Below are 249088 nucleotides of genomic sequence, written 5' to 3'. Positions count from 1 at the left end.
AATTTTTTGTTATAACATTTAAAAAAATTTTGTTGTCCAATGAATATCAACATTGCTTTATACATTAGCTATTTAAAGATACTTTATGCTGAAGAAAATGAAAAAAATTATTATTGTAACAAGGCATATTGAGTATAAAATGAATGTAGACACCCCAGAGTGCCTTAATAAAAAGGTAAGAAATAGATTCTGATGTGATATCTTGGTCCACACACAGTCATGTTTTTGATATATATATAAAATTTATGAATTGCATATAGGTGGGAAAATTGAAAAATAAATAAATAAATAAATACACCGGTAGTCCCGTGAGAGGTATACATATATGGCACCTTGGTGCGTGCGTACACAAAATCAGGGGCATCTATTAGGGCAAAACACTTTTAAAATTTAACAAAAGTTTTAAACGGTCGAGTGTCAAATCCATACGTAACAATAACATAGGCATACATTTTTATATACATTAAATCACATACAGGACCACCCGTCATTTTTATCAATGTGTGTCTTTTTTTTTTTTTTTTTAAACATGACAATTTTATTATACAAAAAATATAAAAATATATAAATTTTAATAATTTAATATTCCATCAAAATATCACAATAAAATTATTACATTTACGACAACATTGAGTCTTGGATGATTTTTTTTTTTAGAAAAAAAATAAATATTTTTTTCAGCTGTTGTAAAATGTTTAAATAAATTTTAAATATTTTTTTTTGTAAATAAAGATTTATAAAAATATAATTTATTTATTTTTAAACTATTTTTTTTGATTGAAACTAAATTTAATAAAATGGTTATGTATTTTAATGGACAGCAATAATAATTTAGTACTATTGTTAAAATTAATTTGTAGATTTGATATAAAGTTTTAAAAAAATATTTATAAATGAGATCGTAAATACTTTTGTAAAATTAATGATTGATATTTATTTATTTATAGCCATAAATAAATGTTGTATATATATCGGCAAAAGAAAACTCAACAGGAGGCACTCAGTGGGTCAAATTCACGCAGTGCAAACACAATGGGTGTGATCTAATTTCCAAGAGATGAAAATCATTTCAAAACATTTACCAAATGGATACTCACTTTTCATGATTTTCATCACCATTTTAGTAGTATAATAAACATTTTTATTATGATCGGTCGGAAGTATCGGAAATACATAAAATATTTTATAAAAAAAAAAAATTTATTTACATTATAATTTTTTGTATCACTTGAATTTTTCACAATAAAAAACAAATTTCTTAAGAATTTAAATTCAATTTAGAAATATATTCTTATTTTTCTGTATGATACTGTTGTTGTTATTTTTTTTTTCAAAAAAATATCTACAATTATTATGTTTGTATTTTGAAAAAAAAATTTTTTAAAATACACTTAACATTAGGACAATTTTATTGTGAAATTGTTTGTTTTTTTTTCTGTAGAAACAACTAGACTTTACCTAGAATTTGAGATTGAGCCGTAAAAATATTTCTCCGCCATTTTTCCAAGCATGGATCATTTATGGAAGAAGGTGGAGAAAAATGGAGAAACGGCGGAGAAATATTTCCACCAGGGTATTCTTGCAATTTTCTATACATTATTAAGTTTGTTGACACCCAAGTGAAAAAAATATATTTATTGGAAATATAAAATAAATTTAATTTATATTTAAAATATATGTGAATTAAATTTAATTAATGTTTTAAAAAATATAAATTTAATTTAATTTACATGTAATTTACATTTAATTCATATGTAATCTATATCTATACGAAAAGTAAATGTATTTTATATTTTTTCAAAACATAAAATAAATTTACTTAAAATTTTTTTTTTTTTCGACATTGCAAAAAAAAAATTTGGATGTACTTCAAATTTAATTTATATTTTCCAAAAATATGAAATAAATTTACTTTTTGTATAGATATAGATTACATATGAATTAAATATAAATTACATGTAAATTAAATTTAATTTATATTTTTTAAAACATTAATCAAATTTAATTCACATATATTTTAAATATAAATTAAATTTATTTTATATTTCCAATAAATATATTTTTTTCACTTGGGCAAGTAAAAAAAATGCTTATGCATTTAAAAATAATTATGTATATATCATTTTTTTAAAAGGAAAGCTTGAGATAAATTTTTTTAAATAATTTTGATTGACTATACAGCTTGATTAAATTCTTCAATCAGGCTGTATAGTCGAGTAGCTAATTACCTTCAGTACACTTATATGGAATAGCTGTAGATTATTATAATTCGAAGTTATCGTTTTAAAGGATTCTGTGTACATTGGTAAAATCTCTCCTATATATAACACCTGTACAATATTCTTGTGGGTGCTGTTCGAAATCGTCGTTCGGTTCAGATCTCCAAGATGACGATGATTCAGCCCTCTGTCCAGCAATTTAGATAGATCCTGATCGATAATTCCGCAATCTTGGAGATCCGAACCAAACGGCGATTTCGGAACGCTATGCTAATTAATTTTACACTGACTTATATATAACTAATATATTGACCAAGTTTTTAGCTATACACTTTGCAAAACTATATTGAAAATTTTATTGTATGTTATTGAGACCTCGCCAGGCTGATAACCATGGGCCTAACGCAATAAAAATTGATTAACTATATTTATTGACCAAGCTTACTCTTTGCAGTTGCAACCAAGTAAAATATAAATTACATATTCACTTAAAATTATAAACGTAAATAACACTTGAGAATTAATTTAAAAATTTCATATTATATTCAAATTTTGGAAAAAATATTAACGAATATAATAAACATATTTTTTCAAATATTTATCTACATTTTTTTTCGTAACTAATTTGTGATATAATAACAGGATAATCATTAGTGATCATTTAAAATTTAAAAAAAAAATTATTTACATAATTTCTTAAAAATTTAAAATCAATTCAAAAATATATTCTCATTTTTCTGTATGATATTTTTGTTATTATTATTTTTTTTCAAAAAAATATCTACAATTATTATGTTCAACTATATAACGATTGATTACAAATCAATGTAGCTGAGGAAAAAAATTTTTTCTGTTTTTAAGAATAAATCTTCTACCTAATAGAATTTTTGTTCTTGGAAATTTTCAGTAAATTAATTTTTTTTTTTATTGTGAAATTGTTTATATTTTTTTTTGGCTGCTATTTTTTTTATCACTAGAAACAACTAGAGCTTGAGATTAAACCGTGGAAATATTTCTCCGCCATTTTTCTATGCACGGGTCATTTATGGAAAAAGGTGGAGAAAAATGGAGAAACGGTGAAGAAATATTTCCACGAGTGTATATTCTTTTAATTTTCTATACATTATTTAGTTTTTTGGCTCAAAAAAATACTTATGAATTTAACAATAATTATATGTATATACAATTTTTTTGAAAGAAATTGAGAAAAGCTTCAGATAAATTTTTTTCAAAAACTTTGATTGACTATATACAGCCAGATTAAATTCTTCAAGATCTAAAGATCTTCTTAATATTGTATCTCAATCAGGTTGAATAACATCATCTCTTTTTAAGTTGGCAAGTTCTAATTTTTTTGTCCTGTAGAATGTCCTGTTTAAACACCACTAATTAATTAAAATTAACTCGAGACACAGTCTGAAATCATCGTTCAGTTCGGATCTCCAAGATGACGGTGATTTAGCCCTCTGTCCAGCAATTTAAATAGATTCTGATCGATAATTCCGCAATCTTGGAAATCCGAACCGAACGGCGCTGCTAATTAATTTTACTCTAACTAATATTGACTAAGTTTTTAGCTAAAAAATTTGCAAAACTATATTGGAAATTTTATTGTATATTATTGAGACCTCGCCGAGCTGATAACCATGGGCCTAACGAAATAAAAATTAATTAACTAATTATTGAACAAGCCTACTCTTTGCAGTTGCAACCGAGTAAATTATTAAAATTACATTTACTTGAAATTATAAACGTGAATAATTACTTGAGAATTGATTTTAAAAATTTATATTATATTCAAATTTTGGAAAAAATATTTAAGAATATAATAAACCATAATAAACATATTTCTTCAAATCTTTATCTACATTTTTTTCTCGTAATTAATTTGTGACATAACAATTAAATAATAATTAGTGATCATTTAAAATTCGCGCGTCTATTTATATGATAATAGAAAAAAAATATTTAAAAAAAAAATGATTAGCATTGATATGTTGGTTCAGGTAAATGCAAGTAAATTTATTGTAAATTTTATATTTACTTTAACGTGAAACGATGACTGTAAATAATACTTTAGAATAATTTAATTTAAAATTTAAAATTTATTCTTCTTAATTTTGGGAAAAATATTTGAGATTAATAAATATATTTTTAAAAATATTTCTCTACATTTATTTTGTAATTAAGCTGTATAATATTTTAAAAGTAAAAAAAATTTATTTACATTATAATTTTTTGTATCACTTGAATTTTTCACAATAAAAAACAAATTTCTTAAGAATTCAAAATCAATTCAAAAATATATTCTTATTTTTCTGTATGATATCATTATTATTATTATTGTTTTTTTTTTTTAAATATCTACAATTACTATATTTTTGTATTTTTAAAAGAGAATTTTTCAGAAATACACATAAAATATATTAGAACAATTTTTGCTTCATTCTAAGCTATTTAATCAATGTAGCTGAGGAGAATTTTTTCCTGTTTTTAAGAATAAAACTTCTATCTAATAGAATTTTTATTCTTGGAAATTTTTAGTTAATTGAATTTTTTTTTTTATTGTGAAATCGTTGGTTTTTTTTTTGTTTGCTATTTTTTTTATCACTAAAAACAACTAGACTTTACCCAGAGTTTGAAATTAAACTATATAGAAATATTTCTCCGCCATTTTTCCAAGCATCGGTCATTTATGGAAAAAAGTGGAGGAAAGTGGAGGAACGGCGGAGAGATATTTCCACCGCGGTATTCTTTCAATTTTCTATACATTATTTAATTTTTTAGCAAGTAAAAAAATTTTTATGCTATTAACAATAATTATGTATATACCATTTTTTTGAAAGGAAAGCTTGAGATAAACTTTTTTTAATATCTTTGCTCGACTATACAGCCTGATTAAATTCTTCATATATATTTTGTAATCAAGCTGTATACAGTCATCGTTTTATATTAGAGTTTTTGGTAAGACCATTGCGAAGAAAACTTTTTATCGTGCCCTGTATATGTCAATTTTGCGTTAATGTTTTACTAATTTCTCTTCGATCCCAACGTTCAATTGCGATGTCTTTCTTTGGAAACACCGCTATAATCTCGGGCCACGGTACGAAATCGTCGCTCAGTTCGGATCTCCAAGATGACGGTGATTCAGCCCTCTGACCAGCAATTTAAATAGATACTGATCGATAATTCCGCAATTTTGGAAATCCCAACTGAACGACGATTCGGGAACGCTATGTTAATTAATTTCATACTGAGTTTTCAGCTAGATTTTACAAAACTACATTGTAAATTTTGTTGGATATTATTGAGACCTTACCATGGACCAAACAAAATCAAAATTGATTAACTACTCCTTGTAGTTGCAACATTTGCTTGAAATTATAAACGCAAATAAGATTTGAGAGTTGAATGGAAATTTTGAAAAAAATATTTAAAAATAGAAAATATATTTTTTACAAAATTTCTTTACATTTTTTTTTTCGTAATTAATTTGTATTATAATAATAAAATAAAATAATTTAAAAGTAAAAAAAATTTCATTCTTATAATTTATTATAATCGCACAAAAATAATCATATCCAAATTTTAACTGATTTTCGATTTCGATATTCCACTAGTTGACTGTGTTAGTAATACAAAAAAAAATATACAACATCTATATAACAATTGAAAAAATAATAAAAAAATTTAATTCCCTGCACATTGACCCTAAAGAGAAAAAAAAAAAAAGTCACCCAATATCGCGCATTCCAAAGAATCATCATATTTTTTATTATTAAATTTTTTATTATTCAGGTAAAAAATATAATGCACTATAAGTGTAAACGATCATGATCATTGAATCAATTTAAAAAATTTGAACAATTGATGTGACCCAAACGAGCACTTTACCCAAAGGAATAACGTTTTTATTCAATTCTAGTGTAAATGGCTATTCTTGCTTTAAAATGGGGCTCGTAGTGGGCGGGTGACTGAAAAATAAAAAAAAGAATAAAAAAATAATAATAGAAGAATGAACATACTGATCGGCCAAGTCCATTCAGTATATTTTTTTAAAATAGTGACACAACACCTGACTTAAACCAAATGTCTTGGTTTCGTGAGAACTTTTTTTTATTTTTTTGCTTCTGAATGTTTAGCTACTGACTTTATATGTCAATCTTTTGTAAATCTATTATTTCATTTTCATTCTTAAATTTTGTCTGGGGCGAATCAATGAAAGTACTTTTACTATGCACATATATTGCAAGTGTATATAAATCTTTTTTATTTACTTTTTATTTTCTTTTTTATAAAGCATTATGAAGTAGTTGAGCTAGTCAATTGTAAATCAAATATTTAACATTCAATAATTTAATTCACTCTGTATATTGATCATACATTAATTTATTTCTTTTTTTTCTTTTTCATTGTTACTTTCTTTTTTTGTTTTTTTAATGGTATTTCTTCTTCTTCTTCAAGTACAGCAACATCTTCTGGTACTTCTGGTGGTGGTGGTGGTGGAGATTCAATTTTTCTTTTTTTTTTTCTTTCAGGTGGTTTTGGTTTAAATGGTCTTGGTATACGAAATTCTAAATCAATATTTTCCCTTTTTTTATCACTGTTTAAAGAACGTTTACGAATTTTTAATAAAAATATATTTGGATTTGCCACTAATTCAATTGGTCTTGGTCCATTATCATCTGGTTTTTGAATTCTGTCAGCTTTTGAGTTTGTACTTGGTGGATATGTAGATACTTTTTGAAAATTCGAATACTGGGATTCTCGAGGTTTTTGATCTGGTTGTTTTGGTGAATCGTCTTCTTCAATTTGTCGTGGTTTTTGAATTCGCAGGACTATTCTATTGTTGTTTATCATTACCTCGATTTCTTTGTAGGGTTGACCTGTCTCTTTAATTTCCGATACAATCTAAAATTCAATTTATACTATATTTAGTTAACAATTTACTCCATAGAAAAAAAAAACATCATGTAGCTTGTGTTGGTATAAAAAGCCACGGGATATTTTGAAATTAAAATTGATAATTATAAAATTAATACAAGCATAGTAACAAATAAACCGAATGATAATTATGACTATTTAAAATTTGTCAAAAATAATTATGACAAGAGTATGATCATCACGATAAATAAATAAATATTACATTTAAAAATTTATTTATTTTTTTAAATTTACTATTATCATATATCTTGGATAAATTGAAAATTAATTTATTTAAAAATTAATTAATTAGTCATCGTATTGTAATGACTCAATGTTATTATTATTTTAAATTTAATTTTATTAATATTTTACCATTTAAATCATTTATTAAATGTTTATTTATTTTATTTATTTGTTGTATATTATTAATCAAATAATTATCATGAATCTTTGCTAAATTTGTAATTTATTTATTTTTAACTTGCTTGTTGATATTTTTTATTTATCAATTAGACATTATCAATAATAAAATTTCGCTTACTTTTGTCTCTTCAATTTCTGGGATGGTATTGCAATTGTAATATTCCCCATTTTCCAAATACCCACAGCATGGATAATTTTCATTTCTATCGTCAGATGGGGAGGGATCAAATTTAAATACTGCCGGATTCATAATTTTGATGATGATTTAACTAAATGATAAAATTTTGCAACTAAATTTTTAATGGTTAGATTTGAGTTGTTGTTTATTTCATTTATTTCTGTGTTCAGTTTGTAAGCCTCAAAATTTTTAGTCTGTCAAAATATAAAAAATGGAAGAATCTCCAGAAATATCAGGTAATTAATTGAAAATAAAAATTTTCATTTTAAAAAGTAACTAATTAAATTTATCATGAAGCTTGTGGATGTCCAAAAATATCATCAAAACCATCAAGATATTTTCAAGAAATCGGCGCAGAATTAGTTGGTAATCATTTGACAATTCGTGTAGAAAAAAATAGAAATAAATCTAAAAAATTAAAACAATATGATCCTCCATGTAACTGCGACATGCCAGAAATAAAAATATCAAATCAAGGACCACCTTGTTTAATAAACGCCGGTGATAATAATCAAATAATATTTCGTATTAATTCAAATTATAAATTTGAAAGTAACGATCCAAATTTTCATCCTGAAACTTTAACTGATAATTTCGATACAATTGAGGATGATCAAGGTAGAAAAATTGTATTTTCACGTCATATTCAAGGTGGTGGAAATCAAGAAATTGAAGAAAAACATATGACAGTTGGTAACAAGCAATTATTCTTCATGAAAGTTAAAAAAAATCCAGATGGAAAAGATAAAAAGAAAAGAAATATTGAGCTTGAAGTTATGTATCCAAAATTACCACCACCAAAACCTCCAACACCTCCAACAAAAACACAAATTATAACGATAAAACCACCTGAAATATTAACACCACCCCCACAAGAATCTAAAATAAAAATTAAAAAATTAAAAAAAAATAAAAAGAAAAAATAATAAATTAAATTTACAACAAAGAATTGTTATAATTAAAAATATAATTAAAAAATAAATTAATCAATATATTTTGAAGCTTAAATTAAGATAAGTTACAAAAAAAAAAAAAAATTATTTATCAATCATTTTTAATAATCAACTCAATTTATCGATGAAAATATATATTTTTTTTTTTTTTACTATTCAAATGGTCCACATTTAAAAAGCCTCTAAATGTATTCATCAAATTTTTTGAGCAAATTCGTTTGCTTCTGTTGTAAATGAAAAAAATATACATCAAATAGCCCTGATGGAAAAAAAATTTCATTCATCTATAAAAATCATTTCGTTATGGATTTTCGAGTGAATGAAATTAGCTTTGGTCCTTTTTCAACATAAAGCATTCAATAAATCTGTTGGATATTTTAACACAAAAATTTATAAAATATAAACGTTAATGGCTTCAATATCTTTTTTATTTTTTTGAATGATCCAAGTTTATATTGAATATATTTTTTTCGGTAGCTTTAACATAGTCTCAAGGGAGTTACTTGATTTTTTTTTTTTTTTTCTTCTTCATCCTTTGAATCGTCATCATCATCATCAACTTGATGATTATATATGTCAATGGCTCGTGACTATTTTAACTGGAAAAACGTGACTCGACCTGTTCATTCAAATAAGTTTGCTATTTTTTTTTTTCTTTTCTAAGAAATTATGTTTGAAAAATACTTGATTTTTCGATAGAAAAAATATTATTTATGTTTTTTTTACAATAAAGTTTTCATGTAATAAAATAGAAATTTTTTTTATCTATTATGAAATTTATAAGAATAAAAAATGAGAAGAAAAAATTCCTTACTTTTTTAGATTTTTTTTATGATTTTTTTATATAAAAATGAAAAAAAAATGACGCGTGAAACGAGGCGAGTCGGAGGGTGATGTTTACAACAATGCATCAAGTTTTTATAGTGAGAAAAAATTGCGGTTTTAAGAATGAAAAAATAGAGAAAAAAAAAAAGGAAAAAATATAGAGTGTGGTTGGGATCGTAATCATGAATGGCGTGGGAGTTCATAAATTCCTACTGTGTGGTCCCTATAAATTAAGAGTAGAATATTCTTTTTATAGGCTAAGTTATATATTTATATAAAAAATAGTTATAATAGTCGCTCTCAATACGCGATAAATATTATACACGGTGTATAACAGTGGGAGGTCTTGAACTCTTGAAAAATTAAACAATAAACTTTTCAATATTTGACAATTTTTATGTTAAAAATATCAAGTTATAATACACTCACAACAAGTGGCTATAAATAAAAAAATAAATCAATAAATTGTTGTTTAAAATTCAACATTGAAATGAAAATTTATTAGGAAAATTTTATCTATAAAAAAATGACAATAATTAATAATTAATAATTTACTATTTCTACATTTTTAAATCGATATTTTTCATTTTTTAATTGTTAATTATTTATTGTTAATTTTTAATATTTATTTTAAAAATTTTTTGTAAAATTAAGTCAGTATTGTAAACAATTTAATGCTAAAAAAAATAAGTTGAAAATAATTATTTAATTAACAATTTTTGTAAATTTTTTAAAACAAAAAAATCGAAATTTAGCTAGATTTTTATTTTACGTAATTTCGATTGATCAATTTATTTTTCTATAGAAAAAATCCGTCAATTTTTGATGCAAACAAACGAAAAAACTTTGAAAATTTTTGATAAATTGTTAAATTTATATAAAACCTTCATAATGTATTTAAAAAATATCCCCAATTTGTAAAATAATATTAAATTCAATAAAAAAAAAAATAGATGCAAATTCAAACCTGACCACAAAAATAGTCGACACAGTGACTCCATTAATAACACAACAAAAGAGCCGTATAAATCAGGGTGAAAATAGTTTATCACACTTGGTGGTAAAAACATGATCAACAATGCCGAGAAACGAGTCAACGTAACCGCACATATAAAAATTGAGAGAAAAAAAAATATAAATAACAAAAAAAAAAAAAAAATAGATAATAAGTTGCATCACCCAGATGCTCTGAACTGTTGGGATCATTGTGCCACTATCATACTATTTATTGTAATGATATTTCGTCAAGGAAACTTGTAGGGTGACGAATATGAAAAACTCCAGGGTGTCAAGGGATCGATTCAATATTTTTTTTTTATTATTATTTTTCAGCCAGTGCTTTGATATTTTATCTTACTCTCTCTTCAGTATATTACATATAGAAAAGCAGAAGATGAAAAGGAAAAAAAATGTAAAAAGCACTTTGATTCATCCAACCGTTTCAACGTTTTGTCAAGACCACCACGGGATACCTGTCGTCAAATATATGTATTTAGTACCCAAATGCCTTGACCGACATTTCCGGATACAAGTCAAATTTACGCAAATTTGTTATTCAACAACAAATTTTCACACGGTTTTCAGGGATTATAAATCAACAATTTCTATACAAATATGTATTTTAATTTTTATATTTTAATAACTATTACAGTTATTGGTTTTTTTAATAATCATTTTTTTTTTTAATTATATATATTAATCATTTATCTGTCTACCAATGAATACCATTGACCGAATTTTTTAAAAAAAATTTTACCTGGAAAAAATGAAACGCAGACTAAACAGACAAAATTTTTTAACCTGATAAATTTTAGAAAGAGTGCAAAACCGTTATTTTTAAGAGTCAAAAAACTTGTTAAATAAAAATTAAATAAATTTTTTTTTTTTATATATTTTTTTCTTTATTGAATTTTGAGATTAATTTTTATATTTTTTATAACGAGCTGTTGATTATATCGAAACGAAGATCATCATTTTATTTCTATAATTTTTTTTCGATTTCGATTGTCGAATTTTTTTTGGATAAGAAACATTTCTATTATTTTTATGTCTCAGTAAACTTCAGATGATTGCAACTGTTTTGTTTGTAAAAAATAATAAATTATATAAATTTATTTGGTAAAAAAATTATGATAAAAATTAATTGAGTTTAAAAATGATTGAGCCACTTTTAATGTTAACTTTTCTTAATTGTTTCTTTATGGTCAGTACAACTGTCACAACTTGTGCTCTTTGGTAATATAATAAAAATAATTAATTTAAATAATACTTTATAAAAATTGTGAATAAATAAATTTTAAATATTCTAGGTGGCGAAGTAAAGAAAAAAAATGTTGTCAAGTTAAAAAAACCATAAAAACATCATCAAAAGAATTTAAAAATGAAAAAAATTTATCTAAAAAAAATCCAAAATTATGTAATGATAAAAAGCTAAGTAATCGTAAATATTGTAATGGAAAAAATCATCATGATACATCAAGTGAAAAATCATTTAGGTTATTATTACAAAAAAAAATTAAATTCATTCATTGACCTATTTATTATTAATAATAAAATAATTAAAATATTTTTCATTCAGAGCTATGGGTCAACCGGTTTTTAAAGAAATCCAACAACGGGATGTCTACACTGATAAAATGATGACGTCAAATGAGGCAATACAAAGAGGAAATACACGTTACTTACCATCCATTAAATCAGATAAAAAATCAGCTGTTGTTGTGGAATTTTCAACAACTCAAAAAGTCGTACAAATTATTGATAATGATAATGATAAAACAACATTTTCATCACCAATTGAATCAACGTCATACAGAATTGAACCATCAGAACGTCGAATTGAATTTAGTGTACAAAAAAAAACCGATGAAACATGAATTAATAAATTTTTATAAATTTTTATGGATAATTAATGTCAAAATATATTATTAATATAAAATTCAATAATTTTTTTTACATTTGTTTTGTTTTTCTTATTGATAAATTAAATTTTTGTTGTTTTTTTTTTAAGGAGGTCAATTGTTGTTATTGATATATACGCTGAGTCTTGATATCCGTATCAACCTGTAATTTTTGCTGACAATAAATACATTTTTAAATTACAAAATACGTGTCATTTTTCATAAAATTATTTTGAAATGTTATGTCAGTTTAATCGTAATGCAAAAAAAAAAAAAAAATTATATTTTTTTATTGTCAAATAAGTCATGGTCGTATAAGAAAAAAAAAAGGTTCATTAGTGATCATTTAAAATTTGCGCGTCTATTTATATGATAATTAAAAAAATATATAAAAAAAAAAATATATTTAGCATTGAAGATGTTGGTTCAGGTAAATGCAAGTAAATTTATTGTAAATTTTCTATTTACTTTAACGTGAAATGATGACTGTAAATAACACTTGAAAATTTAATTTAAAATTTAAAATTTATTCTTCTCAATTTTGGGAAAAATATTTGAGAATAATAAATATAATTTTAAAAATATTTCTCTACATTTATTTTGTAATTAATCTGTATAATATTTAAATAGTAAAAAAAAAAATTTATTCTGAATTTATTATTCACAAAAATATTAGCTCAAAAATTTACCTGATTTTCGATTTCGATATTCCACTAGCTGGCTGTATTACTAATACAAAAAATGTACGAAAAAAAAAAATATTTAAAATAAATTATAATGAAAATGAATAAATCTATAAAATCTTTTCAAAAGAAAAAAAAAACCCACAATAAAAGATAAATTAAAAAAAATCAATTAAAATCGAAAAAAAAAAAATCTTTGTCAGATTTTTTTTTCTTATTAATTGTTGATTCATTAATACGGTATGAAAAAAAAATATTTTAATGACCATACAAGTGCAAGTTAATTAGAATCAAATTGTAAATAAAAAAAAATAAATACATTGTAATAATAAATAATGAATAAAAAATAGCAACAATAGTAAAATAAAATTTTAATTGTATTTTGATATCAAACAAAGTAACAAAGTAACAAAGTCAATTTTTTATTGCCATTTTATTTGTCTAAATATTTTATATGAATAATATACTTGTATATTTTATAAAAAAAAAAAATAATAGTGGGGAATATTTCATTGCTAAGAGTCACGTTGGCATTCCCCTGACTTTTAGAAATTCTCAGTGCACCATCGACAATTTAGATAACCACACGTTTCGTCTGACAAAGTTTTATAATACAAGTTTAAAATAATATTAAATAATTGTGCTACATACTGGTAATAAAAAAAATGACATAATATTTATTAAAAAAAAAGAAAATTTATAATATTATTTTTCAAATTTATCTATAATATTTTCATTTTTCGAAAAAATTTTTCGATATAATATTTAAAATTTCGATTCAGTTTTAAAAATATAAATTTTTTTTTTATTTTTTTATTTATTTATGGAACACTTGATATTAAATTTATATTTTTATTTTACGTTTGAATTAATTTACAAGACATTGATAGTAATACGTAATTAGAAAGTAAAGTAAAAAAAAAATATTTTAAAACAAACGAACTTGTAATATTATTATTTCAGTGCGTATATAAAAACGAGTTTTTTTATTCATTCCATCTTATAAAATACCAAGTCAACACATCCTATTAAAAAAAAAAAAAATATATATTAAATTTATAGATGAAAAATATGTGTTTAAAAAATTAAAATATACACATTTTTGATGTTAAATTATTTCCTGATAAATTGCTCAGATAAATATACAAATTGTCATTTTTTTACATAATTTTTTCCATTTATATACTCATCTTGAGAATACGTATAATTATTATTAATTTCCCATTGGTTAATTTATTTTTTTTTCATTGAAATTATCTGAGCAAATACTGTCACACTTTGATGAATAAAAAAGTATATATAATTTAAAATTTAATGTCTTTTAATTATGTGTTTCGAAATTAAAAAAAAAGATTAAAATATTTCATTGTTTTATGATTAGTGTAATTATTTTTTTTTTTTTGTTATAAAGACAGGTAAGATGACATTATTGCCACCAACTGTGGAACAACAGCGTCGTATTGATGATGAAATTCCACCAGATCCAGAAATGAGAAAAAAAGATTTACAAGCTATTAAAGATTGGCTATCGAAACAGCCTCATTTGCCAAAACACATGGGTATGTTTTTTCATTTGAATAATTATAATCTAATGTTTCGAAAAAAACAATACAATTTTTGTTAACTTTTAGATGATTCAAGATTAGAAAAATTTCTATTTGGATGCAAAAATAGTATTGAACGTTGCAAATTAATATTAGAACGTTACTTCAGTGCAAGAACAGCATTACCAGAATTTTTTTCAGCTCGTGATCCTCTTGCTCGCGAAATGCAAGATTGTTGTGATGCAGTGTGAGTACATGAATTATCAAAATTAAATTTTTAACTTGACTTTATATAAATTTAAAACAAACCAACAATCAAAAAACTATAAAATCCAATTTATAATTATCTAAAAAAATTCAAAATTTAAAAAGAAAAATTATTTTCATTATTAAAGTATGATTTTTATTAAATCTATGTTTCGAATTTTAATTTAATTAATTACAAAAAAATATATAATGATTACAAAAAAATCTAGGCTAATCTAAAAAATCACATTCACCAAAAATTTTTGAAAAAAAAATTAAAATACAATTTTTAAACTTTAAAATAGACTTTATTTTTTTTGTTTTAGATACTTTCGCTTTTTTATTTAAGTGTGACAATATTTATAAACAATCTTATTTCCGCAGGATATTTATTTTAAATTTATTTTTTCATATATGACAAATAAAATATTATCAGTATGAATAAAACGCACACCTTGATTTTATTGTGTCATTAGGTCATATGAGCAAAGTCCATTGATTATTATCTTTTACATATTTAATAATTTATTATTCATTTATTTCTTAAATATTTTATTGTTTAGTGAATATTTTGTTTTACCATCATTCACGGATGAAGGACATCGTGTAACAATTTTACGTTTGAAAGATAAGTCATTAGATAGATATTCAATTCAGACAATAACAAGACGACTCTTGATGGTAATGGATATACGACTTGTCGAGGAGTCTTGCTTATCCAACATCATGATTCTTGATCTTGAGGTAAATATTATTTTTATTATTATTTTATTATTATATTATTATTTTTTTAATTTAACAATTCAATTTAAAAATAATTTTTTTTCAATTTTTTTAATTATTTTTTTATAATAAAAAATTTTTTATATTATAATTAATATTATTAACAATAATAATACTACTAATATTAACAACAATAACTATAAAAATAATCTTTAACTTTAACAAATAATAATAATAATAATAATGAATAATTTAATTTTTGAAAAAAATTAAAAATTTGCTTGGTAATTATTTTAAGTATTTTTTAATAATAATTTTTATTTTAATAAATAATAACAATAACAAATAGAAAATTTAGTTTTTTAAAAAAAGCTAAATTTTACTTAGCCATTTTTTTAAGTATTTCTTCATAATAATTATTACAATGTAATTAATATTAATGATAATAATAATAATAATAATAATAATAATAATAACAAAAAGAATAATAACACTAATAATAATAATTTTCAACTTTAATAAATAATAACAATAATAAATAATTTAAATTAAAAAATTGAAAATTTACTTAGTTATTTTTTAAGAATTTTTTTAATAATAATTTTTGCAATATAATTAATATTAATAACAATAATAATGCTACTAATAATAACAATAAAAAAAAATAATCATAGTTTTTAACTTTAATCAATAATAATAATAATAATAGTAAATAAATAATTAAATTTAATAAAAAAAATTAAAATTTTACTTAATTTTTTTTTTAAGTATTTTTAATAAAATTACAGTATAATTAATATAATAATAATTAAATATATTTATAATAATATAAAATAAAAAGAATAATAATAAAAAATTAATAATAATGATAAAAATTTTTAAATTTAATAAATAATAATAATAATAAATAGAAAATTTAATTTAAAAAAAATTTTCTCAATAATTTTTTTACTATAAACATTTAAATTATTGTGTAATATTTTTATTTATAAATATTTATATATTTTTGATTTATGTATTTATTTATTTATTTAGGGATGGACTGCAGCACATTTTGCAAAGTGTAGCCCAACTCAGGCTCTCGTTAGAAAAGCAATGCTCGCTGCACAAGACAGTATGCCATTTAGATTACACAGGGTGTATTATCTCCATGCACCTTCATTTATAAATAAAGTTTTAAATATATTTTATCCACTATTAAAAGACAAACTTATTGACAAGGTATTTACAATTATTCATATATTATTATTAAATTGATATGATCTTGTTTTAATTAATTTTTTAAAATATAATTTACAAATTTAATTTAAAAAAAAACTGTAGTAATTATGTAAACTAAAAATATATTTTATGATTTTTATATTTCAAGTTTCGAATATATAAAGGAGGTCATGAAGAACTTTATCCATACATGAACAAGGATATTTTACCAAATGAATGGGGTGGTAAAGCTGGAACATTTTGTGAATTGAATGGTAATATTTTCTGATTAAAATAAAAATTAGAAAAAAATTTTCCGAGTACAATTGACATTACAGTAAAATTATAGAGTTGGATATGACAAATATGAGTAAAAAAAAAATTTTAATTAATAAAAATTTAATTGCAGATGCATGGAGAAAAAAAATAGAAAAATATCGTGATTGGTTTCTTCGTGAAGAAAAAATAAGCAAGACAAATGAAACAGTTAGATTGCCAGCATCATCTTCATCACTTGTAACAGAACTTGGTGGAATACAAGGATCATTTCGACAATTAAATATTGATTAATTAATTTGTATTATTAAAATTAAAATTAATCAACTAATTAACGAATATATTATTTGAATTTTTAATATCGAAAAGATTTATATTTAAAGAAATAAATATCTAAATACAAATTAATTTAAACTAAATATTTTTGATAAATTTGAAAATTTTTTTTTCGTGGCTAGAGCTGGCTAGACAACCTAGTGGTGCCACATTGCGGAAATAAAAGTAGTACAGATGATAATGCAGATAGCTGAAAAAAAAAAAAAAATATTTTTAAAATAGTTTAGCTCTTCTAGCCAAAGCAAGGTGAATCTACTTGCCAGTATAAAAGATCACTAGCTGAATTGATTTTTTCTTTTCAACCTACGTCATTAAAAGCTCCAGCATGCGCGAAAGTTCAACTTCCTGGTAAATTTTTTTGCCCATAAAATTGCGCACAATAATAATGAAAAAAAAAAACCTCCTATTAAACATGAAAATAATAAAAAATTATTACTTTTTTCTTTTGTCATTTGCATATAATTTTTGTATAAATTTATTATAATAATTTTATAAATTTAAACTTGCAATATAGCTTTTTTTTATTTTTTACAATGAAAATATTTTCCAGGTTTAATTAAAATAATTAAATTTGATATATTATTGAATGAAAATATAGATTAGCAATAAAATTTTAAATAAAATTATTTATAGATTTTAAAAATAAAATTTTTAAATATATTATTGAAAATTTATGTACATGAGGTCAACGTAAGTTCATTGAGTGATCTGAGTATAAAATTGCTGGTTGAATATTAAAAGAATATTTTTGTTCGATCGTTGAGTTTAAAGGAGAATGAGTTGATTTTAGATATATATATTTTGAAAAGCGCACGAGCACAAGCGTTTGCGTCAGTTCATACTTGTACGCCGATCTGTAATCACCAGTGTACAATCAAATTTATTTCGAAAATTTCAATTATTAAAAAATAAAAGTATGGAATAACAAATTAACTATTAAATTATATTTAAAGTTATCAATAATTAAATATTAATTAAAAATAAATACAAATAACTGAAAATAAATTATAAAAAAATTTAAGCTGCATTATAAATTTTGCCCGGACAGTTGACCTTGACCGATAGTGGCTCGTGTTGAAAAATTTAAATACCTATATCACCTGGATTTTTTTAAGTTTTTTAAAAATTCTCAGAGGTAATTTTTTTTTTTTTTTCTACTCAATCAATAAATTTTATTTTTAATGCATTTTAAAGATTTTTTTTTTTTAATTTAAAAATTTAATTAACTGTCATAATTAAAGTATATAATTAATTTTTATTTTTGAGCTTTTTTTAAATTCTATTTTAAAAAATTTATAAAATTTTAATTATAAAAATAAAAATAATATAGTTAAATAAAATAAATATTGAAATATAGTTTTAAAAAATTTCAATGATTTTTTTTTTAAATTATTAAAATTAATTAAAATTATTAATTCAATTAAAATTTATTTAAATATTAAAATACAGCTTTAAATTAATTTTATTATTTATCCAATAAATTATTTTTATTTTGTTTATTTATTAAAATAAATTATTGAATATTAAAATAATAAAAAAATACATTGATTTTTTTATTTTCGTTTTTTTTTTTTTTCTCTAATTGATTAATTTTTTTTTTAGTGTAATTAATTAATGAAAAATAATATCAGTTTATATTTTATTTATTGAAAATATTGTATGTATTGAATTGATTGGATTTTTTTCATTATAACTGATAGATAAAAATACAATTAAATATTTCAACTTGTCAATAATATTTTCCTCGATGTTAACTGTTCATGACGTGCCTCATGGATATCATTCTCCCACATGTTACATAAGCCCAGTTTCAATTTTCAATATTATTAATATCTAACACATAATATCACTGTGATGCCTATTATCATAATTCGGAAAAAAAATAGAAGAAAAATATACAAAAAAATCTAATTAAAAACAAAAATAAATGAATTTAAAATTAATAAATTGAAAATTTTTCATCTTAAAAAAATTAGTTATCAATCAATTGTAAAATAAAATAAAAAACTTATTTATAAATTAATTGAAACAGTATTAAAATAAACATTTTATTATATCATTTTTTTTTTTAGCTTTAAATCATTATTGAGTCAAGCAAATTTATAAAAAGTATAAAATTAAGTTTAATTAATTTTCCAAGAAAATTGACGTTTATCAACGAATATAAATTAGTAAATTATTTTTTTTTTTTTTTCATTTTATTATAAACACCACCACTACCATCTTCATTGTCAGCTTGACTTGATTTCAAGAAGATATACTGAAGCACCTTAACTTTAATCTTTTCATTCGCGAAAAAAAACACGCAAATCGTCAAATTATTTTTAATAAATATTCTCTTTACTTTATTTAATTATTCAACTGTATAATTTTTTTTTTTTTTGTTAACTATTAAAAACGCTGAATATAAAATTCATGAAAAAAAAAAAAATAAAATAGGGGATGAAAAATCAGTTGTCCTTGAAGAAAAACATTGACCCTTTGCAACTTCTGCAATGCGCCAGCGTGAATTTATTTTAATACTTTTTTTCTGCTTTGTCATTTCGCTGAAAAAAAATTTTTTTAATATTTAATTTATTTATAATAAATTAAATCAATAATTTTAACAATACAAAAACCATATTGAATATTAAATTATTATAAAATTCATTCACTCTTAAAATAGTTGAATTTATACTAAAATTTCCAATTTTTCTAATCGATAATTTGTTAATTTTTTTGTTAAAATTAACAACAATAAAAATAATAAATAATAACTAAATTGTTGCTATCAAATAATTACAAAGTAGAGACTTCTAAAAAATTTATTTTTTCAATATGACTTGACTGGGGGAAGGTCTAGGTCAAAATGAACTAAACCATTTGAATTTATATCAAAAGAAATTTTTTTAAATAAATAAATGATTGAATAAAAATTTATTGGGATGTTATTTTGTATTATTTTATATACACATGTTATTTGAACTTTTAAAAAATGCATAAACGGCTTGTTAAATTAGCGATCATAACAGAATAATTTATTTCTATTGAGTCAATTTTAAATTGACGAAACATTTAAAATTTCATCAAGCTACTTGAACACATTTTTGTTATTATTTATATTTTTTTTTGCAAGAGATAATATTGTGACTTGAGTTAAATCAATAAAACAATGATAATAAAATTACATTTCCTGTTGTAAATTGGAAAATCAATGACGCATGCTACTTGGCCTTGAACTTGGCCGCGTGATATAATATCATCGGATTAAAATTTTTTCGTCCCTGACATGCTCAACAAATTAAAAATAAATGATAATTTTTTTTTTTTTGATAATTTTTATCTTGTTATTTATAATTTCTTCGTGTTTATTTTTTTTTTATCATTATGTTTCAATTAAAATTAATTCTTCTATGTAATAAGTCATTATTATGAATTATTTCGATAAAGGTTATTACTAATGACCTTTATCGAAATAATTAATTTTAAATAAAAAAAATTTATAGATAATTTATCAATTACACAGTTGAATAATTACAGATAAATTATTTATAAAAAAATTATAATCTTCATGATGATAAAAAGACTTTTATATCTATTTTTTTTTTTATATAATATTTCTCTTTGATAAATTTATGTATGCTTTACAGATTATTAAAAATAAAATTGTAAAGCTTTAATAAAAAAAAAAATTTAAAGCTAAAAAATTTAATATCAATAATAAATAATCTATATAAAGATTTTTCAAGTTTTAAAATAATATCAACAAGGGTCAATCAATAGTCATGACTTGGCAATATTACACAAGTTAAATTTTTTTATAAAAATTATATTAAAGTCAGCAATCAAAACATGTAAGTATTTAAATAAAATTTTTCAATGTAAATTTTTAAATAATTATTTATATTTTTTTCTTTTGAATTTTTAATAGCGCGAATGTGGAAGCCTGTTTTCTTGATTGACGAGGAGGTGATACTGGAAGTGATAATAGTGAAGTTAATGAGAAGGTCAAAAATTCGGTGATGGACAATGAACAACCACATCAGGAATTGGTCAAGTGTGTCGTTGTTGGTGACACTGCTGTTGGAAAAACCAGATTGATATGTGCCAGAGCTTGCAATAAACATGTATCATTATCACAACTTTTAACAACTGCTCATGTACCAACAGTATTTGCGTAAATATATTTTATTTTTACATTTATTTCTTGATGAAAATATTTATCTAGATATTTTATAAATTAAAAAGAACCTGGATCATATTTTCACCAAGATTTTCTTCTTTGTTTTCATGATAAATCATTTAATAAAATTTTACTTTTTTCGAATTAAAAATAAAAATAAACAGTATAGATCAATATCGAATTTATAAAGATGTAAGTATTATTAAAAATATTTTTTAATTTATTAATTTAATGGAAAATTGATTTTATTAAATGGCAAAATTATTTTTTAGGTTCTTGAAAGATCTTGGGATGTTGTTGACAATGTCAATGTTTCATTGAGACTTTGGGATACTTTTGGGGATCACGAAAAAGATCGACGATTTGCATATGGACGGTATGAAAATTAAATTTTAAAATATTCATCAAATTATTTATAGATTTATTCAATTTTTAATGCAAAAAATAATCAATTATTGATGAAAAAAAATCAACAAAATCAACATTAATTGATTTAAAAATGAAATTTATTTAATTATTTTTAGCTCTGACGTTGTATTGCTATGTTTTTCAATAACAAATCCAATATCATTGAGAAATTGCAAGGCAATGTGGTATCAAGAAATTCGTAAATTTTGTCCACAAACACCAGTTCTTCTTGTTGGCTGTAAAAATGATTTACGATTTATGTACAGAGATGAAACTTATCTTCGATATTTTCGTGATCGTAGTCCATTTATCAGGTAAATTTTTATTTTTTAAAAAACAGCATATAACTAGTCCAAGAATTTGTTTGATTAAATTAAAATCTTTTCTTTGTTAAAGAGCAACAAAAAAATGTGATTTAGTTATGCCTGATCAAGCACGTGAAGTTGCACGTGAACTTGGTATACATTATTATGAAGCAAGTGTATTTACATATTATGGTGTTAATGAAATATTTGAAAATGCAATACGTGCTGCATTAATAGCAAGAAGACAACAACGTTTTTGGATACAAAATTTAAAAAAAGTACAAAGACCACTAATGCAAACACCATTTTGTCCACCAAAACCAATAGCACCAGTTGTTTGTTTAACACCAAGTACATATGATGATAATATGAAATCATTATGGACACGTCCAGTACATACTGATGTTGCATTTATTGTTGGCACATGTACATTTACAGCACATCGTTGTTTATTATCTGCTGCATCACCAACATTTCAACGTTTATTTTCAATGGAGCTAACACATGAATTAACACCAAGAAGTTCAAGTGAATCAAGTATGGCTAGTACATTTGGTGAAGCAACTGTTGGAGATTTTAATGATGATACTGAATGTCTCATTAGAATTGATCAATCAAAACCTACAAAGTATGTTTTATTTATTAAGTATTAAGCATATTTATCATTATTTATTTTTAAATTATTGTTTAGAGTGTGGGATCAGTTGAAACGTCGATCAAGTTTTCAAGTATTACCAACAGCAGATCAAAGAAAAGCCATTGGTGCACCACGTGAATTAAATCATCCAGCATTTCAAAATATACGAATAGCATTGGTAAATAAAATTACCATTAATTTTCCTGGTGAAAATAATTTCTCCGATTTTTTTCGATTTTTCTCCGATTTTTTCCGATATTTTTCCGTTTCCCTCCAATTTTCTCCGAATTACTCGGATTTTCTTCGCATATTGTTAAAAAAAATTTAAAAAAAAAAACCGCAGTAAAACAAAAAATCATTTTTACCGATTATCTCCGACTTGTTCCGATTTTTTCCGATTTTCGTCCGCATTTTTTCAGATTTTCTCCGATTCTTTCCGAATTACTCCAATTTTTTAAAATTGGAGAAAATCAGAGAAATCATTTTCACCAAGGTTTACATATTTATAATTTTTAACTTGATTAAAAATTATTTTTAAGACTGAAAATTCAAATGGCGCTCAACAATCAACTACAGTAGTAACATTATCAAAACTTGTTACACCACAAGCAATGCAACAATGTCTTCAATTTATTTACACTGGAAATCTTGATAAACGTTATCATATACTTCAAGTAATAAAATTTTATATATTTATTATTCAATTTATATATTATGTATTAAATAAATATTTATATTTAGACAGCACCAATTGGATTATTATTGGAAATAAGACAAGCTGCTGAATTTTTAGAACTTCCACAATTACTAATGGTACTTGGTAGTATACAAGCAAGATCACAATTTATAAATAGTGAACTTAATAATCAATATAAACAAGTTGTACGTGAAAGACTTGAAGATATTTGTCTTGATCAAGGTCTATTTGGTGATGTATTATTTGAACTTGATGATGGTACTTTACCAGCACATAGAGCAATTCTTACAGCAAGATGTGACATGATGAAAGCAATGTTTTCCGGTGATTTTCGTGAAAGTAGTGCTAAAGTTGTAAGTATTAAAAAAACTAATTAAATAATATATATAAAATTAAAAATTGTTTTTTTTTATAGATTGTTTTTCCTGGTGTTAGAGAATATACATTTCATAAACTTCTTTGTTATATTTATACTGATGAAGTACCAGTAATATCATCAGCAAGATGTTTAAATTTATTAGAATTAGCAAATCGTTTATGTTTACCACGTTTAATAAATTTAGTTGAAAGTAGAGTTGTTCAAGATCTTGAAAGAGTATCACAAAATGATACAAATGAAGCTATTGAAAGTTGTCTTCGTCTTCTTGAACCATCAAAATTTCATAATGCTGATCAACTTGCTAATTGGTGTATGAATTATTTATGTATTAATTATGATAATCTCTGTAAAATATCACCAAAAAGTGTCAAGTTATTACATCCAGAAAATCAAGATTATCTTAGTGAACATCGTTGGCCACCAGTCTGGTAATTAATTGCTGTTTTTTATCTTTTAACTTTCTTAATAATTGATATATTAATTTCATTTTTAAATAGGTACTTGAAGGATTATGATTATTATCAAAAATATATTGCAGAACATCCAGAAGCAAAGCCAAATTTAAAAAGAAATCGTAATCAATCAGGATGTCTTTGTTTTTCAAGTACAAATAAAACAAGAAAATCAGATATTGTTACGACAAGTGCTAATGATACAACAGCTGATCGTCCATTATTTGATGGTTCAATTGAATCTGGTGAGTCTGTATGACAAGAGTCAAGCGGCATTTGTCGCTTGATTAAAATATACATGACAACAGTACTCATAATATCAATGTGTACGATTTTTACTATTTTGATACTGCTACAGATTTAAACTTAAATATTTATAATAAATAAGAGAATGTGATTAATAAAAAAAATAGTGATGTGGATAAATGATTAATTTAAAAATATATAAATTTAAAAAACATTATTTAACTTAAATTATTAAGTAATTTAATTATCAAATATATATAAATCATTTTATTGTGTAAAATAAAAGCTCAGGTTTATTTATGATTTATAATTTATAAATTCAATATTAATTAATTATTTACCTGAGCTAAAATTATTAATATATATGACCTTAATAATAATTGAGATTGCTTGAAAGTTAATGAAAGTTTTTCGAATTAATTATAATTATTTTATTGAATGACAATGTGAGTGCGAATTGTTTGAGCTATACATATAATCATTTTACTTAGGTTTTATGTTTTTTTTTTAAAGTCAATATTTTAATAAAAATGTGGATTATTTGTATAGCTTTAAAAAACTTTTGTTATTTAATTATTTTTTTGATAAATTCAGGGTAATTAATTGTAACTAGTTTAGTTGAATTTTAATTTTCAAATTAATTGGATTTTTAATTGGTTGAATTAATTTATTTCATTTGAAATGTTTGGGTCATTTCTACACAAATCATGCACAAATATCAACTCAATTTTTATTATTAAAATATATGTTAAAAAAAAACAATTATTATTTTGTTTAATTACTTTTAAATTGTCGTGATTAGTGATGATTTTTTTTCTTTTGAATTGGTCATACAGGTAAAATGTGAATATGTAAATAAAGCAATTTTTTCAATCGAAAAAGAAAAAGTAAATAAACAGGTGAATGATTCGCAATAAGCTTGGCTTGGAAATAATTTAGAATTTATATTTTTTCATCAATAAAATTATAGAAAAAACCATTTTATAAAAATCATAAATACACAAAAAAAAAACCTTGAGGAGAAATTGAATTTCAAAACCTTGTTAATTAAGAAAAAATTGAAGTAAAAAATATTTAAATAATAAATAAAATATATATGTGTTTTTTTCTATTCAACTTACAAATCATCATATTCTTCCAAGTGAGGGGGAGATGGTGCAAGAAGATACGAATTATGAAATGTCAAGTAATATAAATAGGAAAAAAAAAACAAATCAATTTTCATGATATTGTCATTATGAAAAATTAGAAATTTCAATTAACAATGAACAAAAAAAAATATTGTAAAAAGAAGTAAATTTTTATTGCGAAAATAATTGTGAATATTGTAATATTTTTGAATCGAAAGATGATTTTTTGAAAATAAATAAAAAAGAAATGGGACCGGAATTTTGGTTTGCCGATTGTTAAAAAAAAAAAAGGCAAATGAAAATAATGAAAAAGTAATTGATTGAAAAATTATTAGATAGATAATAGTGTGAAATTTAATTCCTCACCTGGAACACCATAGTTTAGATAGAAATTTAAAGATATGAATCAAAAAAATTGAAATAAATTTAAGATATTTGCATTACAAACGCGCGAAATAATCATTAAAATAATTGTGGTTGTTTTAAAAATAGTTTGCCATTAAATTAGCAATATCTCGGTGTTTAAATAATTAAAATGAAAAATATACACACAGACAATTTAAAGAAAATAAATAAATTAAATAATCTAAAAAAAGCTTTTTCCATCAATTTTTTTGCCCTTGATTAATATTAAAATTAAAAATTAAATTTGCAATTATACATGATTAAATATTTTGAATAAAAATTTTGCAAATAAAATATATTTTATAAAATTGCATTATTATTTTACAACGAATCTATCATTTTTATTTTTATTTCTACAATAAATTATTATAATTATTATTGCATAGCAAGTTTTTTATGAATTATTTTTAGTGTTCCGTAGGACACTTATGTTTTCGATTTTCGTGTGACTTTTTGTTATTTCGCGATAAAAATAAAAGTTATATGAATCGAATTGGTTCCATTAGGTTCCATTTTGTTTCCCAAAAGCAATCATCATATTTATTTTCAATTTTTGGCCCTTATCAGTTGGGATAGTGCCATTTTTCTACAGGGCCCAATTTCAAATATTGACGGATCGGATCAATCGGTCAATCGACGACGCTTCATCTGTAGACTTTACGTTACTTTTTTGAAATTTTTCGGTCGTTTATTTTTTTTTTCATTAAACAACAGAAATAATAACAACATTAGAAAATAAAACAAAACAAAAAAAATAGTCATTTATTTTACAATAAAATGAAAAAACAAATCAAACAACAAGAAAAAAAATAAAAAATCCTACGGAACACTTAGGGTGCACCTTGGGGGACTTGACTATATTTTTTTTCTAATTATTTTAATGTATTTTTTAAAAAATCAGAGTAATTTCTGTTTCACATCCTATTGGATAAAGAAAGATATTAAAAGAAAAAAATTAATTTACAATTCATCGAATTACCTAGAACTATATATCAACTTTATATCAGAATTAAATTTTTTAATTAAAATCTTTTTTAAATATTAATTTGCATGATTTTCTATAAATAAATCTTTTTCCATGAATTTTTTTGCCTTTTTTAATATATTAAATTAATATTAGATTAATATTAAAATTAAAAATTAAATTATTATAATTTAATTTGCAATTGCATTATTATTTTTCAAGGAATCAATTATTTTCATTTTTAATTCTACAATAAATTCTAATAATTATTGCATAACAATTTTTTTGTGACTTTTTTTTTCTTATCATTTTTATGTATTTTTTTTTTTTTTTTTTAAAAATTGTTTAAATATTAAATAGCCTAGTCATTTTGCTCACTTGTCAGGCCAAATGATTTATAATGAATTTTGTAAATGTATCTAAGAGAAAGATTAAACTAAATATATTGATTTGTAGTCTACATGAATCTCTTTACAATATTACCCATTTGTTAATAGTTTTTTAAATTATTATGGGAATTAAATAAATTAGTAATTTTTATAAAAATCTCGAGAGCTGTATAATGTTTTATTTAGTGGTGAAAATAGCTAAGGAAAAGACGTAGCCAAGAAAAAATAAATAGTACTTTCCATTAATTTCTTTGCTTAATTTCTTCCAATTAATTAGTAATTTTTATAAAAATCCTGAAAGCTGTATAATGTTTTATTTAATGTTTACCAGAGTATGTTTGTATTATGCGCATTGTAAAAAAAAAGCGATACAAGTCGCGCACGTTACCGTGGTACTACTAGCGCCCCTCAATTATGCGGCGACCATATAGCGATACGGTTTTTTGAGGCAAGTTCGTCCTCCTGTATTTGTATTCACGGGGCAAAATTGTTCTCATTAGGGTTTTTTTTTTCCGCTGATGGCACTTGACAAAATTTTTTTTATATAGATTTCATATAGAACAATATAGAAAAGCTTCACAAACGCCACCATCGGAAAAAAACGCCTTAATGAGAACATCCTCTGAATACGGGTGCTGGGTATTAGGTGCTTTCTTTTGTGTATTTATTTTTTTTCCTGTTTATTTTCACGCATGCGCAATTGAATGCGCAGTCAGCAAAAAGTCAGTTTGCAACAGCGTAGGACATGAGGGGCTGGATCAGCCATGTTTCAATTCTTATTTTTTAAGAATTATTTGTTTGACGCCACTGTTCTTTCATCAAGTTTGCATGACAGGCGCATGTGCATGATCATGCGCATCAAAGTGAAAAAAAATAAATACACAACAGAAAGCACCTATTAAATATATGGATTACATAAATTACAGTAATTTACACGTAATGTATTAAACTCAAAAATCGACCAAAGACCCATCGGCCATCACTGCTTTGTAGTGGCGTGAGTGAGTTTAATAAATCATTCACTTCATTTTGTAAAAAAAAGAGGGCACTTTCAACTATCATACACTTTATGTAGTATCATACGTATGATTGTATGATACCCCGAAAATCGTCGAATTACCCATCACTGATTATATCTCTGTTCATGGTTTACATGAAAGCTGTCGCTTCTCTCTTTGGCCGGTTTCATCATACACTCTAAATTATCGTAAAACGGTACCAATAGTCATTTTCAAGTACATAGGATAGCCATTTAGGATACCAATCATACCAATAGCCATTTTCACATACGTTCAGGGTTGCCAGACGTCCAGAATTGTCTGGATTCTTCCAGACATTTTAGTGGCTGTCCAGAATCATAGTCTATTATGGTATCTACGTAGTTATTGCAGTCCCAAAATCGTAACGATTCGCCGACAAAAATGTTTGTCGCATAGAAAAAATATGAAAGCTTGTTTGCTTTCATGTAAAATACTGCATAGTCGTATGCAAATGCAAAAATAAGTAAAATTTACATGAAAGCAGCAGCAAGCGCCTTCATATTTTTCTATAGCATTAACTACGCCGGCGAATCGTGCAGATACAATAACTCCAGAATCACAGACATATTACCAATATCATTTTCAGATATTTTAGATTTTTCATTTTATTCATTTATATTTTAATCTTTCGCTAAACTTTTACAGATACCGATAAAAGATAACAACTAAAAATTACCTACAAATTAATTTAGACCGCAATCACAATCATTATTATGGTTTCCATGTTTGTGGCGGGATATTAAATGAGCAGAAATTTTTTGTCGAAAACCATATTTTATTATTCATATGGTATCTAAAAATTTCAAAGGATGATTTTGAATGGAAATTGTATAATATATAAAAATTTTGAATTTCTAATCTAGGATAGCTATAAATCTATAATATGTATGATTCTTCTTTACTAACCTTATCTACTTTACCATTGACCTCGCGTCAAGTATGAGAAAAAAAAAAGTGGGAGAAATACCTATATATATTCAATATTAAGTAGCAATATTAATATTAATGTTAAAAAAAAAAATTGATATATTTTTTTTTACATATTAATAAATATCTTTAAAAAATGAATAGGAGAAAATTTTGCACTAGGTATATTCCGTGTTTTACACAATAAAAAATTTAATAAAATGCTAGGGTTTTTAATTTTTTCTAAGCCATCCAGATAAATCCAGACTTTTGCTCAGCCCCCTCCAGACTTCTCTCTTAGACTGTCTGGCAACCCTGCATACGTTTATTCAGAACACTTTGACACGAAAATTTTCAAGGCGATAACTCAAATTTTGATCGTCTTTTAAATTGTTAATCATTGCTATAATTCCACGTTAATTCAAACGAAAATTAAATATAAAGACTAATCCAAGTAAGATGAGTATGGAGACAGCAAATTTAAGTCCTACCGAATGGTTTGAAAATGTCATTGGTTCAGAAATAGTAAGTTTTAGATTATATATATTATTTTTCGACAGCTAATGTTATTGTTTATTGTTAATTATAAATTAAATCAAATAATAAATCAATTTTTTTCTCATGTATAGCTTCAGATATCAGAAAAATCCTTAGATGATAAAGTAGTACCATCTATAGAAAATAATAATGATGATGATGATGAATATAGAAAAAAACGACAAGCACTGTGTGATTTGCGTATAAATCTCATGAAACCTCTATTTGCTAGTCAACCACGATTCGAAAGAAGTAAGAAAATAACAACACTATAATTTTAAATGTTAAAAACAAAATTTTGTATTACTCTAAATATGTTAATGAAAATATTTAATTAATTTTTCAGTATATGAAGATTGTTGGAACGAGCTTCAGATATCAAAAAAATCCTCAGATGATAGAGTAGTACCATCTATAGAAAATAATAATGATGATGATGATGATGATGATGATGATGAATATAGTAAAAAACGACAAGCACTGTGTGATTTGCGTATAAATCTCATGAAACCTCTATTTGCTAGTCAACCACAATTCGAAAAAAGTAAGAAAATAACAACACTATAATTTTAAATGATAAAAACAAAATTTTGTATTACTCTAAATATATTAATGAAAATATTTAATGAATTTTTCAGAATGTAAAGATTGTGGGAACGGGCTTCAGATATCAAAAATATCCTTAGATGATAGAGTAGTATCATCTATAGAAAATAATAATAATGATGATGATGATGAATATAGTAAAAAACGACAAGCACAGTGTGATTTACATATGGATTGCATGGATCCTCTATTTGCTGAACAACTACAATTAAAAAAACGTAAGAAAATAACAGCACTATAATTTTAAATGATAAAAACAAAATTTTGTATTACTCTAAATATATATGAAAATATTTAATTAATTTTTCAGTATGTAAAGATCGGTGGAACAAGTTTCAGATATCAAAAAAATTCTTAGATGATAGAGTAGTACCATCTATAGAAAATAATAATAATGATGATGATGATGAATATAGTAAAAAACGACAAGCACAGTGTGATTTGCATATGGATTGCATAGATCCTCTATTTGCTGATCAACTACGATTCAAAAAAAGTAAGAAAATAACAACACTATAATTTTAAATGATAAAAACAAAATTTTGTATTACTCTAAATATATTAATAAAAATATTTAATTAATTTTTCAGTATGTGAAGATGAGGAGAACGAGTTTTATTCTTCAGGCTTTACAACATATACATTTAATAGCAATGAAAATGATTCAGCTTATAAACCCGATGAAAAAGCAAATGATTTAGAGTACCTAATTAATTCCTATGGAATTTGTATAACTTGTCTAGATTTACAACGATATCCTACTTCTCAAATAATGTTAATAATCAATGCTAATTGTCCAAATCTTGATGAGCTTTCTTTAAGATTCAAAGAAATAAAGAGTCAAGATTTTGAAAACTGTTTTTCTATTATGTCTCACCTTAGATGTCTGACGATTGATTGGCAATGTAAAAACTCAACTATACCAATGACTTTAACCAAGTCAATAGAACAAGTTGGTGAAACATTGGAAAAATTATATCTTTCATGTACAGTAGAAAAAGATATTATCTTACCAGATTCATTTGCCGCGGTAAGTTTAAATTTTTAATAAATATTAGGTATATATGACAATAAAAAATATTATTTATTTTTCAGGTATTTCCTCGACTAACTGCTTTGGAACATTTAACAATATTTGATTTTGAACTAAGTCAACTATTACTCCAGTCGATAGGTGAAATGGAAAATTTGACTTATCTAGCTCTGGAACATTGTTGGTCGAAAGAATATCATCCATCGCGGGATTCAAAAATCATTCGTTATCCAATTGGGAATTTGAAAAATCTTAAGAGGTTACATATTGAGTCTAATTATGGCGTTGAAGATGAATTTTTAATTAAACTTTGTAATAATGCTAAAAATTTAAACTATTTACATATAATTGGCACACATATAACTGATAACGGTATAAGTGCAATTGGTAATTTAGAAGAATTAGAAGATTTCGATATGGGTTTGAATTATGATGGTCCGCAATCAACAAAAAACGAATTTATCACTGATAAATCAATTCAAAGTTTATTCAATCAAAAATTGTTCTCTTTGGATATATCAAATTGCAGGAAAGTCACTGATGAAGGGGTAATTCAACTTGTTAAAAATTTACCAAATTTGGATGTTTTATTTATTGAAAATACAAAGGTAACTCGTGGAGCTGTTAGACGAATGAAAGAATTATCAAAACGTTTAACTATTAACTATTGAAATTCGTAATTGATTATTTTCAAATCATCATAGTGGCCTTGGTAAGTTTAAATTTTTAATAAATATTAGGTATATGTACCTATGTATATTTAGAGACGTCCTCGAAATTTAGTTTATATAAGTGAATGTCCTCAAAATCATTTGATTATACCCCCACCCTGTCTTCTGAAAAATGTCCTCAAAAGCATGCCAGCACAAACATATATATATATGTATATATATTTTTCGATAAATAAAACAACAATATAACAAATTGATTGATAATATACACAAAAATATTATAATTTTACTATATGTAAGTACTTTCATTTTTTTTGTTTACTGTACCCATAATTGTCAAACCAGTTATTTTTAATTTTTTTCTCACTTTTTCATTACCCGTGAGTAGATCTTAACGTGATTTAATTATAATATAGACAGTAATAAAGTATATGAGTTGTTGATTATTTGGAGATAGATTGAAATAACTCATAGATATTGTACAATTTTCAGGGTTACGGATATCAGGATAGCGCTTCAACGTCTAATAGACAACTTTCCAATAAATATTTTTGTAATGGAACAACGTCATATTATTATGATTTTCATATTTGTGAATCACTCAGTGAACATTTGGATAATTATGAAGTTTATCTCGGATACAAAAATTTAACTGTTCTTCCGAAAGATATATTTACTGGCTTAGAAAACGTTGTAACTCTTCATTTGTCGCACAACAGACTACACTTTTTTGAGTTAGGTATATATACTTTTAATAATTTATCAAAGCTTCGTAGACTTTTTATTGAGAACAATAATCTAACAACATTACCGAGCAATTTATTCAACGTTCTTGTAAAATTAGAAATTTTAACGTTATTTTATAATCAACTCAATTATTTTGAATCAGGTACCTTTAATGATTTATCGAAGCTCGAACAGCTTATGATAAACAACAATTACCTGACAACATTGCCGAATAATATTTTCAACAGTCTCAAACAATTAAGGGTTCTTACTTTAAATTTAAATCAACTAAATTATCTTGATTCAAGTACTTTTAATGGTCTATCAGAACTTAGAAAGCTTTATATAGATGATAATCATTTAACAACATTACCAAAAAATATATTTAATGGTCTTAGAAGATTAGAAACTCTACGCTTATTTTCAAACAAAATAAATTATCTTGAGTCGAGTACTTTCAATGGTTCATCAAATCTCATAGAGCTTGACATATCTAGAAATTACCTAACAGCATTGCCGAATAATATATTCAATGGTCTTAAAAATCTAAAAATGCTATACTTATATTCAAATCAATTAAATCATCTTGACTCAAGTACTTTTAATAGTCTATCAAATCTTAGAGAGCTTTATATAAATGAAAATAATCTAACAACGTTACCAAAAAATATATTTAATCGTCTTAGGGGATTAAAAACCCTACGCTTATTTTCAAACAAAAATAATACCATCGTAGAAAATTATATCTGAAATATATTCAATAATTCAATATATTCATTTCGACAGATGAGGAGATATAAAAGATATCGAATATATATAAATATATAATATATATTATTTTTTATTCTGATAAGAAAATTATTCATACATAAAGTCGGGAAAAATAAATAACGAAATAAATCTAACGAAAAAATATGGAAATTATTATATATTTTAGATTTTATAATAACCGATTTTATATATTTTCTATTTGATATATATTCATAATTTATATAAAAGATATGCAATATATAGCATAGATCTGCAGAATATAAAAAGGAGATATAAAATATATATACTATAAATATATTTAAATTCAATATTTTTTTACACAATAAATTTAACATTTTTTTAAACAATAAATTCAACATTTATTAAAACAAAAATTTAGACATTTGTTTGAACATTAAATTCAACATTTTTTTAATGTTTAAATAAATGTTGAATTTATTGTTTAAAAAAATGTTAAATTTATTGTTTAAAAAAATATTGAATTTAAATATATTTATAGTATATATATTTTATATCTCCTTTTTATATTCTGCAGATCTATGCTATATATATTGCATATCTTTTTTATATAGATTATGATATATATATCCAAATAGAAAAATATATAAAATCGGTTATTATAAAATCTAAAAAAAAATCTATAAAATATATATATATTCCATATTTTTTCGTTAGTTTATAATTTCGTTATTTATATTTTCCGACTTTACATGTATATGAATAATTTTTTCTACCAGGAATATAAAAATAATATATAATATATATTATTTAGATATATTCGATATCTTTTTTATATCTCCTCCATATCTGTCGAAATTGAGATATAATTGAGATATAATTGAGATATATTTCAGATATAATTTTTCTACGTGGGTTGAGTCGAGTACTTTCAATGGTTTATCAAATCTCAGTGAGCTTGACATATCTAGAAACTACCTAACAACATTGCCGAATAATATATTTAATGGTCTTAAAAATTTAGAAATACTGCACTTATCTTCAAACCCACTAAATCACCTTGATTTAGATATTTTCGATAATTCAATAGAACTTTCTGAGATCAATATTCAAAACACCAATCTTACAACAGATTTTAAAATTTTTTTATAATTATAAAAGCATTAAATGATAGATATAGTATATATATAAAGTTCAAGGATTGATTATACAAAGTCGATAAAGTTCTAATATCTCATTTGAAACAATCATGCTCGGCGAAATCTCATTATCAATAAAAAGCTTTATTTGAAATATAAAATTCGATTCTTAAATTTTTTGTTTTTGTTTAGCGTTTTAAATTATATTGAAAACTATTAATTTAAAAAATTATAAGCTGAAATTTTTTAATTATAAATAATAATAAAAAAAATTAATAAATAAATAATTTAAATACCAATAATGTAAACTGTTTTTTTATTTCTATACAATTTTGTATTCATATTTTCGAAAATATTTGAATTATTTAATTATTATTGATTATTATTATTTAAATTATTTAAATTATTTAATCATAGGAATATTATCATTTCTACTCATTTTATATATATTTACATGCTTATAAGCATGTATACATGCACACACACACACACATTTTGTAGGAAATAAATAAACGAGGGGGAAGTCAAATCGTGTAATCGATGTAATTTAAAGTACTCTTGTAATCTGTTATAATCATCAATAATCTTTAAAAATTTTATGTAATCACCAGTAATCTTACGTCGTATATCTGTAATCTGCGAAAATTTCTTGTAATCTTGATATGATTACAGAAAATCTCAGTATTTTTCTCATCTCTGTTTTCAGATCGCGCATGCGCGTGTATACATGGACATGTATAGTACACTAATTTTTTTTTTCTCATAACAGATTACAGGGAATCTTTGTAATTACCAAAAAAAAAAAAAAGTAATCTTGTGTAATCGTTAGAAAGATTACATGATTACCGGTAATCTGTAATCTGGTGTACACTATATTTGGGAGTGACTTCCCCCCTCAATATATGTATAGTAAGATCAGCGGAGTTGGTCAACCAATCAAAACTACCCTTTAGGGTAGAAATAGTACAAGTAGGCAGTGGCGATAAACGCAGCCCCGAGCATCCCCGACCTACCTCAAGTGCATAGATGCATCAATCGATGCATCCATGATCCATCAAATATCGATCAGTTGGCTATACTCTATAGCCCTCATAGACATCGACTTAGGTCACTGCTTTATAGTTTTTTTTTTTACCTGTCATTTGGACCTGGAAAATATTTATAGTAGCGTCGTTTTGTAATGTCACTATTACTTTTGTTTAAAGTTAAAGTAATTAAAGTAATTTTAACATTAAAATTTTAAAATTTGTCTGCACATTAAAGTGCAAGTAACGTCATTTAAACAATACATTGGTATTGTTTATTTTATTATAATTTTCTTGTATTTACAATATCTTTTTAAAAGTAAATTCACATTGGACCACGTGATCGTTTTAGTAACATCATTTTATCTAAGTACAAACTCAAGTATAGATACAATTATAATCCAATAAAAATTATTATTGACTACCATCTGCAATACCGACAAATATATATACATTTATTTATTTTGTAAATTCAGTGTTACATCGAAATTATATATAAATCATCTATTTATTATTTTTCAAGTTAATAAATGTAAGTATTTTTATTTGATTTATTTACTATCAATAATTTTCAAGCCAGATATTTTTTAATAACTTATCTACCCTCACTTTTTCATCAACCAACACAGTAACGAATTCAAGTATGTATTTAATTGTTTATATTATACGTATAAAAAAAAAAATCAAAATTGATATTTTTGTTATTTATCTAAAACAATTTATTTTTCCAACAAAAATAAATCGAAAAAATTAATGCAAAAAAATTTAGTAACGGCTGCATTCTTTTTGAAAATTGAAAATTTTCAAAACTCCGGTGGGAGGACGCGTTAACTCCGAAATTATAATTTTTATTTATTATTTAATAATGAATTGTAATATTATAATTTATTATATTACAATTATTCGTTATATTAAATTTATTTATAAAACTTTAACCTTAAACTTTCAAAAAACAGGATAAATACAAAATAATAAATAAACCAAATCGATTCCTAGAATTGTTAAGTGCTACCATCTGCCATCTTAAAAAAAAAAAAAATCTAATGGTAAAAATGAGTGGGTCTACAGTCACAAGTGCGCATGCGTACGGCAAAAAAAATGATGAAAAAAAAAAAAATAATGATTGTTTAAATCTTCATTAATTGTTTAAATAATTAACTAAAAAAATCTCATATTATAGTCAAAAAATTTGTTAGAAAATTTTCTACAAGCTGTCAAGCCAAATTAGCTCATTGAATGATTTCTTTGTGGTTCTTTTTATTTTATAAACTACTCACTCTGATATTTTTTATAAACAATCGCTAATTATAAAAAAACTAATTGTTGAAAAAATTTCGAGTATGGCTCTGGTTGTAGATTTTTTGACGAGGAATCCATTAAAACAAAAATAAAACCTCTTAGTTAATTTTTAAAAAAGTTATGTCTGTTCCAAAAAAATGTCGTTTCAGTTTTTCTTGAATAAACAAACGAATTCAATTTTAAAAAATATAAACTTTTTTTAATTATCTTTATTTCATTGTTTACTGTTATCTGTGAAATTTTCGCATCCATGATTTTTTCTTAGTTTTCTTAATATTTCGCTTCGAAGATTTTGTTACATTTTTCTTTCGTCATTTGTAAACTCAATAATTACCCGAAAAATTTCAATTTTATCAGAGGCTCTAGAGCTCATCGAGATCTTTAATTTAAGCCTAATACGAATAATCTAGCTTAATTATTATGGAAGCTATGAGCGGTATTCATAAAACATATAGTGAAAACAAAACTATGGTGGGACGCTTCGCGTCTATCCCACCTCCGTAAAATAATATAGTATTATTTTTTTTTTTTATGCGAATTTAAGTTTGAATTATCACCGATAAGATTAAGACTTTTCATTTAAATTTTTTTCAAAAAAACTAAAATAATTTACATTAATATTTATTGATTTTAGTGTGTTGGTGATATATCTCCCAAATATAAAATGGTTGTTAAAGATCTAATGGTGTTTCTAGCCAGCTCAGTAGTTGGTACATTTATGCTCTTTGTGGCATGTAGTCTTGTGATTCCTGTAAGTATATATTTTAATAGAAATTAATATTATATTTTGCCATTTTCAGTAATAATAGACAGTAAAGTATAAAAGCTGTTGATAATGAATTTTCTTTTATAATTTATGAAATAGAAGAATATACATATAGATATCGTTTAATTTTTCAGAGCTCAACTGAGAAGAATTCAAAAATAATCTCAACTGGTGCACAAAGTATATTGCATAAATTGGAAAATGATAATGATGCAGTTGATTCATCGAATGTAATTAAAAGTCAGATTGACATGAAAACTCATACGACTGTATCATCAATATTAGACAAATATTTTTCTGACCTGAAAGGTCATCTAAGTGTACCACGCGAATTAGAGCTTGAAAATTATAATAATGACGATGATGACCTTGAAACTTATTTGATTCATCAACAAAACCGTCAAAAAAATATCAACGAAAATGATTTGGTCACTAAATTATCATTGGGAGTTATAAAACTCAATGCAAACTTGAATCTACAACAAGAAAAAATATCAAAAATTATGGAAGATTTGACTAAGGAAAAGAAAAATTACAAAATATTGTTTGATGCAAAAACATTGCTTGGCAATAAATTATTAACATTGCTACTAGGAAATGAGGGCTCGAATTATGAATTATCGCAATTCAATGATATTACATGTCAACAAATCAGCTGTCAAGATAAAGAACAAACGCAAACACTTTCTCAATTTGATAGAGTATTCTACAAGTATTTTAAAAATTATTAATTATGAGTTTATGACATTTATGACTTATATATGATATATATATATTATATATATATATATATATATAGTATACTATTAATTTTATTTTAACTAATAATAAATAAATAATAATTCATTGATTTCAACATATTTGTTGTTGTTTTAATAACAATTTGCTAATAAAATTAAATTAAATGAATTAAAACGTGTAAAAATAATAAATAAAAAATACATACAAAAAGAACACAGACAATTTGAAAAAAATAAATAAATTAAATCTAAAAAATTTTTTTCCATCAATTTTTTTGCTATTGATTAATATTGAAATTAAAAATTAAATTATTGTAATTTAACTTGCAATTACATGACTAATTATTCCGAATAAAAATTTTGCCAATAAAATATATTTTATAGTATTGCATCATTATCTTTAAATGAATCCATTACTTTTATTTTTAATTCTACAATAAATTCTTATAATTATTGCATAACAAGTTTTTTGTGATTTTTTTTTCTTATCATTTTCATGTATTTTTTATAACTTATAGTAATTTCTGTCTCACGCTATGATGCTATTGGATAAGAAAATAAATTAGAAAAAAATATATTTTTTTACAATTTATTCATTGAGTTACTTATAACTACATCAACTTTAATTTTTAAATTTTTTTGAATTCAAAACTTTTTAAAATATTGTTACGTACCAAGTTGATTAAATTAAATTAGACTATGATATAGCATGTTGTACAAAAGAAAAGAAGAATGTTTAACTCCAAAAATAATAATATGATATATTAAGAATAATAAAATCAAATTTATTGATAATATCAAAATAAATATATTCTAATTTCACTAATTCAAGAGTTATGTTACATAACTTATGTATAATCTAAACTTGTAGTATTTGTAATTTTTAATAAACATTATTAAAAAATTAAATTCTTATATTTTTATTTCACGAATTAACATAAGCATTCTATAATCACGAAACACAGCAGCTGTACTTTCCAAAAATTTGGGGAAATATATATACACCCAAGTGGAAAAAATATATTTATAATGGAAATTTACTTTATATTTAGAAAAAACTTAGAAAAAATTTACAAAAAATAAAAAAAAATTTAGAAAAAATTTAATTTTAGTATGTCCAAACTTGTACATATTTTAAATTTAATTCATATTTGTTCTAAATTTTTTCTAAATTTAATTTTAGAATGCCCAAATCTGTATATCCATTAAATTTAATTTATATTTCCATTAAATATAAATTAAATATGAATTATAAATATATTTTTTCCACTTGGGCATATTGCGTAAAGAGATGACCCAGATGACCCTTATATCAGTATATTATGATATTTTTTGGGTATTCCCTGAATCTCGCAATAACAAGATGAGTTGTTTTTTATCATTTGAAAAAAATTCCAAATCATCAATTGCCAATCATCTTGGAAAAAAATTTAACAATACTTAAACCAAAAATAAAAGATATAACTGACGAGGATAACCAACTGAAAAATGAAATAAAAAACATGATTGAAAGGACAGATGAATTACAAATAAATCAGATAAAACAATTAAAATCAATATCAATTAAATTTCACAAATAAACAGCAAGAAGCTGGAATGTTGAAAGAAATAATTTTTGAAATAAGTCAACAAAATCTTGTTGAATCAGCTGATTTATTAAAGACATTGATATCGATTATGAAATTCAATGAAGATAATGTACCAATAATGATTTAATAGAAAAGAGACAAAAATTATTTGAACTTAATTATGATGAAAATCATACAGTTGTATCAACTACAAAAGTGTTTGATGATTTAAGAAAAGTATTTGATGATATTGCTTTAAGGTCTAACAGCCAATATTCTAATAGATATTTTTGTAACCGAAAAATATCTTATTATGATTCGACAATTTGTGAATTGCTCAGTGAAAATCTAAATAGTTATGACATTGATCTCGGCGGGAGAAATTTGGCTTTTATTCCAAAAGATTTATTTACTGGCTTTACAAATCTTAAAGGGCTTTGTTTGGTATTCAACTGACTGCATCCCCTTGAGTCAGATACTTTTAATGGTTTATCAAATATTCAGAGACTTGATTTGGACTACAACAATCTAACAGCATTATCCAGTAGTCTTGAAAAACTTGAAACATTAGATTTATCATATAATCAACTAAATTCTATTCAACCAGGTACCTTTAATAATTTATTGAATCTCAAGCATCTTAGTCTACAAGAAAATCATCTGACATCATTACCAAAAAATATATTTACTGGCCTTAAAAATCTTGAAAGCCTAAACATTGGGTTAAACCGATTGAATTATCTCGAGTCAAGTACTTTTGTTGGTTTATCAAAGCTCAGACAACTTTGGATAGGTTACAATAATTTAACAACATTGCCAAAAGATATATTTTATGGTCTTGACAACCTAGAAATGTTAGCCCTACATTCAAATCAACTCAAGTATCTCGAATCAAGTACTTTTAATGGTTTATTAAAACTTGAATTCCTTCATATGGAAGAAAATAATTTAACAACATTGCCAAAAAATATATTTAACGATCTTGGAAAGTTAAAAATACTAAACTTAAATTCTAATCAACTAAGTTATCTTGACTCTAGTACTTTCAATGGTTTATTAAAACTTAGAGAACTTTCTATAAATGATAATCATTAAATCATCTAACAACATTGCCGAATAATATATTTAATGGTCTTGAAAAATTAGAAACGCTGTACTTGTATTCAAACACACTAAATTGTCTTGAGTCAAGTACATTCAATGGTTTATTAGAACTTAGAGAGCTTCTTCTAGATGATAATCATCTAACAACATTGCCAAAAAATATATTTAATTGTCTTGAAAAATTAGAAATCCTACAATTATTTTCAAACCCACTAAATGACCTTGATTCCAATATTTTTAATAATTTAACAAAAATTAAGGAGATCAATATTAAAAACACCAACCTAACAACAAATTGTAAATATATATTAAAGAAAAGGTATAATTTTATCATTTTTGAGGATTGATTAACTCGATAAAATTCTAATATCAAAGTTTGAAATATAAATCTCTATAATTTCACTGATCATATTTATAACCGTTCAGTCAATAAAACTTTTTTTAGTACTTATATTGAAAACTATAAAATAATTACAAGCTGATATTTTTTTTATTATAAATAAAAATATAAAATTATTAATAAATAAATAATCTAAACGCTTTTTTTCATTATTTCGATTTATTTTTTGATTTAAATTTTTGAAAATTGAAAATTTTTTAATACTGTTTTAGATAATTTGGATTAATTGTATTAATTGATTTATTTATTTATTTTATTGTAATAATATTTAATTAAAATTGCAGTAATATGTAAGGAATATTATCGGTAAAATCTAAAAATTACTAGAAACCTCTTGATACTATCAATTTCATAAATAATTAAATAGAAATTTTTTAAATCTATATATATAGTAAGATCAGCCGAGTGGGCCAACCAATCAAAACTACCCTTTAGGGTAAAAATAGTGCAAGGGCAAAAAGGCACCTGGGATAAACGCAGCCCCGAGCATCCCCGAACAACCCCGACCTACCTCAAGTGCATAGATGCATCCATCAGTTAGCTATACTCATGGAGGTGTTAAACTCCATGGCTATACTCTATAAACATCGACTTAGGTCCCTGCTTTATAGTTTTTTTTTTACCTGTCATTTGGACCTGGAAAATATCTATAGTAGCGTCGTTTTGTAATGTCACTTTTACTTTTGTTTAAAGTTAAAATAATTAAAGTAATTTTAACACTAAAATTTTAACATTTGTCTGTACATTAAAGTGCAAGTAATGTCATTTTAACAATAAATCGGTATTGTTTATTTTATTATAATTTTCTTGTATTTACGATATTTTCTTAAAAGTAAATTCACGTTGGATCACATGATCGTTTTAGTAACATCATTTTATCCAAGTACAAGCTCAAGTATAAATACAACTATAATTCAATAAAAATTATTATTGACTACCATCTACAATACCGACAAATATATACATTTTATTTATTTTGTAAATTCAGTGTTACATCGAAATTATATATAAATCATTTATTTATTATTTTTCAAGTTAATAAATGTAAGTATTTTTATTTGATATATTTACTATCAATAATTTTCAAGCCAAATATTTTTTAATAACTTATCTATCCTCACTTTTTCATCAACCAATATACAGTAACAAATTCTAGTTTGTTTAATTGTTTATATTATACTCCTGGTAGAAAAATTCCGTCGGCCCGACGTTGGCCCGACTTATTGGCCCGACGTTGGCCCGACTTATTGGCCCGACTTTACATGTATAAGCCTATATGCTTGTACAGGTTAAGTCGGGCAGCGCTCACAAATTTCTACCAGGTACGTCTTAAAAAAAAAAGGAAAAAATCAAAATTGATATTGTTGTTATTTATCTAAAACAATTTATTTTTACAACAAAAATAAATCGAAAAAATTAATGCAAAATAATATAGTATTATTTTTTTTTTATGCAAATTTAAGTTTGAATTATTACCGATAAAATTAAGATTTTTCATTTAAATTTTTTTCAAAAAACTGAAATAATTTACATTAATATTTATTGATTTTAGTGTGTTGGTGATATATTTCCCAAATAAAATGGTTGTTAAAAATCTACTGGTGTTTCCAGCAAGCTCAGTAGCTGGTATATTTATGCTCTTTGTGGCATGCAGTCTTGTGATTCCTGTAAGTATATTTTAGTAAGAGTTAATATTATATTTCGCTATTTTAGGTGATAATAGACAGTAATGTAAGAAAAAGCTGTTGATAATAAATTTTTTTTTAAATTGAAGGAATTAGTAATAGATATCGTTTAATTTTCAGGGCTCAAGTGAGAAAAGTTCAACAATAATTTCAACTATTCCACAAAATATACTGCATAAATTGGCAAATGATAATGGTGCAGTTGATTCATCGAATGTAATTGAAAGTCAGATTGACCTGAAAACTCATACGACTGTATCATCGATGTTAGACAAATATTTTATTGACTCGAAAGGTCATCTAAGTGTACCACGTGAATTAGAGCTTGAAAATTATAAGAATGACCTTAAAACTTATTTGATTCATCAACAAAACCATCAAAAAAATATCAACGAAAATGATTTAGTCACTGAACTATCATTGGGAATTATAAAACTCAACGCAAACTTGAATCTACAACAAGAAAAAATATCAAAAATTATGGAAGATTTGGCTAAGGAAAAGAAAAATTACAAAATATTGTTTGATGCAAAAACATTGCTTGACAATAAATTATCAACATTGCTACTAGGAAATGAAGGCTCGAATTATCAATTATCGCAATTCAATGATATTACATGTCAACAAATCAGCTGTCAAGATAAAGAACAAACGCAAACACTTGCTGAATGTTCAGAATTAAATAAAAAATATATTAAAAGTTTAGAAAATTTAATAACTTGTGGAAATCGTGTTTTATCATTAACCGATCATCAGTGTAACTTGGAAAAAAATTTAACAGCACTTGAGTTAAAAATTCATGAACAAAATCAACAATACTCAAATATATCACTACAGTTAGAAAATAAAATTAAAGAAAATGAGCAGATAACTCTAGAGTCAACTGCTTTCAAGAAAGAATTGAAAAACAAGTACCCTTGGATCAAAGTTTCAATTTGATTCTAATACGAAAATCTTATCTATATTATTCCAGGAGATAAGACCATTTTATTGAGTTTATATAGTGAAAACAATACTAGTAGGCTTACGCCTAGGTAAAATTAAAAAAAAATAAAAAATACATATCAATCAAATTTAACAGATAAACCAGTTAAAATATTAAAAGATTTATTGAAAAAGAAACGTCAATTATTATGTGAAAAACAATATGATAAAAACGAGACAGTTGTATAGTTGATGATGATTCTTCAACGCCCAACAGCCAGTTTTCTAACAAAGAAATTTATTTTTTTTTTTTTCTTGCATTCATTATTTGTCTAAGACAATGTTTGACGGTTTTAGAATATTTAAATTCTTAAATAATATTATTAAATAGAAATCACAACTTGTTTTTCATTACTAGTTTCCTATTTTATACATTCATATATATTACGTCAAATAAAATTAAGTTATTTTTATTACAATATTGCCCAAAAAAAACATAAAAATAATTGTAGTTAATTGAAAAATCAGTTTGCTAGTAAAATAGCAATATCTTGATGTTCAAATATTTTTTAAAAAATGAAAAATACACAAAAAATTGGAATAAAATAAATAAATCATAAATTAAATAATCCACAAATTTTATTCCATTCATTTTTTATTCTTGATAAATAATAAAATTAAAAATTTATGATATATTTTATATTGTTATTAATATATTTATTCGTTAAATAAAACTTTAACTAATTAATTATTATTTTCCAATGGATTCAGTATTGTTATGTATAATACAATTTTCTTATATTACGAAATGACATGAGCATTTTATAATCGCATTAGATATAGCAGCGATAGTTTCCGAAAATTTATACATATTGCGTAAAGAAATGACCCAGATGGGCCTTATCAGTACCATGATAATTATTGAGGTCTCTGAATCTCACAATAACAGGATGAGTTTTATATCATGATATACAGCAGTTGAGGAAACTGATATGAAGCAGACTTAATCAGCTGCACATATAAATTATGATCATTTTTGGGACCAGTCCATTCGTTCGTGAGTAGTCGGGCATTACATACACTGAGAAAAAATCATATAAATCATATAATCATATAATCATATAAATCATCTATTAAATATTTTTCAAGTTAACAAATGTAAGTACTTTTATTTGGTTTATTTACTACCTATAATTTTTAACTCAATTTTTCATTACTCAAAACAGTAATATGTATATTATGAATTTATATTTTTTTAATTTTACAATATAATTAAAAATTTTTTTATTATATTTTTGTTTTTTATCTATCGTTTAATTAAGGACTCAAATGAAAAATTCTTGAAAAATAATAATATTATTTTTTTTAATGTAAATTTAATTTTAAATTATAATCCAAAATATTTAATTTTGTTTTTTTTTAAATATTTTATAATAATTATTATTCATTACGTTTATTAATTTCAGTTTGTTGATGGATTATTTCTTAAAAAGATGTTTCCCAAGTGAAAAAAATATATTTATTGGAAATATAGAATAAATTTAATTTATATTTAAAATATATGTGAATTAAATTTGATTAATGTTTTAAAAAATATAAATTAAATTTAATTTACATGTAATTTATATTTAATTCATATGTAATCTATATCTATACAAAAAGTAAATTTATTTCATATTTTTGGAAAATATAAATTAAATTTGAAGTACATCCAAATTTTTTTTTTGCAATGTCGAAAAAAAAAAATTTTTAATTAATTTTTTTTATGTTTTTAAAAAATATAAAATACATTTTCGTATAGATATAATTACATGAATTAAATGTAAATTCATGTAAATAAATAAATTTATATTTTTTAAACATTAATTAAATTAATTCACATATATTTAATATAAATAAATTTATTATTTCCAATAAATATATTTTCACTTAATTAAAATCTACTAATGATGCGAGCTAACTCAGTTGCTGGTATATTTATGCAGCTTTTTATGGCATGCGGTCTTGTGATTCCTGTGAGTATATTTTAATAATTAGACTTTACATTATATTTTGCCATTTTTTGTAATGAACAGTAATCAAGTAAAAAAGCTGTTGATTTTTTGGAGATGAATTTCAAAAAAATTATAGATACTGTACAATTTTTAGAGTTGGAGTGGAACGGCTGTAGAAAATAGTACGACTCTACCACAATACCAAAGTAAGCTCATACACAACTTTGATTTTGAATATATATAATTTAAATTTAAACCCACTTAAGATCAATTGAATATATTATCAAATGTTTATTAATGTTTCAGTGATAGATTGCACAATTCCGAGAAATACATCGCAAGAAATTAGCATATTAATCAAACTAACAAAATCTAATGGTGTCTTGAAAATATTTGATGATATTGCTTTGACGTCAAACAGTCAATTTTCTAATAAATATTTTTGTAACAAAAAAATATCTTATTATGATTCGACAATTTGTGAATTACTCAGTGAAGATCTGAATAGTTATGAAATTAATCTCAACTCTAAAAATTTGGCTGTTCTTCCAAAAGATATATTTACTGGCTTTAAAAATGTCAGAACGCTTAATTTGATGTACAATCGACTATATTATCTTGAGTCGAGTACTTTTAATTTATCAAATCTTCAAGAACTTAATTTGATGCACAACAATCTTGCAGAATTATCTAGCGATATATTCAATGGTCTTAAAAAACTCGAAATATTATATCTATCAGACAACCGAATAAATTCTCTTCAGCCAGGTATTTTTAATAATTTATCAAATCTTCAGATACTCTCTATTAGCCAAAACAATCTAACAACATTACCGAGCAATATATTTAATGGTCTTGAAAAATTAAAAAAGCTATTTCTTTATTCAAACAGAATAAATTATCTTGAAGAAAGTATTTTTAATGGTTTATTAGAGCTCAGAGGTCTTCATATACATGGGAATCATTTAACAACATTACCAAAAAATATATTTAATGGTCTTGGAAAATTAGATTCGCTATCTATATCTTCAAACAAAATAGAACATCTTCAATCAAATACTTTTAATGGTTTATTAGATTTAAAAAATCTTCATATACACGAAAATAATTTAACAACATTACCAGAAAGTATATTTAATGATCTTGTAAAGTTAGAAGTACTAGCATTATATTCTAATCAACTAACTAGTCTTGACTCGAGTACTTTTAATGGTCTATTAAAACTTAGAGAGCTGTATATACATGATAATCATCTAACAACATTGCCAAAAAATATATTTAATGGTCTTGAAAATCTAGAAAGGCTACACTTATCTTCAAACCCACTAAATTATCTTGATCCAGATATTTTCAATAATTTACCAAGCCTTAATATCATCAAAATTAAAGAAACCAATCTAACAACAGATTCTAAAAATTTAATAAAGAATAGGTATGATTTTATAAATTATCTAATATTCTAATATCCTATTCACAACGACCATGCTTACCATTAATAAAACACTATATTTTAAAAATAAAATAATTTGAAATAATTGGATCTATTAATTTATTTATTTCATAATTTGTTATAATAATTATGAATTATTCATAACAAATGAATATTAAAAAAATATATACCAACATAATTAAACTTTGTCTACAATAATATTAACGTGACTTTGAATTAAATGTTATCATGTTTGTGTTAAAAAAAAAAAATATATATCTAATTGCCTGTATATCACTGTTTATTCAAATAAATATCAAATGAACATCAGACAAAAAAACAAATTCATTTTATTTTTATCATCTAGCATTATAATAATTTATCACTCGTATATAATTACACAGGATAAACTTATCATATTTATTTGACATTTTTACTTCAATCATATACATTTCTCATATTCCTCATCCAAAAAAAGGACAGTTGTAGTTGATATTACAAATTTTTAATTGGTCATTTTGTTTTCTTTTTCTCTCTCATAATTTATAATCCTTTCTTTATGTGTTGTTAATTTATTGAAGTAAATACTTTTCATAAAATATGTTTTTGTGACGAGAACGATATAGCTCTTATCATTATAAACATTATTTGGTAAGAATTATTCGTTCAATTTGTAAGATAAGACTAGTGGTTCACCTGATGGTTCTCGTTTATTTAAAAACAAAAAATGTCAGTCAACGATTAATAGTAGATAGTATATAAATATAAATTGATAAAAAAAAATTTATAAAATACATTTAGATCAAAAAGAAATATAAGTTAGATCCAGATACAAATAAATATCAAAATGCATTAATAAATGTTTTTTTTTTGACTAATGAAACAACAATATATCGAATCTATCGATAAAAATAAAAATAATAAGATTACACTAATCCAATAGTTGTGTATAACTTCATGTATTCATAATTTTTGATACTCATGATTAAAAAGTTTTTATAAATTCTTATATTTTTATTTTACGAAATAACATGAGCATTTTATAATCATTAGATACAGCAGCGATAGTTTCCAAAAATTTATACATATTGCGTAAAGAAATGACCCATCTAACTGATATTATACATACTTTAATATTAAAAAAACATTTATAGAAAAATCAAAGTTTATAATTTTGAATTAGAAATATCATGTAAAAAAATTGAGATTTTTTATTTTAAATATATTTTTAAAAAATTGTAATACATTAATTTATTAATATTTAATAAATTATTTCAGAGTTGGTGAAATGTTTCTCAAAAATATGATTGTCAAAAATCCATCAATGGTGCCAGCTAATTCAGTGGCTGTTATATTTACGTTAACAATTGCTTGTAGCTTTATAAATCTCGTAAGTGAATAATCCCAAGTGGAAAAAATATATTTAATTTATATTTAATGGAAATATAAATTAAATTTAATGGATATACAGTTTTGGACATACTAAAAGTAAATTTAGAAAAAATTTAGAAAAGATTTAGAACAAATATAAATTAAATTTAGAATATGTTCAAGTTTGGACATACTAAAATTAAACTTTTTCTAAATTTTTTCTTAATTTTTTTTTTATTTTTTGTAAATTTTTTTTTAATTTAATTTTCGTATGTTCAAAACTGTATATATTTTAAATTTAATTTATATTTTTTCTAAATCTTTTCTAAATTTTTTCTAAATATAAAATAAATATATTTCATATTTCCAATAAATATATTTTTTTCACTTGGGAAAATTAAACTTTTTCTACAATAATATCCTAACGTTCTATTGATGTTTTTTTTAAGTGACATCTGATTCATTAAAATTAGTCTTGAAAATAGGGTGACCATATGTTTGTGTCAGAAAAAAGAAGAAAAAAAAAATATATAATCTTTACACGCAGACAGTTTGAAAAAAATAAATAAATATAATAAAATAAATAATCTAAAAAATCTTTTTTTATCAATTTTTTTGCCCTTGATTAATATTAAAATTAAGAATTCAATTATCATAGTTTATCTGGCAATTACATGATCAAATATTCTGAATAAAAATTTCACAAATAAAATATATTTTATAGTATTGCATTATTATCTTTTAATAAATCTATTATTTTTATTTTCATTTTTATAATAAATTAATATACCCAATTGCGTTGCAAGTTTGTTTTAATTTTTTTTCATATCATTTATGTATTTTTTTTTTTAATTTTAAGTCATTTTCGTCTTAGATTCTATTGGATATAAAAAAAAATATTGAAATTATTTTACAGTTTATTGAATTACTTGAAACTATATATCAGCTTTAATTTTTAAATTTTTTTAAATTGAAAATTTTTTAATACTGTTTTAGATAATTTGGATTAATTATATTAATCGATTTATTTATTTATTTTATTGAAATAATATTTAATTAAAATTGGAGGAATATGCACGGAGAGAAATCCGCAGCAAATAATGCTGTAGAGTATCAAACAAATTTTACTGTAGTCTACTGGAAATTGAGAAGTTGCGTGGGGAGGCCACCAGGATCGACTAGAATTTCCTACTACACTACAGTAATTTTAATCAAAACAAAACAAAAAAACGTCACAAAAAATTAAATAAAACCTTATTATTTAAACATCAGAATAAAAATGTAATGTGTTTATTAATTTTAAAAAAATATACCATTTTATAATTTTCATGTGTTTCACCGTATTTTAATTTAAATTCATGAATAAAATAAAAACAATAAACTTTTTTAGAAGAGGTTAGGAACATACTTGATTTCCAATAAATATTCGTGTCATCTGGCGGGAAAACCTGCTGTTCACTACAGTAATTTCTGGCATAAAGTATACCATTAACTCGAGACTTCCAAAAATTCCGGTAGACTACAGTAAAAAATTTAGATGAAATATAATAATAATCATTATAATAAGTGGGAATTAGTCGCTTTAATGACGTCAGCTATGATTTTTACGATACCACTACAGTAATATTTGGTGCGGATTTCTCTCCGTGTGTAAGGAATATTATCGGCAAAATCTAAAAATTACTAGAAACCTCCCGATACTATCAATTTCATGAATAATTAAATAGAAAGATCAGCCGAGTGGGCCAACCAATCAAAACTACCCTTTAGGGTAAAAATAGTGCAAGCAGTGCAAGAAGGCACCGGGGATAAACGCAGCCCCGAGCATCCCCGAACAACCCCGACCTACCTCAAGTGCATAGATGCATCAATCGATGCATCCATCAATCAGTTAGCTATACTCTATAAACATCGACTTAGGTCCCTGCTTTATAGTTTTTTTTTTACCTGTCATTTGGACCTGGAAAATATCTATAGTAGCGTCGTTTTGTAATGTCACTTTTACTTTTGTTTAAAGTTAAAATAATTAAAGTAATTTTAACACTAAAATTTTAACATTCGTCTGTACATTGAAGTGCAAGTAATGTCATTTTAACAATAAATCAGTATTGTTTATTTTATTATAATTTTCTTGTATTTACGATATTTTTTTAAAAGTAAATTCACGTTGGATCACATGATCGTTTTAGTAACATCATTTTATCCAAGTACAAGCTCAAGTATAAATACAACTATAATTCAATAAAAATTATTATTGACTACCATCTACAATACCGACAAATATATACATTTATTTATTTTGTAAATTCAGTGTTACATCGAAATTATATATAAATCATCTATTTATTATTTTTCAAGTTAATAAATGTAAGTATTTTTATTTGGTTTATTTACTATCAATAATTTTCAAGCCAAATATTTTTTAATAACTTATCTATCCTCACTTCTTCATCAACCAACACAGTAACAAATTCAAGTATGTTTAATTGTTTATATTATACATATAAAAAAAAAGGAAAAAATCAAAATTGATATTTTTGTTATTTATCTAAAACAATTTATTTTTCCAACAAAAATAAATCGAAAAAATTAATGCAAAATAATAGTATTATTTTTTTGTTATGCAAATTTAATTTTGAATTATTACCGATGAGATTAAGATTTTTCATTTAAATTTTTTTAAAAAAACTAAAATAAATTACATTAATATTTATTGATTTTAGTGTGTTGGTGATATATCTCCCAAATAAAATGGTTGTTAAAAATCTAATGGTGTTTCCAGCAAGTTCAGTAGCTGGTATATTTATGCTCTATGTGACATGCAGTCTTGTTATACCTGTAAGTATATTTTAGTAAGAGTTAATATTATATTTCGCTATTTTAGGTAATAATAGACAGTAATGTAAAAAAAAGCTGTTGATAATAAATTTTTTTTTAAATTGAAGGAATTAATAATAGATATCGTTTAATTTTCAGGGCTCAAGTGAGAAAAATTCAAAAATAATCTCAACTAGTGCACAAAATATACTGCAAAATGATTATGGTGCAGTTGATTCATCAAATGTAATTAAAAGTCAGATTGACCTGAAAACTCATACGACTGTATCATCGATATTAGACAAATATTTTATTGACCTGAAAGGTCATCCAGGTGTACCACGTGAATTAGAGCTTGAAAATTATAAGAATGACCTTAAAACTCATTTGATTCATCAACAAAACCGTCAAAAAAATATCAACGAAAATGATTTGGTCACTGAATTATCATTGGGAGTTATAAAACTCAATACAAACTTGAATCTACAACAAGAAAAAATATCAAAAATTATGGAAGATTTGGCTAAGGAGAACAAAAATTACAAAATATTGTTTGATGCAAAAACATTGCTTGACAATAAATTATCAACATTGCTACTAGGAAATGAAGGCTCGAATTATCAATTATCGCAATTCAATGATATTACATGTCAACAAATCAGCTGTCAAGATAAAGAACAAACACAAACACTTGCTGAATATTCAGAATTAAATAAAAAGTATGTTAAAAGTTTAGAAAATTTAATAACTTGTGGAAATCGTGTTTTATCATTAACCGATCATCAGTGGAACTTGGAAAAAAATTTAACAGCACTTGAGTTAAAATATCATGAACAAAATCAACAATACTCAAATATATCACTACAGTTAGAAAATAAAATTAAAGAAAATGAGCAGATAAGTCAAGAGTGTTCCAAGACTTTCAAGATATCTTTTTAGTTTTCTTAATATTTCGTGTTTAAAATTTTTAAAATATTTTTTGTCGTATCCTTGGTTGTAGTATTTTTTAACAGCTTCAATTTGATTGTGGTACGAAAATCTTATCTATATTATTTCAGGAGATATGACCATTTTATTGAGTTCTTATAGTGATAAGTTATCAGATTAGCAGATAAACAAGTTAAAATATTAAAAGATTTATTGAAAAAGAAACGTTAATTACTATGTGAAAAACAATATAATAAAAACGAGACAGTTGTATAGTTGATGATGATGATGATTCAACATCCAACCGCCAGTTTTCTAACAAAGATTAACACAAATTTAATTTTACGTAGGTGGGACGCTTCGCGTCACCTACGTATTGGATTTGTCTACTGAAAATTAAAAGACGCTCTCATTTCTAAAGTAGTTGTCAGAGACACTTCGTGTTAGAACCAAAAGAAGCGTATTTTCAATCTCTTTGATTTGTATATTTTCGATTTTTTCTCAAATAATTATTAAAGTTGCCAGAGCCAAAAATGTTAAAAACCTTTTTTTCTTTTTTTTTTAAAATATCAAATAACTTTTTATCTGTAAGCGTGATCGATTTGCACCGAGTAATTAAAAGTTTCCTTTTATTTTGATCTTTAAATCGCCGCTATTTTGAAAACGATATCTTTAAAACTCACGGAGTTATTAGAATTCTAATAGAAAAATTTGATGTGGCTGTTTTTTTTTCCCGATTTACATTGGAACCCATTCATAGTGCTGTGACTAAACAATATGACATTTTATTTGAAAAAAAAGAAATTACACTAACTAATAATTGCACATAACCCACCGGAATATTGAAAATTTTAATTTTCGTTATATATGATTTTTTTTTTTTTGAATTCATTATCCGTCTAAGACAATGTGTGACTGATTTTGAATATTAATTTACAGTTTTTAAAATATTTAAATTCTTAAATAATATTATTAAATAGAAATCACAACTTGTTTTTCATTACTAGTTTTCTAATTTATACATTCATATATATTAGGTCAAATAAAATTAAATTATTTTTATTACAATATTGCTCAAAAAAATCATAAAAATAATTGTGATTATTTTAAAATTAGTTTGTCAGTAAAATAGCAATATCTTGATGTTCAGATATTTAAAAAAAAATAAAAAATACATAGGCAATTTGAATAAAGTAAATAAATAATAAATTAAATAATCCACAAATTTTATTCCATTCATTTTTTATTCTTGATAAATAATAAAATTAAAAATTTATAATATATTTTATATTGTTATTAATATATTTATTCGTTAAATAAAACTTTAACTAATTAATTATTATTTTCCAATGGATTCAGTATTTTTATGTATAATACAATTTTCTTATATTACGAAATGACATGAGCATTTTATAATCATTAGATACAGCAGCGATAGTTTCCAAAAATTTATACATATTGCGTAAAGAAATGACCCAGATGGGCCTTATCAGTACCATGATAATTATTGTGGTCTCTGAATCTCACAATAACAGGATGAGTTGTATATCAGCAGTTGAGGAAACTGATATGAAGCAGACTCAATCAGCTGCACATATAAATTATGATAATTTTTGGTAGCAGTCCATTCGCTCGTCAGTAGTTGGACAGTATATACACATCAACGAAATCATATATAAATCATCTATTAAATATTTTTTATAAACAACAAATGTAAGTACTTTTATTTGGTTTACTTACTACCCATAATTTTTATCTCAGTTTATTTTTAATTTTTTCTCTTACTTTTTCATTAACTAACGTACGTAGTAATGTACATTATTATTATTTTTGTAAATTTTTATTGTTTTTCATATTATACATACTTTATTTAAAAAACATTTATAGAAAAATCAAAGTTTATAATTTTGAATTAGAATTATCGCATGTAAAAAACTTGAGATTTTTTATTTGAAATATTTTTTTTTCAAATTGTAATACATTAATTTATTAATATTTAATAAATTATTTCAGGGTTGGTGAAATGTTTCTCAAAAATATGATTGTCAAAAATCCATCAATGGTGCCAGCTAATTCAGTTCAATTGCTTGTAGCTTTATAAATCTCGTAAGTGAATAATCGTAATAACAATATTTCCAAAATTTTGGCAATTATTGATCATCCATTTTAAATATAATCACATGTATCTTGTTTAGTATTATTAAAATGCTGTATTATGTGCTAGAGTCTGTACTACAAAAAATATAATTGACAATAGTCTTTTTAGTGTCCATTGTTGTTATCAAGTTTTTTCAAATTAAAGTTAAAAGACATATTTCTTTTATTGAAAAAAGCATAATTCTCGATTTTTCAGAGCTCATGTCGAATGCCTTACAATCAAATGGCTTCAGAAATCGATACAACTCTACCACCAATTGAAAGTAAGCTTCAAATATACATATTATTTAAATATATCGTTTAAATTATCCATGGTAAAAAATAATATTGTTTGAATATTTTTTGTTTCAGAAATAAACTCAACAATATCAACTAGTCAACTGAATGAGTCGTCTGAGGTGGATGAGGACTACGAATCTTTAAATCCGGATAATCATGACAAAGAAAATAATTTGGAAAAGCAGAAAAAAGCGACAGAAAATTTCCACCAGGGAACGCAAGAAAAAGACTACAAAATTTTGTTTGATGCGAAGACATTGCTTGAGAATAAATTATCAGCATCACTATTGGAAAATAATGAATTGAATAATAAATTATTGCAACTTAATAATACACTGAAAAAAATCAATCAAGATAAAGAACAAACACTTGCTGAGTATTCAAAAATAAATAAAAAATATACTAAAAGTTTGGAAGCTTTATTAACTTGTGAAAATCGTGTTTCATCATTAACCGATCATCAAGTAAACTTGGAAAAAAATTTAACAATACTTGAACTAAAAATAAAAAATAAAACTGATGAGGTTGATCGACTGAAAAATGAACAGTCAAATGAATTACAAATAAATCAGATAAAACAATTAAAAGCAATAGAAAATGAATATCAATCAAACTTGACAAATAAACAGCCGGAAGTTAAAACGTTGGAAGAAATATTATTCGGAATAAGTGAAAAAGAACGTGTTGAATCAGCCGATTTATTAAAAATATTAATGTTCATTATGAAATTCAATGAAGATAATGTACCAGATAATTTATTGGAGAAGAGACAACAATTATTTGAAAAAAAATATAATGAACGCCAGACAGTTGTAGTCGATGATTTACGAAAACGATTTGATGATTTTGCTTTAACGTCTCCCAGCCAATTTTCTAATAAATATTTCTGTAACCAAAAGATATCTTATTATGATTCAGCTATTTGTGCATTGCTCAGTAATGATTCGTATTATGATAAAATTGATCTCAGAAGAAAAAATTTGGTTGTTGTTCCAAAAGATATATTCACTGGCTTCGGACATGTTGAACAAATTTATTTGTCGTCCAACAGACTATATTATCTTGAGTCAGGTACTTTTAATAATTTATCAAATCTACACATACTTGATATTAACAACAACAATCTAACTGAATTATCGAGCGATATATTCAATGGTCTTGAAAAACTCATATTTTTAGACCTAACAATGAACAAACTAAATTCTATTCAACCAGGTGCCTTTAATAATTTATCAAATCTTGAAACACTTATTATTGACAACAATCATCTAACAGCATTATCTAGCGATATATTTAATGGTCTTGAAAAACTCGAAGAGTTAACACTATCATGGAATAATATAACTTTCCTTCAACCAGGTACATTCAGCAATTTATCAAATCTTGAGAATCTTAATATTCACCATAACAATCTAACAGAATTATCAAGTGATATGTTTGATGATCTTAAAAAACTTGAAATATTATATCTATCATCGAATAAACTAAATTCCCTTCAACCAGGTACCTTTAAAAATTTATCAAGTCTAAGGAAACTTGTGTTGTTCCATAATCATCTTACATCATTACCGAAAAACATATTCACTGGTCTTAAAAATCTTGAAGCGCTGGACTTGTCGAACAACCGACTAAGTTATCTTGATTCAGATATTTTTAACAATTTACCAGCTATTTATCATCTTAGTATTTCGTTTAACAATTTAACAATAGATTCTAAAAATATATTGATGCATGAGTATAGGTTTCCAAATTTTCATTTGCGATTTTGAAATTGATAAAATTCTATATCAAAAGCGACATAACGTTCATCCCATTTTATAAATAATAAAAAAGGTTTATTTGAATATATATATAGGTAAGATTTCATTTGTGAATTGTCTAAAATTAGATAACCATTAAAATATCAATTTTTTAATTATATTTAAAATCGCTCAGTCGATGTATTTTTTTTTTGTAAAAAACTATTAATAATTATAACTTATACATGTAGTAATAATTTCATTGAAACTGATAGTAAATTGAAAATTATAAACTGAAATTTTTTAAATTATAAATAACAATAAAATTAACAATAAATAAATAATTCAAATGCCAAGAATGTAAACCGTTTGTTTCTTTATTATAACAACATTATTTAGAAATAGGATTAAAAAAATAAAATTTAACCAACATAATATCAAAATCACTACAATAATATTTAAACGTGACTTTATTTTGTTGATTTCTGTGACCTGAAAACATTCTGATTACACTAATCCAAGAGTTATACATCTTGATGAATTTATAATTTTTAATAATCATTATTAAAAAATAAAATTTTTATTTTCATTTCACGAATTAACAAACGCATTTATTATAATCACGTATTACATCAGCTACACTTTCCACAAATTTGAAGGAATATATTGCGTAAAGAGATGACTTGATACCCTTATCGGTATCATGATAATTATTTTGGTATTTTCCGAATTTAGCAATAACAGAATGAGTTGTTTTCAAGCAAGAAAACTGAAAGCAGACTCAATCAACTGCACATATAAATTATAATAATTTTTGGTACCAGTCCATTCGCTCGTCAGTAGCTGAACAGTATAGATAAATCAACGAAATTATATATAAATCATCTATATTAAATATTTTTTAATTATAACTGATAATAATTTTAGCTGATAATTTATAAGCTGCTGAAATTATTCCAATAATGAATGAAAATAAAAGTATAATATTAAACAAATAATTAATTCAAATACTAAACAGATAAAAGAAAGATCAAATATATTTTCTTAATGGTAGTTTTTATTTTTTAGCGAAGTTAAAAACTAAACAATCATCTAACAGCATTAACGAGCGATATATTTAGTAGTCTTAAAAAAATCAAAGATTTAAAACTATCATGGAATAATATAACTTTCCTTTAACCAGGTACTTTTAACAATTTATCAAATCTTGAGAGTCTTAATACTCACCATAAAAATCTAACAGAATTATCGAGCGATATATTCAATGATCTTCAATGATCCAGCCGATGTACGATTTTTCTGGCCAACCGGCGTGAACCGGCGGTTCTATAGGTTCACATCGATCAGTTTCTATATAAACGGCTCGCACTAACTTGCACTCTCACTTCACGTCCGTTCGTGCTTCGCAGTGCTTCGTACTGTGGCAAATATATTTTGCTGTTTTATAAAAAAAGAAATAGACCATAGAAAATTTTTTAATATAATTTATATATTGTGTGCGATAAAAAAATATCGGACCATAACTTGATTATAGTAAATATACCAAATTAATATTTTTATCGAATATGGATAAAACCAGAACAAAACGTAAATTAGAGATTAATGCAATTTCAACACGTTTAACGAATTTTAACGGAAAAGAAAATGAGGTTAGTCTAAAATACAACTGCAGTTAAAACATGCTGTAGATTAATTATTGAATCAGTGTTGTGAATTATAAATATTCATTATTTTTTCAGATAAACTATCAGCATGATTATCATTCATACCCCAATAATACAATAATTGACTTTGTTAATGATGATTGTCTGGCTGCAATATTCATGTATGTGCCAGCATGTGAAAGACCAAAAATTGCATTAGGTACGCAATAATTACAATATCAATTATTTAATTAAAAAATTGATTTACTTATAATAAAGAATATATTTATATTTTTCAGTATGCCGAAAATGGAAAAGAGCCCTTGATTATTCTTGGGGTAATGTCAAAAAACTTGAACTAACTCACTGGGAATATGATGAGTATCCAACTTGTTTGAAGAAATATCCAACATTCGATGGACAATTTAATTTTTTAAAATCACTGCTTTTTAAATGTGGTCATTATTTAACAAAATTAGACTTGTCAGCTTATGGCCATTGTAACATAGTGCCAGTTATTAATGAATATTGTCCAAACCTTGTGGAGCTTCGATTGAGATTTACCTATGTTGGCCATGACATATTATATCATGCTTTATCACGTTTTTCTAAGCTAAAAGTATTATCAATTATATTTCAAAATTTTACAGATAAGTTTATACCTATGACTTTAATCCATTCATTACTAACAGTTGCTGATACATTGACTGACTTAATTCTTTCAAATTGGAACAATAGCTTCTATAACGCCTGTTACTTTCCAGAAGGCACCATAACTGTAAGTTAAAAATTAGATCTATTAAAAATAAAATATTTTATTTTTACATATAAATAATAATTTTCAAATTTATAATACTTGCGTTTGCAGGTGTTACGTGAAATGAGGGCTCTGAGAAGATTTGAAATTGGTGGTATACGAATTTCCGATGAATTTGTCGATTATATGACAAGTGGTGTACTAAAATGTTGTCGTTATGATGATTATTTTGACGAGCTTAAAACAGTACTGTTCAAAAATATCATAACACTGGAATTGGAATAAAGGTGTTGTAGCAATTTCAAAGATAGATTTACAAATTCTTGCTTTTTCCGGCTTTAATAACGTCATTGATTCTTCATCAATCAAATTGCTTAAAAACCTTAGAATAGTAGCTTTTCCATACAATAATAACATTACTGATGATTTAGCCATAGAAGTTCTTAAAAATTCACCACAGTTGAGAACGCTTTATGTTGTGCGCTCAAGTGTAACTGTTGATTTTATAAAAAGAGCAGAAAAGATATCAAGAAATCGAAAAAAACATTTGAACATAGGTATTGCATTCAAGTGTGATAAAAAAAAATATGAATCGCCATATCTTACAATTGATATTATACTATAATTTGAAGGAAAATAAATTCGATAATTGACAAATTTTGATGATGACTGACTATTAATATGTTATGTAAGATATAATATGGAAGTACGCCAATCAACGGTAACAATCATAGTTAAAAAAAAAAAATTGTATTTATCTTCACAATTTTGACATTCTTCAGCAAGATGTTTTATCATATACTACCAGCATTTTTTACCACTGCAATATTAGGGTTACCATATGCACTGAACGCCAAATCAGGGACTAGTACCGAGTTCGCTCCAGACGCTCTCTTTCTAATACTCCCCTACTTTCGTTTTAAGTACTCCCTCCCGTTACATTAAAGCTATTAGTAAAAAATCTAGCGGCTAAGTAAAAAAATTTTAATAGTCATGATATTGATCTCAGCCTAAGAAATTTGGCTTTTATTCCAAAAGATATTTTTACTAGCTTTTAAAATCTTAATGATGATAATCATTTTACAACATTGCCAAAAAATATATTTAATGATTTTAAAAAACTAGAAAGTCTAAGCTTACAATCAAACCCACTTGATTACTTTGATTCAGATATTTTCACTGATTATATTTAAAACCATTCAGTCAATAAAACTTTTTTTTTTTTATATTTTGAAAACTATTAATGAAAAATTATGAGCTGATATTTTTAGAATTATAAATAATAATAAAATCAACAATAAATAAATAATCCAAATACCAAGAATTTAAACTGTTTGTTTCTTCATTTTGAATTATTTTTTTGTTTACATTTTCAAAAATTGTTAAATTGTTTAATACAATCTAATTTAAGAAACCACAACTAATTATTTCTACTAATTATCTATTTTACATTCATGTAATATTATGTAAAATAAAATTGAGATATTTGCATTAAAAACCATCAAAAAATCTGAAGGTGTTTTAAAAATAGTTTGTCAATAAAACAGCAATTGTTGTTAAAAAAAATAAAAACACACACACATACACATTTTGAAAAAAAATAAATAAGAAATTAAATAATTTGAAAAAGTTTTCCATCTATATTTTGCCCTTGATGAATAGAAAATTTAAAATAAATACTACTACATATGTATCACTAGATATTTTTAATTATTAATATATAAATAATAATTCTTAAAAAAAAACTCAAAGATTTAAAACTATATCATGCAATAATATAACTTTCCTTCAACCAGGTACCTTTAGCAATTTATCAAATCTTGAGAGTCTGAATATTCACCATAACAATCTAACAGAATTATCGAGCGATAAATTCAATGATCCAGTCTATGTACGATTTTTCTGGAAAAACGGCGGTTCTAGGTTCACGTCGGTCAGTTTCTATATAAACGGCTCGCACTAACTTGGCCCACTTGCACTCTCGTCTCTCAGTGCCTCAGTGCTCTGAGCTCTCGGCCTCACTTGACGCCTGTTCGTGTTTCGCAGTGCTTCGTACTGTAGCAAATATATTTTACTGTTTTATTGAAAAAGAAATAGACCATAAACAATCTTTTAATATAATTTATATATTGTGCGATAAAAAAATATTAAACCATAACTTGATTATAGTAAATATACCAAATTTATATTTTTATCCAATATGGATAAAACCAGAACAAAACGTAAATTAAAGTTGAAAAACATTTTTATAAAAAAATATAATGGCTCTAATGAAATTTCAACACGTTTAACGGAATCTAACGAAAAAGAAAATGAGGTTAGTCCAAAATACAACTGCAGTTAAAACATGCTTGTAGACAAATTATTGAATCAGTGTTGTGAAATATAAATTTTCATTATTTTTTCAGATAAACTATCAGCATCATTATTATTCATACCCCAATAATACAATAGTTGAATTTGTTAATGATGATTGTCTGACTGCAATATTCATGTTCGTGCCAGCATGTGAAAGACCAAAAATTGCATTAGGTACGCAATAATTACAATATCAATTATTTAATTAAAAAATTGATTTACTTATAATAATTAATATATTTATATTTTTTAGTATGTCAAAAATGGAAAAGAGCCCTTTGTCAATCTTGGAGTAATGTCAAAAAACTTGAACTAACTCACTGGGAATATGATGAGTATCCAACTTGTTTGAAGAAATATCCAACACTCGATGGACAATTTAATTTTTTAAAATCACTGCTTTATAAATGTGGTCGTTATTTAACAAAATTAGACTTGACAGCTTATGGCCATTGTAACATAGTGCCAGTTATTAATGAATATTGTCAAAACCTTGTGGAACTTCGATTGAGATTTACCTATGTTGACAAAATAATATTATACGATGCTTTATCACGTCTATCTAAACTAAAATTATTATCAATTATATTTCAAGATTTTAAAGATAGGTTTATACCTCTTAATTTAATCTATTCATTAAGAAACGTTGCTGATACATTGACTGATTTAATTCTTTCAAACTGGAAAGATAACTACTACACTAACCCCTGTTTCTTTCCAGGAGACACCATTTGTGTAAGTCAAATTTTATATCTATTAAAAATAAAATATTTTATTTTTACATATAAATAATAATTTTCAAATTTATAATACTTGCGTTTGCAGGTGTTACGTGAACTGCGGGCTCTGAAAAGATTTGAAATTGGTGGTATACGAATTTCCGATGTACTTGGCAGTTATCTGACGAGTAGTGTACCAACATGTTGTTTTTATGATGATTATTTTCACGACCGTAGAAAAGCACAGTTCAAAGATATCACGACATTGATATTGAGGAATTATCGAATTACAGATCATGGTTTGTATACTATTGCCAATACCATTAAGCGATTAAAAGAACTCCGCATGGATTCTACTCATTTAACGAATGAAGGGATTGTAACAGTTTCAAAGATGAATTTAGAAATTCTTACTTTTCCCGGCTTGAATAACGTCATTGATTCTTCATCAATCAAAATGCTTAAGAACCTGGAAGTAATAGCTTTTCCATTCAACAATAACGTTACTGATGATTTAGCCATAGAAGTTCTTAAAAATTCACCAAATTTGTACACGCTGTATGTTATGTGCACAAGTGTAACTGTTGAATTTATAAAAAGAGCAGAAAAAATATCAAGAAATCGAAAACGACATTTGAAAATAGGTATTGCATTCGAGTGTGATAAAAAAAAATATGAATCGCCATATCTTACAATTCATATTACACTACCTTGAAGATTAAAAAAAGAAAAATTTATGCCAATTGTTTTCACTTAAAATATAATATTGTACTGAAAATAATTTTATTCAAAAAAAAATGAATAAACAATAATAAAATGTTTTAACGTTTTTTTATATTTTGTTGAATTATAAACTGATTAAAAACTAATATTTCTCATTGTTTTTATTTCGATATTTAATTTGTTTCAAATTCATCTTCACAATTTTGGCATTCTTGAGCAAGATGTTTCATCCCAACGCTTTTTTTGTAATATTTTCTTACTTTCGTTTCGAGTACCCTCTTTCCCTTTACATTTTTCTTCACATTATATCTAAGTAAAAAATCTGGCGGCTAAGTAAAAAAATTTAAATAGTTATAATATTGATCTCAGCCTAAGAAATTTGGCTTCTATCCCGAAAGATATATTTACTGGCTTTAAAAATCTAAAATAAATTCTTGTGGTTGCATACCTATAATAATTTTTCCGATTTTTTTTTTTTTTTCCTCATCATTTTTATGTATATTTTTATTATCAGTTACGAAAATCGTGTTTGATCGCTAAATGATTATTAGGTTAACTTGGAAAATAATTTAATAATATATGTATACTTGAAAGGAAAATACAAGATATTATCGATATTACCAACAAAATATTAAACTCTACAATAATATTCAAACGTGACTTTGATTTTTTGATTACACTTATCCAAGAGTTATATCATTGTTAAAAAATTAAATTCTTATGTTTATTTTACGAATTAACAATAGCATTTTATCATCACGAAATAAAGCAGCTGTACTTTCCACAATTTTGAAAAAATATATTGCGTAAAGAGATGACCCAGATGACCTTATCAGTATCGAAATAAATATTATTGTATTCACCGAATCTCGCAATAACATGAACACTCGAGAAAAACTGATATAAAGCAGACTCAATCAGCACACATAAATTGCAATAATTTTTGGGACCAGTCCATTCACTCGTCAGTAGTTGGACAATATATCCACATCAACGAAATCATATATAATTCATCAATTTATTATCTTTAAAGTTAACAAACGTAAGTACTTTTATTTGGTTTATATTTTCTAAACTTTTATTTTAAATTATCATCTCAAAAATTACGTTTTTTTATTCAAAATATATTATTTAAAATAATATATTTATATAAAATAATATATAAATTTACAACAACAATTTTATAATTAATAATAAAGTTTATTCAAATACATATAGGTGAGATTTCATTTGTGAATGCTTCAAAGTCAAGAAAATATTAAAGTAACAATTGTTATAATTATCAGTCATGAATAACTTTACTTTTTTCAAATAAATAATGTGTGTAACAATAAATATTGTTTTTGATTATAATTATTTGTTAAGAAAAACTTTGCATTCTTATTTTCAAGTCAACAATGAATTCTTGTAATTGCATAGCAATTTTTTGGTAATTTTTTTATTACGTTCTGCCTCTCATCCGATTGGAAAAAAAGAAATATATTAAAATTCTTTTACAATTCATTGAATTTCTCAAAACTATATCAGCTTTAATTTTTAAATTATTAATTAGCATGTTTATAATTATGTTTAATACTGTTGTAATAATCAAAAATAATTGTATCTTTTCATTTAGTTAAAACAAATAATTAATAAAAAATAAATGAAGTTAAAAATAAAAAAGAAAATATGCCAACATAATTAAAATTTATCTACAGTAATATTTAAACGTGTCTGATTTTTTTATCGTTTTTATTGAAATATTTTTTTAAATTAACGTTATCAGGTTCGTGTCAAAAATACATGAACATCACACAAAACAAAAAATTCATATTTTTTTAATCTAGCCTAGGGATGATTCATCACTGGTTGTCACCAAGTAAATATTAAACATATTGATTTCGTCTCTTCACTTGAGTCACATATTTATTCAAAAATAAAAATGTAATTAAGCAATAATTGATACTACATAGTAAATAAAAATAACAATTATAAACGTTTCATGTAAATAAATAACAAAAAAATTGTGAATAAGTGAAAAACAAATTAATGAAAAATTTTTGAATGTAATAATAATTGGTAGGCTGCAACTTTAGTTATATTCAGATGAATATAAATATCATGTATAAATATATTTTTTTGTAAAATCAAACAACAATATTAGTGTATTGAATTTACTTAAGACATTATAGTTACACGTAATTTTTATTATAAAATTAAATGCTTATTTTTATGAGCACTTTATAATTATTAAACGCAGCAGTTATTCTTTTAGAAATTTAAAGGAATGCATTACGCAAATAAAGATGATTCGGGTTGTCTTTATCAGTATCATAATAATTACTATCGTATTTTCCGAATTTTAATAACAGAATGTTTCATATAAGCAGTCGAGTAAACTGATATGAAGCTGACTCAATCAGCACGTACAGGTTGTGATAATTTCTGCAGTCGATTTACTCGTCAGTAGTTGGACAGTATATATAGAACAACGAAATCATCTATTCAGTTTCTCAGTTAACGAATGTAAGTATTTTTAATTGGCTTTTTTAATCCTTATAATTTTCACAGCAGTTATTTTTTAATGATTTGTCTTAAAACAGTCATTACTTTTTAATTAACTAACGCAGTAATTGATTGTTTTTGATTTTATTTATAAGTTATTTTTTTTCGATTTATACAATTAATTGTACAAAACAAATTTATATATATATTTTTTTTTTTTTGTATCTAAAACAATTTATTATTCTAATAAAAAATTCAATGAAAGATGATTTAGTATTATTTCTATTGAATTTAATTTCGAATTATCACCAAAAGAATAAGATTTTTCATTAAAAATGTTTTTTTTTTAATTAAAATAAATTACAATAACATTAATATATATATTTATTAATTATAGTGTGTCGCTGAATTATCCCCCAAAAATATGGGTGTTAAAAATCCACTGATAATGCAAGCTAATTTAGTAGCTGGTATATTTATGCTTATCGCAGCATGTAGTCTTGTGGTTTCTGTAAGCATATCTTAATTAGAATTAATATACTATATTCAAATTAAAAATAGACAGTAAAGTAAAAAGCTGTTGATATTAAATTTTCTCTGAAATTAAAATAATTGACAAATATCGTTCAATTTTTTAGGGCTCAAGTGAAATAAATTCGTCAACAACTATGACTATTCCACCAAATATACAGAATAAACCGTCAAATGATAATGGTACTGTTGGTCCATTGAGTTTAATCCAAACTCAGATTGAGCTAAAAATTCATACAGCTATATCAGTTATATTAGACAAATATTTTATTGACGAATTTAATAATAAACTATTGCAACTGAATGATACACTGGAACAAGTCAATCAAGAGAAATCACTTGCTGAGTATTCAGAAATAACTAAAAAGTATATTAAAAGTTTAGAAAGTTTAGTAACTTGTGGAAATCGTGTTCTATCATTGATCGATCATCAGGTAAACTTGGAAAAAAATTTAACAATACTTGAATTGGAAATAGAAGATATTAGAAAAAATAATACGAAAATTGAAATGAAAAATGTTACTGATAATAAATTGCAATCAATGATATGCTCCACAAATCAACAACACTCAAATATATCACTAGAATCATTAGAAAAGAAAAGTGATGAAAATAACAAAACGATTGAGGAGTCAATTATTGCTTTGCAGGAAGAACGAACAGAAAAATTAAAAGCAATAGAAAATGAATATCAATTAAACTTGACAAATAAACAGCAAGAAATGTTGAAAGGAATAATTTTCGAAATGAGTCAGAGAGATCTTTATGGATCAACTGATTTATTAAATACATTGATATCTATTATGGGATTCAATGAAGACAATGTACCAGATAATTTATTGAAAAAGAGACGACAATTATTCAAGAGAAGATATAATGAAAATCAGACAGTTGTAGTTGATTATTTAAGGAGAGTATTTGATGATATTGCTTCAACATCTAACAGCCAATTTTCTAATAAATATTTTTGTAACAAAAAAATGTCTTATTATGATTCGACTATTTGTGCATTTCTCGGGGAATATTGGTATGAAATTGATCTTAGCCACAGAAATTTGGCTGTTCTTCCAAAAGATATATTTACTGGCTTTGAAAATCTTAGATATCTTCATTTGTCGTACAACCGACTATATTATCTTCATTCAGGTATTTTTGATAATTTATCAAATCTTCGTACACTCAATATTGACAACAACAATCTAACGGCATTACCAACAAATATATTTACCGGCTTGATAAATCTTGAAAAGATTTTTTTGTCGTACAACCAACTGGATTATCTTGAGTCAGGTACTTTTAATAATTTATCAAATCTTGAGAAACTTGAAATGGACGTCAACAATCTAACAGCATTATCGAGCGATATTTTCAATGGTCTTGAAAAACTCAGATGGTTAAATCTATCACAGAATAAACTAAAATCCCTTCAACCAGGTATCTTCAATAATTTATCAAATCTTCAGTTGCTTAAAATTGGGTACAATAATCTAACAGCATTATCGAGCAATATATTCAATGGTCTTGAACAACTTAACAATTTAGACTTATCATCGAATCAACTAAATTACCTTCAACCAGGTGCCTTCAATAATTTATCAAATCTTAAGTGGCTTAAAATTGAGTACAATAATCTAATAGCATTATCGAGCAATATATTCAATGGTCTTGAACAACTCATCATATTAGACTTATCATCGAATCAACTAAATTTCCTTCAACCAGGTACTTTTAATAATTTACCAAATCTTCGGAGTCTTTATATTGACAGTAACAATCTAACAGCATTATCAGGCGATATTTTCAATGGTCTTGAAAAACTGGAAACATTATTCCTATCATTGAATAAACTAAATTACCTTCAACCAGGCACCTTTAATAATTTATCAAATCTCCAGTGGCTTGATATTGACTACAACAATCTAGAGTCATTATCGAGAAATGTATTCACTGGCCTTGAAAATCTTGAAAAACTAGACTTATCGAACAACCGACTGAATTATTTTGATTCAAATACTTTTACTAATTTACCAGCACTTAATAAACTTGATATTCAGAACAACAATTTAACAACAGATTTAATAAATATATTGAAAAACATATATAATTTTCCAGATTTTCAATTGTGGTTATAAAATCGATAAAATTTTATCAAAAGCAACATAATTTAACTAAAACTAAAAAAGGTTTAAAAAATCAATTTTTATAATTTTTTGATTATGTTTAAGGTTGATTCTTAATAAATGAATTTCTAATGGATTTGTTTGGCTTATTTATAAGCTGCTGAAATTATTCCAATAATAAATCAAAATAAAAGTATAATATTAAACAAATAATTCAAATACTAAACAGATAAAAGACAGATCAAATACATTTTCTTAATGGTATAGTTTTTATTTTTTAGCAAAGCTTTTTGATTTTTTTTTTCTTTTTTGAATCCAATAAGTATTCATATAAGATTATAATGTTTGATTCCAAACAAATATTCCACATATTGCTTTATTGCTTTATTTAAGATTTTTATAATATTTAAGTTATTACTTTAATTATTGAAATCAATAGAAATAACGACTTGTATTTATTACCAATTTCTGATTATATAAACTCATATAATACGTCTAGTTTTTAAAAAAAAAAAAAATTCCATCCATTTTTTGACCTTGATTAATTTTAAAATAAAAAATAAAATAATTATAATTTAATTGGCAATTACATGACTAATTATTCTAAATAATAATTTTGCAAATAAAATATATTTTTATTAATACTTAAATATTTAAAAAAACTTTGGAAATTCCAGAAAATCTATATTATCTTTTAATTGATCTATTTTTCTATCTATCTATTTTTTTTATCCAACAATTTCATAACATGCATTAAAAAAAAGTAAAAATTAATTAGAAATCATCTGACATCATTACCAAAAAATATATTCACTTGACTTGAAAGCTTTCATGTGTTGATGTTGTTGGACAATCGACTAAGCTACCTTGATTCAGACGTTTTTAATAATTTACCAGCACGTCTTAATGAACATAATATTGAGGAGAACAATTTAACAACAGAGTCAATTAATATGTTGAAGAATATGTATTATTTTAGAAATTTTCAGTTGTGATTTTAAAGTCGATAAAATTTTATTAAAAGCATCATGTTTACCATATTTTATATAATCAATAAAAATGTTTATTCAAATACAGATAAGATTTCATTCGCGAATTATCTACAATTTAAAAAATAATAAAAAAAAAACAATTGTTATAATTTTTCAGTCAATAAAAACTTTATTTTATTCAAATAAATAATGTGTGTAATAATAAATATTGAAATAAACGTTATCATGTTCGTGTCAAAAATGAATTTTAAATAAACATCATACAAAAAAAAAATCATATTATTTTTATCTAGCGTTGTGATACACGGAAAATATTAATATATTTTTTTGTAAAATAAACAACAATATATCGAATTTATTCAATAAAAGAAAAACAGTATCCAGTATGATTACACATAATCTTTATTATAAAATTAAATGCATGCTTATTTTTATATTTTATAAATTACCATGATCATTAAATACAGCAGTTATTGCATTGCGCGAAGATATAATTCAGGTTTCTCACTATCACTATATCATAATAACTATACTATGGTATTTTCCAAATTGTAAGAGCGAAATATTTCATATAAGCAGTCGAGTAAACTGATATGAAAGCGACTCAATCAGCACGTACAAGTTATGATAATTTTTGCAGTCAATTCACTCGACAGTAGTCTGACGGTATATATACAACAAAATCATCTATTTAATTTCTCAGTTAACAAATGTAAGTATTTTTAAGAATTGAAATTAAAATCCCTTATAATTTTCACGCAGTGATTTTTTATTGTTTTTTTCTTAATTTATAAATTTTTTTTTTTTGATATAATTAATTGTTATTGTACAAAACAAATTTATTATTATTTTCTTTTTTTTTGTATCTAAGACAATTGATTTTTTCGAAAAAAAATTCAATGAAAGATGATACAGTATTATTCCGATTAAATATAGCTTTGAATTGACACCAAAAAAAATGGGATTTTTTATTTGAAATTTTTTTTGTTGAATTAAAATAATTTAAATTAATATATTTTTATAAATTTTAGTGTGTTGCTGAATTGTCTTTCAAAAATATGGGTGTTCTACTGATGATGCAAGCTAATTTAGTAGCTGGTATATTTATGCTTATCATAGCATGTAGTCCTGTGGTTTCTGTAAGCATATTTTAATTACAGTCAATATATTATTGAAATTTAAAAAAAAACAGTAAAGTAAAAAAGCTGTTGATATCAAATTTCTCTAGAATTGAAATAATTTACAGATATCGTTCAATTTTTTAGGGCTCAAGTGAAATTAATTCACCAACAACTTCGACTGTTGCACCAAATATACCGAATAAATCTTCAATTGATAATGATGATGTTGGTTCATGGGATGTATTTCAAAATCAGATTGAGCTACAAATTTATATGGCTATATCATTTATGTTAGACAAATATTTTGTTGACGAATTTAATAATAAATTCTGGCAAATATATAAAACACTGAAACAAGTCAATCAAGAGATAGAGCAAACACTTGATAAATGTTCAGAGACTTTAATAACTTGTGGAAATCGTTTTCTATCAGTACTCGATCAACAGGTAAACTTGGAAAAAAAACCAACAATACTTGAATTGGAAATGAAAAATAATGTTGATAATAAATTAGAATCAATGATATGCTCAAAAAATCAACAATACTCAAACATATCACTAGAATTAGAAAAGAAAATTGATGAAAATAAGCAACTAATTGAAGAGTCAATAGCTTTGAAGAAACAACAAGCAGAAGAATTAAAAGCAACAGAAAATGAATATCAATTAAACTTGACAAATGAACAGCAAGAACTTGAAATATTAAAAGAATTATTTTTTGAAATAAATCATCAAGATCTTGTTGAATCAGCTGAATTATTAAAGACATTGATATCTATCATGAAATTCAATGAATACAATGTACCAGATAATTTATTGAAAAAGAGAGAAAAATTATTCAAACTTAATTATAATAAGAATCAGGCAGTTGTAGTTAATTATTTAAGAAAGCGATTTGATAATATTGCTTTGGCGTCTAACAGCCAATTTCCCAATAGATATTTTTGTAACAAAAAAATGTCTTATTATGATTCAACTATTTGTGCATGTCTCAGTGAAAATTCCGACAATTATGAAATTAATCTTATCCATAGAAATTTAGCTGTTCTTCCAGAAGATATATTTACTGGATTTGAAAATGCTGAAAAGCTTCGTTTGTCCTTCAACAGTCTATATTGGCTAGAGTCAGGTACCTTTAATAATCTATCAAATCTCAAGATTCTTAAGATACGAAATAATCAGCTAACATCATTACTAAAAGATACATTTACTGGCTTGAAAAACCTTAGAACTCTTGATTTGTCGTACAACCAACTGGATTATCTTGAGTCAGGTACTTTTAATAATTTATCAAATCTTCAGCAACTTTCTTTTAACAACAACAATCTAACAGAATTATCGAGCGATATATTTAATGACCTTGAAAAACTCAGATGGTTAGAACTATCACGGAATAAACTAAATTGCCTTCAACCAGGTACCTTTGAAAATTTATCAAATCTTCAGAAACTTGATATTAGCCGAAACAATCTAACAGCATTATCGAACAATACATTCAATGGCCTTGAAAAACTCAGATGGTTAGAACTATCACGGAATAAAATAAATTTCCTGAAACCAGGTACCTTTAATTATTTATCAAATCTTCAGAAACTTGATATTAGCCACAACAATTTAACAGAATTATCACGTGATATATTTAATGGTCTTAAAAAACTCACATCGTTGAACCTATCAGCAAATAAAGTAAATTCTCTTCAACCAGGTACTTTTAATAATTTATCAAATCTCAACTATCTTCTGATACACGAAAATCGTCTAACATCATTACCAAAAAATATATTTACTGGTCTTAAAAATCTTCGTGTGTTATTGTTGTCAGACAATCGACTAAGTTATCTTGATTCAAATATTTTTAATAATTTACCAGCACTTAATGAACTTAATATTGAGGAGAACAATTTAACAACCGAGACAATATATATGTTGAAGAATATGCATAGTTTTCGAAATTTTCAGTTGTGGTTATAAAATTGATAAAATTCTATCAAAAGCTACATATACTGTTCACTATATTTTATGATTAATAATAAGGTTTATTCAAATATCGCTAAGATTATTAATTGTCTAAAATTAAAAAAAATCTGAAATAACAATTTTCATAATCTTTCAAGCAATAAAACCTTCATTTTTTTTTATAAATAATGTGTGTAATAATAAATATTGTTTTTAATATTATTCATTTATTAAGAAAAAATTAACATTCTTATTTTCAATTCAACAATAAATTCCTATAATCACATAGCAAGTTCTTTGTTGATTTTTTTTTTAAATCATTTTTATTTCATTTTTTAAAAATTGGAGTACTTGCTGTCTCGCATCCTATCCGATACAAGAAAACATCGAAATTATACTACAATTCATTGAGTTACCTAAAACTATTTCGGGTATTATTTATAAATTTTTTTAAATTTAAAACTTTTAAAATTATTAATCACCATGATTTTATGATTATGTTTAATATTGTTTTGAATAAATTAAAAATAATCGTATCTTTTTATTTAGTTGAAACAAAAATTTAAAGAGTTAATAATAACAAATAAATAGGATTAAAAAAAAAAAAAAAAAATATGCCAACATAATTAAAATTTATCTACAGTAATATACTAATATTTAAACGTGTCTGATTTTTCTATCGCTTTTGTTGGAATATTTCTTGAACTCAACGTTATCATGGTCGTGTCAAAAATCAACTTTAAATGAACATAACGCACAACAGAAAGAATTTATATTATTTCGTAATAGCAAAATATAAGCCGTTTAATATAAACAGTCGAGTAAACTGATATGAAGCTGACTCAATCAGCACGTACAAATTATAATCATTTTTGCAGTGAATTCGCTTGTCTGTACTTGGTAACAAAATCATCTATTCAGTTTCTCAGTTAACAAATGTAAGTATTTTTAATTAATAGCCTTCATGATTTTCACGCAGTAATTTATTATTATTTTTTTTTAATTCATAGAATTTTTTTATTTTTTGTTTTCTACAATTAATCGTAATTGAACAAAACAAATTTATACATATATTTTTTTTTGTATCTAAAACAATTTTTTTTCAAAAAAAATTCAATGAAAGATAATACAGTATTTTTTTTTTTTTTAATTAAAATAATTTACATTGATATTTGTTAATTTTAGTGTGTTGCTGGATTGCCCTTCAAAAATATGGGTGTTAAAAATTTAATGATGATGCAGACTAATTTACTAGCTGGTATTTATACGGTTATGTAGTCTTGTGATCCCTGTAAGTATATCTTAATTAGAGTGAATATATTAATAAAATTTAAAAAAGACAGTAAAAAAACTGTTTATATTAAAATTCCTCTGAAATTGAAATAACTTTCAGATATCGTTTAATTTTTTAGGGCTCAAGTGAAATTAATTCACCAACAACTTTAACTATTGTATTTTGAAAATATGTAAAGAAATTATATGAATATAAAAAATTAATATAAAATTAATATTATTATATAATTATATTAATATAAATTAATATAAAAAATTATATTAATATAATTTCTTTTCAATTTTTCTTTTTTTTTAAGGACAAGCATTATTGTGCTATTGGTTTTTATCCTTGAAAACTCATTCTACTGAATTCTATTGTATTAACTTGTGAACACTTCAGTAGCTCGTGTGTGTATTGATAACAATCCATCATATTTCAAGCACAGAATCAGCAACAAATAAAATACTGGAAACTTGAAATTTTTACTGTTTTTTTTTTTAATCTCAAAGCACAGTACTTTCAGCTGAATAATTTATAAAAATAAAAAAAAAAATAAGTTTATAATAAAAGCTCTCTGGTGAAAATGATTTCTTCGCTTTTCTTCGATTTTTCTTCGATTTTTTTCGATTTTGTAAAACCGGAGAAAATCGTAGATAAACTGAATGATAATTTCTCGCTTTACTTCGATTTTTCTCCGAAATTCTAGTTCAGCACTATTATTAAGCAATAGTTTAATAGTAGTATAATAAATAATTTTCTATCATCCTGTTGATTATTTTTTATTAAAAATAATAAACACTTCTTCAATAAAAAAATAAAATTAACAATAAAATTAAAATAAAAGAAAAAAAAAGTATGAGGCTATCAAAAAAGATGAACGTGTTGGAGAGTATGTTATGCAATGAAAGTAAAAGGAAAAAAATATTTATGCAGTAGCACTAATTTTCAGAAAAATCTATTTTTTTTCATTGCCAATATTATTTATTTGGCGAGCTGATTAATTTGTATAAATCAAAAAAATTTATAATAAATCATTTTTGCCAGGGAGTTTATTGAAACAGCTGTTTAAAAATTTCAATAAACTCCCTGGCGAAAACGACTTCTCTGCTTTTCTTTGACTTTTCTCTGATTTTTTCCGAAATACTTGTGTAATTTTTAAAAAGTAATTTTTAGACTTGTGTTTTGATTATCATTGTGTTTTTATGAAATCATAATTCTTAATGACAAAAAAATAATTGTCAAGAAAAATATTTGTCAAATAGAATACCATCAAAAAGTTAGTAATTGAATTTATTAAATCCCAGATAGAAATTAGAGTCAATTTGAGATCACTTTTTGACTGCACACGTTAATTTGATATGAAGAGTCAAAAAATTGACTGTTATTTCTACCTGGAATTATCGAAAAAAAAAAAAAAAAAAAACTAAGTGAAATAATTCGTAAACAGTTTATTTGACACAAGTTGTCCTGTTTTACTGGTAAAATCTGTATGCTTTTCTATACAAAAAAAAAAATACTTTTATTATTTTTTTAATTTTTTCCTATATAAAACATATGGGCTTTACCGATAAAACAGGACGACTTGTGTTTCACCTTGAGCCTTTTTTTTTAAAGTCAACTAAACCTCATCCTGATACGTCATCATCGAAAAAGTTATACTTCCAACCAATCCAATTTGCTTTTAGTAGTCAATGAACTAAATCCAACAAACGTATACGCTTTAACTATAAACGAATTTCGACTTATTATGCTTAGCAGGAAAATATGTTAAAAATTATCTCGATACTTTTGGAGTACAAAGTATAAAATCATACTGGCAAGAGTTAATGATGGGGTATGATGATGAAAAGAAATGTGAAAGGGCAGCTTCCCCATTGTTCTTTACAGTTCTTTATCATAAACTCTTGCCAGTTTGGAGCTTGTCAGAATCAACTCTACCCTGGTGGAAATTTTTCTCCGCCTTTTACCACCTTTCTCCGCCTTTCCTCCACTTTTTTCGACTTTCTTCCGAAAATGACCCATGCTTGGAGAAAAAATTTTCATTTTTTGATGTTGGCTATTAAATATGTCGAAAATGATCTTTATATACGTTGAGATGAGAGAAAATTATTCTTCTATCTAATCCAACTCCTTCTAGAGGGTAAATTTAAACAACAGATGAATTAAAACTGGCAATTGCATCATTGGTAAAATAGAAAAAAGAATTAGACAAAGAATTTATTGAAATTTATTTAAAATTGATTGAAAAGCAAGATATGATTTATGAAAGAGATATAGACAATTCGACAGATTAAATGATTTATATACAAAAAGTTTTGCAAATGCTGAACTAAAAACATGTAACTCAAAAAATGCTGTACTATCAGCAAATAAATTAAATTCTCTTCAGCCAGGTAGCTTTAATAATTGGTCAAATCTCAAGTATCTTTTGATACACGAGAATCATCTAACATCATTACCAAAAAATATATTCACTGAACTTAAAAACCTTCGTGTGTCAATATTGTTGGACAATTGACTAAGATCTCCTGATTCAGATATTTTTTTAATAATTTACCAGAACTTAATGAACGTAATATTGAGGAGAACAATTTAACAACCGATTCAATATATATGTTGAAGAATATGTATAATTTTAAAAGTTTTCATTTGTGGTTATAAAATCGATAAAATTCTATCAAAAGCTACATATAATGTTCACCATATGTTATAATTAATAATAAGGTTTATTTAAATATCGCTAAGATTATTGATTGTCTAAAATTAAAAAAAATTTAAAATAACAATTTTCATAATTTTTCAAACAATGGAACTTCCATTTTTTTGATAAATAATGTGTGCAATATAATAAATACTGTTTGTAATATTATTTTAAAAAAAAAAAAAAACTTGTTATTCTTGTTTTTAATTCAACAATAAATTATTATAATTGCATAGCAAGTTTTTCGTGATTTTTATTCAAATCTTTTTTATGTCATTTTTAAAAAATTAAAGTACTTTATATATCTTATCCTATTGGATAAAAGAAAATATTGTAATGATTTTACAATTCAATAAGTTACCTAAAACTATTTCAGTGATAATTTTTAAAAAATTTTAGAATTAAAACTTTTTAAAATATTAATTTGCATGTATTTATAATTATTTTTAATATTGTTGTAAATAATCGAAAATGATTGTATACAATATCTTTTTATTTATTGTCATAGTTAATGAACAAATAAATAGGATTAAAATTTTTAAAAAAATATACCAACATAATTAAAATTTATCGACAGTAATATTTAAACGTGACTGATTCCGTCATCTCTTTCGTTGGAATAGTTCTTGAAGTTAACGTTATCATGATCGTGTCAAAAATGAATTATAAATAAACACAACGCACAAAATAAAGAATTCATATTATTTTTATCTAGCGTTGTGATGATTCATCACTGGTAATTACACAGCAAATGATTATTTATTTTGCTTTTTTATTTTAGTCACATATTTATTCGAAAACAAAAATGTAGTGATTGGTAGGACATAGTAAATAGAAATAACTCTCATAAATGTTTGAGAAAATTAGATAACTACAAAAAAATATGAAAATATTAATAGAAAATAAATTAATGAAAAATGTTTGTGTTTAATAATAGTTAGTATGTTGTGTTTAGTAATAGTTACTGCACCTTCAGTTATATACTCAGATGAAAATAAATATCATGTGCAAATATATTTTTTTGTAAAATAAAACAACAATGTATCAAATTTTTTTAAGAAAAGAAAAACATTACGATTACACATAATCTTTATTATAAAATTAAAGGTTATTTTTATATTTTACGAATTACCATGAGCATTTTATAATATCATTAAATGCAGCAGTTATACTTTCTGGAAATTTGAAGGAATGCATTATGCGAAGACATGATTCCGAATGTTAATAGCAGAATGTCTCATGTAAGCAGTCGAGTAAATTGATATGAAGCCGACTCAATCAGCACGTACAAGTTTTAATAATTTTTATTTAGTCAATTTACGTGTCAGTAGTTGGACAATACATATAAAACAACGAAATCATCAATATAGTTTCTCAGTTAACGAATGTAAGTATTTTCAATTGGTTTTTTAATCATTATTATTTTCACCGCAATAATTTATTATTATTTTTTTTTTGAATTTAATAAATTTTGTTTTTGATTTATACAAGTAATTGTAATTGTAAAAAACGAATTTATATTTTTTTTTTTTTTTGTATCTAAATAATTTATTTTTCCAAAAGGAAATTCAATAAAAGATGATTTAGTATTATTTTTATTGAATTTAATTTTGAATTATCAAACAAAAGAATAATATTTTTCATTAAAAATTTTTTTTTTTAAATTAAAATAGTTTAAATTAATTAATATTTGTTAATTAATTATAGTGTATTGCTGAATTGTCTTTAAAAAATATGGGTGTTCTACTGATGATGCGAGCTAACTTAGTAGCTGGTATATTTATGCTTATCGTAGCATGTAGTCCTGTGGTTTCTGTAAGCATATTTTAATTACAGTCAATAATATTATTAAAATTAAAAAAAAAACAGTAAAGTAAAAAAGCTGTTGATATCAAATTTTCTCTAGAATTGAAATAATTTACAGATATCGTTCAATTTTTTAGGGCTCAAGTGAAATTAATCCACCAACAACTTCGACTTTTGCACCAAATATACCGAATAAATCTTCAATTGATAATGATGATGTTGGTTCATGGGATGTATTTCAAAATCAGAAACAACAAGCAGAAGAATTAAAAGCAACAGAAAATGAATATCAATTAAATTTGACAAATGAACAACAGGAGCTTGAAATAGTAAAAGAATTATTTTTCAAAATAAATCATCAAGATCTTGTTGAATCAGCTGATTTATTAAAGACATTGATATCTATTATGAAATTCAATGAATACAATGTACCAGATAATTTATTGGTAAAGAGAGAAAAATTATTTAAACTGAATTATAATGAGAATCAGGCAGTTGTAGTTAATTATTTAAGAAAGCGATTTGATAATATTGCTTTGGCGTCTAACAGCCAATTTTCCAATAGATATTTTTGTAACAAAAAAATGTCTTATTATGATTCCGCTATTTGTGGATGTCTCAGTAAAAATTGCGACAATTATGAAATCAATCTAAGCCACAGAAATTTAGCTGCTCTTCCGGAAGATATATTCACTGGATTTAAAAATTTTAAAAAGCTTCGTTTGTCCTTCAACAGACTATATTGGCTAGAGTCAGGTACCTTTAATAATCTATCAAATCTCAAGATTCTTAAGATACGAAATAATCAGCTAACATCATTACTTAAAGATACATTTACTGGCTTGAAAAATCTTAAAACTCTTGATTTGTCGTACAACCAACTAGATTATCTTGAGTCAGGTACTTTTAATAATTTATCAAAACTTCAGCGACTCTTTTTTCACAACAACAATCTAACAGAATTATCAAGCGATATATTCAATGGTCTTGAAAAACTGGAAACATTAATCCTATCATCGAATAAACTAAATTTTCTTTGGTCTGGTACGTTTAATACTTTATCAAGTCTACAGATACTTCATATTGGCGGCAACAATTTAACAACATTATCGAGCGAGATATTCAATGGTCTTAAAAAACTTAGATGGTTAAAACTATCACGGAATAAACTAAATTTCCTCGAACCTGGTGCCTTTAATTATTTATCAAATCTTCAGAAACTTGTTATCAGCCACAACAATCTAACAGAATTATCACGTGATATATTTAATGGTCTTGAAAAACTCACATGGTTAAATCTATCAGGGAATAAACTAAATTCTCTTGAACCAGGTACCTTTAATAATTTATCAAATCTCAACTATCTTCTGATACACGAAAATCATCTAACATCATTACCAAAAAATATATTCACTGGTCTCAAAAATCTTCGTGTGTTATTGTTGTTGGACAATCAACTAAGTTATCTTGATTTAGATATTTTCAATGATTTACCAGCAATTATTGAACTTAATATTGGTGAGAACAATCTAACAACTGATTCAATATATATGTTGAAGAATACGTACTTTTTTAGAAATTTTCAGTTGTGGTTATAAAGTCGATAAAATTCTATCAAAAGCTACATATAATGTTCACCATTTTTTATAATTAATAATAAGGTTTATTCAAATATCGCTAAGTTTATTAATTATCTAAAATTAAAAAAAATTTAAAATCACAATTTTTTTAATTTTTCAGGCAATAAAACATTTATTTTTTGTTTATAAATAATGTGTGGAATTATAAATATTGTTTTTAAGATTATTTATTTGTTCATAAAAATTTGTCATTCTTATTTTTAATTTAACAATAAATTATTATAATTGCATAGCAATTTACGGAGGCTAGGAGCCATAGGCTCAGCCGCAGTATTGGATTTATCAACGAAAAAAAAAAAAAAGTCTATAACTTTTGAACCACTGAACTTAGAAAGTTCGTTCGTAGCTCAAAAGAAGCGCCTCAAAAAACTCTTCAAAAACCATCATAAACTTTTCCCTGTGACTAAAAGTTTTGAAAAAAAAAATGGAAAAATCGATTTTTGGAAAATGTTTGTTCTTTGTTCTAAATTTAATGCCATCTAAACTATGAATCTGAGAGCATAAGTTACGAGGGTTGATATGGTTTTTAGATATTTCTCTATCATGTTTTATTTCTTTAAAATGGATAAGCATTCAAATAAAAAAAAGACAGACGTTTATACAAAAATTTTTTCAATGGTGCAAAAAATGGCGCCAGCAATAACTTATAAAAAAAATCAAGATAGAGACTTCGTTTTAGGCTCAAAAAATGCGTCTACAAAAACTCTAGAGCCCGCATTATGGACTTTTTCCGCCATGAGCGATAGTTTTCGAACCAAAAAAAAAACCTTGAAAATAAAAAAAAAAAAAAAGACATTTTTTTTTTTTTCTCAAAAAGTATGCAACATAGAGCAGAAATTTTTTGAAAAGCACTCGATCTTTCGAAGGAGCTACTTTTGAGCCTAATACAAAGTCTCTATCATGATAATAATTCCAAATATGGCGGTCCAAAAAAAACAACGAAAAACAGCGCCAACAATAACTCGTTAAAAAATCAAAATAGAGACTTCCTGTTCGGCTCCAAAAATGCATTTTTGAAAACTCTATCGACCGCATCATGGACTTTTTCTGCTCCGAACAATACGCTCATAACTTACGAACTAAGTAACCGAGAGACTTCGTACTAGGCTCAAAAGAAGCGCATTAAAAAACTCTATCGCCCGCGTAATAGGTTTTTTGCTCTATTAATAATAGTTTTTAATCAAAAAATTAAAATCTAAATTTTGAAAAAATTTTTTTTCTTACTTAAAAATTTGTGGTGTCTAAACTATCCATCAGAGAGTATTTATCACCAAAGATTTTTTGTTCGTAAATCTTTTCCGTTTTATATTTCATTATTCTTAAATTATTATTTATGTAACTTAAAATAGTACATACGTTTTTATGTGAAAATTTTACAAGTTATAAAAACGGCGCAATAAATAACTTGACGCAAAATCATAGTAGAGACTTCGTATTAGGCTCAATTTATGTGTCTCAGAAAACTCTATCGCCCCCTTTGCAAAATCCCTTTCCATTTATAATAGTTTTTTGAGAAAAAAAAAAAAAAACTATAAAATTGAAAAAAAAAATTCCGACATTTAATTTTTTTTCTCGAAAACCGTTGATAAGAGAGAAAAAAAACCCGAATGCCGTCTCTAGATTTTTTTGAGGAGCATAATTTGAACCTAATACGAACTCTCTATCTTGATTATAACAAAAGTTATGGCTCGCCGAAAAAAAACTGAAAAACGGCGCAATGAATAACTCAACGCGAAATCAAAAGATAGACTTCGTATAAGGCTTATATTATGCGTCTCAAAAAACTCTATCGCCCGCATAATGGGTTTTTTCCCCTATCTATAATAGTTTTTGAGAAAAAAAAAAAAAAATTTCAAAATTTGACAAAAAATTCAGATATTTAATTTTTTTGCTCGAAAACCGTTTTTTCAAAATTTACATTTTAATTTTTTGATTGAAAACTATTATCAATAGAGCAAAAAACCTATTACGCGGGCGATAGAGTTTTTTAATGCGCTTCTTTTGAGCCTAGTACGAAGTCTCTCGGTTACTTAGTTCGTAAGTTATGAGCGTTTTTTTTTTTCGCCGATGAATTCAAGACTGCGGCTGAGCCTATGGCTCCTAGCCTCCGTAAAATATTTTAAATAAAAAAACTTAATTTTTGGGATGCTAATTTAAAATAAAAATTGGAAAAACATAAACTTTGATTTTTTTTTTTTTCTGCTACAAAAACTATTGTTCAGAGTAGAAAAAGTCTATGTTGCGGGCGATAGAGTTTGCAAAAACGCATTTTTTAAGCCTAAAACGAAGTCTCTAGCTTTATTTTTTTACGAGTTATTGATGGCGCCATTTTGTCGTTTTTTCGGACCGCCATATTTAGAGTTATTATCAACATGGAGACTTCGTATTAGGCTTAAAAGAAGCGTCTCCAAAAGATCTAGTGCTTTTCTAAAAAAATTTTGTTCTATGATGCATACTTTTTAAGGAAAAAAAAAAAATATTTTTTTTTTTTTTTTAAATTTCAAGGTTTTTTTTTTTTGGTCCAAAAACTATTGTTCGGAGCAGACAAAGTCCATGATGCGGTCGATAGAGTTTTCAAAAATGCATTTTTGGAGCCTAACAGGAAGCGTTTTGATTTTTGATTTTTTAATGAGTTATTGTTGGCGCCGTTTTTCGTTGTTTTTTTTGGACCGCCATATTTGGAATTATTATCATGATAGAGACTTTGTATTAGGCTCAAAAGTAGCTCCTTCGGAAGATCTAGTGCTTCTCGAAAAATGTTTGCTCTATGATGAATACTTTTTGAGAAAAAAAATAAAAAATGTCTTTTTTTTTTTTTTAATTTTGAGGTTTTTTTTTTTTGGTTCAAAAACTATTGCTTGTAGCAGAAAAAGTCCATGATGCGGGCGATAGAGTTTTTGAAGACGCATTTTTTGAGCCTAAAACGAAGTCTCTATTTTGATTTTTTTACGAGTTATTGTTAGCGCCGTTTTTCGTTTTTTTTCGAACCACCATATTTGGAGTTATTATCATCATAGAGACTTTGTATTAGGCTCAAAAGTAGCTCCTTCGAAAGATCTAGTGCTTTTCAAAAAATTTCTGCTCTATGTTGCATACTTTTTGAGAAAAAAAAAAAAATGTCTTTTGTTTTTTTTTTTAATTTCAAGGTTTTTTTTTTTTGGTTCGAAAACTTCGCTCATGGCGGAAAAAGTCCATAATGCGGGCTCTAGAGTTTTTGTAGACGCATTTTGTGAGCCTAAAACGAAGTCTCTATCTTGATTTTTTTTATAAGTTATTGCTGGCGCCATTTTTTGCACCATTGAAAAAATTTTTGTATAAACGTCTGTCTTTTTTTTATTTGAATGCTTATCCATTTTAAAGAAATAAAACATGATAGAGAAACATCTAAAGATCATATCAACCCTCGTAACTTATGCTCTCAGATTCATAGTTTAGATGGCATCAAATTTAGAACAAAGAACAAACATTTTTAAAAAATCGATTTTTCCATTTTTTTTTTCTAAAACTTTTAGTCACAGGGAAAAAGTTTATGATGGTTTTCGAAGAGTTTTTCGAGGCGCTTCTTTTGAGAAAGAAATATATACATATACGTATGTGTGTGAAATACTATACCGTGCTTCATTATACAGCGATTCGATTAATCTTTGCTATCTTCCAGTTGAAAAAAAAAAAATTACTCCCAATTTTTAATTTATACAATACTTTGTTATTGCTATATTGAGGTACAAATTGTGATTTTATTAACACAGCTTTACGTAGCTTATTTAAAAATAAATCTAACTTACTAACTATATTTTGTTTTTTTTTTTTTTTTTCGATCGTTTAATGATTATTTTCTTTATTTATTATTTCATTTATAACACATCAATTACATCAGATACAATTTTAGTTAAAATATGTTGTTTCAAATTTGATTTATATCCATAGATATTTTCAGAAAACAAATTTTTCTTTTCGTAAATATAAAATCTTTACATGGTGCTTTGAAATTCATAATACAAAATATTAATCAATCTCTTATGTGTTAAAAAATATCAACAACAACTGATAATTATAATTTTAGCAACCCAAATAATTCTACACACAATAGTTGAATATCTCATTTCTCTTATTTGTGCTTGTTCAGTTGAACAAATTTATTTATTTAATAATAAGTTGCATTGTTTAAGGTCAACAAAAATTTTTCACACACAATAAAATCTCTATATTATATCATATTTAAATATCATATTAAAAAATCTAAATAATGAGATTTGTCTAATAAAACGACGATACATTTTTAAAATTATTATAATTATTATAGTTGAAGCACAAAACGTACTTGGCGAGCAAGTTTACGATAAAAAATATAAATGCGATCAATTATCTTTGTTCGAAAATTTATAATTTCAAAAATTAAAGTTATTAAGCTAATTGCCAGACCAACACCAAGTATTAAAAAAGCTGGTAAAAGATCCTTGAGCCTGATGGGTTTATAGTGCATCAATTTATTATTGCGATGATAACTTTTTGTTTCGATATTATTAAAATGTGTAATAATACCACTTCTTATAAGCCGTTGTAAAATAATATCAATTTCATTAGCATATGGTAAGCCATGCCATACTGCAAAACTAAGTGGAACACTAGCTATAGCCTCTGGTAATACATATACATGAGAAGGATCATATTTCTTATTTGCTGTTAAAGTATTTATTACTGCTAATAATGCCATTGTTTCATTTTTACCATTCATTAAATCTTGGAGTTGTTTTTCATACTCAATACTTTCAAATTCAGTGAAATTTTTAAATGTTATATTTCCAATGTATAAATTTTTTGTATCCTTTGAACCACCAAATATCATTCCTGAATCAATTAAAGCGCCTGTTGTATTGAATCCATAATTAAATTTACCTTTTGTCGATCCTACTATTGATATTGAACAAAATTGTGTTAATGTAAAACCGAGTATAAACCAACACATGCAAAATATTATGTATGAACAACTGACTGGTCGTTGTCTATTTTCCACACCACGGACAACACCAAATAGTTCCAGAAATGATATTTCATGGAATAATATAAGCTTGACAGATATTGGAAGTGCTAAAATAGCAATTATTTTAATCCATTGTTTTATTGTTACCGGAATTGGTAGAGATTGTTTTTCGTCAGATTCGGCGGTAGGTGTAAACCAAACAAGTTTTACATCATCATAAGGAATTGTGTAATCAATATCAATCGTTTGTTGCCAAGGAATACCACCAATAACAAGATCATAGGATTTTCTACTGTCAAATGAATTAACAATTGTTTGTACTTTTGTATCATTTTTAGTTTCTGCAATTTTTGATAATTTGATTGTAAAATTTAGATGATTTGCGACAACTCGTAATATCGATAAATCAATACCTTTATATTCATACTTATTATTTCGTTTAACAGTATACATGTACGGTTTATTATTCAAATAGCCAACATTTACAGAACAATTATTCATTTTCATTGATCTAAATAATGTATTATTTATTATCCATTTTCTATTTTGACATTGGCCAACAATCACTGGGTCCATCGGTTCTCTTAGTACATTTGGTTTAAATTCATTACTCTCCATTGCTAGATAATAATTTTCAACAAAACCAATTATAACAATATTTGCTATTTTTTTAATCCATAATAATTTGGTTAATAAATTTGATTCTTTGATGAATGATTTTTTATTTTCAAAATGATCAATCAATAATACTGTATATGTAGATCCACGACTTCCGATTTCATGAATTTTAATTTGCAAATCATCAAGATCATTATGGTTTCTCAATAAAATAAAAAAATCCATTCTTGTTTTTTGCATATTATTTTTAACATTATAGTTTTTAGTTATAACAAATGTTGACCAAATTTTTTGTAATTCTTCCAAGTAAATATTTGATATTTTTATGTGTTTAGTTAAAATAGCTGTAATGATTTTTGGCTGTTTTTTCAAGTGAGAGGTGACATAATCATCAAGACAAGCTTGTAATAAATTTTTATTTTTGATTATTTGATTTTTTGTTGATACATCAATGAGTCCATCATTGCTTGCTTTTTGATATTTTAAATTTTTTGAAGCTAATTCTGTACAAGAAATTAATTTAATTGATGTCACTATGAAAAGTAACAATCTCACGTTGATGAGAATCATTTTGTTGACTGTAAAATACAATTATCGACATTAAATGATGACCAAAGAGCAATTTATATTTTTTTGGGCATTAAATGTCTAATCAAGTTTTATATTTTTATATGCATATGATTCTTTGTTGTGTTGAGTTAATTTGTATACTGCGTATCCTCGTGATGAATTCAAGCCTTTTTCATTATTGATTATTTATTTGCATATAGTTTGTTTGTTCATGTAATATATGAGAGAAAATGATATTATATAAATTAGTATATTCATATATTTTAATATCATCCCGTAGAGTATAAAACAAAATGTAAAAATGTTGTTATAATTTTTTGATTCTCTAATTAAATTGTATTGAATTTGAATTAAAACAATTTCATATATGATGTACGTATGACGCGCAACAACCTGCAAAACAAAGGAAATTAATTATTTAAAATTGACACATTTTTTTAAGTAAAATTTTCCAACTGATATAATACACACAGCAATAAAAATTTCTTTTACGTATATATATATATAAACACAAGCATGGCTTCAGTGTACGATGTAATCTTTGCTCGCTAGTGTGTAGCCACGACACACATACTACTAAAGAATTTGTTTTTTTCATCAGTGGCGCCACAAAAAATTTTAGGACACGGGAATAAAAAATAGCGTTATTGATATACGGGCCCTTCGTGGCATAAAATATTGGTTCGGTGATGCGACTGGGAATCAACCTTAATCATTCTTGATATTTAAAATTTACAAAATAAACATATTTTTTACCAAGAAAAAAAAATATTTTATTATGTAAATTTTGAATATTATATATGACTGTAATTGAATAGGATATGTATAGTGCTGCCCGACTGGAAATTTAGTTAAGGTCCTGATCAGAACCGGATCAGGGAACCTGATTTCAAATCAGAACCGGATCAGGAATCCTGTTCAGGAATGGATCAGAATGTAACGCTCTTTTTTAGGATTCTGATCAGAACCGGATAAGGAAACCTGACCAGATTGTAGGGTTAGAGCCAGGATACCTGAACAGGGATGGATCAGGATTCCTGACTAGAATATAACCAGGAGTCCTGTTCAGGAACGGATCAGAATGTAACGCTTTTTTTTAGGATTTTGATCAGAATCGGATCAGGAAACCTGATCAGGAATGGAACAGGATTCCTGATCTGAAATGGATCAAATAATTTTTTAAAAAAAATTGTTTATTATTATTTGATGTTTTGTAAATCGGTTAACTAATTTACTATATAGCAATGTTAATGATGAAACAGATCGAACGATAAGATTGTATATACCTAACACAACTTAAATTACCTAACCACTAGCGGGACGTGAACTCGGAACTTTCAGATTACAACTACGGGCCTTAACACGCGCGGCCATGCCGTCTATCGATGATCTTATGTGATTTTTTGCTTTCATAAATTACATTAGCTAAAAAAAACTTAAATTGGAATTTGCGACGTTAATTTAACGTAAAAATAAAATATAACAATTTGTTAAATTGTCCGTTGTCATTTTGTTTTAGAATTAAAATTAAAATTAAATCCAAAAAATATTTATCCTGATAGTATTCTTGTCAGTATCTCATCAGGATTTCCTATTCAGAATACGTTAAGGTTTCCTGTTCCTTTTCTGAACAGGAAAATTGAGTAGAAAAAGTCAATTTATTAAATATATTTATCCTGATAGTATTTTAGTCAGAACCTGATCAGGAAACCTTATTCAGGATATGCTCAGGTTTCCTGTTCCTTTTCTGAACAGGATTGAATAAGGTCACCTGACTTAAGGAAATCTTCAGGTATCCTGACCAGATTCGAGACAGAAATGAGTCAGGTTTCCTTAATAAGGAATCCTGATCCGTTTCCTATCAGGGGTGCTATTCTTGGTCCCGTATTGCGGGAGTTATTGCGGGTCCCGCAATAACGATTCGCCGACAAGAATGTTAGTCGCGATAGAAAAATATGAAGGCGCTTGTTGTTGCTTTCATGTAAATTCTACTTTATTTTTGCATTTGCATACGACTATGGCAGCTTCACATGAAAGCAACAACAAGCGCCTTCATATTTTTCTATCGCGACAAACATTTCTTGTCGGCGAATCGTTATTGCGGGACCCGCAATAACTCCCGCAATACGGGACCAAGAATAGCACTCCAGGTTCTCAGGTCAAATAGGGCATCCTGAAAATTTTTCCACTCGGAAGGTTCACCACAAATAAAATAGAAGAAATAAAAAAAAAAAAGATGTTATCAGTTGAGGAGGTAGTTTATTTAAGGAAGTTAGTGATACAAATCGTATGAAATTGTACGAAACAAAAAAGTACAATTAATTGAATATATTCAAAAAAAATTATGTTTGAATAGTAAATTTATTTTTACAGTTTGCAATATTTATTTGAATTTTAATATAACATTTTTAGAACATTAATCGTCACAGTATCAATTAGAGCATCATTAATAAACAATATATTTGATGAATATCCTGATACGTGCACACAGAGAAGGATATGTTAACAGTTAACATATCCTGTTTAATGTTAACATATGCCATGTTAAAATGGGTGGTGGCTGATAAGTTTACATCAAAGATATATATATTAACATTAAACATACGTATCTTAATAGTTAATATGCGTATGTTAACTATTAAGATATCTAAGATATCTGTAATTGACACAATTTGAAGGTTAGTTTGATAGTTGAGGACATTTACGTATGTAAATATGAAAATTTAATGTAAAATTAAGAATGAATTTACAAAAAAACTAAATTTAAATAAATTTATGACAACACGAGTACATATTATATTATATTACAATTAGAATAGTATCCCAATATAATGTCAAAAAAAAAAAGATGACAAGAAGTAGACTGGCGCATCAAAATATTTGGCCGCGTAAAGATACGTGTGTTAACTATAAACATACGTATGTTAACAGTTAAGATATCTATGTTTATTGTTAATATATATATATCTTAACATTAAACTTTTGTATGTTTAATGTAAACATATTGGTATGTTAACTGTTAACTTATCCTTCTCTGAGTGTGAATTGTAATTTGTAAAATAAATATAATAAATATTTTAAATAAGCTGATAACATTTTTCAATAATTGCTTCGACACAAATAAAATGAGACATATTTTTTTTTGTAGATATTTAACTAATAAGAAAAATGAGATGTTTAACTATTGCGTGTAGAATTATTTGGGTTGCTACAATTATGATTATCAATTGTTGTTGATATTTTTTAACACATAAAAGATTGATTAATATTTCTGTATAACTATGAGGTGATCAAAATGATTAAAAAGTTTAATTTATTTTTTACATTTATCTTTTTTTTGTTTATTCCAGTATAATTATACTAAAAAAAAAAAAACAATGCAAAAATAACAATAAAAAAACATATATATATATATATATATAAGTAAAAAAATTATCAAATTAATATAAAAAATTAATATAGTAATTTTATTTTTCATTAGTTTATACATTAGTTGGGTACATTTTAATTTTTCAAAGCAAAAATTGTTTTTTTTTAATTATCGTAAATGATCGTAAATATTTTAATTGTCAGAAGATAGACCCTCAATGATATGGCACCACAGCAAAATTAACTGAAAATTTTTCTCCGAAAAGAAAAGAAAAAAATAGATATTATCAGTTGAGGAAGTAGTTTATTTAAGGAAGTTAGTTATACAAATCGTATAAAACTATCGGACACACATACATATGTATACAATTAATTGAATATATTCAAAAACAGTTATGTTTGAATAGTAAGTTTATTTTTACAGGTTACAATATTTATTTGAATTTTAATATAACATTTTTGGAACATTAATCGTCACAGTATCAATTGGAGCATCATTAATAAACAATATATTTCATGAATATCCTAATACGTGAATTGTAATTTGTATATTTAGCTGATGATATTATTTTTATCTGCTAACATTTGTCAACAGGATAATTATAAGTACGTGTAACATTAAAAGTATAATAATAATAATAATAATGAAGAGACATTAATCTTTCCCAATCATATACTATGATTTTATATAATATTAAATTTTTACTTATATCATTGATATTTATTTGATCATTGATTATTTATCATTCACCAACAAAGCATATACCTGCACATTTCCAACATGCATCACATTGCAGAGATGATGTACATTTAGTTGCCGTTGAGGTATTGGCCTTACTAGTCCAGCACCAAAAAGTGTATTCTGCAACAGGACCCCCACATGCAGCCCAACATTTTCCCCTCTCACATCCAAAATATGAGGAACAACCTACATACTCATCGGCTATTTGTCGCCACACAGAATCTTCTCCTCGAATAGAGTTTACACAAAACAGGGTACTCAAACCAAAAACTATCCATATTGATATGTTCTTCATCTGAAATTATTTATTTGAAAAAAATTAGGAATATAATAAAATAAATAAATACTTCAAAAAAAAGTAAAATATTATATTTTATTTTATAAATGGATTATATACATACTTTAATCAAGTTGAATATTCTTTATATTTTTCACAAGTTGATTTTGAAAATTGTTTATTGTGAAAATGGGAATTTTTCGATCCCTTATATACTCGAAGAACATTAGCGATTACGAATAATTAAATTTTAAAAATTACGAATAAAAATTAAGTGCATTTTAATTATGATAAAAAAAAATAATGAAAATAATTGTAAATTTTTAAAATTTAATTATTCATAATCACTAATGTTCTTTGAGTATCTAATGAATTGAAAAATTATTGATAAAAATAAATATTTTAAATAAGCTGATAACATTTTTCAATTGTTTCGACACAAATCGAATGAGACATATTTTATTTGTAGAAATTTAACTAATAAGAAAAATGAGATGTTTAACTATTGCGTGTAGAACTATTTGGGTTGCTACAATTATAATTATCAGTTGTGTTTGAGATATTTTTTAACGCATAAAAGATTGATTAATATTTCTGTATAACTATGAGCTGATCAAAATGATTAAAAAGTTCAATTTATTTTTTACGCATTTATCTTTTTTTTCTTATATATTTTTATGTTACAAGGGCATAGTGGGAATAATGTGTAAATTTCCAAAGAGTAAGAGGGGTAGTGCGCTTTGTAGAAATTCACACATTATTACCACTGTCCCTAGTAACATAAAATATAGTTCGTTACATGTGCCCAATCAGAGAGCCCGCTCACAACTCATTTGGAGGGGAAACACTCGCCAAGGCTCGTGCTTGCCCCTCCAAATTCGTTGAGAGCACACTCTCTGAGTGGGCACTTGTAACGAAATATACTAGTTTCAATAAATAGCAACTATATTTTTTTATTTAAAAAAATTACCTTTTTTTTGTTTATTTCAGAATAGTTTTACTATAAAAAAAAAACAATGCCAAACTCACAATTTAAAACATATATATATATATATATATAATACTTATACTACTTATAATACTTATACTTATATATTAAAAGTAAAAAAATTATCAAATTAATATAAAAAATTAATACAGTAATTTTATTTTTCATTAGTTTATTCATCGGTTTATACATTTGTTTGTATATTTTATTTATATAATAAAAAAATTTCAAACAACAATAATAATTCAAAAGGAATTATTACGTCATTCAGCTTAATTGAATTTTAAAAACTTTAAACAACCTTGCCAACTAATTTTATGTTTTTTTTTTTTTTATTTATAACAACATATTTATATTTTTTCATAAATAATTAGTCCATTTAATTCTTTATCACAAGTAATAATCATAAATGCATAATATCCATTTAATACACAGACAGGTGTTTCTTTTTTCGATAAATTATAGTAACGGCAATTATTGAGAAATGAAAATATGTTCAAAGTTTTTAATTGTTTGTTGGATTTTTATCGACATTTGGCTGAGTTGCACACCCCTATACTTTTATTGTATAGATAAAAAGAAAACACATAGTATTTTTCTTAATTGGAGTTTGTCAAAGTTTACAATTATATATCTATTAAACTTAATTACGTTAATTTTTAATACCATTTGTTAAATTTTACGAAGGCTAGGAGCCATAGGCTCAGCCGCAGTCTTGAATTTATCGGCGAAAAAAAAAAAAAACGCTCATAACTTACGAACTACCCGAGTAGAAATTTAAGTCAGGTCCTGATCAGGACCTGATCAGGATATCCTGATTTCAAATCCATTCCGGATCCAGATTCTGAAATCTTGAATCCGAAATGGATCAGGATGGTAATGTTTTTTGGTAAGGTTCGGATCCGGATTGGATCAGGTATACCTGATGTCGTCTTCAGGATGACGTACGGATACATGATCCAAAACCGATCCGGGATCTGGATCCAATCCTGATCAGGATACATGATCATGGACCAGAGAACATTTGCATTTTCGAAAAAAAAAAAATATTTTTTTTTCATATTTTTTCTTATAACATATAGTGGTTAATATATGACGGATGTATGAACGTTAACATTATGGAACTAATTTAGTTCAACTAAACCTAAACCTAAAGCTGAATATTCTGCTCTTAAACTTGACCCAAATTAATTTACAGTGACCGGGTCTTGAACCCTCGAACGCGGAATTGAAAATATGCGGGTGAGGCTCTACCCACTGAGCCATTCTGACAAACAATACTCGGGAAGATTTTTTCATTCTTATGAATTAATAAATAATAAATAAATGAGTTAGTAGATAAATAAACAAAAAATATAAATAAATAATAATTAACTATTAAAAATATAAAGAAAAAATCAAAACATAAAATAATTATTTTTTTTGTACGTGTTCAGTCCGAAATATATAAATTACTCTATCAGTTTGAGATCAAGACATAGTTACAATAAAAATACGAAATTCAGCCAATTTTTAAATACATAATTACATATATATACATAAATAAAACGTTATGTTTATGTATAATAAATGTATATGTTGAGGGTGTAATAAGTTATCCTGATACTATCTTTAACAAGAACATGGTGAAAAATTAACTTATTCTTTCAATATTTTTACTTCAGCAAGTCTGGATCAAGATTGGATCAATATATCCTTAGTAAGGATAAGTTAAGGTTATCCTGATCTAGAATGAATCAAGCAAATGGTATTGAAAGATATAAGTTACGTGATAACTTTTACCTGATCAAGACTGGATCCAGATTGAATCAAGATGTCTCTGTTAAGGATAAGTTAAGGTTATCCTGATGCTATCCGGATCAGGCAAATTGTACTTTAAAAAATGAATTATGTTTTAATTTTTACTTGATCAAATCTGGATCCAGATTGGATCAAGATATCCTTAATAAGGATAAGTTAAGGTTATCCTGATCTAGAATGGATCAGTTTGTGATGGAGATACCTGAATAGGGAAAGCCTTATCATATCCTGATCCAGAGTGGATCAGGATGTGGTAAGGATACCTGAACAAGGATAACCTTACGATTTCCTGATCCGATCCGGATCAGGGTTCAGGCTATCCTGAACACATTTCTACTCGGGTAAGTAACCGAGAGACTTCGTACTAGGCTCAAAAGAAGCGTATTAAAAAACTCTATCGCCCGCGTAATAGGTTTTCTGCTCTATTGATAATAGTTTTTAATCAAAAAACTAAAATGTAAATTTTGAAGAAATTTTTTTTCTTACTTAAAAATTTGTGGTGTCTAAACTATCCATCAGAGAGTATTTATCACCAAAGGTTTTTTGTTCGTTAATCTTTTCTGTTTTATATTTCATTATTCTTAAATTATTATTTATGTAACTTAAAATAGTACACACGTTTTTATGTGAAAATTTTACACGTTATAAAAACGGCGCAATAAATAACTCGACGCAAAATCATAGTAGAGACTTCGTATTAGGCTCAATTTATGTGTCTCAAAAAACTCTATCGCCCGCTTTGCAAAATTTTTTTCCATTTATAATAGTTTTTGAGAAAAAAAAAAAAAACTTCAAAATTTGACAAAAAATTCGGATATTTAATTTTTTTGCTCAAAAACTGTTATTGAGAGAAAAAAAAAAACCCAATGCCGTCACTAGATTTTTTTAAGGCGCATAATTTGAGCCTAATACGAACTCTCTATCTTGATCGTAACAAAAGTTATGACTCGCCGAAAAAAAAATCAAAAAAACGGACCAAAAAATGTCATCATAGAGTTGTAATAAAATGTTTATAAGGCTCCAAAAAAAAGCCTTAATTCGAGTAATGTTATTGTTGATAAACCGCATTAAATTATATTTCAGTAATAATTTGAAATAATCATGGCCCTAGCCGGAGTATTGAAAATTTTTAATTTTCAACGGGTAACGCGGACCACACGCCCCAACAAACGTTACCAGGTCTTTTTTTTGTGATATTTCTTTCAAATCATTTCTATCTCAATCTCTTTTTTTTTTAAATTAAAGTGCTTTCTGCCTCTCATTCTATTGTATAAAAGAAAACATTGAAATTATTATTTTACAATTCGTTGAGTTACTTAAAACTATTTCAGAGATAATTTATAAATTTTTTTTAAATTTAAAACTTTTTAAAATATTAATTTGCATGGTTTTATAATTACGTTTAATATTGTTCTCAATAATCTAAAACAATTGTATATTTTCATTTAGTTGAAACAGTTAGTTACTAAGTTATTTACAAATAAATAAGATTAAAATTAAAAAAAAAAAAGTATGCCTACATAATTAAAATTTTATCTATAGTAATATTCAAAAGTGACTGATGTTTTCATCTTTTTTATTAGAATAGTTCTTGAAATTAACATTATCATGTTCGTGACAAAAAAGAATTTTAAATAAACATTACACAAAAAAAAAAAAAATCATATCATTTTTATCTAGCGTTGTGATTCACAGAAAATATTAAACATATTTATTTCGTTTCTCCACAAATTTATTTGAAACTAAAAATGTATTTAAGCAATGATTGATATAGTAGATAGTAAATAGAAATAACTCTCATAATTGTCTCAGAAAAATAAATGATTTAAAAAATATAAATTAATAGAAAACAAATTAATGAATAATTATTAAATTTAATAATAATTGGTACATTGCAATTTCAGCTATATTCAAATACAAATAAACATCATGTGTAAATATATTTTTTTGTAAAATAAAACAACACTATATCGATTTTTTTCAATAGAAGAAAAACATTATGATTATACATAATCTTTATTATATAAAATTAAATGCTTATTTTTATATTTTATAAATTACCATGAGCATACTGTGATCATTAAATACAGCAGTTATTCTTTCGTAATAATTACTAACATATTTTCCAAATTTTAGACGCAAAATATTTCATATAAGCAGTCGAGTAAACTGATATGATGGCGACTCAATCAGCACGTACAGGTTGTGATAATTTCTGCAGTCAATTCACTCGGCAGTAGTTGGACAGTATATATACAACAACAAATAATTATTTATTTAATTTCTCAGTTAACAAATGTAAGTATTTTTAATTGGTTCTTTTAATCCTCATGATTTTCACAGCAGTTTTTTTTTAATTTTTGGTCTTACTTTTTCATTAACTAACTTTCATTTTTATTATTTTTTTTTTTTTTTGATTTATACAATTAATTGTAATTGTACAAAGAGAATTCATCTTTTTTATATCTAAAACATATTATTTATCCAATAAAAAATTCAATGAAAGATGATTTATTATTATTTCTGTATTGAATTTAATTTCGAATTATCACCAAAAGAAATTCATTTGAAAAAATTTTTTTTTTAAATTAAAATAGTTTAAATTAATTAATATTTGTTAATTAATTATAGTGTGTTGCTGAATTGTCTTTCAAAAATATGGGTGTTCTACTGATGATGCGAGCTAATTTAGTAGCTGGTATATTTATGCTTATCGTAGCATGTAGTCCTGTGGTTTCTGTAAGCATATTTTAATTACAGTCAATATATTATTAAAATTAAAAAAAAAACAGTAAAGTAAAAAGCTGTTGATATCAAATTTTCTCTAGAATTGAAATAATTTACAGATATCGTTTAATTTTTTAGGGCTTAAGTGAAATTAATCCACCAACAACTTCGACTTTTGCACCAAATATACCGAATAAATCTTCAATTGATAATGATGATGTTGGTTCATGGGATGTATTTCAAAATCAGATTGAGCTTCAAATTTATATGGCTATATCATTAATGTTAGACAAATATTTTGTTGACGAATTTGATAATAAATTCTGGAAAATGTATAATACACTGAAACAAGACAATCAAGAGATGGAACAAACACTTGATGAATGTTCAGAAACTTTAATAACTTGTGGAAATCGTTTTCAATCATTAATCGATCAACAGGTAAACTTGGAAAAAAATTCAACAATACTTGAATTGGAAATGAAAAATATTATTGATAATAAATTGCAATCAATGATATGCTCAAACCTATCCCTAGAATTAGAAAAGAAAATTGATGAAAATAAACAACTAATTGAAGAGTCAATTGCTTTGAAGAAAGAACATGCAGAAGAATTAAAAGCAATAGCAGATAAATATCAATTAAATTTGACAAATACCCAGCAAGAACTTGAAATATTTAACGAAATAATTTTCGAAGATCTTTCTGAATCAGCTGATTTATTAAAGACATTGACAGCTATTATGGAATCCAATGAATACAATATACCAGATGATTTATTAGAAAAGAGACGAAAATTATTTGAACTTAATTACGATGAAAAACAGATAGCTGTAGTTGATAAATTAAGAAAACGTTTCGATGATATTGCTTTAACATCTAACAGCCAATTTTCTCATAAATATTTTTGTAACAGAAAAATGTCTTATTATGATTCGACTATTTGTACATTCGCCCGTGAAAATCTGAGTAGTTATGAGATTGATCTCAGCCAAAGAAATTTGGCTGCTCTTCCAAAAGATATATTCACTGGCTTGAAAAATCTTGCAGATCTTGATTTGTCAAAGAACCGTCTATATTACCTTGAATCAAGTACTTTTAATAATTTGTCAAATCTCAAGGAACTTTATATACACCATAATAATCTAACATCATTACCAAAAAATATATTCAATGGTCTTGAAAAACTTGAATTACTAGACTTGTCGAACAACCGACTAAGCCAGCTTGATTCAGATAATTTTAATAATTTACCAGCTCTCATCAAACTTGATATTCAGGGAAACAATTTAACAACAGATTCTATACTCATATTGATATTTAAGTATTTTTCAAAGTTTTTGGTTCATTTATAAAATCAATAAAATTCTATTAAAAGTGACATAATAATGTTCACCTTAATTTACAATTATCAAAAAGGTTTAGTAAAATATAGGTAAAGTTTAATTTGTAAATTGTCTAAAATTAAAAAAATTTTGAAATAAAAATTTTTATAATTTTTTGATTATGTTTAAGATTGATTCTCAATTAATGAATTTCAAAGTTTTTTTTATTTTTTCGTCCTTTAATTTTTAAGAAAATTTAAAATGAAATCGTTTCACAATTTATTGTTTATTTGTAGATAGTCTATCAATAATTAAATACACTGCAACTTCAGTTATATACTCAGATAAAAATAAATATGATCTATAAATATATTTTTTTGTAAAATAAAACAACAATATATTGAATTTATTTAAGAAAAGTAAAACATTATGATTACACATGATTTTTATTAAAAAATTAAATGCTTATTTTTATATTTTATGAATGACCATGAGCATATATTACAAAGGTTAAATGCAGACACGCAGTAGTTATTCTTACTGGAAATTCGAAAGAGATGATTCAGGTTACCATTATTATTATCATAATATTTATTATCGTATTCCCTGAATTTTAGTAGCAGGATATTTCATATAAGCAGTCGAGTAAACTGATATGAAGCCGACTCAATCAGCACGTACAAGTGGTACAAGTTATGATGATTTATGCAGTCCACTCGCTCGTCACTAGTTGAACAGTACACACAGTATACAACAACGAAATCATCTACTTAGTTATTTAGTTAACAAATGTAAGTTATTTTTTTAATTGGTTTTTTTAATCCTTATAATTTCTATCACAGTTATTTTTTTGATTTTTGTCTTACTTTTTCATTAATCGTCGCAGTATCTATTATGTATTTTTTTTTATTTATACATTATTTTTTAGTTCATTTATGTAATTAAACAATATAATTTTTTTTTTTTTTTCTGTATCTAACAATTTATTTTTGCAAAAAAAATTCAACGAAAGGCGATAGTATTATTTTCATTAAATTTAATTTTGAATGATCACCCAAAAGATGAAGATTTTTTATTTAAATATTTGAAAAAAAATTAAAATAATTTACATTAATATTTATTCATTTTAGAGTGTTGCTGAATTGTTTCTCAAAAATATAGTTGTTGAAAATCTAATCATGAAAGAGGATAATACAATAGCTGTCATAATAATTATGCTTATCATTGCATATTATCTTGGGTTTAATGTGAGTATATCTTAATAAATTTAATATATTATTAAAATTAAAATTAGACAGTAAAGTAAAAAAGCTGTTGTTATTGAATTCTCTTTGAAATTTAAATAATTGATAGATATCGTTTAATTTTCAGTACGGGTCGATTGTGAAACGAGAACAAGCAGAAAAATTTAAAAAAATAGAAAATGAATATCAAATAAATTTGACAAATAAACAGCAGGAAGTCAAAATACTAAAAGAAATAATTTTTGAAGGCTTTCACGAATCAGCTGATTTATTAAAGACATTGACAGAAATTATGAAGTTCAATGAAGATGATGTACCTGATAATTTATTGGAAAAAAGACAGCAATTTTTTCAAACCAACTATAATAAAAAACAGGCACTTGTAGTTGGTGATTTAAGAAAACTATTTGATGATATTGCTTTGACGTCTAACAGGCAATTTTCCAATAGATATTTTTGTAACAAAAAAATATCTCATTATGATTCGACTATCTGTGCATCGCTCAGTAAAGACCCGGATAATTACGAAATTAATCTCAGCCGTAGAAATTTGGTTGTTCTTCCAAAAGATATATTTACTGGCTTTGAAAATATTGAAAATCTTGATTTGTCGTACAACCGACTGGATTATCTTGAACCAGGTACTTTTAATAATTTATTAAATCTTCAGACACTTGCATTGGACGTCAACAATCTAAGAGCATTATCGAGCGATATATTCAATGGTATTGAAAAACTCACATCGTTAAGTCTATCTCAAAATAAACTAAATTTTATTCAACCAGGTACTTTCAATAATTTATCAAATCTCAAGTGTCTTTATATATACAAAAATCGTCTAACATCATTACCAAAAGATATATTTGTTGGCCTTAAAAATCTTGAAATGATTGGCTTGTCGAGCAACCGACTAATGTATCTTGATTCAGATATTTTTAGTAATTTACCAGTACTTTTGTATGTTGATATTCAGGAAAACAATTTAACAACAGATTCTATAAATATATTGAAGAATATGTATTATTTCGGAAGTTTAGAGTTGTGGTTATAAAATCGATAAGATTTTATCAACAGTGACATTATGTTTACTATACTTTATAATTAATAAAAAGGTTCAATCAAATATAGGTCATATTGAGTTTGTGAATAATTATTGTCTAAAATCGAAAAAAAATTTAAACAACAATTTTTATAATTTTTTTATAATGTTTTAATTTAATGAAGATCCATGTTTAAATGCTGAAAAAAAAAAAATAAAAATTACATGCAAAAAACACACAAATAATTTGTCTAAAACAAATAAATTAAATAATTTAAAAAAAAATTTTTTATCGACTTTTTGCCCTTAATAAATATTAAAATAAAAAATTAAATTATATCATAATTTAATTTACAATTACGAGACTAAATATAATGAATATAAATTCTGCAAATAAAATATATTTTTTAATAATATTTAATTTAAAAAAAAAAAAACTTTAGAAATTCCAGAAAAGCTTTTTCCAATGGATCCATTATCTTTATTTTCTATTCAACAATTGTATAAAAAATATTCAAAAAAAGTATGTTCAGATAAAAATAAATATCATGTATAAATATATTTTTTTAATCAGCACAAACAAGTGAGTTACTGAGAGTTCGGATCTGAGTAACACCTGAGTTTAAAATATAAAATTCATGAGATTTATCTGCTCACCTGCAGACTTTTAAAAAATTATTATGCCATTACTAGTAAATTTGATTTACAAATGGTGATAATTATTAGATATCAGTATGACGTCAATTCATCAAATGACTGAAGAATTTGTAAAACATCACTTGGTGATTCTGGTGGGTGGCAGTGCATCCAGTTAAACTCTCTCTGACCATGACTTATAATAACTTCAAGGTCAGGTAAAATAACAATATTGAGAAATTTGCATTCTTTTTCTATAAATTTTGAAAATACCAAGGTATCGTGACTCGTTACAATTCTCGCCCACAATTTACTGGGTAGTTAAACAGCGTTTATATCATCACAGAGTTGTTGAAGAAGCTTACTAGATGTTTTTTTATCATCTCGAATTTTTTGGAATATCTTTCTACGAGATGCTTGTTTTTTTGTTTTACCCATTGTTGTAAAATTTTTATTTGTTAATTATTGATTTCTAAAAAAAATAATTAAATTAATAAAATTAAACATACATTTAACACAGTTAAATATTCAATTTTTCAATGATGGATCAAACTAATACTCATACTTGAACCTATAGTGAAAATTCCGATTAATGAAATTAATCTTATAGCCGCAGAAACTTAGCTATTCTTCCATGCAGATATATATTTACTGGATTTGAAAATGTTGGAAAGCTTTGTTTGTATATAATTTTCATATAATTATTATTTTTATTTTACGAATTGACAGGAGATTAAAAGAGTACATTGCTCAAAGAGATGACCCATTTGACCCTTATCAGTATCATAATGATTTTTTGGGTATTTCTTGAATTTTGCAATAACAGATTAAGTTGTTTTTAAGCAGGCAAGAGAAATTGATTGGAAGGAGGCTCAATCAGCACATATAAATTCTGATAATTTTTGGTATACATAGCAGTCCATTCACTCGTCAGTAGTTGGACAGTATATACACATCAACGAAATAATAATATAAATCATCTTTTAAATATTTTCTGAATCAACAAATGTAAGTACTTTTATTTAGTTTATTTACTACTTATTATTTTCAAACCAGTTATTATTTAAATTTATTTCTCACTTTTTCATTAACCATATTCAAGTATTTTTGGATTATATGTATATAAAAACAGTTTTAAAAAAATAAAAATTAATATTTTTGTTATTTATTTTTCCAACAAAAAAAAAATCAAAAAATATAATGCAAAATGATAATTATTATTATTTATTAATTCTTTTAAATGCAAGTTTAATTTCAAATTACTATTGAAAAAATATAAGATTTTTTATTTAAAATTTTTTAAAATAAATAAAATAATTAATAATAATATTTATATAAATTTTAGTGTGTTGGTAATATATCTCTCCAATAAAATGGTTATTAAAAATCTACTGATGATTCCAGCCAGCTCAGTAGCTGGTATATTTATGCTCATTGTAGCATGTAGTCTTGTGATACCTGTAAGTATATTTTAATAGAAATTAATATCATATATTTTGCCATTTTCTGTAATAAAAGACAGTAAAGTATAAAAGCTGTTGATAATGAATTTTCTTTGAAATAAAAGAATTCATATAGATATCGTTTAATTTTCAGGGCTCAACTGAGAAGAATTCAAAAATAATTTCAACTAGTGCACAAAGTATATTGCCTAAATTGACAAATGATAATGGTGCAGTTGATTTATCGAATGTAGCTGAAAGTCAGATTGACCTGAAAGCTCATACGACTGTATCATCGATATCAGACAAATATTTTTCGGACCTGAAAGGTCATCTAAGTGTACCACTCGAATTAGAGCTTGAAAATTATAATAATGACCTTGAAACTCATTTGATTCATGAACAAAATGATAAAAATGATTTGGTCACTGGATTATCGTTAAGAATTATGGAACTTGATTCAAAATTGAAACAACAAAAAGAAAATTACAAAACTTTGTTAGATACAAAAACTTTGCGTGACAATAAATTATCGCAACGCAATGATACATGTAAACAAATCAGCTGTCAAGATAAAAAACAAGAGCAAAAGACAGTTATAGTTGATGATTCAAGGAAACGATTTGATGATATTGCTTCAACGTCTAACAGTCAATTTTCTAATAGATACTTTTGTAACAAAAAAATATCTTATTATAATTGGACTATTTGTGCATTTTTCAGTGAAAATCTACATAGTTATGAAATTAATATGAAACATATAAATTTGCCTGTTCTTCCAAAAAATATATTTACTGGTTTTGATAATCTTAGAGAGCTTTATTTGTCGCACAACCGACTATATCGGCTTGAGTCGGGTACATTTAATAATTTATCAAAACTTACTAGTCTTTATATTAAAAATAACAATATAACAGAATTACCGAGCGATATATTCAATGGCCTTAAACAACTCAGATTTTTAATTTTATCATCGAATAAACTAAATTCCCTTGAACCAGGTACATTTAATAATTTATCAAAACTTGTATTTCTTCATATTGAAAACAACAATCTAACAGCGTTATCAAGCAATGTATTTAACGGTCTTGACAAACTCGAAGATTTAAATCTATCATGGAATAAACTAAATTCCCTTGAACCAGGTACTTTTAATAATTTATCAAATCTCGAATATCTTTTGATAAACAATAATCATTTAACATCATTACCAGAAGGTATATTCACTGGCCTTGAAAATCTTAGAGGCCTCAGATTGTCGGACAACCGAATAAGTTATCTTGGTTCAGATCATTTTAATAATTTACCAGCACTTACTATACTTGATGTTCGGGGAAATAATTTAACAACAGATTCAATAAATATATTGAAGAATATATATAATAATAATAATAATATTCGAAATTTTTATTTGTGGTTATACCATCTATAAAGATCTATCAAAAGCGACATAATGTTTACCATATTTTGTAATTAATAAAAAAGTTTATTCAAGTATAGGTAAGATTTCATTTGGAAATAATTGTCTTAAATTTAAAAAATTTTAAAATAACAGTGTAGTGTGTAATAATAAATATTGTTTTTAATATTATTAATTTGTTCAGAAAAAATTATCATTATTATTTTTAATTCAACAATGCGAATTTATATAATTTTATAGGAAATTTTTTGTGATTTTTTTGTGATCTTGGTTCAGATATTTTTACTAATTTACCAGCACTAATGATAAACTTGATATTCAGAAAAACAATTAAATAACAGATTCCATAAATATATTGAAGAATATGTATAATTTGAGAAATTTGTAGTTGAGATTATAAAACTGATAAAATTCTACTGAAAGCAACTATTCATATATTCACCGTATTTTTAAATTAATAAAAAGCTCTTTTCGATTTGTCCATTTTTATGATTTTCTGGTCATGTTTAGAATTGTTCAATGAAGCCTTATCTTTTTTTTAAGAAAAAAAAAGAATCATTCCCCTGAAATTATTATAATTATAAATTTTCAAACTGAGTATAAAATTAAGATTGTAATTGAATAACGATTTGCTAGTAAAATAACAATGTTAAAATGGTAAAAAAAAATAAATAAAAATTACATACAAAAAACACACAAACAATTTGGCTAAAATAAATAATTTAAATAATCTAAAAAAATTTTTTTCATCCATTTTTTGGCCATGATAGATATTAAAATTAATAACTGTATTATTATTATATAATTTGCAATAATTACATGACTAAATATTTCGAATAAAAATTTTGAAAATAAAATGTATTTTATAATGTTTTTAATACATTTATTATTTGTTGATTTTTAATAATACTTAATTAAAAAAAAAAAACTTTAGAAATTCCAGAAAAGCTTCTTCCAATGGATCCATTATTTTTATTTTCTATTCAACAATTATTGTATAAAAAATATTCAAAAAAAGTATGTTCAGATGAAAATAAATAACATGTATAAATATATTTTTTTAATCCGCACAAACAAGTGAGTTACTAAGAGTTCGGATCTGAGTAACACCTGAGTTTAAAATATAAAATTCATGAGATTTATCTGCTCACCTGCAGACTTTTAAAAAATTATTATGCCATTACTCGTAAATTGGATTTACAAATTTACTAATGGTGATGATTATTCGATATCAGTTTGACGTCAAATCATCAAATGACTGAAGAATTTGTGAAACATCACTTGGTGATTCCGGTGGATGGCAGTGCATCCAGTCAAACTTTTTCTGACCATAACTTATAATTACTTCAAGGTCAGGTAAAATAACAACATTGAGAAATTTGTGTTGTTCTTCCATAAATTTTGAAAATACCAAGGTACCATGACTCGTTACAATTCTCGCCCACAAACTACTGGGTAGCTGAACAGCGTTTATATCATCACATAGTTGTTGGAATAGCTTACTAGATGTTTTTTTATCATCTCGAAATTTTTGGAATATCTTACTAGGAAATGATTGTTTACTCATAGTTGTAAAATTTTTATTTGTTAATTATTGATTTCTAAAAAAAAAAAATTAATTAAATTAATTAAATGAAACATACATTTAATACAGTTAAAGATTCAATTTTTCAATGATGGATCAAACTGATACTCATACTTGAAGCTACTATTGTGGATAATTTTTCCAATATATATTATTACTATAGAGCTTGATCAATACTTACAATAATAATAAAGTTGAAATTTTTTATAATATTAATTTCTGAGTACGGCAATAATAATTAATTTATTACAATTTACTCACAAATCACAATGAGATTTTTGACATTTACTAAAAAAAAAAAAAAAATGGTTATGTTACTTGTTTATTGACATTCTGAGGATCAGGGGTGTCATGGTGGGCTGAGGTGTACAGTGTACACTGTACAGGGCGTACAGGGATGAAAAACTGCGCATTACGTAGTACGCCGTTCAGGAGTAAAAGTGGCATGCACTCACTAGATAGCCGCCGTAGTTCATGCCACGAAATGTTACCCCCACCACGGGAGTTAGTTCTCCTGGTCAAAGTTGCCAGGTGGAGAACCTGGAGCACCTGGAGAACAGTGGAGAATAGAGTCCTGGTCTCGCTGGTCTCTCTGGCTCTCTGGTCATTGGTCAGGACTCAGGACACTCAGATCCCTCAGATCTGAACTGTCAGTAAGCTCAGTAACTTGCTCGTCATTAGATAGACAGCATATATCTACACAGTACAAACTATAGTTATATACGAAATCATCTATTTAGTTTTTTAGTTAACGAATGTAAGTATTTTTAATTTGTTTTTTCATCCCTTAAAATTTTCACCCAAGTTATTTTTCAATTTTTAGTCTTACTTTTTCATTAACTAGTGTATTCATTTATTGGATTTTTTTTATTTATATGAATTATTTTTTTCTATTTATACAATTCATTGTATAATTGTTCAAAACAAATTTATATTTTTTTTAAATTAAGGTATATGCATTAAAAACTTTCAAAATAATATTCAAAATATTTGTTGTTGTTTTAATAAATAAATATATTGTTTTAAATGATAAAAAAAAAATAAACAAAAAATTTCCATCCATTTTTTGACCTTGATAAATATTAAAATTAAAAATAATTGTTATAATGTAATTTGCAATTATTACAAGACTAAATATTTTGAATGAAAATTTTAAAAATAAAATGTATTTTATATTGTTTACATTATTTACTTGTTAAGAAAAACTTATTATTCTTATTTTTAATTTAACAATTAACTTTTGGTTTTTCTTTTTCATTAACCTACGCAGTAATTTATTATTTTATTTTTATCCATAAATTTTTCTTTTTTGATTTATCTAATTCATTGTAATTGTACGAAACAAATTTATATATTTTTCTTTTATAAACACACTTTATTACAAAAATAGTTTCAAAGAAATCAAAATATATATATTTTGGTATCTAAAACAATTTATTTTTCGAGAGAAAAAATTAAATTCAAGATGACAGTATTATTTTTACTGATTTTAATTTTAAATTATCGCCCAACACATTAAGATAATTCATTAAAAATTTTTTTTTTAAAATTAAAATAATTTACATTAATATTTATTAATTTTAGTGTGTTGCTGAATTGTTGTCTCTATAAATAATAGAGTTATCAAAAATCTATGCAAGCTGATTCATTTGCTGATATATATATTTATGCGTATTGCAGCTTGTAGTCTTGTGATCACAATCGATTCCTGTAAGTATATCTTAATAAAAGTTAATATATTATTAAAATTAAAAATAGACAGTAAAATAAAGAACCTGCAATTGATATTATATTTTCTCTGGAACTAAAATAATTTACAGATATCGTTCAATTTTTTAGAGCTCAAGTGAAATGGATTCACCAACAATTTCGACTACTGCACCAAATATACCAAATAAATTGTCAGATGATTATGGTACACTTGATTCATCGGATGTAAATCAAAATCAGATTGACCAGAAAACTCATCTCATTGCAGAATCATACGTATTAGAATCTGAAGATGATAAAAATGGCCTTGAAACTCAATTGGTAAAAAAAGAAAATTACGAAATTCCGTTTGATGCAAAAACATTGCTTGATAATAAATTATCAGCATCACTATTCGAAAATAACGGATTGGATAATAAATTATTACAACTGAATGATACATTGAATAAAATCAATCAAAATAAAGATCAAACACTTGCTAATTTTTCAGAAATAAAAAAGTATACTAAAAGTTTAGAAACTTCAATAAATGATCATCAGGTAAACTTGGAAAAAAATTTAACACTACTTCAATTGAAAATAAAAGATATTATTGATGAAAATAATAATACAAAAATTGAGATGAAAAATATTATTGATAATTTGCAATCAGTTATATTATCAAAAAATCAACAATACTCAAACATATCACTTGAGTTAGAAAAGAAAATTGAGGAAAATAATAAAATCATTCAAGAGTCAATTGCTTTGAAGAGAAAACAAGCAGAAAAATTAAAAGCAATTGAAAATGATTATCAATTAAATTTGAAAAATAAACAGCAAGAAGTTAAAATATTGCAAAAAATAATTTTTAACATAAGTCAAAAAGATCTTGTGGAATCAGCTGATTTATTGGAGACATTGATATCTATTATGAAATTTAATGAAGATAATGTACCAGATGACTTATTGGAAAAAAGACGACGATTATTTGAACATAATTATGATGAAAATGAGACAGTTGTAGTTAATTATTTAAGAAAACAATTTGATGATATTGCTTTATCGTCTGATAGCAAATATTGTAATAAATATTTCTGCAACAAAAAGATATCTTATTATGATTCAAATATTTGTGCATTGCTCAGTGAAGATCCGGATAATTATAGAATTGATCTCACGCGAAGAAATTTGGTTTATCTTCCAAAAGATATATTTACTGGCTTAAAAAATCTTAAAGATCTTAAATTGTCGATCAACCGAATATATTATCTTGAGTCGAGTACTTTTAATAATTTATCAAATCTTCAGAGACTTAATATTTCCAACAACAATCTAACTAAATTACCAAGCGATATATTCAATGGTCTTAAAAAACTTGAAGTATTAAACCTATCCGTGAATAAACTAAATTACCTTCAACCAGATACTTTTGATGATTTATCAAATCTTCAGAAACTTAATCTTAGTTACAACTGTCTAACAACATTTTCGAGTGATATATTAAATGGTCTTGAAAAACTCATATTTTTGGACCTAACATCGAATAAACTAAATTCTATTCAACCAGGTACTTTTAATAATTTATCAAATCTTAAATATTTTTTGATAAACGATAATCATCTAACATCATTACCAAAAAATATATTTACTGGCCTTGAAAATCTTCAAGTGCTAGGCTTGTCAAACAATCGACTAAATTATCTTGATTCAGATACTTTTGGTAATTTACCAGCACTTAAGAAACTTGATATTGAGAACAACAATTTAAAAAAAAATTCAATAAATATGTTAAAGAGTTTGTCTAATCTTCTGTTCCTTAAATGGTGAAAAAAAAAATGCATACAAAAAACACACAGACAATTTTAATAAAATAAAGAAATTAAATAATCTAAAATAATTGTTTCCTTCATTTTTTGGCCTTGACGAATATTAAAAATAAAATAAAATTATTATAATTTAATTTGCAATTATAAAACTAATTATTTTGAATATAAATTTTGCAAATATTTATATTCGGTGTTTTTCCAGAAAAATTGTTATCTTCTATAATGAATCTATTATTTTTATTTTTTATTCAACAATTGTTTAAAAAGCATTAAAAAAATAAGTGAAAATGTGTTTTTTTAAGTGATTAACTGATAACTAAGATCAGCAGTTTTTCGTCATTCAGAATATTCATTCAGTTTACATTGATATGTTGATAAATTTAGTTCACTAAGTGATTCCATTGCTGTATTAAAAACACAACTAATACATTTACGAAATTTTAATTTCTATATGTTTGCCAATTTCATACATCATCAATTTACCTATATAAATATTTTCTGAATAATTTAATCAATAAATAATAAAACAAAAGAGATTAATTAAAAATTATCATTGAATATAAATATTATATTCTTGAGTTACAAAATTCTTACATAAACATATTTTTTCATCATCTTTCACAGTAACTAACGATTCAAAATATTAATCTGCATTATTTTCTGATCACGTTTAAACTATCTAGCCAATAAGATGTTTATTTATTACAAAAAAAAAAAACAAATAAACATTACGAGCTGAATTTTCGTACTATAATTAAAAATAGTAAAATAAACAATTAAAAAATTGTTAAAAGAATTAAGACAAATCAAGTACAATTTCTTATTTGTAATTTTTATTTATTCTGTGTTTTTCATTTTTGTGTTTTTCTTTAATTTCTAAAAAAATATAAAATAAAATAATTTTACAATTTATTGTTTATTAGTATCATATATAGTTTATTGATAATTAAATACACTGCGCAACTTCAGTTATATATTCAGATAAAAATAAATATTATGCATAATTTTTTTTTTTTTTTTTTTTTATTAACAAATGTACAAATATGTACAAAGAAAATATACAGCCTGGGTACAAGCTCATACGGCCTATTATGCATAAATATATTTTTTTGTGAGTAAAACAACAATCTATTGAATTTATTAAAGAAAATTAAAACATTATGATTACACATCATCTTTATTAAAAAAGTTAAATATGCTTATTTTTATATTTGACGAATGGCCATGAGCATATATAATAATTATTAAATGCAGACATGTAGTAGTTATTCTTACTGGAAATTCGAAAGAATGCATTATGGAAAGAGATGATTCAGGTTACCCTTATCAGTATCATAATATTCACTATCGTATTCTCTGAATTTTAATAGCAAAATGTTTTTTATAAGCAGTCGAGAAAAGGAAATATGAAGCCGACTCAACCACCATAAGTTATGATGATTTCTGCAGTCCATTCGCTCGTCACTAGTTGGACAGTATACACACTAAACAATAACGAAATCATCTATTTAGTTTTTTATTCAGTTAACATATGTAAGTATTTTTTTTTTAATTACTTTTTTTAATCCTTATAATTTTCACCACAGTTATTTTTTGATTTGTGGTCTTAATTTTTCATTAACCAACGCAGTAATTTATTTTTTTTTTTTATTTATAAATTTTTTTTTTTCTATTTATACAATTCATTGTAATTGTACAAAACAAATTTATATTTTTTTTCAAATTAAGATATTTGCATTAAAAACTCTTTAAATAATATCCAAACTATTTGTTGTTGTTTTAATAATCACAATTTGCTAGTAAAATAACAATGTTTAAATGGTGAAAAAAAAAAAAATAAATGAAAAATACATACAACAAACACACAGACAATTTGAATAAAATAAATAATTTAAATAATCTGAAAAAAATTTTTACATCCATTTTTGGACCTTGATAAATGTTGAAAAAAAAAATTAAATTATTATTATTATAATTTAATTTGCAATTACATGATTAATTATTATTAATGTATATTTTGCAAATAAAATATATTGTATATTTTTAATAATACTTAATGATTAAAAAACTTTAGAAATTCCAGAAAAGCTATGTAATTTGTATTATTATAATTTAATTTGCAATAATTACAAGTTTCAATATTCTAATTAAATATTTTGAAAATAAAATGTATTTTATATTATTGTTTTTAATACATTAATAATGTAACATTATTTATTTGTTAAGGAAAACTTATCAGTCTCATTTTTAATTTAACAATTGACTTTTAGTCTTACTTTGTTATTAACCAACGCAGTAATTTATTATTATTTTTTTATTTATCCAATTCATTTATCATTACGAAACAAATTTATATTTTTCTTTTATATGTATACATATATCATACATACTTTATTATAAAAATAGAGTTTCAAAGAAATAAAAATATATATATATAGATTTTTTTGTAACAAAACAATTTATATTTCGAGAAAAAAAATTAAATTCAAAATGATGGTATTATTGTTATTGATTTTAATTTTAAATTATCGCCTAAAACATTAAGATACTTCATTTAGAATTTTTTTAAAAAATTAAAATAATTTACATTAATATTTATTAATTTTAGTGTGTTGCTGAGTTGTCTCTAAAAAATAAGGATATTAAAAATCTATACAGCCATTTGATTCATTAGCTGATATATATATTTATGCGTATTGCAGCTTGTGATCACAATCGATTCCTGTAAGTATATCTTAATAAAAGTTAATATATTATTAAAATTATAAATAGACAGTAAAGTAAAAAGTTGTTGATGTTTAATTTTCTCTAAAATTGAAATAATTTACAGATATTCTTCATTTTTTAGAGCTCAAGTGAAATGGATATTATTTACGAAAAAAATAATACGAGAGTAGAATTGCACCGTATTATTGATATTTTGAAATCAGAGATATCTTTAAAAAGTCAACAATACTCAGAAATGTCACTACAGTTAAAAAATAAAATTGATGAAAATGAAAAGATTATTCAAGAGTCAGTTGCTATGAAGAAAGACCAGGCAGAAAAATTAAAAGCAATAGAAAATGAGTATCAATTAATTTTGACAAATAAACAGCGAGAAGTTGAAATATTGAAAGAAATAATTTTCGAAAATCTTGATGGAATAGAAGCTTTATTCAAGACATTGAAAGTTATTTTTAAATTCGATGAAGACAATGTACCAGATGATTTAATAAGAAAAAGACAAAGCTTAATTCAAAGCCCTATCTATAATGAAAATCAGATGGTTGTAGTTGATGATTTAAGAAAACGATTTGATGATATTGCTTTAACATCTAACAGCCAATTTTCTAATAGATATTTTTGTAATAAAAAAATGTCTTATTATGATTCAACTACTTGTGCGTTGCTCAATGAAAATCTAAATAGTTATGTAATTGATCTTAGCGCTAAATGTTTAGGTGTTTTTCCAAAAGATATATTTACTGGCTTCGAAAATGTTGGAGAGCTTTATTTGTCCTGGAACAGACTATATTATCTCGAGTCAGGTACCTTTAATAATCTATTAAATCTCAAGAGTCTAAGTATACGAAATAATCATCTAACATCATTGCCAAAAGATATATTTACTGGCTTGAAAAATCTTGAAAATCTTGATTTGTCGGATAACCGACTAAATTATATTGAGTCAGGTACTTTCAGTAATTTATCAAATCTTCAGAAACTTGATATTAGCCACAACAATTTAACAGCATTATCGAGCGACATATTCAATGGTCTTAAAAATCTCACATGTTTAATCCTAACATGGAATAAACTAAATTCCCTTCAACCAGGTACTTTTAATGGTTTATCAAATCTTGAGAGTCTTTATATTTGCAACAACAATCTAACAGCATTATCAAGCCATACATTCAATGGTCTTGAACAACTCAGAGTATTAGACCTACAATCGAATAAACTGAATTCTCTTCAGCCAGGTACTTTTGATAATTTATCAACTCTTCAGAGTCTATATATTCAAAACAACAGTCTAAAAGCATTATCAAGCGGTAGATTCAATAGTCTTGAACAACTTAGAGTATTAGAGCTATCATGGAATAATATAACTTCACTTCAACCAGGTACCTTTAATAATTTATCAAACCTCAAGGAACTTCATATCCACCATAGTAATCTAACATCATTACCAACAAATATATTCACTGGCCTTGAAAATCTTGAATGGCTATCGTTGTCGAACAACCGACTAAATCATTTTGATTTAGATATTTTTAGTAATTTACCAGCACTTCATAAACTTGATATCCAGAATAACAATTTACCAACAGATTCAATAAACACATTGCAAAATATGTATGTGTTTGGACAATATTAGTTCTGGTTATAAAATTGATAAAATCCTACTAAAAGCAACTATATATGTTCACCATTTTTTGATTATGTTTAGAATCGTTCAATGAGACCTTCATTTTTTTTTTGATAAAGAACTATTAACTTGAAATTATTATTTAATTATTACTATTTGCATAACAGACACTCTTTTAATTTCCTATTTTATAGATTCCTACATATGTGATATCACGTGAAATAAAATAAACATATTTTTGCATTATAAGCACTCGAAGTATAACAACAAATTTTTTTTTAATTGTGGAAAATAAATAAATTAAATAATCTAAAAATATTTTTCATCCATTTTTTGTCCTTGATAAATAATAAAATTGAAAATAAAATTATCATAATTTAATTTGCAATTATACAAGACTAAATATTCTGAATTTAAATTTTGCAAATAAAATATATTTTATATTTATATTAATACTTAATTGTTTAAAGAAAAACTTCAGAAATTCCATAGCTATTATCTTCTAATGGATCCATTATTTTTATTTTTTATTCAACAATTGTTTAAAAAGCATTAAAAAAATAAGTGAAAATGTGTTTTTTTAAGTGATTAACTGATAACTAAGATCAGCAGTTTTTCGTCATTCAGAATATTCATTCAGTTTACATTGATATGCTGATAAATTTAGTTCACTAAGTGATTCCATTGCTGTATTAAAAACACAACTAATACATTTACGAAATATTAATTTCTATGTTTGCAATTTCCATACATCATCGGTTTTTTTATATGAATATTGTCTGAATAATTTAATCAATAAATAATAAAACAAAAAAGATGAATTAGAAATTATCATTGAATATAAATATTGTATCATTGAGTTTGACAAATTTTACATGAACATATTTTTTTATCATCTTTCACAGTTGAAGGATGAAAAAAAAAATATCCAAATTATTTTTCAATTTATAAACTATTTAAAATATTAATCTGCATTATTTTCTAATCACGTTTAAAATCTTCAAGATGTTTATTTATTATAAAAAAACAAAATTAATTAAAAATTACGAGCTGAATTTATTTGTTGAAAATAATGAAACAAACAATAAACAAGAAATAAAAAGAATCAAGACAAATCAAGTACAATTTTTTATTTGTAATTGTTATTTATTGTGTGTTTTTCATTTTTTTGCTTCTTTAATTTTTAAAAAAATATAAAATAAAATAGTTCTACAATTTATTGTTTATCAGTATAGATAGTCTATCAATAATTAAATACACTGCAACTTTAGTTATATTCAGATAAAAATAAATATTATGCATGTATAAATATATTTTTTTTGTAAGTAAAACAACAATATATTGAATTTATTTAAGAAAAGAAAAACATTATCAAAATACATTACACATAATCTTTATTAAAAAGTTAAATGCTTATATTTTTATATTTTATTACTGACTAATAGTGACTATGCATGAGCATATTATAATCAATAAATACAGCAGTTATTCTTTCTGAAAATGTGAAAGAATCCATTATGGAAAGAGATGATTTCGGTTACTCTTATCAGTATCATAATATTCATTATCGTATTCTTTGAATTTTAATAGCAGAATGTTTTTTATAAGTAGTCAAGGAAAGGGAATATGAAGACGGCTTAAAACCAGCACATATAAGTTATGATGATTTCTGCAGTTCATTCAATCATTCCCTCCATTCGCTCGTCACTAGTTAGACAGTATACACAGTGTACAATAACGAAATCATCTATTTGGTTTTTTATTTAGTTAACTAATGTAAGTATTTTTTTTCATTGCTTTTTTCAATACTTATAGTTTTTACCACAGTTATTTTTTAATTTTTGGTCTTATTTTTGCATTAACCAACGCAGTAAATTATTTTTTTTTTTTTCATTCATAAATTATTTATTTCTATTTAAGTATACAATTCATTGTAATTGTACAAAACAAATTTATATTTTTTTTCAAATTACGATATTTGCATTAAAAATTCTCAAGATAATATTCAAAATATTTGTTGTTGTTTTAATAACAATTTTCTAGTAAAATAACAATGTTTAAATGGTGAAAAAAAAAAAAATACATGCAAAAAACACACAGACAATTTGAATAAAAATAAATAATTTAAATTATCTAAAAAAAATTTCTTCATTCATTTTTTGACCTTGATAAATGTTAAAATAAAAATTCAAATTATTATAATTTTATTTGCAATTACATGATTAATTATTCTAAATGAAAATTTTGAAAATAAAATGTATTTTATATAATTATTTTTAATATATTATTTATTCGTTAAGAAAAACTTATCATTCTTATTTTTAATTTAACAATTAACTTTTGGTCTTACTTTTTTATTAACCAACGCAGTAATTTAATATTATTTTTTTATGTATCCAATTCATTAATCATTACGAAAAAAATTTATATTTTTCTTTTATATCATACATACTTTATTATGAAAAAAGTTTAAAAGAAATCAAAATATATAAATATTGTTTTTTTGTATATATCTAAAACAATTTTTTTTCGAGAAAAAAAAATTATTTTTATTGATTTTAATTTTTAATTATCACCCAAAACATTAAGATACTTCATTTAAAATTTCTTTAAAAATTAAAATATTTGCATTAATATTTATTAATTTTAGTGTGTTGCTGAATTGTCTCTAAAAAAAGGGGTTATTAAAAATCTATGCATATCTACGATTATTCCAATTTTCTCCGCATATTGATGAATAAAAATTTCGACGAAAAATCGGAGGAAATCAAAAAATCATTATATCTCCGATTATCTCCGACTTGTTCCGATTTTTAAAAATCAATGAAAATCGGAGAAATCATTTTCATCAGGGTATTTTTTAATAAAATCTCATTTTAAAAAGCGGAAATCTGATGACAGATAAAAAAAAATATTAAATGACTTTTTTGTTTTATATCCTAGATGATGAATCTATGTATATTCGATTTAAAAATGATTTTTTTTTGTGACTCGAGACAATTTTTCAAGAGCTTTAATATTTAACAAATTATCTTCGGATAGTATCACCCTCTTTTTAAAGATTTATTTATGTTGTTTTATTGTATTTTTAATGAATTGTTTTATTTACAGTCATTTGAAAATTTAATAGATTCCATCGGAGAAATAAAAAGCTTGGAACATAACTATACATAAGACAAACAAAAAACTTGATTTGAATCCAATAAGTGAATTAGAAAACCTTACTGACCTGGAAATAAACTCATTGGAAAAACTGAAATGTACTGGTTTTGAACTCTCTGATGGGTCTGTAGTTGAAGTCAACAATCTAGAGAAGTTAGAGCATCTTGAAATTAGTGTAATAGATTTCAAAGGGGAAGAAAAAATTGGTTACATAACAGACTACAGGCCACTCAGCTGTCTGTTATGTAAAAAACGACAAAAGAATAAAATAAAATCAATTGAAATAGTTTCGCTCAATTAGTTTTCGTTTTATTTTTTTTGACATATATTTTTTGACATATGATATCAGTCAGTACTGCACTTTAAATGAAAGATTTAAAGCGTGTGGCCACTCCCTGGTGAAAATATTTCTCCGAATTTTTCCGAATTTCTCCGTGATTACTCCGAATTTCTCCGCGATTACTCCGAGTTTCTCCTAAATTGACCCATGCGGAGAAATGAGTGGAAAAATTTTCTCCTCCTCGTTGATTTCGGAAGAATTTCCCCGCGGTAAAATTATTTTTTTCACATGTTTCTCCGCGTGTGTTTTTTTTCGCGGAGAAATATTTCCGAATGCTACCTTACTCAAGTTTATTCGGAGAAACGAAAGAAAAATTTCTCAGTAAAATTATTTTTTCACACGGTTGGAGAAATGGCGGACGAATCTCTCCACCCTTTCTCCAACTTTCTTCACTATTTGTTCAATTTTTTTCCAACTTTTTCAATTTTCAATTATTTGAAAAAAGAATGACTAATTATTAATTGTTACATAACGCAAAGCATAATGATGTTTATTTTTTTTGAAAAAAATGAAAATTCGAAGACACTTTTTTTCAAAAAAGTTGATATACCTGAGGTACTTGGTCTACAAAACTCCCGTGATCGTTTCATCAAATTGATGAATGTGGGAAAATAAGTGGAAAAATTTTCTCCTCGTCGTTGATTTCGGAAGAATTTCTCTGTGATAATTTTTTTTTATTTTCACACGTTTCTCCGCGTACTCTTATCGCGGAAAAATATTTCCAAACGTTTCTCCGCCCAAATCGATTCGGAGAAAATTCGTAAAAAATTTCTCCGCGGTAAATTTTTTTTTTCACATGTTTCTCCGCGTATTCTCATCGTGGAAAAATATTTCCGAACGTTTCTCCACCCAAGTCGATTCGGAGAAAATTCGGAAAAAAATTTTGATACCTTTCTCCACTCATTTCTCCGCATGGGTCAATTTGGGAGAAATTCGGAGTAATCACGGACAAATTCGGAGTAAATGCGGAGAAATTCGGAGTAATCGCGGAGAAATTCAGGAGAAATCGCGGAGAAATATTTTCACCAGGGCTATAATAGTTTTTCAAACAAGTTCTATTCCATAGTCCATTTATTACCAGAAACATCTTGATTATTCCCAGTTATCAGTAAAAAGTCAGTTAATTTCTGGTAATAAATGGACTATGGCATAGAACTTGGTCGACGAATTATGCTAGTTGTCACAAGCCTTTAACATAGTAGATAAAATTGTTATTTTTTTGGTTTTCCAGTATGTAATTCAACCAATACTTTATTTTCCTCTGACAAATCACTTGCAGCATGTGGATCCAATTCATTATCCAAAGCATACCATACGTCATGGGGAAGAAAGTCTTTAAAAATATCTTTGCCTGGAATTTTTTTATTTAAATGTTCCGCAAGTAGTATACCTACCTGTGAGACGTATGCACATTTGTTATCTTTGTCTCCAGGTATTTGTACTACAGTTCTACAAAAACTTTTGTATCTCTCAGCGCTTGTTAGTTTTTCCACAATGGATAACGTAAGACGATCATCTTTTGGTACTTGAGAATCATGTGCATAATGAAAAAATGATTCCGATGTATTAGCCATTAGAACAGCATCACAAAGTGAACTCCCATGATAATTTGTCTGAAAATAAATCATGACTATTATATAAAATTTGAAAAACGATAAAACTGTATACTAATAAAAATTATAACTCACAAGAAAAGTATGAACGTCAAAAAAGCTACTGCTCTCGTTCCAGCGAATCGGTGAAGTTACATCAAATAGAATTTCAACGTTTAATCCTTTGTTTTCTGAACATCCCTGCATAACATCATTTTGTACATTTACAGGACTATTGTCCAGTTGACCAGTAGCATTTGTTAGAGCTTCGGGCTCCATAGTCTTCCTTTTTTTTAATATCTTGTATGTACATTTTCCTAAACGGTAAAAAGATATTGTGAATAATATTTGTGTCTAAAGGTATTCATAAAATTATATTTAAATAGTCAATTTCGATATGCAACAATAGATTAATAAAAAAGAGAGTAAAAGTCTCATACTACACTGTTATATGTTATATAACAGACCGGTCAATCAGCAATCTGATTGTTTCTCAATCGGAAGAGATCCCTAGACGTTCACAACTTCTTACGATTGAGGTCTCGTTTCATGACATAAAAAAGAATTTCGGCCTTTTACAAAGAAAAAACATCTTATTCGTTAAAAAATTATAAATGAAAAGTACTTAATTGGTCGAAAAAAATTAAAAGCGATAAAAAAAATTTCATTGATAGAATAAGTTTGTTAAAATGTTTTAAATAATATTTTAAATTTAATTTTAGGTATTATTATATTATTATATTATTTAAATTATTATTTAATTTTAATATTATTTAAAACATCCCTGGTAGAAATATTTTTCCGCTATTACTCCGGCTTTTTCCAGCATTTCTTCGATTTTCTCCGTATTGCTCTGATTTTCTACGGATTTCTACGATTTACTCGTCTTTATTCCAATTTTCTCCGCATATTGATGAATAAAAATTTCGACGAATAATCGGAAGAAAACAAAAAATCATTTTTTCCGATTATCTCCGGCTTGTTCCGATTTTTTCCGATTTTTAAAAATCAGAGAAAATCGGAGAAATCATTTTCATCAGGGTATTTTTTAATAAAATCTCATTCCAAAAAGCGGAAATCTGATGACAGATAAAAAAAAATAGTAAATGACTTTTTTTTTTTTATATCCTAGACAATGAATCTATTGGATTTAAAAATATGATTTTTTTTTGTGGCTCGAGACAATTTTTCAAGAGCTATAATATTTAACAAATTATCTTTGGATAGTATCACCCTCTTTTTAAAGATTTTAATTTTAAAATTTTTTTTTAAAAGAACTGCGAGTAACAGGATTTTTAATGAGTGACAAAAGTGTCACTATAGACTTGAGAAATTAAAGAAATTGGAAGTTCTTGAAATTGAAGTTACCGATTTTAAAAAAGATGAAAGAATTCATAACATTTCCTTCGACTCGATAAAAAATGTACGTTTTCGTCGTTTAACAACATTAAGCTTAACTCACTTCGACCAAATTACTCCTAAATCGCATCTTGATATTATTGATTTTATAAACAATACACCAAGTTTACAAAAATTTTATCTTCAATACACGGCAGTGGACTACACACTTGTATTTAAAATGATAGCACTCATCATAAAACGTCTATACCTCCTACAAATTTTCGTTTCTTTCGCTGATGTATTGAATATGTTCAATAAATACAAAGATTCATCAAATTTCATATTCTGTCGCCAAATACTTCAGGAGTCTAGTGTAATTGGTAAAAAAATTTTTCTTTAGATTTTTAGTGCCATTTTCTATATTATTAAAAAAAAAAAAACGTTCGTTAAAATAATTCTAAAATGTTATAAATAATATATTAAATTTAAATCATTGTTGAATATTTAAGTATATTATGTACCGAACAATAAATATGAATAAATAATTAAATATAAAAAAATGCCACTTATGAATGAAAGTCAGCCTTAAAACGGTTATATATTTTAAAATTTAAATTGGACCGTCAACCTTATATACAAGTTTATATGTGTTAGTCTTAACCCCGAAATTAACTGTACATCAATTACATGGTTTTATTAAAAAACGTGATCCTGTCTAAATTTGCAATGTGCAAAAATTAATATAAATCTACATATTTTTGACATTTTTAGTGAGTTTCCCTGGTAGAAATATTTCTCCGCCATTACTCCGGCTTTCTCCGGCATTACTCCGTTTTTGGCCCATTTCCGGAAAAATTACTCCGGCACGAGGGTGGTGCCGGAGTAATTACTCCGGCATGATCAGATTAATGTCGGAAAAATTAATCCGCCACTACTTTTATGCCGGAATAATTTCTCCGCCATCAATCCCATGCCGGAATAATTTCTCCGAAAATAGGCCAAAAACGGAGAAAGTTTTGAATTTTTAAATTAAAAATATTATTAAGTATAGTGTGTATCAACAAACAATAAACATAAATCATAAGTGAATTCTAATTTTTCAAGTGATGTTATCATTTGAAAGTAATGATTCTGGTCGAAATATTTTTTCTGTTGAATATATTTATGTTGTATCTATGATTAAACATTATCAATATGTCAAAAAAAAAAAATAATAATTTAATGAATTATTATACCTTTAAATAATATATAAAAAACCGACCTGCGGAAATGTAATTAACACTTCAGAGTGACGAATCTCACCCATTATTGCATCGAAAAATATTTCTATGGTTTTTTTTTTATTTTTTTATAATAAGATATTACAGGAAAACATTATTTTAAATATTATAAAAATATTATTTAAATATTATAAAAAAATTTATCAAATCTTACGAGACACCCTATGTAATTTTTATTACATTAATTGACAATTCTGTTTTATCCCAACACATAGACAGTCGTCTATGTGCAGATACACAGTCGTCTATGTGCAGATACACACTGATACATAAGCAGTTAAGGTTGTTTGTAAATGGATTTCCCGTAATTTAATTTTCGATTTTTTTTTTTCAATGTTCAAATGAAATAATTATCTATTTTGTGGAATTTTTTCGTAATTTTCCTCTTCGCGAAAATTCAGATAATTAGTGTCAAAGTTGACAACTTTAACACGCAAGCATAGGGAGTATAGGTACGTTTGCACTTGTATTTTTAAAACTTATAATTTAAATTTTGATTTTTTTCTACAGATTTGTACTTTGTAGAATTCCGAAAATTATGGAAAAAAAATTATTAATTTCCTCTTCACCGTTTAAAAGATATTAGTTAATTAGTTTTGAAATTTATTGTTGTCAGCCGACTGACGTCACATTAAAAATGTAGATATGGCAACACCAGATGCTTTCTCTCTCATTTTTTTTCTCTGTTTCCTATATTGCGCACACACACACCAACAAACTCGTTCAAAACAATTCAAAGGATTATATATATGTGCATTAATAAATATATATATAAATTGATAAATTATAATGTTTTTTTTTTAATAAATCGTCCTTTGAATTTTATTCGATTCGACATTATTTATAAAATGTTTATTTATTTAACAACATACGAAATATATGACATACAAGTGCACACTATACAGTGACCAGGGTAGTAGTGTGTGTAATAGCGACGTTTCACGATCTGAATTTTTGCTGCTGGGGTAGTGTTAGTGTGTGTAAATACAGGCCGGCCAAAACATATACAACGAAAGACGCATCAGTATAGCACAAAAATTTTATGCATAGGAGGGCGCTGAAATATTTTTTTTTAACGTAGTTTCATAGGTACCCTTGAGACCCAAAAAAGTCGCCCGATCATGCGATTTACAAACAACCTTAAACATTTCTAGCAGTTGGTGGGGTTGCTGTAAGTCGGCCTCAGGTTCCCGGCTGTTCCCGGCTGAGGAATCATTCAGTCTCAAACTCTCAAATAGTCATGAGCTTAAAATCGTAATAATCGAAAAAAATTAATTTTTTTTTTTTCTGGCATCATAGTGATGCTTGTTGAATTTTTTTTTTTGTAAATATAAAAAAGTTGTTTAATAATTATATTTATATTTTTATAGTGTATATTTAATGTTTTGAAAAGTGAATTGTATCTCGAAGTGGGAATTACCTTCTGTTTTAATGTCTTTTTTTATACACCAACTGAAATTTATCTATTAATTTATTTATGTGTATTTGTTTCATTTTTTGATTCAAAACAACTCAATAATGAACAAACCATTACCTTCACAGCTATCCCATATTCCACTGTATGAATGTACCACACAGTAAAAAATAATTGGTTAAATTAAAAAATATGTATTATGTTAACAAAAAAAAAAAAATTAAGCAAACGATTTATAAGCCTACCAAATAAAAAATTTTTTCTACTGTGCACAACCAACAATCACTAAATCCTCATGTTTTTTTTTTTTTTAATAATCTATTATAAAATTCGTTTTTTTATAATCAAATTTAATAATTGTAGCACTGGAAACTTTAATTTATGGAATAAATAAATGAAGTGCTCAATTTTATATGGTGTCGTATATTTTTGTTTTCAATTTATAATTACACACCTTGATTTTATTTTCTGTTTTTTTCTTTAAATGAAATTAGTTACACTTGAGTACGTAACGCAAAACCATTCCATATCTGGTGAATTTTCAAAAACTTTAATGACTGATTTATCAGTAATGTTATTGCTGCGTGGCACCCTCAATTCTCTCATATTCCTCAACAATTTAATTTAAGAGTCAGTGGTGTTATTGGAGCCGTAAAAACCGAGACATTTTAAATTATTTATCTTTGTGTACGCTGATTTGCGTAATCGTTTGAGCTGACTCATATTTGATAAAATTAAAATTTTGTATGAACTATAAGTATATAGTCAAGTTTTATTTTAATATATTTTACAGGGCCAGACCTCACAATAATTATTGTTAACTCACAAGTCTCACTAGTCACAAGTCATAAAAATTAAAAAAATGGCAAGTACAGCTTCCAGCACCAGTATTTAGCCACGTGACCTAAGCATGTCGAAATCGACTGAAATCTACTATTAGGAATTGGATGTGGTAAACAAGCACTTGCTGGTGTTTATTATCTCGTGTCAGTTATTATCATGATTGGATACAACAATATGTTGAACGTCAATATTATTGATCATTTAATCATCATCAACGAAAACAACAACAATACATAATCAATCATTATTTATTTATGAAAACCGTTAAATTATATATTAATCAACTTGTTTTTTAATTTTCTTTTTTTTTATTTTAATTAATAATTAGTAATGCATGTGTATTATGGAATCTAAGTTATTCTTGAATTATTATTGTATATAGTTATATAATACTTGAATTTCAATTGTATAATAATTATACCATTCAAATAAGTACATTTTGAATAAAAAATCGACGTGGCTAATTGTCTATTCGTACAAAAAAATTAAAAGACGAAAAAACGTTCTTGATTTTTCTTCAAGATGCAATAAAATTTGTATACGAGCTATTCTGCAAATAAATAAAATATATGGATAAATGATATTAGAAAAAAATATAAATATACCATTTTTTTTTTTACTCATAAAAGTATTTATTTTTGCATAATAATTATACAGGCAATAGTTAATTCATTATTTAGGTAGCTACATAGAAAGAAAAAAAAATAAAAAAACAAAACAAAGCTACCTTCGATGAGCAAACATAAAAATATAAAAATTATTATCATTTTTTTTTTTCACCGTTAAAATAATTGGATTTATAATTATATTAAAATTTCAATTTTTATATATAAAATTATATATAATGTTATATAATGGTAAAATATTCAATGAATCAATATGATCTAATTTACTTATTCTTGTATTACTCTTGTTTAACATAAACAACAGTTAAATATTCATATTTAACTTGTGTGTTAGACATATCACGTTCAAGTGTAACCCATATTTTTATATGCTCTTTACGATTTCTTGATATTTCTGCTGCTTTTTCAATAAATTTATGAGTTATACCTGTGCGCTCAACGCAAAACCATTTCATCTCTGGTGAATTTTCAAGAACTTTAATGACTGATTCATCAGTAATTTTATTGCTGAATGGCACCCTCAAATATCTCATATTTTTAAACAATTTAATTGAGGAGTCAGTGGTGCTATTAGAGCCGCACAAAGCAAGAGATTTTAAATTATTCGTCTTTGTACATGTGACGATACCAGCATCGGTTAGCCATGAGTATGATGAGAAGTCAGTGGCATTATTAAATTTGTGAAAACCCAGATATTTTATATTATTTATCTTTGTACATGCAACGATACCAGCATCGGTTAGCCATGAACATGATGCATTTAGTGTGTGTAATTGTTTCATAGTATTAGCAATAGCGTATATACCATCATCTGTAATTGGCCAATTAATAATATTTAATACCTCGATATTTCTTAAGAGCGGCATATTATATCTCCACCAGGGGACATCCGTTTTCTTTGCAACTATGATACCAGCGTCGTCACAAATGGTTTTTATTGTTTTAGAATTACTCAAATAGTCATGTAAACTTTTCGAACAGCTTAGACTAAACATTACAAATTTTCTCAAGGCCTTTAGTTGAGGAACCACCTGCAAAATAAATAATTCACGTAAAAAACTTATGTATATATTGCAATAGATAACATATATGTATAAAGTTTGAGTTAAATAATATATATATATATACACTAGTCATTTTTTCTGGAAAATCAACGAACTGACCCAGGTAACCATTCCAATTTAATACGAAGAGATCAGTCAATGTATCAGCAACGTTTAACAATGATTCAATTAAAGTTGTATAGTCGCTTGGCCATTTACTACAAAAACAATCATGCAATATAATTTTCAATACTTTTAGTTTAGAAAGATTTGTAAATGCATTAGTTAACATTGGATTATCAAGATCTCTTATTCTTATTTGAAGTTTTTCGAGATTTGGACAGTATTTATTAATAACTGGCACTATGTTACTTATAGGATAGACTGACAAGTCTAATTCTCGTAAATAATGGCCACATTTATAAAGCAGTGATTTTAAAAAATTTAATTGTCCATCAAGTGTTGGATAATTTTTCTTTAAAAAATGTGGATACTCGTCATATTCCCAATGAGTTAATTCAAGTTTTTTGACATTAAACCAAGTATCAGCAAGAGCTCTTTTCCATTTTTTGCATACTAAAAAAAAAAAATTGTCATTATACTGTAAATAATAATATCTTAAACTAAATAATTCATCTTACCCAATGCAATTTTTGGTCTTTCACATACTGGCACATACATGAATATTTCAGCCAGGCAATCATCATTAACATGCTCAATTGTCATTCCATCTTTGGTGTATAAATCATCATCATCATCATCATCATGGTGACAGTATATTGTCTAAAAAGAATAATCAATATATACAATGATTTATTAACAATAATTCAATATAATATATAATCTATAAGCATAGGATGCAGACTACTGCACTCTTTTTGAACTAACCTTGTTATTCTTTTCACTCATGGAACGTGTTGTAATTTGACTTGTAACTTTATATTTTTTTGCCAAGTTTTTTGTCGTCCCTGATTTACGTAATCGTTTGAGCTGATTCATTTTTGATCAAATTAAAATGTTGTATCCTCTATATATACCTAAGTTTTAGTTTAATATATTTAGTAGGACCAGACCTCACGGACCTCACAAATCACAATATTGTTAACTGACAACTCACAAGGACAAGTCATAAAAATTAAATAAGTGTCAAGCGAAGCTTCCAGCACCAATATTCGGTCACGTGACCTGAGCACGTCGAAATCTACTGAAATCTACTACATACCTATTAGGAATTGGATGAATGTGGTGAACAAGCACTTGCTGGTGTTGGTTATTATCATGATTGGATACAACAATATGTTGAATGCCAATATTACTAATCATTCAATCATCAACAACAACAACACCAATAACTTCATCTTTATTTATTTATGAAAACCGTTAAATTATGTATTAATCGCAACTTGTTTTTTACCTTTCTTTTTTCTATTTTATAATTAATAATTATTAATTAGTAATGCGTATATGTATTTTATAACATTTAAGTTATTCTTAAATTATTTTATTGTATATAGTTATATAATAATTAAATTTTATTTGTATAATAATTATAATATTTAAATAGGTAAATTTTTAATGATAAATTGATCGCACAAGATTTTGCTTCAAGATGCAACAACAATTGTATATACGAGCTATTCTGCAAATAAATAAAATACAATATGGATTAATGATATTAGAAAAAAATATAAATATACCATTTTTTTTTTTTTTTAATTAAAGCATTTATTTTTGCATGATAATTATAACCGTTATAATTATTTATTAACGATATATACATAGAAAGTAAATTATTTTTGTTTTTATTATATCAGATTAAAAATTAAAAATGATTCCACATGTGATTGTGGTACCTCTGAAGAGAATTTAAACCACATATTTTTTCAATGTAATAATTACGTAAATCAAAGAAAATTTTTAATAAATAATTTTATTAAAAATAAAAAATTTCCGCCTTTTCAAATTGAGGCAATTCTATCCAACATGAATGAGACTGATATTATCAACGTGGCCAGGTTTATCAACAGCATTAAAAAATGTATTTAAAAAATAATAATAATAATAATAATAATTAAATAAATAAATCAATTAAAATTAGATTTTAGCTTAATAATAATTGTTAAAAAAAAAAAAAAAAAAAAAAAAAGAGTTAAATGAATTTAATAAGTTATTTTGTTTGAAAAAAAAAAAAAAAAAAAAGAGAAAAATGTTTCTATATTTTTTTGTTGCAATTATAGTGTAATTATTTAAAAAAAAAAAAAAAAAAAAAGAAAAAAAACTTCGAATAGAATAAGCTGTATATATATGTAAAAGTGTATATCTATGTAACCACTGTGGGTGTATAGACGATATAGTCTGATCCCTTTTCTTTTTTTTTATTAATTAATAATTTATATTAATACAAGGGTTACCCCGCGCCTCCGGCGCGTCGTTGTATATAATATTATGTATATGATTATTAATACTATTTTCTTTATCATAATTGTAATTTTTATTAATTACGTGAAGTACTTTTCTTATTTTTCATTTCCATGAATTACTATATTTATTTCAAGTTTATAATCAATATTATAATTATTGTGATGAACAAAAATATCATTTGATCAAATTATAAACAATCATTAAATCATTTTAGTGGCATCGTTGCTCAATCAAAGTATTGAAGTCATATTACAGCTTTTTATAAAGTCAATTGTATTATTATCTTTGATAAAAAAATATAATTAGCAATCACACGTAGTAACCGCACGCTAACTTTTTCTATTTATGTTTACTTATTTATATAAATATTTATATTTTATACAATATTCAAATCTATATATTATTTCAATTAAGTAATATTGATAAATATGATGACGTTCTTGATAAACGTAGTAACCGTAACGTATAATAACCACACTAACTTTTTTTTTCTTTGAATATTAATTTAATATTCATATAACAATACTATTTTTATTAAATATGAATATATAGAAATTAGTAAAAAGCTGTAATATGACTTTTGATCTAGAAACGACACAACTCAAATTAATTAATTGCCAAAAATAAGCAAACGTAGCAACCACATAACAACACGTAGCAACGTGTTAGTATGAGAGAGAAAATAATAAAGTATTAGTTATAAACAAATGCTAAAAATTTTCGACCAATCAAATCACGAATAAAAAGCGGTCAAGTGTCCTTTTTATAATAGGATAAAAAAAAAAAAAAAAAAAAAAAAGGAGATGGCGATACGATGCTCTGAAAAACTGGTAACCCTGATGTCCCTGATGTAAAATTCAGAATGACAGAATCGCGCGTTTTCCTCAAACAATATGTGACAATATGGTCGCATATTAAAAAAAAATAATAACGTAAATTATTTAATTTTGTAAAAAAAAAATTACAATAAAAATTAATAACAAAAAGTAGATTTAATTGAATTTAAACGACAACAAATAATTTAATATTAGCATTTGTTTTTATCACGTTTATTTTTCATCATGTTGAAACTTATTATTATTTATTCTTAAAAAATTAAATTCTAGATAGTAGTATTATTTTTATTGAATTTAATTTCAAATTATCGCCCAAAACATTAAGATACTTCATTTAAATTTTTTTTGAAAATTATAATAATTTACATTAATAATTGTTAATTTTAGTGTGTTGCTGAATTATCTCTAAAAAACAAGGATATTAAAAATCTAGACAGGCTGATTCATTAGCTGATCACAATCGACTCCTGTAAGTATATCTTAATGAAAGTTAATATATTATTAAAATAAAAATAGACAGTGGAGTAAAAGAGCTGTTGATATTAAATTTTTTTTTTTTTAAATAAAATAATTTACAGATATCGTTCGATTTTTAAGGGCTCAAGTGAAATGGATTCATCAACAACTTCGACAATTGCACCAAATATACCGAATAAATCGACAAATAATAATGATACAGTTCGTTCTTCGAATGTAAATCAAAGTCAGAATGACCAGAAAACTCATCAGACTGCAGAATCATACGTATTAGAGATTCAAAATGATAAAAATGATCTTGAAACACAATTGGCTGATCACCAAAAAGAAAAAGAAAATTACGAAAATTCGTACGGTGTAAAAATATTGCTTGAAAATAAATTATCAGCATCATTTTTGGAAAATAACGAATTAGATAATAAATTATTGCAACTGAATGATACACTGAAACGAATCAATCAAAATAAAGATCAAACACTTGTTGAGTATTCAGAAATAAATAAAAAGTATACAAAAAGTTTAGAAACTTCATTCAACGATCATCAGGTAAATTTGGAAAAAAATTTAACAATACTTGAATTGAAAATAAAAGATATCATTGATGAAAATAATAATACGAAAGTTGAAATGAAAAATATTATTGATAATTTGCAATCAGTGATAATCTCAAAAGATCAACAATACTCAAACATATCACTAGAGCTAAAAAAGAAAGTTGATGAAAATAATAAAATGATTCAAGAATCAATTGCTTTAAAGAATGAACAAGCAGAAAAATTAAAAACAATAGAAAATGAATATCAAATAAATTTGACAAATAAACAGCAAGAAGTTAACATATTAAAAGAAATAATTTTTGGAGATCTTTCTGAATCAGCTGATTTATTAAAGACAATGACAGCTATTATGAAGTTCAATGAAGACAATGTACCAGATGATTTATTAGAAAAGAGACAAAAATTATTTAAATGTTTTTATTCTGAAAATCAGGCAGTCGTAGTTAATTATTTAAGAAAACGATTTGAGCGCTACTGGCTTTTGGCATCTACTGTGCCAAATTCCAACAGATACTTTTTGTAACAAAAAAAAATTTTATTATGATTCTACTATTTGTGTCATGTCGTCCCGTAATGTCTCACTCAGATAACGACACTACAACAGAATTATCGAGCGATTTATTCAATGGTCTTGAAAAACTTGAATCATTAATCTTATCATTGAATCGACTAGATTCTCTTCAGCCTAAAACCTTTAATACTTTATCAAGTCTCCAGAGTCTTGATCTGTACGACAACAACCTAACAGAATTACCGAGAGATATATTCGATGGTCTTGAAAAACTCGAACGGTTGGATATATCACAGAATGAACTATATTCCCTTCAACCTGGTACTTTTTATGACTTATCAAATCTCTGGGAACTATTGATGGAGAGAAATAATCTCAGATCATTATCAGAGAATATATTTACTGGCCTTAAAAATCTTGGAAAGCTAAACTTGTTATACAATCCACTAAATTATCTTGATCCAGAAATTTTTGAAAATTTACCAAAACTTTTTGGACTTAGAATTCTGGAACAACATTTAACAACCGATACAATTTATATGTTAAAGAATATATATTATCCTAAAGATCATCAGTTGTTAATAAAATTCTATTAAAAGCAACATATAACGTTCACCATATTTTATAATTAATTAAAATATAGGTAAGATTATTAATTGTCTAAAATTTAAAAAAAATTAATATAACAATTTTTATAAGTTTTTCATTCAACGAAACTGTCATTTTTTTCAATAAATAATGTGTGTAATAATAAATATTGTTTTTAATATTACTTATTTGTCAAGGAAAACTTATCATTCTTATTTTCAATTCAACAATAAATTCTTATATTCACATACATAGCAAGTTTTTCGTGATTATTTTGTAAAATCATTTTTTTTAAATTACAGTACTTTCTGCCTCTCATTCTATTGGATAAAAGATAGTTTTAGAATTGTTTCACAATTCATTAAATCACTTTAAACTATATCAACTTAAAATTTTTAATTTTTTAAAATTTATCTACAGTAGTCTTTCAAATTGAGAAAAAAAAAATAGATGAATAATACATCCAAAAACACACCGAAAATTTGAATAAAATAAATCTCCTACTATAAAAAGGAGAATGAAGCCTCTCTTCGAGACATTTGATTCGTCTCACATTAAATAATGATTAATAATTATGCTTCATGTGGTTTGTTTAATTAATAAATTTTATTATTAAGGTTCTTTACCCGTTGCTAAGGGACAGTTTTTTTTTTTTATTGCATTGATAAATTAATAAATGTGGAAACTTGTGCATTAATGAATAACTATTGTAAAAAATATTGATTAATTTGGAATATTTAGCAAAAATGTTGTAAGTTTAGTGAAAATTAAAAATTGTTTAGAGCCAATTCTTTTAAAAATTACTCATTCGTAGATATTAATTGAATAATATTGATGAATATTAATTAAATTATTATAAATCTATGAATAATTATTTATATAGAAAAAAGAAACGAAATACAACAGAATAAGCGCGCGAAGCGCGCCTTCGTTGTCTTGTAAATTAAATAATCTAAAAAAAAAAAAAAAATTTCCATCTATTTTTTGCCCTTGATAAATATTAAAATAAAAAAATTAAATTATTATAATTTACTTTGCAATAACGAGATTAAATATTCTAAATAAAAATTTTGCAAATAAAATATATTTTATTGTTTTATTAATACTTAATTATTTTTAAAAAAACTTTAGAAGTTCTACAAAGCTATAATCTTCTGAAGAATCTATTATTATTTTTTTATTTTTTATTCAACAATTGTATAACAAGCATATAAAAAAAGTAAAAATGTGGTTTTTCAGCTGATAAATTGATAACTCATCAGCGGTTTTTGTCGTTTAGAATATTCATTTGGTTGTTAAATTCAGTGCACCAAGTGATTCCATTGCTGTATTAAAAACATATTTTCTTAATTATTCAATCAATAAATAATAAAACAAAAAAGATGAATTAAAAATTATCATTAAATATAAATATTGTATCTGAGTTTTACAAATTTTACATGAACGTATATCTTTTGACTAATTTCATTATTTATTTTTTTTCCATCATCTTTCACAGTTGAAAGATGAAAAAAAAATATCCAAACTAATTTATAATTTATCAACTTTTCAAAATATTAATCAGCATTATTTTTTTATCACGTTTAAAACCTTCTAGCCAATGAGATGTTTATTTATTATAAAAAAAACAATTAATTAAAAATTACGAGCTGAAATTTTACTAATTAAAAATAATAAAACAAACAATAAACAAATAAAAAGAATCAAGCCGAATCAAGTACAATTTCTTATTTGTAATTGTTATTTATTGTGTATTTTTCATTTTTTTGTTTCTTTAATTTCTAAAAAAATATAAAACGAAATAATTTGACAATTTATTGTTTATTAGTAGATAGTTTATCAATGATTAAGTACACTGCAACTCCAGTTATATTCAGATAAAAATAAATATCATGTATAAATATATTTTTTTGTAAAATCAAACAACAATATATTGAATTTATTTAAGAAAAGAAAAACATTATGATTACACATTGATTACCCATATATAATTTGAGGGAATGCATTATGGAAAGAGATCATTCAGGTTATCCTTATCAGTATCATATTAATTATTATCGTATTCTCCGAATTTTAAAAGCAAATCGTTTTATATTCTGTCAGTAAACTGATCTGAAGCTGACTCAACCAGCAAGTACGTATAAGTTATGTGGTGATAATTTTTAGTGTCCACTTGCTCAAATGCTCGTCAGAATGTAGTCCCAAAATTTTCACCTTAGTTATTTTTCAATTTTTGGTCTTACTATTTCATTAACTAACGCATGAATTTAATATTTTTTTTTTTTATTCGCATAAATTATTTTTTTCTATTTATACAATTCATTGTAATTGTACAAAACAAATTTATATTTTTTTTCAAATTAAGATATTCCATTAAAAACTCTCAAAATAATATGCGAAATATTGGTTGTTGTTTTAATAACAATTTGCTAGTGAAATAACAATGATTAAATGGTGAAAAAATAAATAAATAAAAAATACATACAAAAAACACACAGACCATTTGAATAAAATGAATACATTGAATAATCTAAAAAAAATTTTTCCATCCATTTTTTGACCTTGATAAATGTTAAAATTAAAAATTAAATTATTATAATTTACTTTGCAATTACAAGACAAATATTCTGAATAAAAATTTTGGTAATAAAATGTATTTTATATTGTTTTTAATAAATTACATTACATTACAAACAATTATCATTCTTATTTTTAATTCAACAATAAACTTTTGGTTTTACTTTTTTATCAACCAACGCAGTAATTTATTATTTTTTTTTTATTTCTTCAATTCATTACGAAACAAATTTATATATATTTTTCTTTCATATCATACATACTTTATTATTAAAATAGTTTCAAAGAAATCAAAATATATATATACCTATATATTTTTTTTTTATTTGAATCTACGACAATTTATTTTTCGAGAAAAAAAAAATTAAATTCAAGATGATAGTATTAAATTTAATTTTAAATTATCACCCAAAACATTAAGATACTTCATTTGAAATTATTTCATAAAATTAAAATAATTTACATTAATATTTATTAATTTTAGTGTGTTGCTGAATTGTCTCTAAAAAATACAGTCATTAAAAATATATGCTGGCTGATTCAGTAGCTGACACATATATTTATGCGTATATTGCAGTCTTGTGATCACGATCGATTCCTGTAAGTATATCTTGATAAAAGTTAATATATTATTAAAATTAAAAATAGAAAGTAAAATAAAAAAAACTGTTGATATTATATTTTCCCTGAAATTTTAATAATTTACGGATATCGTTTAATTTTTTAGGGCTCAAGTGAAATGGATTCACCAACAACTTCGACCACTGCACCAAATATACTAAATAAATCGTCAGATGATTATGGTACACTTGATTTATCGGATGTAAATCAAAATCAGATTGACCAGAAAACTCATCTGACTGCAGAATCATATGTATTTAAGATTGAAAATGATAAAAGTGATTTTAAAACTCAATTGGCTGATCAACAAAAAGAAAAAGAAAATTACGAAATTTCGTTTGATGCAAAAACATTGTTTGACAATAAATTACCAGCATCACTATTGGAAAATAACGAACTTAATAATGAATTATTGCAACTGAATGATACACTGAAACAAACACTTGCTGAGTATTCAGAAATAATTAAAAAATATACAAAAAGTTTAGAAACTTCATTCAACGATCATCAGGTAAATTTGGAAAAAAATTTAACAATACTTGAATTGAAAATGAAAGATATTATTCATGAAAAAAATAATACGAAAATAGAAATGCAGCGTATTATTGATAATTTGCAATTAGAGATGTCTTTAAAAAATCAACAATACTCAAATATATCACTACATTTAAAAAATAAAATTATTGAAAGTGAAAAGATTATTCAAGAGTCAGTTGCTATAAAAAAAGACCAAGCAGAAAAATTAAAAGCAATAGAAAATGAATATCGTTTAAATTTGATGAATAAACAGCAAGAAAATGAAATATTGAAAGAAACAATTTTCGAAGATCTTGATGGAATAGCAGATTTATTAAAGACATTGACAGTTATTGCTAAATTCGATGAAGATAATGTACCAGATGATTTGTTGGAAAAGAGACGAAAATTATTTAAACTTAACTATGATGAAAATCAGACAATTGTAGTTGATGATTTGAGAAAAAGATTTGATAATATTGCTTTAAGGTCTAACAGCCAAACCTCTAATAGATATTTTTGTAATAAGAAAATGTCTTATTATGATTCGACTATTTGTGAATTTCTCAGTCAAAATCTAAATAATGATGTAATAAGTCTCATCGAAAAAAATTTAAGTGTTATTCCAAAAGATATATTTACTGGATTTGAAAATGTTGAAAGGCTTTATTTGTGCTGGAACAGACTATATTATCTAGAGTCAGGTACTTTTGATAATCTATTAAATCTCAAGATTCTTGATATACGGTTTAATCATCTAACATCATTACCAAAAGATATATTTATTGGACTTAAAAATCTTGAAGAACTTGATTTATCATATAATCGATTATATTATCTTGAGTCAGGTACTTTTAGTAATTTTTCAAATCTTAAGAATCTTTCTATTTCTGACAACAATCTAACAGCATTATCAAGCGATATATTCAATGGTCTTGAAAAACTCAAAGTATTACACCTAGATTATAATAAACTGAATACCCTTCAACGAGATTTATTTAGTAATTTATTAAATCTTCAGCATCTTAATATTGCCTACAACAATCTAACAGCATTATCAAGCGACATATTCAATTCTGGTCTTGCTCAACTCAGAGTATTAAAACTATCCGGGAATAAACTAAATTCTCTTCAACCAAGTACCTTCATTAATTTATCAAATCTCACTGATCTTTCGATATACCAAAATCATCTAACATCATTACCAAAAAATATATTCACTAGCCTCCAAAATCTTCAAGCATTAAGCTTGTCGTACAACCAACTAAATTATCTTGATCCAGATAGTTTTAAGAATTTACCAGCACTTTATCTACTTGACATTCGGAAGAACAATTTAACAATAGAGTCAATAAATATGTTGAAGAATATGTATAATTTTCATGTATGGTTCTAAAACCGCAATAATAATATTCTTTTATAAGCGACATATAATGTCCACCATATTTTATAATCAATAAAAAAGGTTTGTTTAAATATAGGTAAAATTTAGTTTTCGAGTTGTTCAAAATTAAAAAATTTTAAAATAACGATTTTTATGATTTTTTGATTATGTTTTATTTTATTCAAGATATTCACATTACAAATACGCAAAATAATTATAAAATATTTGTCGTTTTTTTAACAACGCAATTTGCTAGTAAAATACCAATATTTCTCTGTTTCTTAAATTGTGAAAAAAAAAAAAATATACAAAAAACACAGACAATTTCAATAAAATAAAAAAATTAAAAAGTCTAAAATAATTTTTTCCTTCCATTTTTTGGCCTTGATTAATATTAAAATTAAAAATCAAATTATTATAATTACATAACTCATTATTTTGAATATAAATTTTGCAAATATTTATATTCGATATTTTCTAGAAAAATTATTATCTTCCAATAAATCCATTATTTTTATTTTTTATTCAAAAATTGTTTAAAAAGGATTAAAATAAAAAGTAAAAATGTGTTGTCACTTATAAGTTATAACTTATAAGTGATCAAGTAATAACTAAGATCAGCAGTTTTTCGTCATTCAGAATATTTCATTAGTTTGCATATATTTGTCGATAAATTCATTGCACTAGGTGATTCTATTGCTGTATTAAAAACATAACTATTATATTTAAGAATTTTTAATTTCTACGTTTGCCATTTCCATACATCATCAGTTTTTTTATGTGAATATTTTCTGAATCATTTAATCAATAAATAATAAAAAAAGAAGATAAATTAAAAATTATCATTAAATATAAACATTGTATGCTTGAGTTTTAAAAATTTTACATCAACATATTTTTTTATCATCTTTCACAGTTAAAAAATGAAAAAAAAAATATCCAAACTAATTTATAATTTATCAACCTTTTAAAATATTAATCTGCATTATTTTTTTATCACGTTTAAAACCTTTTAGAGCTGAAATTTTTTCTAATTAAAAGTACATAATAAAACAAACAATTAATAAATAATAAAAAAAAACAAGACAAATCAAGTACAATTTCTTATTTGTAATTGTTCTTTATTGTGTTTTTCATTTTTTTGTTTCTTTCATTTTTAAAAAAATATAAAACGAAATAATTTCACAATTTATTGTTTATCAGTAGACAGTTTATCGATGATTAAATACACTTCAGTTATATTCAGATAAAAATAAATATTATGTTTAAATATATTCTTTTGTAAAATAAAGCAACAATATATTGAATTTATTCAAAAAAAGTAAAACATTATGATTACACATAATCATTATTAAAAAGTTAAATGCTTATTTTTATATTTTACGAATGACCATGAACATTTTATAATCATCAAATACAGCAGTTATTCTTTCTGGAAATTCGAGAGAATCCATTATGGAAAGAGATGATTCAAGTTATTTTTATCAGTATCATAATAATTATTATCGTATTCTCCGAATTTTAAAAACAGAATGTTTTATGTAAACAGTCAAGTGAACTGATATGAAGCCGACTCAATCAAACACATACGTATATGCTCGTCAGCAGTTTAGTTGGACAGTATATCTGCACAGTACAACGAAATCATCTATTTAGTTTTTTAGTATTTTGTAAGTATTTTTAATTGGTTTTTTCAGTCCTGAGTACTTCCAACGTAGTTATTTTTCAATTTTTAGTCTTACTTTTTCATTAACTAACGCATTAACTTATTATTTTTTTTTTTTATTTATAAATTATTTTTTTCCATTTATACGATTCATTGTATGATTGTACAAAAAAATTTATATTTTGTTTTCAAATTAAGATATTTAATTGCATTAAAAACTCACAAAATAATATTCAAAATATTTGTTGTTGTATTTACAACAATTTGCTAGTAAAATAACAATGTTTAAATGGTGAAAAAAAACAAATAATAAATACATACAAAATACACACAGACCATTTGAATAAAATAAATAAATTGAATAATCTAAAAAAAAATTTTTTCATTCATTTTTTGATCTTGATAAATATTAAAATTAAAAATGATTGTATTATTATAATTTAATTTGCAAAAATTACAAAACTAAATATTTTGGATAAAAATTTAAAAAATAGAATGTATTTTATATTGTTTTTAATACATTATTTATTTGTTAAGAAAAACTTATTATTCTTATTTGTGATTCAACAATTAACTTTTTGTTTTACTTTATCACTAACCTAATACCCAATAAAAGATGATAGTATTATTTTTATTGAATTTAATTTTAAATTATCACCCAAACATTAAGATAATTCATTGAAAATTTTTTTTAAAAATTAAAATAATTTACATTAATATTTATTAATTTTAGTATGTTGCCGAATTGTCTCTAAAAAATAGGATTATTAAAAATCTATGCAGGCTGATTTATTTGCTGATATATATATTTATGCGTATTGCAGCTTGTAGTCTTGTGATCACAATCGATTTCTGTAAGTATATCTTGATAAAAGTTAATATATTATTAAAATTAAAAATAGACAGTAAAGTAAAAAAGCTGTTGATATTAAATTTTCTGTGAAATTAAAATAATTTACAGATATCGTTCAATTTTTTAGGGCTCAAGTGAAATGGATTCACCAACAACTTCGACTATTGTACCAAATATACCGAATAAATCGTCAAATGATAATGATACAGTTAGTTCTTCGAATGTAAATCAGAGACAAATTGACCTTAAAACTCAATTGGCTGATCAAAAAGAAAAAAAAAACTACGAAATTTCGTACGATGCAAAAACATTGGTTGACAATAAATCATCAGCATCACCATTGGAAAATAACGAATTGAATAAAGAATTATTGCAACTCAATGATATACTGAAAAAAATAAATCAAGATAAAAAAGAAACACTCGCTGAATATTCAGAAATAAATAACAAGTATAAAAAAAGTTTAGAAACTTTATTTAACGATCGTCAGGTAAATTTAGAAAAAAATTTAAAAATACTTGAATTGAAAAAAAAAGATATTATTCATGATAAAAATAATACGAAAGTAGAAATGCAGCGTGTTATTGATAGTTTGCAATTAGAAATATCTTTAAAAACTCAGCAATACTCAAATATATCACGACAGTTACAAAATAAAATTGAGGAAAATAATAAAATGATTCAAGAGTCAATTGCTTTGAAGAAAGAACAAGCAGAAAAATTAAAATCAATGGAAAATGAATATCATTTAAATTTGACAAATAAACAGCAGGAAGTTGAAATATTGAAAGAAATAGTTTTCGAAAATTTCGAAGATGATGGAGTAGCAGAATTATTAGATACATTGATATCTATTATGGAATTCAATGAACACGATGTACCAAATAAATTATTGGAAAAGAGACAACGATTATTTGTAAATGAATATAATGAAAATCAAAAAGTTGTAGTTGATGATTTAAGAAAACGATTTGATAATATTGCTCTAAGGTCTAACAGCAAATTTTCTAATAGATATTTTTGTAACAAAAAAATGTCTTATTATGATTCGATTATTTGTGCTTTTGTTTGTGAAGATTGGGATAATTATGAAATTAATCTTCAATTCGAAAATTTAGCTAGTATTCCAGAAGATATATTTACTGGATGTGAAAATGTTAAAAAGCTTTTGTTGAGCCAGAACAGACTATCTTATCTAGAGTCAGGTACTTTCAATAATTTATCGAACCTCAAGGATCTTTCGATCTACCAAAATCACCTATTATCATTACCAAAAGATATATTCACTGGCTTGAAAAATCTTACAGATCTTAATTTGGCGTACAACCGACTGGATTATCTTGAGTCAGGTACTTTTAATAATTTGTCAAATCTCCAGGTACTGTATATCTGCTTTAACAATCTAACAGCATTATCAAGCGATATGTTCAATGGCCTTGAAAAACTCAAAGTACTATATATATCATCGAATAAATTAAATTCTCTTCAGCCGGGTACCTTTAAAGACTTATCAAATCTTCAGCAACTTAGTATTGGCCACAACAATCTAACAGAATTATCACGTGATATATTTAATGGTCTTGAAAAACTCACGTGGTTAAATCTATCAGGGAATAAACTAAATTCTCTTCAACCAGGTCTCTTTAATAATTTATCAAATCTCAACTATCTTCTGATAATCGAAAATCATCTAACATCATTACCAAAAAATATATTCACTGATCTTAAAAACCTTCGTGAGTTATTGTTGTCAAACAATCGACTAAGTTATCTTGATTCAGATATTTTTAATAATTTACCAGCACTCAATAAACTTAATATTGAGGAGAACAATTTAACAACCGACACAATATATATGTTGAAGAATACGTACTTTTTTAGAAATTTTGAGTTGTGGTTATAAAATCAATAACATTCTATCAAAAGCTATTTAAAATATGTTCACTATATTTTATAATTAATAATAAGGTTTATTTAAATATCGCTAAGATTATTAATTATCTAAAATTAAAAAAAATTTAAAATAACAATTTTTATAATTTTTCAGGCAATAAAACCTTCATTTTTTTAAGTAAATAATGTGTGTAATAATAAATATCGTTTTTAATATATTCCTTCTAGCCAATGAGATGTTAATTTATTACAAAGAAAAAAACAATTAATTAAAAATTATGAGCTGAAACTCTAATAATTAAAAATAATAAAATCAACGTTTAACAAATAATAAAAAGAATCAAGCCAAATCAAGTACAGTTTCTTATTTGTAATTGTTATTTATTGTGTGTGTTTCATTTTTTTGTTTCTTTAATTTCTAAAAAAATATAAAACGAAATAATTTTACAATTTATTGTTTATTAGTAGATAGTTTATCAATGATTAAATTTAAAAATGACTTGGAACAAGAGTCTTGATGCCTTCCTTGACCTCATCATATAAATCTTTGTACTCATCATGTTCTTTAATGAGAACCATCAAACTACCACGTTTAACTCCCATTGATGTGCCAATATCTTGTTTAGATGGTACATAACAATGTGGTATGTCTTTGTCTTCACAAACAATTGGTAAATGACACATTATTTCAATTGGAAATACATCACCAGCAAATATAACAATACTAAAAAACCAACAAAAAACAATGTTAATCATTTATCATTCATAAATTAAATTCCATCATCAAAATTAAATACATACCCTTTTTCACCTTTACGAAGATGTTTTTGTACATCTTTCAATCCATTTCTCAAGTAGGTCTTTTGTTTTGATGCTAAATAAATTAATAATTATTATAAATCATTTGCTTGAATATTTTTTTTTTGTTATATTTTAATTAACATACCTTTTTTGATAAGTTTGTAAATTTTTTTGGTTAATTTTTTACTGGCCATTGGATCAGCAATTGGACTGCAATTTTTTAATTTATCCTCATAACTGAGTTCTTTACCTTCAGCATCTGGTGCATCTTCACCTTCTTCCTTTTTTGGTTTAATTTCACCCATTATTTATTTATTTAACAAAAAAATAAACTTTTAACTCCAATTTCAACAATTCACAACACGTGGACTTGTAAAATAAAAAATTATTAATTTATTAACACACACTGTTTAGGCATGAATCATAAGCATCTACAAGAATCACCACCTCCATGGAATTTATGAAAAAAAATGGCCGACAAAGATGCAAGCGTCTTATAACAACTAAAACCTCAACTACTGTCTCTGTCGGTAAAAAAGATTACTGCCATATTTCACCGCCCTAGTAATAAATTATTTCTAGTTACTTTTTTAGTTTTTTTTTATAATTATTAACAATTATTAATGTTAATTTTTAATTATGTTTGTTCTCATTAAATTATTATCAAAAATTCGTCAAATAATTCTAAAAAATCTTTAAGTAATTGAATTTGGTCTAAAAAAAATTAACCCAGTAATTAATTTATAATAATTTTTCTAATAATTTAAATAAAAATACTTGAAAAAATATAAATAATTAATTTTTAATAATTTTTTAAAAATAAATAAAACTTTTAGAAAAATTTATCACGAAAAATTTTAAAAATAATTTTTGAATTTTAGCGCTCAAATTGGACGCCGGAAGTTGACTGGTTCGAGGCTACGTTAGGTATGATTCCGTGGATGTGAACCTTTGGTTTGTACTTATTATAAGAATGGCTGCCATCTTTAGTTCTCGACGGATGTTTTACAAAGACTTTAATGTTTTATCGTGTTTAACATTAAATACAATAACATAATATAATTAAAAAAAAATTTATAACAACTGTGTGTAATATAACAAATTGTTTAAACTGTTCAATTGTTAATGCCGTGGTGAATAATTGTTATAAAAATGATTGTGTTTACATCAAAGTTTAAAATGAGCTTCTGTATTTCTGTCACATTGAGGTAAGCAGACACAATAATTCACAATGTTTATTGTTCATTTTAATTTTTAAAACATCATTTATTATTTAATTATTTAAACAATATTATTATTTATAAATTTTACTTTAATCATGAAATTATCATGCAGCCATTATCATGTTGCTTGATGATTATTTATTTATATATCTATACATTACATTAATTTTTAACTAAATTTTTTTTTTCATCATACAATCGATTATGATTTTTTTTTTTTTTTTTTTTTTTTTTTATTATTACATACTTAAATTCAAATTTTGTGTACAAGCATGATTAACCAGCTAATTAACCAATCATGCTTCATTTATTTCGTTGATTATAATTATCAATAAATTTACAATTGGAGGTTACATGTCTCGACGTAGTTAGTCTATCAAAAAAATAACCCTAAAACGAAACGACGACGTTTTGTTTCTATCAACTCGTGTTGTGACAATAATTTACTTTTCATTATTTATAATATTTTTTGGTTATAAATTTAAAGTGATAACAATACTTTAAAAAAACATTAATATCAAAATTATTAAATTATTTTTTATCATTTTTAATGATGTTGTAAAGCTAGCCTATTAACACACAAGCAACCTAGATAATTTTTTTTTTTTTTTTTTTTTTTTTTCTCTCTTCTCTATTTAATTTAACAGCTAAAATTTTTATAAATTATTATTTTAATAATTACAAAATAATAAACAATTTATTGTTAATAATTTTTTTTTTTTTTTTTTATTATTAATAATAGTTATGGTGCCTGGAAAAATAATAACAAGGATGTGTGTTTTTTTTTTCTAACGAAAAAAATTGTTTAAAATTTTTTTTTTTTGTTTATTTCCATTGAATTTTGTGGTTTACGTTAAATAAAAATTAATTAAAATTTACATGTGTATGTGTATTTAGCATATTCATATTTATAAAGCTATTTGCAACAAAATGAATGAAAAAAAATGGAAAAAAAAAAAATGTTGGTTTACTATCCCGGCGGGAATGAAGAAAAATTCATCCAGACGGCGCTCATGATGCATCGGCCATTTTATTTGTTACTGCTTGATATACCTTTTCTTCATGTTTTTTTTTTTTTTACATCTTTCCCCCCAGTATATATTGCAATTTACGATTTATAATTTTTTTGACCCGTCCAGTTTGCAAATCCCTTTCTCTATATTTTAAAACTCATTTTTTATCTATCACACAATTTATGCAATGTGTATAGTTGATATTTCAATATGAAGATTATTTAATGTACCCACCTTTTGTTCTTTTTAACATACTTTATACATCCGTTTTTAATTTTTACTTATTGTTACACCAACTCAAACTAAAAACAAATTACAAATCTCAAAAAAAAAAATTAATTATTTCTATTTTAAATAACTCAATTATTTATTTGTTTATAATAAAATTATTAACAAATTTTTTTACATATTTTTATTGTTTATAATTTGTTATTATTATTTTTATTTTTTTTAGTTTTAATATTTATGTAAACAATGAGTAAATAACATACTTAAAAATTAATCCAAGAAATTTTTTTTTTTTTTTTTTTAAATGTTTGTTTGTTTGTTACTAGTTTTCTTATCAATTTTAATTTTTTTTTTTATTGATAATATGATATACTGTGTATCTAGTTTTTGTGTTTCGAAAAAATATAACGTTAGGTTAGTCTCAATGTCAACAAATTATACAAAACATGCGCGAATGTTTTATGTTTTTTGATAAAATAATGATACACATGTTGTCATGCATTTGAGTGTAACAAAAATTCAAAAATAAGTAAAACATATAATGTCTACGCTGTAATCTGAAAAATTTAACAACGCATGCGCGAATGTTGCTGTGATACAAAATGTACACATAATATTAATGCGCAACTCCAAGTAAACGACCTACCTATCTCTCTCCCTTGTTCTCTTAATTTTTTTTTTTATTATTTTCTCTCTCATTTATTGCACTCGGTGCCAAAGTTTATGATACTATCGACCAACTTCATATCCCACAATTTTCTATAATAAATAATCATCAATAATCAAACTGCCTGTTTCGATTTTGCATATGAAAAAAAAAACGAAAAAAAAATATGATTTTAATCCTTTTTTTATATAAATTTTCAACATAGCTTTTATGTAAATATTATTTTTAATTTAATCATTGATAATTGTTTTATAATTTAGTATACAAACATATGGAATACATATTTTTTTTATTACTCCAATATGAAAAGTTTTAGCAGACAAAAAAAAATGCATAAAATTATTATAAAATTATTTAAAATAACATTATTATCTTCATTATTATCATTACTATTGTTGTTATTTATATATAAAATTAAATAATGAAATTGTTGTAAATAAATAATAGGCTTGAATAAATTTACAAACATATTTTATTGTTATTTGAAAATCGAAAAACAGGTAGACCAATATTTTATATATTTTCTATGTATTGTTATATTTTATAAAACAAAAAAAAATTAAATGATAATTTTATTAAATATATTTTTATTGTCACAGGTATTGTTGTTGATATTGTTGACAATATTTTCCACATAACAAGTGAAAACAAAGTATAAATAAATGGATGCAAAAAATGGTTTTCTAGCGAACAAATTGACGCGCAATAATCGAAATTTACAACAAGCTGAATGTTGACTGAATGTTGGCAGTTTGTTGACAGTAAAAGATGTAATAAATAAAACTAGAAAAATAGATAAATAAATTAATGACATGATTAAATAATAACAATCAACAATGGCCAGAAAAAAAAGTGGCTTTAAACAGAATAATTGCTGTTGTTGTTTTTTGTTGTTTTTCGAATTTTTCTACATCATTAATATTCAGCTAAATAATTAAAATAAATAGTAAATTATTGATAAAAATAAATACATGTTGATACAGGCACCAAAGTATCCATTGTCAAATTAAATCACTGGTGTATGTATCAGTTTATTTACAACCAACAAGAGAGTGGATAACCTTGAATAAAATCTTGAGCTCTCTACACTCACAATGGCCTCCTATCCCAGTGTATATTTTTATTACGATGTTCCTTTTTTTTAAACTTTTTAATTTGCCATTCTTTCTACTTACTCTTTTTTTTTTGTCCTCACAAAATCCTTCACAAATATATACTACTACTACTAAAATAAAAAACATTTAATATCATTATTATTTTCTCTTTCACAATGCAAAAAAAAAAAAAATCATCTTTTCAATGATTTTTAATTATTTTATTAATAAGTTTTGGAAAAAAAAATTCTTTTAAATTTTTTTTTTTTTAACTATTAAAATAATAATTCTATGCTTTCACAGTATAATAATTTTTTTATTTTTTTATATTTTTCAGTATGTGGACAACATCTCTCAAATAGCAATTTTGTAGTGCTTTTAAAAAACTAAATAAAATATTTAACAAAAAGCCAGCCATCTAATAAATAAATAAAAAATAAAAAAGTAAATAAATAAACGGCGTAAAAAATTATTGCCGTTGAAATATTTATTTAAAAAAAAGAGTAAATAAAAGCCTCCAAGACGTCGGCTAAGTCAGTTATTAAATTAACTGGTGGAGCAGCTGGAGGGTGTGGATCCGAGGGTAATGTTTCCTTTGGGTCACAACCACCAGTAGCATCACCGCCACCATTGCCTACTCCGTTACCACCTGAGGCAACATCAACAACAACAACAACATCATTGGAGCATGATAATATAAATAAAGAAAAAAAACAAGTAAAATTTTCAGGTACATGTGGAAATGGAATTAATGAAACTAGTAAAAAAAAAACCTCCATAAGTGATTTACCAATTCAATTTATAAACGATCATAAAATGCAATCAGATAATTCAACAAGTTCTGGTATTAATAAAAAAACAACTGTTATATATACTAAAAATCCAAATCAATTTAATAAAAATAATAAATTAACATGCACTAATGTAACAATGTTACCTAAAAATACAAAAATTGTTCCTACACCAACAGCTAAAAAAAGCTTACAAAATAAAAATAATAGTGCTATTGTAGGTAGATTGATAACTCATAAAGTTCCTGGTTCATTTGTAGCAGCACAACAACAACAACAATCAATTGGAAATTTAACAAATCAAGGTTCTTCAAAAATGCAAGTAACATCTGATACAACTGCTACAACAACAACAACAACAGCTACTACACAAGCAGTTAATAAACAACCAACAACAACATCATCAACAATTGTACAAGCTAGTATTGCTCAGCCAAAAATAATAACTGCATCAACTGTTAAAGCAATAACAACAGTATCAAATGTTCATAAAACTCCATCAAAAACTTTAGCCTCAAATAATGTACAAACAACAACAACAACAACAGCAACAGCAACAGCAACGACAACAACACCAGTTAATAGTCAAATGATAACTTTTAAAGATGGTAAATTACAATTAGGACAAAATTCAAATGTTATTCAAAGTGTTAGCCAATTAACATCAGCTAATTTACAAAATATTAAAACAACTGGATCTAAAGATATACCAACAACTAATCAAAAACAAATAGATGCAATACAAATGGTAGGTGGTAATAGTTCAAATAATAATAAAGTTCAATTACCAGCAAGTTCAATAATAACACAAAAACAAATAATAATTCCACAAAAAACATTAACAACATTACAGGCTAATCAACAAATTATCAATAAAAATAATATACAAACAACATCTGCAACTGGTGTAGTACAAAAAATTCCAATGAAAAATCAACGAATTATTAATAATTCAAAAGTTATTGATAATCAACAACAACAAACAACAAAAATAATTGTTAAAAATTCAGATACAAGTGGACAACAAGTTGATAAATGTAATAGTAATAATACTGATTTATTAAATATTAAAAAAGATAATAAAAATACTGTTTTAATAAGTACAAATCAACAAGGAACACCACATCAAGTTACATTTCAACCATTGAATAATCCACAACTTGTACAAATACATGGTAATAAAACATTAACAGCATTATCAGTTAATCAAAAAGTACAAGGAAATATTAAAAATCCATCACAACAACAACAACAACAACCATTTGTATTAAAAATAAATACATCTAAAAATACAAATGATAATATACAAATTAATGTTAAACCAGTTGCTCAAAAACCAACAACAACAAGTTTAACTAAAAATCAACAAGCTGAAGTTATACAACAATTACAAGGTGTTTATAATCAAAATATACAAGTTGTTGATGTTGCTAATCAGCCACCAGTTGTAAATTCATCACCATCTAAAAAACGTACAAAACAAATAATTCGTAAAGATACTGGTAAAGTTACAAAACGTACAACTGATGGAAATATTGTTGATAATGTTAATGATGATAATGATGATAACGATAATGATGATGATGATAAAAAAATAATAAATAATTCAGTAACAAAACAACAAGTTTGGATAACAAAAAATAATAATCAAACAGTTGAAAATTTACAATCAAATGATTCAATAGTTAAACAACAACAAAAACAACAACAAGTAATACGTAAAACACTTGGTGATATATCATCATCTGATGATTGTTCATCAAATAAAAATGTACTTGATCCTTCAAATGTACCAAGTGCTGTTGTTAATGCTAATAAAAAAACAACTGATACAAATGAACATTCAAGTCTTTCATCACAACAACAACAACAACAACAAGATGCAACATTATATTCTGGTCAACAAAGATCAACACCAATTAAAACACATTCAAATATGTCATCATTTGATACACTTATAAGTGCTGCATTTAATGAGAGTGCACAATCATTAGATCAAATTGATTATCAGTCGAATGATTCACAATGTAAAGATTATAAAAAACAAAATATAAATAAATTAACACAAGATAATAATAAATTTTCTTATCCTGGTAAAAAACCAACAAGAATAAAAACATCATTAAATACTGATATGAATTGTTTAAAATTATCAATTGATAATAGCACAGATAAATTAAAATCAAATGATCAATTATCAAATAATATTATTCCAAGAGAACGTTATCAAGTACAACAACAAAGTGGACAAAAAATTACATTTTTATCATCATTACCACAACAAGATAATACATTACGTATATCTAAAAAAATAACTGGTATTAAAACATCATTAAATACTGATATGAATCCATTAAAAACACTTGCTGTTGCAGCAAGTGTTGCTAGTAATGAACACATGATAAAAACAAATGTTAAAAATTTAATTCAACAAAATAAAAATTCATCAAATATACTACAAAGAAATCAAAATATTAAAATACAAAATAATAACCCTCAACAATCACAATTACCTAATAAAAATAAACCATTTGTTCATGTAACATTGTCACCAGAAACTCGAAGAAATATTGAAAGAAAACTTAATATTATACCAGATAAACAAGATATTATATTTAATGAAAATAATGATGTTAAAAGAGAAATTAATTTTGCTGATACAACTCGTAAGGCTCTTCTTCCACATGAGGTAAGTTTTTAATTTTTAATTTCATTCTATATTTATTCTACATTGATTATAATATTCCAAGTGTTTTTAATAAATGCATGGTTTAACTTTGAAAAAAAAAAAAAAACGAACAAAATATGTCTAATTGTAGTGTCTCCAGTTTGTTCTTCAAGACCATAACTATGGAGCACCTCGTCCAAAAACTCCAATTTCAACATCACCAGTTAAACAACAGCAACAACAACAGCAGCAGCATCATCAACAACAGCCAATCAATGGAGCAACTTCATCAACATTTTCACATCAATCATTTAATTATAATTCAGGTAAGATATTTAATTTAATATAAAAAAACAAATAATTTTATTCTATAATATAATATTGAATTTTCTTCAGGTGTAGTAAAATCAAATGGTGCAAAAATTGAAGATGATGCAGCAAGTGCTATTAGCAGTGATGCAGGACGTGATGTTGAACCAGAAGGTGAAGAAACGGATACAGCACCAGAAGGTGAAGGTGATGGTGATGATGAAGATAGTATAACACGTTGTATTTGTGGTTTTGAACATGATGATGGTTATATGATTAGTTGTGATCGTTGTCTTACTTGGCAACATGTTGATTGTATGGGTATTGATAGATCAAATATACCAGAAAAATATTTATGTGAACAATGTGAACCACGTAGAATTGATCATCAACGTGCACGTACATTACAATTGCGTAAACGTGAAGAATTAATGAATTCAGATTCAACATCAGATACAGCATCAACAAGTTCAGCTGATACTGATGTTGGTACAAATTTAACACCAGTTAATTCAGCAAGTGTTAAAAAACGTTCTGGTCCACAACAACAAAATGTATCACGAAGAAAATCTGATCCAGTACAACATCGTCGTTTAAACAACAACAATAATAATAGTAGTAATAATTTAAATAATATTAATGAAAATAATAGTGTTGTTAATAATAATTATCCAAATACATTGAATAAAAATTCACGACAAAATAATAATAATACTACAACAAGAAAAAAAGATATGACAACAATATCAGCAACATCACCAGCAGCTCCAGTAGCACCAGCAGCATCATCATTACCAGCATCAACAGTATCAGCAACAACAACAACACCAAAACGTAGTGGTGGTAGTAGTAATAGTGGTGCTCAAGGAAAAAGAAGAAATAAACGTAGATCAAGTGTTAATTGTGATGAAGATAATCAAGATTCATGGGGTTCAAGTATGACACCACTTAGAAAATGGATTGAACAATATGAAGATGCTGTTACAAATCATTATAGTCCAGAATTACGTGCTAGAGTATCAAGTATTAAAATAAATAGTGGATATAATAATGAATTTAAAACAATTATTAATAATAATAATACAAATACAATGACAAATAATAAATATCGTGTGAGTGAACATAATAATAGTAGTAATATTCTTGTATTTAAATATTTACTTGCTACAATATATTTACCACCAAATACATTGGTATTAGAGCTACGTGGTAAATATATGTTAAGTACACAATATAAACCACCACATCAAGGTCGTCAAATTGCTCAACGTCCTGGTCCATTTGTATTTTTTTATCGTTTACCACGTGATGGTCCTGAAATTTGTGTTGATACTAGAACTTATGGTAATGATGCTAGATTTATAAGACGAAGTTGTACACCAAATGCTGAAATTAAACATTGTCTTGAAAAAGGTACAATACATCTTTATATTGTAACAACACAAACTATTGATAAAAATGAAGAAATAACAATTCGTCATGAACAAAATGATATGATATTACCAAACAATGCAAATTCATTATTACAATTTGCTTGTGCATGTGGTAATCCACGAACTTGTAAAATTGCTTCATCTAATCAAGTTGGTAATAATTCTCGTCAAGTAAATAATACAACATCAACAATAACAGGGACGACGACGACAACAACAGGAGCATCAGCAACAACAACAAATGGTAATTCTACTGAAAATCCAACTGATGGTAGAGAAAGAAGACGTCGTGGTAGAAGAAGCACAGTATCTGAAGAAAATAATGACAGTACCTCGGCTGGTCCGAGTAATATTTCAAACATACAATCCAATAATCAAACAGTTACACAAAAATTATCAACTGAAAATGCAATTGAATCAAGTGCTGTTACAATAGCAAAAAAATTACGTGATGAATTACGACGAAAAACAAAAGATAATAGTAAAATTGAGTCACAAATAACAACTGAACAATCTGAGATGTCTTCTGTAAAAAATTCAACATCAGAAAAATCAGTTATAATTCCAGTTGAAGAGCCATCAAGTAAAATAACACCAATACCACCAACAACAATGACAACAATAACAACAACAACGACGGTATCTAGACAACCGTCACCAATAACAACATTAGCAACGGCAGCAGCAGTAGTAGCAGAAATCGAAACAGCAATGACAACAACTGCAGCAGTGTCACCAGTAATATCACCAACAGTATCTTCAAAATTATTATCTGAAACAACAGCACCAACTGTCAAGTCAAAACAGGCTAAAAATAAAAATGAAGAACAGAAATTAAATCGTGAAGATCGTAAAATTCAAGCAATAATGAAAAGTTTTGCACAAATGGAAAAAGCTGCACAAAGAAAAAAAGAAGTTAAAGCAAGAAATAAACAGAGAAAAGAATCTGGTGGTAATAGTGATAGTTCAATGAAAAATTATCAAAATAAAAAACAACATAATAATATTGAACGACCAATTAGAAGAAAAAGAAGAAAAGGACGTTCAAGAACAACAAGTACAAGTTCTCAAAAACAATCAAATAGTCGTTTATCAAGATTAAGTTCAGCTGATTCTGATTTATCATCAAATGATGATAATATATCAATACAATCGTCATTTGTTAGGCGACGTCAACAATCACAATCACAAACAAATGTATTGCCTTTATCATCATTATCATCGTCATCATCAACAACACCATCAGCAGCAGCAGCATCAACAACAACATCATCATCAAATTACAATGATAATATTTATTCTTCATCTAATATTAATAATTGCAATGATAATAATAATAGTTCAAGTATACCAACAGCTGCTGGTCTTTTACTTGCACTTGCAAGTAGTGGTAATGCTAATAATAATAATAATAATATAAATGATAATTTATCAGCATGTCAATTGCCACCACCACCACCGCCATTATGTAAAAGTCCAACTTGTGATAGTGGTGCAAGTAGTAGTAGTTCACAAAGTTCAACTCCATCAACGCCATTATCATCAGCATGTTTACTTGTTGCTGCTGCTGTTGGTCCATTAGCACCTGGTTTTAAATTTCCAAAAACTAAAAAAGTATTGATGAATGAATGGTTAAGAAAATCACCAGAACCACAACAACAACAACAACAACAAATAAATTCACATAATACAATTGTAACAGCATCAATGTTATCACCAAATAATTTTAATTATAATATTGATAATAATAAAACAAATGATTATATTAATCAACAACAAAATTATGCTGCTAAAAGTTTAGCAACACTTGTACAAGCAGCAAATTCAGTATCTGGTATATGTGATTCATCATCATCATCATCACCACAAAGAAAACAAACAAATGCACCATTATTAAACACAATACAAGGACAATTATCATCTGGTTCAGCTAAAAAAAGATGGTTAAGACAAGCTATTTCAGAAGAATGTGAATCACCAAATAGTAGACCAGAAAGTCCACCATGTGAAATTGTTGCAGCACCACCAAAAAAACGTAGAATTGCACGTGAAAGTATGTCATCAGATAATTATACACCACCAACAACACCAACACATTTAATACCAGATAATAATTATATTATTAATAATAACATACATAATAATAATAATAATAATGATCAAACAATTTATTCAACAATTGACAATGATTATTCTGATAGATTACCAGTTCAACAATCAACATCATCATCAACAGTATCATATGTGACAACATCATATCCAGATCATGAAACTGAAGATAAAGATTTGGAAATGAAAAAATTAGAATTTTATAGAAATTTTGATTTAATTAATTGCAATAATGTAAATAATGTTGTTAGAAAAATTGAACCAGTTGTTGAAGTTAAAAATGAGACAAAAGATTTAATAGCTAAAATTGAAATTGATAATGATGATTATAATAATAATGATGATGGTGAGGATGATAAAAAAATAATTGAAATGAATATTAAAAATGATGATGTTATTGCTGTTGAGCCATTAAAAGTAGAAACAAAAATTGACATGGATTCAATTAAAAAAGAAGAAATAACAATGGAAGATTCTTCAGTATCATCAAATATTAAAATTGAAAAAACTGAACAACAGGATGATCAAATATTGTCAAATAAAATTGATGAATATAATTGTTCAAGTGTTGAGACAACTCCTACAATTACATCATCAGAAATAAATAATTTAAATGATGAAAAAAATAATACAAATGATTTATTATCAATAACAAATAATGATCAAATGTCAATTGATGAATTTGATGTTGAAGCACAAATGAAAAAAATAACTGGTGATGATAGTAATGATTTTATATGTACAAAAGAAAAAATGGAAATATCATTAGAAAAAAGTAAAGAAAGTTTTGATGGTATTGAAGGATTAATGGAAAGTCCAAAAGAAGATTCTGGATCAGAAGATAAAGATGAAGATGAAGAAGAAAAATATAATAATAATATTGAAGTAGATGATGAAGAAGAAGAAGAGGAAGAAAAAGAAATAGAAAAAATAAATAATATTAATGAAGAAAAAAATAATGATATTGAAGATGAAAATTTATTAAAATTAACAAATAAAAATGATGAGAAAAAAGAAGAAGAAGAAAGAGCATTTAAAGAAATTGAAAAAATGTCATTTACATTAAATAATGATGATGATAATACAACAACAACACCAACAACAACAGATTTTATAAATGAAAATAATAAAACTGAACAATTAAATGTTAATGCAACAACAGCAGCAGCAGCAACAACAAGTACAGCATGTTCAATATCAGAAGAATCAATGTTTGATTCAATTTCAAATCTTGATTGTGAATCAGTAACTGATCCACCACCAGAAATATTTCAATCAATTCCACCATTGAGTGAACGTATACGAAAGAAAAAAACAACAAATACATCAAGCAAGAAACTTGATTTTGAAGCATCAATAATTGAATCAACACTTGACATTGATTCATCTGAAATAACTGAAAATGGTGAATTAAATAATACTGAATTATCAGCAGCATTACGTCAATTATTAGAATCAAAAATTGATGAGGAAACACCACTACCACCACCAACAACAACGACAAATATGATTGTTGACGAAACAGAAATATTATCAGTTAATAAACCACCACCTGATGATGATTATAATGCAACAATAAATGAAATACAACAACAAATATCATCAACATCATCAAATGTACAATCTTCATTACCACCACCACCACCATCATCAATACCATCAACACCATCAACACCATTGACTTCTTTACAATCTACAAATAATGAAATTAAAAGATTAAAAGATCCAAGAAGAGCTGTTCCTCATGAACGACCAGCATGTGAAACACCAGCACCAATCAAGCGCAAGGTTAGAAGGGTATGATTTTATTAGTAGAGTCCATATTAGGATGGACTGTTTGCTTTTTTTTTTTAAATTTTTTTTCTAATTCATATGCATATTGAGCATTTATTATTGAAATATTTGTGTTTAATTATTATGAATATTATATTAATTGATTTGTTGTTTTATTTTTATAGCTATCAATAACGGAATATCGTAAAAGAAAACAACAATCATCAAATACAACATCTGAAGCTGAACCATCTAATGAAAATTCACCAGAAAAAAGTCCAAATCGTGGTAGATCAGATAGTGCAAGTAGTGGAACATCATCATTAAGTTCAGATGATGAAAATACAATAAAAACAATTTCATCATCAACAACAACAACAACAGCTACAACAACAGCTACAACATCATTAACAAATGTTAATAATATTTCTGATGTTATATTAAATTTACCTCTATTTTCAACAACTGAAAATGAGGATAAAAAAGGTAATTTTTCATTCAAAAAAAATTAAATTATTATTTAATTAAAATTATTATTTTATAAGTTATTAGTTATTTATTTTATATGCGCGTATTATTTGGTCATGGATTGGAAAATAGGCTGGTATGCAAGTCTAAAATTTAGTTTAATTTCAGGTGGTGAAGATGGAAAAATTGGTTGGTCATCAGCACCAACATTAGTTGAACGACAAAGAGAAAATTTAACTGAAAGACTGAAACGTGAATTTGGATTATTTTTAAGTGATGATGAAGAAGAACGTGCACGTAAACAAGGTTTAACTGCTGAAGCAATATTAAAAGCACGTTTATCTGGTACAACTGCTGATCTATCATTATTAAAAAATCATACAATTAATTTTACATCAACACAATTACCACCACAAGTATATATACCACCACCAGGAACAGCAACGTTAAATTATTCACATTTAAATGATGTAGAAAATTATCAAAATTTTACAATTTTAACACAACAACAATTATCATCAGCATCATCAAGTACTGAAGTACAAATAAATGATTGTCATTCAACAGAATTACAATCAACTGAGTTTCTTGTTCCAGAAGCACCACCAGGATCAAATCCTTATCCACCACAATTTTCAACAACAATAACAAGTGCACCACTTGATCCACCACCATTTGATAATAATTTAGGTACAATACAATCACAAAATTCATACTATAATCATCCATAACCATCATCAAGAACATAAAACATTTTTGTGATTAAAACTAACTTTTAATGGCCTATGGTTTGATTATTATTGTTTTTTTTTTTTTTTTCCATTTATTATTTTGCAATCAGGTGTTTAATAACTGATCGAATTATTGTTATTATTATTGTTCTTTTTTTTTTTTCTTTTTTTTTTATACTCAAGATGTGAATATGGTGTGTGATATAATGTGTGTTTATTTATTATTTTTTTTTCTTCTGCTTTTTTGTACGAATAACAAAATAAAACGTATAATTTTATGATAAATAACGCTAAAATAAGTGACGTATTTTCTCTAAGATAATTAAAAAATTGTCATAAACAAAAATGAATAATATGAAAAAAAAATATATTCATAAATTGTTTGCATAGTTGTTTGCACATTAGTGCACTTTATATCGTAAGAAAAAAAAAATGTACATATACGATTCAATAGTAATTAATTAGCTTTAAGAGTTATTATATTTTTTACATGAAAAAAAAAAAAATGAAAAATAAAAAAATATGCAGTTTTAGATAATTGCAGTATTGTTTATCAAAAGTGAATATATATTAACGAAATTTTTTGGCTACATTACCTTTTTTTTTTTTTTGATTGAAGATTATATTTTCAAAGCATAAAAAATTTATATATTTTTTCTATAAACATTTTAATTTATCGATAATTAAATGTACGTTTATATATTAATTAACAAAAAGAAAAAAAAAAATTGTAATTAAGTTTTTTTTTTTATGCAAAAGAGAAAAAAGAAAAAAAAAATAATTCACTTTTGTAACTTGTTTTTTTTTTTTTTTTTTATTTTCAAGATGTTTAATGATTTTACATAAAATAATAATTGCAATATATTAAAATTAGCATATTTACAGCAACAATTTAAAGCATCAGTTATAAATAATAATAATAATTTTGACGTAAAATAAAATGTTTATATAGATTAGTTAACAATTTAAAGAAAATGAATTTAAAATTATTAAAAATAACAACCGCCATGTCTGAATTAGTTAATGATTAATGTAAATTTTCATAAAATGTGATGAATTGTTATCCGGAGTTTGAAACATCACATGATAATATTAATAATAAAAAAAATTTCAGCTTAATTAACATTTAAATTAACAAAAAAAAAAAAAAAGGCTATCGACTTGAAATCTGCCTAGTTAAATTAGCCAGTGCATAATAGTTTTATCTAGTGTGAAAATTAAAGTGAGGCTCTAAAATTATAATTGAAAAAAAAAAAAAATTAAAATAAAACACAAGTTTAATGTATATGTGTAAATAAAAGTCTGCATTTGAATAAAAAAAAAATGCACAACTAGTATTAAAAATAAATGTTTTTTATTTTAAATTAAAATCTTAATAATAAAATTTAAATGAAAAAAAAAATAAAAAGAGTAAAAAATTATTATTACATTTATGAATGAATTTAATTTTTAAAAAAATCATTGATTTTTTGTTATAAAAATTATTACTGTATTACCTGGCAATGGTGCATAAAAAAAACATAAAAAAAATTATAATTTACATAGTTATATAATTACCACTATAAATATTAATAACATTAATAATTAATTTCAAATTTAACAGCTCAAAAGTATTTAGAATATATTACTCTGCTTTTATCAATTAATTTCATTAGTTTTTTTTATGATAAATAAATAGAGAAGTCATCAATGCTGTTTATTCATCATTAATAAATAAATCAAGTATAATATTAACTCATCAAATTAGCAATCATTACAACGAAAAATAATAATAATATTATCTTGTGGCTATGTATAATATACTAAGCTTTTTTTTGTTTCCTTTAGATTGATATATATCGTGCAATTTATTGAAGCGTTTAAATTACTATTAAATAGTACGATTAAAAAAGGTGACAAATATTTTTCATAAATACGTAGGGTATATATATTTTATAAAAATTGTCCAATTAATTTTATAAATTAATAACTCGAGTTGTAATAAGTCAATTGGATATACTACTGGAAAAAAATAATAACAAAAATTTAAAAAAAAAAAAACAGTTGTAAATAGATTTTTTTATCAGTATTTAAAAAAAAATTTAATAAGTATTAGTTAAACCAGCGAAATTATTCATAACGTAAAACACAATATTATATAAAATACATATTTTATAAATAATTTAGAAATTTAAACATTAAATTGTTTATAAAGTTAAATTAAAATTAATTATTTGGCTGTATAATATGAAAAAAAAAAAACACAAAAAATTTGTTTAGATTAAAATTAAATTAGATATCTTAATTAGTTATTTAATAATTATTTTTTTTTTTCTCTTTTGTTGTATATAATAATTATTAATTATATATAGATTTATAAATACTTGAAAAATTCACAATAGATATTTAATTGATAATTAAGAAAAACAAAGTTAGCATTAATAAAATTTGACATTTTTTTTTTTAACATGTTATTAATAGTTAACATTTATAGTTAATATTAAAATTTAAAAAATATTCAAGTGTGTTATATTGTATTATAAAATACACTTAAAAATATTGTAAAAGTATAAACTAATAATTAATAAATGTAAAACAAGTTCTTTAAAATACTAAATAAAAATTGCATTGTTTATTAATAAATAAATTTATAAATACCAATAAATATACATATGTTTTCTAAAATTTAATATAATTACTATTTCAATAAAAAAAAAACATATAAATAATAATAAATAATGTGTAAATTATTATTATTATTTTTTTTCGATTTTATATTTTCTAATATTCAATATTTTCAGTCGAAATAATATTATTTCGTTATTTTTCATTTACAATTTTTCTATATGTTAACATTTATCTTAATTAACAACAAGTAATTTATAATATTCTTGAATATATTTTTTATCAAAAAACAGATAATATTTATCAATATTTTTTAGTATTATTATTATTACAAGTATAATTAATATTCAAGAAATATTCAAGTATTTCGAAACAACATATTATCATCGCATTTTATTTTTCGAATACGCAATATGTATCCAGTTTATTATCATCATGATGATCATGTAACCCTCGACAACATCATATTTGATAAGAAAAAAAAAGAAAAAACGCAATAAAGATTTTCCAATTTTGTTTTATTGGCTTAATAAATAATTAAGTGTTATAAAAGTGGTATAAAAGGAGAGATATCATTTGCGACTTGATGTTGCTTGATGTGAGGACAGTCTCAACAAGTCTCAATTCTCAAATTGGATTATTATTTTTTTTTTTTTTATAATCTAGACCTTGTCAGTCAATCATTATCAACAGTTTAAAAATAATTTAAATAAATTATTTATATTTTTTTTCATTTAAATACAACTTTTTTTTTTTTGACGCTTGCGCAAGTGTATATATTGTTGTTGTCGTTGAGGGATAGATACACGTCATACAATCACAAGAAAGTGCATACAAGAAAGTTAAAGCTGTAGTAGACATATATATATATACCAAACTAAACCCAAACCCACGATTGCCCATGATGTCGTCGTCTCAAACTCAGCTGGATAAAACAGCTGTCGAAAATTTTCGCGAGTACCTGCAAATTCCATCGGTTCAACCAAACATTAATTATGGTATGTAATTAAAATTAACTATTATTAAATATAATAAATATATACTAATTGTTAAATAAATATATTTAATTAATAATAAATTATTAGTTTATAAAATTAATAAAGCCAAAGCTTGGAATTTATTTTTTTTATAATAAAATGAGTCTAATCGAAGTGACGCTCTTCATAGTTTACACTCAGTTTACATTATTATTATTAATTAATACATACTATTAAAATTATTAATAATTATTAGCTATTAATAAACAATTAAATGCTCTATTTTTTTAAATTATTATTTAATTTTTTTGTCAAGATAAAGCACAAATAAATGCTAATAAATGAAAATAATAATTTTTGTTTTTTAGTTTCTTTTTGTTGATTGTTTATAAAAAGCTTATTTAATTATTATATAAATTTTTTAAATTACTTAATTTATTTATAGTTGAGTTTAATATTTATATTTTTATGTTATTTTATTATTTTTTTTATTTATTCATAGCAAATGATTTATTTTTCGATGGCTGTTAACAACGTTGTTTGATGCATTTTGAGCCGCGCCCTTGTTAATAAATTTTTATAAATAAAATATAAATAAATTAATAATATTTATTTAAATTATTTATTATTGTTTATTAATGTATAATTATAAATATATATTATTATTTATTTAATTTATATTTATATAGTTTTTTTATGTTATAATAAAATAAAATTAAAAAATTTTTTTTTGTTTTTTGTTTATTTAATTATTGTTTTTTGTTATAATAATTTTTTTTTTTTTTACAGATGAATGTGTTGCATTTTTACAAAGACAGGCAAAAAGTTTGGATTTGCCAATTGCTGTTTATGAGCCATTTCCAAATAAACCAATTGTCATTATAACATGGACTGGAACTGATGCATCAGCATCATCAATTTTATTAAACAGTCACATGGATGTTGTTCCTGTATTTGCAGTGAGTAATTTATAAAAGATAAATAATTAAATAAGCGTATAATGTTATTTTTATTATTTAATAATATTAGGATAAATGGACATATCCACCATTCAGTGCACATGTTGATGATGCTGGTAATATTTATGCTCGTGGTTCACAAGACATGAAATGTGTTGGTATACAATATTTAGAAGCAGTAAGAAGATTAAAATTAAATGGAATAAAATTAAAACGTACATTACATATATCATTTGTACCTGATGAAGAAATTGGTGGTGTATTGGGAATGCGTGAATTTGTTCACAACAAAGATTTTAAAAATTTAAATGTTGGATTTGCACTTGATGAGGGTGTTGCATCACCAACTGATAAATTTTACATGTTCAATGGTGAAAGATCAATTTGGCAAGTATGGGTTAAATGTAATGGACCACCTGGACATGGATCAATGCTCATACCAAATACTGCTGGTGAAAAATTACGTTTTATCATTGATCGTTTTATGGATCTACGAGCAGAATCAAGTGCCAAGTTAGCTACTGGAAAACATCAACTTGGAGATTTATTATCAATTAATCTTAATCAAATTAAGGTACTTAATAATAAAGCTATTTATTTATTTATTACTTTTTTTTTTTTTTATCATTCATACTTGTTGTTCAACATGTCTGCATAATAACAGTGTGTGCATAGTCAGGGAGGATTACTTTAACGCGTGAGTATGTGCGTTTAAAAATTATAAATAAAAAAAAAAATTTATGACAACAATGATAACACGTAGATGGTGCTTATAGATAACGAAAAAAAAAAAAAAAAAATTCAAGTATCGATTTTAGATTACATCTTGTCAATCAATATTTGTTTTTACAAATTTTTTTATGTTTTTTTAATCTTGTCTAGATAACGAGTAACAAAAGATTTTCTTTTATTTTTCAAGATCAATGATTAATTTATTCATTTTATTTATGATAATTTTTTAAATAAATATTATTAAGTGTATATTTTTAATTTTTTTTTATCACAGCTTAGATGTCATTTAGTATTTATTGTAAATTGATATTTTTATGTTGAATAAATGATTAATTTAATTTTCAGGGTGGTGTACAGACAAATGTTATTCCTGATGAATTAAAAGTTGCATTTGATATAAGAATACCACCGACAATTGATCATGATGAATTTGAAAAATTAATTCGTAGCTGGTGCAAAGAAGCCGGTGATGATATAACAATTGAATTTGAACAAAAAAATCCAAAAATTGAACCAACAAAATTGGATGACAGTAATCCATATTGGATTGCTTTTAAAAATACAACAGATAAATTGGGTATTGAATTAGAAATTGGAACATTTCCTGGTGGTACTGATAGTCGATATGTTCGTTCGGTAAGTCAACATGATTTTTAATTAAATTATTTAAATTATACATTTTATTTATAAAATTTATTTAACAGGTTGGTTTACCAGCAATTGGTTTTTCACCAATGAATAATACAAAAATATTACTTCATGATCATGATGAATATTTAAACAAAGATATATTTTTACATGGAATTGAAATTTACATGAGCATTATACCAGCAGTTGCAAATGTATAATTATCATAATTCATTTACAAAAAGACAATAATTATCAGTCTATTTAAAGTGCAATTATTTTATACATATTAATATTAACAAAAACTAAAGCTGATAATTATTAAAACAAACACAAAAATTAGCTTTATTTTGTTGCTCAATTATCAATATTGTTATTGTTTTAATTTTATAAAATATCAACAATTTGCAATAGTAAGTTTAAAGAAAAAAAAAATCTATAAAACAGTTGAACCATTAAATTATTTACAATTGTTATAAAATATTATTAATAAAAGTCTATAAAAGTGTCGAAACAATTGTTACAAAGAACCAAACAAATTAAATAATTGTATAGAAGATTATTGCTAAATAAAAAAAAAACAACTGTGTTCAAATGTTGAATCGAACAAAAACAAACAAAAAACAAATTAATAATTATTTAAAAGATTATTTTTCAAAAGAAAAAAAAAACTATTATTGTGGTGATTAGTGATTGTTTATTTAAAAAAAAAAAAAAAAGTGTTATTAATTAATAATAATTATAAACTAAATATTTAAAAAAACATTTATTTATAAAATAATATTGTGTATGTGTGTGTGTACAATTGAGCATCCCTTTTTTTTTATTAATTTTTTTTCTGACATTCCACTCTTTTTTTCTACATAAAAAGAGCCGGTGATGATTTTCCCCCTGCCCTCTAGACCGAAACGATCTTTATTTTCCCCTCTAACATATTTTTATTCTCTCTTAATATTTCTCTCTCCCTCTTTTTTCTCTCCCCTTCATGCTGCCATCCCGCAAGTCATAATGGACTCGTCCATTCTCTCCCCCCCACACACACACACACAAATAATAATTAAATAATAAAAAATTCAAAAAACTTGTTAAAAATATTAATACTAAAAAATTAATTAATTTTTTACAAAATTATTGTTTATAATATTATTATAAAATTATATTTAAAAATATTGATAATAGTGAATATTCATTTAGCCGCGGCCATTTTGTTTTGATATTTTCATGTATGTGAGTATGAGAAAGAGTGAGAGAGTAGAAAATAAAAAAGGAAAAAACTCAAAGACCTTGTACAGAGAAGAGACAAAATATCACTCTCTCTTGTCTCGCGATGGAGAGCCACCGTTTATATGTATTAACCCCCATTCGCCAGTAAATTTATCGTGTGTGTTGATCATTATTATTTTTATTTTTTTTCTTTCATACATTAAGGCGGGAAAAATTTATCTAATAATAAAAAATAAAAATTAATTAATTAATTTTAAATATAAATTAATATTAAAAAAAATTAATAATATTAATTGAATAATTATAATATTAATTTTTTTATTTATATATAATTATTTCACCCTGTATAGATTACCCGCCAATAATACATAAAAGTCCAATAATATCACGTGATAAATATGGACCAATGAAATTCACGGGATTTGAAAACGTGCGTGGTCTTTGTTCACAACTCTACCGTCAACGTTACTTCAGTTCCGTGAAGGGGCCCCTGTGTTGGTGATCCGTTTTTATCCATCCTTGTGCCGGATCAAATATTTTATTAAATATATTTTTTTTTTTCAAAACAAAATTAACTGTGTTATTATTGTGATTGGATTACTAATTTTGTATTAATAATTATTAATATAAACGTAAGTTTTTTTATTGTTATTTATATTTGTTGTTATTGTGATAATAGTGATTTTTTTTTTTTTTTTTTTGATTAAATATATATATAATAAAAAGGCGGGCTAGGTTTCTCGTGGATTGAGATACGCGAGCCCCGTTTTTTCGATGTTATGTGGCGCCAGAAAAATATTATTCCGCCCCGCCGGCTTGCTTGCAATATATAACGATATTTTTTTATTTTTTTTTTTCATTTAAATTCATTCAATTTGTCTTTGTTCTTATTATTATTATTTTTTAATTATTGTATATATTTTTTTTCGAATTATTATCATTTATTTTCAATGAAAAACTTGACAGATACTATTTATTTATTTTTTTTTTCTTTTCTCCCTTTGTCATTTTATGAAAAAAAAAAAAATAAATAAAAAAAATAATCATTTGTCAATGGGATTACTGTCTCAATTGTTTCTCAGTGTCAAAATTGTCTTGTCATTCTTCGTTGCTTATTTTAGTTTGACAAAAAGAAAAAAAAACATCAAGGCGGGAAAAGATAAAAGAATAAAAAAAGAGTAATTTATTTATAAATTTTAATTGTCATAATTTATACGTCAATATTGTTTGTTGTCATGACAACGGCTCGTCATACATATAACATGTGGCAGTTATTTTTGCCGGCGGGAAATGATAAAAAAATAATAAATAAATAATAATTCCATCATTATGATAATAATCATTAGTAAATTAAAAACAAAAAAACTTAAAAAAAACCTTAATTCAATTCTATTTTAGATAATACATCTGTCAAACTTGAATATATCAAAGAAAAACGATTATTTTTTTTATTTTTTTTTTTAGGCGGGAAACTGTTGAGCGAACCAGTTTTTTTACTTTTTTTTTTTTATTCACGGCTCGAATGTTATGTGTGTAACTCCAAAGCGTATAAATATATTACTCCAAATTAAAAAAGTTTAAAATCAATAACACCGCTAAATTGCAAATAAATTATTAATAATTACAAACAGCTATTAATATCTAATCAATAAATTAAATTATCATCAATGAATTATTAAATGATATTTTTAGAAATATAATAATAATAATAAATTAATTAGAAATATATTATATTTATTTTTCGTATGAAATATTATTACTCAACGACATGAATATTGAGGTGGTAAAAGTTTTGACCGTGGGAACAATCTGGGAACTTAAAACCCTCATTCCCCTCTCATGTTCGTTTTTCTCGGTTCATATTATCCCAGTCCTGACAAGCTTCACTTGGCCGTGCTTGGCCGATGCCAGAACCCTATGCCATATGCCAGCACATCGCAGGAAATACATATAATGCCTCTTCCTTTGCAAACATTTCATACATGTGTGTGTGTTTTTGGAACTCGCGGTAGGCTCAGACACAAAATAATTTTCACTTGACCTTCAACACTCAATTTTCATTGTAAAATAGATAAAAAAAAAAATACATTTTACTCCAAAATGTTTGTTAAATATATTTTTACAAAATAATAATAATAATCTATGAATAGTAATGATAGAAAAAAAATTTTGGGTCCTACTTTCACCATGCTAAATTTTTTGAATGTATTTAGTCAAGGTTAACAAAAAAAATATCATTAGAAAGACGTTGGCAAATGTGTGAATATATGAAAAATAAAAAAATATATTCATTTTGGATTAATGTGCCCGTTGGTTCTCACCTTTTTTATTAATTTAAAAAATTTTTTTTTTAACCCTAAGTGTTGACGAAATAATAACACACCAGACGGTTAAAATTTCGAGGGAGAATATTTTTGCAATTGAGAAGAGACATAATACAAAATGGCAAATGAAAAAGATAAAAAATAAAAAATAAAATGTTAGATGGTTTTTTACTTGTGTATATAAAAATATAGAAAGTTACTGGGTATAACTTCCCTCCAGTTTTAACCCCTCTTGAAGCTATACGATCGATACTTGCAAAATGCGACGACAAAAGGGGAAGCAACCCCAACTAAATTTACCAACGAATCGGGTATTTTCAAATGGTCCAGAGTCTATTCAATTTATTTGACTTAAATAATACATATAAAATAATTATATAATTACTTGTAATTTAATTATAAAAACATATATTTATAATTTTTTGTTTTTAAAATTAAAAATAGCTTTTATTTTTTGTTTTATTTGAAAACGTGATGGAATTTTTTCAGGGTGTATCCCTTTAATAAATTTTTCTTTTTGATACTAACAATGATTCAGTGATTTTGATGATTATATTTTTAACTCTGACCATTTGTTGACCAAGTTTTTCTAGCCAACTTTTATCATCATGTTTTTTAAATTTTTTTAAAACAAGTTTTTTTTATTATTATTTATTTTGGAGCTGTTAAAAAATTGAAGAATCAAACACAAAGAGAAAAGACCCTCTGAGAATATTTAAGATTTTATACTATTACCACGATTACTTTAGTCCTTGGTTTCTTGCTTGCTGGATCGTAAAATCTTGTATGCCCCCTCGTCGCCACAACTTCCGGTTCATAATTTTTTATTTTTTTTTGTATATTTTTATACACACATATTTTAATGTTTTCTTTGTTTTACATATTGTTGAAAGGGTTATTTAAAAATAGTATTTATTAAAATATTTGTTGTTTATTTAATAATTATATGAATATTTTTAAATTATTTACCACGTAGTTTAGCAGATAATTAATATTTAAGTTTGTAATTTTTAACACGAGCGTTAGGTATTATTAGAAAGCTGGGATGTTTAAAAATTTTTAATATGATAATAATGGCACGCGGATTTTTGTCTTGTCTCATGAATTTTTATTTGAATTATTTCAATTCACGTTTTTTTATTTTATTTTATATACAAAAGATGTACGAATTCAGTCTTGAGATTTTTTTTTTTTTTTAAATAAATTTTTTCGTTACTATCAGAGAAATAATTGGGATTTTTTTTTTTTTGCTTTTTTTTTTTATTACAAGGGGTAGTTTGAAGTCAAATTCAATTTGCATAATTTATCTCTAGACTTTTGTTGATAATTTCAAAATAATCTCCGGATAAATTTCCGGATTTTTTTTCTATAATTTCTCCAAGTAAAACAAACTTGTTTAAATTTTTTTTTCTACAAAATAAATTTGCCCAAGATTTATTAGTAATTAAAATACAAAAAAAAAAAAAACTTATACTTTTTTTTTTTTTTCACCAAGTCTAGTTTAAACAACCTCTATTTTTTTACAATAATTTATTATTTTTAATATAAAATAACAATTCAGGGCCGTACGTAAATAAAACTACTCCAAAATCGAAATTTTTATTTTTACTAATTTCTTTATTTCACTACTAATCAATTGATATTATTTAATTGGATCAATAATACATCATGTGGCCAATTTTTAACTATCAAATAAATTACCTTAAAAAAATATCATATTGCAATAAGGCCCTTATTTTTGTTACAGTCCCAAAACTCCCTTAAAACATTTTTTTTTTCCCTTTTTTTTATTTTTTTCCATTCCATGAATCGGCAGTTTTTTATTTATTTATTATTATTATTATTGTATTTATTTTTTTTTTTTAATTCTATAAAGGTGAAACCTTCGGCAAAAGCTGGCCTACCTGATAAATCCACACCCAACCGTCCAATATTTATGTATGTGCGCCTACAAGGAAGCCGATACTCTTCGTTTATTCGAGTGGAAAATTTTTCTTTCTTTTTAAATTTTTGGTTATTCATATTCGCGCACCTGTCGTTGTCCAAATGAAGGACAAAAAAGAGCGGTGTTATTTTTCTTTTTTATCGTTTACCCCCTTTTTTTTATATTCAACATAAAAATTAACCGTCAAAACATGAAATAAATATATTTATTCGAAATAATTTTTTTTATTAATTATAGATTAACTAATATTAATTGTAAAAATACGTATGAATTTATAATTAATGATTAATGATCTTTAATATTTATATGAAAAAGTTGTGGCCATGCTTTTTTTTTACAATACGAATTATCTTTCATAAACCCTGTATGTACTGAACGAATCAAAATGAAAACCGGTTTGCTTGGTTTTGTATGATACATACTTTTGTAAAATTCACAAACTTACCTTAGCCTTATACTACTTTTATTATTCTTCGTCTTCTTCTTCTTGGAGCACAAAGAAAACCTTACAACCTTACACGATTCATGTTCATTGTATTTAAGTGCTTGATATTTCTTTTTTTTTTTTTTTTGTGCTACAAGTTTTTCTCTTTTCGACACGCTCTTCCTTTCAAGAAATTATTTATTTTTATTTCTTAAAATATATAATTGCTGACAATTATTAAATACTGTAGTCAAAAATTTATTATTATAATTATTTTTAATAATATCAAGAATTATTATCGAAATTAATTTATACGTTTTTTTCTATTGAAGAAATTAGTATGGTAGAAAAACAAAATAATAAATCTTTTTTTTTTTATCTAACAAATACTCAACAGGATATTAAATTTTTCGTGTTTGGAGGTCTTGTCAGGAAAAAAAAAGACCTACTAATTTTTAGTCCTTCCCGGAAGGATCCTAAATCTTTTTAAAAAACATACAAAGAAAGAATAAATAAGAAGAACTTAAGATGTATTAATTCACATTTTTTTACTATTTTTTCTTTTTATTTTTTTGCCCAGTAAAACTTGATGATAATAATAAAGTTGTGAATAAAAATAGTCGAATTAATGAATGATAAATATTTTTGGGTAAATTAAAAAAAATGTATCAAGTAAAAGTTGTGCAGGCCATGTGTCCACAAACGATCCTAGATTGGAACAAAGAAGTTAACATCAACCTTGGCTCGTACATCGCACTGTTTAAAGAGAGATAAAAAATATTTTATTTTTGTCTGATGAATATAAATTTGAGTTGCTAGCTAACGTCTGTTAAAAAGAAATAAAAAAAAAAAATTTAAAATTAAAGCATCATCTACTTCAATGATATTATTTATCTTCGCAGAAAAGTCCTCGAAAGATTCAGCTTGATTAGCGTTATATAAAAATAAAAATAACAAGCTGAATGTAAAATTTCTCATCCACATGTATATATTTTATTTTTAAAAAAGAATATAATAATTTTAACAAGAGTTGGTTAGTTAAATATACATGTTGTCACTGTGATGTGTAAAATTAAAAAAAGAAAAAAAAAATGATTACTAAATTTCTTACTGAAGTTGTTACTACTACTATAACAGCTATAAATTTTACAATCACACACATGCTATAGTAAATCATTTATAGTACTATGAGTCAGTCACACCCACGAGACTCTATGAGTTGTTTTAAAGTTCATACAATTGTAAAAAAAAAAAAAAGTATATATGTGTGGGGGGGTGTTTGTATTCAGCAATACACAAGCAAACAACGAGTTCAAGACCCTTTACTTATACTCCCAGAGGACATGTACAATGTGTATATGAAAACTCGAGGTCACTTGTACATGTATACATCCCTCCAACTACTCCAATATAAACATGAACTTCTAAATATATATTTATTATATATGAAAATTACATATTTGTAATTTTAAAATAAACATGTCTATTAGTATTATCAATATTTTAATGTATTTTTTTTTATTTTTTAATATATATTTTACAGTTGGTTTGAATGTTGGATACAGAGAGTAGACACGGTGCAGGACTTGATCAGCCACCAACACGGGATCCTTGGCTATCAATGGATTACTATCTTGGAACTGACAGTCATTCACTGCATGAAATGCTTGATGTTGATATTAAATGTGAAATTGAAAATATCATTGGTGGACATCCTGAACTTGGTTTTAATTTTAAAGATTTATCACCACTTGAACTTGATGATGATCCAGTTGGTTCACGTAGTGATATGAATTGGCTTAATTCAGCAAGTTTATTAAATAATAATAGCAACAGTTCACACGGGTAAATATATTTTTTTAAAATTTTATTTACCTAATTTTAGTTTATATTTATTGTAATTTTTTAATGTTAATTTTAGTGGAGGAGATGCTGCCTCAATAATGGTTAATCCAAATTCAGTGATGCCACATCCAACAAGAAATAATTCATCAACAAATGATACATCATCAGTAACAGGAAGAAGGCATTTTTCATTTTCATCAAAAACAACAAATCACAATAATAAAGATGAAAAAAATAATAATTTTGTTAATGGAACATCGGCATTATCAAAAATTGATGATAGATATGAAAATGACATAACTGAGACTGAAGATGAGGAAGATGATGATGAAGAAGAAGCGGAAGAAGAAGAAGAGGAGGAAGAAGAGGAAGAAGAAGAAGAAGAAGATGATGAAGATGAAATCGAACAAGAAATTGAAGAAGAAGATGATGAGGATGATGATGAAGAAGATTATTCAGAAGAAGAACGACAAGCTCAAAATAAAGTTGAAAATATGCAAATAAAATATAAACAATCGCCTTTACAACAACAACTTAAACAACAGCAACAACAACTTCAACAACAACAGCATCAACAACAACAACAACAACAGCAGCAACAACAGCATTTACAAACTTTACAATCTTTACAACAACAACATCAACAGCACCAACAATTGCAATCATTACAACAACAACAACAACAACAACAACAGATACAACCTCTACAACAGCAACTTAATGTTGTCAATGCTGGTACATTGAAAACATTATTACCTCATGGAACAACAAAATCACCTTCAACACAAAATAAAGCAAGTCCTATACCAAATATGAGAGTTGGTAATTTTAAAATTGTTAATCGACTTGACAGTCAAAATCATCATCATATTCGTAAACAAATTTATAATAACAATGTTCATCATGTCAATACAACTACAACATCTCCAATGTCAATTAAAAGAGACAAAGAATTTGTTGATACAGGAGATTTTGAAACAAAACCTTATCCAAAACCTGCTTACTCGTATTCTTGTTTAATCGCAATGGCACTAAAAAATAGCCAAACTGGATCACTTCCAGTATCTGAAATTTATAATTTTATGTGGTAAGTTTATTTTAAAATAATAATTATTTAAATTATGGGTTTTTTTTTAATTATTAAAAAGTATTTTAAATTTTATTTAAATATAAATTCTACGACTACAAATTTTAATCGGTTATTTTTTTTTTTTCATAAATATTTTTTTGTTACACACACTGGGCTTGTTGCTGGACAACGAGTTTTTATTATTATTTATTTTTTGAGTTAACTAAAGGGCAAGGGGATCAAAAGGTAGAAATAAAAATAAACACCAGGTGTGAAAATTTTTTAACCTTGGATTATATACAATTGTATGAAAAAATATAAAAGAAAAAAAAATTAAAATAATAAAATTATTAATAAATTATCGTTGTGTATTATTTGATTATTATTATTAACAAGAAAAAATTTTTTTTCTATTGTTTTAGTGAGCATTTTCCATACTTTAAAACAGCACCAAATGGTTGGAAAAATTCAGTAAGACATAATTTGTCATTAAATAAATGTTTTGAAAAAATTGATAAACCAGCTGGTAATGGTAATCAAAGAAAAGGATGTTTATGGGCAATAAATCCAGCAAAAATAACAAAAATGGATGAAGAAGTACAAAAATGGTCAAGAAAAGATCCATTAGCAATTAAAAAAGCTATGGTTTATCCAGATAATCTTGAACTTCTTGAACGTGGTGAAATGAAATATGCATGTAGTGTTGGTGATCTTAGTGAAGAAACAGAAAGTTCTAGTGATGAAAATATTGAAGATAATGTAACATATGATGAACCATCAATAATAAATCATGTTGCTGCAAATTCAGTAACAGATAGTTATGATGAAAGTAGTCAAGATATTGATATTACTGAACATCTATATGATGAACTTGATGATAAAGAAGAATTACATATGAAATTAAATATTACAAAACAAGATTCATTTGAATATGAATTAAATACAAATAATAAAAGACAAAAAACACTTGATGGTATTACATCAAATTATGTTTATCAATCAGTTCCAACGTCGCGTAGAAAAGCACCACTTCTTGTAAGAACAACATCAAATAATGGCCCATTTATTAAAATTGAATAAATATACATTTAAAATCTAGTTACTATTTTTTATTTTTTATTTTTTATTTTTTCATAATAATTAATCATTTTTTTATGTTGTACAGATATTTCGCTTACAATGAAAAATACAAAAAACAAAAAAAAATAGTGTAGTTGAAACAAAAAAAAAAAAAAAAACAAACAGGTATTTAAAATAAACAAAATTTTGAATCGTTGAATTATTTTTATACACATACCCGGGCTGTGCAGGGAAAAAAATATAAAATATAAATAAAATTAAATTAAAAAACTAAAAAAAAAAAAAAAAAAAGCATTGTTTAGGCGTGAGTTAATCAAGTGCCAATGAGTATACATCCGATTTTTATACCGTTTCATAAAAAAATTATTATAATTTTTCTATTTTAATATTTCTAATTTCGTCCTTTTTTTTTATATAAATAAATATATAAGAATTGTAGATTTTGAAAAATTAAAAGAGCTGATATAATTATAATCAGCGAAAAAAAAAAAATATATATATAAAAAGTTCTTCCGATTGGTGAATTCGTATTCATATTACCTTATGTATATTGAGCTATTTTAAATTAGATAATAATATTGTACATGATTTATTTTATCTGTCAAAATAGCTCCAAATTGTACAAATAAATTTTTCGTAATTATCATGAGTAATTTTTGCAAAATTCATGTAAATTATCATAATAATTTTTCCTTTTTTTTTTTTTTCAATTACAATCGTGTTTATACTATAAAAAAAAATATAACGAAAAACGAAAAATACAAAAAAAACGAAAAATATTAAAAAAAGAAAAAAAAATAAATAAAAAAAAATAAAAAAAAAACTAAACTATAGATTAATGTAACGAATAGATTAATTTCAAATGAAATACAATTAATTAATCTAACTGAAAAATAATGGTTAGATTATTTTAAATAGTTATGAGACATTAAAAAAAAAAAAAGAATTTCGAAAGGTATAAATCAGATTGTGACAATTGCATACCTGATTGTAATAAATTCATAATAGTACTAAGTTTTTGCAAGTACATATTGAGTACAAAAATATGTAAAATATTAAGTTAACAATTGTATAGAAACAAAAAAAAAACAATATCTTTTTGGTACCAAAATCTTGACTACATTATAAAGGAAAAAAGATTTTTTTTTTTTAAAAAAATTGTTAAACGTTGATAGAATAAGAATAATTAAAAATAAAAAAAAACCAGTGATTTGAGTTCAATGTGAACCAGTAAAATTAAAAAATTCAGGCCAGTGAGAAAAATAGAACATAGTACTTTTTTTAAAAAAAATAATTATAGTTTTTTTTTTTTTTACTTATCGTGTAAATCATTGAATATATTTTTGTAGCAATTAATAATTCTGTACCATTATTTTTTTCATTTTTTTTTTTGGATCAGAATTAACTTAATAAATTTTTAATTTTGTAAAATTATATTTACAATTTATATAATAATTTTTGAATACTACTGTGTTGTCATTAGGAATGTCTATCATTGTCATAGCTTTTTTTTAATTTTTTTTTTTTGTTAGACTCAGTATTCACAGATCTCGTTGATTGGGACTAAAAATACCACCGCAACGTATTATTATTAATAAGACTGTACATTCAATGTATATACCCAATAAAACTAAAAAGAAAAAAAAAAAAGAAAAACAGTTAATACTGAATACTTGATCACAATTAGAATGTACAAGTGTATCAGAAATAACTTGCAAATTCTCGATTAATATTTATAATAATACAAGAAAAAAAAAAAAACAACAACTCAACCGGAAATGATGCATTTATTAGTTATTAATTCCATTATTGATTTCTCACTAATTTTTTTTATACGAGACAAATGGATTTTTAATAAATATATTTCAATGAAAATAATTATTTTTTTTTTTATTAATTTGTAATAATTGATAGTACATTTTATAAATTAAAAAAAAAAAAAAATCATTGCGTTTAAATAATTAATAAAAAAAGGGACCAACATCAAAATTCGTCAATCGAAATAACCCAAAAATTGATTGTTTTTTTTAGTTTTTTTTTTTTTTTATATTTTCTTTGTAAATGAAAATTTTTTTTCATTAATTATTTCAATGATTTAAAACGTATATATATATATAATTTCATATGAAAAAAAAAAAAAAAAAAAAAGAAATTACAAGTGTTTTAATGAAAAAATGATATAAAAATTTAAAAAATGTTCTGTATTCATGTAAATACCTCGTTTATTATTTTTTTTTCATGTACTTCGTTATTATTTAAAAATAATTGAAGGTAAAAATTTATAAAAAAAATAAAAAGGTAAATTATTAACTGCCAATTGATAGTTAATATTAATCGAAATTAAATAAATCTTATCCAGCCGAAACAATATTTATAGTAGTTGTAAAAAAAAAAATAATTACACAAACAACTATAAGACTGCTTTTGTAATAAACTATCGTCAAGTACATTAATAAATCATCAAATAGTAATTAAAAAAAAATAAAACTGTTCGATTCATTTTTTTATATGATATATTAAATAACACAAGTTATGGATTGCCGCATGTATCTAGGCTCTGCCAAGTCTTATTTATAAAAATTTGTATGAAATTAAAATTAAGTAAAATAAGAAAAAAAAAAAAAAAACAAAAAATGTTTACTAAATTAATGTGTTTTTAATTGATTATAATTTTTATTTCCTTATACATTTATTCAAATTTTTATTCACCAAATTTTTAAGAGAAATATTTCTCTATCGAAAAACTGAATTCATTTTTCGTTCATTGATGACAAAGAAGAGACAACGACAAATGAGAGCAACTTGAAACAAAAAAAAAATTTAAGTTTATTAATTAATTAAAAAAAATATTTTCATTGTTTTTTTAGTTGATTTTATTATAAATTTTGAACAAATTATTACACTTGCTGGTTTAAATGAAGCATTAGGAAGATGTGTTGATACAAATGATGATAATGCTTTTAATGATATTGTCCAGTAATTATTATTAATTTTATTTAAATAATATTTCAATTTTATTTTCATTTAATAATTTTATTTACAGGCATCAAGTTTCAAAGCAAGTCGAGCATTTAATGACAATTGATGATGTATTTACAAATGATGATACAAAAAGAGTTGTAATAAAACATCAACGACAAAAGACTGAAAATAATGAAGAAGAAGAATTACGTGAAGTAATAAAAATAAATATTTCACAATAATTTAAGCTTGGGTGTTAAAAAAGATTTTATATTTTGAATAATTTAATAATATTAATAAATAATTTCAACATGCTAATAATTATTTAAACAATATGGAGCAACTGGAAAAGATGACTAATTAAATGCCTGAAAGACCAATAACAATTATCTTTTTTTTATAATAAATAATAAGAGTACCAAGAAGATGAGAAAGACCAACTTTATGAAGATTATATTTAAAATTTAAGCGCCAAATTGAAATTCCAATGCGCATGCTTCAAACACCACCATGACACATGATTTTTTTTTTTTACTTTTCTTCCACGAAAATCTCAGTTTTAAACACACACTTGTTGCAAATAATATCAATCCCAATCTTTCAATAGTTTATTGTTTAATATTATTATAAAATCTACCAGTAAATTTATAAATAATTTTAAAAAAATGGGTGACGAAGGAGAGACATCAACAAGACCTAAAATTTGTATGAAAATTTTAATAGCAACTGATTGCCATTTAGGTTATGAAATAAAAACAAAACGAGGTAAATAAATTACATTGTAAATAAAAACAATAATTATTATTATTTAATTATTTTTTAATTATTATTATTAGCACAAGACAATGACAGCTTTATTACATTTGAAGAAATACTTGAACTTGCTGTTAAGCATGATGTTGATTTTGTTTTACTTGGTGGTGATTTATTCCATGATGCTAAACCTTCACAAAAAGTCATCCTGGAATGTGTAAGATTATTAAAAAAATACTGTCTAGGAAATAGGTAATTAATTTAACAAAAATTATCTCAATTATATATTTCGAAATTGTTAATGAATTTAATTTCTTTCTGTAATTTTATCAACAATGAAAAATAAAGGGAAGTTCGACTTAACTTTGGAACAGATCCAGAGCTTGTGTTTGCTCATTGTGAAAAGAAAATGATTAATTATGAAGATCATGATATGAATATAAGTATGCCAGTCATGACAATTCATGGAAATCATGATAATCCAAGTAAATATTAATTTTTTTCTATTTTCAAATAATATATTTAACATGAATAAATAAATGAATCAATTGTTTAGGCTTTGAATCAACTGGTACACTTGATATACTACAAGCATCAGGTTTAATTAATTATTTTGGTAAATGGAATAATCTCAAGCAAATAAATATTACACCATTGTTATTTGAAAAAGATGGTGTTAATATTGCAATTTATGGTTTGGGTTATCTTGGTGAACAAAGACTCACAAGATTAATTAAAGCTGGACAGGTAAAAAATATTGAATAACTATTAATTTTAATATTGAAAATATTAATAATCATCTGTTTATTATGTAGGTTAATTTTCAAAGACCTCAAAATGGACAGAGTTATTTTAATATTTTGGTAATTCATCAAAATCGTGCACGACATTCTGAGAATAATTATGTTTGTGATGATTCATTTCCATCATGGTTTCATTTTATTCTTTGGGGTCATGAACATCAATGTTTAATTCAACCAGAAAAAATTACTCTTCCTGATGATGAATCTTATTATATTTGTCAACCAGGTATTTAATTGATAAAATTGCTCGAAACTAGTAATGCAATTAAATATAAATTTGTTGTTTAACAGGTAGTTCAGTTGCAACATCACTTTGTGAAGGTGAAGCTGTACAAAAACATGTTGGATTATTAAAAATAAATTCCGAGCAACAATTTAGTTTAAAAAAACTTAGATTAAAAACAGTAAGACCATTTTATATGGCTACATTAACAGTTTCTGAATTGATACAAAAAGGATATTGTGAAGGAGTTACTGAAGAAGCTGTTTTGAAATATGTTGATGACTACATTGAAAATACAGCAATTCCAGAAGCTGAAAAACAATTAACAGGTTATTTTAATTAACTTGAATGTCTTTTTTTTTTTATATGAAATATTTTTGTTAATTTATTATTTGATAGGTCATCCACAACAACCAACTTTGCCTCTTATTCGTTTGAAAATTAATACCAGTGAGACTTGGCATACATTTGATACTATGATGTGAGTTTTTGTTACTTATTTATCTAAATATTATCTGCATTTTATGATGACACAATTGTTTTTTTAACGTAGGATTACTAACAAGTACCGAGAAAGAGTAGCAAATCCAAATGACATAATATTATTTCGTAAAGAAAAAAAGTATACAAGTGTTAAGAATGAATCTGAACGTCAAAATGATTTGGGTGATTTATTAGATGATGAAGGAGTAAGTTTATTAATTAATTAAAAAAAAAATATTTTCATTGTTTTTTTAGTTGATTTTATTATAAATATTAAATAAATTATTACAGGATGATCAAGACCATAGAATGAATGTTCAAGGAACAATTAAAAGATTATTTGGAGCACAAAAATATGCCATGAATATATTATCACTTGCTGGTTTAAATGAAGCATTAGGAAGATGTGTTGATACAAATGATGATAATGCTTTTAATGATATTGTCCAGTAATTATTATTAATTTTATTTAAATAATATTTTAATTTTATTTTCATTTAATAATTTTATTTACAGGCATCAAGTTTCAAAGCAAGTCGAGCATTTAATGACAATTGATGATGTATTTACAAATGATGATACAAAAAAAGTTGTATTAAAACATCAACGACAAAAGACTGAAAATAATGAAGAAGAAGAATTACGTGAAGTAAGAAAAATAAATATTTAACAATAATTTAATCTTGGGTGTTAAAAAAAGATTATATATTTTGAATAATTTAATAATACTAATAAATAATTTCAACAGGCTAATAATTATTTAAACAATAAGGATCAAAGAGAAATTTTACGTAAAATAGTAGTTGAAGCACCTGTTAATCAAGATGATGATGATGATGATGACGTAGAAATGATTGTAACAACAAAGACACGTGGACGTGGACGTGGTGCACGTGGTACTAGTAAACCACGAGGAACAAGTCGAGGTAGAGGAAGAGCTTCTGCTGCTAAAAATGCTCTTAATATAACAACAACTGCATCAACACCATCAAAATCACCACCACCATCTACTACTCGAGCCAAGGTTGTATTTATTTTACCTTTTTTTTGTTTGTTAATTATTAATTATTATTTTTTATTTACAGCCAGCAACAAAAGTAAGTCTGTTTGGCAATACCACCACTTCTCAAAGTCAAAGTTTGTTTAAAACTGCAAGTCAAGCAAAAAATCGAAATATTACTTATGTTGATAGTTCAGATGATGATTAAAATTTTCGACAAACATTTTTCTATTATTGACTGATTTAATGTTTTTTTAAAATATTTTTTTCTAATGTTTTTCTATTTTTCGTTTATAATTTGATACAAGTATACATTTTCTTTTTTTTTTTTGTTTCTACTTAAACTATATTTTTCTAATTTGATACATTGTTTTATCAATTATTATATGTTAAGCGATATGATTTTATTGAATTCACATGTTAAAATATTTCTGGAATATTAACTTGTCTGTATCCTGGATCCAGTGGTTGATAATATTGATTTATTGTCTTTTGACGGACAATAAGTTGTCGTAATTTGTTCTTGAAAAAATAAATAAAAAAAATACAAAAGTATTATTGAAATATTTTTGATGAAAAATAATAATTATCAAGGAATTTGGTTTATTTATTTTACTTACCAGTAGGCTACATTCTATGGCTATATTTTTAGTAGCCATTTGACCATAATCACATCCATCAGAAGTTCTTTTACCAGGACCCCATCCTTTTGAAAATGTTACCTATATTTATACGATAAAAAAAAAAAAGATAATAAATGTTTTTTTGAATATTGTGAATTAGATAATAAATGTAGAAATTCTCACTTGACAAAAAGCACTTGCTACAAGAGCAAGAAACAGAGTTCCAAACGAAAAAATAATAGTAGTTTTCATTTTGAATTGTAAATAATTTGATGAACCTTTTTTTAAAAAAAACAATTTAATTAATTAACTAGCTTCTTTATTGTTTAATTGAGATGAAATAAAATGCCTCAATGATATACCAGAAAAATTGATAAATATCTCGAACGATGTGTTCTTGAAGCTGTTGAAATTTAATCTGAGGATATTAAATTATGATCAGTCTCTTTTATACAGTACCACTCCTACATAAACATTCATAAATTTATTTAACTTTTAAAATTTTCAAACTTTATTATATCTAAAATATTGTTGATTCAATTTTTAACAAAAGCAACATCAATATATGAATGTAATCTTTGATGCATAACCCACTCCATTGTATTATCCATAAAAATATCATTTTTATTTATTTTTTTTTCTCGTAAAATTTTAATCTAGATATATTATTTCGAGCGAAAGCATTATTGATATTATTATTCAGAAATATATATATTATTTGAACTAAAAAGTTTGTTAAAATTTCTCAGAAAAACAAATATATAAATGAGAAAATTCAAACGATATTTGATTAGACTATTTAAATAATTAAAATAACATGGTTTAAAAAAGTAAATAAAATTTTCAATTTATATATTAATCAAGTTTAATTTTAAATAATATCTCACATCAAATATTGTGTCAACATTGAGTACAACTTAAATACTTAACAAAATCAAAAAAATATTATTATCTAATTTATCTTCGGTATATAATAATAATAAATGAAAAATAATATTTTAAATTTATACAGTAACACCAACTTCACCTAAAATTTCAGATAGTTTTTCTAAATGTTTATTTATCGATGAATATTGTTGTTGACTTCTTGAAATTAATTGAAAAGCATTAATATATTCAAGCTCTGAAAATTGTGGTCCATTTTCAAGTATATTATTTAAAATATCATCTGGTGTATTATAAAATAATTCAAAATATTGTCTAGCATAATCTAATGCTAATTCTCTAGCCATTGTTATATTTGTTAATGTTTGTTGTAATGTAAATACATTTCTACACATTCTTTGTATTCCACTTTTATCAATTTTTTCAATATACTGAGCAGATGTTATTAATATTTTAGCAATTAAATGACCAAGACCTTCAAATATATATTTACTTTTTTTAGGATGCATTGTACATTGTAATGCTTCATCAATTGTTTGTAATATTTTACTTAATTCTTCAACTCTTGGATCAGCTTCTTGTGGATCTTTAATACCACCACAAATATGACTATATTCACCACGTGGTAATAAATAATAAAAACATTGTACTCTAACTTCAAGATGTAATACTAATATACATGTATTTGATAATTCTTCAAATTCAATAGCAACTTGTTCTAATGATTCAATCAATGATTCTGATACATTTGGTAATGTATCATTATTACTATTTAATTTAACATTATTTAATTCAGTTGTAAATGTTATTATTGATAATGAAAACCATTCAATACTTTCTTGTAGTAATGCTAAACAACGAAGTTTACCAACATCAGATAATATTTCATTTGAATTAATTCCACCTTCACCAAGTGTACTTGCTAAAATTTCAGCTTCACGTAAATTACGTTGTCTTATTTCTTCTGGACTTTCTTCATCTTGTGTTTCTTGTCTTGACCATTTATTACTATTATTATTTTTTCCATATGTATGATTTTTCATATTATTCCAATTTGGTAATGATTTTATAAATCTACTAATATCATCATCTTTTAACCATGCTGCTGAACATATTTTTTTATCTTGACTTTCTGTTTGTATTATTTTACGATATTCAGCATGACAAGTTTCACGATAATTATGTAATATATTTAATGCAAGTGTACAAAAATGTTCTGAATGTAATGGTAAATAAATCATTAATAAACGTAATTCACCAACTAAATTATCAACTTTAATTGTACTTTGTAGCAGTGGTCTTGATAAATTAAGTTCTTTCATTGTTTCTTGTGTTGTTATTGTTTTCCATGCATCTGGACTTTTAGTTATTGTATCAATTTTTGTTGCAACCATAACATGATGACGTCCTAAAAATACTTCTTTAACATAATCACTAATAAATGTATTTAATGTACATTTTATATTTATTTGACATTCAATTTCATTGACAAATTTCATTATTGGTCTAAATATAATTGTTATATTTTTTGGATTTGCTTCATATATTAATTTTTTTTCATAATCTTTTATGTTATTTCTTTGATCTTTTGAATAGCTATGTGTTGATGATTCAAATTTAAATAATAAACCATTTTTTTGACGTTGTTGTTTACGTTTTGTAAAAAATCCATTAATATCTATTGTTGGATTATCCAAGTTTGTTGATATTTCATATGGTCTATCAATGATATCTTGTATATCAAGATAATTACTTATTAAATTTTGTAATACAAATTGTATTTTATTCCATACATCAATTATTTCATATAAATTTATATTAATATTATATTTTTTACATGTATTTGATAAATATTTTAGAGCAATATTATGAGCATTTGCAATAAGACGAAATTGATCAAATATTTTATCAAAAAATTCAATAAGTATTGTTTGTTCTTTTGTATTTTCATGTTTATTTATTTTTTCATTTAATATTTTATCAGTTGTTTTATCAATTATATTAAATAGCTCATTTTCCATTTGATTTTTTATTTTTTCAACTGTTTCTGGTATGTTGTTTAGCAGAGCAAGACACTCAATGACAATTGAAATAAAATATTCTGAATTTTCTTCTGGATTTATCAACTTTTCATCTTCTTCAATGATCATATTTGTCAAATTTTTCTTCATAATAGCATTGTCATTTAAAGCTTTTGATGAGTAATTAACATCAAGTAGTGCTGAACGTTTTAATTTATTATCTCTTGATCCACGTGTTTCATTACTACGTTGAAAATCTCTAGATGAACCTTGTTTTTTTAGCTGAAATACTTCATTTGATGTTTCGATATATAAATGTTTATTTAATTCATTGAATAATTTATTTTGTAGCTGTTGTTTATGAGTATCTAGTTCATTTTTAACTTCACGAAGTGCTTCAACTTCTTCAAGGCTACCATTGCCAATTGATTGAGCTGATACAATTAATTGAGTTGCATGAAGATATAGCTTCTTATTCAAATAGTAATTTAATTGTGATGGTATATTCTTAAGACGATCAATTTCATTTAATAAATAGAGTACATGTTTATGTTCAATTCCTTCAAGCCAAAGTTTCATTAGCTCTTCACGTCTACAACTTAACAATTGTTTACAAGCATTTAAATTTTCTTTTACAGCATGAATTTTTTCTCGCGATACTGTTACACGTTCTGACAAATAACTAAATATCTAAAACAATTAAAATTTTTATTTACTAATAACTAGAAGATAATCTAATTATTATTATTAGTTTTTTCACCAACTTACATTCATAACTTGTGTCAAATCTTGATAATGCAATGACACCAATTCATCCAATCTTTGATCACTTTTTTTATACTCTTTTTCAAGTTTAGCTTTTTCAATTTCTCGTTGTTCATTTGTTTCACTTGCTGATAAAGTTCTTATGACAGATATTAATAAACCACTCTGTAAATAAATTTAATTAATATAATATTATTAAAATATACATCAAAACATAACCTTAAATAATTAAATATTTTTTTATAATTTCTTACTGTTTCTTTTGCAGTTTTTATTCCTCTAGGAGGTTTCATTGGTGGTGCAATTGACATGATGATTTTGTTTATTAATTATTATATAAATTTATATGAGTTTTTGATGTTGAAGTTTGTTTTTTTTTGTATGACAGTTGAAAAGTTTCTATTTGTTCAGCTTCGATCAGTTCGATGTATCGTCAACAGAATGTTTCGAATTTCGATTGCTTCGATATGTTAATAACTAAGCTTGACAAGCAGATCACTTGCTTTCAAGACCATTCAAGTCATTCAGGTCTTGGACTCTTGTATGAAAATAATTGCAAATTGCTCCAGAAAATAATTACAATTTAACCGGTATAATGGCAAATGTACTTGGACGTATTTTTGTATATGGAGGCAAAGGAGCACTTGGCTCAGTTTGTATATCACAATTTAAAGCTAAAAATTGGGTAAGTTAAATTACAAATCAATAATTAAGATAATATTTAAAAATCAATATGACCAACTTGTTGATTACCCTTGATAAGTCACAGCTTATCCTTATATTACTTTAATTTTTATTTGATGAAATTGTCAATTGATTCATCAAATTAGAAGCTTTTGTTTATAATAAATTAAAGCTACATATTTATCAGGTGATTACAATAAAAAAATGCATTTAATATTTATTATTTCTTCAGACAAAATGGTTGTGTTGCTAACTGAAAATTAATGGAGCATAAATATCCTTTCTAATCTTTATTGACCTCAATAGCAATTATTAAGAAATCTTATTTATTATCAAAATATATTCAAAAATAAATATTCAAATAAATATTTAATTACATAATTTACTTATCAAATGATTAAAAAATAAAAATTTAATTTACAGTGGGTTGGAAGTATTGACATGAAAGAAAATGATAATGCTGATATAAATATAATTGTTAATGGTGAACACAATTGGAAAGAACAGGTAAATAATAATTTTAAAAAATGTATATTTTAAAATAATTAATAATTAATGATTGCTTAAAAGGAAATTCATATATTGGAACAAGTAAAAGATGCTCTCAAAGGAGAAAAAATTGATGGAATAATATGTGTTGCTGGAGGTTGGGCTGGTGGCAATGCAATCAGCAAAGATTTTATAAATAATACTGAGTTAATGTGGAAACAAAGTGTATGGAGTTCAACAATTGCAGCAAGTATTGCAGCAAATTATCTCAAAGAAGAAGGTTTCTTAACATTAACTGGTGCACAAGCTGCTCTTGAAGGAACACCTGGTAATTGATGAATTATTTATGCTCATTTAACAAAAATAAATTTGATATTTGCATTGTTGAATAAAGGTATGATTGGTTATGGAATGGCAAAAGCAGCTGTTCATCAATTAACAAAATCACTTGCTAATAAAGATGGTGGTCTACCAAAAGATTCACTTGTTACTGCTATTTTGCCAGTTACACTTGATACACCAATGAACAGAAAATGGATGGCCAAAGCAGACACAACATCATGGACACCAATGGAATTTATTTCAGAGTATGTTTAATTAAATAATTAATTGTTAATCAATTATTATTAAATATTTCGATTTTTTTTAGATTGTTATGGAAATGGTCACAAAAACAAGAACGTCCTGTCAATGGTAGCCTTCTTCAATTAATTACTAAAAACAACAAAACAGAAATTATTCCTGCTTAAACAATGACAAATAATTAATTGTCTTTTTTCTTTTTTTATTATTTTTTAATTTTAATATATGTATCGTCTATTGGAATAAATATTTGTGTCCAATTTTGGGCTTTAATAAACTAATCATGTTGTTTTAATTAAATACACGTTTTATTTTTTTTTTTTGATGTTAATAATATCTTGGAAAAATAAAAGAAATTTTATCCATTAATTTCCATTGATATTATTAGTTTATTTATTATTCAAGTTTATTTGATATTTTTTTTTTTTAACAGTGAAAGCATACTAGATTTTTGATGATATCTATTTCATCATGGCTTCAAGATTCCTCATTTCCTCTGCAAAAAACATCATAAACAAATTATTGGTATTTATTAATTAATTGATTAATTTATTTTTTTTTATAAATTTTATATTACCATCTGCAGCTCTTTTCTTTTCTGCAGCTAATTGTACATCACGAATCTTTTTCTTTTCATTTTCATCTATACGCCAAAGTGCTTCTTTTTTGCTTAATCTATTTTGATGGAAAAGACCATAAGCAATACCGGCTGTCAAAAAAGACCATCTTCCAAACTGAAAATTAATAAATTTATAATTAAAATAAATAAGGGTTAGATTTTTAAGAATGGAGTATTTTCTCTTTCATATCATAACATTATGATTTTGTTTAAATTAAAAAATCATGTTTAAAAAAAAAAGCATGATAAACAATTAATAATAATTATTGAATTTTCATTTATTTATAATAATAATAAAAAATTGGAAAAAAACTTATGTAATAAATTTGGTTTTTAGTGTGTGATCTACTGTACAGTCAATTGTCGTCACAAAAACATTTGACAATCAGAGTAATTTGTTGATGAAAAATCAACATAATTTATTCATAAAAAAATGAAAAATTTGATGATGATAATTACCTTGATTAATGGTGATACCCGAAGGGGTCTTGGGTTTAATTCTGCAGTCGACATTTCGTTGATTTTTTATTTTAATAATCAGCAATGTTTAACACACTTGATAAAATTTACTCATTTACTGACTTTTCCATTTGCCCAATGGGTGTGTGATTTCAAGATGAAGATGATGATGATGAAGATGACTGAGCCATTGTTCCCATTCAAAGATGTCACTGCATGTCAATGACAGTCAAAGTTACTAGACCCCCCCATTTTATTTAGGGAATATATTTCGCGAATGTTTTTATTTTTTTTTTATTGTTTTTTATACAAAAATTCAACTATTAAAAGACACGTTGCAATTTGCAAAGTTGCAATTGGTTGCAATCATCACAACAGTACACACAACAATCTGCTGACCACTGCTGACTGCTCAGTTCCAAGAAGACTCAAGACAGTATTATAATTGAGATAGATAATATCAAAGCTTGATATTAAAAATTATTTAAAATGCCGGCTAATATAGAAGAAGGTTTTGCAACAAGAGCAATACATGTTGGACAAGATCCAGAACAATGGAGCCATCGATCAGTTATTCCACCTTTAGTGATGTCATCAACTTTTCGTCAAGATGGTCCAGCTCAACACCGGGTTAGTTCAACTTTTTTTTTAAATATATAATTAGTCAATTAAAAAAAACTACTGTTTAAATAATTGTTGTTAATTTGATTGATTTACAGGGTTTTGAGTATGGTAGAAGTGGTAATCCAACAAGAAATGTATTAGAAACATGTATGGCATCACTTGAAAATGGAAAATATGGATTAGTATTTGCATCTGGTCTTGGTGCAACAACTGGAATTGCAGCACTTTTAGAAGCTGGTGATCATTTAGTATGTTGTGATGATGTTTATGGTGGTACTAATCGTTATTTTAGAAATTGTATGTCAAAAAATAATATCAGTGTGACATTTGCTGATGCAACAAGTGTCAAAAATGTTGTCAATGCTATTCAATCAAGTACCAAGGTAATTTGCTTGATTTTAAGTATCAAATTTCATGAGAAAGTTGATCTTGCATTGTGGTTGTAACTTGATAAACTTGTTATAAAAAAGAAAATAAATTTTTTTAGATGGTCTGGTTGGAAACACCAACAAATCCATTGCTTAAACTGGTTGATATTAAAGCTGTTGTTCAAGCTGTTAAAGCAATTCGATCAGATATTATTATCGTTGTTGATAACAGCTTTTTAACTTGTTACTTTCAAGTAAGTATTTATTTTTTTAATCAGTATTTTTATTATTATTACTTTGTATTTTCTCTTATCTTTTTTAAGATAATTTTTTTTTAATTAATAACAATGATAAATCAACTTGATATTTTTACAGAGACCACTTGAATTGGGAGCTGATTTGGTTGTTTATTCAGTGAGCAAATATATGAATGGCCATTCTGATGTGATAATGGGTGCAGTTATCACAAGAAGTGATGAACTTGAACAACGACTTCGTTTTATCCAAAATGGTAGATAATTAATTTCAACATAATGCAAATTTGTTTGTTTTAATAATTAATTTATTAATCAATTGATGATGATTTTTTTTTGATTAATTTTAGCACTTGGTATTGTTCCATCTCCATTTGATTGTTATTTGGTTAATAGAAGTTTGAAAACATTAGAATTGCGAATGCAACAACACATGAAAAATGGATTAGCAGTTGCAAAATTTTTAGAATCACATCAACATGTTGAAAAAGTTTTTCATCCACGTAAGATGTTATTTATTTATTTGCTTTTGATCCTGTTTTTTGTTGATTTATTTTATAAATTATTTAATTGTTTTTCTTTTCTAGTTCTTCCTTCACATCCACAATATGAAATTGCGATGAAACAACAGTCTGGCCACAGTGGAATGGTAACATTTTATGTTAAAGGTGATTCGCATAAATTTTTAAAATCATTAAAAGTATTTATATTAGCTGAATCACTAGGAGGCTTCGAATCACTTGCTGAACTTCCGTATGTAATCAACAAAACAATTATTTAATGATGTAAGCATGACTATGACTTATTTCGTTTTTTTTCTATTTTTCCTAGATCTGTTATGACTCATGCATCACTAACTGAGGAAGTTAGAAATTCTTTGGGAATTAATGATCAATTAATTCGTTTGTCTGTTGGACTAGAAACTGAAAAAGATTTACTTGCTGATTTAGAGCAAGCTTTAAAGGCTGCTCAATTATAATTATGCAAATTTAATTAAATTTAAAAAGAAAAAAGAGAAATAATTGTCCAATTACAAAGTCACACACACACACTCCATGTTTTTTCATGAGCATTTAATTTTTTTTTTTTTGCTTCTTCACATACAGAAATTACCAATGTTATATTATTATAAGAAAAAGAGACTCTTTTTGTCAAATAAATACATTTATACATAAAGAAAACTTTTTGGTGTATTATCAAAAATAATTTATAAACAATTTTTATCTTCGAAAATTGATTTATCAAATTTATTTATACAAATAATTGATTCATTGATACATCAAAGCTATCAGGTCAAATAAAAATTACATAAATCATTATTTTTCTAATAAAAAAATGAACAACTTAAAAATCGAAATATTATGCAAAAAATAACAGAATAATTATTGTATAATTTATCAAAATTAATTACAAATCAAATTTTATAAAATATATTTATTTAATTGGCACAAGTTCAATGAATAAAATCCAATAAACTTGTTTAAAAATTAAAAAATTCAACTAATTAAATAAATTACTTATTGTATATTAATTTTCGAATTAAATTTCATTTTCATCATTTTATTTCTATCATATTCTTGAGCACGATTATATAAAAGTACACCAGCAATAACTGTACATGTTCCAAGTGCTGATAATCCAGTTATTGGATTATCAAATAATATAACTGATAGCCAAATTAAAAATGCTCGTTTAGCAGTATTTGCAACACTAAAGAAAAAATAAATAAATAAATATTAAATTATTAATTCTTTTGATTTATATTATTGTCGAAAATTACCTGTGTGTTACTGGACTAATATAATCCATAAGTACATATGCTGTTATACTTTGAAAATGGAAGAATATACCATTTAAAATAAATGCTGATAATACTGGAATACTTAGGGAATGTTGAAGTGCTGATAAATCAACAAATATCAATGACACTGGTATTTGTACAAATATCGATGAAAGACTTGTATAAAATTGTAATTCAGCTGGTCTATAAATTAAATTGAATAATTCAATTAACTCTTAATTTATTTATTTATATTTTTCATCTATTAACTTACGTATATTTAAATTTATCACCACTTATAAGCATTTTTGAATAAACATTTTGTAAACATTCAGTTAAATTTGTTGCCATTGCAGCAATAAAACCACGTAAATCGAAACTAATTTCATTAACTGAACACAATGCTAAACCTCCCATTACAGGAATTAATGATAAATTAACATATAAACCAGTTTTTTCACCTTAAAAAAAAAATCATTCTATTATTTATAAAGCCATTTATTTAATAGATAAATTAATTGATTTTTACCTAAAAGATATCTACTAATGACAACAGTAAATAATGGTGCACTACTTTTAATTGTTTCTGTAAAACTAACAGCAACATAATTTAATGCAATTAAACCAAGTACAACTGTTGTAAATCTTGTACATCCAACTAATATCATATGTTTATAAAAACCAGGTGGTCTGACTAGTCTTGATGTTGATTTGTACATTCCACATGGATAATACATTTGTATAAATCCACATACTGCTGTTGCCAACATTTGAAAAGCTCCTGTAATTATTATTAAATTAATATTAATTATGTTATTTATTTAATTAATATAATATTTATTAATACCTAAAATTGTTGGATCACCATTCATATATGATAGAATATATTTATTTAAAAAAAGTGTACATCCACTAAAAATATACCATAAAGCCAAAAATAAAAGTGCTCGTGGATGTAATAATCCATCTTTTGATTCATTAACAAGTAACACTTGTGTATCCTGATTTTGTTTTATATCTAATTGATGATTTTTATCATGATTTTCATACAAGTATGATGATGCTGACGGATCATTTATGTGTACGTAATTTGCACGTACTGTTTTTCCACCAATCATGATGCATTTGTTTAATTAATTAATTGACAATAATTATTACTTAAAAATTTAATTTATAAATGACATTTTAAATGACAGTTACATGTATTAGATGTTTATAGAAACATGTCGAAATTTTTGTTGTGTTTTCTTTTTTTAATTGACACCATTATTACATTTTATTTTTTCGAATAATTTGTTTATTTATTTACTTTTTATATTAATAATAATTATATATTTATTGTAATAATATTTTAATGTGTACAAATTGATATGTAATATGTTTAAATAATAATGACGTTTTGACTATTCTAATTTCTACGAAATTTTATGTTGAGGTTATGTTTCAGCCAACACAGCTAAAGTCAGATAAAGTTTGATGATAAAAATAATATTATCATTTTGTGACCTATATAAAAAAATGTATGATAAATATTTTTATTATCATCATTAATATTTAAACTTACCATGTATGATTTTATTAATACAAATAAAGTAATAAAAAATACAAAAAATAAGCGTAGAAATTTTTTTTTTTTTACTATTTTACAAAAAATGCAAAATAAAGTTATATATTTCCATCACAATATTATTTTGATAGTACATTATTATAAACAAAATATTAATATATATTTAATAAAATATAATTAATGTATAAAATTTATATAAAATTATTTACATAAATCCCAATAAAAAAGCTGGAATAATTAAGAAAGTCATAAAGTCAAGTGATGAAGCAAGAGACATTGGTGCTGATTGTGCTTGAGCATTAAGTAATTTTTCTTTTCTAACATTTTGACAAGGTGTTGCACGATCAAGAAATTTAAATAAAGCATCTGCCATATTTCCTGGTGTTGTATCTTTGCATTCTTCCAAACTTTTAACACTACATGTCTTTAAATTTTGCAAGTGTCTTAAAAAAAAAAACATGAATTAAAAGAGTTATCAAAGCTAGAAGTAATTAATTTTATAATATTAAATGATACATACTCGCACTCTTTAAGACCAAATGATAATGCTGGTAAACTATTAAAACTTGTTAAATCAAATCCAGAAGTTGGTAATGTAATATTACTTCCATATGTTGTATTTAAACAATCTTGAATTTTTGGAGCTTTTTCCATAACACATTCTGGTCCTCCAACCGAAATAAATACTAAAAAAATTTATTAATTATTAAACATGATTAAATTATTAATTAATTAATAATAATTAATTTTATTTACATGCAATTCTTTCTCCTTCTTTGTGACATACAAAATCAAACAATGAATCCATAGCTGTATTAACTGTTTGATAATTATCTTTTTCACTTTGTTCAAGACATGGTGATAATTTATCCATAAAATTTGTAATACATCTTAAAAATTGTGGTTTTTTATCACAATATTTTTTAAATACAAGATCAACATCACCAGTTGGTCCAGCAACGCGTATTTCTTCTTGAAGAGTTTTTATATTTATTAAATTTTCCATACATGTTGTTATGTTATCTTTTGCATTATAAGCATTATCAAATGCATCTGGACCCCCATTTTTTTCACATTTTTTTCTTAATATAGTTTTAGCATCTTCAGTACCTTTTTCAATATCAGATATATTTAAACCTTGCATTTTTGCAATATCAGCTAAATTAGGAATTCCTGATGACTTTACTTCTTCTTGTCCATTGATGAATGCCAATGCACCTGTTAATAAATAAATAGTTAAATATAATTTTAAATGATTATAATTTAATTAAATTCAATACAATATTATTGTCAATCACAATTATTCAATTGTAAAACATTTTAATATTTAATCATTGACCTTTGGATTCAGCAAAGTAATCTTACTGCAACCAACCAGTGCAATTATTTTATGTGTGGGTATAAAAAAAAATTCTTGATTAAATTATTATCATGTATTATTTATATTTTAATTTAGTTAATATAATAAATAATGATAATACATTTATTATAGTATTTATTGTTCAATAATAAAAACAAAAAAGAACACAAAAATCAGGCAATATTTTATTCACTATTTCCTGTTTTTAGCTTATAAATAAATGTCTTTTATTTTTTGCCATTTATTAACAAAAAAAATATGTAAATTATGCTAGATTGTAGTTTTTTTTTTGTTGATTTATAAAAAGATATACTTTGGACTTACCAAGGCTGATAACGATGATCAAAGTTGCACGAATCATCTTGTCAATGATAGACTATGTTATTATAATTTAATGACAATGTTTAACACCTGATGATGGCTACTAAAATATAAACAATATTTTGAATTAAATATTTAAAAATAATTTGAGTTAATTTGTGAATTTTTATTGTACTCACTGTTAATGATTGTTGTTGGTTTTTTTTATTTGTTTTGTGTAACAAAGAAGGAAACAGAGTTCAACTTGTAAAATAATGTTCATGTGATTATTGTTTCACTAGCACAGTTAGAGAGAAAAATGAATGACAGAAATACTGGATCACTTGGTTGACCATCTACAAGTGTATTACTGTACATATAAATTTAGTGATTATTATTATCATTTTAATCTCCCACTCTTGGAGGAGGAAGGCCTTGTATATAAATGATTATAAGACACTGTCACAGTGTGAGTGTGTTTCTACTTGAATATCTTGCTTCTAGAAAATATCGAAATATTTTAATAAATGATTGGAGGAATAATAAATTTAATTTAGTAATAAAAACAACACTCTATTTAAATAAAATTGTCTTGTCAATAATGATGATAACCTACTTGAATTTAATCTTGTAAGAAAGTTGATGTGATCGGTAGAAAATCTGTGAATGATCGAATTAATTGCAGAGCATTGCATGTAGACGAAAAGTCTCTGCCGTCTCTGCTTTTTCTCTTTTGGATTTCGATAGAAATTAACAGTTTTTTTCGTGAATATTTAGGAGGTATCCCGAGACATCTCTAATTCCGTGAAGAACAGAATTTGTTGTTTTGATTGTCTATTTTATTTTTATGCCTTCATGCATACTCTATTTTTTAAGCTTGACTAGATATTTCTCTGTCACACTTATTTGTCAGGGTTGTATTGAACCCCACTGTGTTGATTCTTTCTTGAAATAACTTTCAAAAAGAAATTTATTTAAAAATTTTTTTTTTCTGTCTCCTTCATTGCTTTTTCTAATTTTTTCTATAATACAAGTTGTGTTCAATAGTTAATTTTTGTGATCTATAATCACCAAGAGTACAATACACTTTGAAAAATGAAAAATAAATATTTACGTAATTTTTAATTTACTTATATGATTATAATGAATTTATCCAGTTAATTACAATCAAATGATAAATTTTTTTAGTCAATTATCAATTTAATTTAATATTAAAAAATTATTATTATTTTGATGTCGTTTCTTGACCTTGGTTTTGTTGCATTTTGTTAGGCAACTTGTCTGCCAAAAACACCTTTATACCCTGCAGACGAAAATCATTTCTCCGATATTTTTTTTATTTTTTTTTTTTACCGGAATAAATCGGAGGAAATTGGAAAAAGTCTGATATAATTAGAATAAATAATTTTTCACTTCACTCCGAAAGTAAACGAACATATCGAACACAATATCTCATTCTTATGTTTATAATTTGTCCGTTCAAACATCTACTGGATCTACTGTGTGCAATCATTTTTGAAATTGAACCACATTTTTCAATTAAAAAGTAATCAATAAAAATTTTTGATATAGTTTATTAACTATTGTGATAAAAAACTAAAGTTAATTGATTATAGTTAATATTTTGTTTTAATTTCATCAAATATGGGAGAATTTCAAACAAAACGTAAATTATTACAATTGAAAAACACTTTTAAGTATAAAAGTGAAATTTTAACACGTCCCTGGTAGAAATAATCTCTCCAGATTTTCTCCGGATTTCTCCGGATATTTCCAGATTTCTCCGGATTTTTCCGGACTTAATCCGGATTTCTCCGGATTTTCTACGTAATTGAGACTTCCGGAGATATTTACGGAGTAATCTCCAGACTATTTCTATAATATCTCCGGAATTTTGACTTAAAAAAACAAACACAAAAAAATGGAAACATTAATAAGAAAAAGTAGAAATAAGAGTTTACATACGAAAAATAAAAAATAATTTTTTTCTGAAAAAATCCGGAGAAAATCCGGAGAAAACCCGAAAAAAATTCGGAATAATATCTCCGGAAGTCTCAATTACGTAGAAAGTCCGGAGAAATCCGGAGAAAGTCGGGAGAAAATCCGGAGAAAATCTGGAGAGATCCGGAAAAAATCCGTAGAAAACCAGAGACCATGCGGAGAAATCCGGAGAAAATCCGGTGAAAATCCGGAGAGATTATTTCTACCAGGGGTGACTTTAACGAAAGCAAAGATGAGGTTAGTTGAAAGTATAGTAGTAAAAACCATGCTTGTAGATTACGATTATAATTATATCAAACTAGTGTTGTTAAGGTTGAACGTAAATACAACTTTCCTCTACTCGATTTTTTTTCCATTCGCTAAAATTTTTAAATATTTTTCGACCGTTTTTTTAGAAGATATTCAATCGCAAATAATTATAATTAACTCCGAAATTTATTTTATACGTTATTACTGTAGTCGTATTTGTGTGTATGTTCGTGATCACGTGCACACATGTGATAGTAAAGGACACAGATTTTGAGCATAGAGGGCACCTATATTTATTTTATAAAAGCATGGGTCAGAGCGTGTCCTTTTAGCACAAAAAAGTCGTCCGATTATGGGACTTACATTCAACCTTAAGGGTAGTATGATAGAGCCGCTAATGATAGAAAATTTTGATTTTAATAATTGAATATCTTCCAAAATCTGCTGTAGAAAATGATCATTGATATTTCAAAAATCGTATACAAGTTGGAAATTTTATACCCGGGAAAAAATTAGACGATCGCCAGCGATCTTTGAAGATATTTGTCCACATCTTTGTCGATCGCTATCGATCTCTATCGATGTACAACAATTTACAGAAAAATAGACAAACATGGTTCTACGGCCTTAAGGTGTTACCCGCGCATATCTAGAGACCTCTTTCGGATGGCGTTTAGAAACATAATATTTCTATGAGTGCGAAAGAAATAAAAAAGAAGGAGAAAATCTTGTTTCTCACTTCCACTCAAGTATTTAGACAAAGACAAAAATTTATTTTATGTTACAAGGGCAGTGGGAATAATGTGTGAATTTCCAAAGCGTAAGAGGGGTAGTGCGCTTTTTGGAAATTCACACATTATTTTCCTTAATAACTTTATAAAATATGGTTCGTTACATGTGCCCAATCAGAGAGCCCGCTCACAACTCATTTGGAGGGGAAACACTCGCCAAGGCTCGTGCTTGCCCCTCCAAATTCGTTGAGAGCACATTGCACTCTCTGAGTGGGCACGTGTAACGAAATTATTTATTTATTTATTGTAAAATAAAAAGGTCTCAAAGCCCTATTGATTTTTATATCAAAAATTTCCTTTTTTTTTCTTTTATAAATCTCTAGTTTTTGGTAAATCTGTAATTGTTTTTCTCAAAATGGCTAACCAGGTAATGGAAAACTAAACTTGGCTCTCCGTAAGACCCTATATGTTTAACTTCTAAAAAAGTAGTCGACTTTAACAATTAATTAAAAAATAAGTAGTTACAACAAAATTAACAAAAAATTCAAGATTGCGTTATTATAATTTGTCTATTTTTCTGTAATATTTGTTGTATATCGATAACGATCGACAGCGTTCGACTTTGATCGACAGCGATCGACGGCGATCGACAAAGATGTGGAGAAATATGACATCTTCAGCGATCGTTGGCGATCGTCTAATTTTTTCCCGGGTATTTACATTCAACTTTAAGGTTAAATTTAATTAAATAATCATTTTTTTTTTAGGTATACGATCAGCATCATTATCATTCATACACCAAAAATACAATAATTGACTCTGTTAATGATGATTGTCTGAGTGCAATATTCATGTATGTGCCAGCATGTGAAAGACCGAAAATTGCATTAGGTACGCAATAATTAAAATATCAATTATTTAATTAAAAAAATTACTTATAATAATTAATATATTTATATTTTTTAGTATGTCAAAAATGGAAAAGAGCCCTTGATTATTCTTGGAGTAATGTCAAAAAACTTGAACTAACTCACTGGGAAAATGATGAGTATCCAACTTGTTTGAAGAAATATCCAACACTCAAGAGACAATTAAGTTTTTTAAAATCACTGCTTTATAAATGTGGTCGTTTTTTAGCAAAATTAGACTTGACAGCTTATGATCATTGTAACATAGTGCCAGTTATTAATGAATATTGTCCAAATCTTGTGGAGCTTCGATTGAGATTCACCTACATTGACCATGAGATATTATATGATGCATTTTCACGTATATGTAAGCTTAAAGTATTAGCAATTATATTTGAAAATTTTAATGATAAATTTATACCTCTTAATTTAATCTATTCATTAAGAAACGTTGCTGATACATTGACTGATCTGATTCTGTTAAATTGGACCAAAGAAAAGCGTGACCACTGTAAATTTTCAGAAGAAACAATTTGTGTAAGTTAAAATTTATATCTACATAACAAAAAAAAAAAAAAAAAATCAAAAATATTCTTTTTATTTTTTACTGAAAAAAGTAAGTTACTGAATAATTGCGTTTGCAGGTGATTCGTGAATTGAAGGCCCTGAAAAGAGTTGAAATTAGTGGTATAATACCTACCCAAGATCTTCAACAATATCTGTATCATGAGATGTCCGTGTTTGCTGTTCATGACGATTACTTGCGCTTAGTTGAGACGATTGAGATAATTCAGTGCCGAAATACCAAGAAATTGAATTTGGCTGAATCTAAAGTTACAGATGATGGTTTGTATACTATTGCCAATAACGTGAAGCAGTTAAAAGTGTTGGGCATGTGTTGGGATAATATAACTAATGTTGGTATTGTAACAATTTCAAAGATAAATTTAACAGTTCTTGCTTTCACTGGCTGTAATAACGTTATTGATTCTTCATCAATAAGTTTGCTTAAAAACCTGGAGTTGGCAAGATTTCCAAACAACAATAAAATTACTGATGATTTAGCTACGAAAATTCTTGAAAATTCACCAAAGATAGAGGCGCTTTCTGTTCTGAACACAAGTGTAACTGTTGAATTTATCGAAAAAGCAGCAGAGATATCAAATAATCGAAAACGAAATTTGACTTTAGATGTTTCATTTAAGTTTGATAAAAGAAAATCTAAATCACCATATTTAACAATTAAGCAATATTGCTAAGAACAGTGTATAACGCTAGATTAATAAAATACCTGATTAATTTTCAATTTCGAAATATAACATGAAAGTACATTAAGTAATAATTGTAAAAATCATAGATTAAAAAAAAAAAACAAATTCATAATAATACTGTATTCAATTAAAGTACAATATCGTACTACATGTAATTTAATTTAAAAAATAAATAAATAAACAATAAAAAAGTTGTTGACAAGTACTAAATTTATTTTAATTTTTAAAAAAGAAGCTTTAAATAAAAAAGATAGTCTCTAATTTTAATACCTACATATAAATTATTCATCAATAATAAAAATAAGAAAACAAGTAGGTTTGATCATTTTCTATCGTGCGATACAGTTATTTATTGTAACGTTTTACTATGTGTAATAAAAATTCCTAATATAATTTGTTATAAATATTTATGTAAATAAACTTGGCTTGCTAGGTCTTGATCAGTGTTGATAAACTCAGGGCCGGTTTCTTCGTTGACAATATTATAGTTGCAGACTAGGAAATGGTGATTAAAAAAATTCAACTAATAGTTAAGAGAGAACAAGACGTATCATATACCAACCAAAAATTTTATCCCTGCCCTGGTATTAATATTTCTCCAACTTTTTCCGCTTTTTTTCCAACTTTTTACGAAAATGACCCATGGTTGGAGAAAAGTTGGAAAAAAGTTGGAGTAAATTTTTGGTTGGAGAAAGGTTAGAGAAATTTGTCCGCCATTTCTCCAACCATGGGTCATTTTCGTAAAAAAGTGGAGAAATGGCGGAGAAAAGTTGAAAAAAAGTTGGAGAAAAGTCGGAGAAATATTTCTACCAGGGTGAGCGTAAAAATATGTGATTTTATTTTATTATTGATTTCGAGTTATTTTAAAAATTCAATTTGTTTCGATTTTGAAATGAAAAAAATAGTGTTGAACTTGGCTTAGTCGTATTAGTCTTTGTTTTTTTTATTTTTTTTATTTTAAAAGTGGGATATAATTTTCAAGAGGGTTGGTTTCACTGCATTGATCTTTCAATGCAATGCAATTAGATTTTTTTTCATTTAAAATTTACTGATTTTGATGGTATTTGGGATAATTGGAAATAAAATTAAAATACTTATTCAATTTAGTATCACGTGACAGAGTACTTTGGTGACTCCATAGAGATCATCTAAACAGTATTGAAAAAAAAAAATATATTATAAATTCGTCAAATGAATATGAATATTTTCATAGTCATGATTTTTATGCAGTTATAATATTTATTCATTTAGAAAAATTATTAATATTTATCTATAATTTTTTTTCATTTTTAAATTAGAATTCATACCCTGCAGGCAAAAATCATTTCTCGGATATTTTTTTTATTTTCTTTTTTTTTCCGGAAAAATCGGAGGAAATCGTAAAAATTTGATGTGATTAGAATAAATAATTTTTCACTCCTTTCCGAATTTTCTTCGAAATTCTAGGTCAACAGTAAAATGCGGTGAAAAACGGAAAAATAACGGAGAAAAACGGAGAAAAATTTTTACAAGGTGATGATAAAAGAATAAATTGATACTATAAAATTTATTCTAATTAAATATTCAAGAGATTTTATTTGTCATTATTAATTTGAGCATTATACATTTATTCTTAATCGACATCTGAATTTAAAATATTTGAGTAAGTGTAAATTATTCACACTCAAATAATTTTATGTCACTTGATACAAAAGTGATATTTATCTCAATTAGCATAAACTTAAGTTTTATTTTGCTCAAATTATTTAAATTGTTGGGGTATAAACATATAAGTTTTTTTGTTACATATTTTTCAAGGTTATCGAATTTTAAAGTGAAAAAGTTTATTTTAAAATTGTGTTAAATTGTATAACCGCAGAAGTTCATCGGAAAAATGAGTTGATTACTGATGAAACAATTAAATATTTTATGAGTTTCAAAAAAAGTGAGATTTTCAAAATATTTAATTGATTCATTTATAATCAACTCATTTTTTTTATTTATTTACGATGCACTGTAAAAAAATTAAATCGTTGCATAATAATAATTTATTAATGAATTATAAATTTATTTAATTTACCGAAGCTTTGGGAAAAAGATACAAATATAAAAGTTCCTTTCAAAGACCTATATGGTAAATTGGTAATTTTGAAGAAATAAAAGTGCACCAACAAATTACTTTGGTGCCTGACGAACATCTGAATTAAATTATTTACACTAATCAAATAATTCCATGAAAAATGAAATAATAAATCAGCTATTTTTTATTATCATCATTAGTTGTTGATTATATACCCTGGTAAAAATTTTTCGCTGCTTTTATCCGATATTTTTTCGCTTATTTCTCTGATATTTCTCCGATTTTCTAAGCTGTTTTCCAAATAAACTTTAAAAATCTTTGAATATACCTCCTCGGTTCTTCTATCGTCCTGTTAAAAATTTGCCATTTTTTTGAAAAATATTCGGAGAATTTCAAAGAACATTTGGGGACCATAAAGTAAAAGAAGTAAGCTTTCTAAATCAGTTAATGTCTCCTCGATTATTCTGTGTTTTTGATACGAATTTAATTTTTTTTTTTTTTTTCATAAATAAACTCTTAATATTTTCTTTTTTTTTTTCCCTCATTTACCACAAAAAATTGGTATATGGAAATTAAAAAATATACTGAAATTTAAATGATAAATTAAATTATTTACATTTATTAATAATAATTTTTATTTTGACAATAAATACGTTTTTATTAGACATACATCTTGTACAAGGTTACACAATATTAATACATGTTCATTCAACTGACCAGCAATCAAATACATTGTATTTCCTTGATGGTTTTTATTTTTAATATTTATGACATATTATTTATGAATTATATTAATTTATATTTGGTTTTATCGACACAATTTTGCATTACAAACTGAAATATCAATGGCAATTGGAAGAATTTAAATTCAGAATGAATGCATTTTTTTTTTTTTTTTGTTTACAATTTTTATATTATTTGTTGTTGTTTTTTGTTATTTATATAATTATCTTGGTTTATTTGATAAATCAAAGTTTATATATTTTTTTAATGCAACTTTTTTACCCTGGGCACCCGGAAATTAAATTAATTGAATTTATAAAATATTTCGATTCGAATTTTTTGTTTTAAAAATCAGTGGAAAATTTTTTTTTGGAATTTTTCTTATGCAGTCGAGGCCTTGAATAATTACAGGGGAACATTGCTCACATTAATTTGTAATTATTATTTTTTTACAGCTGTTAAAATAATCAATGAATTTATGATGAAGAAAAGAGAAGAATTTTTTTTTTTGTATTTGTTAGTGTACATAAAACAAATCATTGAAAAATAGATTTGCATTTTGGAGAGGATATTTTTTTTTGTTTTTTAAATTAAGAATTAGTCTTTTAGTTTCTACATCGTAATTATAGTTCTTATATTTTATGATTTATTCTAGACTTGGTGACCAGCACCAAAACAATCACGTGTTTTTATTTTTATGTTTTTTTTTTTTTTGTTTTTTTATAGTTTTTTTTTTTCTTCACACAGATAAATCCGGACAATTATGGATTTATTATTATTTATTTATTAATTATAATTGGTTTTTATTTATCTTTTTATTTTTTTTTTTTTTAAATTGAAAACTCAAACGCCTATCGTGACACAAATTACAGAAATTATTGAGTTTTGTTTTAGCTACATTATCATTTTTTTTTTTGTTAATACTATTATTTATTGTTTTTTTTTTTTTTGTTATTTTTAAATAAGACATTTTCATTCACACTATTATACAATTGTTGATTATAATAATCGCATTTGTGAATTTACAGTAATCCTTCACAAAATTAATTTTTACAGTCAATTTATATTTATTTATTACCAAATGAGCACCTTAAATCATTTAGGTGTATCAAATAAATAACATTTATAAGACAAAAAAAAAAAAAAAACAACAACAATTGTCCAAAAATTTACTTAATTTAATTATTCTTTGGTTAAAAAATAAAACAAGTTTACGTAAAATTATTGAATGCCTATTGTGTGTGTGTAAAAAAAAAAAATAATTACGCTAATTATTAATGAATTTTTTCAAAAGGTTTTTTAAATTAAAATTAAAAATAATAAATTTTTTATAGAGAACCAGCTCTATAATTATAAATATTAATTTTAAATATGAAATTATTAAATTTTTTTTCAAAATAAAAAATAATTAAAATGATAAATTTCGAAAAATTGTAAAATAATTTTTTTTTTTTATGATCACACTTTTAATCTGATCAAGTATTTCAATTTTCCCTCTTTTCTTGTGTTATTTTTAATGTATTTTTGATATGCCATTATTTTTATTTGGTAATTTGGATAATAAATCCTTTTATTTATATTTTTTTTTCAAAATCAAAGCATCAATAACAGATGCTTATTAATTTTTTAAATTCAAATGTCATAGATAACTATCTGAGATTTTTTTTCCTCCCCTCAAAGACAATATTAATTAAAAAAATGTTTTTCTTTCACAAATAATACGTTTTTTTATAATTTTTTTTTTTCTATTTATTAATTATCTAAACTCAAAAGACATGAGAATTTTTGATGTCACTTATTTAATCGGTCCAGCCGAAATTTTTATTGCTGCATTGATACACTGAAAAAAAAATCTGGTTTATTTTATCGACACGTATTTGTAGAAAAGTGATACTATTTTGTTGTTTAATTTTTCTTTCAATTTTCTACTGTTAAAGCTGTATCAATATATCCCAAACAAAGTATAGTTACAACACCAATTTTTAATCAATTTAATTCAGGTCTTCAGGTCATGATCACAGGTACCAGTCCTGCTAGTCATTTTAGCTATTCTCAGTTTCACTGTAGAACAATTTAAAAAACAAAAATAACCAATCTCATTATTAATTTAATAATTCAATTTTCGAAATTGTAGATATTTTTTTTAAATTTTTTAGTCGATTAAACACGACTGAAATGATAAATTTTTGAATCACATTTGTATGATCTCAGTATAAAGAAATTCATAATTTGTTTTGTTGTTTTTTTTTTATAAATTAACAATGATTAATAAATAATATTAAACAAAATTTATCGTCTTATTTGACAAATAAAATTGGAAGCTGAGAGATTCATGATGGAGGTAGTTGTGTAATTTGTCCAATTAAAAATATCAGTGTAGTAACTAAACTTTAAATATCAATATATTAAATAAATTGATATTTAATTTGATAATTTTCATAACTTTGTTATTCGTATTATCATTATCATATAAGCCAGAATTTAATTATTTTTTTTTCAGTGTATTATACCTCACCAATCACAAAAATCTTGAGACTATTGTTATTACAATTTTTTTTTTTCTTTCATTTATCATTATTTATAAATTCTAAGCAACAATTTATGAAGAAAAAAATATTTATAATATATAAAGCTTATTGATGAACACGCCACCAATTTTTTTGAAACTTTTCATAAATTTTTTTAAAAATACCAGTAAAATTCCGTCACATTTCAGTGTCATTTGAGGCATCATCTGTATCACCACAAGCTTCATTACTGTTGTCATTATTTTCACCAGTTTCATCACCTTCTTCTAGTGTTACTTGAAAATGTATTCTATCTGATTGATCACTACCACGTTGATGTTGTTGTTCATCAGATGGTGGTGATGGTGGTATCATTGATTGATACCAATCACGATTTTCTTCAAGTGTATCAAGAATATCTTGTGCATCTGGATGTACTAAATCAGCCCATGTTTCCCATAATGGATGTACAATATAATCAATAAAACCAACTTGTGATTTTTCAATTGTTGCACTATGACGATCACACATTGGACTTATATCCATATTTTGTTCTCTTTCTCTATCACCTTGTAAGAAAAATTCTTCCATTAATAAACCAACCCATTTACGATATAAATGTAATGGTTTTGTTGGATTTGATAAATCAGCACAATGTACAAGATTTTCTAATACTTGTATTCTATCAGTATAATTATCTAATAATAATACACCAGAACCAGCAACTTTTTTTGTTTCAACCATTGTTTTTAAATCAGCAAGTAATGACATATGTTTTGACATATCTGTTGATAATACCATATCAATAACCATTTTTCTAAGTGTTTGACGTTGTTTTTTAGTCATATTTTCAAATATATCGCAGCCTTCATTTTGTAGCAGTTTGAAAGCAACAGCAAGATGATGATTTTCAAGTACAGATTCATCATTATACATTAAAGCAAGTTCTGAACCTAATTATTAACAAAAACAATATTACAATTAATTATTTTTCATTAATATATTTAAAATTTTTATTTGTAAAACTTACTTGAATTAATGAGAAATTGATTTGTTAAACCTGGATGATCAACATCATGAATTGTTGCTGCAAATAAAGCAGCTGTAATCTCAAGTGGTGTAAAAACAGACTGTAAATAAAAATAAATAAATATAATAAATGATAAATTAATTTAAAAAAATAAAAATATTTATAAATTTATTACCTCAAGTGCAGGCGTATTTAATAGTGTATGTGTTGATTGTGTTACGTCGGCAGCATGAAGACTGTTATGGAAAGGATTGTCCTTGACATAGTGATCTTCAAGTGTCATCATAAATGTGACAAAGGTTTTTGGTTGTATTGCAAGTGATTTTAATAAATCACGACTTTGAAATGCAGTGTAGGCAACACAGGTTAATGGTCTGCAATTACTTAGTTCTGATATTCTGAATATATCAATACCCCATTTATCAACATCAGACAGTACCTGATTACATACAAAATAATATTTATAATAAATACAATAAAAGTACAATATATTTCATTAAATTTAACTTGATTTTTCTTGTATATTTATCAAAGAAATTAAAGATTATTCTCAACAATAAAATGATTGATCGATCATTGATCTATCATTGATCATTGATCATACATAAAACATAATTAAAATTAATTTAAAATAAATAAAAATAAAAAAATGAAATTTTTAATAATTAATTAATGATAATTTGTCAATTAAATGATTATTAAATTAATGAATTACCGTGCCAAGTTCTGTCTCATTTGTTGTTTCAACACCATAAAGTGGTACACGTTCACCAGTAAAGCTATTTGTATGTGTTAATGGTCTTTTAACACCGCTGATATGAGACATTGCTGCTGGACCACGTTGTACACGATCTTTTTTCTTAGCTGTTCTTGTATCACTGACTGATGCAACAGCCTCATCAATTCTCAACGATGGTAAATCAAGTTCTTGTTGTTTATCTAGTAACAAAATAACATATTTATTTTAGAAAAATAATACGGAAAAATAGTGTCAAACATTTCGAGGCTGTTAATTACTTGTGTAATGATTTGCTTATCATTATAAATGTAAAAAATCATCTTGACTAAACTGACTTGTTATTATTTTTAGTATACTCACCAAGAAAAGTACTGCAAATGTATTCAGATATTTGATTACCAGACTTGGAAGACTCGGAAAAATGTGATAATTCTTTATTCAACATTCTCTTAAACTGTAATTTAAATAATTTTTTATTAATATTTATAAATTTTATAAAACTTTATTTAAATTATAAAACGACATTTATCTATTGAACTATTTTTATATTTTTTATGACTATTTTATAACTTGAAACCATTGTGACACAAATTTTTTTTTTGAATAAGTAGACTGTTTATCTGTTATTCAATATGAGCTTTTATGCTTTTTGAATAATACCAGTAAGATTGTTGAGCACTTGAAAAGATACATAAATATATTTTTTTTTTTTGTAAACTATAAAAATGTTTGTATATATAAAATAATCATTTGGCAAAATAACTTGAAGTCATAAACCCAAATAAAAATACAGCCAAAAAATTTAAATGAAGATCAATGAGTATATATTTTTTTTTTGCTATTCATCACTACGGGTGGGTCACAGCAGGCGCCACTTTAAACTATTAAAATTTTTTTAAAAAAGATGATAATATGTTTTTTAAAAAATTGATTCTTAAAGTTTGTTTTTGTTGTTTTTTTTTAAAGATGAAATTTAAGTGAGAACTACGTCATAAAAGCTCAAATGGACCCTTGACCAAGTGACCCACATTTACCTCGAATATTTACAATAGCTCAAGGATGTCAAAAAAAATAAAATAAATAATGAAACAAGGAGCTTAATGTCATTTACAATATCTACATAAGTCAAATTATCATTTTGAACTGTATTTTGTACTTGATTAAATAAACACTAGCTCAATGTAAATTATATTTTAATTATAAATAATTGTTCATAGGTATTTTTTATTTAAAAATATCTATGTAAATTATTTTTATACCTTGAGAGAAGCCATGTCTGAGACTGATCTGTGAGTTTGAATTGTTTCCAGTTGGTCGAGACACCAATCAAGCTCTTCCATTGTTTCAACAGCAAGTTTCATGAAACTTTCATCTAAAAAATTAAGTTAATTTGTTGGTAAAATAATTTTTTATTAATTTTTTTTCAAATAATAATTTACCTCCAGGATTGTATATACGAGGTTGTGGTGTATTACCACCATGTTGTCCACTACTTCGTCTTGATCTGTAATTAAAAATATTCGAAATAAATAAAAAATTAATTATTGATATCTTAGAAATATTAACTTACTTGTTCGTAGGTACATTTGTAAGTGATAGAAAATTATTTCTAACTGAACGAAGTGATGCAAGTATTTGTGCAAATGGTGTAACAATAAGATCCTCTCCATGACTGAAATTAAAATACCAATATTAATTATTAATATATAAAAAAAAAAATTAAAAAACACCATGCTAATATATTTTTAAAATAAATAAAAATATTTCTTTTAATTTTATTCACATGCAAATGTAAATAAAACATTTTGATTACAATGTTTCGTCGTAGAAATTATTACCTATTTTGCTTTTATCTATGATAAAAAAATTACCAGTTATAATTTAATTTATTGTTAATTAATAAACATATAAAATATTGTTATTTTTTAATTTTTATCTACAAGATTTTCTACTGAGTCAACTGAAAATTTCGATAATTTAAATTAAACAATTTTCATTTTTTCTATTTGATTTTTAAATAGAAAAATTGTTTCGTTTATTTATATTTGATAATATAAATTATTTATAATTAATAATACAGCTTGAAAAGAAAAAAAAAATAAAAACGAAACTCACTAATCACGCTTTGTTGGTGATTCGAAACATTGTTGTTCCCAAAATATTGCTCGTCTTGGTGGCCTCGACCTCAGTGCAGACATGGAATGAGTACGAGGAAGACAACCAGTTACACCAAGGCCACCATTAATATCAACATTATGACAAATATCACTTGTATCATTTGATGAACCAGCTAATGATGGTGAACTCATTCCTCCACCACATCTTTTTAAACCAACTTTAATTATTGTCAAATCATCTAATCTACTACCACTTGTCATTGACATTTTATTTTCATTTATTTTTTTATTAATAACACTAAATTATTATTTTTTAATTATTAAATTAATTATTTCACTTTATTACATATTTTTTTTTATATCTTACGTCACAATTTTTTACGTTTCAATGATTAATAAATGACATATTATTAACGTCATTATTTTAACTCACCCAATATTTGTTTGAGGTAAGTCGGGATAACAATAGCATAATTTGTCATTTAAAAAAAATATACATGAATTTATTTAACTGGAAAATTAGATAAAATTATCTCTTCTATAAAAAGTTTATTATTTTTATTATATAATAAATTGATTATTAGATTTTTTTAAAAAACAATTAAACTGATATTTTATATATAAAAGTTTTGCAAATATTAATTTATATTTATTTAATAAAACTTATGAAGAAAAAGTTTCGAAAAGTTTACTAAATGAATCCTTTTTCTGCTTCTTTCACACTGAGTCAAGCTTTTTTTATATATATTTTTTTTTACAGTATCAACTTACGAGAGACAGTGTGTATATTTAGCAAACTCAGATAAAAAAAAAAAAATCATTACGATGACAAAAAATAAGAGCATACACTTAATGAGATTCGAAAAAAAAATATGACAATTGTTTTGTAAAAAAAAAATGATAATTTATTCACAAAAAAAAAAGTAATAAATTTTATATTTTATCAACTTTTGTAACGCGTGTCACTTGGTATTTTTTCAAATTTAAAATACATGTTGTTTTTTTGAAATTATTGATAATATTTTTGACCACAAATTGAGATAATTAATTATAGAAATATAGACATGAGAAATGAAAAAAGTTTGAAGCTTTTTTTTAAAGAGCATATGATGATGAAGTGCGTCAGATTGATAATATATATAAACACGTATTATACAATGTTGAACTGGCCGGGTTCTTCTCTTCTTGTGTTGTGCGGGGATTTGTCGATTATAGACACACAGCTTCTCATAGAGAGAATACTAGGAGTAGGAAAAATTTTCATATATATAAGTTGATTTGCGCGGGAAATATGCGCAATTGGGGGATGAATTTTTATTGTTAAAAATGACTCGTGCATTTTCGTTGCAGCTCGAATTAAATCGGTGCATATGAGCATCTTGTTTTATAAATTTTTTTTTTTTTATTTATAAATGTTTTTTCACTTACAAGTGACAAGATAATTTTATTATTTTTTGTACTTAATTTTATTGAGTTTTAAGTGTTTTTTTAAAATTTAGTAATTTTATTAGCCAATGGGTATTTTTTTAAATAACAATTTTAGTATAAAAATTGATATGAAAATTTAAATAAAAATGATAAAAAATAAAATAATAAAAAACCAATATGGGAGTACATTATTTTACATATTGATTGGTTCTCGTGTCTCGTCATTTTTTATATTTATTTTTTGAATTTTTTAGCATCGATAAAGCTTGTTGATTTTATTATTAAATTATTCGGTTTATATTGTTATAATTTGATTATTTATTTTAAACGTAATTGATATATTATCATGCTGTGTTTAACAAATATTATTTATTAAAATTTGTATTTATTTGGCAAAGTGGTTTTCACAAAATAAACAATTATAAATTTACATATAAAAATCAATTTTTTTAGATTTTTTTTTTTTGTAATGGGTCAATGGAAATGTCAACTTATTTATGTGATAAATTTTAATAATTAATTTTGAAAAATTACAATAAATATTTAATTATTATTAAAAAAAAAAAAAAACAAATAAAAATTGTTGATTTGTAAATTTAAAAATGAGAGGCAATATTAATTAATAACTTTTTATTTTTTCAAGATAATTTTTGGCAATTTATCAGAGATTCAAGTTGAAATTTTAATTGACTTTTTGAAAAAAAAATTAGTTAATAAATTTTGAACTTCAAGGGTGAAATCTAATTATCAATTTGTAATTCTTTCTTTTTTTTCTAGCCATCGGGGTTCGTGATGTAGCAACTTTCTCTCCCCTGTATTAGACAAATTTTTTTTTTTTTTTTCCAGCATGATTACTTAACTACGTTATATTTTCAGTTTTCACTTTTTATAATTAAAATTTTCATATGATTATGATTTTTTAAAATTAGTTAATCTAATTTTTATAATTATTTTAATTTTTCAATTTGATAGTTCTTGTTAATTATTAATAGCACGTTGAATAAATAAATATTTTCGACAAACAATTTTTGTTTTAAATAACTATTTAAAATTAGAAAAAAAAATTATTATTATTGATTATTCAAGTTGACTCAGTTACTCATCACATATTCATAGACAAAAAAAAAAAAAATCTCAATTTTTTCATGAATTTTATTGTCATCTATATCGAAACTCAATTTGTTTTTATTATTTATTTATATATTTCATTTTTTTTTTTTATTGCAATCATAGAGCTAATAATATCTGACAACGATTCATTGTATTTCAAAAATTAAACATTGATTAAACTCACCTATACTGATCAGAAAAAATCCTGAAAATAAAAGTATATTTTTTATTAAACTGGTGCTATTTTGTAAATAACTAAATAATCATTTGTATTGTTTTTTAATTGTGCGTGAATTTGTATTTTCAATTACAGCGTAATGAAAATTAAAAAAAAATTTTTTAAATAATTTATATAAAGCTGAGACAATAATAATATCTAATTGTAAAAAAAAAATGTATAAAAATATAACAAAAAGAAAAAAAAAAAAATAGAACATGCAAACACAAAAGAAATCCATCATTTTCATTATTATTTTTCTCAAAGCTTTTGTAAGAATAAAAATAATAAAAATAAATATAATAATGCAAAGCATATCAGTTGCAATTTAGTGAAAGTCTAGTCTTGTTACGTAAAACAACAAATTTTTTTTAAAAAAAAAGAAAATACTAAAGAATGAAAATTCAAAGAAAATTTCAAGTAAAAGAAAAAAAAAAAAAAAAGCACAAAACACAGCTATAGATATACACTACTTCAATGCAAATAAACATATAAAAAAAAAAATTTTTTTTCTTGTAAATTAAGTGTATAAACAAAGAAATGAAAAATTTTTAATAAATTTTCGATTACATACGCTCGCTCGATTGGCGGCTCGGTTTCTTTGAACCTGTAACCCAATGAGACGTTAAATCAAGATGTATCAAAAGCGAAGTTAAAATAAATAAAAATATATTTGACATGGAAATAATATTTGACATAAATAAAATATACAAAAAATTTTATAAATAATAAATAATTCACTCAAAATCCATTGAAGCTACATTGACCACTCTGGACGACAACACTTTTAAAATATATTTTTTCTAAATGATTATATACGTCAAATAAATATTAACAATAAATTATTATCTTCTAAATTTAAAAAATACATGACGAAACAATATATATTTTGTACAAAAGCATCTGAAGATGGCCTGGTTGTGAAAAAAAAAAAACAGAAAAGCCAAGATTTCGATGTCGAAATTTCGAAATATTTAATAGTAACGACAAAAAAATATTTAAAAAATTATTACGCGTGTATTTACGAGATTTAAATTGGTATAAATATAATATTTAAACATTTTAAATTATACACGATTAAACAATTGATGAAATTATAAAAAAAATATAAAATAATTAACGATGTAAATTTTAAAATTGAATCGAAACAGACCAATCGAAACTACAAATTAAATAATAATTATATTTAAAATTTAATATACCTTTCACTGGCAATTGAACTATTTCTTGACATTGACTTTGGTGACATTTCAAAGTCACTGTCACTACGATAAAGAAAGCTTTCTCTTCTTTGTGGTAATGCTTGTAAAACAAGACCAGCACTTGGTGATGCTGAACCACCAGTACCCACTCCACCATCCAATGCAGAGCCTCCATTTTCAACGTCAAAACTACAATAAAAACATACAAAAAAAAATTAATCATTAATTAAATATTAATTAGTATATTTAAAATTAATTATTATCTGATTTCTTTTTATTTTTTTTAAAAATATTTCTTGGTAAAATTTAATCTGAGTGTATATATATACAATTATTTTATAAAAAAAAAAAATAAAAAAATAAATACCTCCTCATAATGTTTAAAATGACAATCAAGTGTCAGACGTTTTTTAATTGCCGACAAAATGATTAAATAAATATTACGTCAATATAAAAAAATAGTCACAAAATTACATGAAAATAATTATTAAAAAACTTTCCAGGCTAAAAAATTAAAATCAACATTATTTTTTTTATTTTTTTTTTGGGTCTAATCATTGACAAATATTTGCTGAGTTTTTAGCTCTGATTAGTGACAATTAACATGATAATTTACACAATATTTGAGGGGGTCTCGGTGGGAGAAATAAAAAATAAAATAAACATAATTTTAAAAAGAATAGAAGACTGGTAATTGCTAGATATAATAATGGAAAAAAACTTGTTTGATAAATATACTTGTACAAGTATTTCATCGTGTGGTATAAGTTAATCATTTACACACACATGTATTATTTATATTTTAAATTGAAATATTGTGTAATCAGTGTAAATTAAGTCGTAAAAAAAAAAATTTATAAAAAATCATATCAAGCCCTTTTTTTTATTTTTACTCAATGAATATTAATAATATACAATTTATTCCATCCAAATGTTACCCTAAATAATTTAAGGCCTTGAATAATTTGCATTTGTTAATGCTTAAAGTGCTCGTAATTTTAAATAAAATTATATTTTAAAAGGTAAATTATTTTTCCTTTTTTTTGTTTATAAAAAAATAGCTGTAAATTTTTTTTTTAAACATTTAAAAATTAATGGCAAGTAGATTTATTTACAGATTTTAAAAAATATTATATGCTTTAATAATGAGGTTAATTTATTTAAGTTAAATAATATTTTATTCAACATATAACACAGTTGATCTTGATCATAAAAAAATTTCAAGACAATTGATAACTTATCAAGTGTCATTAATAATAATATTGTATTTTTTATTTATCTTAGAATTTATAAATCAATTTTATATAAAATTATTGTAATCGATATTGATCGAATATATTTTTTACTAATTACAATAACATTTATCATCATAATTAAATAATAAACCATTAATTAAGTCGGGTATAATTTAGTGATAATATTGATTTGAAAATGAATTTATTTTTGCAACTGTTAGGTTGTTATTATTTAAAAAAAAAAAATATGATAATAATAGAAATTTGATGACGAAAAAAAATGACAGTATTTATCATTTTTGATTTTATAAATTGATCAATAATAAATGATAAAAAAAATATTCAATTTTATCTATAAATATTGATAAAAAAAAAAAAGGGATAAATTTAAATTTTTTAAAAATAAGAGAATAAAAAAAAATATAAAACACATGTTTAAATACACGAAAAAAAAATAAAAATAATAAAACTTACGGAAGAGCAAAGTAAAGTAGTCTCGGGTGTGGCTTAGCCCGTGCCAAAGTTGATACACATCCACTGTGTCGTCTAAAAGAGGTCAAAGGTATTGTCATTCTCATACCACCTGAATCTCTTTGTAGCAAACGCGAAGTTTGAATTTCACTCGGTAAAATAACAGCAAACTCGTTCATCATTAATATCATTCATAATATACAATAATAAAATTTCAATAAAAAAAATACCAATAAACACTAAATTAAATTAAATTAAATTAAAATATTTCAAGTGTAAAATAAATGTTTAAATACACAGCTAAATGATCATTATAATTTACTCACTTATTAATATTCAAAACAAAAAAATAAAAATATATCTGTTAAAAATTGATTTATTTTCAATGAAAATTATAAATATAAATTTTAAAATTAACTAGATTAAATAAATATAAATAAAAATAAGATACGAATGACATATTGTAGCGTAGATACTGTATGACAATCAACAAATGACTGCTTAGTTAACAACGTCAAAACCGTCAAAGAGCTCTTGCATTGAACGGTCAGAGAGCATTTACTTGTCACAAGAGTATTAGTTTTAATTTGAACGAGATATATCATACAATAAACTACAACTACAAAAAAAAAAAAAAATTTCACACTAATTGACCAATGTATTCATAACGCAAGTGTAAAATAGAAATTAAAATCAAAATAAACAATTGATTGAATATTTTTTTAATTTTTGATTAACTCTTTTTTCCGCAATGTAGTTAAAACTGATATAAAAATATATTTGTCGAGTTAATGTCGTTATCACGCTGTTATTATTATTATTTAATTTTTTTTTTTTTTACGTATCGGTATATTTAATCGGGGTATCGGAGAGCCAGGTAAAGCTCAGCTGTGATTGCATAGAACTCTTGAGTTATGATCAAGAGATAGGACTTTATTTTTTTTTTATTTAATTTGATTTTTTACTTTGGCAGATGAGGTAGTTTAATTTTTTTTTAATTTTATAGTGTTATTTGTCATGGGAGTATTTGAATTTTGAGGATGAAATAATTTGGCTGTGGTCAGATTTGAACCTGAAGTGTTTGTACTCACACTTTGCACGCTAGCCACTTGACCAAATTTACTCGCAAATTTATTCAACAGTTTTTTAAAACTCGTGCTGCCATCTGACAACACTTTCATGAATGTTTTATGTTTATTTTTTTAAATTAATTTATAGAATTTTTTTTTTTCACAAGAATTTTAGTTTTTTCATTTTTCTATTTATAAATTTTTTTTTCTATCGAAATAATTTTCGACATATAAATTTGTCGAAATATTTTATCAGCAAATCAAGTATTTTTTTTTTTTCCGGTAAAAATATTTATTCACTCAAGTGTGACAAACCCAATGAGAACATATAAAATAAATAAAAAAAAGTATCAAAAAAATAAAAAAAAAAATAAATTCCCGGATCACACATCACAAGACAAAAATAGTTTCATTTGAGAGAATGCGTGACGATGATATTCATATGTACAGTTTTTATTTGTACAGTGTTAAAAAAAAAAATGATGATAATAATAAAGACAAAAAAAAAAAGATAAAAAATATAAACGATCATAAATCAGCAGCAGCATTTGTGGAATTTTTTTGGTTTCCTAAAAATTTGTATATATATTTACTCACTTTAAAAAGACATCAGAATCACTGCGTGGTAACACCAACCTTGGCAATACAAGTGCCTTGTTTCTTCTTGTTCTAATTCCTTGTACTGAATAATGATGTAAATCACCAGTTGGAATTGGTGAATGTGGACTTAAAATAGTTATTCTTCTATCACTACCACCAGGACTTGTTAATGAAAATACACTTGGTGGTCCAGATCCAATATTACAATCACTTGTATCATCTTGTGGTAAACTTAAATGTAATCTTGGACATTTTCTTTCAAGTCCAGTATTTGCATAAAGACCTCTTCTAACTTCAGCATTAAGACTTTCTTCACGTTTTATAAGATTTTCACTACTACGTGATTCAGTATTAATACTACGTCTTTTTGAACTACTAAATGACGATGATGATGATGATGCTGCTGATGAACAACTTAAAAAACTTCTATAATGATGTTGTTGTTGTTGTTGTTGATGCTGTTGATGATGATGATGATGATGATGATGTGAATGAGTTTTTGTTGTTTTATTACCAAGTATTAAACTACCAGGTGTACTTGTTGATGATGCTACAACATTTGTTGTTAATGATTCAAGTGATCTTGAATCTTCACCAAAATGTTCATCAGCACTTAAGAAATTTCTCCAACCACGTTGAAGACTCTCCATTGATCTTGCACCAACATGATGTCCACCATTAACTTCAAGTGTATTAACTTGTGGTAAATATTTACCAAATGGCTCATAATCTTCTTGACTTGAACTTGATTTACTACTTCTATTTGATACTAAAAATATTCTTGACATTTTACTATTACATGATTTTGCACGAACCATATTACTTTCTTGATTTGTTGCTGCTGCTGCTGTTGATGAAGATGATGATGATGATGTTACATGAATTCTAGCAACTGTTGGTGATAATTCATCTTCTTTTTCATCATCAGATATACTTTCTACTTTTTCTAATATATTTTTATTCATATCATCATTCACAATTGATTCACCTTTTGATTCAGGCTCCATTATTTTTATTTTTAATTTTTATAAATTATTATTATTTCAATAAATTAATATTTATATATTTTTTATCAACATTTTTTTTTCTTTTCAGCTGGAATATTAATAAGAAAAAAAAAATCAATTTGTATTTAATTTTTTTGATGAAAATCTATTCGAGCACTTGCAGTTGGTTTTTTTAAATATAAAAAATCATATATAACGAAAATTAAAATTTTCAATACTCCGGTGGGTTATGTGCAATTATTAATTAGTGTATTTTTTTTTTTTTTCTACGAAATTTTATCATAAACATATGTTCATCTGTGTGAGTGAGACGAAGCAGGGCTGCCAACACTGCGCGTCGAATCTCCACAAAACATGATTTTGTTGGGTTCCAATGTAAATCGGGAAAAAAACAGCCACATCAAATTTTTCTATTAGAATTCTAATAACTCCGTGAGTTTTAAAGATATCGTTTTCAAAATAGCGGCGATTTAAAGATCAAAATAAAAGGAAACTTTTAATTAGTCGGTGCAAATCGATCACACTTACAGATAAAAAGTTATTTAATATTTAAAAAAAAAAAGAAAAAAAGGTTTTTAACATTTTTGTCTCTGGCAACTCTAATAATTATTTGAGAAAAAATCGAAAATATACAAATTAAAGAGATTGAAAATACGCTTCTTTTGGTTCTAACACGAAGTGTCTCTGACAATTACTTAAGAAATGAAAGCGTTTTTTAATTTTCGGTAGACAAATCCAATACGTAGGTGACGCGAAGCGTCCCACCTACGTAAAAGGTTTTCAACATTTTTGGCACTGGCAACTCTAATAATTATTTGAGAAAAAATCGAAAGAATACAAATTAAAGAAATTGAAAATACGCTTCTTTTGGTCCTAACACGAAGTGTCTCTGACAATAATTACTTTGGAAATGAGAGCGCTTTTCAATTTTCGGTAGACAAATTCAATACGTAGGTGACGCGAAGCGTCCCACCTACGTAATATTTTTCAAACTTTCATTTATATTTATATGCAAAAAGCATAAATACAGATAGATGAAAATGTGTTATAATGTGTTGCATAATAAAAATAAGTCTAGGCTTATATGTAAAAGATAAAAAATAAAAAAAATAATTCAACTGTAAGAGATAAACATCTGCATGATCCAACTTTAGACTTGTGATGTTGGATATGTTGATAATGGCTCTGTGCCCGTCTTCCCGGGTAAGTAAAAAATAATATGATAATGATATTTTAAAATTTACTTTACGTTTTTATGCCTTTTTTTTTTTTTCATCATTTGCATTATTGTATTTCTTTTTTTATTATTCGCTTTGTTTAAGTGGCAACTTTTATGACTTTGCAACTGCTGCCAAGTTAGACAATAATTATTAATATGTACTCAAAATTATTCACCTCAATGTTATACTCGATAATGTCTGTTTCTCGACAATTATATTGTCTTGCTAATGTCTCTACTAAACTACATCATAATTTATAATTAAAGCTATTTCAATTTTTCATTAAAAAAAAAACACTTGAAAAATTAATTAAAAATTTGTATAAACTTATTTTTAAAATAAAATTTATAATTTTAATTATACAAGAATTTAAAATTAGTGTTAAAAATAGTTAGTGGTAGCGACAATACACATATTACACGACATAAATATGTGGAATTTTTTGAATGGTATTAACCTTATTTACGATAAGGCCAAGATGTATTACCGCGGCATTTCCGATGCGACAACATATACAGAAAAAATAAGTAAATTTTTTTAAAAATAAAAATTCATTATTTTAAATATCAATTATAATTTATAAACAAAAATTTATTATTATTATTAATATTAAATATCGTATCAATTACAAACAGATTTTATTTTTTCCATAATTTTTTTTTTTCCATTGATTTATTTTATTTAAAAAAAAAAAAAAAAAATTCATATTGACGTTGTGCTTAGTGAATCACATGTGAAATGGCTCGGTTTACTTGCTAATTAATTGATATTAATTAATTATCATTATTATTATTTATCTCGTTAATTTTTTTCATTTAAAAAATTTATTTTTTGTTTGATTTATAAATTTAATTTATTGGTAGTAATTAATACGTTTAAATATATTTCATAATATTTTTTTATTATTATTAAATTTTGTTATTTAAAAAATTAATATAATAATGCATGTAATTGAATAGAATTTACGTGGGTTTATGTGTAAATTTATGGGGATGTTCTTGAGAAAAGATAAAGACATAAAGTCATGTTTGAGCGATATAATTTTGAGCTATGAAATTTTGATGTGAAAGTTTGTCCTTGAATATATATGTATATTATACATTAAATTGAGGATGTAATACTGTCTTCATCTATGAACTTGCAGCTCTTATCATGATTAAAACACGAGTTGAAATATTTTTATCCCAAAGAAAACTGCATATACCCTTCGATATTTTTTAAAAATTACTCGACTTTATCCAATCATTTTAAGCTAAGTATCAACTTGTAATATATTTTTTTTTTTTTAAATTAACAAATAGACTTTAATTTAAATTTAATTTAAAGGTCAGATTTTATTTAATGTTTAAAAAAATATACAACAACTTTGACACTAATGTTTAAAAAGTATGATTTTTCAATTTTATTTTAATTTGGGCAATTTGCATTGTTGTTAAACAATTACATACGGGTTACTCGTGATTGAAATATGAAAAAAAAAAAACATAATTTGATTTTATAAAAGAAAAAAAAAACCAACTAATGCACTCTGAACATGCTGGAAAAAAAAAACAAGGAAGAAAAATAAAAAAAAAAATCGAAAAAAAGAGAGATATAGTTACATAATATGGTCAATCGATGTGAAGCTAAATAAAAGCGGAAAATAATAAAAATAAAATAAAAAAGTAGGTCTTTATGAAAAAAAAAAAATAAAAATATATAGTCTAAAATGCGTTGGTGATCTTGGCATGGTTGGACACGAAAATATATACGAAATCGATTCCCTTAGTCTCTGTTAGACAAACCCCATATCTATGTGATATAACATGAAACAGTGTTCGTGTCAGCAAAATAAGGTAAATACATAAATTTATATATATCATAAATAATACAAAATATATATATAAATAAACTTTGTTTTCTGACTCGTCACAATTGAACCTGAAGAGTTTTGGAATTGACAGGTAATGCTACTCGTTTAGTTATTGATCACATGAAAATTATACATTACATACTAAAAATTATTCAAGTATATAAATCGATTATGCTAATTTAAATTTTGTTGACAACACTTAAAAAATTATATTTTAATTATATAAATTATTCAATGATTTAACAAGCTATTAAAATATAATTTTATTCAATTTAAAAGTATTTTTTTTATCATTTTTTTGGAAATAAATCGGTAAAGAGTAAAACAAGATCGGTGTTTGTAAACCGGTATATTTTATTAGAATAAAGCGAAAGTCACAGTTATCTCAATATCACACTTGAAAATCTTCTATATTAAATTCTGAAAATTTTAATTTAAAATACAAACAATGTTTTTAGAGTTTTAAAATTAACGATTTATCAGATATCACGCAAGTATCAATGTTGTTGTTGTTGTGTAAATTAAATAGATATAAATAAAATAACAATAATAAGTGTTTAAAAAAATTGGAATTTTTTAATGATAAGATTGAAAAGGGCAAATTAAAATTTAAGTGGGGATATAAATGAGTGATTATATTACAAATTTTAATGTTATATAAACTCATCAAAGTTATGATATTTTGACCTGCATTTGTATACCAGGTTGTACCAACATGCGTATTCAACATAAATCAAATTGAAAGGTTAACATTTTAGATAATAAATATTGTACATTATTTTTCATAATGACAAAAAATATCCTTGAGATGTTTGTCAATACAATAAACACAATAAATAAATTACAATTGTGTTTTTTTATATTTTGTAAATTTTTTTTTTTTACTAAAATTTACTTTTTTTTTTTGTTATTAAAAAATGTATGAGGTTGAGTAACCTTTACGTCAAGTGCTCGAACAGATTTTATCAGATTAAATAGACTGATAATAAATTTACCCTTGATATTAGAAAATTTTTTAATTTACCTTATTTGATAAAAAAAAAAATGTCAAATAATTAACTAAAATTCAATTTTATTATCACTAAAACGCACTAAAAAAAAAATTCACTTGTAAAATGTTTTATATTTTATGAAAAATTTAACTGTAAATTTAAGATAATTTGCACTTGTTAATGAATAAAATGATTTTTAGGAAATTAAAATTGGACCGATATATAGACGAAGTGTAGCCTCGGTAATGCCAAGCATTAGTGAGCACCAGAAAACACAAGCACAGCGCTACTACCTTGCTTGGCTAGCTTATAATCCTCCTTCTCTACTACCAATGGCCCAGTCAGCCAGTATATACTACTACAAAAACGAATGGGTGAAAATATTATCATGAAATATTTTCAACACTTTGATAAAGAAATATATATACAGATAGAAAAGGGATAGTGGAAGGAAATGCTTTTAGTCTATGTGCAGAGCATAGGTGAAATTTTTTTTTTTACTTTATATATCTATATATCTATAATAACAAGTACATATATATATTTTAGAGTGAATGTGTCGCATATTGCCTAGGCTAGGGCGCAGCCTATACAGACTATCTGGATTCAACTCTCTTTTCTGCAACGTCGTGCTCGCGCAACACCGTGTCATTTCTCGGCCCCAATCATTTATCTGTACATGTATTGTATATCTATATATATATATCAAGAGATGAAATATATATGTATCAGGATAGTACAATCATTTTATTATTGTCATAGTAATAATAGTTGTTATTTTCTTTTTTTTGAATAAATTATAACGAATGATCAATTTTGGAAATCTTTGTATAGATCCATGATCGGATCAATTTTAAAATGATGTAGGAATTATTTTAAATAAATTTTCTTTATGTATTACGAATTATTATGTATTACAATCAAGTTTGATGGGCTTTGAAAGGATTGTATAACGTTATTTTGTTAATTAATGGATTGGTTAAAAATTTTTGATTCAAAATGGTGATAAAGCTTTTGCACAGGTAAACACTTGTTATCGGATTTTGATAAAATTACTTGAATTATGTAGAGGGATATGTATGTGTTTTGATTAGAATAATAAAGTTTTATATACTGAGCTCGATGTATCAGGGAAATTGTCTGTGAGCGACATCTCCTCGTAACGATTTGTACATTCTTGAAATTCAAGTGATATTTATATATTTTAATTTACGTAAAATATATTATGTATTGATTGTTTAAATTTTGTCTTATTTTATTTAGATGAATATATTGTCACGAGTTTGTTATGACAATTAAATAATCATTAGAATCACTTGGCCTTAATGAATTATTCAAAATAGTATTTATGAATAATATAATTTATGAATCATATTATGTGGGTTGCACATGACCAAATTAAAGATAAATAATTGTTTGAGTTTTTAAATTTGATTTGTAAGTAATTTAGTTAGACACTTGTTTTTTTTTTTTTTTTTTTATACACAAAGTATCGACAGTATGATTGAAATTTTTGTATAACTTTTTAATTTGTTTTATTGCTAAGTTTTAGTGTCATCAAATTAATACAAATTGTAGGTATTTTATTTGTAGGCAATTTAGTTGACAAAGAAATAAAAAAATTAAAAACACAAACACTAATCCTAACAAGTTGTTTTTGTTTTTTTGCTTTTTTTTTTTTTTTTTATTTGAAGCCTTGCTAAATTCAATCAATAGCTAGAAATTAATGTTTTAATAATTTTGTTTTTCACGTGTTTCTCAGCAGAATAAAAATAAAATTAATCAAATAGTCATTGATTAAAATTGTTTTATTTTATTTTTTTTATTCTATTAAAATTATATTTAATAAATATGTTAATGGCAACAAGGCAGACAGACACCCAAACAAAATTATAAGTGTTTTTTTCTACAAAACACTAAAATATAAATAAGTCAAATTTTCATCGTTTCGAATGTTTCATTATTTTCAACCTAATTATAAATTGAATAAAAATGAAAACAAAAATCAAATAGTGGATAATTAATTTGCCTGGTTCACCATGGATGTTGACATATATGTATGAAAATCAAATTTTGAAATATGAAACTCACCGAACCTCATGTCCAATAACCACTGTCCATCCACGTCGACGTCGTTTCTCCTTGCGACGCATTACTTCCGAAGTACTCAATCTCTCCATTATCACTTTACCTTTTTATTTTCTAGGATTTTTATTATTATATTTTTAACAAACCATTTTCATTTTTTTTTTTCATATAACAAAAGCACCTTTACATTTTTTGGTTTTGTTTTTCGGCTAATTATTAGATTCACGGATAAAAATTACAGACCTTGTAATTTTTTTGTAAAAAGGAATTTATATATTTTTTTTGTTTATTTTTGTACACGACTAAATTCAAGAACATTACTGCCTGACGAACCACACAGAACTGAATGCCATATTGTATTTATAGTGCTACTCAGATTATTCTCAACCGTCTCTTCTTTTTCTCAAATTTTAACATATATATTTTTTAAATTTATTTTTTATCGACTATACAAAACTACAAGTAACGACAAAACTTGAAAAAAAATTATTAAATTCCATCGTGGATATATTTAAATCAACTAATTCTAAGAAACAAAAAAATATCATTTCAACTGCGTAAATATTATTTTAAAAAAACTTGATTGTATTTTAGTTATATTTAACTATTGATATAAATAATTTTAAATAATTATAAATAATAGATAATATTTAAAATCCCAGTAATTATTACGATTGGTATGTTAGTTAAATATTTTTATCTTTAAAATTATTTTTTTTTTCAAAGTATTTAAGTGCGTTATGATCTGGCAAAGTGCACATACGATATGATTTTGCAATAATATATGAATCATCATAATGCGTGGTTGTTATAAATAAACTTTCTTAAAATATTTGTAAATTAGAAATAAAAAATTATTTGAATTACATAGTACAAGTATTATGCACTCGAAAAAAAATAAACTTTAAAATTCATTGTCATTGTATGATTATGATCAAATGAAAAATGTTTTTATTTATGATTTTATTTTTATATATTTTTAACAGTCGAGGTCACAAGGGGCTTTTTTTTTTTACATTGCAAACTGGAGACGTAATGAAATTTATAAGTTTCGATATGTATAATTTAAATTCAAGCTTAAATTTAAGTTATTTTTCTGCTTTTTTTTTTTTTGTCAAATAATTAATGATTGCAAGCTCAAGATGCAAAAGATGAAATTATAAAAGCATCATAATTTCAAGAGCTTTATTAAATTTAAAATTCTTTTTTTTTTTTTTCGTTTCGTTTTGCCTTGAATTGCTATTGTTTTTTTTTGAAGATTATATTTTAATTAATATTAAAAAGTGTATCTTTGTATAATTAATTAAAACTGTAGTATTGTTATTGTTTATTTAAAAATTAATTTAAATTTTTATAAAAAAATGACGTAAATATGAAAATAAAAAATCAACATTTTTTTAATATCAATACAGCGGTCTTAAAAATTTTTTATATATAAGACAGTTAGATTATTGTGAATTGACAATAAAAATTTAATTTTTAACAATGTTTTTTATGGCAATCAATAACTTCTAATAAAAAAAAAATTTTATTTTTAGTTATAAAAAATTTAAATGGTTTTTTAAAAAATTTATTGAGACTCTAAAATTATTTTTATTTGATGAAATAATGACAACAAAAAATTTTAAGAATAAAGAAAATACGTGGTAATTTAATTTTCAACTTTTAAATAAATAATTAATGGAAAAGAAAAAAAAAAACTGGGTTATGAGTTCTTCAGCATGTCTAAAACACGCTGTTCGAATTGCGTAATATTCCAGATAATACATTTTACGAAATATACTCAGAAATTTGTTAAAAATATTATCAAATTATTGACTAATATTAATTTTATATTTACCAGATGAAAAGCTTGAAATATTGTTTTTAAAAAAAATTGTCAATCATTAAATTGTTCATTAACCACGTGATTTTTTACGCGCGAAATTTACGAAACTATTTCTTCGAAATTGTCGGAAATTCAAATTCGAAATCTTCTTTAAAAATAGAAAAAAAAATTTTTTAATAATTCATTAGAATTACAGTTGTAATTGCTTGAAATTTTGAAACCATAAAAATCATTTTTTTATTCAAAAAACAATTTACATCTGTTGGTTAAAATATTCTTCATCAAAAAATAATTTCATATTGATTTTTTTTGTCAAATAGAAAAACGTGTATCAACAATATTTTTTAGGTGTAAATAAAAATCAGTTATCAAAAAAAAAAAAAAAGATTTTAATTGAAAAAATAACGATAAATAAAATTTAAAAAATCTAATGTGTACATAATTATACTGAACGATTTGTCGATATATTTAAATTGTTAACTCGCGTGCAATAAGACATTATAGTTTGTTAAAGCTCGGTGGTCTTTTGTAGGTCATATTTATTTTATACAAATATTTTAGAAAATTTATATATGCCCGGTAAAATTATACAAATATATAAAGCTATTTAATTTGCTTATTATTAATCGATTTGAAATATTTATTTACGAAGGATAGTAATTATTTTTAAAAGCGTTTTTTTTTTTTTGGCATGAAATACATCATATAAATATTTCTGAGTATAAATTTTACTAATTAAATATTATAATTAAATACTAAATGCAAAATGATCTGGCTAATAAAAAAAATAATTAATTGTTTTTTTTTTTTTTTGATTTTTTGATTTATATAAAGATGAAAAAAAATATACTTGTATTTGTTGGAATGAAAAACGATTAAATGGCCTGTCATAATGACAAACACGTGAAGAAAAATGGAAAAAAAAAAAATCAAGAAACTTGATTGAGTCTAATGAAAAACACATGAGTACAATTAACTTGAAGAAAAAAAAAATACAAGTTCTTATTATTTCTGACGTATTTTTATATTAGAAAACTATCAGTTTTTATTTACAGATATCGATAATATTTGAGGATATAATTAGCAGGCGTTACTATTATATATTTGAACTTGAAAACTATAAATCAATGATGATGATGATGATGATATATTAGATTGAAAAATTACTACGACCCAAAAGCGAGAAAAAATCAAATTAAAATTGAATTAAAATTTTATTTAAAAGTTTAATTAATCTAAAAATAAATGTAAATGTTATTTATATTTACTTTAAATTAAATATAATTTAAAATATATTTTTAAATCTTTTAAACTTTATCAACACGAAAAGAAAATTAAAAATTAATTATTATTTTTAATTGTTTTTTTTAATCAAAAAATAATTGAGATTATTTTAAAAGTAGTTTAAAATATATAATATTGTCCGAGTAAATATAAAATGATGTATTAAATTTATTGATATATATATGTCATATCAATTTACCAGCAAATCACTACCAAGAATTTTTCCTTTCTCCAGTTTCAAAGGTATCCTTACACCACGTGTTGACGATGATGGTATTTAAAACTTTTAAATAACGTTATTGTAACACGTCCGGTGTTACTTTTAAATTAAATACTTTTTGTTGATGACAAAATTAAAGATAAATAATTGTTTGAGTTTTTAAATTTGATTTGTAAGTAATTTAGTTAGACACTTGTTTTTTTTTTTTTTTTTTTTTTTTTTTATACACAAAGTATCGACAGTATGATTGAAATTTTTGTATAACTTTTTAATTTGTTTTATTGCTAAGTTTTAGTGTCATCAAATTAATACAAATTGTAGGTATTTTATTTGTAGGCAATTTAGTTGACAAAGAAATAAAAAAATTAAAAACACAAACACTAATCCTAACAAGTTGTTTTTGTTTTTTTGCTTTTTTTTTTTTTTTTATTTGAAGCCTTGCTAAATTCAATCAATAGCTAGAAATTAATGTTTTAATAATTTTGTTTTTCACGTGTTTCTCAGCAGAATAAAAATAAAATTAATCAAATAGTCATTGATTAAAATTGTTTTATTTTATTTTATTTATTCTATTAAAATTATATTTAATAAATATGTTAATGGCAACAAGGCAGACAGACACCCAAACAAAATTATAAGTGTTTTTTCTACAAAACACTAAAATATAAATAAGTCAAATTTTCATCGTTTCGAATGTTTCATTATATTTAACCTAATTATAAATTGAATAAAAATGAAAACAAAAATCAAATAGTGGATAATTAATTTGCCTGGTTCACCATGGATGTTGTCTAACTTCAGTCCCATCAACCGTATATTATTATTAATTAAAATTTGTGTCTATTTAAATAATTTTTGCTTCAAATTTATGCTACATATTGACATGAAAATTCGTCGTAGTATATACAACTCACCCACAAATCCAAGAATGCCTTCTCCTGGGTATACTACTAGCAGGCACAAGAAGAATTGGTTGTGGTGAAATGGGTTTATTATCACCACCTTCACCAGCCGGCAATCTTAGCTCTGGCACTTGAAGATAATTGCTCATATTTTTATTTAATATATTATATTATTTATAATACACACACACAGTTGCACTTGAAACTCCTTTCTATCAACATCTAACCAATCACATTTTCATCGAGCATTTCATGTTTAATCCAACGACTCTTTATTTATATATATTTTCTTCACTCATTAATATTATTATTAATGTCACATCTTCTAATAATTATAAAACACGTGTATATATACACACTCGCTTTGTTTGTTTATTTTAATTATCTTTAAATATGTTTTTTTAATAAAAAAAAAAAAAACAGAAGAAGAATTTAATCAACTAACTGAATATTTAATCATAATAAAAAATATACAATTTATTATATTAACATTTATGAAAAACAAAATTTACTCGCTCATAATTATATTCTTAAAAACACTCGACACGTTATTATTTTTTTTTCTTGCATTTGCTTAATTAACATAAATTAAAATTTTTATTCTATGTATCAGCTTTGATATCCCGAGAACTTTGTACGTCGTTAAAAAACAATCGATGATTGATGAAAACGGAAAAAGGACTGGATAGATTACGTCGTTGATTGAAAAACAAAATAAATAATAAAAAAAAAAAAAAAAAGTATAACTATATCGTGGTAATATGAGGAAGAAGTTACGAAAAATAAAAAATATTGAAATATAAAAACAGAAAACTAGAGCACGCAACAAATAATTATAAGAAAAATAGATAATATAAAAATAAAAAAAAATAAAATAACAAGTATGTTATAAAATACGAGAAAAATAATTTAATATTATAAAAAAAAATTACACAAGTCTTCGTAGATGCTTGTCACTGCACCTTTTTATGATAAATATTGTAATTATTATTACAACTGTATAGGTAAATATTATAAATATATATTGAAGCAAGTCAACAGTTGTTATCGCGCGAAATAATAATGAAAATGAAACAGAAAAATAAAGTAAAACCAAGTGCAAGCATGAAGACCACAACACAACTAACTAACCTCGAGGCAAGAAGCCTTTGATGCTTGTCACACACATGATAAATATATGTCTACAATCATTTGAGAATGAGAAAAAAAATTTTTTTAAAATATATATAATAAAAATGTTTAAATAAGAACGTAACACACATAATCAGCGCTTGACCAGCGTGCGTCGCACCCGACACGATGAATAATCGAGCTAATAAAATGTATAAACCCAGACCAACGACAACCGTGACGTCATTGCTTAATTGAAACGTGAAAAAAGTATCTCCCACTCACTATCATAAAAAAAATAATAATAAATAAATAAATAAACACTATCATTTAAGAGAGCAACAAAAAAATTAATTAATTTACATAAAAAAAAAAAAAAGTGAATTAAAAATTGAAAAAAAAAATATTTATTGCATTTTTAAAATAATTAAATGAATAAATATATATTTATTGATATTTTTTAAATTAAAAAATATATTTATTTATATTTTTTGTCTGTTCCTCTTGACTTCATTTTAATTATTTTTTAAAAAATAATAAATAATTATTGAAGAAAATTTATATACAATTTTCTTATCTATAAAAATGATATTGAAAAATTTTTAATTTTTAATTGTATATTTTGGTATTTTAGTGGGTTAATTAATGGGTTATTTTGGGGTTTATAAAAATATTTAATACAAGGTTTTAAATACGGAAAATAAATAGGTTAAAAAAAATATTTTAAGAGCCAAAAATTAAAAATTACATAGACAATTAGTTGTTATGTAAAAAATAAAAAAAAAAAAAAATAGATAAATATTTAATTTTTGTGAAATTATATTCAGAATAAATAACAATTTCTCATCATGTTATTTTAATGACACAGTAAAATTAAATCAGTCATCATTTAAAACCCGATAAAAAAAAAAAAAATTCGTGAATAAATAATTTAAAAAATGCATATAATATACAAGTCACTGATAAATTATTAATTTATTAATTGAATACATCAAATTAAAAAAAAATAAATAAATACTGTAAATTATTTTCATTTGACAAATTGTATACTAAATAAATTTAATTAAACAATATTACCTCAAAACAACATTAAATTAATTTTCAAAATAAAAAATAAAAAACACTAAAAGTCAATAAAATAAATATAAAAAAATAAAATAAAAATTTTACTTTGATGGTTTTGACATACACACATGCTTAGTAGCATCTGTACTTATTACGGAAGTGACCTAATTTTTTTTTTTTTATTACATCTATTTTTATTTTTTTTTATTTTTGTAATTTAAAAGTTACATGGTGTAAAAAAAAAAAAAAGCCACAAGAAAAATAAATGAAATATTGATTTTTTTAAATGAAAAAAAAAAAACTTATTTAAACAATTTTTATTCACTTGATAAAAAACATTATTTTATATTTTTTTTTAGATCAAATTTTAGTCAAATAGTTGCAAAATCTTTTGGGGAATATGTCATTCCACGAATGGATTTTTTAATTGTTAAATTATTTGTTAATTTATCATGATTATTAATTGATTTATCATTATTATTAATTGATATATTTTTTTGATTATTATTTGATAAATAATCAATAATTTTTATTGTTTTATCAATTGATCCAAGTGTAGTTAAGGGTGTATAATCTGTTTGTGAAAATTTTTCTTGGCACAATTTAATGTTGGCAGTATATTGATGATATTTTTTAAATTCATCTTGAAATGTTATTTGAGATTTATGGCTCAATGCCAACTTTTTACCACTACAAATATTAACATCTGACATGTGGCCAAATATCATTTTATCAGTTAATAAATTATTATTATTATTCAATTGTAAATTATTATTTATTAAATTATTATCAATACTTTTTTGCATGAGACTAAGTGCTCTAACTTTGCCAGTTAATTCACTCAGCTGTGAGTAAAATGGTTCAAGTTCATTTTTTATTTTTGATATTACTTTAACATCTGATTGATAGTTTAATTTTTCATCAAAATTGCTTATTGTTTTTATCAAAGATGGAGCTTTATTATTTGTATCATGGTTTTTGTACTGTTCAATAATCCAATTCATTTTTTTAAATCTATCATGTGATGATGCTGAACGTATTTTTAAACTATGTGAATTTGTTGATAATAATTTTGAGTTATCAACTTGAAAATTTAGAGACTCGTTGGAAACAGATGATTTTTCTTCATAATCATTTGAATTATTTTCTGAAGGTGTATCGTATTCTTCAATTTCACTTGATGATGATAAAGTTTTGTTATTATTTTCATTGTCAATTGAATAATTACTAGAATTGTTTACAAAATTTTCCATGTTGGTTATGGAGATAATTAAGCAACTATATTTAAGTATACTCGTTAAAATAAATAACTGAATTAATAACCAAAAGTGAAGAACTTCACTTTATTATTTAATTTAAAGAAAAAAAAAAAAACATGAGAGCACTTGAGAGTTGAGTTTCTTCAGACTTGCTTTGCTCATTATTTTGACGATTATCAACTTTATAAAAATAACTCTATTTTCAAGTATTTTTGACATGCGGTTTCTATTTTTGTCGAAACACAATTATACTCAAAATGTATTTAAAAAAAAAACTATTTATCATATATAGAACAAAGGTTAATTTGTGTATAATTTTATAATGATATGATCATGCATTCTTAACTGATCAAACTTTACCCGGTTGAAAAATAATACAAAAAAAAATAGCACACAATTTAACTGACGAAAAACAAATTAGAATGATTTTATCCGGATTTCGACACGAATATCCTTAGCATATATAAAAAACACCCAGGAAATATTTTAAGGATAAAATTTTGCGCATAGATTTGCGCAGATAGAATATTTGATTATATCATCATGGTATTTCTGCAGGCATTCAAACGACTTTGGACATTTTTTTAAAATCTTCAAAGATATACCAAGAATTATGCGAGTAAAAACAAGAAAAAAAATGATTTTATAAAATATTTTTAAAACCTGCAAAAGATACTCTATAAATTCTTAAGATTTATCGAAATTTCTACAAAAAATTTTGAGAAAATTGATGCGATTTTCGAGATAAATTCAGTATTAATTATTTTTTTTTTTTGTCACGTGAGCTTTACTTGTTTACAAATTTGATATAAAATCATTCAACAATCTTGGCTCAATTAAAAAATACGTGTTCTTTCGTAAAATGACGAAAAGAAAAAATGAAAAGAATGTAATTATTCATATGTAAAATTGTATCTACACAAGTGATTAATTAATTGACTAATTTATAATTTAAATGACCTTAAATATTGATTTGTTATTTATTTAAATATTGATAAAAATAACAACAATAAATTTTTATTGTTACATGCAGCTGGTACAGTAGAATACGTAAAATAAATATCTAAAAATCACTGACTTGCCGATACTGCGGTGTATTTTAAAACTAATGTGTACTATTTTTGTACCGACTATGATATTGTGTGATTTTTTTTATTGGCAGGTTGGTAGCAATTGAGGTCTTGCATCAATAAATTCTAATAGAAATTTTTAATAGCGATGAAAATGTAAAAAAAAAAATATGAAATTTGAAAAAATTAAATAACAAAAAAAATGTAAAATACAAGATAACAATTTTTTAAAAATATTTTTAAGCTGGTCGAGGAGATAACGTGATAAACATTGAATCGAAATTGCGCTTGTCCATCAGTTTCGAATCGAAATTTTCGATAGATTCCAAAATTATTAATAAGAAATTTTATAGAGCGCAAAAACGACTTAATTTTTCTGTTTGATTATCAAAAGTTTTCTACTATTTACTACCAATGATAATAACGTAATAGATTTGGTAACAAAAATCTGATTGATTTTGATAATAGATAACGAAAAAAGTCATTTATTTTTAATTTATAATTAAACAATTTGTATTTTTTTTTTTTCTATACTTGAAATTCATGGGTTGAGCAATGTAAATTTTGATATTGTAAATTGTTAATTAATTTTTATCAAAGATAATTATTTATCAGCTTTAATTAAAAATAAATAATTCAGTTTATTTTATTAATAATTTAGCCAGATTAATAATCTGCATACATGTCACAAAATTCTGCGCATGTGTAATATATTTCTTGCAATTATTCATTTGGACAAATGAAAATAAAAATTAAATTTATTATTATTTATAAAATACCCAAAATAATATTATTTTCCACAAAATTTTTTAAACAATAGTTTTCTTTAAAAGTAAAAAAAACAGTATGACGTTTTTAAGAAAATAATTTTCATAAAAGTCACCATAAGTTTTAAAAACAAACATCTTGAAGATTGATTTAATAACTTTTTACTATAGTAACATAAAACTTTTTCATTCATAAATGAAAAATTTCATATAATATTTATATTTTTAATAAAACTTTTACTTTTATTTATTAGCTAATGTTTTACTCTGTGTTTATAAGCTAAAAAAAAAATATAAATATATAACATTTATTTAAAGTTTTTAATTACATAAAAAAGTAATTTAAAAAAATATATTTTTCAAAAGTTAATTGATGAATATAAATTATATACAAACATAAATATATTTAATGCTTTTGCAGAAACAAGATTATCGCTGAAAAAAGCATCTCTCTCGCAACTGGTGAGCATAATGGTCGTACAGGGTCGATTGTAGGTTAAGAGTTCAAGGACGCAATGTATTCACAAATTGTAGCAGTTATAATAAAAAAAAAAAAAACCTCAAATATCTATATTTATTTATTTAAATGTATAAATTAAATAAATAATTAAAAAAACCATCAAATCATCATACAAATATCAAGACTGTATTGATTAATTTGAATAATGATTTCAAGAATAAAAAAAAGCTCAAAAAAAAGCTCGATTTTATAAAAAATAATAAGCCAACTAAATTGCTGATTATCAACAATGATATGTCATTATTAAATGATCCAAAAAATAAAGAAAAAAACATAAATAAATTTTCGAAAAAGTCTTGATTTTATTTCGAAAAAGTCTTAATTTTATTTCGAAATAGTCTTAATTTTTCGATAGAAATAAATCGTATTATTTATCGACCCACTTGTAGGAATAAAATAAAATAAATTGAATCAAAACTTAAATAATTAATATATTAATTAACAAATATACAATTAATGTTTTGAATTAAATTAAAAAGCTCTCTTATATATTTAAAAAAAAAAAAAAAAAGGCTGATATAAAATGTCATTATAACTGAGTGAAAAACATGAATATAAAAATACGGTTAATAATATTATGTAGACTGATATATCCTACATAATATAGTTATCGATAACATAAGGACAACTATGTATTATATTATGAGTATGATGTGAAAAGCAAAGCAAGGTAATGCTCCACTTGTTGGACGTGGTCATCGATGCCACCACCTGATGCGACGCCACTGTGTACCATCGATTTACCCAAACTCTTTACAAAAGAACCATGTTACCATGACAACTCAACATTTACCCCTCTCTATATTTCTCTTTTCCTCCTCATCACAAGACCTTATCATCTCGTGCTTTGTCTATTTCTCTGACAATTCTCTGAGCTTTTTATTTTAACTCTCTATACCCTTCTCAAAAACTTGGTACATCTCAAGACAGTCTATACCATCATCTTTGAATTTTTCATAATCATCATCGTCATCTTGCTTGTTGGCTTTATACTTTTTTATTAACCCCTTGAGTTTAGCTTCTACTAACAACAAATGCAAAATCATTTTGTTGATAAATAAAACGCATAGATACACTTTAATCTTATCTTTTTTTTTAATTTAGTTCATAGATTTATGTAGAGCTATTTGTAACGTTGATATTTATAAGCTCCAATATTTATTTTACATAATTTTTAAGAGTCAATATTTAAAGGAATATTAAATCCAACACTGGGAATTAATAACTGACTGGTTTATTGATGAAAAAACACAGTGCATCAAAGTTATTTAAATAAATCATAATTATATCATACAATAAGCTTTGATTTCTATTTTTTTTTTCCAAGATAAATATTTATTTATCGAACAAAAAAAAAATGTATATATTTTATCGAATAAATTTTATTTATTAAATATTTCTTTGAAGGTTTTTTAATAATCAAAATAGACATTTAAAGTCCAATCGATTTGTATATAAAAAATAAAAGCTCATATATAAAAACAAGAATTTGATATTTAAAAAAAGGAAGGAAAAAAAAAAATGTATATAAAGCTCATTTAGATTGAAAAAAAAATAAGGTTAATGGGTAAAAAAATTTGATAAACATTTAATATATATAAAAAGAGTAGAAAAGTATAAAAAAAAAATTATATGATGACGTTGGGAAAAAAAAATAAAACGATCTTGACAGAGTCAATGACCACGAGACTGAAAAGCTCAAAAGCACGCTTAGTTCGCGTTGAAACCACACTGCATATTTCAGATTGAAACACGTCACAAGGAGCCTAGTGACGTCATGTTTAACCTACATTAAATCGAAGGGGGTGTATATGTTATTCGTGGTAGAACTTGTAGCTCACCTATCATCCCTATTTTTTTTTTTTATTATTATTATATAATAAAACTGTTGTATTATACTCGTTGGATGGTTAAAATAATACATATATTATAAACAAAGAAAAAAAGCTCAAAGAAAATATTTACAACGTAGTCTTTTTTTTTTTTGCATAAATAATTTAATTTTTCATTTAAATTTTATAATATGATTTTTAATTTAAAAAAAAATCTTGTTTTTCTTTTTTCAATTATCTACTTTTTTTTAAATCCGTTTGTGGAGAGAAAAATTTATCAAGTAGATTTAGTTGGTGTTTTTTTTTTTCTCACTCAAGTTTGAAAATTTAAAAAAAAAACACTGCCAATGTTTTTGACAGTAGGATAATATTTTTGGTTAATTAATTGCTTAATTTTTTGATATTAAATAATTGGATTTTGATGATTTTTAAATATGGAAAATGTTGGTGATAATGGAGATAAAAAAAATGAGCAAAATGTAAAAAAAAATGAAGGTAATATAGATTGTAGTAGCCATGCAAAAAGATTTCGTTGTTGTCCACCAGATTTTTGTGATATGATTGAAAAAAGACAAGAAAAATTATTACAACTTTCAAAAATTAAAAATGATTTAAGTAAAAGAGTTGAATTACAAAGTAGAATATATCCAGTTGCAACATTAATTGATTTAAAACCTGGTGAAAATGTACCAGCTAAAATAACAAATTTAATTGGCAAACAATCAAATGAAATGCAAATATTTAATTCATGTATTAATAATAGTTTATCACAACATAATGACATAAGAATACGTGAAATTGAATCAACAAGAAAAAAATCATTAAAACGTAGAGATGAAGCTAAATGTTGTTTGTTAAAAAAAAAATTAACAATTGATGAAAATTTAAAAAAAATTAATGATGCTAAAGAAAAAAAGTTAAATCTTGAAAAAAAAATTAATGAAATTGAAAATATATTAAAAAAAAATGATGAAGATGATGATAAAAAAAATGATATAAATAATGAGCAATCAGTACAATCACTTGGTATTGATGATTTAAATTATTTAACAAAATTTGAAGAACTTGTTAAAAATGAATTGACAACTAAAAAACAAATTGATGAACTTGAATCAAGACAAGAAGCAAATATGAGAGCACTTGAATTTGCAGTAGAAATTATGTCACAAGAAAAAAATAATGAAGTTGATAATTTAAAAGGTATACTACAAAATAAATCATCAGCAAATCAGCTTTTAGCTAACGATGTGTGTAATCTAGAAGATGAAGTAGAAAGATTACAAATAAAATTAACTCAATGTAATCAAAAATTATTGCAATATACAAATAAAAATAAAACTGATACTGCTGTTGGTGAGCGAATTAATTATGAAGATAAACAATCAATGATTAAACCTAATGTTACTGAAGTTGAAGTATTATCTAGGATTCCTGATACAAAAGATCAAAATATTGATGCTATTGTGAGTGTTAAATCAACAGGAACAAATGTTGAAAATAAACAATTTAAAGAGGTTGAAGTATTAGCTAAAATCATTGAAACAAAAGATCAAAATATTGATGCTATTGTGAGTGTTACATCAACTGGAACAGATGCAATAAATGAAACTTTTAGTAAATCAATTCATGATATATCAACTGAAACTGACAATGCAAATATTAATCAAATTGTTGATAAAAATTCTATAGAAAAAAAAGTGATAACTTCTGTTGTAGATGAATCAATTGAAAATTCATCAAATGATACAAATGATGTTAGTCAAGATGTGGTTAGAGCAGCTGATTCTGAAAATGAATTTCATGATTTATTAGAAGACAATACAAATAATCAATTACAAATAACTGATTATAATTATCAATCATCATTGGCTGTTGAACAAACAACAAATAATTCTGGTGAAAAATTTATTGATTTACCAGAAGATAATTTAAATAGCCAATTACAAACAACTGATTATAATTATCAAACATTGCCAAGTGTTGCTGAACCACAATTTTTTGATTTACCCGAAGATAAAACAGAAACTCATTTACAAACAACTGATTATAATTTTCAATCAACTATTGTTGAACCATCTGAGACAGAAATATCAAGCCAAAATATCACAACATTTGATACTGATAAAATTAAAAATAATAATTTTATTCAAATTGATAGAGATGAATTAAAAAATTGGCTTAATAATATTGCAAAAATTCAAGCACGTGTATCAGTAAGAATATAAATTGATTAAACAATAAAAAATAGTTTAATTAAAATTAAAATTATAATTTTTTTTTTACAGAAATGTCAACAGTGTGTTGAGCTAGAAACAGATTGTGTTAATCTTCAAAAATCTATAGCTCATCATCTTGGGGTAATTAAATAAGTTGAAAAAATAAATTTGTATTAATATTTTTTCGATAATTATAGATGGAACTTGAAGATTTTTTAGATAGTCATAGTAAAATAAGAGCTGATGAATTAGCTGAAGGACAAAATGATTATCAGCTAAGTATTCCACCAGTTATTCCACAAGCCAGTGATAAAATAATAAAACAACAAACAGATAAAATTGATGATATAGTTATTGGTGCAGGAAAAACAAGTGTTGTATTATCACCAGCACAAACAATAAGTTTTTCAGTTGAAACATCAACACCAATGCCTGTCTCAAAACCAGTTATTGAAAAAAATAAAAGAAAAAAAACCATTGAACCAATTATTGAAGATGAATCAAATAAAAATTCTTCATTATTTGTTGATACATCATTGGTTAGAAGAGGTCAACAATCAGGAAGAGTTTCAACACCTACGCATTCAATAAAATTACCAATTAAATCATCAACACCATTGATAAAAAATACAAAACAAAAAGAAAAAAAACATATTAATATTGATAGTGTTATAAATGAAGATTCAAATTCATCAAGTGATGATGAAATAAATGAAAATATGATTGTTAAAACTATTTATGATAATTCTAGAAATACTTCTAGTGAATCTGACTTGAAAGAGAGTCATTCAGACATTGGAAATGTTGATGATAATGCTGATAGCATTGGAGAACCATCAAGAAGACAGGAGAGCCATGAAAATAAAAAAGCTAGGCACAAAAATGATGGTAGTAAAATACCAACTAATGACAAAACAAATGGTCATTCAGGTAAAAAAATTTCAGTGAAAAATAAAGAATATCATGAAAGTGATGAATCAATCAATGACAGAACATCAAAACTATCAGAATGTTCAAAAAATTCAAATTGTCTTTGTCAACAAACATGGCTGGTAAGTTTTTTATCAATAAATAATATAAAATTTATAATTTAAAATGAGAAAATAATTAAATTATTTCAGACAATGTCAAAAAAAGATTATGAAAAATTCAAAAATGAATCAATGAAATCACAAAAATCTAAAAAACCAAGAAATGAATATTTTTCAAAAACAATTTCAACAAGTTTAACAACACCTGTAGAAACACAAACAAATATTAATAATGTGCCAAATTTTAATTGTAATCCATGTAGCTGTAATCCATGTGGAGGTTCAGATTGTTCAATAACAGATAATTTTGATAATGAAAAAAAAAAAAAATTACCACAAAAAAAAAGTCAAGGTGTTTTAGCAATATTACCAAAATCGAAACGTTAATTTTAGATTTTTTTTTCTTTAAAATATATAGATTATTTGTATAAATTTTAATGATATTTAAATTATTTAAAAAAACTCACCGAACATTTGCCAGAGTATGACGACGAGATCTTAAATTATGATATCCCCTGAGCTCACCGATGCTGCCTTGTTCGGCCTGCATCTTCGCAAGTGCTGTTGCCTGAGCCGTGGCTACCGCACTTGCGATCACGTGATGACCCGTTGCACCCGACGTCGTGACGCTCCTGCGCGAACGCCAACCCGTTCTGCTGCCGGTACCACCGATACTAGGAGTCGGAGATTTCTTCTGATACGTTCTATCAATAATTAAATATATTAACTCAAAATAATATCAAGCTTAAATTAATGTTTACATACACAAAAAGATAAAAAATAAATGCACCCTTTTATGGTCACGAAAAAACATTAAAAAAATTCAATAAAAATTATCATACTTGTGCAGTATCATTAAAGTATATATTCAAAAAAAAAAAATTACCATTTTGCAGAGTTTTTTTAACAACTTTTTCGGGTAATTTCATTAAACTTTGTTCAAGTTTTAGTAATTTTTTTTTCGGTTAATCAAATACACCAACTTTGCACAATCCAGATAATTTTTATTGAATTTTTTCTTTTTCATCATAAAAAAAAAACAAATTACTATATTTCCATCGACTAATTCCATTTTTTTTTTTTTTTTTGTAATATAGCTCTTATTTATTATTACTTTTTTTTTTTTTTTTAATTTCGCTTTATTGGAAAATATCTAAGAGACTACGACGCATCATCATCATAAGCCAATCCCCAAGGAATATACAATTTCTCAAGAGTAAAAAAATAAAGTAATATGACCCCAAAAAAAAAAAAAAAAAAAATGTGTATATAAATCAAAAGGTGGGATTTTCTTTTCACAATTTATACCTAATATTATTTTATGTTTTAAGAGGGACACTGATAGAACCAAATAAACAATATTTGCTGAAAAAAAAAGAAACTAAATTGATAAAAAATTGACAACAATAATATAATAAAATAGCTCAGTAAAGAATAAATAATATATACAATTATTGACGTATAAAATTGAAAGGAAAAAAGTAGAATAAAAAAAAAAAAAAAATTACCTCTCTCTGATATGTCGACAATCCTCATCGTCTTCCTCCTCAATGTCGTGCAATCGAGGACTAAGCCTATGTTGTGTTCCACCCTCTTTTGATGCTTCCTCCTGTTGCTGTTCTTGTTTACTTTGTTGATGTAATTGATTATTATTATGTTGATTTTTTTTACCCGTAAAACAACCAGCTGTTATTTCGGATGTATCTTCAGTATTGATAACAACACAATCATCTAAATCAATGTCATCTAAATCACTGTCAATAAGACGTTTATCACCTTCACTTGTTTTATCAATGATACCTTTTTGATGAAGTTGATGATGATGATGTTGATTACGACGATTACCTGAATGTACAATTAATGATGATTTTTTATTAATATTTCCAGTTGATTTTTTGACTCCTTTACCGGCACCGGAAGGCCCACGCCCGCCGCCGCCGGCGCACGGCAGGCAACACGACCACGTGCCCCCCACTTCGAAATACAATCGACACAATCACCCTCGAAACATTCAAATTAACAATTTATATTATACATTAATATATGTATAATTTTTTTTCACTTTTTTTATATTATTTTTTTAATTATCACAATAATTTAAATACACTTTTTTTTTAAATTATTTTTGTTTTATTTGATTTTTATTATCATTATTGTTTTTTTTTTTTTTTTTTTTAATTAAATTTTTTGTAATTTAAAGTTTATATAGTTTTTTATTTATTTTTATTTTTTGCCAGTTATTTGAGTTAAGATATGCCATTTTTTTTTTTATATTATTTTAAATCAGTAGTTTAAAAAAAAAAATTGTTTTTTCTTTTTTTTATTGTTTAATTAATTGAGTTTTATTTAAATTTTAAATATTATTTATTTAAAATTCATTAGTTCACTGGGTTTATGTTTGATTTGATGGAGTTCATGATCACAGTTTTATGATTGTCGATGAAGTAGATGGACATGTTGCTGCATTTGCAACATCAAAAGTAAATATTTTCAAAAATTATTTATATTTTTTTTTTTATAAATAACGGTTGTTTATGTATATATACAACGAGAATATAAAATAATAATATTGATAATTGATAAATAATATAGAAAATAAAATGATGAATTTAATAAATTAATTTTAATTATAAAAATCAATAGACAAAATTATAAAGATCCAAAATTTAAATTTCTAACATTTTCTTGGTTTAATTTAACTAAAGTTGTTTTATACTTAATTATTTTCTTTGGCTTTTTCATTACCACTTTACTATGTAGATAACGTGTGTCTATTTCCATACTAATTTTAAATTTAATATTATTATATTCTCAATGTAATTTTGTCTACACAATTTAATATATCTATAAAATAACGAGCTGAATTTTTATAAAGTAAACTCAATAAAAACTTGAAATATAAAATTATTTTTAATTTATTTACTCAAATTTATAAAATACTTAATAAATCATTTAAAAATATATTTTTTTTAACAATTATTTATCCGAGTTTGGCTCATTAATAAACACACGATAATTAAATTTTATAAACTCTAAAAAAAATTTCAAAATATGTTTATGTAAAAAATGTAAAAAAAAAATAGTAAATCCGTTTTTTATGTAAAATTTTTTATTTTTTTTTTAAACCAATCTATCTGACAACAAAGTAACTATCATATATTTATAGAACGACTATTGGAAAAAAAAAAAAAAAAATCAGTAAATCCAAAATCACAGTGAAATTAAATTACAAAAAAAAAAAAAAAAAACCGCACCTTTTTTTCGTCTTTATATATTTATCCACTCAATTAAATTGATTGATTATTATAACACAAATAATAATAATTATTTTTATCATTTAAATTAAATATCACACATGTCGATAAATAATCAAAGAGACTTTTGTATCAACTACCGGATTGAGAATAATAATAAGAAAAAAAAAAAAAATCATTTTGAGGAAATTAATACTGGGAATCGGGTTGGGTTCCTTTCTGGGTTGCAAATAGAGTTTTTGATCTAGTATATAGAAAATGTGAAAGGAAGTAAAAAAAAAAAAAATAGAGAAAACAGATAGACAGACTGAGGAAGAGAGAGCGAGAGGGAGAGATGAAAAAAAATAGTAAAAAAAAAAAAAGAGCAAATATCCTGTTGTATTGTTTGAAGTAAATATTTATTTAATTCTCGTTATATATATTTTTTAAAAATAGAATAAACTATTAATATTATTAAACAACAATGTTATTTATTTATTAATATTCATAAATATTGATCCATATTTTTGGAGTCACAAGGGTAAAAAAATAAAATAAAACCAATAAAATTCAACCTGTATTTTTTTCGTTAATACACAAAAAAAAAACTTGTTTAAATAGAAAATAGTAATTAAAATAAAAAATAATTTAAATTTAAAAAAAATAAAATTATAAACCACGTACCCCCGCGAATAATGGGTATATATTTTTTATCAGTATGAACAGTTACAGCGGCCGATTGCCAACTAAACTAAACCAACCAAAATTTTTTTCTCTATGTTGGAAAAAGCTGTGTGTATTACTTCAAGCTACAACTTGGAATCTCGCGCGCATCCAGCTTTTCCTCTCTTTTAATAATTCTCTCCTATACTACCCTTACCCCCTTATCACCCCGTCCCCCCTAAAAAGCATCTCAACCATTTCACCCTTTTTGTCTATATACAGTAACGTAACATCTGGAAGATATGCAACATTTTTTGGGTAGCCAAAAATAACATAAATTACAGCTACAAGTTTTTTTCAATTTATTTTTTTTTTCATTTATTTTTATCTTATTACTATTAAGCGTTTTATTAAATAATTAAATAATTTGTATTTTTCCATAAATTAATATTCAATTTAAATAATATTTCTATTTTTTTCTCTAAAAAATTAGTAGTTGTACCTTTTTTTTGATAAATAAATACAAAATTTTTACTGTAAAAACGTCACTTTGACATGAAATACCCTATATATATGTAAAGCCTAGCCTTGATACCACACAAAATGCCAATAAAAAAAAAAAAAAACAAGTTTAATATTTAAAAAATCGAAATAATTGCGTGAATAATTTTTTTTTCTCTTTTTGATATTTTTTTGTTGTTGATATATTTATCAAGGTCAGTGAGTAGATGTTAATAGTATTTTAAAATTTGTAAATAAAAAGACAAAAATAATGAGATGGCTTGAAGTAATGCTTTTTATATTTTCACAAGTATAAATAATAAAATTATAAATTTTAATAGTGTATTTGTGAATTATAAATTGAGTATTCTCAAAATAATCATGTGAGCTTTGAATTCAAGAGATTTGTACACTTGCCGTTCATAAAACTGTCATTTTATTTTTTAATTTTTCGCAACGCCCACCTTAAAATTACCTCAATCTCGCACCGATTATAATGTGGCAAGTAACACATTCTCAATTTAATTTTTTTTTTTCATCAAGTATATGTGATTGCCACATTAATTCATCATGACAATTTAGGAATATTGCCAGATATATAATTTTATATTAAATTAGATTAAAGCATACTTAATATTCGCATAATAAATTATGTTTAAAATTTAAATATGTCATTGATGATAATTATTTTTCTGGAAGACTATTAAATATTGTTTAAAAAAAATTTTTAAATAAAAAAAATTTATTAATTAGTCAATAAAATGAACATCAAGTTTCTTTATTAAAAAATAAAATAAAAAAATTATAAATCAACAAATAACGTCAAAACAGTTGTGTTTTTTTTTTTGAGTCATTATTAATAATTACCGCCGATTGTTGATAATTAATCCAACACTTTAATGTTGAAATGAAAATTATTCTCATTTATTAATTCAACTAAATATATAAATTGACGAGAAATTTTATTTATTTATTTAAAAACACACAACTGACAGTTAAAAAAAATATTTTTTATTTTTGTTTTTTATTCAAGTTTTGGAGGTTATGTTTGACATGAAAATATTATTTTACTTGTTTGATTGTTGCAGCTATGTTGTTTAATATTATTAAGAATTAAAAAATTAATTTGTTTTTATTATTAAATATAAATTTATGTTATTTATTTAAATTGATAACTTACGTTTAAAGAAGAGCCTAAATGTCACGTTGTCAACATACGTAAAAGTAAACAAACAACACTGAGTAAAAAAAAAAAACAAAAACAAATAATAATGGCGGTGTAAAGCCTCGTTTACAAGAAACGTCAATTTGATTTCGAAAAAAAACATTAAGGTTTATTTACAGTGCCAAAAATTTATTAATAATAATTCAAAAATACTGTTATAAATAATTAAAATAATTAAATAGATAATTTTAAAAGTGTATTAAAAATTTATTTAAAATATTCAACAATTTTTTTGAGCAATAATCAGTACCATAAAAATATAACAATATTTTAAATATAAATTTTCATAATATTTTGTGTATCTCTATGATCCAATTTTGAGAGAATCAACATAATAATCAAAATCCCACATTTGATTAGTTGTATCAGTACAAGTTTTAACAAATAAATCTGATTCATCTTGAATATCAGTTCCATCTAAACACAAACCAGAAATAACATGAACAATATTTCCATTTTTCGTTAATATCCATTTATTATTTTCTGATTTCGAATCACATTCTATCATTTTAACTGTTGAAATTTTGGCTTCATCAACATCTTCATCTTTAACAATTGCACAAGTTTCATCTCTTCTTAATTCACCAGCATTACTCAATGAAAATAACTAAAATAAAAAGAGATAAATCAAATCAATTGCATAGGAATTATTAAAACAATAGAAAAATTATTTACCTGACTTGGAAATAATTTCGAATGACAACCATAAACACCAAGATTATATGGTTTATCTTCATCATGTTGTAAATTATCAAGACAATAATTTGTATCTCTAAGTTTAACACGTCCATATGCAATAACATTTTCATCAGGAATAAATTTCTCTGGATATACATTATCAAGATACCACTTGAAATTTTTACATTTTAAATTATTTCTAAGTTTAATACGTTCACTCAGGTCACCAATAGTATCATCAACATATTTAAATTCATCATGATACAATAAAAATAAACGTTTATAATCATCCATCCAAACATGAACAAGTCTTGCTGTATTTATTCCATGAGTATCTTTGTTATTGGGAAATTTATAAGGATGAAAATTTCTAAATATATGTCCAACTCTTGAGCAAGGAATTGTCTCCAATGATCCACCACATTGCCATATCTACAAACAACAATAAATTAATTAATTTTAATAGTTTTTCTTGAATGAAAATGTAATTATTAATAATTGAAGCTTACTCTGAAGGACATTTCTAAATTTTCTCCACCCCAACCATCCATTTTGTCATCATAACTTCCAATTTTCCAAAAATAATTTCTATCAATTGCAAATAAACCACCAGCCATTGTTGGTGAATTAACTGGTGATATTCTTGTTTTTCTATTTTTTTCTTTATCTTGAATATCAATCCAGGTAAAATGTCCAGCCCATGTAAAACCTCCAACTTGAAAAAAACTTGGATTATTATCATGATTATATTCCAATGTATCTTCTGATATACTATCAATTATTGGCATAAGAACAGCATTATTTTTATCTTTAATTCTTTGTAATAATGGCTCAAGCCAGTTTGTTATAACTTCACAATGAGCATCAAGAAATACAAGTACATCACCAGTTGATTTTCTAGCACCAGCAAGTCTAGCACGAATTAATCCTAATCTTTTTGGTAAACGAATTATTTTTACTTTTTTTGATAGTCTTTTTGTAATATAATAATCTAATTTTCCTTTTAGTTCTTCTTCATCACTTGAATCATCAACAATTATTACTTCTTTTAGTAATTTTGCTGGTGAACCATTTATAACACTTGTTATTGTTCTTAACAAAACACTCAATGGTTCATTGAAAAATATTATTACAACACTTGCTGATGGTAAATCATCTTCATCATATGTTACATTTTGACATAGCTCATCACGTACATCAGGTAGACTTCTATTTAATGAAATTTTATTTGACAATAATACATTAATAGCTTTTTTTTTTTTTATCATTTCAGCTATTAATTTTTCTTTTCCATATAGAAAACTTGGTTTACCATTTTCACCAAGATTTGGAATTATTTCTTTCTCGTAACTCGTTAACCATTTTTCGAATCTAAAAATAATAATAGGTCATTTTATTAAATAGGTTGTTTATTTGTTTATTTATTTTTACTTACTGAGAGTTGACAGATGATGGTTTTTCTAAAAAATGTTCTGTTTCTTCAGGGAAATAAGTCTCATTTGGATAGAAAAAATTTTCAACTGATAATTGTTTTATTGTTTTAGCAATAATTAATATACAAACAACATAAAGCAGACAAATTGCAAGCTTTAAAATAAATTTTTTTCTAATAAACATGTTGTTTATTTATTTTTTTATAAATTAATTGAATTGATTAGTTGACTAGGTAAAAAAAAACGACACGAATACAACAAACATTATGTTGGACAGTTTTGTTGGATGAACAACATTCCACGATGGAGCAAATTATTTATTTAATATAGAAAAAACAACACAACACATTTTGACACGTATGCAACACATGCTTATATTTAAAGAGCGAGAGAGAGAGAGAGAGAGAGAGAGAGAGGAGGTCGAATGTCAAGGTGTTTTTTTAATGTGGGATTTGAAAACACAGTGGGTACATATCAAAGCGCTGAGATCGGCTGAGATAAAAGACCGTAAAATCAGTATTTTTTACTGGTAATTATACCGTATCAACTGCTTTATTAATAACAAATAAAATAGGAATATTAATTGTTGAATAAATTACAAAAATTTTGGAATAAATTTATCAGTAAATTACATCTGATTAAATTGTTTACAAATGAATATTGATTTTGAAAAATTTGTCAATTAAAAAAAGTCACAACAATGGGTTGATTATTTAATTAAAAAAAAATAGTAATATAATGAGGCAGTTAAAATATACTAGCTGTAATTAATTTTTATGTGGAATATATATTAAATTATTGTTTTATTCTTTTAATTTAATCAAAAAAATTAATAAAATTATTGTTTTAAAAATGTGACTTTAATTTTAATGTTAATTTTAGAAAACTGAAAAATGTAAATTCATTTAGAAAACAGATTAACCCTGATGATGGTGATAATATTTCTCCAGATTTTTTCAAACTTTTCTTCGTAACTACTCTCTATTTTTCTTGTCACAATGTACGATAATCAATGCAAGTATGCCCCCAAGTAACTAAAAAATAATTAAAATATATATTATTATAAAAATTTTAAAAGTAAAAAATAATTTTTTTTCTTAAACAATAGGTATGCATATTTATTTTTTTTTTGAAAATAATTTTTACCTTGATAACTCCAGCAATAGCAGCAATTGCAATGAAAAAAAAGTTTTGAATTCCAAAAATCGGCCACCCGAGGTCAACCATCATTTTAGGAACTTTAGTGTTACATCCATTGAACACAATTCCCGAACTACAATTTTCTTTCAAACAGCAAGATGATGGAAGAACTTCAGCATAATAGTTTTCTTTTCCAGTATCACCACAACAGTAATACTATCGAAAAAAAAAAAAATTTAAAATATATATTAATGCCATATACATATACTTATAATAATCAAATAAAAAAATACTTACCATCTGCTGAATGCCATCAATAAGTTTTCCCATTTCATTATATTTATCATGATTAAAATTAACTGCAATAAATTTTTCCATAAATTTAGTAATAGTACCTTCAAATGTCATAAAACAAATTAAACTTGTGATGATCAAGCAGCCAGCTATGATCAAATCGATTGCAGCATGCTAAAAGAAATATTACCATATTTAATTAAAATATATATATATAAGCAGATTTTTAATTTATATACTTACAAGTTTGAGACAAAAAATGCTTTTCGTTGCAGCACTTATCAAACCGAAAATTGAGACTAGGCATATGATTGTACCAATAATTATGTACTCAGTATCAAATATAGAAAAATGATCTCTGAGTGCATTAATATCTAATTCAGTTGTTCTAAAGTAATAAAAAAATACAACCCAATATTGAAATACTCCAAACAAAATTACACAAGCTCCCATCACCTAAAAAATAAATTAATATTTTTTTTTTTTTAATTTAATAGTAGTATATTATAATGAATGATAAATAAATAATAATTTTTTGTTTATAAAAAAAAACAAATACTTACCAACGAAATTAGATTGAAAATAATTGATGAAATTGTCAAAATACTTGGATAACTCATTTTGCGTTTGTTAAATTTATTAAAAAATAAATTCTTTTATAAATGAAAAACTGTTGTGTAAAACAAGTAAAAGTTGCTTCTGCAACGTGTCAATTTTTAATATAAATTTTTTTTTATGTTAACTAGCTTCCAAGTTGGACAAGGTGTGACTGGCTTGTTGGACAAATTTTATTTTCGGCTTTTGATATTTTTTAATAGTTTGATAAGAGCCCAGTGCGTCACAAAGAACTTTGAAAAAAAAAACAAAGAAAACCATGCTAGTCATCATCGCTAGTCTAAGATAATTATATATTAATATTTTATTTTTTTTTGTTATTATTATTTTTTATTTTAGATAACAGTATTCCTAATGTGCCATCGTGAAATAAATAAAATAGAATCGAAAATAGATTTTAAATATTGTATTTTTATCGAAGAAAAAATAAAAAAATAATATAAATCAATGAAAAAATTAAATAACTCTTGGAATTAATTTAAATAAATTACATCTGATGGAACTTTTTACAATATCAACATGTTGATTTTAAAAAATTTGATTATTAAAAAAAAGCCACAAAATGAACTAATTTTTAATTCATGATTCAAAAAAAAAAAAAAAATAATGTAATAAGACAATTGAAATAATTGAAATATACTCGCTTCAAATAAATGAAATTATGATGTTAATTTCCGTGTAATATTTATCAAATTATTATTAATTTTTCAGCAGCAACAGCGTCCAAAGAACTTTCCAAAAATAATAAAATATGATTCATCGCTAGATCAATTAGATAAATATATATTTATATATTTTTTTTTTACTGATAACAGTATATTCTTAATGTGCCAACGTGACATAAATAAAATAAAATTGAAAATAGATCTTAAATTATGTGAGTAAAATATATTCCTACAAGGAAAGGTAAAAAATACTAGATAATTAGATTTTTTAAAATCAAGAATTTATATAAACCATAATAGATTTTTATTTTCAATATTATTTGAATTGTAATTTTGAAACAGTGTGTACTTTTACTTTAATTTTATTTATAATTTTATTACATCATTACTTGTTAAATATTATATTTTTTATTAAAAAAAAAATATTTGCATTTAGAAAATAATCATGTAATTATTTCATGCAACATATAAGATCTTTGTCAATTTTTTGCAATAGATTGTGCCAATGTTGATGCAACGATAGCATAAAAACTTAAAAAAAAAAATGCATTATTATTATCTAAAGAATTTTAAATAGAAAACTGATTTTTTATCTCGATAATTCCAATAACAATAATAACTCTTAATAATACTTTTCTATCATTGTATTTATTGTCAATAATATTGTATACAATTCTTTCCTTATTAATTGTCATTTTATAATTAAAAAAAAAAATATATTCGCATTTAGAAAATAATCATATCATGATAATTGAGATAATTTCAATAGTTAAAATATACAAGCTGTAAATAATGGAAATTATTATATTAATTTTCATGTAACATATTTTAAATAATTGTTTTATTTTTTAATTTAATCAAATGGATTAAAAAAACAATTATTTCCATTGTGATTTTCATTATAATATGTTAATTTTGATTTTATAAATGTGAAAAATGTAAATACATTCAGAAAACAAATTATTTCTGATGATCAATGGTGTGATAACATTTCACCAGATTCTTCCAGATATTTCAGCGTAACTATTCTCTTTTTTTTCATGTAATATTTTTGATCTGTTAAAATATACGATGCTTAATGCAAGTAAGCTTCCAAATAACTAAAAAATATTAAAAATATATTATAATAAAAATTTTAAAAATAGGTATATTTATTAATAAAAATAATTTTTACCTCGATAACTCCAGCAATAACAACAGGTGCAATAAAAAATCTTTCTTCAATAGCAAAAATGTCCAATCTGTGCATATTCATTAATTCAGGAATTTTAGTGTTACATCCTATGTCGTATACATTTTCTAGATCACAGTTGTTCCACTTACAACAGGATGATGGAAGAAATTCAGATTGAGCATAATTTTCTTTGCCAGTGTTACCGCAACACTTCAGCTATTAAAAAAAAATTTTTTTCAAATATAATAATAACATATATATACTTACAATCGAATATACAAAAAATACTTACCCTCCTCTGAGTATAATCAATAAAATTTTTTTCCTCATTATATTTATCACTATTAAAATTAACTTCAATAAATTTTTCCATCGCTTTTCTAACATCATCTTCAAATCTGGATAAAATATTTGAACTTGTGATGATCAAGCCAACAATTATCATCATATTCATTGCAGCATACTGAAAAAAATATATTACAATATTCAATTAAAATATATACAGCATATATGTATACATATGTATATAAATATTTTTAATAAATACTTACGAGATTGAGACAGAAAGTGCTTTTTGTTGCAGCACTTATCAAACCAAAAATTGAGACTAGGCATATAGTTGTACCAATAAGCATGATCTCAGTACAAAATATACTTAAATGATCTTTGAGTTCATTATTCTCTGATTCACCTACATCAAATAATCTAAATAATTCAACCGAATTTCCAATTACTGCAATCACAATTACACCAACTCCAAACAACTAAAAAATAAATATTTTTTTTTTTCAATTTAACAGTATAGTGTATGAATGTATAATAAATAAATAATTTTTTTTTTGTTTATAATGTAAACTTCAAAAATATATACAGGGTGCCCCGTAAGTGCCACACGTGGTATATACCACGAGATAGCTCATGAAATTTTAGGAAAAAAATGTTTTCGAATTTTTAATCTACGACGCTTTGTGCCTGAGTTATTAACGTTTTAAGTTGACCAATCACGATCGAGCGTCGCAAATTATTCGTCGTATATACCACGTGCAGCACTTACGAGGCACCCTGTATATATAAAAAATTCATAAAAATAAAAATCATTTTATTTGTATAATAATAAATACTTACCAATAAAATTAAATTGAAAATAAATAATAAAATTGTCAAACAATTCGGATAATTCATTTTGAGTTTGTTAAATTTATTAAAAAATATATTTTTTTTAATGGGAAATTGTTTGTGTAAAACGAATAAAGGTCGCTTTTGCAACGTGACAATTTTTGATAAATTTTTTTCAGTGTAAACTAAATAGCTGGTTTGCCCATACAACTAATGACTAATGAGAGTGAGTGAGTGAGTGGCTATGAGTGAGAAAGGAGATATGCTTGGAATGATTGCTGATCGGTTTCCGGCATTTATAAAAGAAACGAATGAAAAAATTATAAATGAATATACTCAATTAAAAATTATTGTTAATATCAATATTATTATTATTATTAATATTATATTGATATTATTATTCTTCATAGTATGAATAATAATAACAACAATAATTTCAATAATATATCATCGATAATAATAATATTAATAATAGTATGAAATATCAATATGATATTAGTAATAATATCAATGGTATTAATTATATCAATAATAATAATAAAAATAATAATAATAATACTTTGTTTATAAACATAAAAAATACATAAAAATAAGAATTATTTTATTTATAAAAAAACAAAAATACTTACGAATGAAAAAAAATTTAAAATAAATAATGAAATTGTCAAAAAATAACTTGGGCTCCTCATTTGAAGATTGTTAAATTTGTTTAAAAAAACCATTTTTTTCGATGAAAAATTGTTGTGTAAAACAAGTAAAAGTCACTTCTGCAATTAACGTGTCAACTTCTGCGTTAACGTGTCAATTTTTGATAAATTATTTTTTATGTAAACTATTTATCTAAACTAGCTTCCAAGTTGGACAAAGTGTGACTGGCTTGTTGGACAAATTTTATTTTCGGATTTTGATATTTTTCAATAGTTTTATAACAGTCCACTGCGTCACAAAGAACTTTGAAAAAAATAAAATAAAATATGATTCATCGCTAGTCCAAGATAATTATATATTATTTTTTTCTCTTTTTTGTTATCATTATTTTTTATTCTAGATAACAGTATTCTTAATGAGCCAACGTGACGTACATAAAATAAAATCAAAAATACATTTTTAATTATTTTCTTGCAAGGAAAAAAAAAAAAATAATGTAATAAGACAATTGAAATGATTGAAATATATAGTAGCTGTAAATAAATGGAATTATTATATTAATTTCGATATAATATATATTAAATTTTTGTTTTATTTCTCAATATAACTAGAATAATTAAAAAAAAAATTATTTTAGTTGTGACTTTGGTTATAATATTTTTAATTATAATATTAATTAGAATATTTTTCCAGATTTTTCCAAAGTTTCTTTCGTAACTACTACTCTCTATTTTTTCTTGTAAATTTATAAATAAATTACATCTGATAAAAAGTCACAATTATAGGCTGATTATTTTATTTATAATTAAAAAAAAAATATTAATATAATGAGACAGTTGAAATATACTAGCTGTAAATAAATGAAATTATTATACATATTAATTTTCATGTAATATATATTAAATTAATTATTTCATTTGTCAATTTAATCAAATAAATTAAAAAAATAATTGTTTTAAAAATGTGACTTTAATTGTAATGTTAATTTTGATTTTATAAATGTGAAATATGTGTGTCCACCAATCAAAATGATATTGCCAAAATCTCTCATGACCTTAAAAATAAAATAAAGCTAACAATCTCTGAGATTGAAGATGATATTCAGCGAAAAAACACTATCCTCTTCTTCTTAAAAAAACAATATAATGAACAAATAAACAACGACAATAAACAATAACAAATTTTTTTTTTGTAAATTTGTATATAAGATTAATAAAAATACTTGAAAAAACAATGTAATGAATAAATAAACCACGACAATGAACAATAATAACTATTAATAATACTATTCTTTCACTATATTTATTGTTAATAATTATATTTAATTTTAGGAATTTTAGAAATACAACCCATTTTGTAATAATTTTTATCAGAGTCATTCTTTAAACAACACTATCATTATTCTTACTGGTACCGTATCAACTGCTTCAATAATAACAAATAAAAAAATAATATTAATTAATAAATAAACTAAAGGCTTTCGGAATAAATTTAAATAAATTAAATGTAATAGAATTTTTAACAATATCATCATTGATTTAAAAAAATTTGTTTATTAAAAAGTCACAATATACAGGTTGATAATTTATTTATAATTAAATAAATAATAATATTATGAGATAGTTGAAATAAACTAGCTATAACAAAATAAAATTATTATCAATTTTCATGTAACATATATTAAATTATTGTTTTATTTTTTAAATTTAATCAAATGAATTAAAAAAACAATTATTTCCATTGTGACTTTTATTATAATATGTTAATTTTGATTTTATAAATGTGAAAAATTTAAATACATTCAGAAAACAAATTATTCCTGATTATCAATGG

General features: G+C 24.5%; 28 protein-coding genes across 50 annotated transcripts; 19 read left to right on the top strand and 9 right to left on the bottom strand.

Moving 5' to 3' along the window:
• Positions 1-6150: 6150 nt before the first annotated feature.
• LOC122848980 lies at positions 6151-7845 on the bottom strand. 2 transcript variants are annotated; one of them, XR_006373490.1, is made up of 3 exons: positions 7687-7845; positions 6295-7130; positions 6151-6193 (listed from the first exon to the last, which is right to left on the bottom strand). XR_006373490.1 is itself a non-coding variant. In XM_044147481.1 (2 exons), exons 1-2 carry the CDS (start codon positions 7816-7818, stop codon positions 6609-6611), a joined length of 654 nt encoding a protein of 217 aa, XP_044003416.1. In that variant the 5' UTR covers positions 7819-7845; the 3' UTR covers positions 6185-6608. The 2 variants fall into 2 exon arrangements, 1 of the variants encoding a protein (XP_044003416.1); XM_044147481.1 differs by having other exon boundaries at positions 6185-7130.
• Positions 7846-11605: 3760 nt separating this feature from the next.
• LOC122848984 lies at positions 11606-12465 on the top strand. Its single transcript, XM_044147484.1, has 3 exons — positions 11606-11759; positions 11834-12019; positions 12103-12465. The coding sequence occupies exons 1-3, from the start codon at positions 11680-11682 to the stop codon at positions 12398-12400; spliced, it is 564 nt and encodes a 187-aa protein (XP_044003419.1). The 5' UTR covers positions 11606-11679; the 3' UTR covers positions 12401-12465.
• A 1188-nt stretch (positions 12466-13653) lies between these two features.
• On the top strand, positions 13654-21194 carry LOC122848975 (alpha-tocopherol transfer protein-like). Its single transcript, XM_044147472.1, has 8 exons — positions 13654-13760; positions 14519-14666; positions 14739-14898; positions 15461-15641; positions 16656-16841; positions 16990-17095; positions 17230-18567; positions 21151-21194. Exons 2-7 carry the CDS (start codon positions 14528-14530, stop codon positions 17388-17390), a joined length of 933 nt encoding a protein of 310 aa, XP_044003407.1. The 5' UTR covers positions 13654-13760; positions 14519-14527; the 3' UTR covers positions 17391-18567; positions 21151-21194.
• LOC122848953 (rho-related BTB domain-containing protein 1) lies at positions 21151-26547 on the top strand. Its single transcript, XM_044147447.1, has 11 exons — positions 21151-21265; positions 21343-21588; positions 21759-21786; positions 21867-21970; positions 22119-22316; positions 22399-22935; positions 22999-23122; positions 23484-23618; positions 23686-23994; positions 24057-24448; positions 24518-26547. The coding sequence occupies exons 2-11, from the start codon at positions 21434-21436 to the stop codon at positions 24729-24731; spliced, it is 2196 nt and encodes a 731-aa protein (XP_044003382.1). The 5' UTR covers positions 21151-21265; positions 21343-21433; the 3' UTR covers positions 24732-26547.
• Positions 26548-29865: 3318 nt separating this feature from the next.
• LOC122848962 lies at positions 29866-33309 on the top strand. 2 transcript variants are annotated; one of them, XM_044147459.1, is made up of 8 exons: positions 29866-30077; positions 30182-30341; positions 30436-30633; positions 30728-30913; positions 31006-31191; positions 31286-31725; positions 31791-32440; positions 32892-33309. In XM_044147459.1, the coding sequence occupies exons 1-7, from the start codon at positions 30012-30014 to the stop codon at positions 32397-32399; spliced, it is 1845 nt and encodes a 614-aa protein (XP_044003394.1). In that variant the 5' UTR covers positions 29866-30011; the 3' UTR covers positions 32400-32440; positions 32892-33309. The 2 variants fall into 2 exon arrangements, with proteins under 2 accessions (XP_044003394.1, XP_044003392.1); XM_044147457.1 differs by lacking the exon at positions 32892-33309 and having other exon boundaries at positions 31791-32586.
• A 4672-nt stretch (positions 33310-37981) lies between these two features.
• Positions 37982-49234, top strand: LOC122849469 (carboxypeptidase N subunit 2-like). Its single transcript, XM_044148171.1, has 6 exons — positions 37982-38068; positions 38218-38795; positions 40733-40835; positions 40896-41380; positions 46992-47335; positions 49206-49234. Exons 1-6 carry the CDS (start codon positions 37982-37984, stop codon positions 49232-49234), a joined length of 1626 nt encoding a protein of 541 aa, XP_044004106.1.
• A 12-nt stretch (positions 49235-49246) lies between these two features.
• LOC122848964 (leucine-rich repeats and immunoglobulin-like domains protein 3) lies at positions 49247-57279 on the top strand. The gene is made up of 3 exons (XM_044147460.1): positions 49247-49317; positions 55396-55462; positions 55551-57279. The coding sequence occupies exons 1-3, from the start codon at positions 49252-49254 to the stop codon at positions 57245-57247; spliced, it is 1830 nt and encodes a 609-aa protein (XP_044003395.1). The 5' UTR covers positions 49247-49251; the 3' UTR covers positions 57248-57279.
• A 9046-nt stretch (positions 57280-66325) lies between these two features.
• On the top strand, positions 66326-68811 carry LOC122849468 (toll-like receptor 6). Its single transcript, XM_044148170.1, has 3 exons — positions 66326-66412; positions 66540-68372; positions 68782-68811. The coding sequence occupies exons 1-3, from the start codon at positions 66326-66328 to the stop codon at positions 68809-68811; spliced, it is 1950 nt and encodes a 649-aa protein (XP_044004105.1).
• Positions 68812-70443: 1632 nt separating this feature from the next.
• LOC122849467 (leucine-rich repeat-containing protein 15-like) lies at positions 70444-72636 on the top strand. The gene is made up of 3 exons (XM_044148168.1): positions 70444-70458; positions 70576-70683; positions 70810-72636. The coding sequence occupies exons 1-3, from the start codon at positions 70444-70446 to the stop codon at positions 72634-72636; spliced, it is 1950 nt and encodes a 649-aa protein (XP_044004103.1).
• A 25485-nt stretch (positions 72637-98121) lies between these two features.
• Positions 98122-99807, top strand: LOC122848974 (leucine-rich repeat-containing protein 15-like). The gene is made up of 3 exons (XM_044147471.1): positions 98122-98233; positions 98573-98689; positions 98814-99807. The coding sequence occupies exons 2-3, from the start codon at positions 98621-98623 to the stop codon at positions 99735-99737; spliced, it is 993 nt and encodes a 330-aa protein (XP_044003406.1). The 5' UTR covers positions 98122-98233; positions 98573-98620; the 3' UTR covers positions 99738-99807.
• Positions 99808-101290: 1483 nt separating this feature from the next.
• Positions 101291-103247, top strand: LOC122848967 (phospholipase A2 inhibitor beta-like). Its single transcript, XM_044147463.1, has 3 exons — positions 101291-101369; positions 101707-101821; positions 101958-103247. Exons 2-3 carry the CDS (start codon positions 101735-101737, stop codon positions 103233-103235), a joined length of 1365 nt encoding a protein of 454 aa, XP_044003398.1. The 5' UTR covers positions 101291-101369; positions 101707-101734; the 3' UTR covers positions 103236-103247.
• Positions 103248-106659: 3412 nt separating this feature from the next.
• Positions 106660-139276, top strand: LOC122849466. The gene is made up of 10 exons (XM_044148167.1): positions 106660-107058; positions 107338-108295; positions 111099-111106; positions 111175-112595; positions 129314-129661; positions 130450-130459; positions 133013-133417; positions 133532-134518; positions 137312-137326; positions 137453-139276. The coding sequence occupies exons 1-10, from the start codon at positions 106660-106662 to the stop codon at positions 139226-139228; spliced, it is 6327 nt and encodes a 2108-aa protein (XP_044004102.1). The 3' UTR covers positions 139229-139276.
• LOC122848985 (H/ACA ribonucleoprotein complex subunit 2-like protein) lies at positions 131448-140455 on the bottom strand. Of its 2 annotated transcripts, XM_044147487.1 has the most exons (4): positions 140165-140455; positions 140020-140092; positions 139662-139942; positions 131448-131514 (listed from the first exon to the last, which is right to left on the bottom strand). In XM_044147487.1, exons 1-3 carry the CDS (start codon positions 140322-140324, stop codon positions 139708-139710), a joined length of 468 nt encoding a protein of 155 aa, XP_044003422.1. In that variant the 5' UTR covers positions 140325-140455; the 3' UTR covers positions 131448-131514; positions 139662-139707. The 2 variants fall into 2 exon arrangements, with proteins under 2 accessions (XP_044003422.1, XP_044003421.1); XM_044147486.1 differs by lacking the exon at positions 131448-131514 and having other exon boundaries at positions 139658-139942.
• A 476-nt stretch (positions 140456-140931) lies between these two features.
• Positions 140932-155821, top strand: LOC122848946 (serine-rich adhesin for platelets). 5 transcript variants are annotated; one of them, XM_044147415.1, is made up of 6 exons: positions 140932-141227; positions 144582-147724; positions 147855-148029; positions 148100-153351; positions 153513-153813; positions 153953-154060. In XM_044147415.1, the coding sequence occupies exons 2-6, from the start codon at positions 145061-145063 to the stop codon at positions 153955-153957; spliced, it is 8397 nt and encodes a 2798-aa protein (XP_044003350.1). In that variant the 5' UTR covers positions 140932-141227; positions 144582-145060; the 3' UTR covers positions 153958-154060. The 5 variants fall into 5 exon arrangements, with proteins under 5 accessions (XP_044003350.1, XP_044003351.1, XP_044003349.1 ...); XM_044147416.1 differs by having other exon boundaries at positions 140934-141227; positions 148100-153342; positions 153953-155049; XM_044147414.1 differs by having other exon boundaries at positions 140936-141227; positions 147864-148029; positions 153964-155821.
• A 1800-nt stretch (positions 155822-157621) lies between these two features.
• LOC122848968 (aminoacylase-1-like) lies at positions 157622-161348 on the top strand. The gene is made up of 5 exons (XM_044147464.1): positions 157622-158128; positions 158897-159066; positions 159137-159640; positions 160144-160434; positions 160503-161348. The coding sequence occupies exons 1-5, from the start codon at positions 158032-158034 to the stop codon at positions 160644-160646; spliced, it is 1206 nt and encodes a 401-aa protein (XP_044003399.1). The 5' UTR covers positions 157622-158031; the 3' UTR covers positions 160647-161348.
• Positions 161349-161407: 59 nt separating this feature from the next.
• LOC122848958 (alpha-protein kinase 1-like) lies at positions 161408-171134 on the top strand. The gene is made up of 4 exons (XM_044147453.1): positions 161408-162281; positions 167886-168187; positions 168264-169274; positions 169679-171134. The coding sequence occupies exons 2-4, from the start codon at positions 167895-167897 to the stop codon at positions 170334-170336; spliced, it is 1962 nt and encodes a 653-aa protein (XP_044003388.1). The 5' UTR covers positions 161408-162281; positions 167886-167894; the 3' UTR covers positions 170337-171134.
• A 2703-nt stretch (positions 171135-173837) lies between these two features.
• LOC122848956 (double-strand break repair protein MRE11-like) lies at positions 173838-176823 on the top strand. Its single transcript, XM_044147450.1, has 12 exons — positions 173838-174062; positions 174134-174302; positions 174399-174535; positions 174607-174797; positions 174866-175079; positions 175145-175405; positions 175476-175557; positions 175630-175765; positions 175851-176008; positions 176076-176208; positions 176308-176583; positions 176645-176823. The coding sequence occupies exons 1-12, from the start codon at positions 173963-173965 to the stop codon at positions 176765-176767; spliced, it is 1980 nt and encodes a 659-aa protein (XP_044003385.1). The 5' UTR covers positions 173838-173962; the 3' UTR covers positions 176768-176823.
• Positions 176824-178029: 1206 nt separating this feature from the next.
• Positions 178030-181224, bottom strand: LOC122848950 (exocyst complex component 4). Its single transcript, XM_044147435.1, has 3 exons — positions 181108-181224; positions 180857-181018; positions 178030-180778 (listed from the first exon to the last, which is right to left on the bottom strand). Exons 1-3 carry the CDS (start codon positions 181162-181164, stop codon positions 178187-178189), a joined length of 2811 nt encoding a protein of 936 aa, XP_044003370.1. The 5' UTR covers positions 181165-181224; the 3' UTR covers positions 178030-178186.
• Positions 181225-181416: 192 nt separating this feature from the next.
• On the top strand, positions 181417-182889 carry LOC122848979 (dihydropteridine reductase). The gene is made up of 5 exons (XM_044147480.1): positions 181417-181538; positions 181961-182044; positions 182108-182354; positions 182421-182613; positions 182676-182889. The coding sequence occupies exons 1-5, from the start codon at positions 181449-181451 to the stop codon at positions 182773-182775; spliced, it is 714 nt and encodes a 237-aa protein (XP_044003415.1). The 5' UTR covers positions 181417-181448; the 3' UTR covers positions 182776-182889.
• Positions 182890-183062: 173 nt separating this feature from the next.
• On the bottom strand, positions 183063-183840 carry LOC122848987 (ATP synthase subunit e, mitochondrial). The gene is made up of 3 exons (XM_044147489.1): positions 183687-183840; positions 183186-183342; positions 183063-183104 (listed from the first exon to the last, which is right to left on the bottom strand). The coding sequence occupies exons 1-3, from the start codon at positions 183738-183740 to the stop codon at positions 183070-183072; spliced, it is 246 nt and encodes an 81-aa protein (XP_044003424.1). The 5' UTR covers positions 183741-183840; the 3' UTR covers positions 183063-183069.
• A 170-nt stretch (positions 183841-184010) lies between these two features.
• Positions 184011-186099, top strand: LOC122848970 (cystathionine gamma-lyase). The gene is made up of 7 exons (XM_044147467.1): positions 184011-184316; positions 184406-184693; positions 184798-184932; positions 185054-185189; positions 185283-185435; positions 185520-185685; positions 185764-186099. The coding sequence occupies exons 1-7, from the start codon at positions 184176-184178 to the stop codon at positions 185909-185911; spliced, it is 1167 nt and encodes a 388-aa protein (XP_044003402.1). The 5' UTR covers positions 184011-184175; the 3' UTR covers positions 185912-186099.
• A 350-nt stretch (positions 186100-186449) lies between these two features.
• On the bottom strand, positions 186450-187871 carry LOC122848971 (solute carrier family 35 member E2A-like). Its single transcript, XM_044147468.1, has 5 exons — positions 187560-187871; positions 187242-187493; positions 186987-187173; positions 186713-186916; positions 186450-186642 (listed from the first exon to the last, which is right to left on the bottom strand). The coding sequence occupies exons 1-5, from the start codon at positions 187828-187830 to the stop codon at positions 186450-186452; spliced, it is 1107 nt and encodes a 368-aa protein (XP_044003403.1). The 5' UTR covers positions 187831-187871.
• A 393-nt stretch (positions 187872-188264) lies between these two features.
• On the bottom strand, positions 188265-190654 carry LOC122848976 (27 kDa hemolymph protein-like). 2 transcript variants are annotated; one of them, XM_044147474.1, is made up of 6 exons: positions 190556-190651; positions 190140-190439; positions 189964-190063; positions 189036-189497; positions 188800-188965; positions 188265-188722 (listed from the first exon to the last, which is right to left on the bottom strand). In XM_044147474.1, exons 3-6 carry the CDS (start codon positions 189998-190000, stop codon positions 188485-188487), a joined length of 903 nt encoding a protein of 300 aa, XP_044003409.1. In that variant the 5' UTR covers positions 190001-190063; positions 190140-190439; positions 190556-190651; the 3' UTR covers positions 188265-188484. The 2 variants fall into 2 exon arrangements, with proteins under 2 accessions (XP_044003409.1, XP_044003410.1); XM_044147475.1 differs by having other exon boundaries at positions 188337-188722; positions 189964-190060; positions 190556-190654.
• Positions 190655-193335: 2681 nt separating this feature from the next.
• LOC122849465 (F-box protein At1g47056-like) lies at positions 193336-195087 on the top strand. Its single transcript, XM_044148166.1, has 4 exons — positions 193336-193347; positions 193688-193811; positions 193887-194365; positions 194473-195087. Exons 1-4 carry the CDS (start codon positions 193336-193338, stop codon positions 195085-195087), a joined length of 1230 nt encoding a protein of 409 aa, XP_044004101.1.
• Positions 195088-198674: 3587 nt separating this feature from the next.
• LOC122848949 (cAMP-specific 3',5'-cyclic phosphodiesterase) lies at positions 198675-239503 on the bottom strand. Of its 15 annotated transcripts, XM_044147433.1 has the most exons (14): positions 239448-239503; positions 235379-235715; positions 234338-234574; positions 208232-208420; positions 207604-207636; positions 206997-207017; positions 203728-203829; positions 203597-203661; positions 203417-203529; positions 202518-202611; positions 202134-202357; positions 201594-201857; positions 201419-201518; positions 198675-201341 (listed from the first exon to the last, which is right to left on the bottom strand). In XM_044147433.1, the coding sequence occupies exons 3-14, from the start codon at positions 234418-234420 to the stop codon at positions 200587-200589; spliced, it is 2043 nt and encodes a 680-aa protein (XP_044003368.1). In that variant the 5' UTR covers positions 234421-234574; positions 235379-235715; positions 239448-239503; the 3' UTR covers positions 198675-200586. The 15 variants fall into 15 exon arrangements, with proteins under 15 accessions (XP_044003368.1, XP_044003367.1, XP_044003362.1 ...); XM_044147432.1 differs by lacking the exons at positions 206997-207017; positions 239448-239503 and having other exon boundaries at positions 235379-235850; XM_044147427.1 differs by lacking the exons at positions 234338-234574; positions 235379-235715; positions 239448-239503 and adding an exon at positions 223013-224305.
• LOC122848948 (spindle pole body component 110-like) lies at positions 230965-234352 on the top strand. Its single transcript, XM_044147417.1, has 4 exons — positions 230965-232836; positions 232909-232980; positions 233037-233891; positions 233961-234352. Exons 1-4 carry the CDS (start codon positions 231058-231060, stop codon positions 234255-234257), a joined length of 3003 nt encoding a protein of 1000 aa, XP_044003352.1. The 5' UTR covers positions 230965-231057; the 3' UTR covers positions 234258-234352.
• Positions 239504-239678: 175 nt separating the features above from the next.
• Positions 239679-241984, bottom strand: LOC122848965 (polypeptide N-acetylgalactosaminyltransferase 1-like). Its single transcript, XM_044147461.1, has 4 exons — positions 241606-241984; positions 240680-241541; positions 240168-240602; positions 239679-240099 (listed from the first exon to the last, which is right to left on the bottom strand). The coding sequence occupies exons 1-4, from the start codon at positions 241785-241787 to the stop codon at positions 239797-239799; spliced, it is 1782 nt and encodes a 593-aa protein (XP_044003396.1). The 5' UTR covers positions 241788-241984; the 3' UTR covers positions 239679-239796.
• Positions 241985-245212: 3228 nt separating this feature from the next.
• Positions 245213-247512, bottom strand: LOC122848978 (tetraspanin-15-like). Its single transcript, XM_044147479.1, has 5 exons — positions 247237-247512; positions 246043-246255; positions 245784-245954; positions 245492-245707; positions 245213-245417 (listed from the first exon to the last, which is right to left on the bottom strand). The coding sequence occupies exons 1-5, from the start codon at positions 247327-247329 to the stop codon at positions 245310-245312; spliced, it is 801 nt and encodes a 266-aa protein (XP_044003414.1). The 5' UTR covers positions 247330-247512; the 3' UTR covers positions 245213-245309.
• Between the last annotated feature and the right edge of the window lie 1576 nt (positions 247513-249088).

This window comes from Aphidius gifuensis, linkage group LG2 (genome assembly GCF_014905175.1).
Source record: "Aphidius gifuensis isolate YNYX2018 linkage group LG2, ASM1490517v1, whole genome shotgun sequence".
Classification (NCBI taxonomy): domain Eukaryota; kingdom Metazoa; phylum Arthropoda; class Insecta; order Hymenoptera; family Braconidae; genus Aphidius; species Aphidius gifuensis.
Note: the sequence above shows the minus strand (reverse complement) of the source record. Positions and strands in the feature narration are given on the sequence as shown.

What these genes read in the sequence shown, in the direction of transcription:
- LOC122848980 (XM_044147481.1), bottom strand. Translation starts at nt 7,818, where the DNA reads ATGAATCCGGCAGTATTTAAATTTGATCCCTCCCCATCTGACGATAGA. An exon ending in CAGAAATTGAAGAGACAAAA is followed by an intron (nt 7,131 to 7,686) that starts GTAAGCGAAATT and finishes ATTGAATTTTAG; the next exon opens with ATTGTATCGGAAATTAAAGA.
- LOC122848984 (XM_044147484.1), top strand. Translation starts at nt 11,680, where the DNA reads ATGATTGAGCCACTTTTAATGTTAACTTTTCTTAATTGTTTCTTTATG. An exon ending in GTCACAACTTGTGCTCTTTG is followed by an intron (nt 11,760 to 11,833) that starts GTAATATAATAA and finishes TAAATATTCTAG; the next exon opens with GTGGCGAAGTAAAGAAAAAA. An exon ending in TCAAGTGAAAAATCATTTAG is followed by an intron (nt 12,020 to 12,102) that starts GTTATTATTACA and finishes TTTTTCATTCAG; the next exon opens with AGCTATGGGTCAACCGGTTT.
- LOC122848975 (XM_044147472.1), top strand. Translation starts at nt 14,528, where the DNA reads ATGACATTATTGCCACCAACTGTGGAACAACAGCGTCGTATTGATGAT. An exon ending in TCATTTGCCAAAACACATGG is followed by an intron (nt 14,667 to 14,738) that starts GTATGTTTTTTC and finishes GTTAACTTTTAG; the next exon opens with ATGATTCAAGATTAGAAAAA. An exon ending in AACATTTTGTGAATTGAATG is followed by an intron (nt 17,096 to 17,229) that starts GTAATATTTTCT and finishes ATTTAATTGCAG; the next exon opens with ATGCATGGAGAAAAAAAATA.
- LOC122848953 (XM_044147447.1), top strand. Translation starts at nt 21,434, where the DNA reads ATGGACAATGAACAACCACATCAGGAATTGGTCAAGTGTGTCGTTGTT. An exon ending in GATCAATCAAAACCTACAAA is followed by an intron (nt 22,936 to 22,998) that starts GTATGTTTTATT and finishes ATTATTGTTTAG; the next exon opens with AGTGTGGGATCAGTTGAAAC. An exon ending in AACGTTATCATATACTTCAA is followed by an intron (nt 23,619 to 23,685) that starts GTAATAAAATTT and finishes ATTTATATTTAG; the next exon opens with ACAGCACCAATTGGATTATT.
- LOC122848962 (XM_044147459.1), top strand. Translation starts at nt 30,012, where the DNA reads ATGAGTATGGAGACAGCAAATTTAAGTCCTACCGAATGGTTTGAAAAT. An exon ending in ATGTCATTGGTTCAGAAATA is followed by an intron (nt 30,078 to 30,181) that starts GTAAGTTTTAGA and finishes TCTCATGTATAG; the next exon opens with CTTCAGATATCAGAAAAATC. An exon ending in TCAACCACAATTCGAAAAAA is followed by an intron (nt 30,634 to 30,727) that starts GTAAGAAAATAA and finishes TGAATTTTTCAG; the next exon opens with AATGTAAAGATTGTGGGAAC.
- LOC122849469 (XM_044148171.1), top strand. Translation starts at nt 37,982, where the DNA reads ATGGTTGTTAAAGATCTAATGGTGTTTCTAGCCAGCTCAGTAGTTGGT. An exon ending in ATATTTAACGATCTTGGAAA is followed by an intron (nt 41,381 to 46,991) that starts GTTAAAAATACT and finishes TGAATTACTCAG; the next exon opens with TGAAGATCTGAATAGTTATG. An exon ending in CAATCTAACAACATTACCGA is followed by an intron (nt 47,336 to 49,205) that starts GCAATATATTTA and finishes AAATTATTTCAG; the next exon opens with AGTTGGTGAAATGTTTCTCA.
- LOC122848964 (XM_044147460.1), top strand. Translation starts at nt 49,252, where the DNA reads ATGGTGCCAGCTAATTCAGTGGCTGTTATATTTACGTTAACAATTGCT. An exon ending in CTTGTAGCTTTATAAATCTC is followed by an intron (nt 49,318 to 55,395) that starts GTAAGTGAATAA and finishes TCGATTTTTCAG; the next exon opens with AGCTCATGTCGAATGCCTTA. An exon ending in AACTCTACCACCAATTGAAA is followed by an intron (nt 55,463 to 55,550) that starts GTAAGCTTCAAA and finishes TTTTTGTTTCAG; the next exon opens with AAATAAACTCAACAATATCA.
- LOC122849468 (XM_044148170.1), top strand. Translation starts at nt 66,326, where the DNA reads ATGGGTGTTAAAAATCCACTGATAATGCAAGCTAATTTAGTAGCTGGT. An exon ending in CATGTAGTCTTGTGGTTTCT is followed by an intron (nt 66,413 to 66,539) that starts GTAAGCATATCT and finishes TCAATTTTTTAG; the next exon opens with GGCTCAAGTGAAATAAATTC. An exon ending in TAGAGTCATTATCGAGAAAT is followed by an intron (nt 68,373 to 68,781) that starts GTATTCACTGGC and finishes AATACTAAACAG; the next exon opens with ATAAAAGACAGATCAAATAC.
- LOC122849467 (XM_044148168.1), top strand. An exon ending in CATGTAGTCCTGTGGTTTCT is followed by an intron (nt 70,684 to 70,809) that starts GTAAGCATATTT and finishes TCAATTTTTTAG; the next exon opens with GGCTCAAGTGAAATTAATTC.
- LOC122848974 (XM_044147471.1), top strand. Translation starts at nt 98,621, where the DNA reads ATGAAAGAGGATAATACAATAGCTGTCATAATAATTATGCTTATCATT. An exon ending in CATATTATCTTGGGTTTAAT is followed by an intron (nt 98,690 to 98,813) that starts GTGAGTATATCT and finishes TTTAATTTTCAG; the next exon opens with TACGGGTCGATTGTGAAACG.
- LOC122848967 (XM_044147463.1), top strand. Translation starts at nt 101,735, where the DNA reads ATGGTTATTAAAAATCTACTGATGATTCCAGCCAGCTCAGTAGCTGGT. An exon ending in CATGTAGTCTTGTGATACCT is followed by an intron (nt 101,822 to 101,957) that starts GTAAGTATATTT and finishes TTTAATTTTCAG; the next exon opens with GGCTCAACTGAGAAGAATTC.
- LOC122849466 (XM_044148167.1), top strand. Translation starts at nt 106,660, where the DNA reads ATGGATTCACCAACAATTTCGACTACTGCACCAAATATACCAAATAAA. An exon ending in GATATTTTTAGTAATTTACC is followed by an intron (nt 112,596 to 129,313) that starts AGCACTTCATAA and finishes CTTTAATACTTT; the next exon opens with ATCAAGTCTCCAGAGTCTTG. An exon ending in CTTCATTCAACGATCATCAG is followed by an intron (nt 133,418 to 133,531) that starts GTAAATTTGGAA and finishes TTGCAATTAGAG; the next exon opens with ATGTCTTTAAAAAATCAACA.
- LOC122848985 (XM_044147487.1), bottom strand. Translation starts at nt 140,324, where the DNA reads ATGGGTGAAATTAAACCAAAAAAGGAAGAAGGTGAAGATGCACCAGAT. An exon ending in TTACAAACTTATCAAAAAAG is followed by an intron (nt 140,093 to 140,164) that starts GTATGTTAATTA and finishes TAATTTATTTAG; the next exon opens with CATCAAAACAAAAGACCTAC. An exon ending in CTTCGTAAAGGTGAAAAAGG is followed by an intron (nt 139,943 to 140,019) that starts GTATGTATTTAA and finishes TTGGTTTTTTAG; the next exon opens with TATTGTTATATTTGCTGGTG.
- LOC122848946 (XM_044147412.1), top strand. Translation starts at nt 145,061, where the DNA reads ATGCAATCAGATAATTCAACAAGTTCTGGTATTAATAAAAAAACAACT. An exon ending in AGGCTCTTCTTCCACATGAG is followed by an intron (nt 147,725 to 147,854) that starts GTAAGTTTTTAA and finishes GTCTAATTGTAG; the next exon opens with TGTCTCCAGTTTGTTCTTCA. An exon ending in TGAAAATGAGGATAAAAAAG is followed by an intron (nt 153,814 to 153,963) that starts GTAATTTTTCAT and finishes GTTTAATTTCAG; the next exon opens with GTGGTGAAGATGGAAAAATT.
- LOC122848968 (XM_044147464.1), top strand. Translation starts at nt 158,032, where the DNA reads ATGATGTCGTCGTCTCAAACTCAGCTGGATAAAACAGCTGTCGAAAAT. An exon ending in ATGTTGTTCCTGTATTTGCA is followed by an intron (nt 159,067 to 159,136) that starts GTGAGTAATTTA and finishes TAATAATATTAG; the next exon opens with GATAAATGGACATATCCACC. An exon ending in TTAATCTTAATCAAATTAAG is followed by an intron (nt 159,641 to 160,143) that starts GTACTTAATAAT and finishes TTTAATTTTCAG; the next exon opens with GGTGGTGTACAGACAAATGT.
- LOC122848958 (XM_044147453.1), top strand. Translation starts at nt 167,895, where the DNA reads ATGTTGGATACAGAGAGTAGACACGGTGCAGGACTTGATCAGCCACCA. An exon ending in AATAGCAACAGTTCACACGG is followed by an intron (nt 168,188 to 168,263) that starts GTAAATATATTT and finishes TGTTAATTTTAG; the next exon opens with TGGAGGAGATGCTGCCTCAA. An exon ending in GAAATTTATAATTTTATGTG is followed by an intron (nt 169,275 to 169,678) that starts GTAAGTTTATTT and finishes CTATTGTTTTAG; the next exon opens with TGAGCATTTTCCATACTTTA.
- LOC122848956 (XM_044147450.1), top strand. Translation starts at nt 173,963, where the DNA reads ATGGGTGACGAAGGAGAGACATCAACAAGACCTAAAATTTGTATGAAA. An exon ending in GCTTTTAATGATATTGTCCA is followed by an intron (nt 176,009 to 176,075) that starts GTAATTATTATT and finishes TTTTATTTACAG; the next exon opens with GCATCAAGTTTCAAAGCAAG. An exon ending in CATCTACTACTCGAGCCAAG is followed by an intron (nt 176,584 to 176,644) that starts GTTGTATTTATT and finishes TTTTATTTACAG; the next exon opens with CCAGCAACAAAAGTAAGTCT.
- LOC122848950 (XM_044147435.1), bottom strand. Translation starts at nt 181,164, where the DNA reads ATGTCAATTGCACCACCAATGAAACCTCCTAGAGGAATAAAAACTGCA. An exon ending in TAAAAACTGCAAAAGAAACA is followed by an intron (nt 181,019 to 181,107) that starts GTAAGAAATTAT and finishes ATTTATTTACAG; the next exon opens with AGTGGTTTATTAATATCTGT. An exon ending in ATTTGACACAAGTTATGAAT is followed by an intron (nt 180,779 to 180,856) that starts GTAAGTTGGTGA and finishes TAATTGTTTTAG; the next exon opens with ATATTTAGTTATTTGTCAGA.
- LOC122848979 (XM_044147480.1), top strand. Translation starts at nt 181,449, where the DNA reads ATGGCAAATGTACTTGGACGTATTTTTGTATATGGAGGCAAAGGAGCA. An exon ending in TGCTCTTGAAGGAACACCTG is followed by an intron (nt 182,355 to 182,420) that starts GTAATTGATGAA and finishes TGTTGAATAAAG; the next exon opens with GTATGATTGGTTATGGAATG. An exon ending in CCAATGGAATTTATTTCAGA is followed by an intron (nt 182,614 to 182,675) that starts GTATGTTTAATT and finishes GATTTTTTTTAG; the next exon opens with ATTGTTATGGAAATGGTCAC.
- LOC122848987 (XM_044147489.1), bottom strand. Translation starts at nt 183,740, where the DNA reads ATGTCGACTGCAGAATTAAACCCAAGACCCCTTCGGGTATCACCATTA. An exon ending in GGGTATCACCATTAATCAAG is followed by an intron (nt 183,343 to 183,686) that starts GTAATTATCATC and finishes ATTAATTTTCAG; the next exon opens with TTTGGAAGATGGTCTTTTTT. An exon ending in AAAGAAAAGAGCTGCAGATG is followed by an intron (nt 183,105 to 183,185) that starts GTAATATAAAAT and finishes TGTTTTTTGCAG; the next exon opens with AGGAAATGAGGAATCTTGAA.
- LOC122848970 (XM_044147467.1), top strand. Translation starts at nt 184,176, where the DNA reads ATGCCGGCTAATATAGAAGAAGGTTTTGCAACAAGAGCAATACATGTT. An exon ending in ATGGTCCAGCTCAACACCGG is followed by an intron (nt 184,317 to 184,405) that starts GTTAGTTCAACT and finishes ATTGATTTACAG; the next exon opens with GGTTTTGAGTATGGTAGAAG. An exon ending in TTTTAACTTGTTACTTTCAA is followed by an intron (nt 184,933 to 185,053) that starts GTAAGTATTTAT and finishes ATATTTTTACAG; the next exon opens with AGACCACTTGAATTGGGAGC.
- LOC122848971 (XM_044147468.1), bottom strand. Translation starts at nt 187,830, where the DNA reads ATGATTGGTGGAAAAACAGTACGTGCAAATTACGTACACATAAATGAT. An exon ending in CATTAGTAGATATCTTTTAG is followed by an intron (nt 187,174 to 187,241) that starts GTAAAAATCAAT and finishes TTTTTTTTTAAG; the next exon opens with GTGAAAAAACTGGTTTATAT. An exon ending in GGTGATAAATTTAAATATAC is followed by an intron (nt 186,917 to 186,986) that starts GTAAGTTAATAG and finishes TTTAATTTATAG; the next exon opens with ACCAGCTGAATTACAATTTT.
- LOC122848976 (XM_044147475.1), bottom strand. Translation starts at nt 190,000, where the DNA reads ATGATTCGTGCAACTTTGATCATCGTTATCAGCCTTG. An exon ending in GATCATCGTTATCAGCCTTG is followed by an intron (nt 189,498 to 189,963) that starts GTAAGTCCAAAG and finishes ATTTATTAACAG; the next exon opens with GTGCATTGGCATTCATCAAT. An exon ending in AGAAGGAGAAAGAATTGCAT is followed by an intron (nt 188,966 to 189,035) that starts GTAAATAAAATT and finishes AAATTTTTTTAG; the next exon opens with TATTTATTTCGGTTGGAGGA.
- LOC122849465 (XM_044148166.1), top strand. An exon ending in AAGACCGAAAATTGCATTAG is followed by an intron (nt 193,812 to 193,886) that starts GTACGCAATAAT and finishes TATATTTTTTAG; the next exon opens with TATGTCAAAAATGGAAAAGA. An exon ending in TTTCAGAAGAAACAATTTGT is followed by an intron (nt 194,366 to 194,472) that starts GTAAGTTAAAAT and finishes TTGCGTTTGCAG; the next exon opens with GTGATTCGTGAATTGAAGGC.
- LOC122848949 (XM_044147418.1), bottom strand. Translation starts at nt 212,614, where the DNA reads ATGGAGCCTGAATCAAAAGGTGAATCAATTGTGAATGATGATATGAAT. An exon ending in ACAAATGTACCTACGAACAA is followed by an intron (nt 203,662 to 203,727) that starts GTAAGTTAATAT and finishes TTTTAATTACAG; the next exon opens with ATCAAGACGAAGTAGTGGAC. An exon ending in CAGACATGGCTTCTCTCAAG is followed by an intron (nt 202,612 to 203,416) that starts GTATAAAAATAA and finishes TTTAAATTACAG; the next exon opens with TTTAAGAGAATGTTGAATAA.
- LOC122848948 (XM_044147417.1), top strand. Translation starts at nt 231,058, where the DNA reads ATGGAAAATGTTGGTGATAATGGAGATAAAAAAAATGAGCAAAATGTA. An exon ending in AAATTCAAGCACGTGTATCA is followed by an intron (nt 232,837 to 232,908) that starts GTAAGAATATAA and finishes TTTTTTTTACAG; the next exon opens with AAATGTCAACAGTGTGTTGA. An exon ending in CTATAGCTCATCATCTTGGG is followed by an intron (nt 232,981 to 233,036) that starts GTAATTAAATAA and finishes CGATAATTATAG; the next exon opens with ATGGAACTTGAAGATTTTTT.
- LOC122848965 (XM_044147461.1), bottom strand. Translation starts at nt 241,787, where the DNA reads ATGTTTATTAGAAAAAAATTTATTTTAAAGCTTGCAATTTGTCTGCTT. An exon ending in CCATCATCTGTCAACTCTCA is followed by an intron (nt 241,542 to 241,605) that starts GTAAGTAAAAAT and finishes TATTATTTTTAG; the next exon opens with ATTCGAAAAATGGTTAACGA. An exon ending in ATTTAGAAATGTCCTTCAGA is followed by an intron (nt 240,603 to 240,679) that starts GTAAGCTTCAAT and finishes TGTTGTTTGTAG; the next exon opens with ATATGGCAATGTGGTGGATC.
- LOC122848978 (XM_044147479.1), bottom strand. Translation starts at nt 247,329, where the DNA reads ATGGTTTTTTTAAACAAATTTAACAATCTTCAAATGAGGAGCCCAAGT. An exon ending in GCACTTTCTGTCTCAATCTC is followed by an intron (nt 245,955 to 246,042) that starts GTAAGTATTTAT and finishes TATTTTTTTCAG; the next exon opens with TATGCTGCAATGAATATGAT. An exon ending in TTATTGCTGGAGTTATCGAG is followed by an intron (nt 245,418 to 245,491) that starts GTAAAAATTATT and finishes AATATTTTTTAG; the next exon opens with TTATTTGGAAGCTTACTTGC.